This window comes from Achroia grisella, unplaced genomic scaffold, assembly GCF_030625045.1.
Source record: "Achroia grisella isolate CSIRO2021 unplaced genomic scaffold, CSIRO_AGI_Agris_v1 utg2471, whole genome shotgun sequence".
Taxonomy (NCBI): domain Eukaryota; kingdom Metazoa; phylum Arthropoda; class Insecta; order Lepidoptera; family Pyralidae; genus Achroia; species Achroia grisella.
The window spans coordinates 192321-480678 of NW_026712739.1; the positions used below are offsets into that span (position 1 = coordinate 192321).

Genomic DNA, 288358 nt, shown 5'->3' on the forward strand with positions numbered 1-288358 from the left:
CCCTGGAGAACCTGTACACATAGATCTAAATATTCGATGCGTACCTGGGTTGCCATTATGCATTGACACCCCTCCCGGCTAATTCACTTAGAGTGATGTCTTAGCCTTCACCGCGCATGCATATCTTAATGTATGTAACAAAAGTGATTGAATTCCTGAGCTACCTGTAACCTTGTGGGCCCACAGAAGAGCAAATATACTTACGTTTGGGTAAGTAAATATTTGACCAGCCAGTTCCTACATTAAGATATAGTCCATCGAAGAAGTGTATACCATAGCCATCGCCGCACCACAGTGCACAGTTTGGCGTCAAAATCCAAAAACTTGAAGGGCAAAATTGTTAATGTCAATGAGGTGGTTGGATCTATTTGTAATATAGTAATTATACTTCAGCATGTAGGATAATAGATTGTACAAATCTATATTAGATAAGTCACTTTATCTAACGTCACTAAGTCGTATACCATTTGAGATAAATAGTCATAGTAAACTAGTATAGTAGTCAAGATGTAAGAAACAAATACACAAGTTCCAAGTTCTTTACCCTCGTCACCGATTCTGTATCACATGGCGATCGAGACAGTATAGCTGCAAAGACGTACACCAAGAAAAGTTACTCGCAAGCAGACTTCGGAAAGCAGCGGGATAAAGAGAAAAACAAAAGTATCCAATTGTTTCTTATTGACCTATAGGATGAGATATAAAAATCAAAAGACAATATAATAGTGGAACAACAGCCCTCGGTCTCCATTCAAAGTCAAAAATCCACCTCTGGACTTATATTAGCTGAAATACTGCTAAAATTAAACGTTGCGATCCTCATTTTCGGATTAGCTGTAAACGTTTAGGCGATTCGTAATATTATTAACACAGCCATAAATGCAAGACTCAGTAGAAGATGCTGGCATACCCGTCATCCTCGACAGTTTGAAGCCATTATTTACATTTTTTTGTGTGATTTGTATTAGTGCTCTTTATGGAGACTTTGAATAATTTATATATAGAATTAAGACCTGATTATTTATTCGCCTTCGACCTTTATTCGCATTAAAAAGTAGCCTATATCCCTTCTCATGCTTTAGACTATTGTGTAGCAAATTTAAATCAGATCACGAGTTTTGGCGTGAAAACGAGACAGACAGACAGACAGAGTTATTTTCGCATTTACACTAGTAAGGATCAAGAAACAGAATAAAATAGAACCATGTGGAAGAACGAACAAGAATGTCCAATAGACTATTGTGTAGCAAATTTAATTTAAATCAGATCACTAGGTTTGGCGTGAAAGCGAGACAGACAGACAGAATTATTTTCGCATTTATAATATTAGTAATGATCAAGAAACAGAGAATAAAATAGAACCAAATTGAAGAACGAACAAAAATGACCAAATTCAATTTATTCGCAACAACAATCCTAAGTGCCAACATTTAACATCACTGTCCGTATGATCCAGTTGAGAAATAATATGAAATCCAAGTGATACCTTTTTTTATTTTGTATTTAATCATTAGCATACAGTCGAGAGACACAAGAAACTTAACAGATACATTTTTGTTTTAATCACAGACAATATTCAACAATTAACAAAAATACAACATTTAATAATTTAATAACTCTGACCTATTGGAAACCAGGATGATTCAAGTGATACCTTTCTTTATTTTGTTTTTAATCAATTACTATACAGTTGAGAGGCACGAGTACAAAGTTAATACTTCTTTAACAATGAATCTCCATGCAGACCAATGATTTTTTTTATCATATTCATCTATCTCCTTTTTAATGATGGAACAGGCAAAGACCCTTAGACCGTACAGACTGCAAACGATGAATGGTTTAAGTGATACTTTTAATTTTGTTTTCAATTAATTACCATATAATTGAGAGGCACAAGTACTAACTTAATACATCTTTAACACAATCCACCTCACACTGACATCCACACTGATCCTCTTCAATCCACTTGATCCAATTTGCAAACTATAAATGATTGAAGTAGTAGCTTTTTTGTTTTTAATCAATTAATCCGAGACCATATTCAATAATTAACCGAAATAAGCAACACAAACTTAATAACTCTAATACAATGCGCCTGGATGCTGTCCCTTTGGAAACCATCAATGATTCAAGTGGTAGCTCTTTTTTGTTTTTATCAATTGCATTATAGTTGAGAGCCGTAAGTGGAAACTTAATACATCTTTAACACAATGGTGTGGAGGTCACACTGGACCTTTGTAAACCATGAATGATTCAAGTGGTACATTTTATTTGGTTTTTAATTTGGAGCCACAAGTGGTACTATTTTTTTTTAAACAGTTACTATAGTCAAGTCAAATTAATTAACCAAAATACTGACCTCCACACTGATCCTATGGAAACCACAATAAATTCAAGATATACCTCTTTGAAGAACGAACCAGAATGTCAAAATTCAATTTATTTACAACAACAATCCTAAGTGCCAACATTTTGAAATCCAGTTGAAAACTGACATGTAATCCAAGTGATACTCTTTTTGTTTTATTTTAATCCATTACCATGCATTTGAGAAGCATAAGAAACTTAACTAGTACATTTTTGTTTCAACCATATACCATAGTCAACAATTTAACCAAAATGCAACACAAACTTAATAGCTCTGACCTCCACACCAACCATTTGGAAACCACAATGATACAAGTGCTACCTTTCTTTATTTTGTTTTTCTTTAGTCGAGAGGCACAAGTACAAACTTCACACATCTTTAACACAATGGAGCCCATGCCGACCCTTTGCTAACCACAATTCAAGTGATACCTTTCTTTATTTTGTTTTTAATCAATAATCTTATAGTTGAGATGCATAAGAAACTTAACGGGTAATTTTTATTTTAACTAGCTACTTGCCACGGCTTTGCACGGGTGTACATGTATTATATATATAAACCTTCCTCTCAAATCACTCTATCTATTAAAGAAAACCACTTCAAAATCTGTTGTGTAGATTTAAATATTTAAGAATACACAGGGACGGACAGACAGTGACAGCGACTTTGTTATATACTATGTAGTGATAATCCGAGACCATATTCAACAATTAATCAAAATGCAACAAATTTTATAACTCTATTGACCCCCACACTTGGACACCACAATGATTAAACTGAAACTATTAAACACAATGAATCTGTGGTATTATTCGCTGACTGTTTATAAGGCAGAACAATTTAACAACCGACTGAGAAGACAAATATGAGGGCCATTGGGACAATATTAGAAAATATATCTTACTAGCCGACCGTGCACTAGCTGATTCCACACCAGAAATAAATATGTCAAAGGTTTTTTGATGTTTAGTTATGCAAAAAATTTCTGAAAACTATTTGACAGGTAATATTTTATTTTCTCACCATATACAGCCTCCTTCGAGTTCTACAGATATTTCAAAACCAAAATTAGCCAATCGGCTAGCCATCTTCGAAGTTTAGCAAGAATAAAAACGTCATATCATTTTTATATATATACAATTCTCGTTTCAACCCATACCTACGACAACCTTACAATAGCAGACCGTTCAGGACTATTTGGAAACCATAATGGTTTAATATTCGATAATCAAATTAAGATGGTAGTTTTATAACCAAACTTTTGATTTTACAGATTCATTTCACCGATTTCCCTTCATCGTATAACATTAGAGCCGAAAGAATGAACTCTACATCACAAAACAACATTGGGTCATTGAATATTGGAGGGAAAACCGAAAAGCAGTCAAAGAAATGGCGTTGGAAAGCCATGTTTATTACTGAAACTTTTTTATGGTATTTGGAGACACTGCAATAAAGACAACAATTTTAACGACTTCACTTATAACGAATTAACCAAAACAAGGACGAATGTCTCAAAATATTTACTCGTTTCCAACAGCAATTTAACCCGACAGTCAAGCAATTCGGAAAACTTAAAATTCAAATAAATTTGAAAATAGATTGAAAAATGCAATTGAAATATGCAACTCATGCATTGACGATCAATAATACGACAGCAAAAAGTTTAGTGTTGCCAAGTCATTGTATGTTTTTGGTCTAAATTAGAACGGCTCATAATTTTAAAAATTAACAAATATAGCTAAACAGACAAGTAATAAGAAAATAGTGATTGATTTAATTATAATGTTTAGATACATATAATACATTGTTAATTTAATTTATACTATTTTTTATGTTGTCACATAATGATTTTTCGGGCCAAATTTGTAGCCCGAATAGTTAGTAGGAGCTAAATAGTAAAGTGTAGCGGAACGGTGTTACACTATTAATAAATTAAATTTCTCTATAAAGAATATTTTAACAGGAGTAAGTGGAGTGTTTTTTTTAATACATAGCGTGCGTTTTCTCTACGTTTGAACTAATTTTATGAACATGTTTTTAACTATGAAAATGAATAATCATACAATTTTAAGATGTAAAAATATAATTACATAAAATTAGTCATGTACATTTTAATATTCATTATGCAGTCCCTCTGTGCCTATATTATTTCTGTCAATACTATATTATCTGTGGTCAACACTAACCCTTCCATTGGCTACGTCTCTCAGATTATAACTTAGATTTAGCTTCATTGTAAAACGAATTAGCATATATTATTAATGCGAAATATAGATGAATGGATGTTTGTTACTCTTTCACTCAATTACTTATTAACGGATTTTGTTGAAACTGTACAGTACAGCTTATACAGTAGAATAGCACATATGCGGGTGAAACCACGGGAAGAGCTAGTTATCAAATAAACTTATTACAGTATAATTATTTTAAAATACTAGAGGGAATAAAATATGCCATGCCCATAGCATTAGACAACTGGTAGAAATAATACACCTTTTTTTATTTTTTTATTATACGATATATATTTCGCGCGCTTTTGTTATATAGGTGTACAGATATTTTTTTTGTTTCATATTCTGGCGCAAATAATTTTGCCGCGCATTTTTTTCTTAATTATTGCAATATTACAACAGAATATCTAAATGGGTGTTGCGACTTAGTACATTATATATATATATTAATTTATTTAAATTTCATTACAGAATATAAATATTATAAGAATTCAAAATACTTTTGAATGGCTTCTGTGATTTTCGGCAGATTACAATAAAAAAAAATATTTGTTAAATATGTACGCAGATATTTTTCCCGCGCTTTTGCCCTACTCTGTAGACTTGGGTGTTCGTTTTCTAATTCGCGGAGGCAAAGGAATCTTCATATGTACAGTCTTGATGTGCATTTTCACGCACGTGGACGTTGTAAAGGATTTTTGACATAAGTGACATTGGTGCGGCTTCACTCCAAAATGTACCTGAGAATGAAATTGTTTTAAAATTTTAAATCATTCATTCGTATAACCTTTGGGCAGTTTGAAACTCAGTGTTTTGCTCGTTGAGTAAATATATTAGAGAAAAAATGTTAATACAAAAACTTAAGCTCATAAACGGCTAAAATGTCGTACATGAATAATTTTTGATTTTATTTGAAATTATTCACTTTTTTTCATACTACTCTAATGCTGTTGGCCGCAGCTGGCCTACAGCTTCACCGGACGATAGGTGGCGAGTGCAGATGGCACTCCAAACCAAAGGAAGGACTTATGGAGCGGCTGAAGGCCAACTCCCGCCTGACGGATACTAGTCTGAGGGCACCGGACATCTCTATTGTTTATTAATCTGTACCCTGTCGTTTAAAACGATTATAAGTCGATACTATACCAAATTCCGTATCCTAAATTTATTTAATTCGTATTCGTAAACAAGTTTCCTTAATTTTGTCTTTGGCAAAAGCACCAACATGCCAAGCCACAAAAAGAAAAAAAAAAGTTTTAGTCTGAGGGCACCGGACATCTCTATTGTTTAAAACGATTATAAGTCGATACTATACCAAATTCCGTATCCTAAATTTATTTAATTCGCATTCGTAAACAAGTTTCCTTAATTTTGTCTTTGGCAAAAGCACCAACATGCCAAGCCACAAAAAGAAAAAAAAAGTTTTAGTCTGAGGGCACCGGACAGCGTGCGTGCGTGAGTATAATGAACTTACGGCCATGATATGTCTGACGATTGCAGCTCTCAGTTTGAACTTCTTTTGGCAGTAATCACATTCATACGGTCTCTCATTTGTGTGTACGCGCATATGAAACTGAAAAAAAAAGACATTATTAATAATAATAATACATGAAACAAAATCTATTTACACCTATTTACGGAAGTAACTGGAGTATGAAATTTCGTACACTTATCTTAACATATTACAAATTTTTTGTGTCCATCCTGCAATTAAATTCAAATTAAACAATCATTTATTCATGTAGGACATTTTAGCTGTTCATTAACATCAAATGTTTTATATTATATTGCATGCCAAAACAACATCAATTTTATTAAATGTTTTATATTATATTTCATGCAAATAAAAACATTTCATTTATAATTTTACCCTACTGTCCAGTTCAGTATATAATCCAATTGAGAAGAACTGGCAAGAAACTCAATTGAATTACTTCTTTTAAACTAGCTGTACTCGCAACTTCGTCCGCGTGGAAATTAACTTTATTTTTCTAACTTCATCAGCTACCTGCCAAAAAAAGTCCCATCAAAATCGGTCCAGCCAGTTCAGAGATTAGCCGGAACAAACAGACAGACAGACAAAAATTGTAAATAATGTTATTTTGGTGTATGTACCGTATTTATATTCATATGCATGTAGTAAAAAACGGTTATTTCAATATTACAAACAGACACTCCAATTTTATTTATATGTATAAATAATAATATTTATTAAATATATTACCTGCAGCGATAGAGGTACTCTAAATCGCTTTGGACACAATGTACACTTGTATTCTCTCTCGCCCGAGTGGATTTTAAGATGCATCGGGTACCCACACTCCTGAATTAATAATGTAAGAAGCATTAATTATGATGGACGAATGAGGCTGACTGACTTAAAACTGACTTGAAGCCGGGTATCGCAAGGGAAACCCCAAGTAGCGCCCGTGACTTGTGACACGGGTGTAGGTTTAAAAGGCCCTTTTAGAATGCATTAACACTCACCTTCACTACTTGCAGCTTCCCCCCAGGCCCAACTAAGACCGGGATGAACCCATTCCTAATACAATTCACTTTAGTATCCAAAACACAACCGGCACGCTCTGCACTCGTCGACTGAATGCCGCGGCTCACCCAACGAAAGAGAATTATTCAACTACCGACCTCCGTATTTATAGACCGAAGTCAGTGTAGTAGTTCGGTCTATAAATACTAGATGGCGCTATTTACAATATTCGTAATAATCTTTACATTGGGTACTTCATTAGTACTAAAAACAAACCACCTTCTTTTAATATATTTTTAAAATATCGGATTTTTTTCTACAATAATGATGTGAATTCTAACAATAATAATATTATTCTAAAAGAAAATATTGTTCTAAAATAAAAGTAGCTTAGTTACTCCTTATTACATCGGCTACCTGCTAATAAAGGTCTCGTCAAAATCGGTCCAGCCATTTCAGACATAAGCCGGAACAAACAGACAGATAGACAGACAAAAATTGTAAAAAATGTTATTTTGGTGTATGTACCGTATTTATATTCATATGCATGTAGTAAAAAACGGTTATTTCAATATTACAAACAGACACTTCTATTTTATTTATATGTATGTCTGTGTGTCTGTCTGTCGATCTGTTTGTTCCTGCTAATCTCTGAAATGGCTGGACCGATTTTGACGGGACTTTTTTTGGCAAGTAGCTGATGTAATAAGGAGTAACTTAGGCTACTGGTATTTTAGAAAAATAAAGTTAAATTCCATGCGGACGAAGTCGCGGAAACAGCTAGTGTTGGTGCGCTAGCGAGGGCATCCGAGCCGGCAGCGAGCCTGATCTGCCGCGACCACACTCGGCCATTCCGTGCATTGGGCATCGCACATAAATTCTCTTACATACGACAATACATAATTCTACAGTCCACAACAAAGAATAGAATAGAATAGAAAATCATTTATTCAAATAAACTTACATTGAAGCACTTTTGAATAGTCATTACATTTTTTAATCTACCGCTCGTTCGGAAAGTCTCATCACAAGAAGAACGAGCAAGAAACTTGCGTGTTGCTCTTTTAAATAATTTTATTATTACATTACATTTTTAAGTTTAAGTGTGTGAATACAAACCACCAATTAGCACTAATTCTATTAAATACTCATCATCATCATCTGCTTCTTCCTTATCCCATTTATTTGGGGTCGGCGTAATATGTTTTTCTCTTCCATTCATCTCTGTTCGCAGTCATTCCGTTATTTACTCCCTTTCTCACCATATCATCTTTCACACAGTCCATCCATCTCTTTTTCGGTCTTCCTCTACCCTTATAACCATCCACATTCATATGTAACACCGTCCTTAGGATATGATCTTCATTCCTACGCATTACATCTATTAAATATTCAAATAGAAAAAATATTGAATATATAACCAACTGGTTAAACAATTAATGAGACAACGTGATATTATTTCACCACCCTAACCGAGCTTAGTCAGCTTGTACTAAATATATAGTTACTTACCAAGATAAGCTGTCCACAGACTTCACACATGACTCGTTTGGTGTTCTTCGGCCTCCGCTTCTTCCGGAGACCTCTCTGAGCTGCATTCTTAGGGGCGTGGCGGGCATAATGCTCAGCGAAATTGTGTGCAAATTTGAAGGTTTTCTGGCACTGAAAATGTTGGAATACATATATAGATAAATTCTTTATTCACAATTACAGACACATGTATTCAACTGAACGGCGGTCCTCCACAGAGCGGTTTTCTAGAAACTTCTCACCATGCACAACCACATTGTGGAATCACCTTCCAGCGATGGTATTTCCGAACCGATACGATATTGAAACCTTCAAGAAAAGAGCTTATTCCTTTTTAAAAGGCCGACAACGTACTTGCAATTCCCCTGGTGTTGCGGGTGCTCATGGGCGGCGGTAATCACTTACCATCAGGTGAGCCGCATGCTCGTTTGTCCCGTGTGTTATAAATAAAAAAAAAAGAAAGATGAGATACAGAAAAAACACGAATTCATAAAAGAAATGTAGGTGACTTTATGTGCCGCAAAAGTGAAAAGTTAGCCAACTCAGCATAAAGATATAATACAGATAATTATCACTTATTTTGTACTCCTAACACAAGTTCGGGTACTAGACAAGTGATAGATATGCTTAGATACATCGGTCCAGCCATTTCAGAGATTAGCCGGAACAAACAGACAGACAGAAAATGTAAAAAATGTTATTTTGGTGTATGTACCGTATTTATATTCATATGCATGTAGTAAAAAAACGATTATTTCAGTATTACAAACAGGCACTCTAATCTAAATATATATAACTCAATGGTGACTGACATAGTGATCTATCAATGCACAGTCCAAACCACTGGACGGATCGGGCTGAAATTTGGCATGCAGGTAGATGTTATGACGTAGGCATCCGCTAAGAAAGGATTTTGATAAATTCTACCCCCAAGGGGATAAAATAGGGGATGAAACTTTGTCAATTTTAAACAGATCGGGCTGAGACTTTGCATGCATAAAGCTACTATGACGTAGGCATCCCCTAAGAAAGGATTTTGATAAAATCCACCCCTAAGGGGATAAACTAACGCGAGCGAAGCCGCGGGCAAAAGCTAGTTTTATTTAAATGTATAGATAACTTACCACTTCGCATTTATATTCTTCAGTCGAATGCACATTGAGATGTTCGTTCATGTCCAATTCTGTGGCAAAACCTATACCACACTGCACGCAGGGTACCACATCGCCGCATCTATCAACCGAATGCCTAAACAAAGCTGCAGGATTGTGAAATTTAACCTTACACGTGTTACACTCACTGAGCTTCTCCGAACTCGTTCTATGATTATGATTCTGTAGTAGGTGGTATTTTAAAAGATTTTCCGTGGCAAACCCATCGCCACAGTTCACACAATTGTACGAGCCGCAACTCAAACTATGGTGTTTTGTCAACGCATCCTCAGTTCTAAAGTTACTGTTACATTTACCACACTTCACCATAGACTCTTCTAGAACATCGCTATGTATCTTCCGTTTATGGGTGCGCAAACCTCTTTCGCCAATAAACGATTCACCACAATAATCGCAACTGATAAGCTTAGCCGTATGCGTCAATCGTCTATGCGATAAATAAGTTGTCTCATGAACAAACGACTTCCCGCATTCACACGTGAATGTTTTCCCCGCGTGGAATTCTGAATGCGCTTTAGCTGTAAGTCGAGCACGTGTGTTGAAACCGCAAATTTTGCACACAAATTTGAACCTATGAACTGCTACATTATGACTGTACAGATAGTCTTTCTCACGAAACCGTGTATGACAGATGCTACATACATAATCCCCAAGCAACGCGTCATGTTTACTTCTGTAATGATTCAACAGTTTATTTTTATTCTTGAACCCTATACCGCAGTAATCGCAACGGAATTTACTCGTTGGCATTTCTTTTAACATTTTTATTTGCTCAATTTGCTGCTCACGTGTGTACACTGTTAAGTTAAAGTTATGTTGATCTGCAAACTCTTTGGTTATATCAGCTACGTCTCGCTTTTTAGCTTTCTTTCTTTTAACATTCCCTTCTGTTATTGGAACAACTTTTTTAGTTAATCTCTTCCTTTTAGCGGGTATTTCTGGATTTTCTTTCAAATCTTCGCTTGTTAGATCTACTGTAGTATTGTTACTATCAATTTCATTATTGGTTTCAAATATATCGTTAGTTTCGGTGAAATTTTCTAGAAACTCTTTAATGCAATCTGTTTCAGTTACAAGTTTATTACCAACCGGCACGAACTCTGTACCGTTACCGCTCAGACTTTTATCATAGATATATTCCTGTTTTGTAACTGTACAATTAGCTTTGTAATCTTCATTTGTGTCTATCGCTTCGTCAGAATTTTCATGAGAGTGTACAGCCTCTACGATGTCTCCATCTGGATTTAATAGATCAATGTTGAATAACTCCTTTTTAATATAGTTGAGGAATATATGCTTTTTGCGATCCATCTTTCGTATGTATGAAGTTGTTATCTGTGGAAATAAGAAATATTAATTACATTTTTACATAAATAATCCCGCACGGTAAGCAGAGCTTGTGTTATGGATACTAATGGGCAACTGATATAAATACTTAGATTTTTTTAAAATACATATCTAATATACATTGGAAACACCCAGACCGATACTATGTAATATTATATTATCTGTGCTGATACAAACAATCATACTCATGAATACAAATATTTGTGGTTAAATTAATAACAGACTAGTAATAAATTCAAAATATACCAATACAGTGACAAAAAAAAAGTGACTGATGACTTACTCTTATCCCTCGTAGCTCAGCTTCTTCTAGCATGTTCTGTGCTTTCCTATAGATGCTCCTGTATGCTATGAACTTCTGTAGGTATACAGCGCATATGCTGCAAAGGTGGTGAGGATATCCATCACCAGCTAGTACCTGGATGAAGAAATAAAACATTATAAATATTCTTTACTGCACTTACATACATTTGTTATTAATTACAACTAATGTTAACAAAGGAGGACTTATCTCTAAAAGAGATCTCTTCCAGTCAACCCAATAGAGTGTGGCATAGGAAGTGTTGAGTGGGTCAAAATGTGCAAATAATAATTATACCTACAATGGCGCCCCCGGGCGCCCCTCCGATCGATCCCCCGTCCAATTCAAACGGGGATCGAAATTACGACGGCCTGAGCCGAAGTTCGAACCGCTAGTGGTGCCCTCAAACTAAAGTCGTATCCGTCAGGCAGGAGTTGGCCTTCAGCCGCTCCATAAGTCCTTCCGCGGGTTTGGAGTGCCATCTGCACTCGCCCCCTAACGTCCGGTGAAGCTGTAAAGGCCAGCTGCGGCCAACAGCATTACAGTAGTCCGAAAAAAAAGGACCTTGATAATCACAATGTCTATTATTATTTTAGAGGAAACCTGGAGAAAGTACATTCAAGTAAAAAGAGATCAAATAAACATAAAATACAAAGGAATGTATTGGTTGCTGGGCCGAAACTCAAAATTATCCTTTGACAACAAGCTTCTCCTGTACAACTCTGTATTGAAACCCATTTGGATCTATGGCATCCAATTGTGGGGTTCTGCTGCAAATTTATACAAAAACATAATTCAAAGGGCACAAAATAACATCCTGGAACAGCTTATTACACCATGGTTTGTAAAAATATCTGAGGTTCACGAGTCATCACAAACACAGTAGCCGAAGATATAAAACACCACTATTCCAAGTCCAAGACACGGTACAGTACACCATCCTAATTTGCTGGCCAACCGACTGATATATATCCCTGACAACATATGTCTGCTTAAAAGGCGTAGGCTACTGGAATCCGATGATTAATCAGGACCTCCAAAAGAGACGATGATGAGTATTTAATTGAATTAGTGCTAATTCGTGGTTTGTATTCACACACTTAGACTTAAAAATGTAAAGTAATAATAAAATTATTTAAAAGAGCAACACGCAAGTTTCTTGCTCGTTCTTCTTGTGATCTACGAGCGGTAGATTAAAAAATGTAATGACTGTTCAAAAGTGCTTTAATGTAAGTTTATTTGAATAAATGATTTTCTATTCTATTCTATTCTATTCTAGACGATGATTCTGCTAGGAATCACTCTCTACCCGCGACGTAGCACCTACACCACATTTGTTCATAGTCTCTGACTGACTGCAGAAAAGGCTAGGCTAGGCTAGAAAATTTTTTTTTGTGGAAACGCCACTACACATCCTATGTGGTTGTTCTCTCATGCATAATCGAAATATCTCCTTTGGAAAGTATACACTCTATCTTGTGGAGATAAAAACAATTGCTCCTAAGAATATCCTTCAATTCTTGTCCCTGATGGATCTAGGTAGCGAACTTTGAAAAAGGGCGAGCACAATAGATCTATGTAGGTTGCAGTGCTACAGGTGCTACAGACACCTGACAATGGCCCAAAACCCGATCTGTTTTTTTTAATTCTACAAGATAAAACTTGTTTTCATTTTTAATATAATAATGGACATATGTCCCAGCATATACTCCTAGTACATGCTGGGGCACTAGTGGAGGATGATAAGATGAGCTATGGCCTCAAAATAAAACCATGATATCAAGCTAACTGACCTGACTGGGGCAAAAGGATTAGAATAGAATAGAAAATCATTTATTCAAATAAACTTAATTTAAGCACTTTTGAATAGTCATAGTTATCATTCTTTTAATCTAGCACTCATTCGGAAAGCTGTCTCATCACAAGAAGAACGAACGAGAAACTTGCATGTTGCTCTTTTAAATAATTGTTGTAATTTTACATTTCTAATTTTCAATGTGAATACAAACCAGTACCATGATTGTTAGTAATTTAGAATAAAAAAGAAATAATAACTTATTTTCTGTCTGTCCAATATCATTTATTATTTATAATACTGATTTTAAATCCTTAAAAAATAAATTGCAAATAATAATGATCTCAATACAATTCACACAGCGCCATCTATACCCAAGGTAAGCTAGCTAAAGTCTGTGTTATGGGTACTAGATAACTGATTTACTATTATACATAGAAAACATCCAGACTGAAGAAACAATCATACTCATGAATAAAAATGTTTGTGTTGCTAGGAATCGAACCCGCGACCATCGGAATTAAGGCGGTGTGCTACACCGCTAAACCACCGTGACCGTCAATAGATATAAACAGTATTCAAAGTCTAAATAATAGAAAATTACATACCGGAACACCGACGAATCTTGCGAACTGTTCCCACAGTTTGTTCTCAAATAAATCATAAAGTTTAACATCAGTAGCTAAGCAGCCACGACAAGCTAGCAATTGGCTCAAATTATTTTGTTTTAATACATACATATTAATTTTTAATATCTACGAAAATTATATATAACAAGAGAAATAAGAATTCACTTTGAATAACGATTATGACAGAACACAGCACAGAGTAGTTTTGTGTCATACTTTGACTGCACTGTTTTGTAACTTTTTTTAATAAGTAAATTTACGGCTCTGGAATTACCTTTTAGTCAAACAATTATACTATACACCTACAAATTAGATATTAATTGATAGGTACTACTAGAGCGTACTTATAGTAATTGATATTGAATCATATATAAATGTTTGAAGTGACTGTTAAATACCATCACTGTTGTCAGTACATTGTCATTATTTCAGTACAAAATCTTTAGGGGGCTGTTTATTTAAATTAGTAATATATATTAGCATGAAGATAGATTGTAACGCAAGGAAGGACTTTCTTTTATGTGAATAGAGTAAGAATAAGAAATAAAAAAGTTCTAACATTTTGTTTTTATTTCATCACATACATAAAAAGGTCAAGGAATAAGTTTATTTATTAATTTAAAATTTTTAAACAATGTGTACATTAACATTAAAATGTTAAGAAATATAAATATGTAAAGAATAAGTTAGGTAAAGGTTTTCGTTCATCATTTCTAATAATACTGATTTTTATTTGGAATTCTTGAAAATGATATTTTCGTTATTAATAATAATAATCGTCATCTTCATTTGTCTCAAACAAAAGCTAATAAAATTGTTGGCGATATAATAATATAATTTAAAACTAATGAAGGAGACAAAACGGTCTATAACTCTTCAATATTCAAAATATAACTGTATGTTTAAATTTAACAATTGATACAGTATGGATTTAATTACTGCAAACTAAGTATAAGTAAATAAATATAAGATATTTGACATTAAAAAAAACAAATAACATCAATAAATAATATTTCGAGTCAACAAAATTTACCGCTCTTTGCATTAATCACTTTGACATTTATAACAATTAAAAAAAAACTAATTTTCGTTTCCCGCGCTTTTCTCAGTTAACTGTCGAGGTTTTCTTATCCGTGGAGGCATAGGAAACTTCATGTGTACGGTCTTAATGTGCATTTTCACGCATGTGGATGTTTTATAGAATTTCTGGCACAAATGACATTGATGTGGCCGTAATGCGAGATGGACCTGAAACAATTAATGAAATTATTTATTTGGAAAACATTGGTACAGTAAATATGATGTTATATGATATGTCGATGCAAATTATGTGAAAGTGTTCGTTTTACTCACTAAACGATTACTTGAATGACGAGTGTGCATGGCAATAGTTGTTCATGTACTGAATTTTCATTTAATGTTAGACATAGACACCTATATAAAAATACATTGTAAATTGCCCACCTTCATGAAAGAGGATTACTGGCCGAAAAATAGAAGTGCCGTGATCACACAGACAATATCAGTGTATTAGTTTTTAAATATTATATTATATATATGTTAGTCTATAAGGTATTTATAATATGGGCCTAGTTGCCTGAAATAAATGAATAAATAAAATAAATAAACTGGATTTAAAAAAAAAGTAATTCAATTGAGTTTCTTGCCAGTTCTTCTCAATTGGATCTATATACCGAACTGGACGGTAGGGAAAAAAATAAAATTATAATGTAAAAATTTGACGTTCATAAGCGGCTAAAATGTCCTACATGAATAAATGATTTTTTAATTTTGAATTTTACATAAATATTCTTGCATTTTTTCTTGATTCTTGGATTAAAAATTATTAAGTTACAGCCAACTCTGTAGCGTTTGAACAATGTATGAGATCTGAGTCCTTTAATCTCCATTGGAAAATTGTTGTACATATTAATTGACATACAGTATACATTCCTCTTATGTAAGTCTAATAATCTAAATATATATAACTCAAAGGTGACTGACATAGGATCTATCGCACAGATGCATTCAACAAGATGGCGCTGTGTGAATTGTCCTGACATTACTATTATTATTATGTATATATAAATCTTAGTTTATTTATAATTGCGCGCGAGGTCTCTCTCGTTATCTTCACCTACATTTACATGTACAGTCTTTCCTGTGTGAAAGAAGATTCGTGCTTTTTTTTTCGGACTACTGTAATGCTGTTGGCCGCAGCTGGCCTTTACAGCTTCACCTGACGTTAGGGGGCGAGTGCAGATGGCACTCCAAACCAAGGAAGGACTTATGGAGCGGCTGAAGGCCACCTCCTGCCTGACGGATATGACTTTAGTCTGAGGGCTCCACTAGGGGTTCGAACCTCCCGTCGGAGTTGTGGTCGAGTATAATTCGATCCCGCGACTCCGGCACATGGCGTTGGATGAGGGATATCTTGGAGTTTTTAGTGAGTAGGAGTCTCACAGTACCCGCGGGCTTCCCCCGGGGCCGGAGGGTCTCCATGACGGATTTTCTCCAAGTAAAAAAAAAAGGTGTTCGAACCTCGGCTCAGGCCGTCGTAATTTCGATCCCCATTTGAATTGGAAGGGGGTCGATCGGAGGGGAGCAGGCCGTCGTAATTTCGATCCCCGTTTGAATTGGAAGGGGGTCGATCGGAGGGGAGCAGGCCGTCGTAATTTTGATCCCCGTTTGAATTGGAAGGGGGTCGATCGGAGGGGAGCAGGCCGTCGTAATTTCGATCCCCGTTTGAATTGGAAGGGGTCGATCGGAGGGGAGGATTCGTGCGTGAAACTAACGTACAAGTAAAGGCATCTAATATAACGATAACATACAGTTTTAATATGTCTGCAGAGAGCACCTCGCGATTTAAATTTCTTCTGACAGTGGTCACATTCGTACGGCCGCTCGTTTGTATGCACTCTCATGTGTATCTGGGGAACATAGAAATTAAAAAAATATAGTAATCTATACTTCTTATACATATAAATAAAATTGGAGTGTCTGTTTGTAATATTGAAATAGCCTATCTGGGGAACATAGTAATTAAAAAAAATAGTAATCTATACATCTATACATATAAATAAAATTGGAGTGTCTGTTTGTAATATTGAAATAGCCTATCTGGGGAACATAGTAATTAAAAAAAATAGTAATCTATACATCTATACATATAAATAAAATTGGAGTGTCTGTTTGTAATATTGAAATAGCCTATCTGGAGAACATAGTTATTAAAAAAAATAGTAATCTATACATCTATACATATAAATAAAATTGGAGTGTCTGTTTGTAATATTGAAATAGCCTATAACATAGTTATTAAAAAAAATAGTAATCTATACATCTATACATATAAATAAAATTGGAGTGTCTGTTTGTAATATTGAAATAGCCTATCTGGGGAACATAGTTATTAAAAAAAATAGTAATCTATACATCTATACATATAAATAAAATTGGAGTGTCTGTTTGTAATATTGAAATAGCCTATCTGGGGAACATAGTTATTAAAAAAAATAGTAATCTATACATCTATACATATAAATAAAATTGGAGTGTCTGTTTGTAATATTGAAATAGCCTATCTGGGGAACATAGTTATTAAAAAAAATAGTAATCTATACATCTATACATATAAATAAAATTGGAGTGTCTGTTTGTAATATTGAAATAGCCTATCTGGGGAACATAGTTATTAAAAAAAATAGTAATCTATACATATAAATAAAATTGGAGTGTCTGTTTGTAATATTCAAATAGCCGTTTTTTAGTACATGCATATGGTACACCAAAATAACATTTTTAAAAATTGTTGTCTGTCTGTCTATTTGTTCCGGCTAATCTCTGAAATGGCTGGACCGATTTTGACGAGACCTTTATTAGCAGGTAGCCGATGTAATAAGGAGTAACTAAGCTACTTTTATTTTAGAAAAAATATTTTTTTTAGAAAAATTTATTTCAAGTACAGCTAGTCTGTACTAATATTTAAACCTGAAGAGCTTGTTTGTTTGTTTGAACGCGCTAATCTCAGTAACTACTGATCCGATTTAAAAAAATCTTTTTATGTTGGATAGTCTATTTATCGAGGAAGGTATTAAGCTATATAACATTACGCTACGACCAATAGGAGCGGAGCTGCAATGAAAAATGTAGCAAAAACGGTGATAATTATTCATATTTGAGGGCTTCCGTTGCGTGCGCTGCGTAAACGGTTCAAGTCACCCAAAACATATGTATGAAAGAATTATTCCTCTTTAAATGATCTAAATAAATATCTACACCAGTATATCGCATATTTAGTACAATACTGGTGTTATTCATAAATTTTTGAAATTAGTCCTTAATACCACTGTTATAAAGTGTACATTCCAAAATTTGTAATTTTTAAGTTAAGCCATTATTATAATAAGTGTGATATATGTGTATCTTTTAAGATTCGTAATGTAATGACATAATTTTATATTAAATTGAATATGATTTAATTTGAATATTTGCATACCTTCTAAGGGGTGCTGCATGTCATGTACATTTATTAGTTAATAAGATCCTACCTACCTAACTACCATGTAGCAAGCAAATAAATAAATTATTATTATTATTATTATCACTATAACCGTAATAGAAAAATAAAGTTAAATTCCGCGCGGACGAAGTCGCGGGCACAGCTAAATATAAATAAATAAATACAATACCTCTAGTGGTAATAACGCTCTGAATCGTTTGGAGCACATCGAGCACGCATAATCTTTCTCATCTGAATGGATTTTAAGATGCACTGAATATCCCGTCTCCTGAAATGACATAATAATAATAATAATTCTGTACAATTAACACAGCGCCATCTAGTCCCACGGTAAGCAGAGCTTGTGTTATGGGTACTCAACAACTGATATAAATATAAATAAATAACCCTGGACAATTAACACAGTGCCATCTAGTCCTACGGTAAGCAGAGCTTGTGTTATGGGTACTAGACAACTGATATAATAAATAAATAACCCTGGACAATTAACACAGCGCCATCTAGTCCTACGGTAAGCAGAGCTTGTGTTATGGGTACTAGACAACTGATATAAATAACCCTGGACAATTAACACAAATAGACAACTGATATAAATAAATAAATAACCCTGGACAATAACCCATGGACAATTAACACAGCGCCATCTAGTCCCACGGTAAGCAGAGCTTGTGTTATGGGTACTAGACAACTGATATAAATAAATAAATAACCCTGGACAATTAACACAGCGCCATCTAGTCCCACGGTAAGCAGAGCTTGTGTTATGGGTACTAGACAACTTATATAAATATAAATAAATTATAGTCACTGCTGAATATCTCCACCAGAACCCTCGCGGTTCAACCTGATATGGTACATTGCTACTGATGTCCTTTAAAACTTACCAAACACAGTTGTCCACAGACTTCACACATGACTCTCTTCTTATCAATACTCTGCCCTTTTCTTACACTTGGCAGGATTTGGAATCCCCTCCTTCTGCCACGTCCAGAGTTCTTACCCTGCTCTCTTCCATGTCTGGCGTAATGATCAGCAAAGTAGAAGGCTGACTTGAAGATCTTTTTACACTGAAATTGAGATTTAAAATAATACAGAACCTAAAAGAAATAATCTTTATTCAAATAAACTTAATATAAGCACTTTAGAATAGTCACATTTTAGAAATAGAAATAATCTTTATTCAATTACAAGCACTTTTGATTAGTCATATTTTGATTCTACCACTCATTCGGAATGCAGATTCATCACAAGAAGAATGAGCGAGAAACTTGTGTGTTGCTCTTTTTAATAGATGTTTTTTTTTATATAAATAATTACAGTGTAACAAGTAAGAGAGATAATCAACATAGAAATCGCTACGCACTCATTATTAATGTAATCAGATAATATTGTCAGTGCTATGTATTTAAAATTTTTCTACAAAAACATTATTATCGTTAACGAATTCTTCAATTTTATAGTAAGCTTTTTTGCAAAGGAACTGTTTCATTTGACATTTAAATCTTTTTTCTGGCAGATTTATAACAGATTTCATTTTTTTATTCTACCGCTCATTCGGAACTCAGACTCATCACTAGAGACCGGATTATATGCATTTGCATATTCGCATATGTATTTGCATACTTTAGCCATTCTCAGAGGTAATAGCATAATTTACCTAAGATCTAGTTGTGATTCATATTATCGGTACAATATTTTTCACTCACTTACGTTCCGAAATGCGACCAAGTTTAATATAATAACAGTCACAAATTATAAGGGCTATTGAGTAATAATTGTGACTTTTTACTGCATTTCGGAACGCAGTCAGTAGCCGCGCGCGTTTTTTTTTTTTTTGACAGTTACGTTTTTTTTTTCTCTTGTGGTATGACATTCACCCCTATTTAATAAAATACAGACCTATTACGCATATAAATTGTTACATTTTTTTTAAATTATATTTCTTAGAAACCAATTACGTTACAATTTAATTTACATTAATGTATGTTGTAATATTAAAGCTACTATAGACTTCACTTAATTAACACAAAGTATGTAGTTGGCTTGCGCTAAAACAAAATAACCAAATAGGAAATCAATGAATTAACTGAACACATATAAAATAAATTAATTAAACAAATGATTGAATGTATGAATGAGTGTGGAAGCTATACATATCCATATAATATATACTATATACTGATGCCGGTAACTTGTCCATACAATGTATGCAGTGAGTATATTATAGATACTACACTATATATTTCCACCGCTTTACGTCCGATGATCGCGGGTTCGATTCCTCGCACGGCACAAACATTTTGTATTCATCAGTACGATTGTTTGTATCGGTCTGGGTATTTTCTATGTATAATATGTATGTATTTACGAAAAAAAAAAACACATCTATGTATTTGTATCAGTCGTCAAGTACCCATAACACAAGCTTTAGGTAGCTTAATTTGGGTCTAGATGGCGCTGTGTGAATTTTTTTTTTTTTTTATTTTAATTGGGATACAAACAGTTTCACAATGTAGTATGTATATAAGTACATAGATATGAATTAATAATAGTAAAACCAATACAGATATCCACGGGTTAATACTTATGTTATGTTACTCTTATTATTATATACATTATTTATTTACTGGTTTCTACTTAATATGTCTAATAGGGTTTTCTTAAATTTAAAGTATGACAAATCAAATATATCTAAATCAGGAAATTTGGTGTTAAATACATCAACAATATGGTGAAGAGGCGCTCGAGCACCGGCGTACGTCCGATAGGTTGGGGTGAAGATTGTACAGAGATTATTTATTATTATTTATTTATTTATTTATTTAATCGAATTAAGTGCTATTATTCGGAAGTCCATTTCACTACTCAATGGATTTATATTATTTTGTTTAATTCTTGAGTATGATTGTTTGTATCGGTCTGGGTATTTTTATAAATAACTAGTTGTCCCGGCAAACGTTGTTTTGCCTTAAAATAATAAAATTTAGAGGTAGTCCACCTAACTGCCGACCCTCGCCCCGGACACGCGGGACGTCGTGGAGAAACACAAGATGCTGTATATGTGATGTAATTAAACTGCTTCAAATCACAAATACTTGTTTTAATGGAAACTGGACGGTGGTTCTTTGTTAGAGAGATGGATCTAAACTTGTGTGTTGCTCTTTTGAATAGATGTTTTTTTATATAAATAACTAGCTGTCCCGGCAAACGTTGTTTTGCCTTAAAATAAAAAATTTTTGGGTGGACTACCCCTAACATTTAGGGGGATGAAAAATAGATGTTGGCCGATTCTCAGACCTACTCAATACGCTCACAAAATTTCATGAGAATCGGTCAAGCCGTTTCGGAGGAGTATGGGAACGAAAACTGTGACACGAGAACTTTATATATAAGATTGACGACCTCGGTGGTCCAGCGGTCTAGCACACCGCTTTACGACCGATGGTCGCGGGTTCGATTCCTCGCACGGCACAAACATTTGTATTCATGAGTATGATTGTTTGTATCGGTCTGGGTGTTTTCTATGTATAATATGTATGTATTTACAAAAAAAAAAAATATCTATGTATTTGTATCAGTTATCTAGTACCCATAACACAAGCTTTAGCTAGCTTAACTTGGGTCTAGATGGCGCTGTGTGAATTGTCCTAAGATTATTATTATTATTAAGATTACGAAAATAAAATCAAAAAAGATTTTTTTATAAACCATAAGAAAACTTTAAGACGAAATTTCAATTAAAAAATATAGTACTAAATATGAAAATGTTTCAAGATAAAAACTTACGACTTCACACTTAAATTCCTCAGTTGAATGCACGTTCAGATGCTCATTCATCTGTTGTTCTGTTGGAAATCCTTCGCCACACTGTACACACGGTACCACGTCCAGACAACGGCCAATTGAGTGTCTCTCCCGAGCCGTCTTATTATGAAACTTAATTCTACATACCTCACATTCAAACTCTTCAGAGTTACTTCTATTATTATGATACTGAACTAAATGGTATCTTAACACCTTTTCTGTCGTAAAAACATCACCACAGTGCACACAATTGTATCCACCACAGTTTAAACCCTCATGTTTTACTAGAGCATCATCGGTTTTGAATTTCGCATCACATTTGCCACAGACAAACATACAAGCTTCTATAACATCGCTATGTATCTTTTGCTTATGTACCACCAAACCCCAATCACCAATAAAAGATTCGCCACAGAACTCACAAATCGTTAACTTCGATGTATGAGTTAAACGTTTATGAGACAAATAACTAGAGTTATGCTTGAATATTCTGCCACATTCGCATGCAAAAGTCTTCCCTGCATGGAAAGCTGCATGCGCTTCTGCTGTGCCCCGAGCTTTTGTACTGAATTTACATACTCTGCACTCATATTTGAATAAATGCACGTGTAGTTTATGCTTGTACAGATATCTCAACTGCCTAAAACGAACATTGCATATTGTACACACATAGTCACCTAACGACGGGTCGTGTTTGCTTCGGAAATGATTTAAAAACGTATGTTTATATTTGAAATTCAAACCACAGTGTTCACACTGTATTTTATCTGTAGGAGTTTCCTTTAATACTTTAACTTCTTCTAATTGCTCCTCACGAGTGTATATTGTAAGATCGAAATTGTTTTGTTCTGCGAATTCTTTTGTTATATCAATTACATTTCTCTTTTTACACTTTCCTCTCCTTTTTTCTTCTTTTGTTTTATCAGGCGTTGTCCTTTTAAGTACTTTCTTCTTTTTGCCTATTTGTGTTGGTTTAGCTTCGTTTAAGTAATTATCTATGAATTGCTTTTTTCTTTTAACTGTTCTTTTCTTTTTAGATTCAATTTGTTGTTTTTCGTCTTTTAAATCGTTATCATCTTCAGTTTTTAAATATATTGTAGTCATTCCGTTAGCTACATCATTATTTACTAATATATCATTAGATATAGGTGAATTTACAGAATGATCTTTATTATTTGTATCATTTACGTTACTAAAATTAGAGTCTATGATCTTATTATCAGCCGTAACGAATTCTGTTGCATCGTTATTGTAATCATAATTGATATTTTCCTCTTTTATAACTGTACAGTTCATATTGTCTGCATTAAAATCTATAGCCTCATGGTTATCAAATGTATCTATGAATTCCTCATCAATTACATTAGAATTTGTTAGACTGATGTTAAATAATTGTTTTTTAACAAATGAAAAGTGCATGTGCTTGTCGCGATCCATTTTGCGTATATATGATGTTGTTATCTGTGGAATATGAAAGTATATTACAGTCAGTTTAATTTCTTTGAGCAATATTTTTATTAAAGACTAGCTGTGTCCGCAACTTCGTCCGCGTGGAGTTTAACTTTAAAAGATATTTTCTCAAATAAAAGTAGCCTAAGTTACTCCTTATTACATCAGCTACCTGTCAAAAAAAGTCCCGTTGAAATCGGTCCAGCTATTACAGAGATTAGCCGGAACAAACAGACAGACAGACAAAAATTATAAAAAATGTTATTTTGGTGTATGTACCGTATTTATATTCATATGCATGTAGTAAAAAACGGTTATTTCGATTTTACAAACAGATACTCTAATTTTATTTATATGTATAGATGTATAGATAGATAGATAAAAAAATATATACTCTAAAGTCACATTACACACAAGGCACTGTTACACAATATTAACAATAAAAATAAAAATTATATTTTATTGACTGACCAATGTAATAGTGATAGATTGGTCAGTCAATAAAATATGATACAATACAGATATACCGATAAAATGCAATACAGGCAAACAAAAAAGAAATCGATGTGAGTAACGTAGTGTGGGTGCATAGCCCATACGCAAAAAGGCAGCACCTCAGTGTTTGCAGCATGCAGGCAGTAAACCACTGCTTTTTAGGCACTTTTTTTTTAAGGATGATAATAATAATAATAAGATAGATTCTGTCCGCATTGTACGCCGGTTTCTCTCCCTGGGGCCCTGAACCCCGGCCGACTGTGCTCCTGTCGGGGGTAAGTTGCCGAACGAAATTGACGAAAAAAATCTCATCTCCCCTCTTAAGGAGAGGAGATGAGATTTTTTTTGAAGTTTAGAAATAATAATCTTAGGACAATTCACACAGCGCCATCTAGACCCAAGTTAAGCTAGCTAAAGCTTGTGTTATGGGTACTAGATTACTGATACAAATACATAGATAATTTTTTTTTCGTAAATACATACATATTATACATAGAAAATACCCAGACCGATACAAACAATTATACTCATGAATACAAATGTTTGTGCCGTACGAGGAATCGAACCCGCGATCATCGGACGTAAAGCGGTGTGCTAGACCGCTAGACCACCGAGGTCGTCGCTAATGGGATGGTGCACCCGCCTGCGCTAACGGTTTACGCTGGCGGGGCACCAGTGGAGGATGATAAGAACATGAGGTCAGGTCAGTTAGCACATCGTGACAAATTCACCAGGAATTTATCATTCTCTTCATTAATATCATTTGCGGTGCAGTATGGAATAAAACGACTTTTGAATATGCTCCATTCCTGAGAGCGGTGGTCAAAGGTGAGGCTACCGTGGAACATTATGTTTCCGTAACCAGCCATCACATACATTAACAATACAATTTTATTAATGCAGACTTAATTACACACGTGAATTATTACTCGTCGCCAATTTGTACTGTATTTAAATATTTAAATAAATAAAATACTAAATTGCGCTTCACATTTAATTAGGCAGTTCCCGCCATTTTTACAGTAGTAGTAGTGGTATATTTTATCCACAAGTGGATAGGCAAAGGTACGAGACCATACAGCCTAATCTTCAGTAGTATTTCCATGAAATTCAAAAATTCTTCATGGCGATATCGCCAAATCTTTTCATTAATTATAAGTTTGTGTTAAGTCCTTGTATGTGTCCATAATTGAAATGTTTATAATTCTCCGATAGTTGCTATGATAAAGTCGTACAATCAGGCTCTGTCAACTGCACAGAGTACGTTATGAAAAATATAAATTATGCCAAAGACTATATATACTACAGATATATATATATATATATATTTAAAGATTTAAACATGCGTAGGGACATACAGCGACAGTGACTTTATTTTATACTATGTAATGATACATATAGACATACATTCACATTTCTACTAGTATATTAATAATCATTTATTCAGCAAAGGATTGTACAGTGTGCTAAATATGTAGTAAGTAAGTAGTAAGTACTCATAACACAAGCTTTTGCTAGCTTAACTTGGGTCTAGATGGCGCTGTGTGAATTGTCCTGAGATTATTATTATTATCATTATTACAATTATTATTCTTATTATTACATTAAATTACATTTTTATTCATAGTATTTATAATTTAAATAATCATCTATAGAGTAGAAACAGCGCCCTAGATATTGCACTATAAACTGAAAGGGCCTCCATTTAGCTGGTGGCTCAGCAAGTGCTGAGATGAGTGGACATGATGATGATATATACATTTTTTTTATAACACAGGAGACATACGATCATGCGGCTCACCCGATGGTAAATGATTACCGCCACCCATGAGCACCTAACACCAGGGGAATTGCCTGTACGTTGTCAGCCTTTTAAAAAGGAATAAGCTCTTTTCTTGAAGGTTTCAATATTGTATCGGTTCGGAAATACCATTGCTGGAAGGTGATACCACAATGTGGTTGTGTGTGGCAAAAAAGTTTCTAGAAAACCGCACTGTGGAAGACCGCCATGAGGATATGATATTGATGATGATATATGATATGATATTGATGATGATATATGATATGATATAATGGTGTAATGTAGGTTGGACTCCATTTGCCATTGTGTGGCTACTAAAGTGCCAGCCAACCTCATCCCAGAAGCGCAGAAGTCTCCTGGTGTCTTCGCAGGCTTCACGGAGCGACCTAACCGTTCCGAGGATTTGATTGCGTTGTGTGGTCACTGCTACACACTCCAGGATTACGTGAGCAGCCGTTTCCTCGGCTACAAAGCAGCCCCGGCACAGTGGACTGTCTGTAGCACCTATTGTGTACAGATGTTTGTTTAAGGGACAGTGGCCCGTCATTGACCCTATCATTATTTTTATGTTGTGCCTGTCCAGATTTAGTAGGCGTTTTGTCATTCGTTGGTTTGTATCCATCTGATATGATGATCATACATGATATGATATCTACTCACCTGTATTCCACGCACTTCAGCCTCTTCCAGCATGTTCTGAGCTTTTACGCAGATGTTCCTAAACGCTATGAACTTCTGCAGGTAAACAGCACAGGTGCTGCAGAGATGATGTGGGTAGCCATCACCTGCTAGTATCTAGAATTATAAAGTGGTATATTAATTTAACCATTTTATATTTCTTTCCATAACCTGATTTTTTCCATATTAGATTTAAAGACAAACTTGCTGTCCCCAAGTATCATTTAGAAAAAGTCAATAGGTCTTTTATGGAATAGGTATAAAAATTTACAATAAGATACCAAAGAATATATTGGAATTCCAATTATCCACCCTTAAATAAATTCAAAACATCTGTTAAATCATATTTACTGAGCAAGGCCTATTACTAAACTGTAGTGTATGTGGAAACACTAGCAGTTTATTATCTATCATCTCGAACCGAGCGTACACGGACCGCCGTGCGCAAGAGGGAAGGGATTCCCTGCGTAAGCGCCGCGGAGTAAAGATGTGGAGCTATGGCTAACGAGCCGATATTACGTCGATAACAACTTACATACAAGAAGACATAAATAACGAATAAGTGAACACTATATAAACGATTACTTGAATGACGAGTGTGCATGGCAATAGTTGTTCATACACGGGATTTTCATTTAATGTTAGACATAGACACCCCTATAAATATACATTGTAAATAAACGGGTTTAAAAAAAAAAGTAATTCAATTGAGTTTCTTGCCAGTTCTTCTCAATTGAATCTGTATACTGAACTGGACGGTAGGCAAAAAAATTATAATATAAAAAAAATTACATTCATAAGCGGCTAAAATGTCCTACATGAATAAATGATTTTATAATTTGAATTTAATCATCAATGTCTATTTTTCTGTGAATCCTTCTAATATGTAGTACATATGTAAGTTTATATATCTATATATGATAGATAAGATAAATAAAAATCTTTATTCTATTTTTATATATGTATGTCTATTTATTAATATAATAATTATAATGTCTTGTATGTGCCATCTACCATTTTTGTATGTTAGTCCTCTCTTCTAGGTTAATTGTTAGAAATTGCTTATAGCGATAAGACCGCCTCTTGTTATTGCACAGAGTTTTTACTGTTATCAATTGGCAATGAGCTAAATTAATTTTTACTTTTTGTGGCTTAACAATAGCAGATAACGAAACTATGAAGAGAACCTTTTTTGTGCAGATTTTTTTTCTCTACAACTTTTATTTAAAACAAGTTCTCATATTTCTTGCCGTTAACGAGTTATTTGGGAAAAAAGGCGATATCAACCATTCTTTTAGTTTTTTCCTCCCATTTCCGTTATCTTAAATCAAAATTTCTTTCTGAATATCATTATTCACGTATTGCGCCAAATCTGGTCACATCATTTAATTAATTTTTTTATAGGCCTATACTAACCGGAACTCCGAGAAATCTCCCAAAGTGCTCGAAAAGCTTATTTTCACAATCAAACATATTGAATAATTTAACATCCGTAGCCAAACATCCGCGGCAAGCAAACACGCTGTGAGAATTTCTATGCTTCACTAAATACATAATAAATATATTAATTTATTAATATAATTTAAAAATATAACTATTCAGATAACTGATTTACAATTAGTAAATATGTTATGTTTTGATTAATAGATGTCCATTATTACAATGTACACATGTAATACAAAAATTAAAACATAAATAAATTCTAGATTAAGATAGAAAACCTATTATAATTATTATTATAAATAATAAAAACATAATTTTATTATTGAATACATATTGAGACTTTGATTTGATTGTTGTTGTTTTAAAATTCCTCCAATTCCATTAGGCGAAGAGCATGGCCCATACTGCCTATTGATGTAGACTTCTTGGAACTTCATTTATGCTTTTCATTAGGCTTTGCAAGACTCTGGCAGTCTTAAAGTGAATATTTTATAAACACCAAAAACGAGGTATATGAAAATGTAAATAAATACATATTCATATACTACTTTCATCCGTTTTTTCATTTGCATTTACTGTCAAGACTGATAAATTTTGTTAATTAATCTAATTTGGTAAATTTTGCTCATAAATTTTTGCACGATTATCAAAACATCTAAAAATCTATTGTTTCTTTTATAATATTAACAAGACAAATGTTTTCTATTAATTCCTATATTTTTATGGTTCAGTATTTCTATTTGGCAACATTTTATAGATGGAGTAAGTAAGCATGGCGCCGACTTTTGCGTTCTCTATCTAATCTTTGTGTTCTGTGTTGTGTGTTTTCTCTATCTACGCAAAATTGTTTTAGATTTTAATTTTTTTTTATAAATATATTTGTTTACATTTGGTTCAGAAGAAAACTTCATAATTATGGATGATAAAGAAACATCCAGTGATTTGCTTGCATGCCGGGCGTGTTTAGCTACCGATGTCCGACTTTACGATATCTTTAAACATGATTTGAGTGAACATTTTCGAAAATTAACTAGATATCAGGTTAGATTTTTGTTTTCTTAATAATGTATACATATAAATAAAATTGGAGTGTCTGTTTGTAATATTGAAATAATCGTTTGTTCCTACATGCTTATGAATATAAATACATACACCAAAACAATATTTTTTTTAAAAAAAATCTGTTTTTTGTTCCGGCTAATCTCTGAAATGGCTGGAACGATTTTGACGGGGCCTTTATTGGCAGATATCTGATATAATAAGGAGTAGCTTAGGCTACTTTTATTTTAGAAAAACTAGGTTCAATTACACGCGGACGAAGTCGCGGGTACAGCTAGTATCCTATGTTTTCCTTCAATTCAATTAAAATTAGATAAATATAGATATCGTATCTAGCTACTATATCTGTTCAATCTTTATATTGTTGTAAATGATGTACACTTATACACTAATATTATACAGAGAAATTATTTGTGTTTTTGTATGTAAGGAATAAACTCTTAAACTATTGAACTGATATCAAAATTCTATGTGGACTTACATATCTCTAAAAGAGATCTCTACCAGTCAACCCAACAGTGAGGCATAGCTAGTAGTGTGAGTAGTAGTGAGTTCTTAGTTCTTTAGGCTACTTTTATTTTAGAAAAATAAAATAAAATTCCATGCGGATGAAGTTGCGGGAACAACTTAATATGTTTCATAGTCAATATTACAACATAATTAATTAATAATAAATTAAGAGCAACACACAAGTTTCTTGCTTATTCTTCTTGTGATGAATCTGCATTCCGAATGAGCGGTAGAATAAAATAACTTGACTATTCAAAAGTGCTTATATTAAGTTTATTTGAATAAAGATTATTTCTATTTCTATTATATTCAGATCTAAATACTCGGTAATATTATAAAAATTATTTGAGTCAATCACTCCTTGTTCTAGTTTACTCAATTCTAACTTGTCTTTAAAAACTGATAATTGTAATGTTGCACCAGTACGAAGGACAATTATTTATTCAGATGAATATGGTAAGGGTCTGGGCCGTTCATTATCAGAAAGTCTATATCAACATGTCATAAATAATTGTCTTCCTGGTGCTTCATTGCCTAATATTTTAAATAAGGTGGTTAATGGTAGGTATGATAAGTTAACCACATTAGTCATTGCTTTAGGCAACTGTTTATATGTAAAAAAAAGTCATGTAATTAAACTTGTAAACTCTTTGCTTAATATTGCTGAGCTGGGCATAGGTAAAATAATATTATGTGCATTTCCTTACTGTCGTTCTCTGACCATTGAAGTTCATATATTATATTAATAATTTAATTTATAATATGACATGTCGTCATAATGACTTTTTATTTTTTGATAGTAACAAATTTGTTACAAACTTTTGTATGACTGGAGATAGATTTTATCTGCCTAAAAAACAAATAACTAATATAGCTAGTTTACTAGCTTATAATATAAATGACCCCATTATAAGTAATATAATGGGTTGCATTAATCCAATTAGTAGTACTTGTACTAATGTTAATACTAAACATACTGAAAATATTGACATAAATATTGATTCTAGTAAGAATCCTTTTATTTACAAAAATTTAAATATGACTGCAGATTTAAACTGCTGAAAAAGACAACGGGAAAGCTATCAGAATTGAAAATTGTTCACCAGAACATACAAAGTTTTCTCGGCTGTGAATTAATTATTCAATTGTTTTTAGAAAAAAATAATATAGATGTTTTATGTTTAACTGAACATTGGCTCAAAGTGAGCAATATGATGTTCAGCTTAAACAACTATAATATTGTCAGCTGCTTTAATAGAAAAATAGTAAATAGAGGAGGTTCTATGATATTGGTGAAAAATAATATAAAAGTAAAAGAACGTAGTGATATTGGCAATCTTTCTGTTGAATGTTGTATTGAAATTTCCTGTGTGGAACTAGACAATTATATAGTTATATGTGTTTATAGACCTCCAAATAGTGATTATAATTTATTTGAAGAGGTAATGGAGGATATTTTAAAAAGAGTATTTAATATTAACAAAAAAGAGGGCCATTCGCTCCATTTATAGCATGGGTTCCAGGGAGTCTTTGCGAGAGTGCTTTAAGGAATCAAATATCCTCACCGTTGCTTCTCAATATATTTATGAAAATATCATGTATGCCAGGAAGAATATAGACAGTTTCAAAAGAGTTAGTGATTGCACTAATAAAAGCTTACGTAACAATAACAAACTGATTTTACCTAAATGTCGTTTGGCTAAAGTTAGTAATTCGTTTTATGGCAATTGCGTAAGGTTTTACAATAAAATACCAGAGTCTGTTATAAATCTGCCAGAAAAAAGATTTAAATGTCAAATAAAACACTTCCTTTGCAAAAAAGCTTACTATAAAATTGAAGAATTCGTTAACGATAATAATGTTTTTGTAGAAAAATTTTAAATACATAGCACTGACAATATTATCTGATTACACTAATAATGAGTGCGTAGCGATTTCTATGTTGATTGTCGCATGCCTCTTACTTGTTACACTGTAATTATTTATATAAAAAAAACATCTATCAAAAAGAGCAACACATGTCTAAGTTTCTTGCTCATTCTTCTTGTGATGAATCTGCATTCCGAATGAGTGGTAGAATCAAAATATGACTATTCAAAAGTGCTTGTAATGAGTTTATTTGAATAAAGATTATTTCTATTTCTATTTCTATTTCTATTTCTATTTCTATTTCAAAAGGATGTTTTTCAAAGAAAGATTTTATTTCAGTTTTCAAGAATCATTTATTCAAATAAACTTACATTGAAGCACTTTTGAATAGTCAGTAATTTTTTTTAATCTACTGCTCATTCGGAAATCTGTCTCATCACATGAAGCACGAGTGAGAAACTTGTGTTGGTGATCTATTAAAAATTTTATTGTTACTTCGTTAGGGTACCTGATCCCTGCAGTTGTGTGGCCAGTGCATTTCTGTGTACATTTAGTCGATACTGGTATATTCTACTGTAGGATTGTATTTTGCTGTTTAACAGTGTTTATAAAATCTGGAACTCCATAAAGAAACTCGAATTAAGCACACCACTTTACTTCCGATAGTCTCGGTTTCGATTCCACGGTACTAACATTTGTGTTCATAAGTATGACTGTTTGTATCGGGGTGTTCTCTAAGTATATTATGTATGTATTTAAAAAAAAAGTATATATGTATTTATATCAGTAGTATAAAACCAATAACACAAGTTTGAGATTAGATGGCGCTGTGTGGATTGTCCAGGGATTCTTTTGTATTATGAAAGTTTCCAAAATCAATACAAGGCTCGTTTCCATCACTCTTCATTTTATTCGTGTCTTATAGAGCAAAAGCCTACGACGGCCAGACATACGTCATTTTAGTAAACGTGAAAGTTCTTGTATGTGTGTCCCCAACACAGGTGAGAACGATCCCCAAACATGAAACCTGGATCGTGGTTCCTTTGGCAGGTACCAGGTAACAAAGGTGTAAAAAAAATCATATCAAATTCGTTATTTTAAGAAACTCCATATTTTCATATATTGTTCGTAGCAGTATTATAACTTGCTCTGCTCGTTGCCAGACCCTTAGTGTGGTTCCAACCCCCCGCCGGACCCCCCTAAACTATACTATTTTAGAAATAAACTTACGTCATTTTAATAAAGCTGAACTTTATATATATCATTGAGAGTTCTCTCAAACTGAGTTTCCTAAATTGCCAGACAGTTTTCTTGTTTCCTTATCCTACCAGACTCATTGAAACCGTATATTGGGTAACAACGATGTATACAATTTCATATCAAATTCGTTATTTTAAGATGCTCCATTTTTTCACATATTGCTCGTAACCGTATTATAACTTGCTCTGCTCATTGTCGAGCTCAATGACGTATGTCTGGCAGTCGTGGGCTCTTGGGCTATTAGTGCTGGTCATAAACTTTTTTAGTGTATCCAGGATGCCAACATTAGATACTGTCCATATATTATACATAAACTTGTTCCTTATGTATTATGGAATAGGGTCGTTCATGTATTACGTAAGCTAAGTAAAAAGTAGCCTAAGTTACTCCTTATTACAATCCTGCTGCCAGTAAAAGTTCCGTCGAAATCGGTACAGCCATGTCAGAGATTAGCCCGAACAGACAGACAGACAGGCAAAAATTTTAAACGTTATTTTGGTGTATGTACCGTATTTATATTCATATGCATGTAGTAAAAAACGGTTATTTCAATATAACAAACAGACACTACAATTTTATTTACATGTATACATGACTTTACTCTGGACCTCTCTAGTATTTCAATACTGCTATTGCTGGCGGAACTCCATAGTTGGATGCCATATGTTCAAAGGTTTATTGATGTTTTAGATAAAGCAACGCGATGGATATCCTCAGTATCTATGCACCAAATGTGCAGTCCAGCTTCGGAAGGTCGCAGCATTTGTGGACATGTGCAAGAGAGGCCGGGACATCCTGCAAGGCGTCGTAATATCCAACATACCAGTAAGGTTTAAGTCATTGTTTTATACCGTCTTTTTTTTCGGACTACTCTAATGCTGTTGGCCGCAGCTGCAAAAAAAAACGGAAATAATCTTTATTCAAATAAACTCATTACAAGCACTTTTGAATAGTCATATTTTTATTCTACCACTCATTCGGAACGCAGACTCGGCACAAGAATAAGCAGGGGCGGATCTACGTAAGGGCTTTTTGGGCTGCAGACCAGGGCCCCGAGGATACAAAGGACCCCCTCCACTGAAAAAATAGAATATAAACAAATATCTAGAATGTTAAAAAATCTATCATAAGGTTGGCAACCCTGAGATCAATCAACCGATACAAGTGCGCGTCTACCGAAAGGAACGGGGAATTTCTGGTCGCTTGTTTTTGGTCGGTGTATTTTTTTAGTTGAGTAATACAATTAGGTAGGGCCCTAAGTAGATTCAGCCCAGGGTCCCACATATTCACGATCCGCCCCTGAGAATAAGCATGAAACTTATTTATTTATTTATTTATTCTTTTGCACACAAAAATGTATACATGGCGGACTTAATGCCTTATGGCATTCTTGATGAAACTTGTGTGTTGTTCTTTTGAATAGATGTTTTTTATATAAATAATTACACAATAAAAAGTAAGAGGCATGCGATAATCAACATAGAAACCGCTACGCACTCATTATTAGTGCAATCAGATAATATTGTCAGCGCTATGAATTTTAAGTTTTTCTACATTATTATCGTTAATGAACTCGATTCCTGCATCCATTTATATTTCTATTGCAACTGTATTTCGATTAAATAAATTTTGAATTTTAGACTTGCTAGCTTGACCGCTAGACCTCGGTGGTCTAGCGGTCAAGCACACCGCTTTACGACCGATGGTCGCGGGTTCGATTCCTCGCACGGCACAAACATTTGTATTCATGAGTATGATTGTTTGTATCGGTCTGCGTGTTTTCTATGTATAATATGTATGTATTTACAAAAAAAAATATCTATGTATATGTATCAGTTATCTAGAACCCACAACACAAGCTCTAGCTAGCTTAACTTGGGTCTAGATGGCGCTGTGTGAATTGTCCTGAGATTATTATTATTATTATTATTATTATTAATATTTCCACAGATAACAACAGACTTCATTCGCAATATGGATCTCGAAGGTCATTTCTTTATGAATTTAGTAGAAAAAACATTATACAACTTCAGTAAGGGATTACATCCGAATATAAATGATGATAACTTAGCAAATATAATAATAAAAGATAATGTGGCAATGGTAGAAGATACGGCAGATTTGAATGTTATTAACGCCGATGAAACTGCAAATGCATCTGATTCGAACGACGAAATTTGCGAGGAACCTGTAATTGTAAATTTAAATGAAAATTTCGACGAAGTAAGCAATTCGGATGATGAAAACGATGATGAAATTATGTATTTAAACAATGATGATGATGATTCTAATAATGAATATGATGAAGCATCAATTACCGAAGATTCAAAAGATATGGTTGCCACAGAGAACGGTTTCAGCAATGATGACGCGGAATATTTAACTGTTATAGTAACTGATGAACAGTTAGGTCCAGAATTGGATGATATGAATCTAAACGATAAGAATATAAAACAGATACTTGAAGATTTCGTTCCGTATAATAATATTAATAACAGTGATGCAGCAGCCGTATCTGATTTTATAAGTGATAACGACGACATTTCAAATGAAACATCAGAATTACCATATCTAGTCGCGAGAAAGAAACGTAAAAGAAAATATGAAAAGAAAAACATATTTATTAACAACAAAGAATTCGCTGAACGTAATAACTTTAAACTAACAATATTTAATCGTAAACAACAAATGGATGAAATTAGAGCTCTAATAGAATCACCTAGCACGAAATTCCGTTGCGACCAATGCGGAGTCGGGTTCAATTACAAAACGAAATTCTTGAACCATTTCAAATGGAAGCACGACCCCTCGCTCGGGAATTTCGTCTGCAACATCTGCAACACGCGCTTCAGCCAGAAAAGATATCTGTACAATCACAAACTATTCGTTCATTTGTTCAAATACGATTGCAAATTGTGCAAATTTACCACAAGAGCGCGTCACACTGCGGAGAATCACGTGGCGTACCACGCCGGCAAGATTTTCACTTGCGAATGTGGTAAAACGTTCCAGCACAACACTAGTTATTTATCACACAAACGTTTGAACCACTCGTCGGAGATGACGGTATGTGAGTATTGCGGTGAATCCTTTATTGGAGAATGGGGTGTTAGAATGCATAAGAAGAAGATGCACGCAACAGAAGCGTGTAAATTTAAATGTAATAAATGTTGTACAAGGTTTAGAACAGATGCGGCTTTAGCGAACCACCACAGTCTGGGTTGTGGTGGATACAATTGTGTAAATTGTGGTGATGTTTTCACCACAGAAAACTTGCTCCAATACCATTTAGTTCAGAATCATAATCGTAGGAACAGTTCTGGTGGGATCAGTGAGTGTGCAAGCTGTCACACGAAGTTTCACAACGATGCAGCGCTCTGCAGGCATTTAGATGATCGGTGTGGTGAGGTGGTACCTTGTGTGCAGTGTGGTCGGAGTTTCACCACGGAAGATGAAATGAATGAACACCTAAATGTACACTCGACTGAGCAATTCAAATGCGAAGTGGTAAGTTGATTGTATGTTATACTAGCTGTATACGTGACTTCGTCCGCGTGGAATTCAACAAAAAAGTTGCCATGGCATGTAGCCCAAGTTACTCCTTATTACATCAGCTACCTGCCAATACAAGTCCCGTTAAAATCTGTCCAGCCATTTCAGAGATTAGCCGGAACAAACAGACAGACATACAAAAATTGTAAAAAATGATATTTTGGTGTATGTACCGTATTTATATTCATATGCATGTAGTAAAAAACGGTTAGGTATTTCAATATTACAAACAGACACTCCAATTTTATTTATATGTATAGTTTATATAGACAGAATACCAGCGCCATGACAGTTAGCTGTCACGACATATGCTGAGTGTCAGCCATGTTGCCAACCATATATATAAATAATATAAGATGATTTTTTGTAATTGGGGCTGTTCAAGTATTACGTAAGCAGATTTATCACAATTATTTACCCCCCATCCCCCTTGTCAGCAAAAGTAAGCAAAGCTCTTACCCCCTCCCCCCATGCTTACGTAAACATCTCTCAATTAATGTATTGTTTTTTTAGCAAAGACAATGTGAGGGTTGCCATTCGTGTAAAAAATTAAATTACGACCGATGACGTAATCATCATACAGACTCCCCCACCCCCATGTCATCCAAAATAAGCAAAGAAAAGACCCCCGGCCCCCCTATAGTGCTTACGTAATACTTGAACGGCCCCATTGTTCTAAGTGTGTATGTATGTATATACATATATATGTAAAATGTACCTTTGTCAAATGTGTAAATGTAATAATTGTTGTCAATAAAGGTTTTTCTTTCTTTCTTTCTTTCTTTCTATAGATATAAAGTTAAATTTCACGCGGACGAAGTCTCGGGTACAGCTCTATATTAATATTATTACATTTCAGTGTAAGAAAAGTTTTAAGTCTCCATTCCACTTTGCGGAGCACTACGTCAGACATTCAGGCAATAGAGACCATGTCAGAGTCCCGAGGTATGAGAAGAGATCCAAACTTCGTCCACGCAAGGACGGGACTGATATACCAAAGAAAGTCATGTGCGATATCTGTGGGCAGTTGTGCTTGGTAAGAATTCTTTTATAACTGTTGCGGGTTAATGATATGATGTTGGTCGAGATGATGTATAGATGTATATTACAGATGTTAATAGTCTTACTATATGTATATAGAAATAATGTGTCCCCTCTGATCGATCCCCCGTCCAATTCAAACGGGGATCGATATTACGACGGCCTGAGCCAAGGTTCGGCCCCTAGTGGTGCCCTCAGACTAAAGTCATGTCCGTCAGGCAGGAGTTGGCCTTCAGCCGCTTCATAAGTCCTTCCTTTGGTTTGGAGTGCCATCTGCACTCGCCTCGTATCGTCCGGTGAAGCTGTAAAGGCCAGCTGCGGCCAACAGCATTAGAGTAGTCCAGAAAAAAATAATTAAATAAAAATAGGAAAGTGTAAGGTGGGGTGACACAGTTTAGACACAGCAGTGCTTAGTAGACAATATTGAATTTGTCTTACTAGACATTATTAGACTGTGTCCCATAATAACAATAAAAAAAACCACATAAGTGGCAAACAAGCATACGGCCCATCTGATGGTAAACGGTTACGGAATAGTTATGACATATATATCTATGTATATGTATCAGTTATCTAGTACCCATAACACAAGCTTTAGCTAGCTTAACTTAGGTCTAGATGGCGCTGTGTGAATTGTCCTGAGATTATTTTATTATTATTCTTTCAGGAAACCGGTTATAAAACTCATCTCAGAACGCATACAATAGAGAATGATTACAAGTGTATCGTGTGCTCCCAGAGATTTTCTCTACTGCTTGCATTGAAGGTAATTTTTTTTATATACTAGCTGTCCCAACAAACGTTGTTTTGCCTTAAAATAAAAAAAGAATTAGGGTGTACTACCCCTAACATTTAGGGGGATGAAAAATGTTGCCGATGTTGATGATGTTGCCGATTCTCAGACCTACTCAATACGCTCACAAAATCTCATGACAATCGGTCAAGCCGTTTCGGAGAAGTATGGGAACGAAAACTGTGACACGAGAATTTTATATATAAGATTTTATTGGCACACTAGTGTAAGATATATCAACTCTATGTAGTAGTAAAAGTATGTATTATAATAAAATAACAACTATATAACATTAATGTAAATTTGTCTCTAAGACTTTAGCAATTAAATTACAACCAGCACATCCTGTGCTCAATCACCGAATGCCGCGGCTTACAAAAACCCAGTATCTGTTATAAATCTGCCACAAAAAAATTTAAATGTCAAATAAAACAGTTCCTTGGCAAAAAAGCTTACTATAAAATTGAAGAATTCGTTAACGATAATAATGTTTTTATAGAAAAATTTTAAATCCATAGCACTGACAATATTATCTGATTACATTAATAATGAGTGCGTAGCGACTTCTATGTGGATTATCGCATGCCTCTTAGTTGTTATACTGTAATTATTATATAAAAAAACATCTATTCAAAAGAGCAACACACAAGATTCTTGCTCGTTCTTCTTGTGATGAATCTGCATTCCGAATGAGTGGTAGAATCAAAATATGACTATTCAAAAGTGCTTGTAATGAGTTTATTTGAATAAAGATTCTTTCTTTCTTTCTTTCGTTCGTTCGTTCTTTCTTTCTTTCTTTCTTTCCTCCCTTTTATACAGAAGATATGAGTGGGGGTTATACGCAACTAGTTTAACGATACCGATGGATGATGATTTACATGATATTAATAAGATAACTTTATAAATAAAACAATACTCACAGTTGATAATCACTTTTCTTATATTTTCAACAGTATTTTACAAAATCTTTTCCACACGTCCGTTCGTAACGCTTGCTGCAATCTTAATGATCTCATCGCATTGAAGAATTGAAAACTGGGAGGTAGCTCCCAGTTTTTAAAATAGTCAAACAGTCAAAATTCAAAATTCAAAAATCATTTATTCATGTAGGACATTTTAGCCGCTTATGAACGTCAAGTTTTACATTATAATTTATTTTCCCTACCGTCCAGTTCGGTATATAGATCCAATGGAGAAGAACTGGCAAGAAACTCAATTGAATTACTTTTTTTTTTAAATCCAGTTTATTTACAATGTATATTTATATAGGTGTCTATGTCTAACATTAAATGAAAATCCCGAACATGAAAACTATTGCCATGCACGCTCGTCATTCAAGTAATCGTTTAGTGAGTAATAGGCCTTGCTCAGTAAATATGATTTAACAGATATTTTGAATTTATTTAAGGGTAATTCCAATATATCCTTTGGTATCTTATTGTAAATTTTTATATATTCCCTAAAAGACCTATTGATTCAGCAAGTTTGTCTTTAAATCTAATATTAATATTATGAATATTGATGTTTTTTAAATAGTCAATACACTTACTTTTACTTTAACAATGCGATTAACTATGATAAAGAAGGACTTCTTTATCAAGTATTGACTATTTAAATCATAATATTAATATTAGATTTAAATTATGAATATTAGAAAAAGCTCAATTTTTTAAATATTTACAATATCAGGCAGTTAAAATGGAACAAATATAGTAATCATGAATAACCGTTGATGACATAATGAAACTACCTTCTTTAAATATTTTTAAAATATCAGATTTTTTGGCAATATCGATGTGAACCCCAACACTAGCTGTACACGCAACTTCGTCCGCGTGGAATTTCAAAATTCAAAAAATTCAAAATCCAAGAATCATTTATTCATGTAGGGCATTTTAGCCGCTTATGAACGTCAAGTTTTTTAACTTTATTTATACGTATAATTAGTAAAAATCACGGGATCTTACCACGTTTTATATTTATTTGCTGAGTTCCCGAAATTTCGGTAATGTTTCAACCACCATGATCACGGGTAAACTAAATATAAGCAAATAAATACAAAACGTGGTCAAGTGTTCGTTTGTTGCTACTAATTATACGCTCGATATTCATCTCGGCAAATGACCACAGTATCAAATTTAAAACCGTATATGTTTCTGATTGTCTGTCAGTCTCGCTTTTACTGAACCGATTTAAATGAAATTCGGTACACAAATAGTCTGCGATCATGGTGGTTGAAGCACTTGATCTTGACCGTGGTTTTTACTAATTATACATATAAATAATGAACTCGTCAAATTTAAAACAGTATATAACTCTGATTGTCTGTCAGTCTCGCTTTTACTGAACCGATTTAAATGAAATTCGGTACACAAATAGTCTGCGATCATGGTGGTTGAAGCACTTGATCTTGACCGTGGTTAAATAATGACCGCGTCAAGTTTAACTTTATTTTTCTAAAATAAAAGTAGCTAAGTTACTTATTACATCAGCTACCTGCCAATGAAAGTCCCAGGAGTGTCTGATTGTAATATTGAAATAACTGTTTTTTACTACATGCATATGAATACAATATACGGTACATACACCAAAATAACATTTTTTACAATTTTTGTCTGAAATGGCTGAACCGATTTTGACGGAACTTTTAAACTTTTAAAACTTTTTAAGCTGTGAAATTAAAAGTTTTGTAATGTATCTGTGTACATTACAAAACTTTGAATTTCCCAGCTTGTTCTATTATATATTCTTGTTGTATTATATATATAAACCTTCCTCTTGAATCACTCTATCTATTGCTGAAAACTGCATTAAAATCCATTGCGTAGTTTAGGAGATATAAGTGAACAGACAGCGGCGGTGACTATGTTTTATGCTATGCAAATATTTTTATTTTATTCTTTCTAGTCTCATATGAGGGTACATAATGAGCAGAGGCCCCACCAGTGCAGTTATTGTGGCAAGAGATTCAAAATACGAGGCGCGCTAGTCAAACATGTTTTATTGGTAAGTAATAGAATTTTTTAATATTGTGTTTGTAATTTACATTGTCATCTATATGTATAAATACAATTGTAGTGTCTGTTTGTAATATTGAAAAAACCGTTTTTTACTACATGCATATGAATATAAATACGGTACATACACCAAAATAACATTTTTTACAATTTTTGTCTGTCTGTAGGTCTGTTTGTTCCGACTAATCTCTGAAATGGGTGGACCGATTTTGACGGCACTTTTTTGGTAGGTAACTGATGTAGTAAGGAGTAACTTAGGCTACTTTTATTTTACAATAATTCTTTTATTGTATATATATATATATATATAAATTAAAACTCCACGCAGACGAAGTCGCGGGAACAGCTAGTAATAAATAAATAACCCTGGACAATTAACACAGCGCCATCTAGTTTTAAAATTAAATAGAGCTTGTATTATGAGTACGAGATAACTGATATTAATAAATAAATAACCATGGATAATTAACACAGCGCTATCTAGTCCCAAAGCAGCTTGTGTTATTGGGTAATAGACAACTGATATAAATAAATAAATAACATTGGACAATTAACACAGCGCCATCTAGTCCCACGGTAATAGCAGAACTTGTGTTTACTACATGACATATGATATAAATAAATAAATATACCCTGGACAATTAACACAGCGCCATTTTCCCAATTTAAGCAGAGCTTGTGTTTGGGTTAGACAACTGATATAAATAAATAAATAAACATGGACAATTAACACAACGTCATCAGAGCTTGTGTTATGGGTACTAGACAACTGATATAAATAAATAAATAACCCTGGACAATTAACACAGCGCCATCTAGTCCCACGGTAAGCAGAGCTTGTGTTATGGGTACTAGACAACTGATATAAATAAATAAATAACCCTGGACAATTAACACAGCGCCATCTAGTCCCACGGTAAGCAGAGCTTGTGTTATGTGTACTAGACAACTGATATTTTTTTTCATAGATACTTTTTTTCCTAAACATATATATTGTAACAAATACATATTATACATAGAATACACCCAGACAGATACAAACAATCATACTCATGATTTGTGCCGTGCGAGGAATCGAACCCGCGACCATCGGTCGTAAAGCGGTATGTTAAACCGCTAAACCACCGAGGCCAAGTTGAAAGTGTAATATACTATTTAGTTTTTATTACTGTTTCAGATACACCGTGGAATTGAGCCACATCAGTGCCATTTTTGTAAGAAATACTTCAAAACGTCAGCTTCTGTGAAGTTACATATAAAGACGGTGCATACGAAGTCGTTCATAGCTTCTCCATTACGAGAATGCTCCCCGAATTCAGTAGAATAGTAGAAAAACAGGAAATGTTATGGCAACACAAGCCCCCCGAGAAGGAAGAATAAAAGCGTGGGAAAATGTTTATAATTTTGAAATTGGAACAGGTCATATTGACAATACAAATCGCTGGAGACAGAAGAAAAAAAGCGTGGGAAAATGTTTATAATTTTGAAATTGGAACTGGTCATATTATGTACAATACAAATCGCTGGAGACAAGTAAAAAGCGCGGGAAAATGTTTATAATTTTGAAATTGTATGTACAATACAAATCGCTGGAGACAAGTAAAAAGCGCGGGAAATGTTTATTATTTTAAAAATGGAACAGGTTATGTAGTTTGTAAACAAAAGATTTTTTTTTACATATTTTATGGAATAGGAGGAAGGCGCGGGAGACGTGACTAATATTTTAAAATTAGATTCGCCGTGTTTATGTTTAACCAGTTGGTTATATATTCAATATTTTTTCTATTTGAGTATTTAATTGAATTACTGCTAATTGGTGGTTTGTATTCACAAATTTAAAAATGTAAAGTAATAATAAAATTATTTAAAAAAGCAACGCAAGTTTCTCGCTCGTTCTTCTTGTGATGAGACAGCTTTCCGAATGAGCGGTAGATTAAAAAAATGTTATGACTATTCAAAAGTGCTTCAATGTAAGTTTTCTTACATTGAAACACTAGTTACAATAGTTGTATTCTATTCTATTCTATGAAAATAAAAGAACGTGATATTTTTCTTATTAATTTGAAAATGGAATTAGTCATATTATTTGTATGGATATGGTATAGAATAAAGAGCGAGAATAATTTTTATGTCTTTGAAACTTTTATTACGTTTTCAAAGGCGAGATTATTGAAAAGTCAAGGATTAACTTTTATATTTGATTTTAAAGTTTTTTTTTTTGGACACACAATCTTCAGTGATATTTACAAATAAAAAAAAATAAAAATTTTCAAATTATATGTGGGTAGTTAGAACCAGAGAACAAGGTGGTAAAATTAAATGTTGCAGTAAATATGTGCTTAGGTACAAACAAAAAACAGACATGTTTTCTATTTTGAATTTTTATGGAAAAATGAGACATGTCTGTTATTTTGAATTTCGAATAAATATATATTTGATGGAAAAGAACAAAAGCGCGGGAAATGTGCATGTTATTTTGAATTATTTATAAATAATTCTGATTAATAATATATTATTAACTTATTATGAAAGAACATCAACGCGGGAAACATTACAATTATTTCATAATTGGAACGACGGCCATTGTTTGTAAAATATACGGATTGCGCGGGAACCGTTTTAATTTTATATGTTCTAAATATAAAATTAAAACGGTTCCCGCGCATTTTTTTTTATTCCGTCAGTCATTTTTTATTCATTAGTAGTAATATAATTACATATTAGTATAATTCAACGCGAATTATATGCCAGAATTTCCTGAGAAATTTCTTTCTAAATCTAGTATGAAGATTTCACGTTATGTTCTAAATGAGATATGGCTGTATGGGCACTGTTCCTTTTCCTCTATAGGATAAACAAAACCAAATATTTTTTTTTCTGATAATTTTAAAAATCGTTTTCAGTTTTTATAATTACAGAGAATAAAAATTAATATAATTTTAATGTATAAATAGATTAGTTTCAGCCTGAATATTTTCAGTAACTATTTGTTTTATGTTAAGAATTGTTCAAATAAATGAAATATTGTAAACAAGAGTGTTTTATTAAATATATTTTGTTTATTTATTTATTTATTCTTTTGCACACAAAACTGTTTCATGGCGGACTTAATACCTGATGCCATTCTCTACCAGTCAACAGTCGCGTTGATCAGAGATAACAAGGCGGTGCACTTTAATAACTAAAAGAAAAAAAAAGAAAAATTATAACAAATAGATACAAAAAAATAATACATATATATACTTGTTTATTTAACATATCTAAATATATATAACTCAAAGGTGACTGACATAGTGATCTATCTAACGCACAGCCCAAACCACTGGACGGATCAGACTGAAATTTGGCATGCAGGTAGATGTTATGACGTAGGCATCCGCTAAGAAAGGATTTTGATTAATTCTACCCCCAAAAGGATAAAATAGGGGATGAAAGTTTATATGAAACTTTGTTAATTTTAAACCGATCGGGCTGAGACTGCATGCATAAAGCTACTATGAGGGGGGAAAGGGGATTGTTAGTAATGTGGACTGATAATCTCATTGCTAGCAATGTACCATGTCAGGTCGACCTCCACGCGGTTCCCCCTGGAAACCATCGTGATAAATTCATGATGAATTTGTCACGATGGGCTAACTGACCTGACCTCATGCTCATCTTATCATCCTCCACTGGTGCCCCGCCAGCGTAAACCGTTAGCGCAGGCGGATGCACCATTCCATTATCATCCATAAAAAAAAAAAAAGCTACTATGACGTAGGCATCCCCTAAGAAAGGATTTTGATAAATTCCACCCCTAAGGGGATAAATTAACGCGAGCGAAGCCGCAGGCTAAAGCTAGTCTATTAATAATGTTTGATGGAATATTAGAATTGAGTTTGAATTATTGATAATAATTTTAATAGTTGTTCTGTACAATACTTGTTATTAAAACAATATCTTGAAATGAATGTTATTTTTCTAACATTCTATTATTTAACAGTAAGATTATCATTACACAGACATATATATCATTACATAGTATAAAACAAAGTCGCTGTCGCTGTCTGTCCGTCCCTATGTACGCTTAAATCTTTAAAACTACGCAACAGATTTTGAAACGGTTTTTTAAATAGATAGAGTGCTTCAAGAGGAAGGTTTATGTGTATAATACATGTACACCTGTGCGAAGCCCGGGTGGGTAGCTAGTATAATATATACTATCAGACCCGGCCACGCGTTGCTGCGGCTAAGGTTCTTGAATAAAATAATATTGCGACTATAAATTGAGATGTAAGCTATCCTATCTTTCAAGTTGGATCAAATTGCACACAATGTGCAAATCAAATTTGTAATTGGTTCAGTAGATTAGGAGTACATCGCAGACAAACAACAAATGGTCGCGGGTTCGATTCCTCGCACTGCACAAACATTTGTATTCATGAGTATGATTGTTTGTGTCGGTCTGGGTGTTTTCGATGTATAATATGTATGTATTTACGAAAAAAAATTTATATATATATATATATTTGTATCACCCATAACACAAGCTTTAGCTAGCTTAACTTGGGTCTAGATGGCGCTGTGTGAATTGTCCTGAGATTATTATTATTATGTATTTTAATTTCAGGGTGAGGTTACGGGTATGTATGTATAATGCATTATACCGCATTATAATTTCAGGTGGGGGGGTATGGATTCAATTCTCATAAAGACGAAGGCATAGATCATTAAATTTCTGTATATAGTTATGAAGATACCACATTTTTAAGAGTACAATCGACTCAAATTTAACGAGCGACTGTTAAATGTTGAAACTGTCAGTTCTTCTCATCTCGAAATCATTCCGAACTGACAGTAGATTTGACATATCATAAGAGTCTGTAATAGACCTACATGAATAAAGATATTTTGAATGTGAATTAAATAAAACAGGTCATTGTAATAAACTTACACCTTTATTAGCTACTTACAGGATTCAGTTTTCTTTAATTTCCATCAAAAAAGGCGATTTCTACAGCCCATCGAATTTTTACAACGTTTCATCTTAACTAAAGTGGATGTTACATTATATATTTATACTTTTTCTAAAAAAATTACGTCTAGTCATTATTAAAAAGGTTGTTTATGGCCGATTAGTTTTTTTTAAATACATTTCGTTACATGCAGTCTAAGACAGTATAAAAAAGAACGAACTAGAAAAAACATCGCTACAAAATGTTGCTGGCAGTTTTTCATATTAAAAAAAATAACATTTTGACACAAAAAAATATTTTGATACAAATATATTTCCTATAAAGAATAAACTAGTGATGTGTTTTTAATATTGCTTTTGAATTTCGCTTAAATTAATATTGCACCTAAATATATTTTTCACTAAAAAAACTAGTTCGCATACTTATTAGAGAAAATATTTTTACAAACCACAGATTTTTACAAAAAAACAAAATGTATAGAGAAGAACAGAAATGTGTATATTTTAGGTACATTTATAAATGAGATAGAAATTTCGAGATAAAAATACACATTATTATATAATATTCATTTAAAATCTAAGATAGCTTTATCACTAACACTTTTATTGCTTAATATTAAATATTACTACGTATTATTAATAAATTCATTTATATGGATGTAATGGGAAATTAAAAAATATAGTAAATTTTACTAATTAAAAAGAAGATATTTTTAGTTTTTTAATCTGTTCCTAGATTCCAGTTAGTAATAACTGTGTTTCTAAAGTCGAGACAAAAAGAGTAAATTTACGTACCTACTTATTTAAAAACAAAGTTATATTTGTTTTTTTATCTGTTCTTAGATTCCAATTAGTAACAACTGTGTTTCTAAAGCCAATACAAAATAATAAACTCAATTTATTTCCTCATTTAAAAAAGTCATATTTGTTTTTTTTTCTGTTCCTAGATTCCAGTTAGTAATAACTGTGTTTCTAAAGTTTAGACAAAAAGAGTCAATTTACTTATTCATTAAAAAAAAGGTATATCTTTTTTTTTATGTTCTTAGATTCCAGTTAATAACAACTATATTATTGTTTCTAAAATCGAGACAAAAAAAGAGTAAATTTACTTACTTATTTAAAAAATGGTATTTTCGTTTTTTTATCTGATTCTAAATTACGGATAGTGTTAACTGTATGTTTACATATTATATATAATTAAAGTGCTTAGCATCAGTCGGGGCGTATAAAAAGCCACATAGTGCTATTGATAGAGTATTTCTTTATTGCGCGTTTATTTTGTGCAGTTGTATTTATTAAAAATACTTATAAAAAATGAATATATATTTTTAAAGTTTTTAGGTTATGTTTTCTATTTAGAGTAAGAAAAAAGGTAAATTATGTTTTAAATAGATTTATTTTGTTCATAGGGTACAAACGAGCTTGCGGCTCACCTGATGGTAAGTGATTACCGCCGCCCATGAGCACCCGCAACACCAGGGGATTTGCAAATGCGTTGCCGGCGTTTTAAGAAGGAATAACCTCTTTTCTTGAAGGTTTCAATATCGTATCAGTTCGGAAATATCATTGCTGGAAGGTGATTCCACAATGTAACATGTAAAATAAATAAAAAAAATAGCACAGCACTATTGTAACCTAAAAACTGTATTTAGAAAAAATAGGATAGTGAAAGGTTTTTTCTAATATAATTAAGAGAAATCTTTTTTTTGTGACCGATATTTTTAATCTGTGTTAACACAGAGTTTTATTGTTACAAACAATGGATATTGAGAATGTCATAAATGATCATAAAGAATTAAATGTAGTATTAAATTATTTATAAGAAAACAGTAATGAAGACAATGGCTGTATGGGCTGAGTCCTTTTGCCTTTCCCTGAAGAGGGAAATACAGAACCATAAAAAAATTGAGAAAAAAAATTTAATTATTTAATTTTTTTTCAGAATGATTTCTGAACTATATTAATATATATTGGTATTATTTTATATACTGTTTTAAATTTAAGATCCCGTGATTTTTACTAATTATATGTAGATTATAACTTTGTTTTCATTTCCCGATAATTAATTTATTAAAGACAATCCAGATTATGAAATAAAAAACGCATTTATTGTTACCTCGAGATCATTGGATAACCAAATAATAATAAATCTTATGAAATATTACATAAGATTTAAATTAAAATACAAAAATATCAGGATGACAATGTCTGAACAATGAATATTATTATTTACAATTCGTAAATTTAAATATTACGTACAAATCTAACTGACAATGTTGCCATATATCGGACGCAACAAATTTACGAAAACGTCAAATTATTACAGTTCTGTAACTTTTGCTAGCGACTGATAATTTTTAGCTGCGATATTTATTTTGTATGAGCCATATTCTGCGATATTACTCGTGTTATTCGAGTAAATAAGTATCCTTTATATGAATATAGGATATGATCTAATTGTGCATCAGAATTCATTCAAATTCCTTTAGTAGTTTTTGCACTCTCACAAATTTTTGCACGATTAGCCTATACTATACATAATGACAACTGTAGATTTCTGAATATCAATTCCAATCCAATTTTGAATCAAGAAACAAATCTATTAAAATATCGACTAGTTCTTTCAATACAAATATGGACCTTATACTTTGTTATTGCGCAATTTAAAAGTATAAAAGACCGATCGGCATTGGGTTTAAGAGTATTTAAAAATACAAAATAAACTAATATCGACCAATTGGTATTGGAATTAAGAGTAGAACTCTACTACTCTACCTACTCGAATCGATAGTGCGCCATTTCTAACAGTATGTTCGAATTTTAAAATACATGAATTATTGTTTATGGTCAATCACTGTCAGTTAAATTTCTCATCGTAAGCGTACTAGTAAATAATAGGTCGTCTTTCTGTCACAACACTTAAATTCACCTAATTTTGGTGTCAAGTCCATTCGTTTTACGATAAAAAGCGGTTAAAAAATTCGAAAGTCGCGAAACGATGTTTAAATTTCGAACCGACGGTCGGCCAATCAGGCGAGCGCGATCGTTATATATAAGGCGGTTAGCATGACGTAAAACGCCAGTGGGTGGATGTTGGCGCACGCGAACATTGGTGTCAGTTCGTCCGCGTGCGCGCTGTGCGCGTTCCCTAGCGTGTGGAATTGGAAGATGTCGCTGACCTGCAATTAAATAATGAAAATAAATAACATCATAGATTTAGACTAAGCATAGCTGAGGCCGTTGAGGATTCTGTGCGTGAGCGAGACGGAGCTAGACGCGGGGGCGGGGAGAGAGAGAGAGGGAGCGAGGCGGGCACGCACCTCGTTCCAGCCGTAGCGGTTCTTGGCCTGCACGATGGCCTCGTAGACGGCGCCGGGCTGCAGGCCGCGCAGCTCGTGCGTGACGCGGTGCGTGAGCGAGACGGAGCTAGACGCGGGGGCGGGCCGCGGCGCCGGCAGCACCACGTCGTGCCAGCGGCCCGGCTGCTGGAACGACTCGTTGATCTGCGCACACACACTCTAGTTAGTCTCTGTTTTAAGTAATCACGCTGACCATAGACTCGATGTCCGTTTACTACCTAGGGGGGATACCTAGGTCTCACCTCTAGGTAAGATATGTTTCGGTTGAAATATAGTAGTGAACAGGGCACGAAGGTATGCCGTAACAAAGGAACACACCGCCAGCTACCGCTTGTAGAGGCGGGGGCGGGGAGAGAGAGAGAGAGAGAGCGAGGCGGCACGCACCTCGTTCCAGCCGTAGAGTAGAGCACGCCGTAGAGCAGAAGGCGAGCAGGTAGGCGGCGGCGCGGGCGAGCGAGACGGAGCTAGATGGAGACAGAGGGGGGGTACGCACCGCCAGCTGCCGGTACAGCAGGCGCAGCTCGTCGAGCGGCGGGTAGGAGTCGACGCTGAAGGCGAGCAGGTAGGCGGCGGCGCGGCGCGCGAGCGGCGGCGACGTGAACCGCGCAGGCCCGGGCCGCCCCGACACCTCCACGTGCTGCCGCGCGCGGCCCAGGCTGTTGTCAGCTACGCAGCTGTACACACAAACGCACCGAATGACTCTACGATTTAGTAGTTTATTTTATCCTCAAGAGAATACAACCGATGCGGAGATCTCGAGGTAATCGATCACTGAAATATACAATACGTTGTAGATTCACCCAAATAACAGTTGCTCTTAGGAACCTTCGGCTAAACTAGGCCTATGCACGACAAGAATCTGCAGATTCTGCCAAACTAAAGAGGAAACGCCGCTACACATCCTACGTGGTTGTAGCCCACTCATGCATAAACGAAATATCTCCTTTGGAAAGTTTACACTCTTCCCCGAGGAGATAAAAACCATCGCTCCTAAGAATATCCTTCAATTCTTGTTCCTGACGGATCTAGGTAGCAAACTTTGAAAAAGGGCGAGCACAATAGATCTATGTAGATCGCAGTGCTACAGGTGCTACAAACATCTGACAATAGCCGAAACAAACCAATAGAAAAAAAATAGGAAACTTCAATTTAAACCAAAACAAGGGAAAAGGAAGAAGTTTAGTGCCATATATGTACTTGGTCTTAGTTCTACTAATGTGCAATCCACTAGGCTCGAGAGATTTCCTTTACTTTCCGTATCTATATATATCAAAGCCACGTCATCAGCATATAAGAGGTTCCACAAAACAGGTTTCAGGATGTTCTCTGTGAGGTAATTGATGACTATGTATAATATAGGGCTAAGAGCAGTGCCTTGACGAACCACCACTTCAACATTAACGCATCATCTTATTAACACCTGCTGGACTGACACTATATTGTACGTTATAATACATATTTGTAATAAGCTTTATGTACGCTCAAGAATGTTCTGAGACCCTAAGATCTACCATATTAAAGCTCTTGCTATACGGTCAAAAGCCTTTTTGAAATCTATGAAAGTCGCCCATAACATTTTTTTTGACGGGTTTTCTCTATTAGTAGCCTTCTCATGTACTGCTTCGGTGTTTCCTTTCCCAGCAGTAAATTTATATTTATTTTCAGATAAACTTATTAAAATTTGAAGGCATTACTATTTATATATTTACTAGAGCGTTAATTTATTTTAGGGGTGGAATTTATCAAAATCCTTTCTTAGGGGAAACGTCATAGTAGCTTTTTGCATGCAAAGTCTCAGCCCGATCGGTTTAAAATTGACAAAGTTTCATACAAACTTTCATCCCCTATTTTATCCACATGGGGGTAGAATTAACAAAATCCTTTCTTAGCGGATGCCTACGTCATAACATCTACCTGCATGCCAAATTTCAGCCCGATCCGTCCAGTGGTTTGGTCTGTCGTTGATAGATCACTATGTCAGTATATCTATATATATTTAGATTATTCATTTATAACTCGCTCCTAGATCTTAAGGGTGTGTAGTGCGTGTTAAATACCACGAAATTTCCCGCAGTCTCTTACATCTCCCTTGTTATATAGTACGGGACCAACATTCTCTTTCTCCAGCTGTCAGGCATCAGCAGTCTCAGTGTCCAAAATACAATTAAAAAGCTTCGAGAGCCAAACATCACCATCGACCTTAGTCATTTCCTGAGGTCAATGGGTATATCATGAAGGAGGACTACTGGCCGAAGGGTGTGGTGTATCGCCGGAACCATGGCAGATTGCCGTCATCAGTGCCATGACCATCATCATCTGCTTCTTCCTTATCCCATTTATTTGTGGTCGTCGTAATATGTTTTTCGCTTCCATTCGTCCCTGTTCGCAGTCATCGCATTATTTACTTCCTTTCTTACCATATCATCTTTCACACAGTCCATCCATCTCTTTTTCGGCCTTCCTCTGCCCTTATAACCATCCACATTCATTTGTAACATCTTTCTTAAAATATTATCCTCGTTCCTATGCATTTCCATGACCATACAGACAATATCAATATATTAGTTTTAAAATATTGTTTCATATGTATGTTAATCTATAAGTATTTATAATATAGGCCTAGTTGCCTGAAATCTATACATGTAAATAAAATTGGAGAATCTGTTTGTAATATTGAAATAACCGTTTTTTACTACATGCATATGAAAATAAATATGGTACATACACCAAAATAACATTGGTGAAATGGCTGGACCGATTTTAAGGGGACATTTTTGATAGGTATCTGATATAATAGGGAGTAACTCAGGCTACTTTAACTTTAGCAAAAAAAAAAATTTAACAAAAATAAAGTTACATTCACGCGGACCAATTCGCGACTACAGCTAGTCTAAAATAAGCAAATAAAAATAGAAATAGAAATAATCTTTATTCAAATAAACTTAATGTAAGCACTTTTGAATAGTCAAGTTTTTTATTCTACCGCTTATTCGGAATGTAAATTCATCACAAGAAGAATAAGCAAGAAACTTGTGTGTTGCTCTTTTAAATAAATATTTATTTACTTATATTTAATTAACAACAAGGATTAGGCATGCGACAATCAACATAGAAACCGCTACGCACTTAATCTCTGTTCAATCAGATAACATTGTCAGCGCTATGAATTTTAAGTTAGATATTTTCTACAAAAACATTATTATCATTTCAAAATTCAAAATTCAAAATTCAAACTATCTTTATTCATGTAGGTCTATTACAGACTCTTATGATATGTCAAATCTACCGTCAGTTCGGAATGATTTCGAGATGAGAAGAACTGACAAGAAACTCAGCTCGTATTTTTTTTTATGTTGTACATATTTACAATAATACTATTTCATTTAAATTCAAATTTGAGAGAATAGAGTGACCACCAGCATATGCTATATAAAAAAATCAAAAAAATAAAAAAATCTAATCAGTGTTCGCAACCTGAACAGACCATTCCCCACAAGCAACACCCGTACACGAGTATGACGGATGAGCCAGCCGTCATTGCACTCAACCATATTAGAGGGAGCACATCGACCTTCCCACCACGCAGCCACAAGTTTGAACTTTATAGCGAGCATGACTGTTTCAAGTTACTCCACTACGTCATTTATATTATTTACAGCATAAACTGTACCAATCACAGTTTTCACCCATTACAATATTTAATTTACATTATTTAAATTACAATATGTCATTACTAAATTTACAATAAGTTTCTTTAGCGTTTATTACATTATCTATGTCAATGAGGAAGTTATATACCTCATATACTGATACTGACGGTAGATTTGACATATCATAAGAGTCTGTAATAGACCTACATGAATAAAGATACTTTGAATTTGAATTTGAATTTGAACATATATTTATAAAGCAAAGCCCCCTCGCTCCCCTACGCACTATAGGGGGGCGGGGGGTTAGGTAATACTTGAACGGTCCCTAAGATATGTTCAGCTTACCTGTAATTACCAAAGTCCTCAGGTTGAACGTTCCCTATTAGGAGAGTGTGGTTATTGCCGCGCGCCGACATTGTAATTCTGTCGGATGCACTCAACGGGAACGAATTCTGGTACCACCCCACCTGAAACAGGAATAGAATAGAATAGAAAATAATTCATTCAAATAAACTTAATTTAAGCACTTTTGAATAGTCATAACAATTTTTTTTATCTACCGCTCGTTCGGAAAGCTGTCTCATCACAAGAAGAACGAACAAGAAACTTGTGTGTTGCTTTTTTAAATAATCCTTGTAAGTTTACATTTACAAGTCGAAACGTGTACAAACAAACTACCAACCAGCACTAATTTATTAGGGTCAAATACAAATCTAAATATATATAACTCAAAGGTGACTGACATAAACATGATCTATTAACGCACAGCCCAAATCACTGAACGGATCGGGCTGAAATTTGGCATGCAGGTAGATGTTATGACGTAGGCATCCGCTAAGAAAGGATTTTGATTTTGATAAATTCCACCTCTAAGGGGATAAAATAGGGATGAAAGTTTGTATGAAACCTTGTCAATTTTGAACCGATAGGGCTGAGACTTTGCATGCATAAAGCTACTATGACGTAAGCATCCCATAGATAGAACGATTCTAGAAGAAGGTTTATATATACCTTCTTCTAGAATCGTTCTATCTATTATCTATCAAAAGAGTTAGTGATTGCACCAATAAAAGCTTACGTAACAATAACAAACTGATTTTACCTAAATGTCGTTTGGCTAAAGTTAGTAATTCGTTTTATGGCAATTGCGTAAGGTTTTACAATAAAATACCAGAGTCTGTTATAAATCTGCCAGAAAAAATATTTAAATGTCAAATAAAACAGTTCCTTTGCAAAAAAGCTTGCTATAAAATTGAAGAATTCGTTAACGATAATAATGTTTTTATAGAAAAACTTTAAATCCATAGCACTGACAATATTATCTGATTACACTAATAATGAGTGCGTAGCGATTTCTATGTTGATCGCATGCCTCTTACTTGTTATACTGTAAATATTTATATAAAAAAAACATCTATTAAAAAGAGCAACACACAAGTTTCTTGCTCATTCTTCTTGTGGTGAATCTGCATTCCGAATGAGTGGTAGAATCAAAATATGACTATTCAAAAGTGCTTGTAATGAGTTTATTTTAATAAAGATTATTTCTATTTCTTCTATTTCTATTAAAGAAAACCGCTTCAAAATCCGTTGCGTAGTTTTAAAGATTTAAGCGTACATAGGGACGGACAGACAGCGACAGCGACTTTATTTTATACTATGTAATGATATAGTGTAATTGAAAACTGTTTTGATACTAACCTCTGCCGGCGGGTCTGCGTGCACTGTACATAGTAGTTCCGCCCTGAAACCTTCGCCTGTATGTACCCACGACCTCTCCACTGTTATCTCTGGCGGATCTGAAAGTGATGATAAAAACCAATGAATATTGACAATTAAAAAAATAAGGCTTTATTAAATTCCCGTGATTTTGTCCGCGTGGAATTTAACTTTATGTTTCTAAAATAAAAGCAGCCTAAGTTTTTCACTCGAATATCGCGGTTATATAGTCGCGGATTGGTCGCCGACGAGTCAACACTAGGCTTCCGAGCTGTACCTGAACTCTAATTAACGCCTGATGATGCCCCGTTCAGAGGCGAAACACGTGTCGCGATATGGGTGTAGACTCAATAACGGCCGGAATTTGATCGCCACTGGAGAAGGTCGTAGCGCTGGTCAGGTTTCCACACAGAATATTCGTAGTCTCACACATGTTAATTGTAGCGGAATCAAACAAAATAATATAAATACATCGAGTAGAAGAAATATTTATTTATTTTTATTTATTTATTTATTCATTTCAATATTACAACACCATTACAGTATATCCAAATCGGTGTTGCAACTTATTTTTATACATTCATATATACATCAATTTATAACATACATAATATAAACATTATAAAAATTCTAGATACTTTTGAATGGTCTTCGGCAGACTGCAATTATATATATCAATATCATGTCTGATATTGTTCAGTATTTCTAAAGCACGGGTTACAAGAATATTTTAGTAAATTGGTCCTAGCTACTGGAATACTGAATAGAATGATGACGGCGCGCGCCCACGTAACCATTGGGTACCCATAGCTGAATTTGCTCTAATATTACTTACATAGCACTTGTAGCTGGAATTCAGTAACAATAGGTGTACCCACGCCATTGTCGACGGTGCAAGCGTACCGTCCGCTGTGGTGACGCTCCAACCTCGACAGTTGCAGTTGAGGTCCTTCGCCTAGCCGAGTATTTGTGTCATTCTGAAAAAAAAACACATTTTTTAATAGAAACTTGTTATACTGTAATTATTTATATAAAAAAAAAACATCTATTAAAAAAGAGCAACAACCACTGTGATGGGTCAAAAACAAATTATATTCTGTAATTATTTATATAAAAAAAAAAACATCTAAAAAAAAAAACACATTTTTTAATAGAAATAGCTAATGTGATGGTTCAAAAACAAATTATATTTTTTTTAAACTACATCTTGTTTGTTTGTAGCCTAGCCGAGTATTTGTGTCATTCTGAAAAAAAAACACATTTTTTAATAGAAATAGCTAATGTGATGGTTCAAAAACAAATTATATTTTTTTTAAACTACGCCTAGCCGAGTATTTGTGTCATTCTGAAAAAAAAAACACATTTTTTAATAGAAATAACCACTGTGATGGGTGTTTTTTTAAACTACATCTTGTTTGTTTATAGCCTAGCCGAGTATTTGTGTCATTCTGAAAAAAAAACACATTTTTTAATAGAAATAACCACTGTGATGGGTCAAAAACAAATTATTATTTTTTTAAACTACGCCTAGCCGAGTATTTGTGTCATTCTGAAAAAAAAAACACATTTTTTAATAGAAATAACCACTGTGATGGGTCAAAAACAAATTATTATTTTTTAAACTACATCTTGTTTGTTTGTAGCCTAGCCGAATATTTGTGTCATTCTGAAAAAAAAAACACATTTTTTAATAGAAATAACCACTGTGATGGGTGTTTTTTTAAACTACATCTTGTTTGTTTATAGCCTAGCCGAGTATTTGTGTTTTTAATAGAAATAGCTAATGTGATGGTTCAAAAACAAATTCTTTTTTTTTTAAACTACATCTTGTTTGTTTGTAACGCTAATGTGATGGTTCAAAAACAAATTCTTTTTTTTTTAAACTACATCTTGTTTGTTTGTAACACTTTATTGTACAGTAAATACATTTAAACTAACTAAGGATACAACGATTTAAAAAAAAAAATTATCAATGGCGGCTTATCCCAAATGAGAGATTTCTTTCATTCAACCTTTGAATTCATACAGATTACAATAATTTTTTTTTCGGACTACCGGCTTTTTTATACGATGCGACCATAGAGAGGATTTTTTTCAGGTGCTACGGCATCGTTTATATTATTAAAACTGTTGAATATTTTTTAATTAATCTTGTTTTGGAAAAAATATTAGAGGTGTACTCAAAAACTCAAAAAAAAAAACGCTGATCCAAACATTCGTTTATATACTCGGTCAAAGAAATAAAAAAAAATCACTAATTTCCGTGTCAGTGGCTATTACCCTTAAGCAACTGGAAGGTCAAACAATCTGCCCACCCGATGGTAAGTGGTAACAGTCACCTATATACATGAACAGCACTACGGACATCACGTTATCATGTGATCTTAATACGGTGGAGATCTGAAGGACTACGAGGTAAAAAAAAGTCTCCATACAATGTAATTTCACAGGTCATATGTCTCAACAAACTGCCTATAAACTCATGTTCTCCTGGTACTTTTAATGTAGTTTCGCTACATTTTTTTGTCACTGTAATGCCAAACAAGCTGACGTGCCATCCGATGGTAAGTGGTGATTGTCGCCTATATACATGAACAGCACTACGGACATCACGTTATCTTATATTATATTTTGTACTAGCTTTTGCCCGCGGCTTCGCTCGCGTTAATTTATCCCCTTAGGGGTGGAATTTATCAAAATCCTTTCTTAGGGGATGCCTACGTCATAGTAGCTTTATGCATGCAAAGTCTCAGCCCGATCGGTTTAAAATTGACAAAGTTTCATACAAACTTTCATCCCTTATTTTATTCCTTTGGGGGTAGAATTAATCAAAATCCTTTCTTAGCGGATGCCTACGTCATAACATCTACCTGCATACCAAATTTCAGCCCGATCCGTCCAGTGGTTTGGGCTGTGCGTTGTTAGATCACTACGTCATTCACCTTTGAGTTATATATATTTAGATTCTATAATCAAAACTAATAATAACAAAATTATATGTTATCACTTCACTGTCTTACCATCTTCCAATTAAAACATTTTTCCAGTCATATATAATAGTTTTATTCCACATTTTAACATACAACTATAAAGATGTGATCATTGGAAATATTTTCAATTTCAAATATATGATTGTTTAAACATTTTTCTTTAGTGTTGTGTACTTACAAAAAAAAATAGTATTTCTTTCAGCCCGGAAATTTCTGGATATTGATGAAAATGACATAATACCAGTCACAAAATAAGTCTACACTCTCTGGCAACACTGCCGCTAATAGTCTTTTGTCATTTGGCTGTTATTAATTTATTGTTTTTAATTTATTATTTGTGATATTACGTTACGACACTAGTGTGTTTTTCTTTGTAAAAAAGTTTATTATAAAATGGAAGAATTTATAAATGATAATAATGTTTTTGTAGAAAATATCTAACTTAAAATTCATAGCGCTGACAATGTTTATCTGACTGAACAGATATTAAGTGCGTAGCGGTTTCTATGTTGATTGCCGCATGCCTAATCCTTATTGTTAATTAAATATAATTAAATCAATAGTTATTTAAAAGAGCAATACACAAGTTTCTTGCTTATTCTTCTTGTGATGAATCTGCATTCCGAATAAACGGTAGAATCAAAAAACTTGACTATTCAAAAGTGCTTATATTAAGTTTGTTTGAATAAAGATTATTTCTATTTCTAATCAGTGAGTTTTGGTCATAACTATTGATCATTGTTAGTGTGCGAATCTGTGATTTCTTTGTGGCAAAAATCTACGTTACAAAACTTGCGGGACCGCCAACTGTCAATGTATTGGTAACTTACAATATCATAGTTTCAATAATAATTATTATTTATTGTAAACGCTGAAAATACATTTAAACATTGCTCTGTGACTAGATGGCGCTGTGTAAATTGTCTGGGTTGTTATCTATACATACATATAAATAAAATTGGAGTGTTTGTTTGTAACATTGAAATAACAGTTTTTTACTACATGCATATGAATATAAATACGGTACATACACTAAAATATTTTTTTTACAAATTTTGTCTGTCTGTCAGTTTGTTGCGGCTAATCTCTGAAATGGCTGGACCGATTTTGATGGGACTTTTTTTTTGGCAGGTATCTGATGTAATAAGGAGTAACTTGGCTACTTTTATTTTAGAAAAATAAAGGTAAATTCCACGCGGACGAAGTCGCGGGTACAGCTAGTTATTAAAATGAAGACCGTTTTGATTCTATTCCCGTTGGAATGAGAAGATCGAGACAAATCAACTACATAACGTTGTGCAATTATTCCTAAGTATCATTATCTTATATATAAAATTCTCGTGTCACAGTTTTCGTTCCCATACTCCTCCGAAACTGCTTGACCGATTCTCATGAAATTTTGCGAGCGTATTGAGTAGGTCTGAGAATCGGCCAACATCTATTTTTCATCCCCCTAAATGTTAGGGGTAGTCCACTCTTAATTTTTTTTTTATTTTAAGTCAAAACAACTTTTGCCGGGACAGCTAGTATACTATAAAAGTAGCTGTCTGTCCGTCCCTATGTATGATTAAATCTTTACAGCTACGCAACAGATTTTGAAGCGGGTTTTTTAATAGATAGAGTGATTCAAGAGGAAGGTTTATATGTATAACTAGCTGAGACCGCAACTTTGTCCGCGTATTATAGTGATGAAATAAAGAAAAAATAACGAATTTCCATACAAACTTTCATCCCCTATTTTTTTATTTTTAATCCCTTAAGAGTAACATTTTTACAAACTTTTAATGTCATATTTATTTATATTTCATCAGCAGCCTAAGAAATAAGTTTAAAGCTTCTAGATTTAAAATGACAATATTTCATACAAACTTTCATTCGCTCTTTCAACCCTTTACAACCCTTTTTCGCATTAAAAATTAGCCTATGTCCTTTCTCAGGGTCTATACTATCTGTGTACCAAATTTCATTTGAATCGGTACAGTGGTTTAGGCCTGAAAGCGAGGCAGACAGACAGACAGAGTTACTTTCGCATTTATAACATTAATGACGATATATGTACGCCCGTGCGAAGCCGGGTGAGTAGTTAGTTATAAATAAAAAAAAAAGCAAATGTCTATGGCGGATAAATAAAAAGCTATGTGCGTTGTTTCCTGGAAATTATAAGTATATACTATTTGAATTTTGACGCTGTCATTATTTATACGTATAATTATGATTTACATAGGATCTTACCACGTTTTATATTTGTTGAGATCCCGATATTTCGGCAGTGTTTCAACCGTCATGATCACGGGTGATCTGAAGAGCAGCGGGTAGATGGTAAATGAAAGATGGTAAATGAAGTCAGACGCATATATATACACAGATATATTTATGTTTATTTTATGTCTTCAGTGTGTAGTTTATGTTTGATGTTTATTTATATATGGTAGTAGGTCGTAAATAATATTTTAAGAAAGATGTTACAAATGAATGTGGATGGTTATAAGGGCAGAGGAAGGCCAAAAAAGAGATGGATGGACTGTGTGAAAGATGATATGGTAAGAAAGGAAGTAAATAACGCGATGACTGCGAACAGGGATGAATGGAAGCGAAAAACATATTACGCCGACCCCAAATAAATGGGATAAGGAAGAAGCAGATGATGGTAGTAGGTCGTAAATGTTTGCTTTGTGTTGTCCGCCTGGATTTATGTATGTATGTGTATTATTATTATTATTTTATTATATTTATTATATATGAAGGTATCCGCTGAAAACCAGCGTCGTGGCACCCCGTCACGACATATGCTGAGCGGAGACCTAGTTGGTACTCTAATTATTGATATAAAATGTAAATGAAATTTTAAAAATTATTTTCAGTGTACCAAATAAACAATTTTCTTTCTTTCTTTCATATATATGCCCATAAAAGATTTATTTACCACCTACCCGGTGCTCTTCAGTTCACCCGTGATCAGGGCTATTGAAACACTGCCAAATTTCTATACTATATAAATACCTATACATTGTAAATAAACTGGCTTTTAAAAAACAGTAATTCAATTGAGTTTCTTGCCAGTTCTTCTCAATTGTATTGGTAGGGGAAAAAAATATACCGAACTGGACGGTAGGAAAATAAATAATTATAATGTAAAAACTTGACGTTCATAAGCGGCTAAAATGTCCTACATGAATAAATGATTTTTGAATTTGAAATTATCGGGAACTTAATAAAAATAAAACGTGATTTATACTGAATTATAATTAATAAAAAGTCTATGGCGGATAAAAAAAATAGGTGCTTTAATGTTTTTAGTAGCTTACCAGTTCAGGCCAATTTGTTGGCTCAGGTAGCTTCTGTTATCACGTGATGAAGACATGAAAAAAATAAGCAAACAGTCAGACAAACAAATCTAAACATTTATCTTTATTTATTTATTCATTCAAATTGTGTAGGATAATATAGTTGCAACTTATACAGTAAACATTTATTACTAGTTGACTCCCCAAACTCCGTTTCGCCTCAAAATTAAAAATTTCAAAGGTTTTTTGAAGTTTAGTTACACAATAAATCTCTGAACGCACCCTGTTTGACGCGCGCGCATTGTGTTGTGAATTAAAATAAATTAAATTACTGGAAAGCTAGCGAAGATCTTCGAGACAGGTATCAGCAGTTTGTATGGGAAACTATATATAACACCTAACCAACCTAACCCAAATTCAGAATCGTTTTCTAAATTGATCTCACTTACTCGAAACAAAGCGATTAATATTTATTGATAAATTGATCAATATATATGATAGAATGGAGATTCCGCGCTCCATCCAGAATATATTGAACCCAGAAATTTAAAAATCCATTTTTGAGTACGTTATATCAACTTTTCAAGATTTGTAACTAACAGAATTTATCAAAAAAAATTTCAAAAATTCCAATTCATTGGAAAAAAAATAATATAAGAAAATATTACTGAAGACAATGGCTGTATGGGCTGAGTCCTTTTGCCTTTCCCTATAAAGGGAAAGACCGAAACAAAAAAAAGTTGTTAAAATTGTTGTAAAATCCGTCATACTCGAGAACGAGTGCTGCTTGTAGGGACTGGTCTGCTCTGACGACTGATTTAATCTTATTGTATATTTATATTTGACCCAAAAAAATTCTGCTGGTTGGTAGTTTGTATTCACACATTTCGACTTACAAATGTAAACTTACAAGGATTATTTAAAAGAGCAACATACAAGTTTCTTGCTCGTTCTTCTTGTGATGAGACAGCTTTCCGAACGAGTGGTAGATAAAAAACAAATTGATATGACTGTTCAAAAGTGTTTAAATTAAGTTTATTTGTATAAATAATTTTCTATTGTCTATTGTTGTTTTTACTACTCTACATGCAATTTCTTCATATTTTATCACCGTTTAAACCTTCCCTGCACTTCCACAAATATTCCAAGACTAAAATTAGACAAATCAGTTCAGCCGTTGTCGAGTTTTAGCGAGACTAACAAACAGCAATTCATTTTTATATATATAGATTCATATATTTGTATATGTACCAACTATATTCAAATTAAATGAAAATATATCGTATTAAAACAGTAGAACATATCACAGAATTTTTTATAGCAAATAAATAAATAACTCTGGACAATTAACACAGCGCCATCTAGTCCCACGGTAAGCAGAGCTTGTGTTATGGGTACTAGACAACTGATATAAATAAATAAATAACCCTGGACAATTAACACAGCGCCTGTATCTAGTAGCCAGTAATGATGTTATGCGAGCAAAGCCGAGGGTAAAATATTATAAACACGAAAGTATGTGAGATAATATAAACATTATATAATTAAAGACTACGATGTTCTCACATAAATTTCTGTCGACACTCGGCACCCTTCCATTAGTACCTCTCCAGATAACATAGATTTAAGTTGAGTGTAAAGTCAGTCCACGTTACGACTCTGCGTGGAATGTACGCGTCACTAATAAGCCATGTAGCACACTACCAAACAAACTTACTAATGAACTAGTGACATAGTGATCTATCAACGCACAGCCCAAACTACAGGACGGATCGGTCTGAAATTTGTCATGCAGGTAGACGTTTTGACGTAGGCATCCGCTAAGAAAGGGTTTTGATTAATTCTACCACCAAGGGGATGAAAGTTTGTATGAAACTTTGTCAATTTTAAACCGATCGGTCTGAGACTTTGCATGCATAAAGCTACTACGACGTAGGCATCCCCTAAGAAATGATTTTGATAAATCCCACCCCTAAGGGGATAAATTAACGCGAGCGAAGCCGAGAGCAAAGGCTAGTTTCAAATATATATATGTTTTTTAAATTAAATTAAATAAAAAATCAAAATATCTTTAACGCTACAGTGGTGAGGTGAGCTACCGCGCGTCACAATTAAGAACAGTAATTATATACTCAGATGGGACGGAAAGGAAATCCGAAACGATTACACTGTACTCAAATATGATATTTTAATGCATTCAGAAACCTGTTTTAATAATAGTAATTATTACAAACAACATACATGTGTGTGTATCTAAATATATATAACTCAAAGGCGACTGACATAGTGATCTATCAACGCACAGCCTAAACCACTGGACGGATCGGGCTGAAATTTGGCATGCAGGTAGATGTTATGACGTAGCTATCCGCTAAGAAAGGATTTTGATTAATTCTACCCCCAAGGGAATAAAACAGAGGATGAAAGTTTGTATAAAACTTTGTCAATTTTAGACCGAACGGGCTGAGACTTTGCATGCATAAAGCTACTACAACGTAGGCATCACCTAAGAAATAATTTTGATTAATTCTACCCCCAAGGGAATAAAATAGGGGATGAAAGTTTGTATGAAACTTTGTCAATTTTAAAACGATCGGGCTGAGACTTTGCACGCATAAAGCTACTATGACGTAGGCATCCCTTAAGAAAGGTAGGTTTAATAAATTCCACCCCTAAGGGGATAAAATAACGCGAGCGAATCCGCGGGCAAAGGCTATTTATATACATATGTATATACTATAAATATCTTATTAATATCATAAACGTGAAAGTTTGTGAGTATGGATGCATAGATTTTTGTTACTGATTCACGCAAAAACACAGAACGGATTTTGATGAAACTGTAGGCTACCAACCTCCTTGCATAAACTAGCCATATAACACAAACACATTTAATAAAAAGTATATTGTCAAAATGTCAAATTGATTCGCTTGCAAATTACTGATCTAAATGAGTTGTTAAATTAATTATTATTTGTTATTTTTAATTCTGATATTATATACACCGTCATATATTCAATCTTTTATTAATATCACTCCTTCTGTATATCAACACGCCAACCTAACCACAAAACTTTACAGAAATACAGCTTATACTCATATCAGAATAACATATAGGTTATAAATTTTACGCGGACACAGCTAGTATTAACATAAGATACATATTATATTGCTTTATGTTAATAAACCAGATTGGATTTTTTTTTAATATATTAATAAACTTTTTTTCATATTCTACCTACTCATTCATGTGAATCAACTAAGAATCAAACTTAAATCAAGTGAGCTAGCCGAACTGAACGAATAAAGATAAAAAAATATTGTGACTGTACAATTTTTTTTAACATTGTGCTATTTTTTTTATAATTTATTTGATCCCAATTCTCTAGGGATAGGGGCCCCGAAGTCCCAACCTTCACCGCGCTTAGGGATGTGCGGATCTTCTAAGGATTGTGCGGATGACATGCGTATTGTTACTTGATCCCAATCCTTTAGTGATAGAGGCCCCGAGGTCCCAACCTTCACCCCCTTGGGGATGTGCGGATCTTTTAAGGTTTTAAATGTTATGATATGTTTCATACTATTTATTTTATTTGATCCCAATCCTCTAGATATAGGGCCCCGAGTTCCCAACCTTCACCCCCCGGATCTTTTAAGGTTTTAAATGTTATGATATGTTTCATACTATTTATTTTATTTGATCCCAATCCTTAGAGATCTCGAGGTCCCAACCTTCACCCCCTGGGGATATCTTTTAAGGTTTTAAATGTTATGATATGTTTCATACTATTTATTTTATTTGATCCCAACCGTTTAGGGATAGGGGCCCCGAGGTCCCAACCTTCATCCCCTCTAGGGATGTGTGCATCTAAGAACAGTGCGGATAACATTCGTTTTATTACTTGATCCCAACCCTTTAGGGATAGAGCCCTCGAGGTCCCAACCTTCACCCCCCTAGGGATGATCGGATCTTCTAATGATTATGAGGTCTGTCTTACCAGTTTATGCCAAGTGACAGTTGGTACTGGGTTGCCAGCAGCTCTGCATTCTAATACTGCAGCGCCTCCACGACGTGCGGCCGCGTGCCGAGACTCCGGCGACGCTCTCACGCTGGGAGGGACCAGTACTTCCACTGTGTGAACTTGGTCACGGGAAATTCTATCGGAGATCTGGCATACGTAGTCTCCTGCATCCTGAAAGATAGAAATAAAGTTTCTTTTATAGAAATAGATATAATCTTTATTTAAATAAAGAAAGAAATAGGATATTAAAAATATTTCTTTGCTCGCCAAGTATCGTTTAGAAAAAGTTAATAGGTCTTTTATGGGAATAGGTATAAAAATTTACAATAAGATACCAAAGGATATACTGGAATTACCATTAAATAAATTCAAAACATCTGTTAAATCATATTTACTGAGCAAATCCTATTACTCACTAAACGATTACTTGAATGACGAGCGTGCATGGCAATAGCTGTTCATGCATTGGATTTTCATTTAATGTTAGACATAGACACCTATATAAATATACATTGTAAATAAACTGGCTTTAAAAAAGAAGTAATCCAATTGAGCTTCTTGCCAGTTCTTCTCAATTGGATCTATATACTGAACTGGACGGTAGGGAAAAAATATAATATAAAAAACTTGACATTCGTAAGCGGCTAAAATGTCCTATTTCATATTACAAATGATTTTTGAATTTGAATTTGATTGACTGCGAGAATCGCACTGCGAGTTATAGCTGATTTATTTGAAACTGGCTTTTATTTCTCTCTGAAAGAAAGTCTAGACAATCTTTCATCCCCTATTTCACTCATTGTTTTTGAGATCATGATACAGTTTAGTAGTTTAGTCATGAAAAGGCATCAAACATAACAGAACTGACTATATTCTGAAGCGTTGGTCCAGTGAATTCTAACACAATGATCCTACGGTCCGGCCGCTCAGAGAATGTATTTCTTATAAGCTTTGCTCAGTAAGTCGAACGAATCGGACGAAATTCAAAGAATCGTTACATTTAAATCACCGTTGAATCATTAAACAACTTAATTAATCATTAAATAGGATAGCAGGTTCATGATTTCATTAAATGATAACATAGAACAGTTGAAAATGGAATCACAAATATTTATGGCTACAGAGAAATAGGTATTACTCTGTTACGCGTCGCTCTAATCTTGCTCTGTAATGGAATTAAATTTAATGTGTTATTTTTATGTGAATAGAATGAATAAACGGACAGTTCACCTGGTGGTAAGTGGTCTGAGTACCATAGTTTGTATCAGTCTGATTCTGGGTGTTTTCTGTGTATATTAATGTTTGGGAAACTACTCTGCTACCAAAATGTTAGGGAAGTGTCAGTCATTTACCTTTATGGTTCTGCTATATGCTTTATAGTTCGCTAGCTTTCCAGCTTCACAGTAGGCTTCACAGTAGGTTAACACAGTTCTAATTTATTTTAATTCACAACACAATGCGCGCGCGCGTCTAGGCCGCTGTACAGTCCGTTTGTTACTAGTTAAGGGAGGTGAAGGGAACTCGCGGGAACAGAAAACTAACGGACTCTAATATAATAATCTGTGCTTACGATGTTACAGGGTAGATTTTGAACATTAATATTAATAAAAAATGTAATTTCCTCACTTCCTTAAAGAAAGATTCTTCTTTCTCGGTGAGGCACAAAGTCATGGGCTACCCATACATCCTCGTTCTATGCTACATCCTTTTCTGAACTAGCTGTTCGTTTGTGGGACTCACTTTCATTTTCTATTCGTCGCACAATCACTGACCGTTTACAAGAACTATGTTAAATGTACTATCCCTCCAACTAAACTTTTCTTGTTCTGTCATTCTTCATCCAGTTAGCTTATTCGAAATTGCGTGTAACATAATTACTTACTTAACACTCCTGTGTATTTTGTATTTGTATATAATATGTATATGTATATATATATATATGTATATCTTATATATAAAATCTCGTGTCACAGTTTTCGTTCCCATACTCCTCCGAAACAGCTTGACCGATTCTCATGAAAGTTTGTGAGCGTATTGAGTAGGTCTGAGAATCGGCCAACATCTATTTTTCATCCCCCTAAATGTTAGGGGTAGTCCGCCCCTAAATATTTTTTTTTATTTTAAGGCAAAACGTTTGCCGGGACAGCTAGTATTAGTATATAAAGTATATAAATTGTATATATATATATATATATATATATATATATATATATATATATATATATATGTAAGTAGTATATGTAAATTATTATTATTTAGTATTCCTATGCCATTTTTTTTCTCTAGTCCATCCTTGCGCCATCTACCACTTTCTGTCTTCTCTCCTCTACCCAAAGGTTGTCTGGACGAGGTTGCTTACGAGATAAGACCTTCTTTTGTACCTTATTACTTATTACTAGTTTGTTCTTTGTTTAATAATTTGTCTTTCTGGTGCAATAAATTGTTAATAAATTAATAAATAAATAACTAGGTATGATGACCTATGGTCTAGCTCTCTCACACCGCTTTACGACCGATGGTCGCGGGTTCGATTCCTCGCACGGCACAAACATTTGTATTCATGAGTATGATTGTTTGTATCGGTCTGGGTGTTTTCTATGTATATATATATTATGTATGTATTTAAAAAAAAAAATTATCTATGTACTTGTATCAGTTATCTAGTACCCGTAACACAAGCTTTAGATAGCTTAACTTGGGTCTAGATGGCGCTGTGTGAATTGTCCTGAGATTATTATTATTATTATTATTCTTTATTTTTTCTCAGCTTTTGCTGGTTTTCTCCACACTTACGGGCCGAAACCAAGTAAGTACAGAGTGTGTGTATGTGTGTGTGCGCGTGTATGTATGTGTGAGTGTGTGTGTACTTATTGTGTGCCTGGTGTGACTGGTGTTATATCATTTTCATCGATTTCGAGAAATTTTCGGACTGTACGACAGGTATTTAAGATGGCAGCTTTTATTATTATTATTATTATTATTATTATTTATTTATTTTTTCTCAGCTTTTGCTGGTTTTATTATTATTATTATATCTCTTGTCTTCCGCTCGCTGTGCCTAACAGGACCCATAATTAATCTATTTTGAATTATACCTCTCTATATATGTTGTAGTAATAAGAAAAAAGACTAGGTAAACGGAGAAAATATATTAATATAGACATATTGACAATTAGAAATAGAATGAAGGAATCGAAGTATCAAAAAACAAGAATGTAATAAAATTTTTATTTTTAGAATATTTCAAAAGCAGCGACATGCCTGCTGATGTTTTTTTTTAAATTTAAACGCTCACAAAAAATTTCCTGAGAATACAATTTTCCACAGATATATTCGTCCGTGCCTTTTTTAATTTACTTTAATATTATTATATTTATTTAATTTCCACTTTTGTACAACTCCAGCCGAGATGTTACAATTTGCCTAACAGTGACACCGAGGCAGACCTTATCCGTCTGGCCCAGAACCACCGCTGGCCGGCCGGGTGAGTTGACAACATGCAGTGTCACCCATCTTTATTAGGAGGATTAGATTTACCAATATGCATATACAATTATATAAATCTTATATATACTACTAATTTCATATGTTTTCATTACATTGTGTTGTATTGTTGCATTATGAATTCTTACACTGCATATACAATTATATGAAATCTTATTTTAACATTATTTTCAAAGTTCACTATTTGTTATAGTCCAGGTTTTGTTTAATTATTGATTGTTTAATTTCACAGTTCACTTTTTGTCGTAATTCGGCAATTTTTTTTCCCTTTTTTTTCCTTTTCTTTTCCTGCCTGCTGATGTTTTATCAAACACATAGTAGGTATAGGGTTGTCAAAATATTTATTTTTGTAATTCCTTTTTTTTATTGCTTATTGACCATTTCTGATTAAGGGGGAGTGTTGTAACTGGCTAATCAGATATGTATTTTATATTCTAAATTTGTATTTGAATTTATAGTTCTTTTATATTACATTCTTGTAATATGTTAGTTGTCTATATTAATATATTTTCTCCGTTTACCTAGTCTCTTTCCTTATTACTACAACAATATATCTACTGTAGTGTACTGTACTGTACAACAATATATCTAGTGCTGGTTGGTAGTTTGTATTCACACGTTTCGACTTGTAAAATGTGAACTTACAAGGATTGTTTAAAAGAGCAACACACAAGTTTCTTGCTTATTCTTCTTGTGATGAGACAGCTTTCCGAATAAGCGGTAGATTTAAAAAAATGTTGACTATTCAAAAGGGGCCGTTCAAGTATTACGTAAGCACTATTTGGGGGGGGTGGGGGGGTCTTTGCTTTGCTTATTTTGGATGACATGGGGGGTGGGGGGGGAGTCTAGATGATGATTACGTCATCGGTAATTATTTACTTTTTTACGCAAATGTCAACCCTCACATCGTCTTTGCTAAAAAATAATACATTAATTGAAAAATGTTTACGTAAGCATGGGGGGAGGGGGTAAGAGCTTTGCTTACTTTTGCTGACAAGGGGGATGGGGGGTAAATAATTGTAATAAATTTGCTTACGTAATACTTGAATGGCCCCAAAGTGCTTAAATTAAGTTTATTTGAATAAATGATTTTCTATTCTATTCTATTCTATTCTATTCTGTAAAATTATGGAATCCAAAGCTTAAACAAATAAATATATCAGTTATCTAGTACTGAAAGTAGAAAGTGATTTATACGACCTTAGCTACTCGCCCCGCTTCGCTCGGGTGTACATGTATTATACATATAAACCTTCCTCTTGAATCACTCTATCTATTAAAACAATCGCTTCAAAATCCGTTGCGTAGTTTTAAAGATTTATGCAAACATAGGGACGGACAGAGCGAATGCGACTTTGTTTTTCACTATGTAATGATTTTAATCTTTTTTTTGACAATTTAGGGACGCACACTGCTGTAAAACTTTATTCAACTCCGATAAAAATAAGTACCTTTAGTTAATTAAATCATCTTGACTGTATTTTGTATATACAATTTTATAAACGTAAATAAAATATATTATAATAGTAAATGTTTCAAATAAAAAAAATAGTTTATTCACTAGGACATTTTAGCCGCTTTTAAACGTCAAATTTTTATATTATATTTTTTCCCTACCGTCCAGTTTAGTATCAGTAAATATGTTTTCACAGATGTTTTAAATTTAAACTTATTGACGTTTTCTAAACGATACTTAGAAACAATAAGTTAAAGTGAAATCCTATAAAAACTAGTGGATATCACTCGGAATATCTAGCAATTCAACATATATGTATACTAGCTGTCCCGGCAAACGTTGTTTTGCCTTAAAATGAAAAAAAAAATTAGGGGTGGACTACCCCTAACATTTAGGGGGATGAAAAATAGATGTTGGCCGATTCTCAGACCTACTCAATACTGTCACAAAATTTCATGAGAATCGGTCAAGCCGTTTCGGAGGAGTATGGGAACGAAAACTGTGACACGAGAATTTTATATATCTAAAAGAGTTTTATATATAATTTCAAAGCATAATTGTTTCTAAACGTGTTTAGTCCCTAACATTGGGGTGGAAATATCTACAAACCAAATTACACAAGGGTCATATCTCAGGGCGCTATAAAAAATAATGATACGCCTCCGAAAAGCTTTTTATACCTCAATTATCATATTTTTTCCCGCCAATTACCTTTTAGTGCGTTGTTTAGCATTTCTCAAGGTATAATTTGCGTATTTAGTGTTTTGATCCGATACGGTTTGCATTGAAATTGTAATAATAACACTGGACAATTAACACAGCGCCATCTAGTCCCACGGTAAGCAGAGCTTGTGTTATGGGTACTAGACAACTGATATAAATAAATAAATAACCCTGGACAATTAACACAGCGCCATCTAGTCCCACGGTAAGCACAGCTTGTGTTATGGGTACTAGACAACTGATATAAATAAATAAATAACCCTGGACAATTAACACAGCGCCATCTAGTCCCACGGTAAGCAGAGCTTGTGTTATGGGTACTAGAGAACTGATATAAATAAATAAATAACCCTGGACAATTAACACAGAGCCATCTAGTCCCACGGTAAGCAGAGCTTGTGTTATGGGTACTAGACAACTGATATAAATACATAAATAACCCTGGACAATTAACACAGCGTCATCTAGTCCCACGGTAAGCAGAGCTTGTGTTATGGGTACTAGACAACTGATATAAATAAATAAATAACCCTGGACAATTAACACAGCGCCATCTAGTCCTACGGTAAGCAGAGCTTGTGTTATGGGTACTAGACAACTGATATAAATAAATAAATAACCCTGGACAATTAACACAGCGCCATCTAGTCCCACGGTAAGCAGAGCTTGTGTTATGGGTACTAGACAACTGATATAAATAAATAAATAACCCTGGACAATTAACACAGCGCCATCTAGTCCCACGGTAAGCAGAGCTTGTGTTATGGGTACTAGACAACTGATATAAATAAATAAATAACCCTGGACAATTAACACAGCGCCATCTAGTCCCACGGTAAGCAGAGCTTGTGTTATGGGTACTAGACAACTGATATAAATAAATAAATAACCCTGGACAATTAACACAGCGCCATCTAGTCCTACGGTAAGCAGAGCTTGTGTTATGGGTACTAGACAACTGATATAAATAAATAAATAACCCTGGACAATTAACACAGCGCCATCTAGTCCCACGGTAAGCAGAGCTTGTGTTATGGGTACTAGACAACTGATATAAATAAATAAATAACCCTGGACAATTAACACAGCGCCATCTCGTCCCACGGTAAGCAGAGCTTGTGTTATGGGTACTAGACAACTGATATAAATAAATAAATAACCCTGGACAATTAACACAGCGCCATCTAGTCCCACGGTAAGCAGAGCTTGTGTTATGGGTACTAGACAACTGATATAAATACTTAAACATATATACTCAGATCGACACAAACAATCATACTCATGAATACAAATGTTTGTGCCGTGCGAGGAATCGAACCCGCGACCATCGGACGTAAAGCGGTGTGCTAAACCGCTAGACCACCGAGGTCGTTAAAGTGACATAAGTTTATTATTATTATTATTAACTAGCTTATCCGGCAAACGTTTGTTTTCCCATATAAATTAAAATCGCTATTAAAAAATAGGGGTTGCTGGTAGAAAGGTGAAAATTTGTGGTTCAGGGTTTTATTAATGACACATTATAAAAAATAGGGTTTTATTGATGTCACATTATAATTATAATGAAAATAAAAAAAAAATCTAAAAAAAAAACATTTCTTATCACATAGGAGTATGAAAAATAGATAGCCGATTCTCAGACATACTGAATATGCATATAAAATTTCATTAAAATCGGCCAAGCCGTTTCAGTGGAGTATAATAAGTAACATTGTGACACGAATAGAATAGAATAGAATAGAATAGAAAATCGTTTATTTAAATAAACTTACATTGAATCACTTTTGAATTTGAACGAGAATTTTATATCTTTATATATAAAAATTACGTGTCACGTTGTTTTTCCGCGATGCACTCCTAAACTACTGAACCGATTGCAAATTTGATTTGCACATTGTGTGCAATTTGATCCAACTTGAAAGATAGGATAGCTTACATCTCAATTTATAGTCGCAATATTATTTTATTCAAGAACCTTAGCCACAACAACGCGTGGCCGGGTCTGCTAGTTCTATTTATGTAATAAATTATAACCTCGTTTTATAAGAGCAACACACAAGTTTCTTGCTCGTTCTTCTTGTGATGAGACAGCTTTCCGAACGAGTGGTAGATAAAAAACAAATTGTTATGACTATTCAAAAGTGCTTAAATTAAGTTTATTTGAATAAATGATTTTCTATTCTATTCTATTCTATTCTATAAAGCATAATTTGTAAGCAATAGAATGTTAGTGTACATAAAAAATGGAATTCATAATAGATTCTGATGCCAACTGACGCCCCTTCCTTGCTAATGTCATCAAAACTCGACCCCTCTTCCTTTGGGCAATAAAAGAGAAATATTTGAGATAATTTTTTGACAGAATCCAGTTAAATGTGGGAAAAAATACTGAGTTGTCAAATAATCAGTTAATAGGATTCTTTCTTAATTCTTTTGTCTTTTATATTAACTGGATAAAAAAATAACGTTACACTAACATATCGTAACAGGTCAGGATGCACCGGAATTACTTAAATAAATTCAAAACATCTGTTAAATCATATTTACTGAGCAAAGCTTGTTACTCACTAAACGATTACTTGAATGACGAGTGTGCATGGCAATAGTTGTTCATGCACGGGATTTTCATTTAATGTTAGACATAGAGACCTATATAAATATACATTGTAAATAAACTGGCTTTAAAAAATCAATTGAGTTTCTTGCCAGTTCTTCTCAATTGGATCTATATACTGAACTGGACGGTAATGAAAAAAATATACTATAAAAAAGATGACGTTCATAAGCGGCTAAAATGTCCTACATGAATTTCAGTTTGACAATAAACCTATAAATTTTGCTGACGATACTGTATTTCTGTGTATCTCATTAGATTTCAAGTTGCAATGGGGAGCCCATATTTCTAAATTAGCGAGTCGACTTAGTCCTACCACTTATGCGGTAAGAAGAATTAGACAATTAACAGACGTGGCAACGGCTAAACTTGTCTATTTTAGCCATTTCCATAGCATTATGTCGTATGATATTTAGTTATGAGGTAAAGCAGCAGATATAAATACAATATTTATTCTACAAAAGAGAGCTATTCGCTCCATTTATGGTATAGCTTCCACGGAGTCCTTGCGAGAGTGCTATACGGATTCAGATATCCTCACCGTTGCTTCTCAATACGTTTATGAAAATATCATGTATGCCAGGAAAAACATAAACAGTCTTAACGTAAACAGGAACAGCACTACAGACATCACGTTATCATGTGACCTTAATACGGTGGAGATCTGAAGGACTACGAGGTCCGGTCTTCATACACTGTAATTTCACAGGTCATATGTCTCAACAAACTGCCTATAAACTCATGTTCTCCTGGTACTTTTATTGTAGTTTCGCTACATTTTTTTGTCATTGTAATGCCAAACAAGCTGACGTGCCACCCGATGGTAAGTGGTAACCGTCGCTATACATGAACAGCACTACGGACATCACGTTATCATGTGACCTTAATACGGTGGAGATCTGAAGGACTACGAGGTCCGGTCTCCATACACTGTAATTTCACAGGTCATATCTCTCAACAAACTGCCTATAAACTCATGTTCTCCTGGTACTTTTAATGTAGTTTCGCTACATCTTTTTGTTATTGTAATGCCAAACAAGCTGACGTGCCACCCGATGGTAAGTGGTGACCGTCGCTATACATGAACAGCACTACGGACATCACGTTATCATGTGACCTTAATACGGTGGAGATCTGAAGGACTACGAGGTCCGGTCTCCATACACTGTAATTTCATAGGTCATGTCTTAACAAACTGCCTATAAACTCATGTTCTCCTGGTACTTTTAATGTAGTTTCGCTACATCTTTTTGTTATTGTAATGCCAAACAAGCTGACGTGCCACCCGATGGTAAGTGGTAACCGTCGCCATACATGAACAGCATAACGGACATCACGTTAACATGTTGCTTTAATACGGTGGAGATCTGAAGGACTACGAGGTCCGGTCTCCATACACTGTAATTTCACAGGTCATATGTCTCAACAAACTGCCTATAAACTCATGTTCTCCTGGTACTTTTAATGTAGTTTCGCTACACTTTTTTGTTACAAGCTGACGTGCCACCCGATGGTAAGTGGTAACCGTCGCTATACATGAACAGCACTACGGACATCACGTTATCATGTGACCTTAATACGGTGGAGATCTGAAGGACTACGAGGTCCGGTCTCCATACACTGTAATTTCACAGGTCATATCTCTCAACAAACTGCCTGTAAACTTATGTTCTCCTGGTACTTTTATTGTAGTTACAAGCTGACGTACCACCCGATGGTAAGTGGTAACCGTCGCTATACATGAACAGCACTACGGACATCACGTTATCACGTTACCCGTGATACCACTCATGCGTTGTCATTCTAGAGGATCTGTTAGACCATGCTTTCTAGAAATAATGTTAATAATTTATTTGTATTGCATGCATTCTTATGTAAAGTGCAAATACTATACTATACAACTTTGCAAACCATATGGTAACTTTTAGTAGTTATGACGTGGTCGAGTGGATTGAGTAGTCATGCTCACTAAAATGTCCAGACTTGTGGCGGCGTTATGGGCCGGGTCATTGGGCTCCCTAAAATATGGTCGAGCGCAGTGATGGCTGGTTCATACGTCATACTCGTGAACGAGTCTGCTTGTCTTATTGTGTATTTAATATTTGACCCTAATAAATTAGTGCTAGTTGATGATTTGTAAAGTTACAACGGTTATTTAAAAGAGCAACACACAAGTTTCTTGCTCGTTCTTCTTGTGATGAGACAGATTTCCGAACGAGCGGTAGATTAAAAGAATGATAACTATGACTGTTCAAAAGTGCCTAAATTAAGTTTATTAGAATAAATTATTTTCTATTCTATTCTATTCCATAACCACCCAGAGACCATGATATCATGTGAGATTGTGGTCAAACATGCTCAAATTGAGAAATAAAAAGAACATATCTAAAATTAATACACACCTGTGGGCCCACGTCGGTTATCTGCAGGTTATAACCATCTACCAGTCTGAATCTCTCGTCCCTGGTGACCATTAGACTGGCAGCCGTTAGGACAGCGGGTCCACGCCTCCACAGGAGGACCAGAGACCCTGAAACATTCATATTAGCATTGTAGTCATCTTACTTCATCATTATCATTATATAAAACAAAGTCGATGTCGCTGTCTGTCCCTATGTATGCTTCAATCTTTAAAACTACGCAACGGGTTTTGAAGCGGGTTTTTTTAATAGACAGAGTGATTCAAGAGGAATGTTTATATATAATTAATTAAGTTTCTTGCTCGTTCTTCATGTGATGAGACAGCTTTCCGAACGAGCGGTAGATTAAAAAATGTAATGACTATTCGAAAGTGCTTCAATGTAAGTTTATTTGAATAAATGATTTTCTATTCTATTCTTTTCTATTCTATTCTTTTCTATTCTATTCTATATAATACATGTACACCCTTGCGAAGCCGGGGCGAGTAGCTAGTATATTCTAAAATCAAAATATCTTAATTCATGTAGGTCAATAACAGACTTTTATGATAAGTCAAAGCTACCGGTAGCTCTAGATTGGCGTTTGGAAGACTAAGATATCAAGCTTCTTGTCCTGTAATTTCACTACCTAAGCTGGACCCTACAAGCGAAACAGCTTACAAAGCAAGCTGCTTGGCTGAAATGGCAATGTACCATGTCAGGTTGACATCTACGCAGCTTCATGGATACAATGATTTTTAATTCCTGGTTTATTTGCCACGATGTGCTAACTGACCTGACCTCATGTTCTTATCATCCTCCACTGGTGCCCCGCCAGCGTATACCGTTAGCGCAGGCGGGTGCACCATATATAATATATTATTATCATGCTTGTGTATGTTTGTGTGCCACCATCATTACGATGGTGGCACACGTAGTGATGGCACACAAGCATACGGTCTGATGGTAAATGGTTACCATAGGCTATGAACGCCTGAAACACCAGGGGTATCACGTGCGCGTTGCCGACCCTTAAGAAGCCTTAATATACCCTTCTTGAAAAACCCCATGCTGTAGTCGGGAGAAAACCTCGTCAGCTAGTTCATTCCACAATCTAAGTGTACGCGGGAGGAAGCTCCTCTGACACCGCACTGCTCGAGTCCACTTAGGTTCCAGCGTGTTGGGATGAATTCCCTGTCGATGGCGAGCGGTACGATGGTAAAAGGTGGCCGTAGGCATCATGTCGAACAATTCCTCAGAACACAGACCGTTGTAAAATCGGTAGAACACACAAAGCGAATCGAAGTCTCGCCTCAAACTAAGTGGCTCGATACCGCCAGAGAGATTGGGATCATCGATAATTCTCATAGCACGTCTCTGAACCGAGTCAAAAGGACCGAGCTGGTATCCAGATGCTTTCGCCCAAAGATGAGTGCAGTACACCATGTGCGGCCGAACCTGTGACTTATATAAGAGAAGTTCACAGTGAAGTACCGCCTCAGGAATGTCCCCGCAGTCACATTCTACAAAGTCAAATAAAGGGCCTTTCTTTGAGGTTCATCACCTCAGCCCTGAAGAAGTCCACTGCTAAACAAAGGCCTCCCCCAAAGATCTCCACGGCGATCGGTCCTGCGCTGCTCGCATCCAATGTCTTCCAGCGATCTTGACCAGATCCTATTTTATCCCTTTGGGGGTAGAATTAATCAAAATCCTTTCTTAGCGGATGCCTACGTCATAACATCTACCTGCATGCCAAATTTCAGCCCGATTCGTCCAGTGGTTTGGGCTGTGCGTTGATAGATCACTACGTCAGTCACTTTTGAGTTATATATATTTAGATGTATGTATGTACTTACCCAAGTTCTGAACCTGACAAGGCAGTAGTAAAGTGTCTCCAACGACAGTCCTGAAGGAGTGACCGCGTGAGAGAAACCGCGGGCCATCATCTGTAACAGATACTAAATAATATCAATGATAATATTCATTTTTTATTTATTTATTTTAGTACCATCTAGACAAGACACAATAATGGGTTTGAATCCTCGCAGAGTACAAAATTTTGTACTTTACAATTAGTTATTTTTGTAATTTCTACAAGTAGTTTGTAATATTGAAATAACCGTTTTTTACTATATGCATATGAATATAAATACGGTACATACACCAAAATAACATTTTTTACAATTTTTGTCTGTCAATCTGTCGGTCTGTTCCGGCTAATCTCTGAAATGACTGGACCGATTTTGACGGGACTTTTTTTGACAGGTAGCTGATGTAATAATGAGTAACTTAGCCTACTTTTATTTTAGAAAAATAAAGTTAAATTCCACGCGGACGAAGTCGCATTACATACAATATTTAAACTTTTGGAAAGTGCATGAAAGAGTAATAAACATCCATCCATAATCACAAACTTTCTATATATATATAATATATATATATATATATATATATATATATATATATATATATATATATATATAATATATAATATATATATATATAATATTAATAAGATTAGTGTCATTTCAGTTTTATAACAAGAATTTTTAAATCGATTTCCCAAGAGCCCACACGGGAAATGATTTTGCTATGAAGAAGGCCAGCAATGCATTTCGTATTCAATTTATCAATGCATTCAAGAGGCTAACCACTTCCTACAGTGCATCGGATGTTCTCGCGAACGTATGGGAGTATTTACTGCATTTGATAGGAAAAATAGGAGTTGAATACAATAATAAGAATCTCAGGACAATTCACACAGCGCCATCTAGAGCCAAGTTAAGAATTATTGCATTAAACAAGTTGAGTATAATATTAATTAATTAATTAATTACGTAAATTAAAAGGTTCACGATATACACACGCGCATACATGCACACATACATACAAACACACACATTGCACTTACTTTATGGCCTGTCATTTTGGTATACGGCGTAAAGCGTAAAAAACCAGCAAAAAGGTTGAGAAAGCGAAATATATAAATAATAATAATCTCAGGACAATTCACACAGCGCCATCTAGACCCAAGTTAAGCTAGCTAAAGCTTGTGTTATGGGTACTAGATAACTGATACAAATAGATAGACATATCAAATTCAAATTCACGTTAAAAATATCTTTATTCGTGTAGGTCTATTACAGACTTATGATATGTCAAATCTACCGTCAGTTCGGAATGATTTCGAGATGAGAAGAACTGACAAGAAACTCAGCTCGTATTCTTTTCATTTTTATGTAAACATAAATGTTGTACATATTTACAATAATACACAGTCATTTAAATTCAAATTTGGGAGAATAGAGTGACCACCAGCATATGCTATTGCAAAAAACAAAAAATCTAATCAGTGTTCGCAACCTGAACAGACCTGTTCCTACAAGCAGAACCCGTTCACGAGTATGACGGATATGTATTTTTTTTCTTAAATACATACATATTATATGTATTTAAGAAAAAACCAAGAAGAAACTTGTGTGTTGCTCTTTTAAATAAATGTTGTTTACCATCACATATTTAGGATTTTGTTAACAAACTTGTTATACTTATTGACTTTTATGAATTTCATAAAAGTCAATAAGTATAACAAATTATTTTGTGTGAATACAAACTGCCAAATAGCAAAATTGTCAATAGCAAAAAAATATAATAGCTATTCGAGGAACAAATTAAATTAGATATATTTATCAGAAGAACACTGAAAAATGTATTGTTTTTTTTATTATCATAGACAAATTCTTTTATTTTATTTATTTAATCTTTTATGCACAAATACACAAATATAGATATAGATGCCTATGGCGGACTTAACACCCTGAGGTGTTTTCTCCCAGTCAACCATTGGGCAGATAGAGATCTAGTGGGCAGTGCATTAAAAAATAAAAAAAAAAACAAAAAATGTAGGTATACCATTTAAAATAACAATGTATAAAAAATATTATAAACTAATCCATAATTATATATAATATATAATATTAAATAAATATTTACACATATACTCAATATTTATGAATATACTAACTGTCCCGGCAAACGTTGTTCTGCCTCAAAATAAAAAAAAAATGTAGGTGTGGACTATCCCTAACATTTAGGGGGATGAAAAATAGATGTTGGCCGATTCTCAGACCTACTCAATACGCTCACAAAATTTCATGAGAATCGGTCAAGCCGTTTCGGAGGAGTATGGGAACGAAAACTGTGAAAAAATATATAAGATTACAGTATAACAGGTAAGAGGCATGCGATAATCAACATAGAAACCGCTACGCACTCATTATTAGTGCAATCAGATAATATTGTCATTGCTATGGATTTTATGTTTTTAATAGTTATCAATTGTAAGAATGAAGTAAAAACAGGAAGCCACTTTTCCCGCTTCCCGTCTCGACGCCATTTGCTAACGCAGTGTTTACAAGATGGCCGTCAACTCGGCAATTTTGGCGCGTTTATTTATTTGTTTTGACAAGTTTGTTTGGTTGGTTGCTGTTAGCAATTGATAGCTTGATATTGTCCCGAGTAATCGTTAAATAATATTTCTGGAAAGTTCATTTTTGTTTATCTTTGTAGATTTATTGGCTGATGCATTTTGGGTTATTATTAAGTATGCTATATTTCTTTAAGAATTAATGGTGGATCTAAAAGGTACATGCCTCTTGATTATGAAAGGAACATTTGTATCCTATTTTATTGCAAGACCTACACTGTTTTTTGTTAGTCTATTATTCAGTTTTTTTCTAAATTGGCTTGGGAACACAATGTGTACACACTATCAACAAAAATTTAAATATTTTGAAAATCGGTCCACAATTAACGATGGTAACAATAATAATATCTCTGGAAATTTAGATCAGAGCGCCATCTAGTCTTAAGCTAAGCAGACCTTGTATAATGGGTACTAGACAACTTATACAAATACATAGATACATTTTTTCGTAAATACATACATAATATACATAGAAAACACCCAGACCGATACAAACAATTATACCTTCATCTTCTTAGCTCTGTCCCACATTATACGGGGTTGGATCTACTAATTTTGCGGCGCCAGGACAATCTGACCTGGGTTGTCGGGTCGGGCAATTTTCCGCAGCACTCAGCATGCTCATGCTGGTCCACTCTTTTGCATTCATTCACAAACAATCATACACATGAGTGCGAATGTTTCCACGGAGGAATCGAACCCGCGACTATCGCCAGAACCTCGAGGTAGTTAATCCTAATAAAGACGTTTTTTTTTTCGGACTACTCTAATGCTGTTGGCCGTAGATGGCCTTTACAGCTTCACCGGACGTTATGGGGCGAGTGCAGATGGCACTCCAAACCCGCGGAAGGACTTATGGAGCGGCTGAAGGCCAACTCCTGCCCGACGGATACGACTTTAGTCTGAGGGCACCATTAGGGGTTCGAATCTCGGCTCAGGCCGTCGTAATTTCGATCCCCGTTTGAATTGGACGGGGGATCGATCGGAGCGGCGCCCGGGGGCGCCGGTGTGGAGCGCCCGGGCGCGCGCAGGCGCCCGGTTGAATGCGCGATATTGTGTGTTTGAGGTCGTCGTCTTCGCCGGCGAGGACGGTGTCGTGTGTGTGTGTGTGTGTGTGTGTAAAAGTGTGGTCGGGGTGGAACGGGTGGGCCCGTGGGGAGGTTACCTGCCGTTATGGGGACGTCGGGGTCAATGAGAACGTGCCTCGGGCGACGTTGTCGCGTATGTCGGATATTACTCCTCGGTGCGTAGTCGACCGCACTGACTATAAGCGGATTAGGGTGGGATTGGGCAGAGTCGAAGTAGCGTCGAGACGCTTCCTTCATAAACTGCTTGATGGAGGGCAGATTAAGATCGCGGTGGAGATCTACGCTGCGAACGAACCACGGCGCACCGGTGGCTCGACGCAGAAACCTATTCTGTATGATCTGTAGTCTGTTGATTAAACAGTAGGGTATGTGGGCGAATACGGGACTAGCGTAAGTCATGATGGGACGGATGCAAGCCTTGTATAATGTCAACTTGTTTAATAAAGACGTATAAAGTAGACACTCACTCCTGTTGTTCTGCGCGTGCGCCGCTATGAGTACGGCCGCCAGCACCAGCCACCCCCCCTCCATGTCTGCTAGCCGCCGTGGCTCGCCCGCTTTTCACACTGTCTCATCTGTCAACAAAATAGAACATTTGATTAAAATCAAATCAAAAAGAATTCAATTCAAATCAAATCAAGAATAATTCAAATCAAATCAAAAATCAGTCAAATAAGAATAGAATAGAATATATTTTATTGTCACGTTGTGTTGTCTCAAGCACAACACAACAAGAGACAATAGTTACATAAAAAATTACGACATATAAATTGCCCAGCGTACCGTCGCATAAATATTACAATTTAATATAATTTAAAAATAAATCAAATAAAAAATAATTCAAATCAAATCATTAATTTGACGACCTCGGTGGTCTCGCGGTCTAACATACCGCTTTACGTCCGATGGTCGCGGGTTCGATTCCTAGCACGGCACAAATATTTGTATTCATGAGTATGATTGTTTGTCTGGCGGTTTTCTATGTATAATATGTATGTATTTACGAAAACAAAATCTATGTATTTGTATCAGTTATCTAGTACTTATAACACAAGCTTTAGTTAGCTTAACTTGGGTCTAGATGGCGCTGTGTGAATTGTCCTGAGACTTATTATTATTATTCAAATCAACAAAATTAAAAATAATTTTTTGAGTAGGATCTTATCGCGACTTTGAACGTCAAGTTTTCTCTATTAATATTTTTCTCTCTACCTTATATATACCAGCGAGCCTAGTGTAGAAAACGAATAGACAAATAGACTCATTACAAGCACTTTTGAATAGTCATATTTTGATTCTAGCACTCATTCGGAATGCAGATTCATTACAAGAAGAATGAGCAAGAAATTTGTGTGCTGCTCTTTTTACTAGACTTTTTTTATATAAATAATTACAGTATAACACGTAAGAGGCATGCGATGATCAACATAGAAATTGCTACGCACTCATTATTAATGTAATCAGATAATATTGTCAGTGCTATGAATTTAAAGTTTTTCTATAAAAACATTATTATCGTTAACGAATTCTTTAATTTATGAAAAACAAGTTGTCCTAAAAATAAAAAATAAATGTTATGGATGGATTTCCCTTATCACTTAGGGGTATGAAAAATAGATAGTAGCCGATTCTCAGACCTATTGAATATGCGTACAATCTTATTAATATTATAAACGTAAAGTTAGTGAGTGTAGATGGATGTTTGTTATTATTTTACGCAAAAACTACTGAACGGATTTTGACGAAACTTTACACTAATATAGCTTATACATCGAATAATATAAGCTATAAATTTCATCCTGGTGAAAGCGCGGGCACAGCTAGTATTTCATAGAAATGTGTCAAGCCGTTTCGGGGGAGTACGGTAACTACCATTGTGACACGAGAATTTTATACATAAGACTAGCTGTCCCGGCAAACGTTGTTTAGCCTTAAAATAAAAAAATAATAATTTAAAGGTGGACTACCCCTAACATTTAGAGGGAATGAAAAATAGATGTTGGCCGATTCTCAGACCTACTCAATACGCTCACAAAATTTCATGAGAATCGGTCAAGCCGTTTCGGAGGAGTATGGGGACGAAAACTGTGACACGAGAATTTTATATATAAGATTATTAATATCTTGTTCTCTCTGAAGTAGTTAATTGACCGATTCTCAGTTAATTCACAAAATTTCTGAGAATCGGAACCGTTGTGCAATTCGAGAATTTTATATATAAGATTATTGATTAACATCTTGTTCTCTCTGAAGTAGTTAATTACTCTGTGAACAGTTGTGCAATTCGCAAACAAGAGCCGTACATCTGTCAGTAATAGACTGACAGTTGCGTCAATAGCCCAATTATCTAATAGAATAAACGAATTTGAGAATTCGATAGATTCAAATATCTATTGTAAATATAATCCGCTAGCGGTTTTTAGTGTTGCCATCTGTGTTATTGTTACTGAAGTAGCTATTTATTTACTTTCGTCAATATTGCTGTTAGGGAAAATACGCTCTGCTACCAAAATGTTAGGGAAAGTACTATGTATATATATAGGGAAGCGTCTGTCACGTACCTGTATGGTTCTGCGGATTTCTTGGGCTTCAGGGTCTCGAAGATATCTTCGCTAGCTTTCCAGTTTCACAGTAGGTTTCACACAGTTCTAATTTATTTTAATTCACAATGCGCGCGCGCGTCAAGGCCGCTGTACGGTCAGTTCAGTACTGTAGGTAAGGGAGGGGAACAGAAACCGCGGGAACACAAACTAACGGACTCTAATATAATAATCTGTGCTTACGATGGTACAGGGTAGATTTTGAACAATTGCTATTTGGCAGTTTTGGATTCACACGAAATCCTAAATATGTATTCCAAATAATCAAATCAAATAAAATCAAAAATTATTTATTCATGTAGGAAATTTTAGCCGTTTATGAAAGCAAAGTTTTTTGTATTAATATATTTTCCCTACCGTCCGGTTCAGTATAATATAACAATAATCTCAGTACAATTCACACAGCGCCATCTAGACCCAAGTTAAGCTATCTAAAGTTTGTGTTATGGGTACTAGATTACTAATATAAAGACATCGATTTTTTCGTAAATACATCTGTACATATTATACATACTCGTAGATACAGACTTGAAAGAAACACAATTGAATTTCCTTTTTTTTTAAAAGCCAGTTCATTTAAATAGATATCTATGTCTAACATTAAATGAAAATCCCGTGCATGAACAACTATTGCCATGCATGCTCGTCATTCAAGTAATCGTTTAGTGAGTAATAGGCTTTGCTCAATAAATATGATTCAACAGATATTACTAGCAATGTACCATGTCAGGTTGACCTCCACGCGGTTCCCCCTGGAAACCATCGTGATAACTTCCTGGTGAATTTGTCACGATGTGCTAACTGACCTGACCTCATGATTATCTTATCATGCTCCACTGCCCCGCCAGCGTATACCGTTAGCGCAGGCGGGTGCACCATTCCATTATCATCTATAAAAAACCCGTTTTGAAGTCGGTTGATAAAATATCACCATAGTGTTCTTCCCTCCATCCCCTATGTTTGGGAAACTACTCTGCTACCAAAATGTTAGGGAATTTACTCTCTGTATATATATAGGGAAAAATAAGGAAGCGTCAGTCATTTACCTTTATGGTTCTGCGGATTTCTTGGGCTTCAGGGTCTCGAAGGTATCTTCGCTAGCTTTCCAGTTTCACAGTAGGTTTAACTCAGTTCTAATTTATTTTAATTCACAACACAATGCGCGCGCGTCATGGCCGCCGTACAGTCGGTTCAGTGCTAGTTAAGGGAGGGGAAGGAAAGAATCGGGAACAGAAAACTAACGGACTCTAATATAATAATCTGTGCTTACGATGGTACAGGGTAGGTTTTGAACACCCTATGAAATAACTGAAGCGCGTCACTCACGCACTTGTATTACCATGTAAATGTCAAGTTTCACGCTTCACCGACTGTACAAATGAGGGTGAACATTCTACGGTAACAACCCTGGATAATTAATTTAAATTTCATCAGAAATTCTTAACCAGACCAATAATCTTATATATAAAATTCTCGTGTCACAGTTTTCGTTCCCATACTCCTCCAAAACGGCTTGACCGATTCTCACGAAATTTTGTGAGCGTATTGAGTAGGTCTGAGAATCGGCCAACATCTATTTTTCATCCCCCTAAATGTTAGGGGTAGTCCACCCCTAATTTTTTTTTTTATTTTAAGGCAGAACGTTTGCCGGGACAGCTAGTAATAATAATAAAATCATCAAAAGCTGAGAAAATGAGATAATAGTGAAAATAATAATAATAATAATTTATAATAGTACAGAGTTTGGGAATGGCATTGTTAGTAATGTGGACTAATAATCCTATTGTAAAGTAAGTAGCTGTGACGTGGTCTAGTGTTTTGAGTAGTCATGCTCACTAAAATGTCCAGACTTGTGGCTGCGTGGTGGGCCGGGTCATTGGGCTCCCTAAAATATGGTCGAGCGCAGTGATGGCTGGCTCATCTGTCATACTCGTGAACGGGTGCTGCTTGTAGGGACTGGTCTGCTCTAATCACTATGCCTGATTTCCTCTTATTAATTGTTTAACCAGTTGGTTATATATTCAATATTTTTTCTATATGCTTTGGTATCTTACTATAAAAGTTTATTCCCATAAAAGAGTTGTCTAGTACCTATAATACAAACTCTGCTTACCGTGGGACTAGATGGCGCTGTGTAAATTGTCCAGGGTTATTTATTTCTTTACATCAGTTGTCTAGTACCCATAACACAAGCTCTGCATACCGTGGGACTAGATGGCGCTGTGTTATTGTCCAGGGTTATTTATTTCTTTACATCAGTTGTCTAGTACCCATAACACAAGCTCTGCATACCGTGGGACTAGATGGCGCTGTGTTATTGTCCAGGGTTATTTATTTCTTTACATCAGTTGCCTAGTACCCATAACACAAGCTCTGCTTACCGTGGGACTAGATGGCGCTGTGTTAATTGTCTAGGGTTATTTATTTGTTTATATCATAAAAAAAATACGGGCCATGTTTCTTGTCAGTTCTTCTCATCTCGAAATCACTCCGAATTGACGGTAGATTTGTTATATCATAACAGTCTGTAATAGACCTACATGAATAAAGATAAAAAAATGTTATATTATATTTAGTAAACATGTACAACCATATTTGAAAAGGTAACGAGCTGAGTTTCTTGTCAGTTGTACTCATCTCGAAAGCACTCTGAACTGGCGGTAGATTTGACATATCATAAGATTTTGGATATATGCGAGAAATCGAACCCACGACCATAGAAATAAAGCGGTATTAACCGCTAGACCACCGAGGTCGCACTAAGATTAATATTTCAATTGCATTGCATATAAAATAAGTATTTCAACCCCTAACTCTAAATAAATAATCACTACCAATAACACGGTCGCCCCTTAACTATCTTGTTCTGTGTGATTGATTTCTGTTAGAAGGGGATGTTAAGGGGTAGTTTTTGTGACCCTCGATCGCATGTTTTATTTATATTACATGTTATGGATAAACAAGCTGATGCCAATCAGATGGAAAAAAGATAAGGCCACACGGAAGTACCAATGGTATACTAAAATATTGTGATTAGTTGATTATGTACATATATCTAATTTGGAGGACTTTGGTTGGACAAACTTTCATCCCTTTTTCAACCCCTTTTTTTCACGTCAGGAAAATCCATCATGAAGAACCATCCGCTTAGGGACGAATGGATACTGCCGGACTCCTACCTGCTAAAAACCTGACGACTGTTCCTCCTCGACATAATCGCCGTGGCCATGGGATACGCAAGCATTCACAAAGACCACCGGCATGGTTCCCATCGAAGAGACCTCCATCTAGGCGTGCAGGGAACAGTGTCTGCACGCCACATCCAGACCCTAAAACCTCCCCGGCGAGCTTCGGATTGATCCCTTTTTCAACCCCTATTTCAACCATGTGTAACGAAATATATTAGTCGTTATTACTTTTTTTATACCACGTAGGTGGTAAACAAGCATACGACCCATTTGATGGTAAACGGTTACCGTAGCCTGTGGACGGTTAAGACACCAGGGGTGTCACGTGCGCGTTGCTGATTAGTAGAAACAAATTTTCATCCCTTTTTTCAACCCCTACTTCTACCACGGGTAACGTAATATATTAGAAGCCAGTAGACTAGTTAATACCGGGGAACTAGGATGAATCAACTTACATCCCTTTTTCAACCCCTATTTCAACCCTTTCAGATTATTTTTGGAGATAATAACATAGCTTAAGTTTTGCAATCTCATGCTAAATTTAATTAAAATCCGTTCGGCAATTTTGAAAAAAATATGCAAGTGTTTATGTCATTTATCTAGTACACAACACCCAGTGCCATCTAGTTCCAAACTATGTAGAGCTTGTGTTATGGGTACTAGACAACTGATAAAAATATCTATTTAGATAATTTTTTTGTATAGAAAACACCCAGACCGATACAAACAATCATACTCATGAGTACAAATACCGTACAAGGAATCGAACCTGCTACAAAGGAAGTAAAGTGGTGTGTAATTAAAATATTTTTTATTTACAACTCTTTATTATACAGTTGGGTAAAAATATACAGGTTTCTAAACGACTTCCATTTAAACGCAGTGTTGGAGTGATTGATTTCGCTGTGTAACGGATAGGGGTTCGCATTAGGCTTTGTCCGACTAGAGATATTAAATTCCTTCGCCCTTATGGCATGAGCCACTTAAAAAAAATATTTTGGCGGGAAAATATTTTCTGTCATTGCGTTGTATTTCCTTTCTTTTTTTTTAATGGCAACATTGCCAGTACCGAGTTTAACCTTACTAAAATATTAATTTATAAACGCGAAAATTTATGACTTTGGATGAATGTTCGTTATTTTGTCATGCAAAATTTACCTTTCGATTTTTCGATTAAGTTGCACTAGCCGTGATCACGAGCTGACTAAAAGAGCGTCGAATGTAGAGATATTAAATTCCTTGGCCGTTGCGGCAAGAGCCATTTAAAAAATATATTTCGGCGGGAGAATATTATCTGTAATTGCGTAGTATTTTCTTTCTTTTTATTTATATGTTTTACGGCTCTAGATACAATTTCTTAGAATAGAATAGAATAGAAAATCATTTATTCAAATAAAGTTACATTGAAGCACTTAAAGCCTTCCTCGATAAATAGACTATCCAACACAAAAGGAATTTTTCAATTCGAACCAGTAGTTCCTGAGATTAGCGCGTTCAAACAAACAAACTCATCAGCTTTATAATAATAGAATAATTCAGAATGTTCGGGCCACTCGGACCAAATAAAAGAATAGAATAGAATAGAAAATCATTTATTCAAATAAACTTACATTGAAGCACTTTTGAATAGTCATTACATTTTTTTAATCTACCGCTCATTCGGAAAGCTGTCTCATCACAAGAAGAACGAGAAAGAAACTTGCGTGTTGCTCTTTTAAATAATTTTATTATTACTTTACATTTTTAAATTTAAGTGTGTGAATACAAACCACCAATTAGCACTAAAATATCTATAATGTAACGGTGCACCCGCCTGCGCTAACGGTATACGCTGACGGGGCACCAGTGGAGGATGATAAGATGAGCATGAGGTCAGGTCAGTTAGCACATCGTAAAAAATCATAATAATATATATATACTAACTATAACGGCACTATCACTCGAATATCGAAATTCTCCAAAGATGTCAAAACTGCATCCTAAAGTGCATCTTAAAAGCTCCATGGTTCATCACCAACTCTGAGGTTCACCACTTTGCCAGCATCGCCACAGTCAGGGAAGAAATTGGGAAATCAAGTATCAAATTGTTATTAAAATATCATTGCTTTCTTGATTCAATTATTTTAGAAATATGAAAGCGTAGCGGGTTTTGTATTAATTGCAGCATGCATTCTTATGTGAAATGTGAATACTATAAACATCAGATGGCAATTGTGAGTAGCTATGACGTGGTCTGGTGTTTTGAGTAGTCATGCTCACTAAAATGTCCAGACTTGTGGCGGCGTGGTGGGCCGGGTCATTGGGCTCCCTAAAATATGGTCGAGCGCAGTGATGGCTGGCTCATCCGTCATACTCGTGAACGGGTGCTGCTTGTAGGGACTGGTCTGCTCTAATCACTATGACTGATTTCCTCTTATTAATTGTTTAACCAGTTGGTTATGTATTCAATATTTTTTTCTTTTTGAGTATTTAATTGAATTAGTGCTAATCGGTGGTTTGTATTCACACACTTAAACTTAAATTTGGAAGTAAGAATAAATTATTTAAAAGAGCAATACACAAGTTTCTTGCTTGTTCTTCTTATGATGAGACAGCATTCCGAATGAGCGGTAGATTAAAAAAAAAAATGTTATGACTATTCAAAAGTGCTTCAATGTAAGTTTATTTGAATAAATGATTTTCTATTCTATTCTATTCTATTCAAATATAAGACCCGCCTTGCTATTCACCCAAACGAATTAGCTCAGATGTTTCTAGTTAACAACCCAGCAAAAAGATTAGAAAGATCAAATATCCTTGAGCTGGATGAAAGATTTCTAGCTAGCTGAAACATGGGGACCTTGTCAAAGGATAGAGATCCTCCCACGCCTACTACCAACAACTCACCTGCTTATAGTACCAGTACTAATTGCAGATACCTACCTACCAAAAAAAAACTATAACGGCACGTCGCTGATGTAATAAGAAGTAACTTAGGCTACTTTTATTTTAGAAAAATAAAGTTAAATTCCAATGTGGACGGAGTCGCATGTACTGTATATAAAAAAGCAATATATATTTTATTATATGTTGCTTATTACAAAAGTCAGGAATTTAATATCTTTCCACGATCATGAACAAGCCCTCAATAACTCCAATATCAGGTATGAAAGGTAACCAATCACGAGAAACTTATAATCATTGTGAATGTATAGACTTAAAGAATATACTTATTTACTTATTTACTTACTATATACTTGGTACGAGTATATATGCTCCCTATCCCAATTGTACATACAAAATTTGCCAAACGTCACCCTACTTCGCTTCTTCCACAAATATATATTCAAATTCAAATTCAAATTCAAAAATCATTTATTCATGTAGGACATTTTAGCCGCTTATGAATGTCAAATTTTTACATTATAATTTTATTTTTTTCCCTACCGTCCAGTTCGGTATATAGATCCAATTGAGAAGAACTGGCAAGAAACTCAATTGAATTACTTTTTTTTTTTTAAAGCCAGTTTATTTACAATGTATATTTATATAGGTGTCTATGTCTAACATTAAATGAAAATTCAGTGCATGAACAACTATTGCCATGCACACTCGTCATTCAAGTAATCGTTTAGTGAGTAATAGGCTTTGCTCAGTAAATATGATTTAACAGATGTTTTGAATTTATTTAAGGGTAATTCCAACATATCCTTTGGTATCTTATTGTAAATTTTTATACCTATTCCCATAAAAGACCTATTAACTTTTTCTAAACGATACTTGGGGACAGCAAGTTTGTCTTTAAATCTTGTATTAATATTATGAATATTGCTGTTTTTTGGAAATAAGTCAAGATTTTTATGAACATATAGGATAAAAATCTTGACTTATTTCCAAAAAACATAATACACACACATATAATACTACATGTGGTTTTATAGATATAAGAGATCTAACTTTAAGACAAGCTAAGGAAACTGCAGAGACCTGGCGGAGAACTTTATTGAGTCACAAAACTAAGCATCCCCATTCTCACAAAATAAATAACTCCAAAGACATAAACAAACACATCCAAACGCACACACAGACACACACATACACACACACCCACACACACACATTTAATCTTTATTTTAATTAATAAATTACCTTCTAATATTAAATTTTATGTAGACGCTGTATTAGAACTGACTGTCCTAAAATCAACTAAATAGGTAAACATAGTCTGGCCCCTGCGATACAAGCTATGCTTAGTGCAGAGACCGTTGTAAATAAACACAACTGACCACTTTGTTTAACAGTCATAGGTTAAGTTAAGTTAAGTTAAGATCTACTATATAACAAACATTTGTATTCATGAGTATGATTGTTGTATCAGTCTGGGTATTTTCTATGTATAATATGTATGTATTCACGAAAAAAAAAATTGTCTATGTATTTGTATCAGTTGTCTAGGATCCATAACACAAGCTTTAGCTAGCTTAACTTGGGTCTAGATGGCGCTGTGTGAATTGTCCTGAGATTATTATTATTATTATTATACTGTATTGTATATTATACTAGATACTCGCCCCGGCTTCGCACGGGTGTACATGTATTATACATATAAACATTCCTGTTGAATCACTCTATCTATTAAAAAAAAACGCTTCTATATCCGTTGTGTAGTTTTAAAAATTTCAGCATACATACGGACGGACAGACAGCGACAGCGACTTTGTTTTATACTATGTAATGATGTATATGTTTATTATGTATGTATTTACGAAAAAAAAACTATGTATATATATCAGTTATCTAGTACCCATAACACAAGCTTTAGCTAGCTTACCTTGGGTCTAGATGGCGCTGTGTGAATTGTCCTGAGATTATTATTATTAGATTATATTAATTTTGTTTTGAAGAAAATATTAAAAAAACTACTGATCCGTATCATATGTACATTCAATATACGTTCTTATTTTTATAAGGGTTTTATTGAACCAACCCCCACCCTTAGCTCGCGTGACTGCGTCTGTAAGTGAGTGCAATGACAGAGGGTGGTAAACCTATTATGTTGCGGGGGATGAATTCGTTGAACGTAGAAAAAATAATTGTTTTTTGACGGCCCCGGTGGTCTAGCGGTTTAGCACACCTACAAACTGTTCGATGGTCGCAGGTTCGATTCCTCATACAGTACAAACATCTGTATTCATGAGTATGATTGTTTGTATCGGTCTGAGTGTTTTCTATGTACATTATGTATGTATTTACAAAATATATATATATTTTTTTTATACTATTATGTTGGCAAGTAAGCATACGGCCCATCTGATGGTAAATGGTTACCGTAGCCTATGGACGCCTGAAGCACCAGGGGTGTCACGTGCGCGTTGTCGACCCTTAAGAAACCTTAATGTACCCTTCTTGAAAAACCCCATGCTGTAGTCTCGTGAGGAAACCTCGGCACACTTCATTCCACAATCTAAGTGTACGCGGGAGGAAGCTCCTCTGAAACCGCACTGTCCGAGACCACTTAGATTCCAACGTTCCAGTTATATATATATTTCAATTGTCCCAGTACCCATAACACAAACTCTGCTTAGCTTGGGACTAGATGGCGCTGTGTGAATGATTCAGGGTATTTATCTGATACCAAAGGTTTAGAGTAGATTTTCTATAGTATGAATTATTATATATATATATATAAATGATAATAATAATGTTGTAGAAAATATCTTAACTTAAAATTCATATTGCCAGTGACAAGGCATATTGACAATGTTATCTGATTGAACAAAGATTAAATGCGTAGCGGTTTCTATGTTGATTATCGCATGCCTCTCACTTATTATATTGTAGTAATTTATATAAAAAAAACATCTATTCAAAAGAGCGACACACAAGTTTCTTGCTCATTCTTCTTGTGATGAATCTGCGTTCCGAATGAGTGGTAGAATAAAAATATGACTATTCAAAAGTGCTTGTAATGAGTTTATTTGAATAAAGATTATTTCTATTTCTAATATCATATTGAATTGGGTGCCTATAATACAAAATACAATTTCAACCGTAAATAAACAACCATAGAATTGAAAATCTATTGCATTTCATTTACACTCAAAATTTGCTTGCTTGCTCATTCTTCTTGTGATAAGTCTGCGTTCCGAATGAGTTGCAGAATAAAAAAAATCCTACAATAACTACAGTCGTGCGATGCTGGTCCTGAAACTTCACGGATTTTCAGCGAGTGACAAAACCTGAAGGCTTGTTATCTGAATATCACTCTATACTCCTGAACATTTCAGATTCTTACTGTAAATTTAGAATGTGAACATGTGAAATTGAAAATGCATTCTATAGTTCTTTATTTACGGTTGAAATTATATCTATATCTAGGCACCCAATAGAATAGAAATAGAAATAATATTTATTCAAATAAACTCAATAACTCACTTTTGTATAGTCATATTTTTTATTCGACCACTCATCACAAGAAGAACGAGAAAGAAACTTGCGTGTTGCTCTCTTGAATAGATATTTTTTTTAAATAAATAATTACAGTATAACAAGTAAGAGACATGCGATAATCAACGTAGAAATCGCTAGACCACTTAGAACCAAATTAACTTCAAATCTCTGTTACAAATTTATCTCATGATACAGATATATACATCAGATCTTATTTGGTTGTTTACACATTACTTAATTCAAATAAAAAAAAAATCTCTTATCTTCCAGATCGGCCATTATTTGCAATTAATTGCGAAATTTGGGGTTTTTGCCACAAAACTCATTCCTAGTGCAATGAAATATCGGTCCGAGTTTTAGAACCCTCTCAATGTCTGGTAGTATCTACGCGGGAATCAAACCCCGGATTTGTCAAAATAATCCGGAATACAATTAAAACGAGCTGTGGGAATATTTCTAAACACTATTCCCGGGGTAAATGCAAACAAGCGATTTAATACCGGCCATAAAAAAAAGAAGGGTTATTTTACTCTGGTTTCACAACTTGTCCTTATGTAGGGGTGAAATTTGCATACTTTTTAATTTCAAAATGAAATTCAAAATATCTTTATTCATGTAGTTCTATTACAGACTCTTATGATATGTCAAATCTACCGTCAGTTCGGAATGATTTCGAGATGAGAAGAACTGACAAGAAACTCAGCTCGTATTCTTTTCAAATAAATGTTGTACATGTTTACAATAATACAGATTCATTTAAATTCAAATTTGGGACAATAGAGTGACCACCAGCATATGTTATTGCAATTTTGTCAAAAGCAAATAGTCTAATCAGTTAATAAAAATATCTGCCTTACAATGGACACATCCCTTGTACCCTCGGGTCTTGTGACGTCACCATATCACAAAGTCACCCTTGTTTGTATATATAAGTAGTACCCACTGTGCCCGATTGGTGGAGGAATTCAGTTTAATATAAACTTTATGAGCTCATCATATTTAATTTTAATGATGATGGTGATGATGATGACAATAATAATAATATTTCTAGCTATGTATAGAAGAAAGAAAGGAAAAAAATACTAGAAATAACATTTTTTTATCTTTATTCATGTAGGTCTATTACAGACTCTTATGATATGTCAAATCTACCGTCAGTTCGGAATGATTTCGAGATGAGAAGAACTGACAAGAAACTTAGCTCGTATTCTTTTCAAATAAATGTTGTACCTGTAATATGTATATATTTATATATAATTATACTCAAACAACAATTTGTTTATTTACAGAGCTACTAATATAAATAAAAGCTAGATGTGCATTCAAGTACAGAGCAATTAACACTACGTTATTTATAAAGAATTATATTCAAATAACAATTTGTTTATTTACAGAGCAACTAATATAAATAAAGGCTAAGCTAGATTAATGTGTATTTGGGCACAGAGCAATTAACACTATGTTTTAGCACAGTTGGCATTTCCTTTATATGAAGAGAACTAAAACTGAATTTAGGTAACCAACCGGTAATACATCTGAAAAAAAAGAAAAGTATGGACAATTTCTACCTATCTACATTGACATCGCTGTTACTCCAGACAGCTCGTGACCACGGCTAGTGCAACCTAGTCGAAACGTCGAGAGAGGTTAATCGAACTGGTTAATAATATAAATAATGTATATTAAACACGAAAGTTTAAAAATAACAATTTCAAATATATATGGTTTTTAAATCGAATCAAATAAAAAGTTAGAATATCTTTGTTAATGTAGGTCTAAAAATAAATCTGTATTATTGTAAACATGTACAAAATTTATTTGAAAAGAATACGAGCTGAGTTTCTTGTCAGTTCTTCTCATCTCGAAATCATTCCGACCTGACGGTAGATTTGACATATCATAAGAGTCTGTAATAGACCTACATGAATAAAGATATTTTGAATACGAGCTGAGTTTTCTGTCAGTTCTTCTCATCTCGAAATCATTCCGAACTGACGGTAGATTTGACATATCATAAGAGTCTGTAATAGACCTACATGAATAAAGATATTTTGAATACGAGCTGAGTTTTCTGTCAGTTCTTCTCATCTCGAAATCATTCCGAACTGACGGTAGATTTGACATATCATAAGAGTCTGTGATAGACCTACATGAATAAAGATTGAATGATATATCATCGATATCAGTGACGGTAGATTTGATATATCATAACAGTCTGTAATAGTCCTACATGAAAAAAGATAAAAAAATGTTATTTCTAGTATTTTTTTCCTTTCTTTCTTCTATACGTAGCTAGAAATATTATTATTATTGTCATCATCATCATCGTCATCATCATCACCATCACCATCATCATTATAATCAAATATGATGAGCTTATAAAGTTTATATTAAAATGAATTCCTCTACCAGTAGGGCACAGTCGGTACTACTTATATGTACAAACAAGGGTGACGTTGTGATATGGTGACGTCATAATACCCGAGGGTGCAGGGGTTGTGTCCATTGTAAGGTAGATATTCGGTAGATTTCTTGTACAATACGAACGAACACTGACTATACTATTTGCTTTATATTTCTTTTACTCACTAAACGATTACTTGAATGACGAGCGTGCACGGCAATAGTTGTTCATGCACTGGATTTTCATTTATTGGCTGGCTGGACCGATTTTGACGGGACTTTTTTTGGCAGGTAGCTGATATAATAAGGAGTAATTTAGGCTACTTTTATTTTAGAAAAATAAAGTTAAATTCCACGCGGACGAAGTTGCGGGAATTTAATAAAGCCTTATTTTTTTTAATTGTCAATATTCATTGGTTTTTATCATCACTTTCAGATCCGCCAGAGACAACAGTGGAGAGGTCGTGGGTACATACAGGCGATGGCTTCAGGGCGGAACTACATGCCAAATTTCAGCCCGATCCGTCCAGTGGTTTGGGCTGTGCGTTGATAGATCACTGTCAGTCAGTTACCTTTGAGTTATATATATTTAAAAGTTATTTAGTACAATCCAAGGTTACTACTACGCGTACAAAGTCGGGTGCACAGCTATTTTATTATATCGTAACTAATATTAAAATTCAAAATATCTATATTCATGTAGGTCTATTACAGACTCTTATGATATGTCAAATCTACCGTCAGTTCGGAATGATATCGAGATGAGAAGAACTGACAAGAAACTCAGCTCGTATTTTTTTCAAATAATAGTGGAACATGTTTATAATAATATACAGTCATTAAAATTCAAATTTGGGAGAATAGAGTGACCCTCAGTATATGATAAGTTTAATAATATTACAGAACCCTATTATATGGCAGTGGAGATGCGCACTCTTGTGGGAAGCTGAGGCAGTGGAGACACGCACTCTTGTGGGAAACTCGCTAATTTTAGGGATCAAAGAGCAGAGGGTTGTCGCTACTAATTCGACATTTAGTTATTGACAGTCTGTGGGGACCGTCGGAGATAAAAACAGGGTTGTCAGTTTTTATATAAAAAAAAAATGGATAACTATATATAAATAAAATTGGAAGAAGTTGACACTATTTGTAATATTGAAATAACCGTTTTTTATTACATGCATATGAATATGGTCTGGCCGGGTCATTGGGCTCCCTAAAATATGGTCGAGCGCAGTGATGGCTGGCTCATCCGTCATACTCGTGAACGAGTGCTTGTAGGGACTGGTCTGCTCTTATCACTAGACTGATTTAATCTTATTGTGTTTTTATATTTGAGCCTAAATAAATTAGTGCTGGTTGGTAGTTTGTATTCACACGTTTCGACTTGTAAAATGTGAACTTACAAGGATTGTTTAAAAGAGCAACACACAAGTTTCTTGCTTATTCTTCTTGTGATGAGACAGCTTTCCGAATAAGCGGTAGATTTAAAAAAATGTTGACTATTCAAAAGTGCTTTTAAATTAAGTTTATTTGAATAAATGATTTTCTATTCTATTCTATTCTATATAAATACGGTACATACACCAAAATAATATGTTTTACCATTTTTGTCCGTCTGTCTGTCTGTCTGTTTGTTTGTTCCGGCTAATCTCTGAAAGGGCTGGACCTAATATTTGGATAAAAAGATCGTCTGTACAAAAAACCGATTATTTTTTGACATCCCTGGCCCGAACCCGTGTCCCAACAGACCGACAGAGGCATATTGATTTATATTTACATTACTTTAAGGGACATTACATTTGAAAGTTCAATTAAATCTCTGAATATTTTTTTTTTGTATCTGGCAATGGGTGTCCCCATAACGCACGCATAACGGCCCACTTGTTAAACTTTTTTAATTTAACGGCATTGGTGGTGTAGCTGTTTAGCACAGCGCTTTACTTCCGATGGTAGCGGGTTCGATTCCGGTACGAAAATTTGTGTTCGTACCGGAATTGCACACAGCGCCATCTAGTCCCAGGCTAAGCAGAGCTCGTATGTTGGATTACGAATCCTTATGAAGTAATAAATAAAATAGAGAGTGGAGTGTATTTATTGAAAAGAAAATAATTAATGGAAAAGGAAGTAGAAATACGATCTCGACCTGGAAGAACGTCTTCCACACTCCGAACACTTCAGTGTCATCATCATCATCGCAGCCCGGAAGACGTCCACTGCTGGACATAGGCGTCCCCCAAAGATCTCCACGACGATCGGTCCTGCGCTGCTCGCATCCAATGCCTTCCAGCGATCTTGACCAGATCGTCGGTCCACCTTGCTGGAGGCCTTCCCACGCTGCGTCTTCCGGTCCGTGGTCGCCGCTTGAGGACTTTACTGCCCCAACGGACATCTGTCCTACGAGCTATGTGCCCTGCCCATTGCCACTTCAAAGTCGCAATTCTTCGGGCTATGTCGGTCACTCTGGTTCTTATTGAAAGAACAATGTAACACTAACTTACTCACCTTTGCTCAGGAACGTCCCGATGTGTAGTACAGTTTAGTAGCCACGCACTCTACAGTGTATATTTTCATAAAAACAATTATATTATATTAAATAAATCATTAATTTTCTTGTTTTTATAAAAAATATGGAGCGTTCTTTTTATTCCAGTTCTTATTTTCAATTGTTTTTTATTCTTTATTAGCTGTTTCTGTGACTTCGTCCGCGTGGAATTTAACTTTATTTTTCTAAAATAAAAGTAGCCTAAGTTACTCCTTATTACATCAGCTACCTGCCAAAAAAAGTCCCGTCAAAATCCGAATCTATTTCAGAGATTAGCCGGAACAAGCAGACAGACAGACAAAAATTGTAAAAAATATTATTTTGGTGTATGTACCGTATTTATATTCATATGCATGTAGTAAAAAACGGTTATTTCAATATTACATATAGACACTACAATGTTATATGATCTATACATATGTATAGATCATATAAATAAATAAACATTGTAGTGTCTGTTTGTAATATTGAAATAACTGATAATAATATAAACAAGAAAAGAAATTCAAATATTAAAATGCACTCTTGCTATTTCATGGCGTTGTTAGTTATAAAAACTAGCACCAGTTGTAACACAACACTACATTTGTGGTGTAAACTCGGGTAAATGTTAATTAAACATATATTAGGAAGTTCGCAGCAGGTGCGCGCGACTATGACTTATTGCTGAAAATATACGGGATTGTATTGCGGGCAGGCACGATGCGGCTGCAATAGAAATAGAAATAATCTTTATTCAAATAAACTCATTATAAGCACTTTTGAATAGTCATATTTTTATTCTACCACTCATTCGGAAAGCAGATTCATCACAAGAAGAATGAGCAAGAAACTTGTGTGTTGCTCTTTTTAATAGATGTTTTTTTTATATAAATAATTACAGTATAACAAGTAAGAGGCATGCGATAATCAACATAGAAGTCGCTACGCACTCATTATTAATGTAATCAGATAATATTGTCAGTGCTATAGATTTAAAGTTTTTCTATAAAAACATTATTATCGTTAACGAATTCTTTAATTTTATAGTAAGCTTTTTTGTAAAGGCTGTTTTATTTGACATTTAAATCTTTTTACTGAGATTTATAACAGACTCTGGTAATTTATTGTAAAACCTTACGCAATTGCCATAAAACGAATTACTAACTTTAGCCAAACTACATTTAGGTAAAATCAGTTTGTTATTGTTACGTAAGCTTTTATTAGTGCAATCACTAACTCTTTTGAAACTGTCTATATTCCTTCTGGCATACATGATATTTTCATAAATGTATTGAGAAGCTGCAGCTGGCCTTCAAACATCCAAACCCGCGGAAGGACTTATCCAGCATCTGAAGACCAACTCTTGCCTGTCGGATACACTAGTATTCTACGAATACATGACAAATCTAAATATATATAACTCAAAGGTGACTGACAGTGATCTATCAACGCACAGCCCAAACCACTGGACGGATCGGGCTGAAATTTGGCATGCAGGTATATGTTATGACGTAGGCATCCGCTAAGAAAGGATTTTGATTAATTCTACCCCCAAGGGGATAAAATAGGGGTTGAAAATTTGTATGAAACTTTGTCACTTTTAAACCGATCGGGCTGAGACTTTGCGCATAAAGCTATGACGTAGGCATCCCCTGAGAAAGGATGTTGATAAATTCCACCCCTAAGGGGATAAATAAACGCGAGCGAAGCCGCGGGCAAAAGCTAGTATAATGTAAAAGTAATAGTAACAATATATATCTACACATATAAATATAATTGGAGTGTCTGTTTGTGATATGAAAATAACCTGTAGTAGCCGATGTAATAAGAAGTAACTTAGGCTACTTTTATCTTAGAAAAATAAAGTTAAATTCCAGGCGGACGAAGTCGTGGGTACAGTTAGTAATACATACGACGACCTCGATGATCTAGCGGTCTAGCACACCGTTTTACGACCTATGGTCGCGGGTTCGATTCCTCGCACGGCACAAACATTTGTATTCATGAGTATCATTGTTTGTATCGGTCTGGGTGTTTTCTATGTATAATATGTATGTATTTACGAAAAAAAATATCTATGTACTTGTATCAGTTATCTAGTACCCATAACACAAGCTTTAGATAGCTTAACTTGGGTCTAGATGGCGCTGCGTGAATTGTCCTGAGATGTATTTAATATTTATTAATATTAATATAATATAATTTAACCAAGAATCTCCAAATACTAATACATAACTCGATGTATTTATATTATTTTGTTTAATTCCACTACAATTAACATGTGTGAGACTACGAATATTCGGTGTGGAAACCTGACCAGCGCTACGACCTTCTCCAGTGGTGATCAAATTCCGACCGTTATTGAGTCTACACCCATATCGCGACACGTGTTTCGCCTCTGAACGAGGCATCATCAGGCGTTAATTAGAGTTCGTGTACAGCTCGGAAGCCTAGTGTTGACTCATCGGCGACCAACCGCGACTTCAGTGGCAGTTTGGTCGTGTAGTGAAATGGACTTCCGCAAAATAACACCTAATTCCATTAAATATATCAATACATATTCAGAATCCTTATCACAAAAAGTACAAACAAACCGAAACAAGAAATTAGAAAGAAGAGAGTCTGTAGGAATTTACGTAAATAAACTGATTTTAAAAGAAACAAAAATCAATTGAGTTTCTTGCCAGTTCTTCTCAATTGAATCTATATACTGAACAGGACGGTAGGGAAAATATTAATACAAAAAAACTTGACGTTCATAAGCGGCTAAAATGTCCTACATGAATCATCATCATCATCATCATCATCATCATCATCATCGCAGCCCGGAAGACGTCCACTGCTGGATATAGGCCTCCCCCAAAGATCTCCACGACGATCGGTCCTGCGCTGCTCGCATCCAATGCCTTCCTACATGAATAAATGATTTCAATTGTAGGGAAAAAATATTCATATAGTAAACTTGACGTTTATAAGCGACTAAAATGTCCTACATGAATAAATGATTTTAATTGTAGGGAAAAAATATTCATATAGAAATCTTGACGTTCATAAGCGGCTAAAATGTCCTACATGAATAAATGATTTTAATTGTATGGAAAAAATATTCATATAGAAAACTTGACGTTCATAAGCGGCTAAAATGTCCTACATGAATAAATGCTTTCAGATTTGATTTTATGTGATACGGTACGGCGCAAATTATAAATCCGTGTGTTTTCTTAGTATTAAACCTACACGGATAGTACTCGATGATTTACAGATCAAGTGGTTTTTGATATATACTCCAATATACATACAAACATAGTTACTTTATGTAAATTTAGTTAGATATCTACATCATACAATTAAATTCTGTATAATTCCTTTTGTAACTGCACTTAACTGTAAACTATTAAACAAATTGTGATATTCAAATTCAAATTCAAAATATCTTTATTCATGTAGGTCTATTACAGACTCTTATGATATGTCAAATCTACCGTCAGTTCGGAATGATTTCGAGATGAGAAGAACTGACAAGAAACTCAGCTCGTATTCTTTTCAAATAAATGTTGTACATGTTTACAATAATACAGATTCATTTTTAAATTCAAGTTTAGGCAAATGGTGAACAGTTTTATTTTTTAAATTCAAAATATTTTTATTCATGTAGGTCTATTACAGACTCTTATGATATGTCAAATCTACCGTCAGTTCGGAATGATATCGAGATGAAAAGAACTGACAAGAAACTCAGCTCGTATTTTTTTTCAATTAATAGTGGTACATGTTTATGATAAATACAGTTATTAAAATTCAAATTTGGGAGAATAGAGTATATAGTTGGGAGAATATAGTTTTTACTATCATTTCCATAGTTTCTTCCGGAAGGTTTGTATGTAGAACTAATAGATTCCCATGACAGTACTCGCATGTTTAGACAAAATATAGGTTTACATTCTCATAATATATACATATACATAAATAAAATTGTAGTGTCTGTTTGTAATATTGAAATAACCGTTTTTTACTACATGCATATGAATATAAATATATCGTATTTATATTACATACCCCAAAATGACTTTTTTGTCAATCTGTCTGTCTGTTTGTTCCGGCTAACCTCTGAAATGGCTGGACCGATTTTGACGGGAATTTTTGGCAGGTAGCTGATGTAATAAGGAGTAACTTAGGCTACTTTTATTTTAGAAAAATAAATTAAAATTCCACGCGGAGGATGTCACAGGTATAGCTAGTAATTTTTTTTTGTGGATGATAATGTAATGGTGCACCCGCCTGCGCTAACGGTACACGCTGGCGGGGCACCAGTTGAGGATGATAAGAACATGGGGTCAGATCAGTTAGCACACCGTGACAAATTCACCAGGAATTTAACACGATGGTTTCCAGGGGGAACCGCGTGGAGGTCAACCTGACATGGTACTTTGCTGGTAATTGGGTGATGAGTCCACATTGCTAACAATGCCCTTCCCCCGAGTAAGACGTTTATCAAAGTCAAACTACCCCACAGGAAACTGCCCGCATAATGATAGATATACGACGCGTGCCGGGGGTGGGTTTTCCATGGGGTTGGAAACGCACCCCCTGAGAATTGTCCATGCTTGTTATGGTATATCGATAAATAGATTCTTTACCAGTTGTTGTATATTGAATGTTGTTTCTATTTTATTATTTCATTGAATTAGTGCTAATCGGTGGTTTGTATTCACACACTAAAACTTAAATTGTAAGTAAGAATAAATTATTTAAAAGAGCAACACACAAGTTTTTGCTCGTTCTTCTTGTGATGAGACAGCTTTCCGAATGAGCGGTAGATTAAAAAAAATGTTATGACTATTCAAAAGTGCTTCAATGTAAGTTTATTTGAGTAAATGATTTTCTATTCTATTCTATTCTTTTTACGTCGTACTTTCATTTACTATCACGACTGCTATCCCGTATGGGGTAGTTAGAGGGTAGAAAACACTAAGACTAAGATTTACAATTACTAGCTTTTGTGAAGACTGTTAGTAATGCGGACTGATAACCCCATTGCTTGCAATATACCATGTCAGGTTGACCTCCACGCGGTTTCTCCTGGAAATCATCGTGGTAAATTCCCCAGGAATTTTTATTTTTTGCAATTTATTTAATAAAGACACATCGACTCGATAAACTGCAGAATATCGAGTTTGTTGGCAAGATATCGCTTCAGTTTTCTTAACACTCACCTACCTACATACACATAAATATACGTTTTTATATTCAAATTCAAAAATCATTTATTCATGTAGAACATTTTAGCCGCTTATGAACGTCAAATTTTTACATTATAATTTTATTTTTTTTCCCTACCGTCCAGTTCGGTATATAGATTCAATTGAGAAGAACTGGCAAGAAACTCAATTGAATTACTTTTTTTTTAAAGCCAGTTTATTTACAATGTATATTTATATAGGTGTCTATGTCTAACATTAAATGAAAATTCCGTGCATGAACAACTATTGCCATGCACGCCCGTCATTCAAGTAATCGTTTAGTGAGTAATAGGCTTTGCTCAGTAAATATGATTTAAAAGATGTTTTGAATTTATTTAAGGGTAATTCCAACATATCCTTTGGTATCTTATTGTAAATTTTTATACCTATTCCCATAAAAGACCTATTAACTTTTTCTAAACGATACTTATAGAAATTTAGCAATAATCTAACTAACTTTGTGCTAACTGACCTGACCTCATGCTCATCCTATCATCCTCCACTGGTGCCCCGCCAGCGTAAACCGTTTGCGCAGAGAGGGCACCATTCCATTATCATCCATAAAAAAAACGTCTTACTCGATTGTGTGCTAATTTTGGTGCAGTGTGTTTGTCTATTGAGTATATATCTTTATATATAAAAAATGCGTGTCACGTTGTTTGTCCGCGATGGACTCCTAAACTACTGAACCGATTGCAAATTTGATTTGCACATTGTGTGCAATTTGATCCAACTTGAAAGATAGGATAGCTTACATCTCAATTTATAGTAGCAATATTATTTTATTCAAGAACCTTAGACACAGCAACGCGTGGCCGGGTCTGTTAGTGTTTGTATGTTTTAAAATGAATATTTATTTATTTAATTCAGGCTACATGGCCCATATTATAAATACCTTATAGACTAACATACATAAGAAATAATAATAAAATATGAAAAATAAAATTGTCTCTATGGTCTCGGCACTGACGACGGCAATCTGCCACGGTAGCGCCGATACACCACACCCTTCGGCCAGTAGTCCTCCTTCATGAAGGTGGGCAGCATGTTGGTGGGGACCAGGGCCACGAACGCTTTGAAGCTCGCGTTGTGGCTCGATTCCAACTGCGTCACCCTCAATGTCAGGTTGCTTTTAGTCCGGATGTAGTCAACAATGTCCTGTTCCTTGGTAGCGTAGTGTAGGCGGGATAGGTACATTGCCGTGGTCGGTGTTGCGGCACGTATATACATATTTTCAATTATTTCTGTCATTTTGCAGATTTTTTAATTTTTTACGCTCGATTTAAAGGTCGAAAATAAAGTTAAAGGTGGTCGCTAACTATGGGCCCCATAAACAAGCTCAGAGTCACTCAGAGGGCAATGGAGAGGGCTATGCTCGGAGTTACTCTGCGTGATCGAATCAGAAATGAGGAGATCCGCAGAAGAACCAGAGTGACCGACATAGTCCGAAGAATTGCGACTTTGAAGTGGCAATGGGCAGGGCACATAGCTCGTAGGACAGATGTCCGTTGGGGCAGTAAAGTCCTCGAGTGGCGACCACGGACCGGAAGACGCAGCGTGGGAAGGCCTCCAGCAAGGTGGACCGACGATCTGGTCAAGATCGCTGGAAGGCATTGGATGCGAGCAGCGCAGGACCGATCGTCGTGGAGATCTTTGGGGGAGGCCTATGTCCAGCAGTGGACGTCTTCCGGGCTGCGATGATGATGATGATGATGACGATTTAAAGGTATGCAGTGATGTCAATTTACGTATGGGAAGAGGGTCAATCGGCGCTACTGTGGCAAAATACCGTCATCAGGGCCCGACATTTTTATTTACATTTTGTTATTATTCATATAACAATTTTATTTACATTTTGTTATTACTCATATAACAATTTTATTTACATTTTGTTATTATTCATATAACAATTTCAAAATCGGTCCAGCCATTTCGACTTCGAACAATCAGACAGACAGATTGTCAAAAATTGTGTTCAGGCGCGGTTGTACTATATTTGGCCCAATATATATTATTTTACTATAGCAACCCTGGAACGACGGTATTTCAGCGGGCCATAGACAAAATGTCAACCGTTAGAGTTCAAGATTCAAAATCGGTCCACGATCATTTCGCATTATCACACGGAACAATGTAGACCTATTGTCAAAAATTAAAAAATAATAGTTATTTTGATTGTATGCAAGATATTTATATTCATAAACAATTGTAAATAATGTTATTTGTATACAAATTTATATTCATATTTTATTTATACGGTTATTTCTATTACAAACAGACACTCCAATTTTATTTATATGTATAGATACCATATATGTAGTTGAAAAGGATTCGTTGCTTTAGAGTGTAATTTATATAGCAGGTGACTTCGCAAACGTTGTTTTGCTGTATAAATTAAAATCGCTGTTACTAAATAAGGATTAGTGATAAAAGGGCGAAAATTATATATATAAAAGGTTTCTTAAGGGTCTGAAATCCGTTCTAAACTTATTAGAAACTGTATCCTGCTACTAAATGAAGTAGGAAGCAGAAATAATATTATACTGAGATGGGTCCCCGGGCATTCAAATATTGAAGGCAATGAGAATACCGACCATCTGGCAAAGTTAGGGGCAAAAACCGTCCAACTGGGCCCCGAACCCTTCTGTGGTGTGCCTCGTTGCCTAAAATTGGGACATCTCAAATTAATAACCAACCGAGAAGCACTGAATCACTGGCAAGAAATGCCAGGATTAACACATTCAAAAGACCTAATATCGGGCTTCTCGAACAAATACTCCAATAGACTACTGCTATTGAGTAAAAACAACATATACATGATGACTAGGGCCCTCACAGGACACTGCAAATTAAACAAGCATATGGCTAAACTAGGCCTATGCACGACAAGTATCTGCAGATTCTGCCAAACTGAAGAGGAAACGCCGCTTCACATCCTATGTGGTTGTAGCCCACTCATGCATAAACGAAATATCTCCTTTGGAAAGTTTACACTCTATCCTGAGGAGATAAAAACGATCGCTCCTAAGAATATCCTTCAATTCTTGTCCCTGACGGGTCTAGGTAGTGAACTCTGAAAAGGGCGAGCACAATAGATCTATGTAGGTCGCAGTGCTACAGGTGCTACACATCTGACAATAGCCCAAACAATCCAGTTTTTGTAATAAAAAAAAAAGGGTCTGCAACGCGTAGCACCCCTGGTGTTTCAGGCGTCCATAGGCTACTGTAACCGTTTACCATCAGATGGGCCGTATGCTATAATGATGATGATCATATATATTATATATTACTGGTTGTGAAGATAATAAAAATAATGTATGTAGATGCTTTTGAAATATAGATGGATGGTTATGATGGTGATGATAGATGATAGGTATTTTATCATAGGGATGACATCGCCATTTCAGAGGAGCTTCCTCTCGTGTACACTTAGATTGTGGAATGAACTACCTGCCGAGGTTTTCTCGAGAGACTACAGCATGGGGTTTTTCAAGAAGGGTATATTAAGGTTTCTTAAGGGTCGGCAACGCGTATGTGACACCCCTGGTGCTTCAGGCGTCCATAGGCTATGGTAATCGTTTACCATCAGATGGGCCGTATGCTTGTTTGCCACCTAAGTGGTATAAAAAAAAAGACCACCAGTATATGCTATTGTAATTTTGTCAAAAGCAAATAACTCATCAGTGGTAACCAGAGCAGACTAGTCCGTATAAGCAGCACCCGTTCACGAGTATGACTGATGTTTACAAAAATACAGATTCATTTCTAAATTCAAAAGAGACCACTAGCATATGCTATTGCAATTTTGTCAAAAGCAAAAAATTCATCAGTGGCAACTAAAGCAGACTATAATATAAGCAGCACCCGTTCACGAGTATGACGGATGAGATATCATTCCATTGTCACCCATTAAAAAAAATGGTAGCAATAAATCAGTTTACACATTCCATCCCCTAATTCACACGGATCTTAACCTATTGTGTCATTTTAATGCTGCGCACGCGCCGGCCTCGTGTCTGACATTGATCCTTAGCACAACAGACTAGTGCCGCACCCCCGGGTTCGTCCGGGTCGAATGGATGAATGGGATTGTTAGCAGGGCCGTCTTTCAGTTATTAGAGGTCCTGGGCATATTAGGATAATGGCTCTTATGACTATAGTAATAAAGTCTTTTTGACTTTGACAGCTATTTACATAATAATGACTAAATAATAATTTCTACAATTGTATAATTTAATAATGTATATGATATTTGACGACCTCGGTGGTCTAGTGGTTTAGCACGCCGCTTTACTATCCGATGGTCGTGGGTTCGGTTCCTCGCACGGTACATACATTTGTATTCTTGAGTAGGATTGTTTGTATCGGTCTGGGTGTTTTATATGTATGTATGTATTTATTTACAAAAAAAAATGTATCCATGTATTTATATACATAACACCAGCTTATGTTATGGGTACAAGATATAAATCATTGTATCCCATAAAAAAACGTCAAAATCAGTCCAACCATTTCAGAGATTCGCCGTGAACAGACAGATGGCAGCTGTGTTAATTGTACGTACCGTATTTATATTCATATAAAAAAACGGTTATTTCAATGTTACAAACAGACACTCCATCATCATCTGCTTCTTCCTTATCCCATTTATTTGTGGACTAGATGTTTTTCGCTGTGTTATCTCTGTCGCAGTTATTTATTCGTATTTATCATCACACAGTCCATCCACCTCTTTTTCGGTCTTCCTCTGCCCTTATAACCATCCACATTCATATGTAACACCTGATAGAGATAGATGGCATATATGTGTAAATTAAATTGTCCAGTTGCACGTTTACAAACTGTTATTTACTTATTTTATATGTGATGGTTAGTACCCTTAAATCAATGTGCCAAGCTCTCCTTACCGATATGATCTTCATTTACTTACATGTGGGACATGATAGACGATAACTCTGACACCGGCGCCACTTTCATACTTCCTCTAATGTATTCATTCTTTATCTTATCCATTCTTGTCACACCACACATCCACCTCAACATTCGCATTTCAGTTGCATGCAGTCGTCTCTCATCCGTCGCCTTTATGGGCCAGCACTTTGATCCATGCAATTTTATATATATGTATAGACTTAACGCGGTTGAAACTGCGGCACAGCTAGTGTAATATATATCGAAATTTCTTTATTAATTAATTTGTTTTCACGAACTTTTCCTAACCAATACATCAAAGTCGTTTTATCTTCGAAACGCATCAGCAGAATACAAAACATGCGAGAAATTTATTCAAACCAAATCAACCTTATTTATTTCACAATAAAGATGTGTATTGCGTGACAGAGTTGTTTGTTGACATATTCCAGAACATATTATAATTATATTTTACGAAATTCAACCTTATTTCTATAAAATTAAAGATGTATATTGTATGACACAATTGGTTGGTAAAAATATATATAAGCAAAATCAATCTTATTTCGTTAAGAATATAGCTGTATGTTGTATGACATAGTTGGTTGATAGTATAGACACAGATAATATAATATTACATAGTATAGAGTTCCGTACAGAATAATATTGAGTAAATTGATTCTTATTTAGTTATGGTTAAAGTTGTTTCTTGTGTGACAAAATTGTTGATATAATCTATACATATAAATAAAATGAGTGTCTGTTTGTAATATTGAAATAACCGTTTTTTACTACATGCATATGAATATAAATACGGTACATACACCAAAATAACATTTTTTACAATTTTTGTCTATCTGTTTGTTCCAGCTAATCTCTGAAATGGCTGGACCGATTTTGACGGGACTTTTTTTGGCAGGTAGCTGATGTAATAAGGAGTAACTTAGGTTACTTTTATATTAGAAAAATAAAGTTAAATTCCACGCGGACGAAGGGAACAGTTAGTTAAATATATAATTTAGGCAATGAAATATAAAAAAGGACAGCTTTACACGCATTCTGTAATTGGTAAGTAGATAGTAAGTTAGTTGGTTTAAAAAAAAAAAACTAGCTACTCGCCCCGGCTTCGCACGGGTGTACATGTACTATACATACATATAAACCTTCCTCTTGAATCACTCTATCTATTAAAAACCGCTTCAAAATCCGTTGCGTAGTTTTAAAGATTTAAGCATATATAGGGACAGACAGCGACAGCGACTTTGTTTTATACTATGTAATGATGATGATATGGAAAATAATATCAAAAACAATTAGATAGAAATAGATATAATCTTTATTCAAATAAACTCAATACAAGCACTTTTGAATAGTCATATTTTGATTCTACCACTCATTCGGAAAGCTGTCTCATCACAAGAAGAACGAGCAAGAAACTTGTGTGTTGCTCTTTTAAATAATCCTTGTAAGTTTACATTTACAAGTCGAAACGTGTGAATACAAACTACCAACCAGCACTAATTTGTTTATGCTCAAATATAAAAACAGAATAAGATTAAATCAGTCGTAGTGATATGAACAGACCAGTCCCTACAAGCAGCACTCGTTCACGAGTATGACGGATGAGCCAGCCATCACTGACAATAATAATAATAATCTAATAATCACTCAGGACAATTCACACAGCGCTATCTAGACCCAAGTTAAGCTAGCTAAAGCTTGTGTTACGGGTACTAGATAACTGATACAAATACATAGATATTTTTTTCGTAAATACATACATATTATACATAGAAAACACTCAGAGACAAACAGTCATACTCATGAATACAAATGTTTGTACAATGCGAGGAATCGAACCGGCGACTAACTGAAATAAAGCGATGTACTAAACCACTAAGTCACTGAGGTTGTCGTCAAAATTAATCTTATATATAAAATTCTCGTGTCACAGTTTTCGTTCCCATACTCCTCCGAAACGGCTTGACCGATTCTCATGAAATTTTGTGACCGTATTGAGTAGGTCTGAGAATCGGTCAACATCTAGTTTTCATCCCCTAAATGTTAGGGGTAGTCCACCAGTTTTTTTTTTATTTTAAGGCAAAACAACGTTTGCCGGCACAGCTAGTATATAGATAAATACAGTATAACAAGTAAGAGGCATGCGATAATCAACAGAAACCGCTACGCACTTATTTCTATTCTGCAATCAGATAATAGGTATTGCCAACGCTATGAATTTTAAGTTTTTCTACAAAAACATTATTAGAGACTTTATCACATATTAGTTGACCGATTCTCAGACCTACTGAGAATCGGTCAACATCTATTTTTCATCCCCTAAATGTTAGGGGTAGTCCACCCCTAATTTTTTTTTTTAAGGCAAAACAACGTTTGCCGGGACAGCTAGTAAAGTATAGGAATATTCACTAGCAGAACTCATTTTAATTAAAACTAACTCAAAGGCTTTGACTATAACTTATTAATATCAACATTTATATAACAGATAACTACATGTTAGCTGACGGCCTCGGTGGTCCAGCGATTTAGCACACCGCTTCACTTCAGACAGTCGCGGGTTCGATTCCTTGCAAAGTGCAAACAATCATGATTATGTTTGTTTTTTCTCTTTGTATAACACAGGGGACAAATGAGCTTGCGGCTCACCTGATGGTAAGTGATTACCGCCGCCCATGATCACGTACCACCAGGGGAAATGCAAGTGCGTTGTCGGCCTTTTAAAAAGGAATAAGCTCTGATGTAAATACTATATTTATTTTACAAAAGAGAGCCATACGTTCTATTTATGGTATGGGTTCCAGAGAGTCATTACGTCAATGCTTTAAACAATCAAATACTCACAGTACATTTATGAAAATATTATGTATACAAGGAAAAACTTAGATAGTTTCAAGAAACTTAAAGACTGTACAAGTAGAAACTTACGCAATAAAAATAAGTTAATTTTACCTAAATGCCGCCTACACAAAATTAGTAATTCATTTTATGGTAATTGCGTAAGATTCTATAATAAACTGCCAGAATCTACGCTAAATCTGACAGAGAGGCAATTCAAACTTTATATTAAACAAATGTTATGTAAAAAAGCCTATTATAAGATAGATGAATTTATAGATGATAGCAATATATAGCAAGAATAAGTTTATTTGCGGACAACGTTATAATTTAATTTTCATACTGCTTTCTTGATATATGATAGCGTAGCGGCTTTTGTATTGATTGCTGCATGCATCCTTATGTAAAGTGCGAATACTGTAACTACCATATAGTAATTTTTGTAGCTGTGACGTGGTCGAGTGGAATGAGTAGTCATGCTCACTAAAATGTCCAGACATGTGGCGGCGTGGTGGGCTGGGTCATTGGGCTCCCTAAAATATGATCGAGCGCAGTGATGGCTGGCTCATCCGTCATACTCGTGAACGAGTGCTGCTTGTAGGGACTGGTCTGCTCTTATCACTACGATTGATTTAATCTTATTGTGTATTTATATTTGACCCAAATATATTAGTGCTGGTTGGTAGTTTGTATTCACACGTTTCGACTTGTAAAATGTGAACTTACAAGGATTGTTTAAAAGAGCAACACACAAGTTTCTTGCTTATTCTTCTTGTGATGAGACAGCTTTCCGAATAAGCGGTAGATTAAAAAAAATGTTGACTATTCAAAAGTGCTTAAATTAAGTTTATTTGAATAAATGATTTTCTATTCTATTCTATTCTGAAGGTTTCGATATTAATTATTAATTAAAAAAAAAAGTTAAATTCCACGCGGACGAAGCCGCAGCTAGCAGTTAGTGTAAGTATAAAGTTGTAATTAAAATTCGCTCAAAGACCACCGTCCGTGAGCTTTTGATATAACTTGCAAAGTATTCGATTACTCTACTCGCCGCGTTCTTGCAGTTCCCACCTTCGTAGTCCGCCGGAGGAATTTGTTAATTGGAAATTTAGTCATTAGTACCGCTTTTGATTTATATGAAAATGTTACCTCAGATCAAGGTTTCAACTAGATGTCGTACAAAATCGTCTACATTCGGCTTTATGGGTTTAGACTCTTTGCCTTTCGAATAAAGAAAAAAATACCGTCTACATGAAATAGAATAGAAAATCATTTATTCAAATAAACGTACATTGAAGCACTTTTGAATAGTCATTACATTTTTTTAATCTACTGATTCGAACTAGATGTCTCATCACAAGAAGAACGACAAAAAATCTTTTAAATAATTTTATTATTACTTTACATTTTTAAGTTTAAGTGTGTGAATACAAATGGGTCAAATAGAAAAAATATTGAATATATAACCAACTGGTTAAACAATTAATAAGAGGACATCAGTCTTAGCAGAGCAGACCAGTTCACAAGTATGACGGATGAGCCAGCCATCATACTGGATCACCATTTTTACCTTAGATGGACAAGAGTTTTCAAAACACTAGACCACGTCTACCTTAGATGTTTTACCGAACTAGATGTCGTACAAAATCGTCTACATTAGGCTGTATGGGTTTAGACTCTTTGCCATTTGAATAAAGAAAAAAAATCGTCTACATAAAATTACCTTAGATCAAGGTTTTACCGAACTAGATGTCGTACAAAATTGTCTACATTCGGCTGTATGGGCTTAGACTCTTTGCCTTGCGAATAAAGAAAAAAAATGTGGTCTACATGAAATTACCTTAGATCAAGGTTTTACCGAACTATCACCCAACTAGATGTCGTACAAAATTTCTACATTCGGCTGTATGGGCTTAGACTCTTTGCCTTTCGAATAAAGAAAAAAATATGGTCTACATGAAATTATCTTAGATCAAGGTTTTACCGAACTAGATTACAAAATTGTCTACATTCGGCTGTATGGGAATAGACTCTTTGGCTTTTGAATAAAAAAAAAATTGTTTACATGAAATTACCTTAGATCAAGGTTTTACCTAACTAGATGTCGTACAAAATCGTCTACATTAGGCTGTATGGGTTAAGACTCTGCCTTTCCTATAAGGAAAAATAAATTAAAAAATATATCGTCCATAGGAAATTACCTCAGTTCAAGGTTATACGAAGCTAAATGTTATACAAAATCGTGTCAACTTGTCTTACGGACAATTCATACAGTCCTAAATAGATTTTTATATAGGGAAAAGATTTAATTTCTTATTTAGCACTAGCTGTACCCGCAACATCGTCGTCTGGAATTTAACTTTATTTTTCTAAAATAAAAGTAGCCTAAGTTACTCCTTAGTACATCACCTAACTGCCAATAAAAGTCCCATCAAAATCGGTCCAACCATTTCTGAGATTATCCGGAGTAAACAGACAGACAAACAGACTAAAATTGTAAAACCTGTTATTTTGATGTATGTACCGTATTTATATTCATATGTATGTAGCAAAAAACGGTTATTTCAATATTACAAACAGACATTCCAATGTTATTTATATGAATAGATGTATAGATAACACACAGACAAAATAATAAACTCCACTTACCTATTCCATTTATTATTACAAATGATTACATCACATCACTTCAGTACTTAGTGCCATTAAAATAAAAAAAAACAATGTACTTTTACACAGTTTAAAACGGAACGTTTTCCCGCGCAAATTCAAATATCAGTCGAATTTAACGCATTCGATATTTGAAATCAACCAAATGTCACAATACAATTTTACACTGTCACTCAAAAAGTAAAACAATTTTTTAATTCTTTTTTCAAAGACAATATTTATTTTTCTTCTATTTTCAAAAACAAATCGTTTATTTATTTTTTATTGGAACCGAACGCGTGCATTCTTAGCGATGCAGTGGTAAGTACTGAGCCCAATTATAGGAAGATATAGGGAGTGTAAAGGGAGTGTTTGCAGGGGTGTGTATATAGGGTGTTCATTGAATAACTATTAGGGGAGTCACCGTGAAATCAATTGTTTTTTGTATGGTGACTTTATAGCTTGTAATTAGGGGTTTCTATAAAGATTTTAGGGTTGTATAAATAATAATTAGTTGTTTAATACAAATTTTGTATGTATGAATTCATCCCCACACGCTGGAACTAAAGTGGTCTCGGACTGTGCGGTTTCAGAGGAGCTTCCTCCCGCGTACACTTACATTGTGGAAACTAGGAATGAACTACTTGCTGAGGTTTTCTATAGAGACTACAGCATGGGGTTTTTCAAGAAGGGTATATTAAGGTTTCTTAAGGGTCGACACGTGATACCACTGGTGTTGCAGGTGTCCATTTTATTTTATTTTCTTTATTGGGTTGTTTGGGCTATTGTCAGATGTGTAGCACCTGTAGCACTGCGACCTACATAGATCTATTGTGCTCGCCCTTTTCAGAGTTCACTACCTAGACCCGTCAGGGACAAGAATTGAAGGATATTCTTAGGAGCGATGGTTTTTATCTCCTCGGGAAAGAGTGTAAACTTTCCAAAGGAGATATTTCGTTTATGCATGAGTGGGCTACAACCACATAGGATGTGAAGCGGCGTTTCCTCTTCAGTTTGGCAGAATCTGCAGATACTTGTCGTGCATAGGCCTAGTTTAGCCATATGCTTGTTCAATTTGCAGTGTCCTGTGAGGGCCCTAGTCATCATGCATATGTTGTTTTTACTCAATAGCAGTAGTCTATTGGAGTATTTGGTCGAGAAGCCCGATATTAGGTCTTTTGAATGTATTAATCCTGGCATTTCTTGCCAGTGATTCAGCGCTTCTCGTTTGGTTATTAATTTGAGATGTCCCAGGTGTCCATAGGCTACGGTAAACGTTTAGCATCAGATGGGCCGTATGCTTGTTTGCTACCATGACTGATGAATGTTCTAGATTTATCTAATTACAAAATTACTTTCCAATTAACGGCTTTGATGGCCTAGTGGTTTAGCACCCCGTATGCGGATGGTCGCAGGTTCGATTCCTCGCACGATGCAAACATGTATTCACGAGTATGATTGTTTGTATCGGTTTAGGTGTTTTCTATGTATAATATGTATGTATTTACAAAAAAATTATCTATGTATTTATATCAGTTGTTTAGTACCCATAACACAAGCTCTGCTTACCGTGGGACTAGATGGCGCTGTGTTAATTGTCCAGGGTTATTTATTTATTTATATCAGTTGTCTAGTACCCATAACACAAGCTCTGCTTACCGTGGGACTAGATGGCGCTGTGTTAATTGTCCAGGGTTATTTATTTATTTATATCATCAGTGAACAATCGCTGCTTACCGTGGGACTAGATGGCGCTGTGTTAAAGGGTTATTTATTTATTTATATCAGTTGTCTAGTACCCATAACACAAGCTCTGCTTACCGTGGGACTAGATGGCGCTGTGTTAATTGTCCAGGGTTATTTATTTATTTATATCAGTTGTCTAGTATCCATAACACAAGCTCTGCTTACCGTGGGACTAGATGGCGCTGTGTTAATTGTCCATGGTTATTTATTTATTTATATCAGTTGTCTAGTACCCATAACACAAGCTCTGCTTACCGTGGAACTAGATGGCGCTGTGTTAATTGTCCTAAGATATAATATTATTATTGTAATATTATAAAACATCATGTACCAGTCTCCTATTACACCTCAGTCTCCCCTGAGATTTAATATTGGTTTTTTTTTTGACATTGACAAATTATTTTTTATTCGAAATATGGACCCTCCCCATTTTAGTGGGCTCACGCTAAAGAGAGGGCGAGTTGGCCGTCTCACCACACGATATAGATTTACAATGATATTTCTAAGATCAATCGTATAGAATAGAATAGAACAGAACTGCATAGAAAAGAATAGAATAACATCTATTATATCGTACATAACAACACAACAATGATAATAACAGAATAGAATAAAAAATCATTTATTCAAATTAACTTTTGAATAATCAACATTTTTTTAAATCTACCGCTTATTCGGAAAGCTGTCTCATCACAAGAAGAATAAGCAAGAAACTTGTGTGTTGCTCTTTTAAACAATCCTTGTAAGTTCACATTTTACAAGTCGAAACGTGTGAATACAAACTACCAACCAGCACAAATTTTTTGGGTCAAATATAAATATACAATAAGATTAAATCAGTCGTAGTGATAAGAGCAGACCAGTCCCTACAAGCAGCACTCGCTCACGAGTATGACGGATGAGCCAGCCATCACTGCGCTCGACCATATTTTGGGGAACCCAATAACCCGGCCCACCACGCCGCCACATGTCTGGACATTTTAGTGAGCATGACTACTCATTCCACTCGATCATAATAACACAAAGACAGAAATATAAATAATGTTTATTCAAATCACAGATAATATAATATTACATACAGATACCCCATCCCATACAAGAAAATGTTTCCTTCCTAACTCGGGCTATTCTTCGGGCTATTTTATTTCGCCGCCGTAGCCGCTAGATGTCGCTATATCTGAAGCAGTTCGGATTACTAGTGGGTGATTAGTAATAAAGCATGAAAATAGATGGCAGTCAATACAGTCTACATGACATCTGTTTTGGAAAGATACGTACATAATAGATATATAACTGTGTCGAACTCCTGATTGGGTACAATCGAATATTCAATGTAGGTATAATATTGTTCACTGACACTCTACAGACACGGCTAATGTACCTATGTACTATGTTATAACACAGATAATATAATATTACAATTCAAATAAACTTAATATAAGCACTTTTGAATTTTTTATTCTCATCTCATTATTGATTATTATTCTCATATCATATTTATTCTCATAGCCTCATCACAAGAAGAACGAGCGAGAAACTTGTGTGTTGCTCTTTTATCTATACATATAAATAAAATTGGAGTGTCTGTTTGTAATATTGAAATAACCGTTTTTTACTGCATGCATCTATCTATATTAATAATTCCGTCAAATGGTACGGTAGACTCGAACGAAACCTTATGTGAATAACAAAACATAAAAAAATATTGATTTCGAGTCGACAACATATATCCGCAAAATTCGGATTATGGAGTATTTCGTTAAATTCTAATGACACTGACAAACAAACCGCAGTCGCCATCTTTTCATTTCACTAGCAATTTCTTCGGTCGTTGACGTTTCGCGAAAATATTGTTTTTGACACTTTTTTATGATAAAAGAGTAGTGTTTTGTCTTTAAACCTGAAATTGGCCGATTGCGAGACAAATTTGCCAATTTTTTTTATTAATTTATTTTACGATCTGATATGGATCTGGATACAAGCGAATTTTAGCTTAACTTAAAGTTTTACAAAAAAATAAAGATTATTTGTATAAAAACTTTTGCACTTTTTATTTACTATATTTATTAAATACAATGAACGAAGCTTTACAAATCTATGCCTTGCTTACTTTTAATATTCCATGAGAACCGATGACTACAGAAATATCTACCCACATTTCACCCGAGCGAAGCCGGGTTTTCATCTAGTATGAATATAAATATGGTACTAATACCAAAATATTTTTTTTCCAATTTTTGTCTGTCTGTCGAACAGACAGTTAGTTCCGGCTAATCTCTGAAATGGTTGGACCGATTTCGATAGGCCTTTTTTGGCAAGTAGCTTATGTTAGGAGTAACTTAAGCTACTTCTAAGATTTGGAAAGATAAAGTTAAATTACATGCGGACGAAGTCGCGTGTACAGCTAGTTGTAACTTTATATTTTTAAATTGAAATGTGTGAATACAAACTCCAACTACCACTAAATAAATAAGACAACGGAGAGAAAAGAAAAAGTTACAAATTTTGATAAAATTCTAGTAAAAGGAGTCAAAAAGTTACGGAACAAACTACCAGTCAGGAAAGTCCATCAATTGGTTGTTTTAATGAAAAAAATCGACCTTAGTATGATTAGTTTCATCATGTATTTTATTATTTGTATTTGATGTAATATATGTAGATATAATTGTATATGTATGTATTTATTAATGCTTATTTTATTTATTATTGTATATTTTATTATAATTAGAACATAATTTAATTTGTTGAATTTTAAATGTTTTTTTTTCTCAACTTGAAATGTCCAATTTCAACATAATATTGTTAATGCACAGGTGTTACCTACTCACTATTAGCTATGCCACATGACTGGTAGAGATCTCTCTTAGAGATAAACCTTTGCTCACTCTGTATATGTTTTAGAACTATATTTAAAAGTGCAATAAAGAATATATAATAATATATAAAACAAAACTTATCAATAAAATGTAATAATCATTTATGCTTACCTCTTTTTCGAATACAGTTTGGCGTTTTCATCACTTTTTCACACCTGAAATGAAAGAAAATAAGCTTTCAATAATATATACAAACTTACATCACCCCCTTTCGACCCCTTATAACCCTTTTTGCTTATCTTATATCTATTTAATATAATTACATTTAATTTCTTAAAACTAAACCGCTTTCGAGTATCTCTGCCCTCTCTAAGGTTGGCTGGTAGAGAATGCTATTAACATTAAGCCCGTCTATTGTACAAAATCAATAAAGTTTTAAATAAATAAATAAATAAATATGTCCTTTCTTAGAGTCTAGACTATCTATGTTGTCTAGTTCAGTAGTTTTGGCCTGAAAGCGCGACAGACAGACAGCCAAAGTAATTTTGCATTTATAATACTCGTATTAGCAGGGCCGGGTCTAACTAAGGGCTTTTTGGGCTGCAGCCCAGGGCCCCGGGGATATAAAAAGCCCCTAGTCGAATATAAAAAAATATCTAGAATGTTAAAAAATCTATCATAAGGTTGGCAACCCTGAGATCAGTCAATCCAGGTAAGTGCGCGTCTACCGAAAGGAACGGGGAATTTCTGGTCGCTTGTCTTTGGTCGGTGTGTTTTTTTAGTTGAGTAATATAATTAGGTAGGCCACTAAGTAGACCCACAAATTGACGATCCACCCTTAAATATTAGTAATATTTTTCTACCCTATCATAGATAATAATCATGATGACATATTATTTTTATTCAACAACATTTTTCAAATAAAATCGACCGCCTCAAAAAGTGCGATTCCAAAATCGTGATTAAAAAAATGACGTTGATCCATTAATCATGTCATTTAATCATTGGAGGGAATGCGCTATGACACGTGACTAGTGACAGTCGATCAACATATATATAACATACTAGCTACACCCGCGACTTCGTCTGCGTGGCAAATTCCGCTTTTTTTTCTAAAATAAAAGTAGCCAAGATACTCCTTATTACATCTGCTATCAATAGAGGTCCGGTCAAAATCGCTCCAGCCATTTCAGAGATTAGCCGGAACAAACAGACAGACAGACAGACAAAAATGGTAAAAAATGTTATTCTGGTGTATGTACCGTATTTATATTCATATGGATGTAGTAGAAAGGATATAGGCTACTTTTTAATGCGAAAAAGGGTTGTGAGGGGTTGAAATGTTATATGGAAGAGTCATCATTTTTAAAACTGTAAGCTTGAAAGTTATTTTGTAGGCAATTGATTGAATATAAATAAGGAAAAGGGTTGTAAGGGGTTCTAAGGAGGGATGAAAAGTTGTATGGAAGTATCGTCATTTTTAAATAAATATGACGTTTAAAGTTTACAAAAATGTTACCCTTAAGGGGGTAAAAAAAATAGGGGATAAACATTTGCATGGAAATTCGTCATTTTTTGAGCTAGAAAGATGAAACTTTTTTCTTAACCAGTTTTGGGTTGATTATTGAATATTTTTTCATTATTTAGTAAAGGTTCACTATAAAACGCGGACGAAGTCGCGGGCACAGTTAGTACAATAATAAAAAAATAATTTGAAATAAAATTTCACGTAAAGAACATAATTTATATAAACTGACACGGCGCCATTTTGTAATGAAGTATGTTTGCAAAATGGCGGTTGCACAACTCAAGGACGTTTTCTTCCCGGCCCGCCTATTATAGAGTTTTAAAAACTGAGTAAACGTTTATTTTGTTCGTGATTCATTTAACTGCGCGGACTGTGTTCCATTGATCGTCCCATTGACATAAAAAAGTTTTAATTAAAAAGTGAAGACGCTTTTTTTATCTGTTTATTTTAAAAGCACAGGATATTCTTATACTGCCATCGGACAAAACTATTGTTAGCGAATTTTTATGTAACTTGAATGACAAACAAGCTTAACGTTATGGTAAAGAGCGAGAGCTATTGTTTTTATTTGAATCAACACAAATTTGGTATCACAGATATAAAAAATATTTTATTCCTAATACGCTCTCCGTTAACTCAATAACAATAACGCCTAACTCAATTTATGTTCAATTTTAAGCAATGAAAATCAACTTTAATATTAATACATTAAAGTCGATTTTAAAAAGTAAAGGTAAGTAAGTAGCGGCAAATTTCATGTATATTTATGGTTAGAGAATATCGACAGAATTTGGTGTAGTGATAACTTGCTCAGTGTTTCCAAAGACGCAAGACTGATCTGTGGTAGGTATATAAGTTGTTTAATAGGGAATCTTCTATAGTAACAATTAAAACTTGTAATCAATTTATTTCTTTATTTTGAAGTCTTAAATATTTGTACTGTAGGTACTTCCAACCATTACATCACTTAAAAGAACTTTTAAAATGTATTTCAGTAATAAATATGACAATAATATATATATTTTCTCTACAGTTTGCTTATAGTCTCTTATTATTATGTTTTTTTACAATTTGGCGCCAAAGTTATTTCACCTTTTTAAAAGCAACGGAACAAACCCAAACTGCTATAATAATGAGACAATATTAAAAGTGGGATATTTAACATTCCGCCCACCAAGGACTACATGTCCTTTATTTCAAATCCGCCCACCGTGAAGCAACTAAATCAAATATATAATAATGAAATACAAAAATCGAAGCAAACTCAAAACTGATGTACATTATTAAATCTATTTCATTCTTGAACTAAATACACTAACATAAATAAGAATTAATAAGAAGAATTGCCCAAACTCAGTCAAACAATGGACAGTATACAGAATTTCAACATGACATAAATGTTTTAAGATAGTCTATACACCAAAGTTACATGGCACAAGGATATAACTGTGCTATTCTGGCAAAAAACCCATTTTTTTAGAGTTGAATTATTTTACTAAACTAGTTGAGATACACATCTGCCTTAGGTCTGTCAATAATATGATTATTGCAATTATCACATCTAGTCTAATTGTAATTTGTAGTATATTCAATACATATTTCAATATATGTATAGTATTCTGGTTTTAGTTTTAGCTACCAATTAATAAAATGTGCGCTCAAAAAATCATAATAGACACTCAAAGTTCTATAACAACCACTGTCAAAGTGTTGAGAAATATATTACAAAATCCATACAATTCTTTACAGTTAAATCATGAATGTTCTCATGTGCAATACAAAATTCGTACAATATAACATATTATAATGAATAAATATTATTTTAGTAAGTAGATCATATATTATTTTTGTATATGTTATCTGAACCAAATATTAGAATTATATTCATTATCATTAGTTTATGCTCGAAGATAATTTCACTGAGTATTAAAATGTATTGAAACATCTACACCAAATAATACTTCCTACTTCCACTATTTTTACATTATCCATACTAATTTATATTTTCTATATTATCTCTTATTTTAATCTTTCAATTAATTTGTTCTGCTTACTTTTCGATGCTTTGATAATCTTTCATTTATTTTTATATTGTCTCTTTTATACTCATTAGTTCTATTAAACTCTGTTTTTCGTATTGTAAAATATTTTAGTATGAAACATGGACTTGACATTATGTCTACTTTTAATATATTTTTTATTGTTGGTCAACCGCATACATTTTTGTTGATCTTCTGGAGTTCTTAAATTATATATACTATTTGATTCTACTTCCCGATAACCTTGTAGTATATTATCATCTTTTTCTATATTACTACGCAAAACCACTGTATTATTTTTAGAATTTATACATTGAACAGGTCCAGACAAAACCCACCCTAAAGAGGTGCATTGTGCTACAGGAGAACCACGTGGACCTCTTATTATACCCTCTTGTAAAATCTGGCTATAGACTTCTGCTCCTAATAACATGTCAATTTTATTTGGAACATTGTATTGTGGATCAGCCAGAGTAACGTTAGCTGAATTAATCCAATCTATCTTAGGTATCTGTTTAGCTGACATGTAAGATGTAATCTGTTTTAAGATATGTGTTGTAACATTAGTGCTAAAAGTTGAATCAAACATTGACTGAATTTCCAATAATATTTTCCCTTTTGAAGCTACCGAACCATAGTAACCACCAAGCCCAGATATTATAGTCTTTGCACTTGAACTTTTTAAACCTAATCTTTGAAATGCAGTTTCTGAAATGAAAGAGGCTTGTGAACCTTGATCTATAATTGCTCGAAAAACCTGATATTGACCTGATCCCGATTTGACTCTCACTAGAGCTGTTGTTAAAAGAACTTGATTTTCTGCGCTAGTACTCAAACACGATACTACAGAATCTATTGGGGTCTCGACTTGGTTGTTAGATATTGGGACTTCACCGATATTATGTACTGAGTCATTTTGATGGCTAGTTTCAGAGGTCAAATTTGGTGGATGTAGAAGTGAGTGATGTCTTTTTTGACATACTCTACAATTAATAGGTTTTTGACAGAATCTCACAGAATGATTGCTTCCCAAGCAATTGGAACAAATACGATTATTTACAACAAACTCGTGTCTATTTTTATAACTTTCTGAAATAAAGTCCTTACAGAAACATAACTTATGGTTACTGGAACAATATTCACACGCTACTTCAAATACATTTGCATTTAGTAATCTAGGTCTAACAGGGTTTTGTACTAAATTTCCATCTCTCCGTCTGTTACTGAAGCTAGATTCTGTAAACTCGAGAGCTCTGTAGCGACAGGTAAGAAACTCTTTAAACTGTTGAAATGTGGGTAAAATGTTTAAACAAGTGTTAGTACTAATATTTAATTCCCACTGCTTTCGTGATTCAGGGTCTAATTTTAACGTGAGTATATGAATTAATATTATATCCCAGGATGAAATATTTACTCCAATATTTACCAAAGAATTCAAACATTCAGTCGAAGTATCTAATAATTCTTTAAGAAAACCTGCCGTTTCAGTAACAGCATTTGTTTGACCTAAAAGCCTTGTCAGTATACAGTGAGATAAATATTTTCTATTGTTATACCTCTCCTCAAGTTGCCTCCAACATATGTCATAATTAGTTTCAGATACAGAAATGTGTCTTACTAATTGCTCTGCCTCGCCTGTCAAATATCCCTTAAGGTAATGCAATTTCTGCACTTTATCTAAAGATGAGTTATTATGAATCATAGACAGAAATAAATCACGAAAAGTAATCCATTCGCTGTACTTTCCTGTAAAAATAGGTATATTAACCTTTGGGAGCCTGACATAGCTTGGCTTAGCACTTGTATCATCATTACTAATGAAAATAGTTTCATTACCTCTCTGGTATAAAACCTTTTAACAGTTTTGTCAACTCACATTTATGATCTATATACACTTCTTCGGCCTTATCATATATTTCATCAGTAACATAAATATGAATATTCAATTTATCTGGATCTGCTACTTTAAGAAGCTCTTTATGACCCGCTTTAAATTCAGACCATAACTCTTCTATTACTTCTAGTTTACTCTCTGTATATTCCATTGTAATACGGCTTTTAGGCGATTTTTTAAAGTTAGTCCAAGCCTTACAAATTCGTTTGTATAGATCATTTTGAACATTAATTAATGAATCCATTTTACAAACGCTAATTACATAAAAAATATTAATATATAAGAATCTATTCAATTATAATTGCTGTCTTGTCAATTTACAATTTACACTTATTAATTAAATTCAAAATCTGTAATATATATAGGTATATATATTGCTCTGTTATTTCAATGTAATAAGAACCTATTAAGTAAATTAAACTACAAACATAAACTACAGAGTAAATTTAAATTAAACGAAATTATAGTTTAAACATACAGGTCTCAGACTAATAAAATATAAAATCACTTTACAAATATAAATATAAGTGTATCTTATCCTAATATTGTACGATATTAATCATTTTTTTCTATTTATAAATTTTCCAAATCCTTGTTTCACAACTATCAAAGTCAATACTCTATTGAAAGATTGTTGCAGTTCATCATTCTTGCCACCATATAGATAATAAAGTTAGAATTTAATTGTATCTTCATTGACTATTGTTCTCTTCAATTAATAAATTTCGCCTACAGTTAATAATTTATGGAATGTACTCACAGTTTCCACTTCACTCACTTATTGATAATCAGATATCACAGCAATATTATGTCTCTGCTTCTTGATAACGACATGTATCGAAATTACTCCGAACAGCGCCTACGTCTACAACTAGCTTGACCACTGATGTCACGAAAACAACGCACTATAGGTACCATGAAGTGACGCCACTGATGCTACTCGTTGTTGTACTATGGAATTGTCCAGCAAAAACCTTCTGTTTCTTAGTTTAGTCAGGTTATATAGTAATCAATTTACACTAAACTAAACCAAACTGAATTTAAATCCGGCTCGATTTTGGACCAAATGTTTAATAGGGAATCTTCTATAGTAACAATTAAAACTTGTAATCAATTTATTTCTTTATTTTGAAGTCTTAAATATTTGTACTGTAGGTACTTCCAACCATTACATCACTTAAAAGAACTTTTAAAATGTATTTCAGTAATAAATATGACAATAATATATATATTTTCTCTACAGTTTGCTTATAGTCTCTTATTATTATGTTTTTTTTTACATTTTGGCGCCAAAGTTATTTCACCTTTTTAAAAGCAACGGAACAAACCCAAACTGCTATAATAATGAGACAATATTCAAAGTGGGATATTTAACATAAGTAGTGTATTTATTATCTGTATTTCTGCGTATTATATATACAACTTGAGTTACATTAAATAGTTTTAGATCCTAGTCATCAGGCCTGTAAGCGTTTTTTTATTTCACGGCGTGGTTTACTTCATTTATATGGCGGGAGGCTTTTTACTGCATTTTTATAGTCGTACAGAGTCCCACATCAAATGTATTACGAAAAGGTAAACAAAAATGGCCACTTTCCCATTTATATATCTCTATATAAGCTCTATATATAAAAACTCTATATGTATAGCAATAAGGTTGAAGGTTGTATAACCTTTAAAACTATTTAGTGGTCAGATAAAATAGAATGGCGGGAAATGTGAATAGTGTAATTATTGCTTGTGTTACTTTTTTATTTTTACGTTACTGGAAACCTTTACGTTTTTAATTATACGACTATGTACATTATCTCAACAATTCAAGACATTTCAAAGTAAAATTGGCACGGAACCAAAACTGTAGGACTACACTATCTCAATAATTAATAATTTAAAATAAGAAAATCAAAAACGTGCAGACATGGCTGTATGGGTGTAGTTCACTTTGCCTTTCTATTAAAGAATAACAGAACCAAAAAAAGAACTTAGATATAGTTTTGTTTCTTTTTATAATTTTATTCACTTCTCGAACATTCCACGTCGTCACCATTAAATTCAATATAAAATAAATCTATTTAGTTTTTATTTCATAAATATCATAATATAAACATAGCACTATTCCTCCGTCGACCATACAAAGGCATTCTATTAAAATCTCGGAACCGTGGCTTTAGTTCATGACAAATTCTTTCAAAACTTACGTGAAATATGGCAGCCATTTTGAATTCTTTATGAATTGGTTTTATAATCGTGTGCCATTGAAGCGATCTTGATATTTGGTTGCGGTGTTTGATATAGGCTTATAGCGTGTAGATTTTTCTAGAAGGATAAAAATTTAGGGTTGCAAGTATCTTTTAATTATAAAAAATAAAGAAAATGTTCAAATAATAAAAGCATATTTCATAAAAATCGGTCAAGCCGTTTCGGAGGAGTATGGTAACTGATATTTTGACACGAAAATTTTAAGACTAGCTACCCGACCCGGCTTAGCACGGGTGTGCGTGTATTTTAAATATATATAACTCAAAATATATATAACTAAACTGACTGACATAGTGATCTATACGCACAGCCCAAATCACTGGTCGGATCGGGCTGAAATTTGGCATGCAAGTAGATGTTATGACGTAGGCATCCGCTAAGAAAGGATTTTGATTAATTCTACCCCCAAAGGGATAAAATAGGGGTTGAAAGTTTATATGAAACTTTAACAATTTTAAACCGATCGAGCTGAGACTTTGCATGCATAAAGCTACTATGACGTAGGCATCTCCTAAGAAAGGATTTTGATAAATTCCACCCCTAAGGTAATAACCTACATATACCGAAGTGGGCGGTAGGGAAAAAATAAAATTATAATGTAAAAATTTGACGTTCATAAGCGGCTAAAATGTCCTACATGAATAAATGATTTTTTGAATTTGAATTTGAATTTTGAATTTGATGTTATGACGTAGCCATCCGCTAAGAAAGGATTTTGATTATGTCTCATGAATTTGATTATATATCATGGTCATCTCGAACATTTAGATTTTTTTTATAGCGATTTTAATTTATATGGCAAAACAACGTGTGGTATCAGCTAGTATCATATAAATCTGCGATCTCTTGTAACTTACACCACGGCGAGAACTTCAAAAATTCAGGCATAATTTACAAGCAGATAGTCATAAAAGTTTTATATGCTATTGTGCTAACACTTTCAGGAAAAGTCTCCTTCTAATTCCAGGAAGTAGGTTACAGCACTACTGCGTATGATGTTATATAATTTACTACGACCGGAATTTCTTTTTAATTCATTTTCACAATTCAATGATAAAACTCTTTTTTGTGCATAAAAAAAGAAAAAATAATTACAAAAAAGAAAGAAAGAAAATAATGCGAACAAAAGTTGGCGTTATCGCCGAAAGCAATCTTATTCTCAATTCAATATTATTGTTTATGACTTTTTTTATTTAAAACTATAGTCCTGTACTCTAGATTTAGTTTCTCTATATTTTATTCTGTAAAGTATGTACAACCTGTAATAGAATCTTTATTCAAACAAACTCATTACAAGCACTTTTGAATAGTCATATTTTGATTCTACCACTCATTCGGAATGCAGATTCATCACAAGAAGAATGAGCGAGAAACTTGTGTGTTGCTCTTTTCAATAATCCTTGTAAGTTTACATTTACAAGTCGAAACGTGTGAATACAAACTACCAACCAGCACTAATTTATTTAGGCTCAAATATAAAAACACAATAAGATTAAATCAGTCTAGTGATAAGAACAGACCAGTCTCTACAAGCAGCACTCGTTCACGAGTATGACGGAGGAGCCTGCTTGCATCATGAGCTCTGTGTGCATCATGAATTGAGTAGGTCTGGGAATCGGCTAACATCTATTTTTCATCCCCCTAAATGTTAGGGGTAGACCATCCCTATTTTTTTTTATTTTAATTCAAAACAACGTTTGCCGGGACAGCTAGTATATAGATAAATTCTGTATAACAAGTAAGAGGCATGCGATAATCAACAGAAACCGCTACGCACTCATTTTTACTGCAATCAGATAATATTGTCAACGCTATGAATTTTAAGTTTTTCTACAAAAACATTATTATCGTTAACGAATTCTTCAATTTTATAGTAAGCTTTTTTACAAAGGAAGTGCTTTATATGACTTTTAAATCTTTTTTCTGGCAGATTTATAACTCTGGTATTTTGTTGTAAAACCTTATGCAATTACCATAAAACGAATTACTAACTTTAGTTAAACGACATTTAGGTAAAATCAGTTTGTTATTGTTACGTAAGCTTACATGTATAAATAAAAGAATATATTGTTACAAGGAAAACTTACTATGGTTACAGATAACATAATATTCTACGGTTTTTTTTTATGGATGATAATGGAATGGTGCACCCGCCTGCGCTAACGGTATACGCTGGCGGGGCACCAGTGGAGGATGATAAGAACATGAGGTCAGGTCAGTTAGCACATCGTGACAAATTCACCAGGAATTGAACACGATGGTTTCCAGGGGGAACCGCGTGGAGGTCGACCTGACATGGTACATTGCTAGCAATGGGGTTATCAATCCACAGTACTAACAATCTCCTTCCCCCCAATATTCTACGGTTATGTAATACTAGCTGTACACGCGACTTCGTCCGCGTGGAATTTAACTTCATTTTTCACGTCACGTGTTCAATTCCTCGCACGGCACAAACATTTGTATTCATGAGTATGATTGTTTGTATCAGTCTGGGTGTTCTCTACGTGTATCCTGTATATGTTTAAAAAAACTACCACAATATCAGCCAGTTTGTGATTCTAGTTACGTTAAAAACACGGTTGATTTACGATTTTTTTTTATAACACAGGGGACAAACGAGCATGCGGCTCACCTGATGGTAAGTGATTACCGCCGCCCATGAGCACCCGCAACACCAGGGGAATTGCAAGTACGTTGTCGGCCTTTTAAAAAGGAATAAGCTCTTTTCTTGAAGGTTTCAATATCGTATCGGTTCGGAAATACCATTGCTGGAAGGTGATTCCACAATTTGGTTGTGCGAGGCAAAAAGTTTCTAGAAAACCGCACTGTGGAAGACCGCCATTCATCCAGATGATCAGGATGGTATTTCAGTTTCTGGCGGGTGGTACGGTGGTGAAACTCAGCAGCTGGTATTAATCCGAACATCCGAATTCCTCAGAACAATATAATAATAATAATAATAATAATCTCAGGACAATTCACACAGCGCCATCTAGACCCAAGTTAAGCTAGCTAAAGCTTGTGTTATGGGTACTAGATAACTGATACATATACATAGATATTTTCTTTTGTAAATACATACATATTATACATAGAATACACCCAGACCGATACAAACAATCATACTCATGAATACAAATGTTTGTGCCGTGCGAGGAATCGAACCCGCGACCATCGGTCGTAAAGCGGTGTGCTAGACCACTAGACCACCGAGGTCGTCATATCTCGCCGTATATCCTGTACGTATTAAAAAAATATTGTGGTAGTTTTTTTTTCAACCAGTTTGTGATTCTAGTTACATAAAAAAACATGGCGTCGCGATTATAAATGAGAAAAGAGCGTTCGGCATATCCAATACTTTTTTTTATTGTTACACTACCCCTTTGTGGATCAGTTGAAATGAAATGCTCAGTCCACCGACCCTGAAACGGGTTGGTAAAAGTAAACATGGCTTTTCCATTTGAATACCTTGATCTTAGATGTTGAATTAGGTTTTCTATATTTAGTTAGTATATATACAGGCTGTTTGGAAGATGGGTGCAAAGTTTTAACGCCTTGTTAGAAATAGAAATAGAAATAGAGATAGATATAGAGATAGAGATAGAGATAGAGATAGAGATAGAGATAGAGATAGAGATAGAGATAGAGATAGAGATAGAAATAGAAATAGAAATAGAAATAGGAATAGGAATAGAAATAGAAATAGAAATAGAAATAATCTTTATTCAAATAAACTCAGTACAAGCACTTTTGAATAGTCATATTTTGATTCTACCACTCATTCGGAATGCAGATTCATCACAAGAAGAATGAGCAAGACACTTGTGTGTTGCTCTTTTTAATAGATGTTTTTTTATATAAATAATTACAGTATAACAAGTAAGAGGCATGCGATAATCAACATAGAAATCGCTAGACCACTTAGAACCAAATTAACTTCAAATCTCTGTTACAAATTTATCTCATGATACAGATATATACATCAGATCTTATTTGGTTGTTTACAAATTACTTAATTCAAATAAAAAAAAATCACTTATCTTCCAGATTAGCCATTATTTGCAATTAATTGCGAAATTTGGGATTTTTGCAACAAAAGTTTTTGCGTTGTTTGTCCGCAATGGACTGTTAAACTAATGAACCGATTACAAATTTGATTTGCACATTGTGTGCAATTTGATACAACTTCAAAGATAGGATAGCTTACATCTCAATTTATACTCGCAATATTATTTTATTCAAGAACCTTAGACACAACAACGCGTGGCGTCTGCTAGTCTACATATACATACATACATATCTATATATCTATACATATAAATAAAATTGGACTGTCTGTTTGTAATATTGTAATAACCGTTTTTACTACATGCATATGAATATAAATACGGTACATATACCGAAATAACATTTTTTACAATCTTTGTCTGTCTGTCTGTCTGTTCTGTCAAATCTCTGAAATGGCTGGACCGATTTCGACGGAACTTTTACTGGCAGCAGGATAATAAGGATAACTTAGGCTACTTTTATTTTAGAAACATAAAGTTAATTCCACGCAAAGTCGAGGGTACAGCTAGTTATTATATATATTCTTTTTCTAACAGAATATGAGGAAATAGGGTTAGCACAAAAGTTTCTGAACAATGCCTAACGTTATATTTACTACACAATAAAAAATCACTGGACCATGACACACGGACAGATTGAATGTGTATTATCTATTGAATATACCCAGATATCATATATATATAATAATACTAGACATACGACTATTTCTTGTATAATTGTATTGTGTAGTTGTTTATTAAGGAATCTTGTATAATAACAATGAAAACTGTAATCACTGAACATACAATATCTTTATTTTGTTGTTTTATGTAATTGTACATGTATTTCGAACCATTAAGAATACATTTTACATATTATTTTATATACATATATATTTTATACTATATGTCCCTTTTTACGGGGGTAATATATTCAAACACGCGGGCCTTAGCCAAGCATGGATAAGTTATGTGATGAAGAAAGAAAAATTAAAAATATTATTTTATTATGTTTTTTAAGATTAATTTTCACGTTTTAGCGCCAAAATATTTTCACTTTTTATATGGATTTATGCACACTAAGGAACATCCTATACAGCTATGTATATTGGTATTATAAACTCTTAATACAGTATTACTGATAATAAATCAGAGATTAACCGGAACAGGAGCAATTTTATTGTATGTACCGTATTTATATTCATATGCATGTAGTAAAAGGCGGTTATTTCAATATTACAAACAGACAGTCCAATTTTATTTATATGTATATATAACGAGATGGCTGCAAACAGAGATGAATGGAAGAGAAAATATTATGCCAACCACAAATAGAATAATAGAAAATCATTTATTCAAATAAACTTAATTTGAGCACTTTTTAATAGTCATAACATTTTTTTTATCTACCGCTCATTCGGAATCTGTCTCATCACAAGAAGAACGAGCAAGAAACTTGTGTGTTGCTCTTTTAAATAATGTAACTTTACATTTTTAAGTTGAAACGTGTGAACACAAACTACCAACTAGCACTAATTCGTGACTTAAGTTAATTGCCGTAAAAAATATAATAAAGATAACAAATTGTATAAATATGTAATATTTACGTTTCATTATTATAGTCTTTTGTATAGAAATGCACAGTGAAGTGAGACATGAAGACCAGTTTTCTGATTGTGTTTATTTTTGGTACGTGTTATATTTTGTAAGGGAAGTGAATGCGTAAATAAAATATGGTCGAGCGCAGTGATGGCTGGCTCATCCGTCATACTCGTGAACGAGTGCTGCTTGTAGGGACTGGTCTGCTCATATCACTACGACTGATTTAATCTTATTCTGTTTTTATATTTGAGCCTAAATAAATTAGTGCTGGTTGGTAGTTTGTATTCACACGTTTCGACTTGTAAAATGTGAACTTACAAGGATTATTTAAAAGAGCAACACACAAGTTTCTTGCTTATTCTTCTTGTGATGAGACAGCTTTCCGAATAAGCGGTAGATTTAAAAAAATGTTGATTATTCAAAAGTGCTTAAATTAAGTTTATTTGAATAAATGATTTTCTATTCTAAATAAAATACAAGTAATATATATAAATAAAATATAATATAAATATATGTAACTCAAAGGTGACTGATTGACATTCAGTCGGTCACCTTTGAGTTACTATTATTATTTCAGTTATTATAATTATATTAAGTAAATTAAATGTAAAGAAAAAAGTTGTAGGCCTCTTTCTGGATCTAACTTCAGCCTTTGATACTGTCGATCATGATCTCCTGTTAAGAAAATTAGAATTTTATGGCATAAGAGGACATGAGTTAAAATTATTTAAGTCTTATCTGCAAAATCGACGACAATACGTAGAAATTAAGAATGTTGAAAATAATTGCGAAGTTACTTATTCATTTAAAATGACAACAGTAAAACGAGGCGTGCCACAAGGTTCAATTCTGGGACCTATTTTATTTGTTTTATTTATTAATGACTTAGCAGATTTCATCACACATTCTACTAATGATGCTAGTGTAGTTATGTTCGCAGATGACACAAATGCTATCGTTTCTGCTGAAAGTTTACATGAACTGACTGAGAAGACGAATCACTTACTTTCCATTTTCGATACTTGGTTTTCTGCGAATAATTTAATACTTAACATAGACAAAACACATGCATTGTTATTCAAAAGTACAGCGAAAGTTAAGGACACCATAGATATTGTTGTAAATGGTAGAAGAATTGATCTGGCTGAATCGGTCAGATTTTTGGGAGTTGAATTGGATGAATATTTGAACTGGAAACGTGAACTTAACTCAATGGAAAATAGTATCAGTTCTGCATGCTATGCACTTAGAAGTCTCAGAGATGACCTTACTGTTGATCAGTTGAAGACTGTTTATTATGCTCTAGTGGAATCAAAACTTAGATATAGTATAAAGTTCTGGGGCAATAGTTATAAATACAATATAAATAAGGCGTTTATATTACAAAAAAGAGCTATTAGGACTATTGTCCGTATACCACAAGTGCAATCCTGTAAGCAATATTTTAAAGAATACAGAATTTTGACTGTACCATGCTTATACATATTGGTGCTATTAACAGATTTTGTAAAAAGTATTGTTGGTAGTGAGACCAGGGAGAATCGAGACATAAGAGAAAATACTCGCAGAATGGATTACCCTAACATTATAAAACCTACCCTTAATATTGTGAAGCATGGTGAGGGTTTCCAAGCAGTAAGGCTTTACAACTCTTTGCCCAACAGTTTAAAGAAAATACATAATTGGAAGCTTTTTAGGAGGAGGTTGCGTTGTTTTCTGTTGGAGCAATCATTTTACAGTGTTGATGAATTTCTTAGCAGCAAAAATTGTATAATTTCAAACACAATATAAATTGTTACTGAATAAATAAATATCAAATATCAAATAAATATCAAATATTATATATAAAAAAATATATAACTCAAAGGTGACTGACATAGTGATCTATCAACGCACAGCCCAAACCACTGGACGGATCGGGCTGAAATTTGGCATGCAGGTAGATGTTATGACGTAGGCATCCGCTGAGAAAGGAGTTTGATTAATTCTACCCCCGAGGGGATAAAATAGGGGATGAAAGTTTGTATGAAACTTTGTCAATTTTAAACCGATCGGGCTGAGATTTTGCATGCATAAAGCTACTATGACGTAGGCATCCCCTAAGAAAGGATTTTGATGAATTCCACCCCTAAGGGGATAAATTAACGCGAGCGAAGGCGCGGGCAAATTTAAATATTCTCACCGTTGCTTCTCAATTTATATATTAAAATATCCTATATGTTCATAAAAATCTTGACTTATTTCCAAAAAACAGCAATATTCATAATATTAATACTAGATTTAAAGACGAACTTGCAGTCCCCAAGTATCGTTTAGAAAAAGTCAATAGGTCTTTTATGGGAATAGGTATAAAAATTTACAATAAGATACCAAAGGATATATTGGAATTACCCTTAAATAAATTCAAAACATCTGTTAAATCATATTTACTGAGCAAAGCCTATTACTCACTAAACGATTACTTGAATGACGAGCGTGCACGGCAATAGTTGTTCATGCACGGGATTTTCATTTAATGTTAGACATAGACACCTATATAAAATATACATTGTAAATAAACTGGCTTTTAAAAAAATAAAATAAAATATTCAATTGAGTTTCTTGCCAGTTCTTTTCAATTGGATCTATATACCGAACTGAACGGTAGGGAAAAAATTAAAATTATAATGTAAAAAATTTGATGTTCATGATGATGTTGAATGAATGTTGAATTTTGAATTTTGAATGTTGAATGTTGAATGTTGAATGTTGAATGTTGAATGTTGAATTTTGAATGTTGAATGTTGAATGTTGTATTTTGAATTTTGAATGTTGAATTTTGAATGTTGAATGTTGAATTTTGAATGCTGAATGCTGAATGTTGAATTTTGAATGTTGAATGTTGAATGTTGAATTTTGAATGTTGAATGTTGAATGTTGAATTTCGAATTTTGAATTAAAAATTTTGAATTTTGAATGTTTCAGTAATAGCTGCAGGGTGCTTGGCGATGCCGCAGTTCGGCATGGTGCAGACCACCATGCACCACACCCAAGCTGGAGGATCACTGGCATCCCTGGCCAGTCTACCAATCCAGTGGCCAATGAATTTCCTAAATAAAATGATGTACAATTTACTTGACTTTTATTTGACGCGGGTTCGATTCCTCGCATGGCACAAATATTTGTATTCTGGTCGCGGGTTCGATTCCTCGCATGGCAAAAACTTTTGTATTCTGGTCGCGGGTTCGATTTCTCGCACGGCACAAACATTTGTATTCACGAGTATGATTGTTTGTATCGGTCTGGGTATAATATGTATGTATTTACGGAAAAACAATATATATCTATAGTTGTCTAGTTAGTTACAGTTGTCTAGTACCCATAATACAAGCTTTAGCTAGCTTAACTTGGGTCTAGATGGCGCTGTGTGAATTGAAAGGGGATCGTTAGTAATGTGGATTGATAATCTTATTGCTAGCAATGTACCATGTGTTAGGCTGACCTCCACGCGGTTCCTCTTGGAAACCATCGTTATAAATTCCTAGTGAATTTGACACGACGGGCCAACTGACCTGGTTTCATGTTCATCTTATCATCCTCCACTGGTGCCCCGCCAGCGTATACCGTTAGCGCAGGCAGGTGCACCATTCCAATATCACCCAAAAAAAACCCTTCCTTTGGCTAGCAATGTACCATGTCAGGTTGACCTGCACGCGGTTCCCTCTGGAAACCATCGTGATAAATTCCTGGTGAATTTGACCTGACCTCATGTTCATCTTATCATCCTCCACTGGTGCCCCGCCAGCGTATACTGTTAGCGCAGGCGGATTGCACCGTTACATTATCATCCATAAAAAAACCGTCGCCTATATACATGAACAGCACTACGGACATCACGTTATCATGTGATCTTAATACGGTAGAGATCTGAAGGACTACGAGGTCCGGTCTCCATACACTGTAATTTCACAGGTCATATTTCTCAACAAACTGCCTATAAACTCGTGTTCTCCTGGTACTTTTAATGTAGTTTTGCTACATTTTTTGTTACAAGCTGACGTGCCACCTGATGGTAAGTGGTAACCGTCACCTATATACATGAACAGCACTACAGACATCACGTTATCATGTGATCTTAATACGGTAGAGATCTGAAGGACTACGAGGTCCGGTCTCCATACACTTTAATTTCACAGGTCATATCTCTCAACAAACTGCCTATAAACTCATGTTCTCCTGGTACTTTTAATGTAGTTTTGCTACATTTTTTGTTACAAGCTGACGTGCCACCTGATGGTAAGTGGTGACCGTCGCCATACATGAACAGTACTACGGACATCACGTTATCATGTGACCTTAATACGGTGGAGATCTGAAGGACTATGAGGTCCGGTCTCCATACACTGTAATTTCACAGGTCATCTCTCAACAAACTGCCTATAAACTCATGTTGTCCTGGTACTTTTAATGTAGTTTCGTTACATTTTTTGTTATTGTAATGCAAACAAGCTGACGTGGCACCCGATGGTAAGTGGTAACAGTCACCTATATACATGAACAGCACTACAGACATCACGTTATCATGTGACCTTAATACGGTGGAGATCTGAAGGACTACGAGGTCCGGTCTTCATACACTTTAATTTCACAGGATATCTCTCAACAAACTGCCTATAAACTCATGTTCTCCTAGTACTTTTAATGTAGTTTCGTTACATTTTTTTGTCATTATAATGCCAAACAAGCTGAATTTCCTTCCTCTTGAATCAGTCTATTTGTTAAAAAAAACCACTTCAAAATATGTTGCGTAGTTTTAAAGATTTAAGCATACATAGGGACGGACAGCGACAGCGACTTTGTTTTATACTATGTAATGACTAGTATATAATGTGTACTTATAAAAAACATTCCCTCTTATGGACGTACCACCCGATGGTAAGTGGCAACCGTCGCCTATATACATGAACAGCACGTTATCATGTGACACTCGTGATACCACTCACGCGTCGTCATTCCAGAGTACTAACATGTCACGCCTCTTATCCTGTAATTGCACTGCCTAATCTGCACCCTATAACCGAAATTCAATTTCCAATTCAAAATATCTTTATTCATGTAGGTCTATTACAGACTCTTATGATATGTCAAGTCTACCGTCAGTTCGGAATGATTTCGAACTGACAAGAAACTCAGCTCGTATGCTTTTCAAATAAATGTTGTACCTACATGTTTACAATAATACTCAGTCATTAAAACTAAAATTCAAATTCAAATCACCAGAAACATCTTACAAAGCAAACTGCTTGGCTGAAATAGGTGAGACTGAGGTACACACGCAGACGAGTTGTTACAAAGTTTGAATAATAAAAATTAAACAATTATGTAATTACTTCCAAATATAATTTAATTAAATGCCCTCTTTTTATTTTCCAATATTTTATCATTTTTCCATTTAATTTAATACCAAATTACGTCACATTTATTTAAAAAAAAAACAGTATGGTTATAATTTAATTATCGAATAATGTTTGTGATATTTATACAAAAGGCAAAGGAAATAATTTATACGAATTAAAAATCACAGAATAAAAAAGCGAATCGGATTTGGCGGGAATGAATTTTGAATATCGAATTTCTTTAAGCCTAAATTACATTGCGCAATAATTACTTTAAAAAGCTAATTTGAATTTAATTTGTTATTAATTTCAACAACACTTATATGAAAATTTGGTCTTCAGTATGTAAATTAATCTTTATTTCGTGATCAGTCAGAGCTAGACTCAAATGTGAGAAAGTTCGTCTTCCATATTCAACCGACCGAGAATTGAACCCGGAAGTGAGAGAAACCAGCGAAATCTCTCTTACGATCTTAGTCTGTTTAGAACTGCAGTAAGTTGTATACTAAAACATGTATCTGAAGCTACACTAGCAGGTTTCTACCAGATTTGTGTGGTCAGGGAGAGAAACACGAGCTGTGAAGGTGAGTGTTGATGTACCTCGGCAAGATCTTAAACCTACACCCGGGAACTGGGAGAAGTTTCTCTCTGCCACACGATGGACCCAGCACCTGCACCATGAATTCATGCAATGCTAAAAAATTCGTCCCTATAACCAAATAGGTAATAATAGAAATACTGTCAAATTATTAAATTTTAATAGCCAATGTCGTTCTAATAGTGTATAAGTTTTGTTGGTTATCATTCGTTGAAAAAATATGGCGCGCTTCCTTCCAGCCAATCAGAAACGAGCTGTCAAAGAATTTACATTTATTCAAATAAAATCAACTGCAATAATCTTTAATTTAGACATCTTTCTCGTTTTTTACACTAAACTTGATGTAACACAATTAGAGATTATCTGACGAATTAAAAAATTAACTGAATTTCAAAATTGACTTGACGTTTCGCAATGTAAATTAGGCTTCAAACATTTAAAACATACAGGGATCGCATGTTTGCTGACATGGACTTGGACAGGGGGGCGGACACGGCTGCGGGCAGGGGGGCGGGCAGGGGGATGGACAGGGGGTCTCGCAGGGAGGGGGACACGGCTGCGGGCTTGGACACGGGCAGACTTGTGGGGTGTAGACCGTCGCTGGTCCCGAGCAGGGGGGGCAGGGCCTGTTGATGCTGATGGAAGGTGATCTGATGGTCGGTTCGCTTGGATCGCTGAAGCAGATAGTAGACCCGTCGCAGGTTTTTATGCAGCGCCACGGTGCTGCCGCTGCGTAGCTGATTAGCGCTGTAATACATTCTATATTACTGCTTCTTCCTTCTTCCTTATACCATTTTTTTTATAACATAGGGAACAAACAAGCGGCTCACCTGATGCTTACCATGAGCACCCGCAAAACCACGGAAATTGCCAGTAAGTTGTCAGCCATTAAAAAGGAATAAGTTCTTTTCTTGAAGTTTTCAATATCGTATCGGTCCATTTATTTGTGGTCGGCGTAATATTTTTTCTTACATTCATCTCTGATTGTAGCCATCTTGTTATTTACTAATAGATACTAAATTACCTCTGGAACTCTCCATTCGATCAGCTCCAACACAATCATGATTTGAATTTATCATGTGTATGATTATTTGTATCATTGGTTCCTATATAATATGTATATATTTACGAAAAAAATATATTTACGTATATGTATCAGTTGTCTAGTACCCATAACACAAGCTTTAGCTATCTTAACTTGGGTCTAGATGGCGCTGTGTGAATTGTCCTGAGATTATTATTATTATTCTACTCGAATAAACTTCTTAATTTGAACTGATTAATTTTTAAAATCAATTTTTTATTAACGAATTTTTTTATTAACATTTTGATGTTAAAAATCAAAGCAAGAAACTGCTAGTAAAAAAAAACCTTACCAAAAACCAACAGTAGTGTCTTGCCCATGTCGCCGCTTCTCAAGTACCTACTTTTTATGAATTATAACCGTTATATATATACAATTAATTAATTATATATATGCTTAATCAACTGACATACAACTAAGTTTCACGGTTAATCATACAAGGTTATAGAAACATATGATTCATTCTATATTCATAGACAAAATCAATTTCTTTTTCAAAATTCAAATTCAGAATATCTTTATTCATGTAGGTCTATTACAGACTCTTATGATATGTCAAATCTACCGTCAGGTCGGAATGATTTCGTAATGAGAAGAACTGACAAAAAACTCAGCTCGTATTCTTTTCAAATAAATGTTGTACATGTTTACAATAATACAGATTCATTTTTAAATGAAATTTTATGTTTTATTTTATTTTAAAAACCAAGTTAGGATAGTTAACATATGCATCCCAAAGGATGACTCCTAGAGAATTCTATAGCATAAAGTCCATCTTTTGTACCAATTTTAGAAATTAATAAAGCAGTACCAATAACGAAATATAACGTTTATAAAAGGCCGGAGACCTTTTTCAATCTATACATATAAATAAAATTGGAGTGTCTGTTTGTAATACTGAAATAATATTTTTTACTACATACATATGTATCTAAATACGGTACATTGTCGTACACCAAAATGAGATTTTTTACAATTTTTCTCCATCTGTCTATTTGTTTGTTCCGGCTAATCTCTAAAATGGCTGGATCGATTTTGATTGGACTTTTTTAGGCAGGTAGCTGATGTAATAAGGAGTAACTTGGCTACTTTTATTTTAGAAAAATAAAGTTAAATTCCACGCGGACGAAATCGCGAATACAGCTAGTATTATATAGAAATTTAAGAAGAAATGCATGTAAATTTCATTGTTAAGTGAATCTAATTTTTTTTAAATACATTCTTATTAAACTATGGTCAAATGGTTGCAAATCAAACAAATTATGATATTATAAACATTTCTAGTTAAAGTGACTGAAGTTAGTTGTAATATTTCGGGTATATATACTGTACACATACATACTAATTCACAATTGGCCGTCGATATGGGGCGATTAACGGCGTTGGGTATTATTGGTAATATTTATATTTTATCGTAATTATCTTTCACACAATCCATCTATCTTTTTATATGGATTTCTCTTCTTATGTTTTCTGTACATTATCTTTCACACAGTCCATCCATCTTTTTTCGGTCCTCTCTTTTGATTGATGGAAATCAATCCAATATTCGTTATTGCGGCTTTGATAATATTTTGTTTCCTATGAACTTCCTATTTTTTATCCAAATTATCTTTCACACAGTCCATCTATCTTTTTTCCGTCATCCACTCTCTTTCCATCAATCTATTCTAATATTATAAAGCTGAAGAGTTAGTTTGTTTGTTTGTTTGAACGCACTCATCTCAGGAATTACTGGGTCGAATTTAAAAATTCTTTTTGTGTTGGATAGTCAATTTGTCGAGGAAGGTTCTAAGCTAAGCTGCAATGAAAAATATTGCTAAAGGTGGGGAAATGAAACGCAGACGAAGCTGTGCGGGTCAGCTAGTCCAATATAATTATCATTTTCGATATTTCGGCGTTGGGTATAATAGGTAATGTTTTGTTTTCTATGTACTTCTCATTTTCTATCCAACTTATTATGCCATCATCGTCGTCGATCTCACATTGTATTTTACTGATAAAGGCTATAACAGAATAGCAGAGAGGGTGGACTCACCGCCCTCACTGAGTTATAGACCGTTTTGTCTCATTCATTAGTTTTAAATTATATTATTCTATGGGCAACAGTTGTATTGTGTGAAAAGTTTTTGTTTGAGACAAATAAAGATTATTATTATTGTTATCTTTCACACAGTCCATCCATCTTTTTTCGGTCATTCTTTCTCTTTCCATCAAACCAATATAATAATATTATTATTTCCGGTTTTTCGGTATTAGGTATTGTTGTAATATTTATGAGGGTAAATGATTTATCATGTATATGTGTGTGCATTGATAATAAATTCAGTCTTGGTCGAACTTGCATTTGCATTAATTAAATAATAATAATAATACAATTATTGTGCATAAAAAATGTATTAAACGAATTTAATACAGAAATATTCGACTAAGTGGCGCTGTGTGGATTGTCTTCTTCTTTAAAAAGAAAAGGTGAAGAGGAAGACCTTACAGAAGATAGATGATTTCAAAGTGGTGGTAGGTGGTACTTGGGTAGGAACTGCTAACAATAGAGACCACTAGAGAAAGAGGAGGACTATGCTTGTTAGCAAATATATATAGATATACATATTCAAATTCTAAATATCTTTATTCATGTAGGTCTATTACAGTCTCTTATGATATGTCAAATCTACCGTCAGTTCGGAATGACTTCGAGATGAGAAGAACTGACCAGAAACTCAGCTTGTATTAATACAGATTTGGGAAAATAGAGTGACCACCAGCATATGCTATTGCAAAAGCAAAATGTCTAATCAGTGTTCGTAACCTGAACAGACCGGTTCCCACAGCACCCGTTCACGAGTAAGACGGATGACCCAGCCATTATCACTCAACCATATTACAGCAAGCACTATGACCTGGCCCGTATAGCTGAAAATGTAAAATTTGAATAAAGGCTTTATTATTAATATTGTTTACAGCGTTACTATCATCAGCATTAGCAGCACCGGCGCCGCAGTTCTGTCAGCCTCCATGTCCCAGCCTGTGTCCCTGTCCGCCCCCGCCGTGCCCCTGTCCCTGCCCGCCGCCGTGCGACGGTCCTAGTAAGTATAACAATCCTTACTAATATTATAAATGCAAAAGTAACTCTGTCTGTCTATCTGTATGCATGTCGCGCCTTCATTACTGTATTTCCGAATACGATACTGAAGCCTTCAAGAAAAGCGTTCATTCCTTCTTAAAAGGCCGGGGGCGCACTTACAATTCCTCTGGTGTTTTTCACAATTCCACGAGAAACCTCCTCTTACAATAAGAAAAATAATCAATATAGGTTCAAGTAGAGAAAATTATATTACCTCAGACTTTTTTCTACTTGAATATATACGAAAATACGTGTCGAATGGAGAACCATTTTTTTAGAGTAGGTTCAAAACTATTGGCTACTAGGCATGACATCTTAGTCACCTGGCAGCATATGAGTCGTCACGGACGCTGTATGGACCGTAGTGCTGTTCATGTAAATAGGCGACGGTTACCTCTTCAGGTGGGTAGTAAGTTTGTTTACAATTTAATACCAAATTCCATTAAAAATGCATCATTATTTACAGCGACCTGTGGTGATGGACCAGTCCGCACGCTACTCCAAAAGAATTGCATTCCGGAGCGTCTAAAATCCATTGGCTTCCAAGAAATACCGGTACCAGGCGGCACCTTCTACATCCAATCCTCTCCTGACGTGATAATCCAGCCGCCCTCCATTCTGGTGCGACCGAAGCGGCCCCAACCCATCACACCACCGTCCATCATCGTCAGACCACCACCTCTCTCACCTATAACACCAAGACCTATTGTGGTCCGCCCCGCACCGTTGCCTCCAATAAATCCGCCTCCAATGATGGTGAGACCACCACCGTTAGCGCCAATTAGGCCTCCGCCAGTGGTAGTTCGACCACCGCGACCATGTCCAATCCAGCCACCGCCAATATACATCAACCCACCTGCATTACCGGAGATCAATCCTCCCCCAATTTACGTCCGACCACCAGCGCCAGCTTGCATCCAACCGCCGACAATCTGCTTCCCCATGAGTGCTTTACAACAATCCTCTCCCTGCCCACCACCCTGCCCACAACCGTCGCCGTGTCCATGTGAAGATCCTTGCCAATCATGTTACTAAAGCCTCAATCCATCAGTATTACTGAAATAATAAGTTATGATATCTGAACGACGTTCCACAAAGACCGACTTATGGAAGTCAAACCATCCCGCTTCTTCGGACTTTCTTCAAGCAACCGAACATCTACCCCAGGCAACGGCCTGCAATGATCCACTTGGAAATCCTTGGATTTAATAGACTACGAACCTAGGTAGGCTGGTGCAGGTACAACTTGGTAAAATAGGGAGTCTTGAGACTGCGGGGCACCAAACTATGACCCACCTACTTATCTTATCCTTTACGCGCATCAGCGACCGAATGCGCTAAAGTTGTCGCAATCTTCTGGGGTTGCAATTCAACCAAAATAAGAAGACGAAGATATCAGAAGACCATCAATAACTAAGCAGTTAACTAGGTTACAAATAACACGATAATTTTAACTGAATAATCAAGAATATGCCTCAAGATTATAAGTTAACTGGATTTAAAGACTTTGCGAGTTTGTCAACTTACAATTTATAATATTTAAGTTAATTTAAATGTTATTTATAGACATTCCAACTTGGTCATTGAAAGTGAATGTTTAACAAACATCACTGATCGTGAAGTTTCAGATTAAAAGGCCCAAAAGTTGAGCACATCTTCAGAGGCCAGCATTTACAGCATATATTTACTCCAATTCTATTTGCACACTCTTAGAAAATGTTTATCAATAACAATCTGATGAACACCCAAAAGGACTGTTCCCTTCCAATTTGCATCGTCAAATAAACTATGCATTCTGTGACAGATATCAGAACTATCAGATTTCCTGGCTGGAAATATCTGTTAGTGTCCAGATTTAACAGTTTTATGTATATATGCAAGCATAACATCAAATGCTAATACAATTAATGGATTTATAAGAAGCATTAGACCCAGTTGCAATTGCTCTGATTTTGCGATGATGAACTGAATTTTCGGTGATGAATGTTATGAATGATTTGGATATCAAATAATTATTGTTTCATAATACTGTAATATAATTAAATTAATAAGATCTCTGTTAAACGATATAACTATTGACTTATGGCTTAATTTGAAAGGACGTTGAATATTTTAGTTTAAACAGTACCCGTGTATATTCTATGTTGATTTTAAGTTTTACAAATGTAACTTAAGTTTTGTATATCTATATATTGGGTAATATATTATTAATAGTATTTATTATGTGATAAATATATATGTAAATATTAAGAAAGTGTTTCTTTATCAACTTTTAAGATAAGTAGAGCACACTCGGATGCGTTTGTCAGTTTTATAGTAGTTTTATGTACTAGCTACTCGCCCCGGTTTTGCATGGGTGTACATGTATAATATATAGTTATTAGAGATGCGTTTGGGACTAGATGGCACTAGATATTTACCATTTAACAGGAGAAAGGTCAGGTTACTTGCCATTTCAGTTATAAAAAAATATGTATTTTAACTGTGCCTAGTCTGTATTTATTAGTACTATTACTAGACTTTAAAAAAGATTTGATTAGAAATGAAACTGAGGAAGAGAGATTGATGCGGGAGAATACAAGGAGAGATGTTAGGGGTAACTTGTTTTCTAGTTTGTTCTCGCGCTGCTCACTTCCCTGCCCACTCGGGCTGAGTGTAAATTGGGCTTCTTACCTGTCCACTCGGGCTGAGTGTTCAAAGTTCAAACACAATTGTATTATTCACTCAATTTGCCAGAAAAAAGAAAGATTTTTGTGTCTTATAAAATATTTTCTTCGCAAAAAAGCTTAATATAAAATAGAAGAATTTATGTTTTTCTAGAAAATAAACTTAAAATTCATAGCGCTGACAATGTTACCTTATTGAACAGAGATTAAGTGCGTAGCGGTTTCCATGTTGATTGTCGTATGCCTAATCCTTGTTAATGTAAATCCAATTAAAACAATATTTATTTAAAATAGCAACACACATGTTTCTTGCTCATTCTTCTTTTGATGAGTCTGCGTTCCGTATGAATGGTAGAATCAAACAAATTTGACTATTCAATAGAGCTTATATAACAAAAGTGTAGTACAATACGGTTTCAGAGGAGCTTCCTCCCGCGTACACTTAGATTGTGGAATGAACTACCTGCCGGGGTTTTCCGGAGGAATTGTTCAACATAATGCCGACAGCCACCTTTTACCACCGCACCGCTCGCCATCGACAGGGAATTCATCCCCACACACTGGAACCTAAGTGGTCCCGAACAGTGCGGTTTCAGAGGAGTTTCCTCCCGCGTACACTTAGATTATGGAATGAACTTCCTGCCGAGGTTTTCCCACGAGACTACAGCATGGGGTTTTTCAAGAAGGGTATATTAAGGTTTCTTAAGGGTCGGCAACGCGCACGTGACACCCCTGGCGTCCATAGGCTACGGTAACCGTTTACCATCAGATGGGCCGTATGCTTTGTCACCATCGTAATATAAAAAAGGAAGATTATTTCTATTTCTATTGTTTTATGAATAAACTAGCTGGACCCGCGACTTCGTTCGCGTGGAACTTAACTTTATTTTTATAAAAGAAAAGTAACCTAAGTTACTCCTTATTACCTTAGCTACCTACCAAAAAAAGTCCAGTCAAAATCGGTCCAGCCATTTCAGAGATTAGCCGGAACAAACAGACAGACAGACAGACAAAAATTGTAAAAAATAAGTAAAAGGCGATTATTTCAATATTACAAACAGACACTCCAATTTATATGTATAGATTATTTCTATTTCTATTGTTTTATGAATAAATATCTATGACTATGAATTTTTTTATTTTTTTTTTTATTGGGTGGTTTGGGCTATTGTCAGATGTTTGTAGCACCTGTAGCACTGCGACCTACATAGATCTATTGTGCTCGCCCTTTTTCAAAGTTCCCGTCAGGGACAAGAATTGAAGGATATTCTTAGGAGCGATGGTTTTTATCTCCTCAGGATAGAGTGTAAACTTTCCAAAGGAGATATTTCGTTTATGCATGAGTGGGCTACAACCACATAGGATGTGTAGCGGCGTTTCCTCTTCAGTTTGGCAGAATCTGCAGATACTTGTCGTGCACAGGCCTACGTACGCTATGGTAACAAGCAACTGTTACCTAACACTGTGCTAGTTTACTTACTAGTGTGCTAGTGTGTACTTTTTCTTTGATATCAATGTCAGCACGTACGTCACACACAAACTTGGTAACTAACGAACTGTGTGCGTACGTGATCCGGTTTACACGAATAGTTTCACAAACTTGTGAAATTTACCCTCCAACCTGGGAAGGCTAAGGTTTTTTTATGGCCATTTACCACCAGTTCGTCTTATTTGTTTACCGCTACAGTTATATAGAAATAGCTGTTTTGTTAAAATCTGCTCTGGTCAGGTGTTCCATAGGAATTTTAGGTATAATGTTAGTTAAAATTAAATTAAAATTTTTATATTTATACACATATATATAATTAAAAAATATATATATATATACATATATCTAAATATATATAACTCAAAAGACTGACATAGTGATCTATCAACGCACAGCCCAAACCACTGGACGGATCGGGCTGAAATTTGGCATGCAGGTAGATGTTATGACGTAGGCATCCGCTAAGAAAGGATTTTGATTAATTCTACCCCCAAGGGGATAAGATGAAGGATGAAAGTTTGTATGAAACTTTGTGAATTTTAAATCGATCGGGCTGAGACTTTGCATGCATAAAGCTGCTATGACGTAGGCGTCTCCTACGAAAGGATTTTGTTAAATAGCACCCCAAAGGGGATAAGTTAACGCGAGCGAAGCCGCGGGCAAAAGCTAGTCATTTATAATATGATGTATATTATAGATGACTAGCTTTTTATTCTCAACCAACAATATCGCATCATTACCCGCAACAGATGTACATTCTCTTTGAAGTACAAATCATACATCATTATGTATGTCAACTACTAAAAGATTCATCATCATCATCATCATCATACCATACATAGGACATAGGCCTCCCCCAAAGATCTCCACGACGATCGGTCCTGCGCTGTTCGCATCCAATGCCTTCCAGCGATCTTGACGTCCCCTTGCTGGACGCCTTCCCACGCTGCGTCTTCCGGTCCACTGTACTCCCTTCCAATTTGTTATATTGAGGTTGGATATGCATATATACATATATTCAATTTCTTTATATTCATTTTATTAATCAACTGTAGGCATTCAAATTCAAAATATCTTTATTCATGTAGGTCTATTACAGACTCTTATGATATGTCAAATCTACCGTCAGTTCGGAATGATTTCAAGATGAGAAGAACTGACAAGAAACTCAGCTCGTATTCAAAATATCTTTATTCATGTAGGTCTATTACAGACTCTTATCATATGTCAAATCTACCGTCAGTTCGGAATGATTTCGAGATGAGAACAACTGACAAGAAACTCAGCTAGTATTCAAAATATCTTTATTCATGTAGGTCTATTACAGACTCTTATGATATGTCAAATCTACCGTCAGTTCGGAATGATTTCGAGATGAGAAGAACTGACAAGAAACTCAGCTCGTATTTTTTTTTAAATGTACATATTTACATTAATACAGATTCATTTAAATTCAAATTTGGGAGAATAGAGTGACCACCAGCATATACTATATAAAAAAAAATCAAAAAATCTAATCAGTGTTAGCAACCTGAACAGACCAGTCCCCACAAGCATTCAATTTTATTATCAGTCATCCAAAACTCGTTACAGACAAACACACAGAACTATTTGGCAGTGCAACCCTTCGATAAAGTTATTCATTATTAAAACAAGCGTAAAATAAGTTTCTTAACGGCGCAGTTCATAATATAAATGGGTTTATTGCTTTAATAAATAAGAATTCAGATTCTGGTGCCAAAACGGAACTTTCCCCTTTCCACTGCAGCCTCCCACAGACCTTCTATTAAACAACTGAAAGGAAGAAAAAAAATTTTTTTGGCGCATACAAAACAATCATATGACATATTACAAAAATTATAACTATGTAACTAGCTGTTCCCGCGACTTCTAGTATTAAAATGGGTGTTCCTCAGGGCTCTATTCTAGGTCCTTTCTTATTTTTAGTTTACATAAACGATCTTCCTTATATGGTAGGAAAGATAGCTGACATAGTTCTGTTTGCTGATGATACTTCATTAGTATTCAAAGTCAATCGACATATTGATGATATGGACGAAGTAAACGGTTCTCTCTCTTATGTTTTAAAATGGTTTACGGCAAATAATATGCTACTAAATGCAAATAAAACTAAATGTATCAAATTTACTCTCCCCAATGTAAGGCCGGTAGATTCAAAAATCGTATTGGACAATAAATCTATTAATTTTGTTGACGATACTGTATTTCTAGGTATCACATTAGATTCCAAGTTGCAATGGGGTGCTCATATTACTAAATTGGCGAGTCGACTTAGTTCTGCCGCTTATGCGGTAAGAAGAATTAGACAATTAACAGACGTGGCAACGGCTAAACTTGTCTATTTTAGCTATTTCCATAGCATTATGTCGTATGATATTTTGTTATGGGACAAAGCAGCTGATATAAATACAATATTTACTTTACAAAAGAGGGCCATTCGCTCCATTTATGGTATGGGTTCCAGGGAGTCATTGCGAGAGTGTTTTAAGGAATCAAATATCCTCACCGTTGCTTCTCAATACATTTATGAAAATATCATCTATGCCAGAAGGAATATAGACAGTTTCAAAAAGTTAGTGATTGCACTAATAAAAGCTTACGTAACAATAACAAACTGATTTTACCTAAATGTCGTTTGGCTAAAGTTAGTAATTCGTTTTATGGCAATTGCGTAAGGTTTTACAATAAAATACCAGAGTCTGTTATAAATCTGCCAGAAAAAAGATTTAAATGTCAAATAAAACAGTTCCTTTGCAAAAAAGCTTACTATAAAATTGAAGAATTCGTTAACGATAATAATGTTTGGTATATATTTTATATAAAAATACTAATATTTTTATATATTTGCATCTGTATATATATGTACTATTTTTCTGTATCTATTTGTTATAATTTTTGTTTTTCTTTTTTTTTTCAATTAATTATTAAAGTGCACCGCCTTATTATCTCTGATCAACGCGACGGTTGACTGGTACAGAATGCCATAAGGCATTAAGTCCGACATGTATACATTTTTGTGTGCAAAAGAATAAATAAATAAATAAATAAATGTTTTTATAGAAAAACTTTAAATCTATAGCACTGACAATATTATCTGATTACATTAATAATGAGTGCGTAGCGACTACTATGTTGATTATCGCATGCCTCTTACTTGTTATACTGTAATTATTTATATAAAAAAAAACATCTATTAAAAAGAGCAACACACAAGTTTCTTGCTCATTCTTCTTGTGATGAATCTGCATTCCGAATGAGTGGTAGAATCAAAATATGACTATTCAAAAGTGCTTGTAATGAGTTTATTTGAATAAAGATTATTTCTATTTCTATTTCTATTTCTTCGTCCACATGGAATTTAACATTATTTTTCTAAAATAACAGTAGCTTAAAGAACTGAAAATTATTTTGTTGGTCTTAATTTATTCGTTCCATTAGGTACTGATAGGTTCAAACTAATACATTTACATCCTGCATCATCCCTTATTTTATCCCCATGGGGGTTGAATTTATCAAAATCCTATTTAAGCGAACGTCTTCATCATAGTAGCTCCAATCTTTAATTTCAGTTCAATCAGCCGAAAATTGAAGAAGGTTTATACAAACTGTCATCCCCTATAGGTGGAATTTGTCAAAATCCTTTCTTAGGGGATGCCTACGTCATAATAGCTTTATGCATGCAAAGTCTCAGCTCGATCGGTTAAAATTGACAAAGTTTCATACAAACTTTCATCACCTATTTTATCCCCTTGGGGGTAGAATTAATCAAAATCCTTTCTTAGCGGATGCCTACATCAAAACATTTATCTGCATGCCAAATTTCAGCCCGATCCGTCCAGAGGTTTGAACTGTGCGTTGATAGATCACTATGTCAGTCACCTTTGAGTTATATATATTTATATTTCAAAATTGACAATTAAAATGGAACAAAGCATAAAATATTTAAAATGTATATATAAAAAAATATAATAAAAATCTAAAAAGTTGCGTCGTGCACAATCACTATTCCACGCAGACAGAGTCGCGGGCGTAACTAGTTATTTCATATGTATGTTAGTCTATTAGTCTATAAAATATTTATAATATGGGTCATTAGTATCCTGAATTAAATAATAAATAAACTGCAACCGTCGCCTATTTTCATGAACAGCACCATGATTATCACGTTATCATGTGAGGTATCACACCGTGATATCACTCATTCATTGCAATTTCAGAGGACAAAGATGTCACGCCTCTTATCCTGTAATTTCACTTCCAAATCTGCACCCTACAACCAAAACAGCTTACAAAGCAAGCTGCTTGGCCGAAATAGGTGACACTGACGTACACACGCAGACGAGTTTGTACTAAGTCTATTTCGAACATTATATTTTCGAATTTTAGACTTTAATTGTACAGTAATAAAATACACTAAATATTTTACATTACAATAAATTTTCAATTAAACTAAACATCATCATCAGCTTCATCCTTATCCCATTTATTTGGGGTCGGCGTAATATGTTTTTCGCTTCCATTCATCCCTGTTCGCAGTCATCGCGTTATTTACTCCCTTTCTTACCATATCATATTTCACACAGTTCATCCATCTCTTTTTCGGCCTTCCTCTGCCCTTATAACCATCCACATTGATTTGTAACACCTTTCTTAAAATATTATCCTCGTTCAATTAAACTAAACAATGTATATTTATATCTGTCGGGCGGCCCTTTTCGTTCATTCTTATATTTATTGTACAAAAAGTTATGCCAAGAAAATTGCCCATCGTTTAGAATGTCCCAATATTACAATTGAATTTTTAACAACATAATGACAATCACAAAGAATACCACATAATTCATACAGCTATAAAGTTTCCCCAGCGACAGGAAACGAACACCGTAAAAAAGGAATAAAAAAGTTTTTATACTGATGCCACGAGTCGAGGGACGCGTGTTTGGGTATATTTAACGGTTTTTAAAAGGAAAACCATTGATGGAGACGCCCATCAAAAATTGGACATTACATAGTAGGCAGTCACACATAAGTCATTCACTACACTAATACATATCATGTGGGAAAAAATAGGGCACATACATAAATATTTTCTAATCTAATATCATGTAGAGAAAATATTTGATATTTTATTTGAATGGAATAATAATAATTATAACAACCTTTGACAATTCACTCAGCGCTAGTCTTAAGCTAAGCAAAGCTTGTGTTATGGGTACTAGACAACTGATATAAATAAATAAATAACCCTGGACATTTAACACAGCGCCAACTAGTCCCACGGTAAGCAGAGCTTGTGTTATGGGTACTAGACAACTGATATAAATAAATAAATAACCCTGGACAATTAACACAGCGCCATCTAGTCCCACGGTAAGCAGAGCTTGTGTTATGGGTACTAGACAACTGCTATAAATAAATAAATAACCCTGGACAATTAACACAGCGCCATCTAGTCCCACGGTAAGCAAAGCTTGTGTTATGGGTACTAGACAACTGATATAAATAAATAAATAACCCTGGACAATTAACACAGCGCCATCTAGTCCCACGGTAAGCAGAGTTTGTGTTATGGGTACTAGACAACTGATATAAATAAATAAATAACCCTGGACAATTAACACAGCGCCATCTAGTCCCACGGTAAGCAGAGTTTGCGTTATGGGTACTAGACAACTGATATAAATAAATAAATAACCCTGGACAATTAACACTGCGTCATCTAGTCCCACGGTAAGCAGAGTTTGTGTTATGGGTACTAGACAACTGATATAAATAAATAAATAACCCTGGACAATTAACACAGCGCCATCTAGTCCCACGGTAAGCAGAGCTTGTGATATGGGTACTAGACAACTGGTTTGGTGTTAAGTTCGCCATATGTACATATATATATATATATTGTATTTGTGCATTAAAATTTTAATTACATAAATAAATAAAATTATATTGTCTGTGAAAATGAGTTACTCGAGTTAGTGAAATAAAAATTGGCGAGGAGAATAAAATGTGTTTTGAAATTTGTAGGTTATGTTTTTTGAGACAGAATCGTCGAGTATTAGATATATTTTCATATAAAAACATTATTTAACTTGTAACATCAAAACTGTAACATATATTATTACATTATTATTATCACGAAATCATATAACGGAACGTCTTTGTTTTAAATATTTAAAACGGTTCTAGAAACAAACATAATCCGTGTGCATCGTAGCATTATAAATTGAAACATTATTTTTTTAATTGTTATAATATTTTTTTTTATAATTTCTTTTTTTTTCGCGATAATTTGATTCAGCAATGCCAACGGAACATACATCTATAAATAGGTGATTTCGTTGTTGGAATAACCAGACGACCACAAGATGGCGCGGGGCAAAGTGATATGGTTATCCGGTAAGATTTTTTTTTAATTAATACTTGAGCTTAGATGATGTGTGTATACTGCCAAATTGCTTCTTCCGTCGACTCAATTCTTCGGAGACCAGCAAGATGGAGGACAGCAGTCCTTATGTTGTTCCCATCCCTCCGCAAGGGTCAGAGGCTTTTTTTAATACCACCTACGGCAAACAAGCATACATCTTATGGTAAACAATTACCGTAGCCTATAGACGACTATCCGGTAAGATATATTTTTTTTAAATAATATTAGAGCTTAGAGGAGGTTTGTATACTGCCAAATTGCTTCTTCCGCTAACTCAATCTTTTGGACACGAGCAAGGAGAAGGAGGGATGATATTTCCGTCTCTCCGTAAGGGCGGTTTTTTTTTATACCGTGTAGGTGGCAAACAAGCATACGGCCCATCTGATGGTAAGCGGTTATCGTAGCCTATATACGCCTGAAACACAAGGGGTGTCACGTGCGCGTTGCCGACCCTTAAGAAACCTTAATACAATAATTCCAGTACTTCTCAACTGAGGTAGCTATCTGAACTGGATGGTAGGGTTACGGATAGAACGAATGGACATGTTTTATATGAATAAATGATTTAAAGTTAGAATTATTGCACTTTGGTCTGTTAACAGTGTTATATTCATCAGAGAGTCAATACATATAAATTAAAACACAAATGGTGTCTTTAGGATTCGAATCTACCACTTTAATGATATAAGATAGAGTAGTAAACCACTACTAAATATATTATCACACAAATTTGGTGTCTTTCGAATTCAAACCTACGACTATTACGATACAAAATAGAGTTGCAAACCACTACGCTATAATACTATATATATATATATATATATTTTTGCAGTTCTGCTACTCGGATCAACCTTGGCACAGCCGGTACCTACTCCACAATGCCCGTGCCAGTGCGAGTCCCCCTGTGAATCCCCCTGTCCCCCTCCGTGTCCCTGCCCCCCTCCGTCCCCTTGTGACCCTTGCGATGCATCCAACGGGGGCTCGGGGATCATACAGATTAGGCCGTGCAACCCTTGCGAGCCGAGAGTTCGTTTCATAAATGGACAGGCACCCCAAAGTAAGTCTTACAATATTATTTTTCTTATTTATACAAATACTAGGGTTGGTGATAGAAGGGTGAAAATTTAGGGTTGTATGTATTTTAATGACACATACTAAAAAAATATAAATAAAAAATTTTGCCCAAAAAATAATGTTAGGGGTGGATATTCCTTAGCACTCATGGGCATGAAAAATAAATAGTAGATAGTAGATTCTCAGACCTACTGATTATGCCGTCAGGCTGGAGTTAGCCTTCAGCCGCTCCAAGTCCTTCAAAGGGTTTGGAGTGCCATCTGCACTCGCCCCCTATCGTCCGGTGAGGCTGTAAAGGCCAGCTGCATTAGAGTACTCCGAAAAAAGCGTGTTAATGTTCCCGTGCGAAGCCGGGACGGCTCGATGAAAATCGGTCAAGCCGTTTCGAAGGAGTATGGTAACTAACATTGTGACACGAGAATTTTATATATATATATAATATAATAAGATTATAAAGCTGAAGAGTTTATTCGTTTGTTTGAACGCGCTAATCTCAGGAACTACTTGTTCGAATTGAAAAAGTCTTCATTTTTGGATAGTCCATTTTTTGAGAAAGTCTTTAAGCTATATAACATTACGCTACGACCAATAGGAGCGGAGCTGCAATGAAAAATGTTGCAAAAACGGTGATAATTATTCATATTTGAGGGCTTCCGTTGCGTGCGCTGCGTAAACGGTTCAAGTCACCCAAAACATATGTATGAAAGAATTATTCCTCTTTAAATGATATAAATAAATGTCCTCGACAGTGTATGTCTATCTTTTAAGATTGACTCACTATAACCTTTTTTATTGTAATCAAATTTGGTCGAAATTAAAAAGATAATCGCGATAGTGTTTTTGAACGAAGTCACGGTCACAGCTAGTGTCTAATATACCTATATATTTGAAAGGCTCGGTTTTGCATACCGCTTTACTGTCCTATGGTCGCGGGTTCGATTCCTCGCACGGCACAAACATTTATATTCATGAGTATAATTGTTTGTATCGGTCTGGCTGTTTTATACATATGTATAGTATGTATGTATTTATGAAAAAAATCTATGTATTTGTATCAGTTGTCTAGTACCCATAACACAGGCTTTAGCTAGCTTAACTTGGGTTTAGATGGCGCTGTGTGAATTGTCCTGAGATTATTATTATTATATATAATAATCTTAGGGCAAATCACACAGTGAATTATAAATTACTAGCTACCACCCCGGCTTCGCATGGGTGTACATGTATTATACATATAAACCTTCCTCTTGAATTACTCTACCTATTAAAAGAAGCCGCTTCAAAATCCGTTGCGTAGTTTCGAAGATTTACGCATATATAGGGACACACAGCGACAGCGACTTTGTTTTATACTATGATACTAATGATGATACTTTTTGAATGAATTTATTCATTCTTTTGAACTCATCATCAATTTTAATTTCAGATACGGTTCTTATAAAGCCAGGGCAGATCAGATTCCCGACTCCACCGCCAATAGTCGTCCGACCTGGCGCGATCCGCCCTTCAACTCTTGGGCGTATCTTAGTGAGGCCAGCTCCTGTGCAGCCGCCACAGCAACCACCTATCACAGTCAGACCCCCATGTTTGCAGCCCCCTCAGCCCCCAACGATGTGCGTCAGACCCCCACCCGTGGTCCCACCACGCCCGCCTCCCATTGTGGTCAGACCACCCCCTGTGTATGTGCCTAGACCCCCACCTATCAGGGTAAGTTCACTGTGTTATTAAACATAAGGGGATCTAAACGTATGTTTCAACTTTTTACAACTTACAACCAATACTGTAGCTCAATTAATTAATTATTACTATTTCTTAAACTTAAAAAAAAAATCTCATCTCCCCTCTTAAGGAGAGGAGATGGCAACTAACCCCCGGCAGAAGCACAGTCGGCCGGGGTTCAGGGCCCCAGGGAGAGAAACCGGCGTACAATGCGGGCAGAATCTAAGAGCACCAATATCTGCATCTAGTCAAAAGTGAGTATAAAAATATAGAATCCCAACCGTCTGAGATGTTGTTCCAGACTTGTTAGGATAAGACCGTTCACCGACATAACGATTATTATTATTATCACTAGGATTTATATATTATTATTCTTAATATACGAATATTTTTGGACATTGTTATGATAATATGTTTAGAATAAATAAATAATTAAATAAATAGGCTGTTTATTCAATGAAAAGAAAGAAAGAAAAATCATGTCTGATTAAATAAATATTTATTTCAGGTGACGACCTCGGTGGTCCAGCGGTCTAGTACACCGCTTTACGACCGATGGTCGCGGGTTCGATTCCTCGCACGGCACAAACATTTGTATTCATGAGTATGATTGTTTGTATCGGTCTGGGTGTTTTCTATATATAATATGTATGTATTTACAAAAAAAAATATCTATGTATTTATCAGTTATCTAGTACCCATAACACAAGCTTTAGCTAGCTTAACTTGGGTCTAGATGGCGCTGTGTGAATTGTCCTAAGATTATTATTTTTTTCTTTTTTCCAAAAATTCTCATCTCCCCTCTTAAGGAGAGGAGATGGCAACATACCCCCGGCAGAAGCACAGTCGGCCGGAGTTCAGCGCCCCAGGGAGAGAAACCGGCGTACAATGCGGGCAGAATCTAACAGCACCGCTTTCTGCATCTTTCCCGGGAGTGAACCGCCCCGGAATCCCAACCGTCTGAGATGTTGTTCCAGACTGGTTGGGATAAGACCGTTCACCGACATACATAACGATTGGAATGATTTCGATGGACATCACCCCCCACATTTCGGTCACCTCGTGAGCCAGGTCGAGATACTTTCTCTTTTTCTCAGTTTCGGCTTTCACGAGGTTCTCGTCGTGCGGTATGGTGATGTCCACCAAAAACCCTCGAAAGTGCCCGATATATACGATATCAGGTTTGTTCGCAAGAACGGTCCTATCCGTGATGATGGAAAAATAGAGCTTGACGCTGTCGCTTTCGAGGACCGGCTGGGGCTCGTACTTATAGTACGGCAACCTCTCATTCGTGAGGCCGTATTTCAGAGCTAGTTCTTGATGGAGTATTTTGGCTACCTGGTTGTGTCTGTGCAAGTACTCAGTGTTGGCAAGAGCTGAACAACCCGAAAGCACATGTCTGAGTGACTCTCCGGGATTATTATTATTATTATTATTATTTATTTCAGGTACAACCCCAACAAGTGCAACCACCAACCCCTGACAGTCTCATCGTGAAGCCGCCCAAAATCATCGTCCCAGCCCCTCCAATAATCTGCTTCAGACCAAACCCTCCAACCTGCTTTAGAACCATCGGTTGCGCTAGCGTAACACCATACAGATCCCCATGTCAACCACCTAGCCAGAACCCTTGCCCCAACCCATGCGACACGTGCCCACCCCCCTGCGAAACAAGTCAACAGCCATGCGACCAACCCCTTTGTGACTCTTGTCAACCCCCCTGCGATCCCTGTCAATCCCCATGCGACCCTTGCCAGCCCCCTAGTGACCCTTGCCCGCCTCCCTGTTTCGGATAATGTATCATTCTAAAAATGTATATATATAATTGTATTTATTAATATGTATTTGTGATATATTTAAGTTACTTTTGTAAATATGTGTGATCGAATTAAATATACTACGGGTACACTCAGCAATGATATTCTAGTTTTATTTTTATTATAAATAAATATACCTTCATGCCTCTAACCCCAGATGGGGTAGTCAGAAATATTACACTGCTACTACTATCATATATACCAAAATGTTAGGGAATTTACTCTCTGTAAAATGAGTGGAAGCGTCAGTATGTACCTGTATGGTTCTGCGGATTTCTTGGGCTTCAGGGTCTCGAAGATATCTTCGCTAGCTTTCCAGTTTCACAGTAAGTTTCACAGTTCTAATTTATTTTAATTCACAACACAATGCGCGCGCGTCATGGCCGCCGTACAGTCGGTTCAGTACATATTAAAAAAAAAGTTTGTTTGCTACGATTCTTTTTCCGTTTCTACCTCGAATTAACGCGTATTATTTGAATATAGCAACAATTTTTCAATCACAGCTTTTGTTTATGAGTTACAGCTAACTTCCCTCATCAGGGGGAAGGGGATTGATAGTAATGGGAACTAGCAATGTACCATGTTTGGTCGACCTCCACGCGGTTCCCCCTGGAAACCATCATGACAAATTCCTGGTGAATTTGTCACGATGGGCTAACTGACCTGATGGTACGATTTGGGACGATCGAAACAATATTCTCCGTTTTCGGGCAAGATTTCGGAATGCACGTTTTTCATGGTACGAATCACACGAAATATCGATCCGAAATTTCTGAATTGCACTTCGTGGTAGACCTACTGATCTCATGTTCATCATATCATCCTCCACTGGTGCCCCGCCAGCGTAAACCGTTAGCGCAGGCGGGTGCAACATTTCTATTTCATCCCAAAAAAACTTCAACTTTTTTTATTGGACACTGAAATATATATTGTCGTTGTTTTCGATATGGCTTTTAATCCCATATTTGTGGTGATATTGATGTTGTTTAATATAAATTTCAAACGTGACGTATTTATTTTCATTATTTTTTAGTCAAATAATAAAACTGTGTATATGAAAAATTTATTCTATTATTTTAAAGTATTTTCTTCATACAGCCATAAAAATACCCAAAAACTGTTTAAGATAGTTCCAAATGATTAATATTAGTTCACTCCGTGCAAACTAGATGGCGCCACAGGTAAATGTAGATGCGCTATTAAGATTTTTTTGTTTTAATGACCTCCCTTCATTCATTCATTCATAATTTAAGAGCTACGCTCTTGTCGGTGGAGCTCTTGCCACTTTCCGCGATCTTCCATCATGCTTTTTAAATTAATTTGTTTGATGTGACCTCCCTATAGTATTTTTATTTAATAAATTCTCTATTCTTCCCTATTGAATAAATATAAATAGTTTCAATTGGAACCCTTAATAGCAGCTTTTTAACCTCACGATACCTATTTGTTCAAAAAACAGATAATAAAATGAAGAAACAAGACCTGTGTTGACCTGTGTTAAGTATCATCTGTTGACGTCATAGTGAATATACGACAATACGAAAGTAAAACATCCAGAAATATAATATATACATTTTATTACGCCAAAAGTCATATATAAACATATAAAAATAATACAATAATTTCGATATCCAATATACATAACATTTTTTTTTATTCAATTCAGAATCTTTGATAAATACTCTGTGCTGTTCCTCCATTAAATTAAATAATAGAGTAATAAAAATGACAATTAATAAGCAAGCAATTTTTTTTAGACTGGTTTTAAGGGCAAAGGAATTTACAGTTTGGAGTTTTATCTATTTATCTCTCATCACGCCAGTTACCTTAGATATGATGATAGATGGAGATAATAGATATAGGGATGTAGTTTCTGAATATGATTAATCTGTATTTGTCTGAATTGTTTTTTTATTTGCTTCATTAGTGAGAGACCGTTATGTGTAGACCGTTGAAATATAGTGTCTATTATCAGAGGAATTAGAGCTATAATTGTTTTGAAATGATCTGCCAGCGCTTCCTATACTCACATTAGAATTTGAAGTATTAACAGAAGCCGAGGAAGATCGATTACTTATAAAAAAGCTCTACCAAGGGGGAGACCCCAGTTGGGGGCGGTGTCACAGACCGTCGTAGACCCTAGGGCATTCAGGGGGGACAGACCCCCAACCGCCCCCATACCCCCAAACGGATAACCGACGGGGTAACCCCCATAACCGACTACGTTCGGCGCGCTCTCGCAGACAGTTGTGGATCCGAGACCGGCGCCAAGTCCAAGAGGCCCCACGCCGAGACCACCCAAACCGTGGGGGTAACCTAGACCTAAGGCATTAGGCACTGTATCACAGACTGTTGTTGCACCCAATCCGTTATAAGGATAACCCATGCCTATACCTGGTAGATAACCCCCCATTCCCCCCAACCCAAGACCTAACCCCCCATGACCGAGCACGTTAGGTGCTGTCTCGCAAACCGTTGTAGATGCTCCGAGGCCAGATAACGGCAGACCCAAGCCTAGACCTGGGTACCCCAGGCCTAGAACATTAGGGGCGGTCTCACAGACGGTAGTTGCTCCATATCCTGGCATGACTGGTAGGAGATTCGGCGCTGTTTCGCATACTGTAGTCTGACCCAGTGGGTTGCAGCGTGCGGCAGAAACGATAGCTAACAAAAAAAAGTTTAATATTTAATACATAGCATAGCTGGTGGTCACTCTATTCTCCCAAATTTGATATCTAATGACTGCGTATTATTGTAAACATGTACAACATTCATTTGAAAAGAATACGGGCTGAGTTTCTTTTCAGTTCTCATCTCGAAATCATTCCGAACTGACGGTAGATTTGACATATCATAAGAGTCTGTAATAGACCTACACGAATAAAGATATTTTGATTACGAGCTGAGTTTCTTGTCAGTTCTTCTCATCTCGAAATCATTCCGAACTGACGGTAGATTTGACATATCATAAGAGTCTGTAATAGACCTACATGAATAAAGATATTTTGATTTGAATACAGTAACAATACCCTGAACAATTAACACAAGGGGGAAGTAACAAGTTTTTAGTAATGGACTCCTAACCCCATTACTAGCCATGTACCATGTCAGATTGTACACGCGGTTCCCATTGGAAACAGAAATAATAGAAATAGAAATAATCTTTATCTTATAGTTTTGTAACGTAGTTGTAATGTAGATTTGCACACTAACAATGATCAATAGTTATGACCAAAACTCACTGATTAGAAATAGAAATAATCTTTATTCAAACAAACTTAATATAAGCACTTTTGAATAGTCAAGTTTTTTTATTCTACCGCTTATTATGAATGCAGATTCATCACAAGAAGAATAAGCAGAAAACTTGTGTGTTGCTCTTTTAAATAAATATTGATTTACTTATATTTAATTAACAACAAGGATTAGGCATGCGACGATCAACATAGAAACCGCTACGCACTTAATCTCTGTTCAATCAGACAACATTATCAGCGCTATGAATTTTAAGTTAGATATTTTCTACAAGAACATTATTATCGTTTATAAATTCTTCAATTTTATAATAAGCTTTTTTACAAAGAAAATATTTTATGACACATTTGAATTTTTTTGCTGGCAAATTGACTCAACCATCGTGATATTGTGGTGAATTTGTCATGATGGGTCAACGGATTTGGCCATCGACTTTTTATTCCCGTTTTAATCAATAGTTTGATTGATGACTATTTCACAAGTGACAGCTGGTTTAAACACGTTTAAAGAGTTAACCGTAAGGAATCGGTCGTTCAGAATTTATGAACGAATTTATTTACAAAATTACATGCTCTCAGTGAATATTACAATACAATACCAATGCACTCACCAAGGAATAAACGTATGCAATACATACATTAATAATAATAATCATGATAACAATAAGATCATAGATTAAAACAAAATAATAAAAAAATAGCGAAAACTAGTTCAGATTGTAGCGGTGAAATGCAAAATGAAGCTTTGAATTCGTTTAAACATTTTAACTGTGTTTAGTTCCAACTAAACTTCGTCAGTTTCCTCGGTGAAATGTGGCCTATTTATTTTTTATTTTTTATATTTATAGGTCCGGTCTTAGTTTATTATAAGAGAATATTCTAAATAATTATTTACTTTTGTTACTATATTTATTTATTTATATTTATTTACGTCACACTAAGTGAGCATAAAATATAAAATCAGATTTAGAATTCAAATATAGTATAGAAATTTAAATCATTATATATTACTAGCTGTCTCGGTAAATGTTGTTTTGCCTTAAAATAAAAGAAAAACATTTAGAGGTGGACTACCCCTAACATTTAGGGGGATGAAAAATAGATGTTGGCCGATTCTCAGACCTACTCAATACGCTCACAAGATTTCATGAAAATCGGTCAAGCCGTTTCGGAGGAGTATGGGAACGAAAACTGTGACACGAGAATTTTATATAAAAGATTTCAATTTGTATATTTAATAATAATAATCTCTCTAAATAGTAAAATATAAAAACAAGAATACTTACCAAGTAACAAGAAACAGTATTTAGAAGCCATCTTGGATCCCGACGATCTGTGCTGTCGTATCCAAAACTCCAACATTATATACGAAAAAAATCAATCACAATTGTTTACGATATCCCATCCATCACGGTCCACCGCCATCATAATGTCTTAACAAAACAAAATCATTCAATACTAATTACAAAATGTTTATAAAACAGTCGTTTTAATTAAAAATGCTAAAACGTATCTTGAAAGATTATAATTTATAAATAAGACTCGTTTGATAAAACTTCAGTAACTAAATTATTAAGAAAAGAGTATATATTGACGGCTTTGGTAGTGTAGCGGTTTAAGTAAGCACATCGCTTGAACTCCGATGGATGGACTATTGCCAGACGGTAATAGAATAGAATAGAAGAAGGCGAGGAGAAAGTGAGCGGAAAACTGCCCAATTCGACGAAGATGGAAGAAACAGAGAAGGAGTGATGAGACGGTGGTGTGGCGTGATGGGCTGGATCAATGTGCTCCCTTTGATATGGTTAGAATAGAATAGATTTATCTTATCACTACGACTGATTTAATCTTATTGCATATTTATATTTGACCCAAAAAATGAGTTCTGGTTGGTAGTTTGTATTCACACGTTTCGACTTGTAAATGTAAACTTACAAGGATTATTTAAAAGAGCAACACACGAGTTTCGTTCTTCTTGTGATGAGACAGATTTCCGAACGAATGGTAGATAAAAAACAAATTGTTATGACTATTCAAAAGTGCTTAAATTAAGTTTATTTGCATAAATGATTTTCTATTCTATTCTATTCTATTCTAGAAAAGGAAATCATTTATCTAAATAACTTACATAGAAGCAGTTTTGAATAGTCAGCACTTCTTTAATCTACCGCTCATTCGGAAAGCTGTCTCATTACAAGAAGAACGAGCGAGAAACTTGCGTGTTGCTCTTTCAAATAATTTAGTTGTAACTTTACATTTTTAAGGCGAAATGTGTTAATACAAACCAGCAGTCAGCACCAATTCATTAGATGCAAAATATTGGACACACAGCCAAATGGTTGAGTGCAATGATGACTGGCTCATCCGTCATACTCGTTAACGGGTGCTGCTTGTGGGGACTGGTCTGTTCGTGTTACGAGCACTGATTAGACTATTTCCTTTTGACAAAATTGGAATAGCATATGCTGGTGGTCACTCTATTCTTCTAAATTTGAATTCAAAATAGAATCTATGTTTTTGTAAATATGTACAAGCTCATTTGAAAAGAACAAGAGCTGAGTTTCTTGTCTCAGCTCGAAAGCATTCCGAACTGATGGTAGATCTGACGTATCTTAGAGTCTATAACAGACCTACAGTAGCAGTGCTACAGATCCAAGCAACTGATAATAGCCCAAACCCTGGTGGGAGAGGGGATTGTTACTAATGTGGACTAAAACCCCATTACTAGCAATGTACCATATCAGAAAACTCCACGCGGTTCCCCCTGGAAACCATCGTGATAAATTCCTGGTTTATGTATTTATCATGATGTGCTAACTGACCTGACCTCGTGTTCATCTTATCATCCTCCACTGGTGCCCCGCCAGCGTAAACTACTAACGCAGGCGGGTGCACCATTCCATTATCATCCATTAAAAAAACAGCCCAAATCCTCTCCACACGACGTTAACGCTTTTTCGTGACCAAAAAATCCTAATAAATCTATATTAATAAGGGTGTATTGAATTATTAATATAGAACTTTCACTTAAAAAAAAACAGTCCACATCTAACTAAATATTACCTCTTATATTAACAACAATCATCTGCTTCTTCTTTATCCCATTTATTTCTGGTCGTCGTAATGTTTTTCTCTTCCATTCATCCCTGTTCGCAGTCATCTCGTTATTCACTCCCTTTCTTATCATATCTTTCACATAGTCCATCCATCTCTTTTTCGGCCTTCCCGTGCCCTTATAACCATCCACATTCATGTGTAACTTTTATATTAACTAACATTCTAAACTAATACTTTTCACCTGGATCACACTCCCTTGTATGTAATGACTTTATAAATATCATTGTTTTGAACTTTCTCCAAAGGATAATAAAGGTCAATAATATTTCGTTGTCTGACATTTCAGTAATCGAGCGCTTTAAACACCCTTCAACAAGAACAGTTCCCCCAAACGACATTTTGGCGCGAATATTAATTTAAAACGATAAAATTATGACAGTCGGCCATCTTGAAAAAAATATAAATTAGCGGGTAAACGCCATTTTTTAATGTAGATAAAATATATAATGGCCGACGTAGTTAATTTATTAAAGAATTTTAGGTTATTTTTCTTTTTGACCTTATAATAATTTATATATATTTACTATAAGGCCCGACCACGCGTTGCTGTGGCTAAGGTTAAATAATATTGCGACTATTAATTGAGATGTAAGCTATCCTATCTTCAAGTTGGATTAAATTCGGTTCAGTAGTCTAGTTCTATGTCATAGTACGTCAGGTATTTTAGTAGATTGTGTGCCACTTATGTATAGTGAATATAATTCGCATCAGGTGGTGAGTCCAGCGGTGGCCAGTCCACGTCCGCCATCACGTCCTGGTAAGTTGCAGCATGTTTCCTAAATAAGTATGGCTAATGACAAATCGTCGGAGCCGGAAAAACAAATCAAGGGCACTTAGGGTTAATAAAAAAATCAAGTATGAATAACACGTTGGGGGTTAATGTGTAACATTATATCAAAAGTGGTTGGAGGAGACACAGCATCAAATAGTTTCTGAGATGATCACACGCAAAGGCAAACGCAAGAAATAGAAGTAATCTTTATTCAAATAAACTTAATACAAGCACTTTCGAATTCACCACTCAGCCGGAATGCAGACTCTTAACAAGAAGAATGAGCAGGAAATTTGCGTGTTGCTCTTTTAAATAAATGTTCTGAATTAAATATTTAAGAATTTTGTATGAATATAAACTACCAAATAGCGAAGTTGACATAAATAAATAAATTGTTACTTGAGTAACACAATACTTACTTAAGTAACTAATAGTTCTACTATATTTGAGTAACTAGTTCAGTATGTCAAACAACGTGACACGGAATTTTTATATATAAAGATTTATTAAAATAATGATGTTGCATATGATAATGGTATTTCTTATATAAACATAATATTAACTTTTGACTACCTCCCGTGCTGGTAAAAACTGGGTTACTGCATGCTCTTGTTCGGTTTATAGTAACGCTACATTTAAATATAAACTCTATTGTATCTACTTACAGTTAATTTTTGCAATTATTTAATGTTCACATACAACGACGGGCAGTTGCTTACCTGAAAACATAAAACAATTATTAATTAAATACTAGCTACCCACCCCGCCTTCGCACGGGTGTACATTTATTATATTTATATACACCTTCCTCAAGAATAGAATAGAATAGAAAATCATTTATTCAAATAAACTTACATTGAAGCACTTTTGAATAGTCATAACATTTTTTTTTAATCTACCACTCATTCGGAATGCTGTCTCATCACAAGAAGAACAAGCAAGAAACTTGTGTGTTGCTCTTTTAAATAATTTATTCTTACTTACAATTTAAGTTTAAGTGTGTGAATACAACCTACCGATTAGCACTAATTCAATTAAATAATAAAATAGAAAAAACATTCAATACACAACAACTGGTTAAACAATTAATAAGAGAAAATAAGTCATAGTGATTAGAGCAGACCAGTCCACACAAGCAGCACCCGTTCACGAGTATGACGGATGAGATCAAGAGTCACTCTATCTATTAAAAAAAAACGCTTCAAAATCCGTTGCGTAGTTTTCAAGATTTAAGCATACATAGGGACGGACAGACAGCGACAGCGACTTTATTTTATACTATGTAATGATATATTTGATTTTATTCTAATTAATTCTCTGGAGAGCCACCTTAGGTTGCCACCTAAAAAACTCCGATTAAAAAAAACAGCCCAGACGTATACAAACAATCATACTCATGAATACGTTTGTATCATGCTAGGAATCGAACCCACGACCATCAAAAGTAAAGCTATATGAACCACTAGACTACCGTGTATCACGAATATATTAATTTCTATTTACAAAACATGAAAAACTCGTATTTTATAAATCGAGCGCGAAGTTTTTACGTAGCTCTTGAAAATATTTAATAATCACAATTATATCAAACAATTCATTAATCATTAATCAAATGATTGCAGTTCAATCAAGGTTTTATACATACATTATATTATACAGTGATTCGATATGTTACTGGCAGGGATAATCGTATTTCTAGGTAATATATTCATTTATTTATTCACTATCTACTCGCCCCGGCTTTGCACGGTGTACATGTATTATATATATAAACCTTCCTCTTGAATCACTCTATCTATTGAAAAAAACCGCTTAAAAATCCGTTGCGTAGTTATAAAGATTTAAGCATACATAGGGACGGACAGACAGGTACAGCGACTTTATTTTATACTTTACTAGCTACTCACCCCGGCTTCGCACGAGTGTACATGTATTATATATATAAACCTTCCTCTTGAATCGGTCTGTCTACTAAAAAAACCCGCTACAAAATCCGTTGCGTAGTTTTAAAGATTTATGCATATATAGAGACAGAAAGCGACAGCGACTGTTTTACACTATGTAATGATACTTTTTTGAATGCATTTATTCATTCTTTTGAATTAATGATTAATGATGTAATATTCACCACCACAAGTTTTTCATAAAATGTAAAAAAATATTATTTGTTTTTAAATTATATGTAAAAAAATATTATTTGTTTTTAAATTATATTTAATAAACGGCAATTGCTTTAAATTTCTCGTACCCTAAGCCTACATGCTAGTAGGAATCAAAATCCAGCCACTTCAGAGTGAACAAACAGACAGACGAAAATTGTAAAAAATATTATTTCGGTGTATGTACTGTATTTATATTCATATGCGTGTAGTAAAGAACTGGTATTATGTTTCGCAGCTTCATTCTTTGCGATTTCCGTTTAACATAATGTAGTAGCGCCATCTACTCTAGACCTTAGCACGATAATTTAAATACCTTCTTTTTTTTTTTTTTTTTTATTGCAAGCCAATCACTCCCCTCCTTGTAAGTGGGGCGAGGCTACGTTTTAACAGAGTTTTCGTGCTCAGTCGCACGCATAAATATTCGATATTTTTTAAAATACAATGAATTAATAGAAAAAATAGTTGAAAAAGATCGTGGAACAGAAATTTCGATAACTTTCATCAGATGATAATGGTAAGTAAATTTTAGTCAATTTCCTAAACATTGTCGATATTGCCGTTAAAATTGAAGATTTATAATTATAATGTTATTATGTTTTGACAACGCCGACGATACAGTGAATACTGATATAAGATTTAATTGTACAGATATGATAATCATGTCGCCATCTCAACAATACATTCATCTGATGTCTCCTTTACCACAGGAACTGTCAAATCCTTCGCCTGTCCCAGACAAAGAAGAAATAAATGTTTCATACACCAGAAAGATGCAACTAGAAATGATAAGAAAATTGTTTATTTGGTAAAAATATTCACTCAAATACGTTGGGAAGATATATTAATAAATTTACTAAAGATATTATTCTTAAAAGATATTAAGCTAACTGTAGTAATTTAATGGCTCCAATATTAAATCCAGAAGCTAAGGTTGCAATGCCGGATATATTAGTCAAGAGAGATGCTACGCATTGTCAGATTGGGATTGTACAGTCAGATGATTCTGCAGAATGAAAACTCCAAGCAAAAATTGCTACAACCTCTTAGTGATGCGTGTCGTTTATTGTGCGATAGTCATAACGTGGAAACAAAAACTAGACGAAACATTATTATGAGTTCTATTAATTGTAGTCTACGCGATACGTTCGATACTACTAAACGAGATAAATTCTTGTTTTGAAGATTTAGCAGAGAAGCTCAAAGCAGCAAAATCTGTACAGAAAACAGGAGAATCATTATCCCAAATTAATCCTGTAGCATCAACTAGCAGGGTGTCAATTTACAAAAATATGTCAAAAACCCGGAATTTAAACTACAGGGGCCAAATGAAACCACCATTCAGAAACAACGAAACATCAAGATGCATCGACACGTCAGCCTCGCAGCAATTATCGTTACGCCCGCCAGCACCACCGCCGCCGCGACGAGCATTCTCACCGACCAGGAAGAATCATCGGAGATAGATTCACAGGTAAGTCAATACGCTGGTCGATTACAATATTTTTACAATCAATGGATTCGGATAACTAATGATCGTGTTTTATTATCATGGATAAAAGGTTATAAAATACCATTAGTCGCACAACCAGTTCAAACTGTAATACCATGTACCACCCCTAAATCTTCACAAGAGCACAACGAATTTATTAAAGCAATTCAGGAACTAATCGATATCAATGCGATATCAAAATGCTTCCATGAAGATGGAGAATTCATATCCAATATATTTCTTGTGACTAAACCAAATGGCAAAAAACGCTTTATTCTAAACCTAAAACAATTTAATAAATTTATAAGCACCGATCATTTTAAAATGGAAGATTACAGAACGACAATAAAATTTAACTAAAAATTGTCATATGGGTTCTATTGATCTAAAGGACGCCTATTTTTTTGTTAACATCGATAAAATACATAGAAAACTATTACGATTTAATTATAATGGTACACTTTACGAGTTTAATTGTTTACCATTTGGTTTATGCACAGCTCCGTATGTTTTCACAAAGTTATTAAAACCGGTTATGGAATTTATGCGATCAAAATTGTATATCTGTAATATACTTAGATGACATTCTCTGTATTGGAATAGATTATATCGATTGCAAGTATAATATAGAAAACACATGCTTATTACTCAAAAAGTTAGGGTTCATTATAAATATGATAAGAGCTGTTTGAATCCTAGTACGAACTGTAGATTTCTCGGTTTCTGTTTTGATTCTGATAAGATGATTATGCAATTACCTACAGATAAAAAGAAAAAGTAAAAAATTATATCCATAATTTTTTACATAAAAACAAATGTAAATTAAGAGATTTTGCTAGAATGGTTGGTCTTTTAGTATCTGCTTGTCCGGCATTACAGTATTCATGGTTACATACAAAATTATTTGAACAATTCAAATATCAAGCTTTATTAAAAAATTACAATTATAATCGAATTGTAACTTTACCACATTTTATTAAAGGAGATTTCCTATGGTGGCTGAAAAATGTGGATAATGGATATTCCCCTATAAAAAGAAATCTTACCGTAAAGCGACGCCTCATTTTACTGTGATGGTGAAGAGTCGTATGGTTATTGGAAAGAAGATGAAATAGATTTGCATATCAATGAACTAGAACTTAGCTGCGTTCTTTGGATTAAAAGTCTTTGCCAGTAATTATCATGAATGTGAATTGTTACTAAGAATAGATAACGTAACAGCAATTTCTTGTATAAATCGAATGGGGAGTGTCCAATATCCACACCTAAATGAGGTTTCTCGAGATATTTGGAAATGGTGTGAAAGACGTCGTATTATAGTGTTTGCATCATAATATGATAGACTGTCTAGGAAGAAATTTTGCGATACTGTGGGAATTAAGTGATTACGTATAATGAAATTACAGTTAGGTGTGGCAAATATTGATTTATTTGCCAGTCGCTCAATTCTAAATGTGATACATATGTTACATGGAAAAATGAACCGGGAGCATGGGCCATTGATGCTTTCACAATTTCATGGGAAGCGCCTTTCCACCATTTTCAATGATATTGAAAATGATTCAAAAAATAATACTAGACAGGGCGGAGGGTATAGTTGTCGTACCATACTGGCCAACCCAACCATGGTTCCCCTTGTTCAAAAGAATATGTCAGTCAGACCTTATATATTTTTCACCACGTATTAACTTGCTTAAATCTCCTTACAGATCCGTGCACAGCTTACACCGCTCTCTAACGTTGGTTGCCGCGAAATTATCCGGCAGACTCTATTAAAGAAGTCACTAACACCGAGATCAGTAGATATAATGCTTGCATCATTATCAAATAATACATATAGGCAATATGACGGCGGTATAAGAGCTTGGCTCAATTATTGCAGTTGTCATAATTATGATTATACTTCTATATCTATACCTCCAATAATAGAGTTTTTAACGGATGCATTCGATAAAGGTGCCAAATATGGAACGATTAATACATACAAATCCGCCTTGTCTCTGTTATTAAGCAATAATCTGGATGATGATAGACTTAAGCGCTTCATGAAGGGAGTTTTTAAACTAAGGCCATCGAACCCAAAATATAACATAACTTGGGACCCTGGAATTGTCTTACAATTTCTAGCACAGAAATGGCCTAACGATGACCTTGATTTGAAAACTCTTTCCAAGAAGACAGTAACGTTACTCGCCCTTGTGACTGCACATCGTGTACAAACTCTGTCATTAATCCACATAAATAATATTTATACAATGTCTAATGAAATTCTGATAAAGATTACAGACGCAATTAAGACAACAAAATTAAATACATCTCTACCCGTATTACGACTTCCGTTTTATAATACCCGTCCAGAAATTTGTCCCGCTCGTTGTTTACAATCATACCTAAATAAAACTAAACTGCTACGCAGTAATAATGACAACAGGCTTTTTGTGAGTTTCAAAAAACCTCATTCTAATATCGGCCCCCAGACTATTAGCCATTGGATAAAAGATATATTAGAAGAAAGCGGCATTAACACATCAATATTTAGTTCACATAGTACACGACATGCAGCCACATCGAAGGCTAACAAACTGGGTGTTAGTATAGAAGTAATTAAAAGGACGCAGGATGGTCTGATTCATCTTCAGCGTTTGCTCGCCTACAATAAAGAAATTACAAATAATAATATATTTGCAGAATCATTACTAGATGATACAACATTATAACTATTGTATACAAAATTACCTACAATGGAGAACTGATTTTGATTTGTATATTAATAAAAATATTCTAAAAATTGTCTGCCGACGTATTATTACCTATTCCGAGATATATTACAAAAACAAATACTGATAAGTATTATTTGTCATTGTTAATTTTTATTTTAAAATCACGACTTTAAACATCCTACATTATGTTAAACGGAAATCGCAAAGAATGAAGTGCGAAACATAATTGAAGATTTACCAAGTGAAGTTCGATCGTAATTATGTGAGCAGCTTCATTCGAAGCGATTTATTATCAACCCAATTAATATTGGCATCAATCCCATCCCAATAATACTTGTGATTATAAAATAAAATAACAGATTCATAACTTTAAACAAAATGACTAACTCGAACGATTACATTTAAAACGTAGCCTCGCCCCACTTACAAGGAGGGGAGTGATTGGCTTGCAATAAAAAAAAAAAAAAAAGAAGGTATTTAAATTATCGTGCTAAGGTCTAGAGTAGATGGCGCTACTACATTATGTTAAACGGAAATCGCTTCGAATGAAGCTGCTCACATAATTACGATCGAACTTCACTTGGTAAGTTCGTTTGATCTTCAATTTCAATATACAAACAGACACTCCAATTATATTTATATGTATAGATTGTAGAGTATAACATAGTAATATATAAATTAGATAGCCTCGGCAATTGCCTCGGCCTCATGAGTAAATATGCCGTGCGAGGAATCGAACCCGCGACTACCCGAAGTAAGCCAGCTTAACCGCTACACCACAGAGACAGTAAGTAAATATTCGATAAAAATAATGAATTAATAGAAAATAGTTCTCGTATTCGATAACAGTGGTAAACATTAATAAAATTAAGTGATGTTTTTCTAAGTGTCGATAAATATTTAATTGTCGATATGATAACATCGCGCGCAACACACATCACTATCACGGAACTGTCAAAATGGACATGTCATGAAAGAAAGAAAGAAAGAAAATTGTTTATTTGGTACACTGAAAATAATTTTTAAAATTTAATTTACATTTTATATTAATTACATGTCATGACAGGGTTGTCCTGTCGTGACATGTCCATTTTGACAGTCAGTCATACATGACAAGTTTACATTGGCTATTGAAATTTTAATCAACTAGCCATTGTCGCGACTTCGTCCGCGTGGAATATAACTTTACTGTTCTAAAATAAAAGATCATCAGTCCACATTACTAACCATCGGCTTCCCCCGATTAGGATATTTATACGAGGATAAGCTTAATCTTATTAAGGTCCAAATCAGATGACCACCTTGGTCATCAAACCGATTTGGACCTATGGCATTGAAATAGAAATAGAAATAGAAATAATCTTTATTCAAATAAACTCATTACAAGCACTTTTGAATAGTCATATTTTGATTCTACCACTCATTCGGAATGCAGATTCATCACAAGAAGAATGAGCAAGAAACTTGTGTGTTGCTCTTTTTAATAGATGTTTTTTTTTATTTATATAAATAATTACAGTGTAACAAGTAAGAGGCAAGCGACAATCAACATAGAAATCGCTACGCACTCATTATTAGTCTAGTCAGATAATATTGTCAGTGCTATGTATTTAAAATTTTTCTACAAAAATTCAACTGTGGGGAAGTGCTAGTACCTCTTACATTGAGATTCTCCAACGGCCCCAGAACACTATCTTGAAGACCATTCTTAGGGCACCATGGTTTGTAACCAACTCGGAAGTACATCACATTTCGAATTTGCCCACACTACGAGAGGAGCTTGCTGGCACATGAATAGAATAGAAAATAATTTATTCAAATAAACTTACATTGAAGCACTTTTGAATAGTCATTACATTTTTTAATCCACCGCTCGTTCGGAAAGCTGTCTCATCACAAGAAGAACGAGCAAGAAACTTGCGTGTTGCTCTTTTAAATAATTTTATTATTACTTTACAATTTTAAGTTCAAGTGTGTGAATACAAACCACCAATTAGCACTAATTCTATTAAATACTCAAATAGAAAAAAAAATTGAATATATAACCCACTGGTTAAACAATTAATAAGAGGAAATCAGTCATAGTGATTAGAGCAGACCAGTCCCTACAAGCAGCACCCGTTCACGAGTATGACGGATGAGCCAGCCATCACTGCGCTCGACCATATTTTAGTGAGCCCAATGACCCGGCCCACCACGCCGCCACAAGTCTGGACATTTTAGTGAGCATGACTACTCAAAACACCAGACTACGTCAAAGCTACTTACAATTCCAATACATGCTCAAAATACAAGGCTCGGCTGAATGTCCATCCCAATGAACTAGCTCAGAGGTTACTAACTGACAACCTCCCAAAACGCATGAAAATAACATAACTACTGCATTTAGACAAGCAAAACTCCAGTTCTTAATTCCTGAATGTATGCCGGAGAGGGTCATTAAATAAGAAGTCTTGCACTCGATGGACTGCAGACTCTGATTGCCATTTGCCAACCAATCCGATTACAGCAGACATACTGATCGCGGATAAACCAGGAACAAAAACAAAAATGTTTTTTTATTAAATTTTTATTCTCGTGTCACAGTTTTCGTTCCCATACTCCTCCGAAACGGCTTGACCGATTCTTATGAAATTTTGTGAGCGTACTGAGTAGGTCTGAGAATCGGCCAACATCTATTTTTCATCGCCCTAAATGTTAGGGTTATTAATTTTTATATTAATGACTATTTATTAAAGTCATCTTCATTCTACATTTTAATGTTAAATATTTATTTATGAATGTTTTTTTTTCTTAAATTTCAGGTCTCATGCACACAGCCTTAAGCAGTCTTGGATTTGGTTTCGATACTGAACGACGTCAAATTATATTAAGGTACATATATGTATTTATTTGTTTATCATTACATAGTATAAAACAAAGTCGCTATCGCTGTCTGTCCGTCTCTGTGTATGCTTAAATCTATAAAACTAAGAATCAGATTACGAAGCGGTTTTTTTTTAATAGATAGAGTAATTCAAGAGGAAGGTTTATATGTATAATACATGTACACCCGTACGAAGCCGGGGCGAGTAGCTAGTTATATATATATATATATATATATAATTATTTGTATTCATGAGTATATTTGTTTGTATTGGTCTGGGTGTTCTATGTATATAATGTATGTATTCACAAAAAAAAAAGGAATCTAGGTAGTTCTTTCAGTTGTTGAGTACCCATAACACAAGCTCTGCTTACCGTGGGACTAGATGGCGCTGTGTTAATTGTCCAGGGTTATTTATTTATTTATATCAGTTGTCTAGTACTCATAACACAAGCTCTGCTTACCGTGGGACTAGATGGCGCTGTGTTAATTGTCCAGGGTTATTTATTTATTTATATCAGTTGTCTAGTACCCATAACACAAGCTCTGCTTACCGTGGCACTAGATGGCGCTGTGTTAATTGTCCAGGGTTATTTATTTATTTATATCAGTTGTCTAGTACCCATAACACAAGCTCTGCTTACCGTGGGACTAGATGGCGCTGTGTTAATTGTTCTGAAATATTATTATAATAAGAAAAGAAAATGCTGATTCTATTGCCTACTAACTGACCCTAGTAACTTCGTTTACAAACATTTACATGACAAATTTAATATCAGCGCTGCAGATTTATCTGTAGCATTATGCTGAGTTGGCTACCTTTTCACTTTTGCGGCACATAAAGTCACCTACATTTCTTTTATTAATTCGTGTTTTTTCTGTATCTCATGTATGTTATGTGTCTGTAATTGTGAATAAAGAATTTATCTATCTATCTATTTCAACATCTAAGACCAAGGTATAAAAATGCAAAAGCTATGTTTACTAATCTAAATATATATAACTGAAAGGTGACTGACGTAGTGATCTATCAACGCACAGCCCAAACCACTGGACGGATCGGGCTGAAATTTGGCATGCAGGCAGATGTTATGACGTAGGCATCCGCTAAGAAAGGATTTTGATTAATTCTACCCCCAAGGGGATAAAATAGGGGATGAAACTTTGTATGAAACTTTGTCAATTTTAAACCGATCGGCCTGAAACTTTGCATGCATAAAGCTACTATGACGTAGGCGAGGATTTTGATTAATTCTACCCCCAAGGGGATAAAATAGGGGATGAAAGTTTGTATGAAACTTTGTCAATTTTAAAACGATCGGCCTGAAACTTTGCATGCATAAAGCTACTATGACGTAGGCATCCCCTACGAAAGGATTTTGATTAATTCTACCCCCAAGGGGATAAAATAGGGGATGAAATTTTGTATGAAACTTTGTCAATTTTAAAACGATCGGCCTGAAACTTTGCACGCATAAAGCTACTATGACGTAGGCATTCGCTAAGAAAGGATTTTGATAAATTCCACCCCTAAGGGGATAAAAGAGGGGATGAAATTATGTATAAATCTTCTTAGATTTTGTAGGCCCTCATTTTTTACACACGCTAAACAAAAGCAAAGCCGCAAAAACTACACCTAATTAATAATAATAACTATATACTTACGCGAGCGAAGTCACGGGCAAAAGCTAGTAATATTATAAGATTAAAACACAAGATGGTCGATTGTAGATTAATTATTTTTTTCTTGTCACAGATACAATTTAATACCACGTGTTCCCAGGCTGTACGTCAACCAGAAGTTTGCAGCCAGTTACGAGACCATAGACAATTGGGAGTGTACATAAATAATAATATCATTTTATTGTTTTATTTCAATTTATACCAGAGAAAAACTTTCATCCCCTATTTAATGTTACCTCGTTAAGAGTAATTTTTATACAAACTTAAGTCGCTGTAGCTGTCTGCCCGTCCCTATGTATGCTTAAATCTTTAAAACTATGCAACGGATTTTGAAGCGGTTTTTTTAAATAGATAGAGTGATTCAAGAGGAAGGTTTATATATATAATACATGTACACCCGGACGAAGCCGGGGAGAGTAGCTAGTTTATATTTAATTAACCGTCTAAAAAATAGGTTTCTAGCTATAAAAACGACGATTCTTCCATACAACCTTTCATCTCCTCTTTCAACAACCTTACAATCCTTTTTCGCATTAAAAAAATACCCTTTCTCAGGGTCTAGATTATCTATGTACCAAATTTCATTTAAATCGGTTCAATAGTTTTGGCGTGAAAGCGAGACAGACAGACAGAGTTAGGTACTTTCGCATTTATAATATTAGTAAGGAAGTACGGATTTACAAAAAAAAATATCTAAGTATTTATATCAGTACCCATGTAGATGGCGCTGTGTTAATTGTCCAGGGTTATTTATTTATTAATATCAGTTGTCTAGTACCTATAACACAAGCTCTGCTTACCGTGGGACTAGATGGCGCTGTGTTAATTGTCCAGGATTATTTATTTATATCAGTTGTCTGTACCCATGTTAATTGTGGGACTAGATGGCGCTGTGTTAATTGTCCTGAGATTATTATTATTATTATATATTTTTTTTCATACCGTCTAGTTCGTCACATTACTATGCTGCTTTGCCCGGTTTCATCCGTCTGAAATTCATAGGCAGTATGTTATTCTGATATATGTATAAGGTACTAGCTATTCCTCCCGGCTTCACACGGGTGTACATATATTATATATATAAACCTTCCTCTAAAAATCTATTCAAAAGACCGCATCATTCGTTGCGTAGTTTTAAAGATTTAAGCATACCTAGGGACAGACAGCGACAGCGACTTGTTACTCTTTCATGCAAAAACTACTGAACCGATCAACATGAAATTTTGTATATATATTCTTGGAAGTATTAGATTGAATCATATTTATTAAAAAAAAAAAATTTTTTTTTATAAAAAACAATAAAATAAAATATCAACATTTTGCTACTTCAGCCACTAATGAAGTTATGCGAGCGAAGCCGCGAGTAAAATCTAGTTAGCTAGTTAGGCTAGCTAAAGCTTGTGTTATGGGTACTAGATAACTGATACAGATACATAGATATTTTTTTTTTCGTAAATACATACATAATATACATAGAAAACACCCAGACCGATACAAACAATTATACTCATGAATACAAATGTTTGTGCCGTGCGAGGAATCGAACCCGCGACCATCGGACGTAAAGCGGTGTAGACCGCTAGACCATCGAGGTCGTCAATATTTATTTAATATATATATAATGTAAAAACTTGACGTTCATAAGAGGTTAAAATGTCCTACATGAATAATGATTTTTGATTTTTTGAATAATTTAAATGGCAAAACAGCGTTTGCCAGATCCGCTAATCTTATTAAAAAATGTTCTCGTGTCACAGTTTTCGTTCGCATACTCCTCCGAAACCGATTTGACCGATTCTCATGAAATTTTGTGAGCGTATTGAGTAGGTCTGAGAATCGGCCAACGTCTATTTTTCATCCCCCTAAATGTTAGGGGTAGTCCACCCCTAAATTTTTTTATTTTATTTTTTAGACAAATTTTTCGTTTCTATTTTTTTATGATACAACATACAAAAATACATACAATCCTTAACTTTCACCCTTCTATCATCAACCTCTATTTTTTATGGCGTTATTAATTTATATGGCCAAACAACGTTTGCCGGGACAGCTACTAATTTATAAAACAATTCACCGCATCGAATTCCAGATTATTATTTAATAACGCTAGGTAACTTTGATTTTTTATTATAACATAAAACAAAAGCGTTATCACAGTAATTGTTTTTTTTTAATCGCAACTCGTGCTTGACCGTTTCTTTTATATTTTGACGATTAAACATTCAATTTGAATATATACTTTATATACATGGGAATAGACTTAAAATTCGTTTGTGCATATTTACAATATTTCGAGGTATATTATAAGGAATTGTGTAGATTTTTCCTCATTGCTGAAGTCATGTGGGTGACCATATTTCAAGTAAAATATTTACTTGGAAATGTATAATATTAATGTTTTTACATTAATATTGTTATTAATACGTAAGTTGATCAGTTTATAATAAATTTTAGACTTATTATAGTAGAATTTATATTGCTTATAATAGAATTTCCCAATTGTTCAAAATCTACCCTGTACCATCGTAAGCACAGATTATTATATTAGAGTCCGTTAGTTTTCTGTTCCCGCGTCTTTCCTTCCCCTCCCTTAACTAGTACTGAACCGACTGTACGGCGGCCATGACGCGCGCGCATTGTGTTGTGAATTAAAATAAATTAGAACTGTGTTAAACCTACTGTGAAACTGGAAAGCTAGTGAAGATACCTTCGAGACCCTGAAGCCCAAGAAATCCGCAGAACCATAAAGGTATACCATAAATGACTGACGCTTCCTTATTTTTCCCTATATACATATATACAGAGAGTAAATTCCCTAACATTTTGGTAGCAGAGTTTCCCAAACACCAATCTTTTTTGTGTCGTAGACCCCTCGCCATATTTTTCGGTTTTGGGTAGACCCCCCATTCTTATCTGGTATTGATTTTTTGTAAATTTCTATTTGTAGTAAAGTTTAGTGTTAAAAACAACAAGATGAACACTGTCGTAGGCTCTTGCAGTTTGTTATAGACCCCTGGGGGTCGATATAGACCACTTTGGGAATCACTGGGCATTGGGCTTATAATTTAGTATATTCATATTTGTAGTTAATATTTGAATTATTTCTATAATAAAAATAAATAGAATAGAATAGAAAATCATTTATTCAAATAAACTTACATTGAAGTACTTTTGAATAGTCACATTTTGTTTTCAATCTACCGCTCTTCGGAAAGCTGTCTCATCACAAGAAGAACGAGCAAGAATCTTGTGTGTTGCTCTTTTAAATAATTTTATTATTACTTACAATTTAAGTTTAAGTGTGAATACAAACTACCGATTAGCACTAATTCAATTAAATACTAAAATAGAAATAATATTGAATATATAACCAACTGGTTAAACAATTAATAAGAGGAAATCAGTCATAGTGATTAGAGCAGACCAGTCCCTACAAGCAGCACCCGTTCACGAGTATGACGGATGAGCCAGCCATCACTGCGCTCGACCATATTTTTTAACATATTTATAAAATTCTCGTGTCACAGTGTTTGTAAAATTCCTCCAAAACGGCTTGACCGATTCTTATGAAAGTTTGCGTATATTCAGTAGATTAGGATGTAAACTTTTTTCGTATCTCCTATTTTTTTATTTATTTTTTTATTGGGTTGTGTCGACTATTGTCAGATATTTGTAGCGCCTGTCGCACTGCGATCTACACAGATCTATTGTGCTCGCCCTTTTTCAGAGTTCGCTACCTAGACCCGTCAGGGACAAGAATTGAAGGATATTCTTAGGAGCGATGGTTTTTATCTCCTCAGGATAGAGTGTAAACTTCCCAAAGGAGATATTACGTTTATGCATGAGTGGGCTACAATCACATAGGATGTGAAGCGGCGTTTCCTCTTCAGTTTGGCAGAATCTGCAGATTCTTGTCGTAGTCTAGGCCTAGTTTAGCCATATGCTTGTTTAATTTGCAGTGTCCTGTGAGGGCCCTAGTCATCATGCATATGTTGTTTTTACTCAATAGCAGTAGTCTATTGGAGTATTTGTTCGAGTAGCCATATATCGTCGTATCTTCTAAGTGAGAAGAGTCTGTAATAACTTTTTCTTTATTTTCTAAATATATTTTTCTAACTTATTAAGTTTTTTTCCAATACCAATAGCGTATAAGGGTGTTGATTAAAGTATCACGAAATTAGGGCTTTGAATGTACTTGACATATCCTAAGTGTCTGTACTAGACCTACATGAATAAAGATATTTTGATTTAAAATTCAGATTAGTTTTTTGTCATCGAGAATCGAATTCCAGACCAGTAATTAATATATCTATATTTCCAGTTCACCTTATAACAGCCAGACCTTACAATGCATTCTGTTCTCTCCCCTGCCCCATAACTGAGACCTGTCAGAATCCATGGGGAGGATACGGTCAGGGGAGGGCGGACGGCCAGGCCGGCTGTTCACCGATCAACCTGAACATCTTCACATGTGCTGGTGGTGAGTTTAAATCTACATATTTTAATTTATAATAATAATCCCAGGTCAATTCACACAGCGCCATCTAGACCCAAGTTAAGATAGCTAAAGCTTGTGTTATTGGTACTAGATAACTGATACAAATACATAGATTTTTTTTCGTAAGTACATACGTATTATACATAAAAACACGCAGACAGATACAAACAATTCATGAATACAAATGTTTGTGCCGTGCGAGGAATCGAACCCGCGACCGTCGGAAGAGAGGCGGTACGCTAAACAGCTAGACCACAGAAAAATATCAATCAATTGAATAAAACATATATTACCAATATTATAATTTAATGTCAATTAATATAAAAAGAAAATCTAAATATATATAACTCAAAGGTGACTGACATAGTGATCTATCAACGCACAGCCCAAATTACTGGTCAGATCGGGCTGAAATTTGGCATGCAGGTAGATGTTATGACGTAGGCATCCCCTAAGAAAGGATTTTGATTAATTCTACCCCCAAGGGGATAAAATAGGGGATGAAAGTTTGTATGAAACTTTGTCAATTTTAAACCGATCGGGCTGAGACTTTGCATACATAAAGCTACAATGACGTAAGCATCCCTTAAGAAAGGATTTTGATAAATTCCACCCCTAAGGGGATAAAATAGGTGATGAAAGTTTGTATGAAAGTACTGGAAAGCCGCAAAAACTATACCTAATAATAATACTTCTTAACGCGAGCGAAGCCGCGAGAAAAAGCTAGTAATATTATAAACGCGAAAGTTTGTTAGTATGGATGGATGTTAGTTAATCTTTCACGCAAAAACTACTGAACGGACCTTGATGAAACTTTACAGTAATATAGCTTATACATCAGAATAACGCATAGATTATAATTAAAAAAAAATGTAAATTGGGCGAAATATAATGACAAATGTCAAGTAAGTGTGATACAGACGAAGTGCCGCAGATCAGATCTTCGTTTAACATATCGTTTGGTCAAACCAATGCAGGAATATAATTTTATTTAAAGAAACGAGTAGTAGTCAAAGAATTAACAAAACCTTCAACGACTGGAAGAAATGAATGAATCAAGTGAAAGAGCGAGAGCATGATTCTGTCATCGAACCGACAATGACATGAAATTTCCCGATCATTTCATATCATACAATTTTCACTCGTCACAAATATTTCAATATTGATTTGAGGTTGTCATCATTTTATTTTCGCATATTCGTCCGATTATGTTATCATTAAAATGATTATGCGTTCTATAAGTCCTTCTGCGGCTTTAAGTGCTATTTCTACTCGCCCCCTATAGTTCGGTGAAGCTTTCAAGGCTAGCTGCGCCCAAAAACATTAGAATTGTTCGAAATAATAAAAAAAACTTTTTATAATCGTTATCGTTATCGTTGAAATTCATGTAACTCGAGTTAACTCGAGTTACATGAATTTCAACTCGAGTTAACTCGAGTCATGTTTATTACGAGTTAGCACATCTCTACTACAGACAGTCTTCTTTATAGAGGCTTTGAAACCGAAGCAACCGCTCATGTATAATCCTAGAATACTTTTTGTGTTGTTTGAGTTATTGTCAGATGTTTGTAGCACATGTAGCACTGCGACCTACATAGATCTATTGTGCTCGCCCTTTTTCAAAGTTCGCTACCTAGGCCCGTCAGGGACAAGAATTGAAGGATATTCTTAGGAGCGATGGTTTTTATCTCCTCGGGAAAGAGTGTAGACCTTCCAAAGGAGATATTTCGTTTATACATGAGTGGTCTACAACCACATAGGATGTGTAGTGGCGTTTCCTCTTCAGTTTGGCAGAATCTGCTGATTTTTGTCGTGAATAGCCATATGCTATAGTTTTGCCATATGCTTGTTTAATTTGCAGTGTCCTGTGAGGGCTCTAGTTATCATGCATATGTTGTTTTTACTCAATAGCAGTAGTCTAATATTTGTTGGATAGCCCGATATTAGGGCTTTTGAATGTACCAATCCTGGCATTTCCTTCCTTGCCATAGAATGCTTGCAGTGGTGTATGTCCAAATCAAAGATTAACAAAACGTCTACTAAATTTAAATAGACAAAACCGTATAATAATGATAGGGATCAAAACGGTAATGATTATATTTTTATTACAGAAGACTCGAAGCCTCCGGACGCACCGCCCCCTCCTGCACCACCTCCACCTCCATCGGCACCACCACCACCTCCACCCCCGCCCCCGCCACCTCCACCTCCGCCTAAACCCCCCGAACCACCACCACCACCTCCACCCCCGCCCCCGCCACCTCCACCCCCTCCTCCGCCATCAAGAAGATTCGGAGAAGATGGCAGAAGGAACAATCTGTTCACATCTCTATTCAGCGTTCCTGGGGCAATAGCGGATTCATTATTAAGCGGAGAAATCACCATCTAAATCACTTTCAAATTCTTCTGTTTCAATTACAAAAATCATTGCGGCCATTTTGAAAGTATGTTTAAAAGTGTTTAGTAATTGGAATATATAGAAAATATCATTAAAGTTTATATCTTTTATTTTATTTTACTGTTTCTTTTATATCTTTCTTTCTTTCTTTCATGTTTCTTTGTTTGAGTTCCCTTCAATATGGTCGAGCGCAGTGATGGCTGGCTCATCCGTCATACTCGTGAACGAGTGCAGCTTGTAGGGACTGGCTGTAATCACTCCGACTGATCACTCTTACATAGTTCTCATCCAGTTGGTTGTATATTTAATATTTTTTCTATTTGAGTATTTAATTGAATTAGTGCTAGTTGGTAGTTTGTATTCACACACTTCAACTTAGAAATGTAACAACAAAATTACTTAAAAGAGCAACACGCAAGTTTCTTGCTCATTCATCTTGTGATGAGACAGCTTTCCGAATGAGCGGTAAATTAAAAAAATGTGAGTAAAAAAGTGCTTTACACTTTTGAATAGTCAATATATAAGTTTATATAAGTTTATTTGAATAAATGATTTTCTATTCTATTCTATCCTATATTCTGAATATTTATATTTTGAATATTTCCTTAGTATGAGCTCGTTGTATCACCGGCTTGTTTACTAAAGAAGTATTCAGAACAAATGGTCCTTCGAGCCGGATTTGAACCAGCGACCTATGGATTGTTTTCAATAATATTATTGTTTTCAAGACATTTCTAATGACACTTTTAGGAATTAAAAAGATTATATTAAATTTCTAGAGGTTTAGGGTAATATTGTTGTTTTTAAGACTTTTCCTAACTAGACACTTAGATTAAAGAATTTAGCATCTTTAATTCCTAGAGGTACACTATCTACAAAGCAGTTAGTAATTTAGCTAACTTAAACCAACGGAAATACTGCCAATAGAATTTAAAAAAAGAACACTTTCAAACACCATAAACAAACCATTACACGTCATTTTTTATCTAACTTAAATGTTTACAATCTTTAAAACTAGGGCAGTACACTATCTACAATAGCAGTTTAATTTAGCTAAAAAAAATACACAATAGAATAAAAAAAAAGAACACTTTCAAACACCATAAACAAACCATTACACTTTTTTTTTCTAACTAGACACTTAGAAGGTGTTTACAATCTTTAATTCCTAGAGGTCTAGAGCAGTACACCATCTACAAAGCAGTTAGTAATTTATCTAACTTAAATCAACGGAAAAACTGCCAATAGAATTTAAAAAAAGAACACTTTCAAACACTTTCAAACACCATAAACAAACCATTACACTTTTCCTACGCTACCATTTAAAAAGGACACTTTCAGACACTTGTAAAGGCGCGGGAAAGTTTTCGAAAATCGATTGGTGCAGAAAACCGGTTCTGACAATAAAATCGTTCGCACTTCTCTATCATTTGAATTGCTAAACTTCAGAACGGTACGGACGGGCTCGCGTCACTTCGCACTAAATATTTATTTTCTTAAACGGCGAGAGTCTAGCATTGCATATATTGAAGGTTTATTTCTCATATGAACTAGAACAAAAGAAGTAACAGTACAGATATTACGTCGCTGTACATTTTATACCGCATATATTTAATTACTAGCTGTTCCCGCGACTTCGTCCGCGTGGTATTTAACTTTATTTTTCCGTCATTTTCTGGCTACCGCCTAGACGTGCCAAATAGCTCTTTAAACGGAATCGATCCGAGCAAAACTGTAAAAGTTAGTCGCCATCTTTGTCCGCCATCTTGGATTTTCCCAACTTTCGGAATTTTCTCGTGGTCACCCTAACCCAAGGAACTTTTCCCCTATACATCGTCCTGACCTCGGACACTCCTTCTGAGATAACAACTATGTCAATCAGTGAGTCAGTCACAGTAATGCAGCTTCACATATTACTAGCTTTTGCCCGCGGCTTCGCTCGCGTTAATTTATCCACTTAGGGGTGGAATTTATCAAAATCCTTTCTTAGGGAATGCCTACATCATAGTAGCTTTATGCATTCAAATTCTCAGCCCGACCGGTTTAAAATTGCCAAGTTTCATAAAAACTTTCATCCCCTATTTTAACCCCTTGGGGGTAGAATTAATCAAAATCCTTTCTTAGCGGATGCCTACGTCATAACATCTACCTGCATGCCAAATTTCAGCCTGATCCGTCCAGTGGTTTGGGCTGTGCGTTGATAGATCACTATGTCAGTCACCTTTGAGATATATATTTAGACTAGTTGTGTCCGCGTGTTCCAGTGACCTCGACCAAGCAAAGACAAAATATTAAATAAACAATCCCAAAAAGGGAAAATAAAATGAATGATTTTCCATACAAACTTCCCCTTTAGGTTAAATTTTTACCCCCTTAAGGGTAACATTTTTACAAACTTTGAATGTGATATTTATTAGTATTTAATCAACAGCCTCAACAACAAGTTTCAAGCTTCTAACTTAAAAAATGACGATTCTTCCATTAAACCCTTAAGGGTTTAAAAGGGGGATGAAAGGAAATTTCGACCCTTTTTTCGCATTAAAAAGTAGCCTACGTCCTTTCTCAGGGTCTAGACTATCTGTGTACCAAATTATAATCAGTACAATAGTTTTGACGTAAAGCGAGACAGACAGACAGACAGAGTTACTTTCGCATTTATAATATTAGTAAGAAAGTAATGCTCAATTTACACTCAGCCCGAGTGGGCAGGGAAGTGTGCACGGTAGTGAGCAGCGCGAGAGTGTAAACACGAGTGGAAACACTTCCCATGCCATTGGCGCTGCCACTCGCGCTGCCCGGCGCTCCCTCGATTGTCGGTTTTTCGTGCGCGAGTCAAAGGACTGGCAGCGCGAGTGGCAGCGTGTTTTTACATTCAGCCCTCTCTCAGTTGTCGCCCGGCAATATTTCCGGCAGCGCGAGTTGCAGGGGAAGCGACTGAATGTAAACTTAGCATAAAGATTGTTAGAATATATTAATCTCTATCTTTAAAGTAACTTACTCTGTACAACTTTTGTGTTCTCTGTTATTTTTTTTTATTATCTATTTTTCTTTCACCTTCCGGTTTTTGTTAAAGGCAATAAAAGATGTCGTCTATTTGTTCAAATAAATTATTAAATAAGTGCATAAGTATCTAATTATTTCACAATTATCAACAAAGATAGATTAGAGGACATAAAAAATAAAAAGTTTCTCAAAACTTCTTCAGCGGCCGATACGCTCTACACCGTAATATTGATACTGTATCTAATATTTTTCATAAACCTACACGTTTCTATTCAATTTTAAACGGATACCAGTATCCACTGGTATTTTCCGGTTAATACTGGATATATCCGGTTCAACGGGCATTTGTTATTCATAAAGCAAGATTGATTTGCCCAAACCTTTTTCGGCGGCCTTTTTTTTACCACATTGTCCTACTTTTAGGGGTTCTATACTAAGGGTTGTATATATACAACCCTATTATATGCTAGGACTATATATGATATTGCTTGTAGAAAAAAATATATATATATACTTTATTGCACTTTTAAATACAAGTTTTGAATATATGTTAGAACTTTTGTTTATAAAGGAGGACTTATTTCTAAAAGAGATATACCATACATACATACAAACTAGATGTGCCCGTATTTTGTATGTATAATATGTATGTATTTATGAAAAAATATGTCTTTGTATCAGTTATCCATAACATAAGCTTTAGCTAGCTTAACTTGGGTCTAGATGGCGCCGTGTGAATTGTCCTGAGATTATTATAATTACTTATAAACAAGTGAAAATTTAATGTTATTAGGACATTAAATTTTCACTTGTTTATAAGTACTATATTAAAGGTTACAATATAACTTGAGGTAGGTACATGTAATCACACCCTGAATTTAACACCTAGTCATTATAACATGACGTGGATGAATTACGAGTGCCTAATTTCGACGGCTCATAACATAATTGGTTGCTCTACCACACGAAATTCAAACATACATATAAATTGAAATATAAATCTTTATTCAAATAAAACAAGTTAAGTGCGTAGCGGTTTCTATGTTGATTGTCGCATGCCTAATCCTTGTTGTTAATTAAATATAATTAAATCAATATTTATTTAAAAGAGCAACACTCAAGTATCTTGTTTATTCTTCTTGTGATGAATCTGCATTCCGAATAAGCGGTAGAATAAAAAAATTGACTATTCAAAAGTGCTTATATTAAGTTTATTTGAATAAAGATTATTTCTATTTCTAGAATAGATATATATATATATATACATACATATAATATTATATTATATTGTCATATTCCGATTAATAATCGTCGCCAATAAATTCATTTTTTAATGTAGATTAAATAGAAAATGGCCGGGGTAGTTAATTTATTAAAGAATTTTAGGTTATTTTTCTTTTTGACCATATAATAAATTATATATATATATCTACTATAGACAAAGACACCATTGTAAATAATTGCACGGCCACGCGTTGCTGATCATATATGGCGGTAGGGAAAAAATAAAATTATAAGGTTCATAAGCGGCTAAAATGTCCTACATGAATAAATGAATAAAATAATATTGCGACTATAAATTGAGATGTAAGCTATCCTATCTTTCAAGTTGGATCAAATTGCACACAATGTGCAAATCAAATTTGTTATCGGTTCAGTAGTTTAGGAATCCTTCGCGGACAAACAACGTGACACGTAATTTTTATATATAAAGATAAAAGAAATGGAGATTTGAGTGAAGTTTTATGTCATCCTGAACTATTGGGGCTGTTCAAATAATGTATGCGTATATACTGACCTTTGGGGTTATCTATACATATAAATAAAATTGCAGTGTCTGTTTGTAAAATTGAAATAACCGTTTTTTACTACACACATATGAATATAAATACGGTACATACACCGATATAACATTTTTTACAATTTTTGTCTGTCTGTCTGTCTGTTTCGGCTAATCTCTGAAATGGCTGGACCGATTTTGATGAGATTTATTTTGGCAGATAGCTGTTGTAATAAGGAGTTACTTACGCTACTTTTATTTTAGAAAAATAAAGTTAAATTCCAGACGAAGTTGCGGGTACAGCTAGTATGTAATATAAGACAAATTTTCCCGCCAACTCCGTTACCATAAAGTAAAAAGTATTAGAGAGTTATAAAGATAATCCACTTTGGTAACTCGTGAAATATCTACCCGATAGGCAAGAAAGTAGGTTTGTTTCTTGAAAATAAAATTGTTTTCAACTTGCTTAATCTTTGGTCGAAACTTTCTTATATATTTTTTTCTTTTATTCACACCGTTTAGTGAGTTTTGTATGAATTTAAGTTAGGTGGACTTTGTAAAACTCATTTGATTCTCTACCATCTCTCATTTAACTTAGAACTAGATGGCGTTGTGTGATTTGTCCCACGGTAAGCAGAGCTTGTGTTATGGGTACTAGACAACTGATATAAATAAATAAATAACCCTGGACAATTAACACAGCGCCATCTAGTCCCACGGTAAGCAGAGCTTGTGTTATGGGTACTAGATAACTGATATAAATAAATAAATAACCCTGGACAATTAACACAGCGCCATCTAGTCCCACGGTAAGCAGAGCTTGTGTTATGGGTACTAGACAACTGATATAAATAAATAAATAACCCAGGACAATTAACACAGCGCCATCTAGTCCCACGGTAAGCAGAGCTTGTGTTATTATTATTATTACTACACAATTGATGTAAATACTTATATATATATTTTTGGAAATACATAAATAACATACATAGAAAACACCCAAACCGATACAAACAATCATACTCATGAATACAAATATTTAAGTTAAATCGAACCCGCGACCATCGGAAGTAAAGCGGTGTACTAAACCGCTAAACCACCAGATAGTATTTTTATTCACTGAAAAAATTACATAATTTTGTAATTTAATACATTTAAATATACAACATTTATTTGAAAAGAATACGAGCTGAATTTCTTGTCAGTTCTTCTCATCTCGAAATCATTCCGAACTGATGGTAGATTTGACATATCATAAGAGTGTCTAAGATTCAAATTCAAATTAAAAAATCATTTATTCATGTAGGACATTTTAGCCGCTTATGAACGTCAAATTTTTACATTATAATTTTATTTTGTCCCTACCGTCCAGTTCGGTATATAGATCCAATTGAGGAGAATTGGCAAGGAACTCAATTGAATTACTTTTTTTTAAACCATATATTTTTATAGGTGTCTATGTGTAACATTAAATGAAAATCCCGTGCATGAACAACTATTGCCATGCACACTCGTCATTCAAGTAATCGTTTAGTGAGTAATAGACTTTGCTCAGTAAATATGATTTAACAGATGTTTTGAATATATTTAAGGGTAATTCCAATATATCCTTTGGTATCTTATTGTAAATTTTTATACCTATTCCCATAAAAGACCTATTGACTTTTTCTAAACGACATTTGGGGACAGCAAGTCTATATTTTGAACTAGCTTTTGCCCACGGCTTCGTTCGCGTTAAGAAGTATTATTATTAATTAGGTATAGTTTTTGTGGTTTACTTTTGTTTAGCGTGTGTAAAATATTAGGATCTACAAATCTTCTAACCAAACAAATGCCAAATACAGAGTAGAGTTTATAACCAAAAGTACTAGACCGAAACAAAGCAAATACAATCCAAAATATGCAAAGAACAGAACATCCAAAATCGTCAAAATGAATTTATAGCAGTACAATGATACGCATAGATGGTAATAAAAAAGATTTTCTGATACAATTAGTTCCACTGCGTTATCAACTCGCTAACACATTATAAGTTAGAGATTTATAATGTTTAATTCAGTTTACATTCGTTTCTAATATAAAATTAACAGTTGTCAGTGATAAATATTGTATTTATAATATAGATATTAATTTTAAAAAATACTGTCAGTTTAAGGAACATAAATTAGAAAAAAAAAGAAAAACAATAAAAAAAAAACAGTAACTTTCTAGTAGCTCGATTAAATATTAATTAAAAATTACATTTTCTAATAGACTACATAAAAATATAAATAAAAAATATATAACATTATAATTCAGTGCAAACAATAACATTATAACTTTGTAGTAGCTCGATGAAATATTAATTAACATCAGATTTTATAATAGAATATATAAAAATAGATAAATTAAAAAATATAATATTGGAACTCTGTGCTGTAATTAAATTAAAAAGTCGATTGTAATAAAACATAATGGAGACCAAACGTTTACCTTTTAATTACATTCGAAAAAACAATATTTCATTCGATTTAAATTTGAAAAAAGAACATTTTAATATTAGTGTTGTGGCTCATTTCAAAAATCGATTGAAATGTATGCAACATTCTAAAATGATGTACTTTTAAAAATATTGTTCGTTCAAATATACAAATAGAAAGAGAGACTATGAGTAATGTATCTCACGCATTTCTCCTTTTAAGTATTTAAAACATACTAGCTACTCGCCCCGGCTTCGCATGGGTGTACATTTATTATATATATAGACCTTCCTCAAGAGTCACTCTATCCATTAAAAAAACCGCTTCAAAATCCGTTGCGTAGTTTTAAAGACTTAAGCATACATAGGGACGGACAGACAGCGACAGCGACCTTATTTTATACTATGTAATGATTAGCGACACATTACAGCTTCGCACTGTATTACAAATATTTGAAATTCCCAGCTTATTCTATACTATAACACGCATGTATAAACGTTCCTCTTGAATCGCTCTATCTATTACTGAAAACTGCATTAAAATCCGTTGCGTATATCTAAATATATATAACTCATAAGTGACTGACATAGTGATCTATCAACGCACAACCCAAACCACTGGACGGATCGGGCTGAAATTTGGCATGCAGGTAGATGTTATGACGTAGGCATCCGCTAAGAAAGGATTTTGATTAATTCTATCCCCAAACAGATAAAATAGCGGATGAAAGTTTGTCAATTTTAAACCGATCGGGTTGAGACTTTGCATGCATAAAGCTACTATGACGTAGGCATCCCCTAAGAAAGGATTTTGATAAATTCCACCCCTAAGGGGATAAATTAACGCGAGCGAAGCCACGAGCAAAAGCTAGTTTAAAAGATATAAGCGAACAGATAGCGGCGGCCATTTTATACTATGTAAATATAGTATACCGGTTTGAAATGATATATGACAGTGAAATTACTCGATGTTATGTCACGAGACTGACGGAGCATGTGTCGGTGATGCGCGAGTAGTTTCGAATTGGATTCAACAAATACGCTTTGCCACCATCGCGGTTTAAAAAAAAATACTGTCAAACAACAAATTATATGAAATTACTTACAACAAATTCTCTTTGCCGTCGTTGTGGTTTAAAAAAACGGACTCTCAAACAACAAATTATATTTGCCATCGTTGTGGTTTTAAAAAAAGTACTTTCGAACAACAAATTATACCAAATTACTTACAAGAAATTCTCTTTGCTGTCATTGTGGTTTAAAAAAGTACTTTCGAATAACAAATTATATGAAATTACTTACAACAAATTCTCTTTGCTACCATTGTGGTTTAAAAAAGTACTTTCGAATAACAAATTATATGAAATTACTTACAACAAATTCTCAAATTATTGCTACGATTGTTTGGATTTTCGAACAACAAAAAGAAATTACTTACAACAAATTCTCATTGCTACCATTGAATAACAAATTATATGAAATTACTTACAACAAGTCTCTTTGCCACCATCGCGGTTTAAAAAAGTACTTTCGAATAACAAATTATATGAAATTACTTACAACAAGTCTCTTTGCTATCATTGTAGTTTAAAAAGAGGATTTTCGAACAACAAATTATATGAAATTACTTACATCAAATTCTCATTGCTATCATTGTGGTTTAAAAATAAGTACTTTCAACAACAATTATAACAACAAATTATATGAAATTGCTTAATATTGAAGCCGATTACATTCGTAAGTTATTATTATATTATAATATGAACTTAAAATAAGATTTTTAAACGTAATTGCAGTGACAAACAAACTGACGGCCAATTCTATATTCTTCATTACATAGTATAAAAGAAAGTCGCTGTTGCTGTCTGTCCCCTATGTATGCTTAAATCTTTAAAACTACGCAACGGATTTTGAAGCGGTTTTTTTTAATAGATAGAGTGATTCAAGAGGAAGGTTTATATGTATAATACATGTACATGGGCGAAGCCGGGACGAGTAGCCAGTCTTATATATAAAATTCTCGTGTCACAATGTTAGTTACCATACTCCTTTGAAACGGTAAGACCGATTTTTATGAAATTGTACATGCATATTCAGTAGGTCTGAGAATCGGCTATTTATTTTTCGTTACTCTAAGTGATAATGGTTGTCCACATTCTATAAAAATACTTCCAAATGTCTGACTAAATCTTATTGTTGCTATAAAGTCACTACCGTGAAATATTATTTACACTACTAGCTGTACCCGCGAGTTAGTCCGCGTGGAATTTAATTTCATTTTTCTAAAATAAAAGTAGCCTAAGTTACTCCTTATTACATCAGCTATCTGCCAATAAAAGTCCCGTCAAAATCGGTCCAGCCATTTCAGAGATTAGCCGGAACAAACAGACCGACAGACATATAGACAAAAATTGTAAAAAATGTTATTTTGGTGTATGTACCGTATTTATATTCATATGCATGTAGTAAAAACGGTTTTTACAATATTACAAACAGACACTCCAATTTTATTTATATGTATAGATGTGTAGATGTATAGATATGTATAAATGTATAGATTATCAGTTTTAAATAATCCTTATCTATGTTTTATTAAATCACGGACATAAAAAATCGCATTTCGTATGCACAAACCATAACCAAATCTCAAAAAGCATAGAGTATGTTTTGAAAACATAAAAAAAATGGTACATTTTCAAATAAATACAGAATTTTGTTTGGCTAACATTCCTATTAGACATTATAAAGTGTAAGTTTTAGTGTTTGTTAAAAAATATGTGTTATTACATATAAATATGTAAGTATTATATAAATATACAAGAGATATATACCTCACGGCTGTTATACAAGATGGGGTGGACAGTATTGTCAAGCAATCAATAATTTAATCAGTCAAAATAACTTTATTCATGTAGGTCTATTACAGACTCTTACGATTTGTCAAATCTACCGTCAGTTCGGAATGATTTCGAGATGAGAACTGACAAGAAACTCAGCTCGTATTCAAAATATCTTTATTCATGTAGGTCTATTACAGACTCTTATGATATGTCAAATCTACCGTCAGTTCGGAATGATTTCGAGATGAGAACTGACAAGAAACTCAGCTCGTATTCATAATATCTTTATTCATGTAGGTCTACTACAGACTCTTATGATATGTCAAATCTACCGTCAGTTCGGAATGATTTCGAGATGAGAAGAACTGACAAGAAACTCAGCTCGTATTCTTTTTAAATAAATGTTGTACACCCGTGCGAAGCCTGGGCGAGTAGCTAATCATCTATAAAAGAAACTTTAATTTTTTTTACTCTATTAAACTATACCTATTATGCTCTATTAATCACTCTATCTATTTAAAAAACCGCTTAAAAATCCGTTGCGTAGTTCTAAAGATTTAAGCATACATAGGGACGGACAGACAGCGACAGCGACTTTGTTTTATATTATGTAACTAGTTACTTGCCCCGACTTCGCACGGGTGTACATGTATTATATATATAAACCTTCCTCTTGAATCACTCTATCTATTAAAACAATCGCTTCAAAATCCGTTGCGTAGTTTTAAAGATTTAAGTATATATAGGGACAGACAGACAGAGACAGCGACTTTGTTTTATATATGTAATGATAATGGAACCCGTTTCTTAACCACCTTCTTAATAAACCCTTTGCTGTAGTCTCTCGAGGAAACCGGATGTGATAACATAACTACATCTATATCTATATTTATATATATCTATATATATAATACATAAGTATCTTTCAGATTCACTTCTAATGTCTCTCAACTGCTGTTTCCGATATGGTATACCGCGGCTTCAAAATTGGACTATTATTGAGTGAGTAAATTTTTTTTAACTAAACTACAAAGTACAGTCTGTGCAAGATCGCTGGAAGGCATTGGATGCGAGCAGCTCGGGCCCGATCGTCGTGGAGATCTTTGGGAGAGGCCTATGTTTAGCAGTGGACGTCTTCCGGGCTGCGATGATGATGATGATGATGATAAAGTAAAAAAAATAATAACCCTGGACAATTAACACAGCGCCATCTAGTCCCACGGTAAGCAGAGCTCGTGTTATGGGTACTAGACAACTGATATAAATAAATAAATAACCCTGGACAATTAACACAGCGCCATCTAGTCCCACGGTAAGCAGAGCTTGTGTTATGGGTACTAGACAACTGATATAAATAAATATATAACCCTGGACAATTAACACAGCGCCATCTAGTTAACAGCTTGTGTTATGGGTACTAGACAACTGATATAAATAAATATATAACCCTGGACAGTTAACACAACGACATCTAGTCCCACGGTAAGCAGAGCTTGTGTTATGGGTACTAGACAACTGATATAAATAAATATATAACCCTGGACAGTTAACACAACGACATCTAGTCCCACGGTAAGCAGAGCTTGTGTTATGGGTTATACACAACTGATATACTGAATGCTCAGTCACATTTTTTTTTATAAATTTTTAATAAAAAAAATGTTTTTATCAGTTTTGTAAATGCATAACACATTGTGGAATCACCTTCCAGCCAATGGTAATTCCGAACCGATACGATATTGAAACCTTCAAGAAAAGAGCTTATTCCTTCTTAAAAGGCCGGCAACGCACTTGCAATTCCCCTGGTGTTAGGTGCTTATGGGGGTAATCACTTACCATCAGGTTAGCCGCATGCTCGTCCTCTGTGTTATAAAGAATTATAATAAAGATATTTTGACATCTAAATATATTATATAACTCAAAGGTGACTGACTGACATAGTGATCTATCAACGCACAGCCCAAACCACTGGACGGATCGGGCTGAAATTTGGCATGCAGGTAGATGTTATGACGTAGACATCCGCTAAGAAAGGATTTTGATTAATTCTACCCTCAAGGGAATAAAATAGGGGATGATGCAGGATGTAAATGTATTAGTTTGAACCTGTCAGTACTTAATGGAATGAATAAATTAAGACGAACAAAATAATTCTTAGTTCTAAAGAACTAAAGGCTACTTTTATTTTAGAAAAATAAAGTTAAATTCCACGCGGACGAAGTCGCGGGTACAGCTAGTTGGAAAATATACTTTTTTATTTTCTAACAGTAAAGTTTATTCAAGTCAGAGAGTTACCAAGAAAATGTTTTTTTTTTCACATTCTACCGTCAGTACCGTAACATTCTTTCTAATTACTATGCTCCCTAACGAGTAAAATATTTATGACTACCCCCCTTCTACCTCCATTCTACCCCCACTCACCCCTACACCCTAAAAAGCAATTGGTATTTTGTCATAGCGCTAATGAAATTACAACAACCATTCCTAATCTCGAATGACCTCGGTGGTGTAGCGGTTTGGTATATTGCTTTGCGTCGCTGATGAGCGCGGGTTCGATTTTCGCGTAACGCAAGAATTTTAAATAATATTTTTTACTTTGAATACTATTTATAATATTGTCAATATTTAATTTATTTGCTCAATAACACAGTACGAAAGATGATAGTGAAAGCTTAGTGTCATGTGTTTTGCCTTAGTAATGGCATGCAAAAATAGTATTGTTTAAAAATTATACATAACTAGCTTTTGCTCGCAGCTTCGCTCACGTTAATTTATCCCCTTAGTGGTGGAATTTATCAAAATCCTTTCTTAGGGGATGCCTAAGTCAGAGTAGCTTTATGCATGCAAAGTCTCAGCTCGATCGATTTAAAATTGACAAAGTTACATACGAAGAGGAAACGCCGCTTCACATCCTATGTGGTTGTAGCCCACTCATGCATAAACGAAATATCTCCTTTGGAAAGTTTACACTCTTTCCCGAGGAGATAAAAACGATCGCTCCTAAGAATATCCTTCAATTCTTGTCCCTGGCGGGTCTAGGTAGCGGACTCTGAAAAGGGCGAGCACAATAGATGTATATAGGTCGCAGTGCTACAGGTGCTACACATCTGACAATAGCCCAAACAAGCCAATAAAAAAAAAAAGTTACATACAAACTATCATCCCCTACTTTATCCCCTTGGGGGTAGAATTAATCAAAATCTTTTCTTAGCGGATGCCTACGTCATAACATCTACCTGCATGCCAAATTTCAGCCCGATCCGGCTAGTGGTTTGGGCTGTGCGTTGATAGATCACTATGTCAGTCACCTTTGAATCATATATATTTAAATAGATTAACTATACAAAGATTAATAATAATAATAATAATAATAAATCATTCCAATCGTTATATCGGTGAACGGTCTTATCCCAACCAGTCTAGAACAACATCTCAGACGGTTGGGATTCCGAGGCGGCTCACTTACGGGAAAGATGCAGAAAGCGGTGCTCTTAGATTCTGTCCGCATTGTACGCCGGTTTCTCTCCCTGGGGCCCTGAACCCCGACTGTGCTTCTGCCGGGGGTATGTTGCCATCTTCTCTCCTTAAGAGGGGAGATGAGAATTTTTGGAAAAAAAAAAAATAATAATAGTAAAATAGGATCTCTCCAGTCGATTATCGAATTACACTTTTAAACTGTAAAATCCCATTTTCTTTAATCACTCTCGTAATGTCTTCTTGACTAATATATTGTTATTCATCTCCAATGTCTCAGGAATAGAATTTTCTACAGATATATATATATATACTAGCTGTTCCGGCAAACGTTGTTTTGCCATATAAATTAAAATCGCTATTAAAAAACTATGTTGTTGCTAGTAGGACGAAAATTTACGGTTATATGTATTTTCCAAACACAATAAAATAAAAATAAATTCTTTAGTAAAAAAAAAAATTTAGAGATAGACACACCCTTATCAGTTAGGGGTATTAAAAATAGATAGCAGCCGATTCTCAGACCTACTGAATATGCATATAAAATTAAATTTCACAAAAATCTGTCAAGCCGGAGCCGGAGATTCGGAGGAGTATGGTAACTAACATTGTGATACGAGAATTTTATATATAAGATTATTTAAAATAAAAACCTCGTACATTATTGGTTTTTTGACTGTTTTCCGATCAAAACGTTGTACAAATTTGTACGAGGTATCTCCAAAACGTCCTTGTACTAAAGTACGAAAATCTCGTATTTCCACGACAATTTATTTGGCATCCCTGATTCACAGTTCGACTGTGGGCGTGTCCGGTTTCGTTACGAACAATGAAAGATGTTTTTCATTAATTATTCCTAATGAATATTCATTATTATCATTATTTAATGATAATTTCCTATGATTTTACCATAATTGTTTCATAAACCAAACATTAGCGCTTATAAATTGGACTCCAGTCTCTGGAATTAGCTGCTCATCTTTTTTTTTTATAACACAGGGGACAAACGAGCATGCGGCTCACCTGATGGTAAGTGATTACCGCCGCCCATGAGCACCCGCAACACCAGGGGAATTGCAAGTACGTTGTCGGCCTTTAAAAAAGGAATAAGCTCTTTTCTTGAAGGTTTCAATATCGTATCGGTTCGGAAATACCATTGCTGGAAGGTGATTCCATAATGTGGTTGTGCGAGGCAAAAAGTTTCTAGAAAACCGCACTGTGGAAGACCGCCATTCATCCAGATGATCAGGATGATATTTCAGTTTCTGGCGGGTGGTACGGTGGTGAAACTCAGCAGCTGGTATTAATCCGAACAATTCTTCAGAACACTCCCCATGATATCATCATCATGATATCATCTGGCCGTTGTGCGTGTTTTTTTTATGGGTGCTTATGGAATGGTGCACCCGCCTGCGCTAACGGTTTACGCTGGCGGGGCACCAGTGGAAGATAATAAGATGAGCATGGGATAAGGCCAGTTAGCCCATCGTGACAAATTCACGAAGAATTGATCACGATGGTTTCTGGGGGGAACCGCGTGGAGGTCAACCTGACATGGTATATTGCTAGCAGTGAGATCGTCAGTCTATATTACTAATAATTCCCTTCCCTTTGATAAATTCCACCCCTAAGGGTATCCCCTTAGGGGTGGAATTAACGCGAGCGAAGACGCGGGCAAAAGTTAATCTCATATATAACTCACCTGTACCCAGAGAAACTCATCACAAACTCAGTCTCAACTCACCTGTAAACAAAGAAAAAACATTTAAAATATTGAAGTAAAAAACCAAAGGATATATTGGAATTACCCTTAAATAAATTCAAAACATCTGTTAAATCATATTTACTGAGCAAAGCCTATTACTCACTAAACGATTACTTGAATGACGAGCGTGCATGGCAATAGTTGTTCATGCACTGAATTTTCATGTAATGTTAGACATAGACACCTATATAAATATACATTGTAAATAAACTGGCTTTAAAAAAAAAGTAATTCAATTGAGTTTCTTGCCAGTTTTTCTCAATTGGATCTATATACCGAACTGGACGGTAGGGAAAAAAATTAAATTATAATGTAAAAACTTGACGTTCATAAGAGTCTAAAATGTCCTACATGAATAAATGATTTTTGAATTTCAATTTGAAACGGTTTATTCTATAGACCAGAGGTTCATAAATTTTTTTGTGAGGTAGACCCCTTGCCATATTTTTCGGTTTTGGGTAGACCCCCCCCTTCTTATTGTATTGAAAACCAAAAAATATTTTCAGTGTACCAAATAAACAATTTTCTTTCTTTCTTTCTTTCTTTCTTTCTTTCTTTCTTTCTTTCTTTCTTTCTTTCTTTCTTTCTTTCTTTCTACTTTCTTTCTTTCTTTCTTTCTTTCTTTCTTTAGTTGGTACTCTAATTATTGATAGAAAATTTAAATCTCTCTCTCTCTCTCTCTCTCTATCTTTCTTTCTTTCAAATAAACAATTTTCTTTCTTTCTTTATTTAAATTTCTAACTGTAGTAAAGTTTAGTGTTAAAAATATAAAGTAAAAACAAGATGACCGCTGTTGTAGACCCGTTGCAGTTTGTCATAGACCCCTGGGGGTCGATATAGACCACTTTTAGAATCACTGCTATAGACAGTCTCGAACCATTTAGCTTGAGGCGAGACTTCGCTTAGGTTTGTGTATTCTACCGAATATACAATGGACTGTGTATGTACAGTATATGTATTATACATATAAACCTTCCTCTTGAATCACTCTATCTATTAAAAAAAACCGATTCAAAATACGTTGCGTAGTTTTAAAGATTTAAGCATACATATGGACGGACAGACAGCGACAGCAACTTTGTTTTATACTATATATATATATATATACTAGCTACTCGCCCCGGCTTCGCATAGGTGTACATGTATTATATATAAAAACCTTCCTCTAGAATCACTCTATCTATTTAAAAAATCCGATTCAAAATACGTTGCGTAGTTTTAAAGATTTAAGCATACATATGGACGGACAGACAGCGACAGCGACTTTATTGTACATGTATTATATATAAAAACCTTCCTCTAGAATCACTCTATTTATTAAAAAAAACTGCTTCAAAATCCGTTGCGTAGTTTTAAAGATTTGAGCATACATAGGGACGGACAGCGACAGCGACTTTGTTTTACACTATGTAATGATTATGATAAATATAACGTTCAAAAAATGATGAAGTTAATCCTTATAAGATTAGCTATCTGCGAGTGAAAATCCCGTCGGAATCGTTTACAGAGATTAGCACAAACAAATATACAGACGAAATTTTAAAATTTACTTTTATATTAGTACAATATATATATCAAAATACATGTAATGCGTAGGAACGAGGATAATATTTTAAGAAAGGTGTTACATATGAATGTGGATGGTTATAAGGGCAGAGGAAGGCCGAAAAAGAGATGGATGGACTGTGTGAAAGATGATATGGTAAGAAAGGGAGTGAATAACGAGATGACTGCGAACAGGGATGAATGGAAGAGAAAAACATTACGACGCCCACAAACAAATGGGATAAGGAAGAAGCAGATGATGATATATATCAAAATAAATTTTAAAATTTCATTTAAAAGTATATATAATGATTGAAGTTAAAATATATCATTATTAGAACATAGATTATAAATATATTACTTTTTTTTGTTCGGACATTTTTTATAAAAATAGCATAAAAAAACGAATATAAAATCTAAATAAACAATCTCTTGTTCTGTGACGAGATTTCGATGAATATTTTCACCGTAATCAAATCATTTTATACTTCACTGAGGTTGTATTAATATTTTTTGTTGAACATTTTTTCCGTTCCTGAAATTGTTATTTTAAAACTCAATATACAATTAATTTCAGCGGGTATGATACATCGATGATTTAATTTATATATATATATAAATTACTTATTAACTCAAAAGTGACTGACGTTGTGATCTATCAACGCACAGCCCAAACCACTGGACGGATCGGGCTGAAATATGGCATGCAAGTAGATTGCAGGTAGATGCCACATTATAAAATAATAAAAATTAAATAAATCGTCCAAAAATATATATAGAATTGTTGTTTAAAAAGGTAAAAAAAATAATTTCGTCTTGCAATCAACACAAAATGACATCGAAGTATCGAGACCATAAAAAAACACGAATGTGGAAGTAGATAATAAAAGGGACAGTCTCAAGTAAAACAATTAAGTATAGACACTGTACAGGCGTAAACAAGATGGCGAAACAAGATGGCCGCGTACGGTCAGAAAGGAAATATTTAGCAATTGTAATTTTACGATTGTTTCAAGTGTACACGTAAATGATAGTATTACCACAGTTATGGTCAGACTGTCTCCGTGATCTACCTATTTAGCATACTTTCGTATAGATAGTGCGGCCGCCTGCGCTAACGGTTTACGCTGGCGGGGCACCAGTGGAGGATGATAAGACGAGCATGAGGTCAGGTCAGCTAACCCATCAAAATGGCAACTTACCACGACTAAAATAAAAAAAAAACGACCAAATGGCAAATGGGAACTTACCACGATGGTTTCCAAGGAGAACCGCGTGGAAATCTAATCTAATAATTCAATTTATATATTAATTACCTGTGCCCATAGTTTGAACTGCGTGAAATTTATAGCCTATATGTTATTCTGATGTATAAGCTATACTACAGTAAAGTTTCATCAAAATCCGTTTAGTAGTTTTGCGTGAAAGAGTAACAAACATCCATCCATATTCACATACTATCGCGTTTATCTATACATCTATACATATAAATAAAATTGGAGTGTCTGTTTGTAATATTGAAATAACCGTTTTTTACTACATGCATATGAATATAAATACGGTACATACACCAAAATAACATTTTATATAATTTTTGACAGTCTGTCTGTTCGTTCCGGCTAAGGGAAATGCCCCTACGATCGATCCCTCGTACAATTCAAACGGGTATGAAATTACGACCCCCTGAGCCGAGGTTCGAACCCCTGGCGGTGCCCTCAGACTGAAGTCGTATCCGTCGCCGTGAGTACCATCAGCCGCTACATAACGTCCTTCCGCGGGTTTAGTGTCCCATCTGCACTCGGCTTCTGTCGTCCGGTGAACACACCCAGACCGATACAAACAATCATACTCATGAATACAAATGCAGTGCGAGGAATCGAACCGCAAGACTACCGAGGTCGTCAAATTATTTAAAGCTCCATCTCCTATATATAATCATCTAAAAAATAAAAACATCGCAAATCCAATCACTCGTCTTAAAATAAAACATTTCACATACTCTGCTAATTCGAGCGTAACCCGAAAGCGCAAATGCAGAAGCTAAGAGTTAAAAAAATATGCTGAATCAAAAAAAAAGTTTATATATATATATATATAGACATTTTATTTATCTATTATTATCAGTTTCAAAAAATACCCTAATTAGATATATAATTGATTTATTGCCAACATGACAAAAATAATACAATCTTATATATAAAATTCTCGTGTCACAGTTTTCGTTCCCATACTCCGAAACGGCATGACCGATTCTCATGAAATTTTGTGAGCGTATTGAGTAGGTCTGAGAATCGGTCAACATCTATTTTTAATCCCCCTAAATGTTAGGGGTAGTCCACCCCTAAATTTTTTTTTATTTTAAGGCAAAACAACGTTTGCCGTGACAGCTAGTTTACAATAAGACACAAAATAAGAAATAAATAATAACTTAGAAGTTGGCAATAGGAGCTGCCTCAGCTGTTGCTGATAGAAGTACAACCTTAGTGAGGTGTACCTATACATTATTTATTTATTTATTTATTTTAGGTAATCAACAGCTTATACAATTTATAGACAATATATAGTATTACTTAGTTAGTAAAGCCAATTAAAGATAAATTCATGAGGTATCTGTTACCTCATGAATTTATCTTTAATATTAAAGTTATATTTAAATTGGTTATATAAAACAATACAGTTACACACTTAAACATTTAAACAGGTCAGAACCAAAGATAAAGAACAGGTAAGGATAATTACTTAGACAAAGTCACGGTTCCAACTAGTGGTTTTGTAAACAAACCATCCCTAATAGGGTAACTTTACTGTCGCGTGTGACTGCACGATTAACATCAATTATCTGTGAATTTATTATACTTGTCGGAATGTCCGTTTCTTTACATAAACAATGGTCACTGCACTAAATAAGAGTAGCTAAAATTTAATTAAGTCAATGACCTCATAGGAGATTTCCTATGAGGTCATTGACTTAATTAAATTTTAAAACTCGTCAAAACAACGAACGGGATTCCGTTCGTTGTTTTGACGAGCGTGCATGGCAATAGTTGTTCATGTACCCGATTTTCATTTAATGTTATACATAGACACCTATATACATATAAATAAAATTGGAGTGTGTGTTTGTAATATTGAAATAACCGTTTGTACTACATGCATATGAATATAAATATATATATACATAAACCAAAAAGACATTTTTTTACAATTTTTGTCTGTCTGTCTGTCGGTCTGTTTGTTTCGGCTAATCTCTGAAATGGCTGGACCGATTTTGACGGGACTTTTATTGGCAAGTAGCTGATGTAATAAGGAGTGACTTAGGCTACTTTTATTTTAGAAAAATTCTTTTATTTTAGAGAAATAAAGTTATATAAAGTCAGCATGGCAATAACAACTGATGACTTGGCTTTTATTGAGGCAAGAAAACACCAATACCCACAAACAGCACTCGTTCACGAATATGAACTACTTGGCTTTTATTGAGGCAAGAAAACATGAATACCCACAAACAGCACACGTTCACGAATATGAACTACTTGGCTTTTATTGAGGCAAGAAAACAGAATACCCACAAACAACACTCGTTCACGAGTATGAACGACTTGGCTTTTATTGAGGCTAGAAAACATGAATACCCACAAACAGCACTCGTTCACGAGTATGAACGACTTGGCTTTTATTGATGCAAGAAAACACCAGTCCCCACAAACAACACTCGTTCACGAGTATGAACGACTTGGCTTTTATTGAGGCTAGAAAAAATGAGTACCCACAAACAGCACTCGTTCACGAGTATGAACGACTTGGCTTTTATTGAGGCTAGAAAACATGAATACCCACAAACAGCACCCGTTCACGAGTATGAACGACTTGGCTTTTATTGAGGCAAGAAAACATGAATGCCCACAAACAGCACCCGTTCACGAGTATGAACTACTTGGCTTTTATTGAGGCAAGAAAACATGAATACCCACAAACAGCACTCGTTCACGAGTATGAACTACTTGGCTTTGATTGAGGCAAGAAAACATGAATACCCACAAACAGCACTCGTTCACGAGTGTGAACTACTTGGCAAGAAAACACCAGTACCCACAAGTAGCAATGGTTCACGAGTATGAACAACTTGGCAAATTTGATTGAGGCAAGAAAACGTAACAATGGAAAGCACCTGCTCTTCTATTTATGTGTAGGATTTACATAATACCCTTTTACAATTTTTATCATTAATTCTGAAGGATAATTAGCGTTGGAAAAAAGTTAATGAAGTGTAAGATTGGGGTCCACGGAAACTGCCACTAATGAATCGGCTTGAAAACGATGGCGACTTCATAAAATGGTTGTATTTTTTTAACACGTTTAACATATTGTCGTCATTTAGAATTGACTTGGATTTTGTTGACTAGGTATTTTTTAATTTTCGCGTTTTAGTACATATCTATAATATAAAAATGAATCGCTAAATGTGTTGGTAAGCGCTAATCTCGAGAACTACTGAACCGATTTCGATAATTCTTGTTTTAGAATATTCCTTGAGGTACGAGGATGGTTCTTACGGAGAGAAAAATAAAAATGTAACTTTTAACATATTACCTGTCCCATCCAGTGTCTTAGGACAGTCTACTTTACAAACAATTGCCTTCAGGACACAGTTGGAACTCGCCTGCATACTGCCTAATAGGGACAACAGTAAAAAACAGTTATTTCAATATTACAAACAGACACTCTAATTTTATTTATATGTATAGATTATGCTATTTTATGAGATTTATTTGCAGACAAAGCAATAAGATGCGTCTAATTTATACCGTTACTTATTTATTTTTTCCTATACTTACACTGGCATTTCTCACCCTCATTGTTTATTTTTTTTTATACCACTTAGGTGGCAAACTAGCACACGGCCCATCTGAAGGTAAACGGTTACCGTAGCCTATGGACGCCTGAAACACCAGGGGTGTAATACGTTGCCGACTCTTAAGAAACCTTAATATACCCTTCTTGAAAAACCCCATGCTGTAGTCTCTGTAGAAAACCTCGGCAGGTAGTTCATTCCACAATCTAAGTGTACGCGGGAGGAAGCTCCTCTGAAACCGCACTGTCCGAGACCACTTAGGTTCCAGCGTGTGGGGATGAATTCCCTGTCGATGGCGAGCGGTGCGATGGTAAAAGGTAGCCGTAGGCATCATGTCAAACAATTCATCAGAATACAGTCCGTTGTATATTTATTATATTATATTGTTTGCAGTTTGTTTGCATCATTTATTATATTATTTGCAGATATGATGGTAATTGTCAGTTACAATCAAAACATAGCACAGTCCAGTCGTATATCACTGACGCCAGCCATACCTTCATTTTCGGAAACTATCAAATACTACCCACAACATTATCAGGTAATTATTATACTGCATTCCTAACGACAGCCAAGAGAAAGTAGAATAAAAAAAGGGCTATCAAAAGTGTTTATATTAAGTTTTAATACAGATTATTTCATTTCTAAAAATATAAATAAAACTAGCTTTTGCCCGCGACTTCGCTCGCGTCGAGGTGGAATTTATCAAAATTCTTTCATAGAGATTACCTACGTCAAAACAGCTTTATGCATGCAAAGTCTCAGCCCGATCGGTTTAAAACTTAAAGAAGTTGTCGTTCTAGAGGACTAATATGTCATGCCTCTTATTCTATTTCACTGCCAAATCTGACCCTTCAACCGAAACTCAGCTTACGAAGCTAGCTGCTTAGAAGGCAATAGATCCGATTGAGGTCATCCTTACAGATGACGCTGTGGAAAATCTATTACCTGAATATGATGCAAGATGAGTAAATTCTTTGCATTAGTTTAAACTTAATAATTATTTTTAGATAGCCACGGATTTCTGTCACAACACTGATCAGGATAATGAAATAAATTCTGTAACACTTAATATTAAAAATAACCCTAAAATATTAAGTCTAGCCGGTCACGACACTGAAATCAATGACATAATGAAGGCAATAAAACAAGAAGGATACAAGGAGGACATAAAAATATTATTTTACATTTTTAGAAACTCCAATTTCTACTATCTCGGCTATCTGTTGACAGATATGGCAACACTGAAGAAACATTTAAAAAAGTACCACTACTTTTTCTGTTTGAACAAACATTATCTAGAGAAGCACAGTCAGCCTAATCAAAGTTGGTATGCAGATAAATTGATTTTCATACCCAGTGTCGAAGAAACAAAGTATTTTGAAGTACATCACAGGCTTATTGATTGTGATGACGTGTTGGATTTACAGAATGCTACACCTATCACAGTTGAAGAATATTTTGATAACATAGAAGAAAATAGTAAAACTTCATTTGAGGATAAAACAGTTACTGTAGATACAGGTATTATTAAATTTCCTGTTAGTATAGAAGAGGATAAGCTAAGTGAAATTGATGATACTCATGTTTTAGATGATCAAGATTTAAATAGGGTAGTATTAGAAGGAAAGTATAACGCTGAAGGTATATACTACGAATTTCATCTACCAAAGGAAAATGATATAGTTGGCATTCCAATAAATATACAATACAATCCTTTGAAAATTTACAACAATAATTTAAAGGATACTGCATTCAATGGTCAATCAACTTCATACAAATACGGGTTATATAATTTTTATCAGCAAAATTCTGCAACTGTCAACAAGAAACACAACAATTATGAAATCAACGATGGTACATGTATTTCTAATATATATAGAAACAGACCTAGTCCTGATTTAAATACAGACAATAAAGATTTAAGAAATGTAGATGTAGACAGTTTAGAAAATATTTCTAATGATCTCAAGTCTTGTAAGGAAGGCTCTATATATGAAGATGGTTTATATTTTACTCAACTGTTAAATAAATATGCTCAACGAGTTGCAAACGAATTGAAAACTGACAATAAAGATTTTAAAAACGTAGATAATTTAGTAAATATTACTAGTGATATCAAGTCTGGCAAGGAAGGCTCTACATATGAAGATCGTTTATATCTTATTCAAAAGTTAAATAATTATGTTCAAGAAGTTCCAAATGAATTGCAAACTGTTACAGAAATAAACGATCAAGGTTCAATTGGACACAGCTTAGCTAATTTTGGTACTAACTTTGGTAATAGTAATAGTAGAATACCACAAAGATCAGCAATATATGATGGACTGCTCTACAATAAGGCATCAAGCTATGAAACACCTAGTGATAATATATTATCAACATTGTGTAAAGATGAAGTGAATAATGACATAAAACTATTTAACTTCAATAATCTATATCAAGAAAATGATCAAAATACAGATAGATGGATACAAAATAAATATAAATTCGAAAATATTGAACAACCAACTGGAGAAGTGAAATTTAAGCAAGCCTCAGTTATAACCAACCATTTCAAACCAATTATTGCACGAGAAAATTCGCCCACGTTTATCCGTAATGATTTATTGGAAAGTTTAAAGAACCCAAATAAAATTGATACAACAGTAGGTGAATACATATACATTTCGCCAAATAATGACCTTATGAAAGAACCAGATGAACAAGAACTTAGCACCAATGCCTTACTTACTGAATCGCTAACATATATAACAAATCAAAAAAAAGATATAATTTCTCCAAATACACTAAAATCGAACGAATTGTACAATTTTGAATTAGATCATAGCGGCCAGACTAATAATTTTCTAGAATATAGAGACATCAATAATGAATATATAATTAATGAATCCATTGTACATGAAAATAAACCATCTAATATGCATGCATCATATACTGGCAAAATTAGTGAATTTTCTCCTGAAGAAAGTGTTCAACCGATGATCAAATCTCCAAATTCCTATGAATATAGTGTAGGAGATTTTAATTTAAATCAGAATTGGCTAGCAAATTACGTGTCCCAATCTTCAATCCCTGTTTGTTCTCTTACTAAATCTCCTTTATATTACAAAAATGATAAACATTATAACGACAATGATGAACTATTTAATAAGTTTCCAAGAAGTCAGAATTATGTCGCCCAACCTTCAATCGAAGTTAATTCTCCTTTAAGTTATGAAAATTCTAATTCATATAAGAACTATGATGAATTATTAAATAAATTTCCATATAATAATAATTGGCTAGTAAATTACATCTCCCAACCTTCAATCCAAGTTTCTTCTTTTAGTAACTCTCCATTAATTTCTAAAAATTATAGTTCTTATAACGAAAATGATGAACTATTCAATAAGTTTTCATCCAATCAGAATTGGCGAGCAAATTATGTTGCTCAACCTTTAACCCAAGTTACTTCCCTCATTAACTCTCCTTTAATTTATGAAAATAGTAATCTAAGTAAGGAACATGATGAACTTAAGTTTCTATCTAAACAGAATTGGCGGGCAGATTATGTCGCTCATCCTTCAGCCCAAGTTACATCTCTCATTAACTCTCCGTTAAGTTACAAAGATCATAATAATTATGAGGTAAATGACAAACTACTTAATAAATTAGCATCAAATGATAATCGACAAGCAAATTTCGCCTACCAACCTTCAATCCAAGCTTCTGCTTTTACTGACTCTCCATTATTTCATAATTATAATTCTTATAATGAAATTGATGAACTATTTGATAAGTTTCCATCAAATAAGAATTGGCAATCAGCCGTTATACAACCGTCAATAGAAGTCTCTTCCTTCACTAACTCCCCTTTATATCATAACAATTATAATCCTAAATATCACCAAAATGAATACAAAAATACCAACGGACAATTAGATTTGTGGGATTTTAATACACCACCAATACCGTCTAATGAAAATTTGCTCAATCTAAATATACCTATATCTAATAACGGTATAATAAGTCAAAATTACAAATGTCAATATAAAGAATTTCCCGACAATTATTACTTAAGTAATAAAGAATCATCAGTAAATAAAAATATAAATGAATATTACTTGCACAATAGAGAAGATAATGATTTACTTAACGTAGATCATTTAAATATTTATAAAGATAATCTTTCAAATAATAATAATTATAATACTGTTGTCATGAAAAATATTTCTAATGTCTATGATCTATCATCAGATTTAAATGAATATTACGACCAATTTAACAGTAATATTTTATCTGAGATGGATAAATCGAAATATATTGACACATACGAACCAACCGATAAAAGATATTATGCAAGTGAATATATTTTTGATAATACTAAAATGCAACACGACAATTATTTGTTTACAGAAGCAAAACAACCCAATAATGTTCCATATATAAATAATGTACTAAAAGTAAAACAAGAAACACCAAATATAAATCCTTATATATTAACAGCATTAAACGTTAATACTTATAGTAAACCGTATTTTAATAATATTGCAAATTTTAATGTAGATAGTAAGACATATAAGTCTGACATATCATCTGATTTGCACAACTCTATACAAAATCTTTACAGAGCACCAATTAACCAATTAGCAATACAAATTCCGCTTGATAATGAAGAATATATAACACAAAAGCTATATAAATTAAAATATCAAAGAAATTACGATAGCAACATAAAATTAAATAATTATGAAAATAATCGACCTACCGTCGACAAAAAATACAATTTTGATAAATTGAGGCAAACTCCAACTTTTATAAAAGATAATGTAATCAAAAATGAGGCAAATTCTGTACCAATATATTTAAAAACATACATAACAGAAAAGGATAAAGATCTTAATAATATATACATCAAAATAAGAAAACCAGATAATAATGATTATGATATTACAGATAATTTTACAGTACCCAAATCTAAAATTAATTTTCTATTAGTGGATAAAATTAGTCCATTAATACAGAAATACCACAGTCCAAATTTTAACACAAAACTTGATAATAATTTTTGGTCTAACCAAAGAACAAATATTTATAGCACACAACCAAAAGTCGCAAGTCCTATCCTCTCACATATAAGCGATAAATCAGTTTACAATAAACTACAAATGTATGATACAATACAAGAATTTGAACCAACACAAGATAATTTAGCTAATATTAAAACTAGAAATAATCAAATATATCCATTACACACTTATACAGATAATACTGGAAATCCAGAATATTTAGATTTAAGTCCGATTAAGAATACCATTATACAATCACGTAATCTATTAAACACTATACCATATGAAACTGGTATAGTGAATAATCAAAACGAATATATAATACAGAAAATTTTAAATTATGATAATGCAAACCTACAAAATCAGGATATTTATTACAATAATAATATTCCCATTAATAATATAAATTCAAAGAATAATGACTTTAATTATAGTGTAAGTAGTGCAATAATTTCAGAAAATCCATTAACATACAACACTGAACTGTATAATACTAAAAAACATATACATCAAGCTCCAAATTGGTATGATATCGAAAAACCATACCAAACCGTAAATTGGTATAAACCAAATATCAGCTTTAATCGATTAAAGAATTCAAAAACTGCAAATACCCAATGGCTTCACAATTATCCAACTGAAGAAAATATATTAGAGAAAAACACTCAAACAGACTCCGATCCAATATTTAATAATAAGCTAGCAGACATACGGCCGCAAGCCAAACTGAATATATTTAACAAATATGATATACAAAGTAACAATTTCGAAGAAAATCCCAGTTTAATTAATTCCGAATTATTATTCAGTGAATATACAGGAAATACACAAATAAACAAACCTTGCTTAAACCAACAGAATATTTCAATATATGAATACAACTTTAAGCCGACTTATTTGTCCCCGTATAATTCATTACTCAATTTGAATCCACCGTTAATTAATTACAAGGCACCGATAACAGAAAATCAACAAATATGTAATAATAAATTGGATCATCTAGACAGTAATGGACATAAAGCAACAAATATATTTGATCAATATAACACATTAGATGAATATTTTAAAGCAGGAGATAGCTACCCTCGTACAGAGACTAATAGGGAACCTTTAAAAATTACTAACACATACTATAGTAATGTATTTCTTAATCAAAAACCAATATTAGAAAAAGTAGATGAACATGAAAATCTCTATAACAAAAACAATGATATACAAAAGGTAAATTCACCAGTTTTTGCAATTAATAATTGGCTAAAAAATACTATTCAATCAAACGTAAACCCTTACACTATACAAAATCAGGTATATTTATATAATCCTATTGTAAAATATAGTGAAAGCGAATTGACATATAAAGATAAAGGTATAAAAAGACCAGTTATTAGAAAATTAAACAAATACCTTCCACAGAATACACACTATAGCAATCCTGTCTCATCAGATTGTATTGATTTTAATAAACCTAATTTTAATTCAAATCCACCAATGTTAACAATTAATTTACTTAAAAACAACAATTATAACAAACCTGTTCCATATAACAATGTAGAGCAAGATTCGATGATGTCTAAACCATCAATGAAATCATATCCCTCCAATATCCGTCCAATTAGCAGGCCAGAAATAAATCAACCTTACAATACATTTAATAATAGACCGTATACAATATACGCAAACACTTTAATAGATTCCTATAATAATCGTAATGTAATGAATAGAAATATATATCCTATTGAATATATACATACAAATGATGGAAATCTTAAAACAAATCAGTTAAACTCAGATATAGAAAATAGTTTAGAATATACTCCTTTTAAACCTTATACACCCTGTGAAATTGTTAAACAGTGGGTACCGCAAGCTGAAGATTTCTTTAAAGGCTATAGAAACACCGTCAAAATGCCTCAAACAGTTCTAAACTCAGATAAAACATTGGATAATATTGAGAACCAAGATTCTTATGTAGAAGAAGCTGAGAATCAATCAAATGTTAACAATAAATTTACATCAAGTATTAAATACAATGAACCAGATATAAACTTGCTAACCACAAAAGATGCTGCACCATTTTTGGTTACTGAAAATAAATATAACATTTATAACCCTTATAAAACATTTAATGACATAACGTCCAAAAATATAGATTATTCTGATAAAATTAATCATGAAAATACTAAGATTTATAATTTGTTAAACAGTTATAATATTGTAACTGATAGAAATACAGAACCACTTCAAAATATTCCTAATTCTTTAATTTCACCTATTAATTATTTACAGCAATACACATATCCAACATCAAAAATGGACTACAATCAATTCAAACCTGTTATATATCCCACAAATTTACAACAAACGAATTTTAATTCAATTACAACAACAAAAGATACAATACCGGATAATGGTAGTAAACCAGTATCTTCTAATATGTATCTTTGTAAATTAAAACAGTTAAGTTCAGATGGAGATATTCCTTTTAACTATTTATCAACAAATTCATATGGATCACGGTCTAAGTTAGGATTATCAGGAAACTTTATGTATAATAAACCAACCAGCAATATCCCTCAAACGTATAAATATAACATAACATCTAATGATAATTCCAATAAAGTATCTAATGACCTTAAAAATGCTATAGAATTAACATTCCAAAGTTATTTACCCGATAGATCTACGTTGAATGGTCGAAACTCTATTGTTTCAGTTCCTAATCAAACGGAATATGATTCCAAATCAATTGTATCATCAATACCATTAATTTCTTCACTTGGTAGTACTTCTAATTCAAATGATGCCTTAATTGGCAACAGTTCTTCGCTATCTTCATGTTCATTTCAATCTAAATTGAACCCTGTATCATTAAGTCATGGTTCAATACCAAATATACCAATCCTAAAACCAAAAGAGGACTCTAGACATCTTGATCTAAATAATTTGCCACAATTACGTCAAAATTTAAATGTATTAACAAATAATTCTTGCAATTATAATAATAGTGAATTGTCAGTTTCAGATGAAGTTATAAATAATATTTACGATAGTAAATTAAACAAAATATCAGTACCTTTAGAGGAATTTGGTGTAACTAAACATGTTTTAGACGATGTTAAAAATAATACATTTAGAGTGCGAACCGGCGATCCAAATATTGAGTTGCAAGCTTGGTATTCGAAAATGAAACTTGTTAGACCCGTATTAACGTTTGAAAGTAAAGAAGTCACTATTTTAAACTTTATACCAATAGCTAATGATAATTGTAGATATAACTTCAAAGAAATACAACAACTCGCTAAAGATGCGGTAACAAAATATTACGGGGAACCATATGTAGTTGATGGTGAATATTCTATGTTCAAACCATACGTTTTTTACAATGTAAATAATGTTCGTTACAATAATGATACAAGTTATATATTGTGGCCTGTTTGCAATAAATGGAAACATACAGAAAACTGTTGTAGTTGATAAAATAAGGTTAAGAAGAAGGGAGATATATAATATATACAATAAAAATAAGTGTGGTATACGTCACAACGCGTAAAAACCCAGCAAAAGGCTGAGAAAGCGAAACATACAAATAATAATAATAATATCTTTTATAATTGTCATTGTTTGGTGATATTCACCCGCAATGACAAGTTTAACATCCTATCAAAGAGAGATATATAAAAAAACTATAATAATAATTATAATATCTGTTATATGTTGTTATCTGTTTATTATCTGCTGTTATCTTAGATACATGTGCAATTGTCCGTCACTTCCTAAATGCCACAGAATGAACCATCAAGCAAAATAAAGTAACGAGAGACTTGGCATGTGCCGTCCTCGGTACTAATCACCAGCCGTACTATAAGTACGAGCCCCGGCCGGTCCTCGAAAGCGACAGCATCAGGCTCTATTGGGACAGTGCTTCAGGCGTCCATAGGCTACGGTAACCATTTACCATCAGATGGGCCGCATGCTTGCTTACCACCATATAAAAAAAAAGGGATAAATATATAATATGTACATATATATATTGGAAGAAATGAGAAAACTAAAACATATAAAAACATGTACTATGAGGAGAGATAATGAGATGTTAGTCTATTTTGAAATGATTCTTGTGTTTGAGCTGATCGAATGAAGAGTGGTAGAGTTCCAGAGGCGAATGGCTTGGATAGTGAAGGAGTTGGAATCATCATCATCATCATCATTGCCTTGCCTTTATCCCATTATTTAGGGTCGGCGCAGTATGTCATTCTCTTCCACTGCTCTCTATCAGTCGTCATATCGAAACATACTCTTCTTTTATTCATATCATCTTTCACACAATCCATCCATCTTTTCTTAGGGCGTCCCCTCCCTTTACATCCATCCACATTCATATTATACACTTTCCATAAGACATGGTCCTCATTCCTCCGCATAACATGCCCATAAGGTGTTGGAATAAAATAATGAAATTAAATATGCTAAAATTACAAAAGGTAAAGAGGGTAAAATGGCCTGCTCATCAATGTTGAACACATTTGAATAATTAGTTAAAAGAGCAACACGCAAGTTTCTAGCATGTTCGACTTTTATGAGCAGTAGATTAAAATTGTATGACTATTCAAAAGTGCTTATATTAAGTTTATTTGAATAAAGATTTGTTATATTTGTATTATATTTGTTTTTTTTGTGGATGATAATGGAATAGTGCACCCGCCAAACGGTATACGGTATGCTGGCGGGGCACCAGTGGAGGATGATAAGATGAGCATGAGGTCAGGTCAATATATAATAGTATAATATTTCTATTCTATGTCTTTCTTTCTTTATGGTGATAATAGATTGGTGCACTTGCGCTAACGGTATACGCTGGCGGGGCACCAGTGGAGGATGATAAGATGAGCATGAGGTCAGGCCAGTTAGCACATCGTGACAAATTCACTATTTATTCACCATAATGATTCCCGTGAAGATCAACCTGCCATGGTATATTACCAGCAATCTAAGATAAAATTGGAGTGTCTGTTTGTAATATTGAAATAACCGCTTTTTATTACATGCATATGAATATAAATAGGGTACATACACCGAAATAATATGTTTCGTCTGTTTGTTCCGGCTCATATCTGAAATGGCTGGGCCGATTTTAACGGAACGTTTTTGGCACGTAGCTGATGTAATAAGTAACTTATTTTTATTTTAGAAAAATAAAGTTAAATTCCATGCAAAGTGGCAGTCGCGGGAACAGCTAGTATATCCGGTATATACTATCAGACCCGGCCACGCGTTGCTGTGGCTAAAGTTCTTGAATAAAATAATATTGCGACTATAAATTGAGATGTAAGCTATCCTATCTTTCAAGTTGGATCAAATTGCACACAATGTGCAAATCAAATTTGCAATCGGTTCAGTAGTTTAGGAGTTCATCGCGGACAAACAGCGTGACATGTAATTCTTATATATAAAGATTAGGACTTGGAATTACTTGAAATATTTTTTTTTATGCTGGATTCGGTTAAGTTTGTTTAATTTGTTCAAACACATTGTATAAGTGTTTATTTACATTGTTACTTCTGTTCGTTCATTAACTTTCGTTTACATAAAGTTTACTATATTCACTAAACATACAAACGAAAGGTCCCAAAAGACTATAGAAACTTACATGACGAAATATTTGCATTTAATATATCGATAGTGGTACGAAATTTACCTGACTTCCGAAAGTCGCAGGTTCGATTCCTCGTGACAAACGTTTGTATTTATGAATATGATTGTTTGTATCGCTCTGGGTGTTTCTATATATAAATGTATTTATAAATACACAGATACATTTTTCTAACACAAGCTCTGCTTACCGTGGGACTAGATGGCGCTATGTGAATTGTCCAGGGTTATTTATTTATTTATATCACTTGTCTAGTACCCATAACACAAACTCTGCTTACCGTGGGACTAGATGGCGCTATGTGAATTGTCCAGGGTTATTTATTTATTTATATCACTTGTCTAGTACCCATAACACAAACTCTGCTTACCGTGGGACTAGATGGCGCTATGTGAATTGTCCAGGGTTATTTATTTATTTATATCACTTGTCTAGTACCCATAACACAAACTCTGCTTACCGTAGGACTAGATGGCGCTGTGTTAATTGTCCAGGGTTATTTATTTATTTATATCAGTTGTCTAGTACCCATAACACAAGCTCTGCTTACCGTGGGACTAGATGGCGCTGTGTTAATTGTCCAGGGTTATTTATTTATTTATATCAGTTGTCTAGTACCCATAACACAAGCTCAGCTTACCGTGGGACTAGATGGCGCTGTGTTAATTGTCCAGGGTTATTTATTTATTTATATCAGTTGTCTAGTACCCATAACTCAAGCTCTGCTTACCGTGGGACTAGATGGCGCTGTGTTAATTGTCCAGGGTTATTTATTTATTTATATCAGTTGTCTAGTACCCATAACACAAGCTCTGCTTACCGTGGGACTAGATGGCGCTGTATTAATTGTACAGGGTTATTATTACTTATGTACATTAGAACATATACTCCTTTAAAAAAACACTATTTTAAAGTAGGTCAAAGACCAGTTATGTTTAATCCCAGCGTACAACAAAGTAAATACGCCAAGGGTTGCTAAAAACTTGCCACTTACTGTTTCAAACAACCCCGCAACAGTGGTGCAGATATTGCAACCCCTAGATGTGACATAACCTTAACTAATTTTTGTTTTTATCTATTATATTTTACGGCTCTGGATGCAAGTCCTTTTTAGCCCAACTTTGTCACATTATACGGCTCTGGATATGAGTCCTTTCTAGCCCAACTTTAACATATTTTACAGCTCTGGTTACGAATCCCTTTTAGACCAACTTTAACATATTTTACGGCTTTAGATACAAGTCCTTTTTAGCTTAACCTTAACTATATTTTACGGCTCTGAATACAAGTAATTTTTGATGCAGATATTCAGTGAATATACAGCTATAAATATAATTTAACCTGGCTTCATCACAGTTGCAGGTTGGACATAAGTGTTACCTATTAATATGTACTTTTTCTTCTAAAATCAATGTGTCTACCTATACTTTACTAATTTTACCAAATTTTTACAATAGAAATTACAATCGTTTACACAAAATTAGCGTCGTTTAAATAAAAAAAATATCTATCTATCTATCATTAGCCATTTTCCAACAACCTGAGTTGAGACTTACCTGTAAGAATAGAATAGAAAATCATTTATTCAAATAAACTTACATTGAAGCACTTTTGAATAGCCATAACATTTTTTTTTTTAATCTACCGCTCATTCGGAATGCTGTCTCATCACAAGAAGAACAAGCAAGAAACTTGTGTGTTGCTCTTTTAAATAATTTATTCTTACTTACAATTTAAGTTTAAGTGTGTGAATACAAACCACCGATTAGCACTAATTCAATGAAATAATAAAATAAAATGTCACTTACCTGAAAGCTTTCAACTCAATCAAATTGTTATTCCAGTTACTTAAAAAATGCGAGGCAAAGACATTCACGCAAAAGGTTATCCATACTAATACTATAAAACTGAAGAGTTTGTTTGTTTGAACGCAATAATCTCAGTAACTACTGATTCGAATTGAAAAATTATTTTTGTGTTGGATAGTCCATTTATCGAGGAAGGCTTTAAGCTATATAACATTACGCTACGACCAATACGAGCGGAGCTGTGATGAAAAATATTGCAAAAGGGGAAATGAAACGCAGACGAATTTCGCGGATCAAATTGTGATGCATCTCCCATTAGTCGTGTCGTATCTAGTGAAATCTATTTGCATGTAGTTCGTTGTAAAATTACTAGTGTTAGAACGTTGTTGATACCTCTTTTTGTGTTAGAAATACCGTCTAACGAGCACTTAAGTTTTTGCTTATTAAAACCAGTCGAGAGCGTCATGACGCCATCTTTATATAGTATAAAATAAAGTTGTCTGTTCGCTTATATCTTTTAAACTAGTGCTGATTGGTAGTTTGTATTCACACGTTTCGACTTGTAAAATGTGAACTTATAAGGATTGTTTAAAAGAGCAACACACAAGTTTCTTGCTTATTCTTCTTGTGATGAGACAGCTTTCCGAATAAGCGGTAGATTTAAAAAAATGTTGACTGTTCAAAAGTGCTTAAATTAAGTTTATTTGAATAAATGATTTTCTATTCTATTCTATTCTAAACAACGCAACGGGGTTAAAAGTTCAAAATACAAAAAAATATTCATGTACAACATTTTAGTCGCTTATGAACGTCAAATCATTACATAGTATAAAATAAAATTGCTGTCGCTATGTGTCCGTCCCTATGTATGCTTAAATCTTTAAAACTACGCAACGGATTTTGAAGCGACTTTTTTAATAGATAGAGTAATTCTAGAGGAAGGTTTATGTATATAATACGTGTACATGTGCGATGCTGGGGCGTGTATACAGATCCAATTGAGAACTGGCCAGAAACTCAATTGAATTACCCATTTTTAAAACCAAGCCAGTTTATATGTACTGTGTTAATTGGCCTGAGATTATTATTATTAAATTCAACTTTATAGATTAGAAAATCATTTATTGAAATAAACTTAATTGAAGCACTTTTGAATAGTAATAACAATTTGTTTTTTATCTACCACTCGTTCGGAAAGCTGTCTCATCACAAGAAGAACGAGCAAGAAACATGTATGTTGCTCTTTTAAACAATCCTTGTAAGTTTACATTTACAAGTCGAAACGTGTGAATAAAAACTACCAACCAGCACTAATTTTTTACCCACCACAACCAGCATTAATTCCTTTTATATATATTGCTATCATCTATAAATTCATCTATCCTATAATAGGCTTTTTTACATAATTATGTTTATGAAACAGAGTTATATTTCTATCAAACACCCCTTCGTTACACTTCGAGTCGCGACAAAGAGTTGTGTAATAACAAATTTATAAAGCAGGTGCCTATACAATTCTGTATAGAATTAAAACTTGTAAAGACAGAATAAAGCTGGTAGGATTTCTTGGGAACTTTTGTTTTATTTCACTTTGAATAATTTAGAACTGTCAGTTCACAATGAACGCGGGAAAAGGTACGGCTGTGACAGCTAGACTTTACCGACGAACTATATCAGAAGAGCCCTCTCAAAGTTCATATTTTTGGAAACAAAAATGTTAATGGATATTTGAAGTATAATATAAAAAAAAATATATTTACTAGAAAATTCAAGATATAGAATGAGGTGTTGCAAAAATGCATTAAACTAAAGATATAACAATAACCCTGAACAGTTTTCACAGCGCCATCTAGTCCCAAGGTAAGCAGAGCTTGTTCAAATCCAAATTCAAATTCAAAAATTATTTATTCGTGTAGGACATTTTAGCCGCTTATGAACGTCAAGTTTTTACATTATATTTTTTTCCCTACCGTCCAGTTCGGTATATAGATCCAATTGAGAAGAACTGGCAAGAAACTCAATTGAATTACTTTTTTTTTTTAATCCAGTTTATTTACAATGCATAGGTATTTATATAGGTGTCTATGTCTAACATTAAATGAAAATCCCGAACATGAAAACTATTGCCATGTACGCTCGTCATTCAAGTAATCGTTTAGTGAGTATGGATTGATTATGGGTCTACTACCCATAATACAAGCTCTGCTTACAACTGATATAAGCATATTGTTTTTGTAATGGATTAACCTATATTATTTAAAATGGCCAGCGTTATACTTTCAATTACGCTATCTAGTTCACAGATTTTTCACTCTTTAGTCAGTCAGTCAATCAATTCATATGATAAAAAGTTGCAAGGACACATGCTCAGAAAAAATATTTGCCAAGACGTTCTTCAGTCTAGAGTTTTCTCTGTTTGAGAAGAAGTGTGAAGAAACTAAAAGAACTAAATTTTTTTTTTGTTTTATTTATCCGTAATGGAAAGGCAAAGAGTCTAAGCCCATACAGCCGTTGTCTTTGGTATAATTTCTGTATTTTAATTTATTTTATCCTTCTTCAGATATCTTCAACTGTGGAGACAATATATTAATAAATTGGTTTGTATGTTTCTTGATTTTTAAGTAAAGTCTGAATAGTGCGCGGGATATTCAGATCCTTGTAAATGGACATTAATTTGTCAATTAGAGCTAAACGTTGTATATTGAATTGTTGACAATCGAAGAGTAGATTATCCAGAGTCTGTACTTCTCCGCTTGAACAATAATTACACACTGGACTAGATATCATTTTCATTCTACACAAGTGTTCATTAAATCGTCCGTGTCCAATTCTTAAGTAAAAGAACTAAATAGTAAGAAACGTGTCAATTACTTTGACAGATCCCAGCCCCAAAATATTATGTGCAAGACTACAGACAGCTAAGAACATTCTAAATTTAAACATTACAAATATCCCGCCAAATCTGAGAATGAAGTGTGACGAATTCTACCATAGAGTAAGTAATCACTACGTTTAAGTGTAGTTTTTGGCTATTGTCTTTGACTGAGTTTATCTATAACGTTCGTAAAATGTACTCTGTGCGTTTTACAGAATGAGTCTGAGCGTTATACAGAATCTATATTCTCAAATGGCGCGAACAAGAGAAGCACTTTCGTACCATCCCAGAACCAAATTGTGCGAGAACTATAAAAAAAAATATTTAAGAAATCTGCATTTATGGTAACATATCATGATTATTAAGTTATTTTGCCTCACCTGTTTTTCTAACCATAGACTTAATTCAAAATATCTTTATTCATGTAGGTCTATTACAGACTCTTATAATATGTCAAATCTACCGTCAATTCGGAATGTTTTCTAGATGAGAAAAACTGACAAGAAACTCAGTTCGTATTTTTTTTAATGTTGTACATATTTACAATAATACTATTTCATTTAAATTCAAATTTGGGAGAATAGAGTGACCATCAGCATATGCTATATAAAAAAAACAAAAAATCTAATCAGTGTTCGCAACCTGAACAGACCAGTCCCCACAAGCAGCACCCGTTCAATAGAAAGCAAGCTGCTTATTTTCAACCAATTTTTACATTTTACATTGTATCATTGTGATCATCACCTCACCACTGTATCGTTATTTATTTTTATTTATTTATTCATTTATTTCAGGCAACTAGGCCCATATTATAAATACCTTATAGACTAACATACATATAATATAATATTTAAAAACCAATACAACTATATTGTCTGTGTGATCACTGCACTGAAGACGGCAATCTGCCACGGTAGCGCCGATACACCACACCTTTCGGCCAGTAGTCCTCTTTCATGAAGGTGGGCAGCAAGTCGGTGGGGACCAGGGCCACGAACGCTTTGAAACTCGCGTTGTGACTCGACTTCAGCTGCGTCACCCTCAATGTCAGGGTACTCTTGGTACGAATATAATCGACAATGTCCTGCTCCTTAGTGGCGTAATGTAGACGGGACAGGTACATTGTCGTGGTCGGTGTAGCAGCACGCAGCAGAAAGTTGGGTTATATATGATGTGATGAGGTGTCGCTACATAATATATTGTTTACTGTAGTATGTAGGTAGTGAGTATACAGGTGTAATAATTGTACTATTTATTGTACATTAGTAAGTTTGTTTGGTAGTGTGCTACATGGCTTATTAGTGACGCGTACATTCCACGCGGAGTCGTAACGTGGACTGACTTTACACTCAACTTAAATCTATGTTATATGGAGAGGTACTAATGGAAGGGTACCATGTGTTGATAGAAATATTACATTGTTCCTTAGTAACTAAACTAAGTAGAAACATATATTTTAAGTACCAATTCCTTTTCTTACAATTTATAATTACAATTGAATCAAAACATTAATAATACCATCGTAAATTATTTTTCTACGTTCATTGTAGAACGGCCATTTCAAAATGGCCGGCCGAAATGCTCGTTAATATTTCAGTGGTAATACGTACCAGTTCTGACAACATTAAAAGATTTGTTCACGAAAAAAAACTTTACAATCAACTTTGTGAATTACAAATAGTTTGTGTTCACACGATACATACTATCTTATGACGGTCGCGGGTTCGATTCCTCGCACGGTGCAAAGATTTGTATTAATTATTATTGTTTTTATCGGTCTGTGTGTTTTAATATACATAATATTATAATGAATTTAAGAGCTGGTCTACAGCTACCTACCAATAAAAGTTCCGTCAAAAACGGTCCAGCCATTTACCCGGTACAAACAGACAGACAGACAAACATTGTAAAAAAATGTTATTTTGTATGTACCGTATTTATATTCATATGCATAGAGTAAAAAACGGTTATTTCAATATTACAAACAAACTCCAATGCTATTTATATGTAGAGATATAGATTATAAAAATAAAGGTGCATATGACGGAGTTAACACCGTAAGACAATATATGTATAACACCCCTTGGGGAAATAGGGGGTAGCGGATAAGGTAAGAATAGAATAGAATAGAAAATCATTTATTCAAATAAACTTACATTGAAGCACTTTTGAATAGTCATTACATTTTTTAATCTACCGCTCGTTCGGAAAGCTGTCTCATCACAAGAAGAACGAGCAAGAAACTTGTAAGTGTGTACTTGTAACTTGTGTTGTAAGTGGACTGTATGGAATGAAACAAGGGGATGCACAGTACGTACCTGCGACTGTAGAGCGGGTGTATTCTTACACAGATGCTGCACTCGATGATTACTAGAAGAGTATAGACAGTTTCAAAAGAGTTAGTGATTGCACTAATAAAAGCTTACGTAACAATAACAAACTGATTTTACCTAAATGTCGTTTGGCTAAAGTTAGTAATTCGTTTTATGGCAATTGCGTAAGGTTTTACAATAAAATACCAGAGTCTGTTATAAATCTGCCAGAAAAAAGATTTAAATGTCAAATAAAACAGTTCCTTTGCAAAAAAGCTTACTATAAAATTGAAGAATTCGTTAACGATAATAATGTTTTTGTAGAAAAATTTTAAATACATAGCACTGACAATATTATCTGATTACATTAATAATGAGTGCGTAGCGATTTCTATGTTGATTGTCGCATGCCTCTTACTTGTTACACTGTAATTATTTATATAAAAAAAAACATCTATTAAAAAGAGCAACACACAAGTTTCTTGCTCATTCTTCTTGTGATGAATCTGCATTCCGAATGAGTGGTAGAATCAAAATATGACTATTCAAAAGTGCTTGTAATGAGTTTATTTGAATAAAGATTATTTCTATTTCTATTTCTATTTCTACTATATTTAACACAGGCACGCACACAATCAAAGTTACTTATTTTCATCATCTGCTTCTTCCTTATCCCATTTATTTGGGGTCGGCGTAATATGTTTTTCGCTTCCATTCATCCCTGTTCGCAGTCATCGCGTTAAAGTTATCAAACTCACTTATTTTAATGTCAATATATTATATTAATTAATTTAAAACGAGCGGTCGGGGCGAGATATCACCATTCGGTCTTTTTTTTAAGGATGATAATGGAATGGTGCACCCACCTGCGCTAACGGTTTACGCTGGCGGGGCACCAGTGGAGGATGATAAGATGAACATGAGGTCAGGTCAAATTCAAATTCAAATTCAAAAATCATTTATTCATGTAGGACATTTTAGCCGCTTATGAACGTCAAGTTTTACATTATAATTTTTTTTCCTACCGTCCAGTTCGGTATATAGATTCAATTGAGAAGAACTGGCAAGAAACTCAATTGAATTACTTTTTTTTAAAGCCAGTTTATTTACAATGCATTTATATAGGTGTCTATGTCTAACATTAAATGAAAATCCCGAACATGAAAACTATTGCCATGCACGCTCGTCATTCAAGTAATCGTTTAGTGAGTAATAGGCCTTGCTCAGTAAATATGATTTAACAGATGTTTTGAATTTATTTAAGGGTAATTCCAATATATCCTTTGGTATCTTATTGTAAATTTTTATACCTATTCCCATAAAAGACCTATTAACTTTTTCTAAACGATACTTGGGGACAGCAAGTTTGTCTTTAAATCTAGTATTAATATTATGAATGTTGCTATTTTTTGGAAATAAGTCAAGATGTTTATGAACATATAGGATATTTGAATATATAAATTGAGAAGCAACGGTGAGAATATTTGCCTCTTTGAATTTCTCTCTTAATGAGTCACGACTCTTCATACAGTAGATCGCTCGAATGGCACGTTTTTGTAATATGAATATATTTTTAATATCAGGTCAGTAGGCCCAACGTGACAAATTCACCAAGTATTTATCACGATGGTTTACAGGGGGAACCGCGTGGAGGTCAACCTGACATGGTACATTGCTGGTAATGGGTTATTAAGTCCACATTACTAGGAATAAAGGGTATTCCTAGTAATGTGGACTTCCTCCGAAAGTTTGTTTATTCAAAATTTAAAATTCAATGTACAGGCACAATATTACAATAACAGCTGTACAATAATATGTCAGTGTCACTTTCATGAGTTGACATTGAAGTTAGCTGTATGCACAGTTCCCTTTGCCTTTCCGTCACAGGATAAACAGAACAAAAAAAGATGACATTGAAGTTACAATTTTCATCGATAAAAATTGCTTTTTAAAAAACGTTTTATTATACACGGGCTACTCGCCCCGGCTTCACCCGGGTGTACATGTATCATATATATAAACTATATAATGATAATTTTCTCTAAAAGTCTACATTTCAAGCCGATGAATATTTTTCATTTGAATTGTCAATTTTTAATAACTCCTTATCTGGATTTCTTTATCCATTTCAATAACTATAACTATTCATATGTGTACTAATTACTACACTCTGGCATTATTATGGCATATTGGTATTGTTAGAGTGTAACAGGGGGAGTGCAACTTCAAATGTTCCCCCACCATTCAGTCTTAACCGTTAGTAGACGAGGTCGTCAGGAGACCTCAGTTGATTATACTGTGCGCGAGAAAGGGATGAGGCTATCGGGAATGATTCCATACCACTCGATATGTTTATAAATGGCCTGAACACCCCTTAATAAATAATAACGCAATAACAACACAAAATACGGGCAAAATCAATTTATAAATAAAAAAAAAAATTTTTAATTTAACTTGCTTGTAATAAAACTCATATATTAGAAAACTTTTTGATATATTGAATTTTTATGCAGTCATTTCGTTTGTTCATTTAAAATTCAATGTACATTTTGTAGCATCGCGACGCACGCGGTGGTTTAGCGGTTTAGCAGAACGCTTCACTTCCGATGGTCGCAGGTTCGATTCCTCAGTCGGTACAGACATATGTATTCGTGAGTACGATTTGATCATTTATTTATTTATATACTCTATGTAATTTCTTCCAGGCAACCTTTGGATAGAGGAGAAAAAACAAAAAGTGGGAGGTGGCACTAGAATAGAAGAAAAAAAACTATAATAATAATAATGAATAACATAACATATTACATATATAAACTGTAAACACTAATATAAATATTATATATATAGAAATATATAAATATATATATATACATACATACATTTATAACAACATGCAACAAATATATACACAACACAAAATAATGCAAGCAGCAAGTAACTGTGATACACGCATAATATATATATATATACTAGCTGTCCCGGCAAACGTTGTTTTGCCTTAAAATAAAAAAAAATTAGGGGTGGACTACCCCTAACATTTAGGGGGATGAAAAATAGATGTTGGCCGATTCTCAGACCTACTCAATACGCTCACAAAATTTCATGAGAATCGGTCAAGCCGTTTCGGAGGAGTATGGGAACGAAAACTGTGACACGAGAATTTTATATATAAGATATATATAAAAAGATGTGGGATTATCGCGAGTGAGACTTGAAGAAAAGTCTTATAATATTTTTTTCGGACTACTCTAATGCTGTTGGCCGCAGCTGGCCTTTACAGCTTCACCGGACGTTAGTGGGCGAGTGCAGATGGCACTCCAAACCCGCGGAAGGACTTATGGAGCGGCTGAAGGCCAACTCCTGCCTGACTGATACGACTTTATTCTGAGGGCACCACTAGGAATAGAATAGAATAGAATAGAAAATCATTTATTCAAATAAACTTACATTGAAGCACTTTTGAATAGTCATTACATTTTTTAATCTACCGCTCGTTCGGAAAGCTGTCTCATCACAAGAAGAACGAGCGAGAAACTTGCGTGTTGCTCTTTTAAATAATTTTATTATTACTTTACATTTTTAATTTTAAGTGTGTGAATACAAACCACCAATTAGCACTAATTCAATTAAATACTCAAATAGAAAAAAAAATATTGAATACATAACCAACTGGTTAAACAATTAATAAGAGGAAATCAGTCATAGTGATTAGAGCAGACCAGTCCCTACAAGCAGCACCCGTTCACGAGTATGACGGATGAGCCATGAGGGGTTCGCACCTCGGCTCAGGCCGTCGTAATTTCGATCCCTGTTTGAATTAGACACGGGATCGATCGGAGGGGAGACCGCACGCCGGGTTTCGCAGCCTTTTATAGACGCGCCGCACGACAGTGGCGCCACCAGCGGAAGTTAACAATATATATACATATATATATACAGGAATAATACCTACTACACATAGCTCGCAGGACAGATGGCCGTTGGGGCAGTAAAGTCCTCGAGTGGCGACCACGGACTGGAAGACGCAGCGTGGGAAGGCCTCCAGCAAGGTGGACCGACGATCTGGTCAAGATCGCTGGAAGGCATTGGATGCGAGCAGCGCAGAACCGATCGTCGTGGAGATCTTTGGGGGAGGCCTATGTCCAGCAGTGGACGTCTTCCGTGCTGCTATGATGATGATGAATACCTACTAATAATATAACAATGATGACGACAGAAAAGAAACATAAGGAAAGACAGTGTGATCATTATGATATTGTTTTGAAAATATCTATGTACTTGTATCAGTTGTCTAGTACCCACAACACAAGCTTTAGCTAGCTTAACTTGGGTCTAGATGGCGCTGTGTGAATTGTCCTGAGATTATTATTATTATTATAAAATATATCTAAGTATATACATCAGTTCTCTAGTACACATAACACAAGCTTTAGCTAGCTTAACTTGGGACTAGATGGCGCTGTGTGAATTGTCCTGAGATTATTATTATTATAAAATGTATCTAAGTATTTACATCAGTTCTCTAGTATGCATAACACAAGCAACTTTATGAATTAGTAAAAACAATATATTTTTCTACTTACTCAAACTGCACTAAGTTAATAAGCCATTGTTTAACAATGTTTAACCTGTAATCATATATCAATAGACCCGCATGATAACAGTTAAACTGCTAGTTAGTTTTATGTCAACCGCCACTTTGCAGGTTACTTGGAAAAAAATGAAAACAACAAACACATGCAACCAACCACTGCAACTGTGAACTTACATCTGTTATGCCCGAGACCGGTACAAATAAAATGCTGAGCCTGAATAATTCCCAATTTATATCGTTATATAAAAACAGTTTAGATGGTTAGTCAAATTAGTCCGCGTCGATAACTCATTTCACTTGCACCTACATAGTTTGGGATATGTTTGTTAATATAATAACTTGTGAAACCACATTTTCGAAATAAACTATCTGAAATCGAGTGACTTTTGTGTTGTGTTTTAAAAAGGTTTTTTTTTTTAAACGCAAACGGTCAGCCGCCTAACAGATCATAAAATATTCGGTAAATAGTTGCATCATCTTATGCACCTTTTTTTTAGATTTAAATGGAAATTCCTTTTTTTTCGAAATTCCCCAAAATATAATTATCATCATCATCTCAGCCCGGAAGACGTCCAATGCTGGACTTAGGCCTCCCTCAAAGATCTCCACGACGATCGGTCCTGCGCTGCTCGCATCCAATGCCTTCCAGCGATCTTGACCAGATCGTCGGTCCACCTTGCTGGAGGCCTTCCCACGCTGCGTCTTCCGATCCGCAGTCGCCGAGGACTTTACTGCCCCACGGGCATTTGTCCTACGAGCTATGTGCCCTGCCCATTGCCACTTCAGTTTTACAATTCTTCAGGCTTTGTCGGTAACTCTGATTCTTCTGCGGATCTCCTCATTTCTGATTCGATCACGCAGAGTAACTCCGAGCATAGCCCTCTCCATTGCCCTCTGTGTGACTCTGAGCTTGTTCATGAGGCCCATAGTTAGCGGCCACGTCTCTATTCCGTAAGTCATCGCTGGCAACACACATTGGTCGTAAACCTTCGTCTTGATATAACACCATATCGTAAAATCGAACCTGCAATACCATGTGCAGCAGTATACCTCATACATATTACACATTGTAATATATTTTTTTATTTATTCTTTATTGCACTTATAAAAATTGTACAATTTGACGAGTTGAATGCCATATGGCATTGTCTAGCAGCTAACCATTAGGGAAGAACGGATAGCGGTTGATGCCGATTTTGTTTGTAAAATATAGATTGTAATGATTTTACGGCGCGATTAATACTAGTGATAACAAATAAATATATTAATATGTGTGTCTTTTGTGATGGGAACAGTCTGACGTGTGCTGCGAATTATGAACTCCCATATTACGCGGCCTAGGTCATTTCTGAAGCATCGGAATGTATTCCTGTTATCTTTTGTGTGAAGTACGTCACTTTGTTAAATTTTTTACTGATATTGTGAAACCTATTATTAGCTATACTATTGGTTTGTACTTTCTGTTTTTATGTATTGTGTATGCTGTTGGTTTCAAATAAATAAATAAATAAATAAATAAATAAATAAATAAATAAATAAATAAATAAATAAATAAATACAATAATGATTACCGAAACGTATTTGTTACAATTATATATATAAATATAAATGTTAGTGTAAACGCAATGAACTTAGAAATTTAGAATTAGTTCTTTCTTACTACAAATAAATACCATCACAACATTTATTATGTTATACCTCAGATATAACAAAGATAACATATTTTTTGTGTTTGTTAAAATTAGCTAGAGCATACATATATGTACATATATTAACAGTGAAAAATATAATGTGTGTCTTTTAAAAATGAAACTGTATTTATTGTTAAACATGTACAACATTTATTTGCAAAGATTACGAGCTGAGTTTCTTGTCAGTTCTCATTTCGAAATCATTCCGAACTGACGGTAGATTTGACATATCATAAGAGTCTGTAATAGACCTACATGAATAAAGATATTTTGAAAGTTTGTGACCAAGTTCATAGTATAAGCAACCATTTCCTGTAGCACCATATCTACTGTAGACCATCAGATGGGTCATATGCTCGATTGCTACCATCGTAGTATTTTTTATTAACATCTCAAATTGTGACCAAGTTCACAGTTTAAGCGATTTCCTGTGGTAGTTTGCACCGTATCTGCTGATCTAGGCACGCGAGCAGCCATGTTACTCTGTCACTGCCCAGTCAAGCAGAATGACTGTATAATGAACTGAAACTATTATTACCAGTCGTCGTGTCTGACTGTTTGTAACCGCGTCGGTACACAAGCCACGCTATCAATTCTCCCACTATGAGAGCATTGCAATTATTAAATTTATTTTTAGGTAAAGTCCAAGATGCTGACGTTTATACAGAAGCCTTGCCTTCCGTAATTTTTTTTTTTATACTGCCCGGATTAGCCGGAACCAGCAGACAGACAGACAGACAAAAATTGTTAAAAATGTTATTTTGGCGTATGTAACGCATTTATTTGTTTATTTGCATGTAGTAAAAAACAGTTATTTCAATATTACAAACAGAGACTCCAATTTTATATATATATATAGATGTGGAAGTTTGTGAGTGTCTGTGTATGTTTGTTTTACTGATAGCCGCGTGTACCTCTTGATACAACTTCACGTACCCCTGGGGGCACCCGTACCACTAATTGGGAAACACCACCTAGACAACTGATATAATAGTTACATTTTTTTATAAATACATAATATAATATCGATAGAAAATAGAGATGTGTCAACTCGAGTTGCGCATATTTCGAGTTAACTCGAGTTGAATTCTGCCAACTCGAGTTGGAAGAATTCAACTGGTAAACGAATGAATCAAGTGAAAGATCGAGAGCATGATTCTGTCATCGAACCGACAATGACATGAAATTTTCCGATCATTTCATATCATACAATTTTCACTCGTCACAAACATTTCAATATTGATTTGAGGTTGTCATCATTTTTGTCGCATGTTCGTCCGATTATCTCATATATAAAATTCTCGTGTCACAGTTTTCGTTCCCATACTCCTCCGAAACGCTTTGACCGATTCTCATGAAATTTTGTGAGCGTATTGAGTAGGTCTGAGAATCGGCCAACATCTATTTTTCATCCCCCTAAATGTTAGGGGTAGTCCACCCTAATTTTATTTTTCATTTTAAGGCAAAACAACGTTTGCCGGGACAGATAGTGTTATCAATAAAATGATTATGCGTTCTATAAGTCCTTCCGTGGTTTTAAGGTGCCATTTCTACTCGCCCCCTATAGTTCGGTGAAGCTTTCAAGGCTAGCTGCGCCCAAAAACATTAGAATTGTTCGAAAGAATAGAAAATAAACTTTTTATTCCAGGTAACTCGAGTCACCTGAATTTTAACTCGAGTTAACTCGAGTCATGTTTATTACGAGTTAGCACATCTCTAATAGAAAACACCCAGACCGATAGAAACAATCATACTCATGAATGTCTGTACCGTCTGAGGACATAAAACCCGTGACTATTGGAAGTAAAGCGGTCTGATAAACCGCTAGACCACGGAGCCGTCAAAATACTATAGGTTAGGTTAAATAGCGGTTAGATGCCAAGAGACGGGGTTGAACGGGGTTGAACGGGGTTGTACGGGGTTGAATACAAAGTTCAAATAACATTAGAGACCGTGACATAGCAACTTACATCTCATTTGTCAAGATCTGAGAAATGGCATCGATTTGGGTTGTAATTTATACGAGGAACTAGTTACTAGCCCTGTCTTCGCACGGGTGTACATGTATTATTCATATAAACCTTCCTCTTGAATCACTCTATCTATTAAAATAACCGCTTCAAAATCCGTTGCGTAGTTTTAAAGATTTAAGCATACATATGGACAAACAGCGACAGCGACTTTGTTTTATACTATGTAATGATAATAACAGACCCAAATGATATATATTTAGTACTAGCTTTAATCCGCGGCTTCGCTCGCATTGAATCCATTAAAAAGTATAGGAGATTTATAACTTCATTACCGCCTGCTAGATGGCGCTGAAGTATCAAAATGTTGATATTTTATTTTATTGTTTTATATAAAAAACATTTGTTTTTTTTTTGTATTGAGAAGCAACGGTGAGGATATTTGATTCCTTAAAACACTCTCGCAAGGTATTTATTAAATGACTGACCCAAAAAAGCGTAAGAAAAAACCCATGCTATAAATAAGCGAATGAACATTTATTTTTTTTTTTGTATTGAGAAGTTTAAACATTTCAACGGTGAGTTGGCCAATAACATAATAAAATTTTGGATCAAAATAATTTGATTCCTAAATTGCAAAACACTGCTCGCTATATCTCTGACTCTACCCTGGAACCCATGCTATAAATGAAGCGAATGAACATTTGTTTTTTTTTTTGTATTGAGAAGCAACGGTGAAATAAAATTGCAGAGCAAACGATATTTGATTCCTTACAAAACACTCTCGCAATGACAATACTGGTGTAATTCAGAAATTAAAAATTTTTGAACTTAATAACACAATTATAAATGCAAAATATAAATTTTTTAGGCCATTATTATAATAAGTGTGCGCATAAAGATAACCTTGCATTACCCTTTCTTTTTTGCATTAAAAATAAATAAATAAGTGTTGTATATAGTTATTACATAAGGAACAAGAGCATAAATCACCTGAGGATTAGTCTTACTACCCTATTATTATTAAATTACGTAGAAAACTCCACTCTTGTTATTTCATTTTGCACTTAAAGGTAACAGGGGTGAATACTAAATTGATTGTAATATATTTTGACAGCTCACCTTGGGAGTATAAACTAGATATATCGCATGGTTTCTTCTGTAAAAATACATCCGAAAAAACTAGCTGATAACGTATCATTCTTTAAAACAGCAAAATTTTTAGAACAACTAATAATAACTAAGCAGAGCTTGTGTTATGGGTACTAGACAACCGATATAAATAAATAAATAACCCTGGACAATTAACACAGCGCCATCTAGTCCCACGGTAAGCAGAGCTTGTGTTATGGGTACTAGACAACTGATATAAATACTTAGATATTTTTTTGTAAATACATGCATATAGAATACACCCGACCCGATACGAACTCTTGAATACAAATGTTCGCACCGTGCGAGGAATCGAACCCGCGACCATTGGAAGTAAAGCTGTGTAAACCGCTAAACCACAGGCTGTCAGTCTACCCTATCACTAAAAAAATCACAGAGTAATGATTTTACAATTCGACTGCACCCCAGATAACGTAATTACAGATCACAGAAGTAAAACAGTGCACTCTCTTAAAACAAATTGAGGGTTACGCGATTTTAAATTGAATTTGTCTTGCAAATGGTTTCAACCCCTAAGTTGAGAATCTCGTAGGGGTAGGTCGAGGACATTGGATTATCCCTATTTGTAAAAAGCATGAGTGGTAAGACCACCCGAATTTTTTTAAAGGCTTTTTTTCAATACAAATATGTTAGATTTCGTAATAAAATCAATTGGTACTTGATTTTACAAAAAAATCCAACAAAATCTAATGCTGCGTCTCTGCTGTGTCTAAGGTTCTTGAATAAAATAATATTGCGACTATAAATTGAGATGTAAGCTATCCTATCTTTCAAGTTGAATCAAATTGCACACAATGTGCAAATCAAATTTGCAATCGGTTCAGTAGTTTTGGAATCCATCGCGGACAAACAACGTGACACGTAATTTATATATATCTACGTATTTATATAGGTTGTCTAGTACACAAGCTTTGATTAGCTTGGGACTAGATGGCGCTGTGTGAATTGTCCACGTTTATTATTATTTGCCTCAAAATCGGCCTCAGTTTCAGTGATAACTCTATTGGTAGCAATGTACCATATATAAAGCTACCATATGGTAACCATGGTGATACATAACTGGTGAATTTACCACGATGTGCTAACTGACCTAACCTCATGCTCATCCAAAGTTAGTGATGGATATTTGATACTCTTTCGCGCAAAAACTACTGAACGAATTTTAATGAAACTTTACAGTAACATATAGGCTATAAATTTCACGCAGTTCAAACTTCAGGCACAGCTAATCATCATTACATAGTATAAAGTCGCTGTCGCTGTCGCAGTCGCTGTCTGTCCGTCCCTATATATGCTTAAATCATTAAAACTACGCAACGGATTTTCAAGCGGTTTTTAATAGATAGTGATTCAAGAGGAAGGTTTATATATATAATACATGTACACCCGTGCGAAGCCGGGGCGAGTAGCCAGTTAATATATAAATTGAATTATTAAACTGGATTTCTACGCGGTTGTCCCTGGAAACTATCGCGGTATATTGCCATCTGCTACGATGTGCTAACTGACCTGACCTCATGCTCTTATCATCCTCCACTGGTGCCCTGCCAGCGTATACCGTTAGCGCAGGCGGGTGCACCATTACACTATCAACCATTAAAGAAAAAACTTGTAATAATTTATCTCTCGCATCGTATTCAGCCTCACTTTCAGCGATACACACACATCAGTACTTCGTAAGCACAATTTCCCCACCTTTAGCAATATTTTTCATCACAGCTCCGCTCCTATTGGTCGTAGCGTAATGTTATATAGCTTAAAGCCTTCCTCGATAAATGGACTATCCATAACAAAAAGAATTTTTCAATTCGAACCATGTTATTCAATATAGACCACTTTGGGAAACACTGGCTTATAATTTGAATGTTTATTTGTCGTATTTTGTTTTGTTACTTTATCACATGAGGGATATGATAAAGTGTTATTTTGCGTCTCTGGATAACGAGATGCAGATATATCAAACGCAATGTTTATTTTCGGACTACTCTAATGCTGTTGTCCGCATTTGTTTGTTTGTTTGAACGCGCTAATCTCAGGAAAATAAATAATGAGAAAAATAAATTATTATTAAAAAAAAGAATAATCATACCATTGTTATGGACAGGTCAATATTCTCATTACTTTCCAGCAGTTTTGTGACGCGAATCGATTACTGATTCGCAGTTTTGAATCAACAAAACGAACTGTAATTCGTTGGCGCTAATGTATTTTTAATGAGATCAGCTGACATTGGTCAAACAGGTGGTTATACGATTGTCATCCCACGGGGAAAAGGATATAGATTCGTGCAGTAGCCAGCCTTAAGAGGTCGTGAGTGTAAGATGCACTTGTATAAGATGATGACTTAGCTTTGAAGCCGGCTACCGCAAGGGAAACCCCAAGTAGCGCCCGTGACTTGTGACACGGGTGTAGGTTTAAAGAGCTCTTTTAGAATGCATTAACACTCACCTTCACTACTTGCAGCTTCCCCCCAGGCCCAACTAAGACCGGGATGAACCTATTCCTAATACAATTCACTTTAGTATCCAAAACACAACCGGCACGCTCTGCACTCGTCGACTGAATGCCGCGGCTCACCCAACCAAAGAGGATTATTCGACTACCGACCTCCGTATTTATAGACGGATGTTAGTGTAGTAGGGAGAAGCGGAGGTAACGGTTATCTTCTGACAAACAACGTGGTTCGGTCTATAAATACTAGATGGCGCTATTTACCAAATAGATCATATTAGATACTCAATTATATTCATAATCTTACATGAGTTTAAAACTGGGAGACAGAAAATGTATTCTTGTGGAGGCTAGTCTATTCGAGCCAAGACGAACGGGTGTACATATATTATATATTAACTTTTGCCCGCGGCTTTACCTTATTATATCCCCTTAGGGGTATAGTAGCTTTATGCATGCAAAGTCTCAGCCCGATCGGTTTAAAATTGACAAAGTTACATTCAAAATTTCAGCCCCTATTTTATCCCCTTGGGGGTAGAATTAATCAAAATCCTTTCTTAGTGGATGCCTACGTCATAACATCTACCTGCATGCCAAATTTCAGCCCGATCCGTCCAGTGGTTTGGGCTGTGCGTTGATAGATCACTATGTCAGTCACCTTTGAGTTATATATATTTAGATAAAAACCTTCCTCTAAAATCAGTCTAACTATTTAAAAAAACCGCGTCAAAATCCGTTGTGTCGTTTAAAGATTTAAGCATACATAGGGACAGACAGCGACAGCGACTTGGTTTTATACTATGTAATGACACATATAAATAAAATTGGAGTGTCTGTTTGTAATATTGAAATAACCGTCTTTTATTACATGCATATGAATATATACGGTACATACATCAAAATAACATTTTTTACTATTTTCGTCTGTCTGTCTGTTTGTACCGGCTAATCTCTGAAATGGCTGGACTGATTTTGACGGGACTTTTATTGGCAGGTAGCTGATGTAATAAGGACTACTTTTATTTTAGAAATATCAAGTTTAAATCCACGCGGACGAAGTCGCGGCTAGTTTTTATACATCTATACATATAATTAAAATTGGAGTGTCTGTTTGTAATATTGAAATAACCGTTTTTTACTACATGCATATGAATATAAATACAGTACATACACCAAAAAACCACTTTTTAAACTTTTTATATGTGTGTTTTTATATGTCTGTCTGTCTCTCTGTTTGTTACGGCTAATCTCTGAAATGGCTGGACCGATTTTGACGGGACTTTTATTGGCAGGTAGCTGATGTAATAAGGACTACTTTTATTTTAGAAATATCAAGTTTAAATCCACGCGGACGAAGTCGCGGCTAGTTTTTATATATATAAACTATCAGTGTGCAAAATTTCATACTCCACCGTATGTGCAATTTATATTTGTATCAATTTATATATATATATATATTGTTCAAAGTATATGATTCACGTATAAATTCTCGTGTCACAATGTTAGTTACCATACTTATACTTCTCCGAAACGGCTTGACCTATTTCGATGAATATTTATATGTATACACGGTAGTTCTGAGAACAGGTTGTTATCTATTTTCATATCCCTTAGTGATAAGGGTGATCCACCCAAAGAAAACATATTTTATTTTTGGTTTTTTTTTTGTGATTCGGCATTAAATACTTACAACCCTAAGTATTCACCCTTCTATCACCAACACTTATTTTTATAGCTAGCTATATTAATTTATAAGACAAAACGTTTGTAAAATAGATTCATTATTTTTCACTAAATAAATACTAACTGGGGGTGAATGGTATTGTTAGTAATGGGAACTGGTAACCCCCATTGCTAGCAATGTACCATGTTAGGTCGACCTCCACACGGTTACCCCTGGAAACCATAGTGATACATTCCCGGTGATTTTGTCACGTTGGGCTAACTGATTTGACTTCATGTTCATCCTATCATCCTCCACTGGTGCCCCGCCAGTGTAAACCGTTAGCACAGGCGGGTGCAACATTTCATTATCATCCACAAAAAAATAAAAAACTAACTGGCTTTTATAAAAAACAAAGGACTTTCTTATAATGTTATATATCATAAAACATACACCTATTTTAAATAATTAGTTGTTTAAAAGAAAATAAATGTTAGTATGTAGCTTAATACTGTAAAAAATTGCTACTTGTACGGAAAACAAAAGATGTGTTTTTGCGTTGTATAACACAACGACAGTAATATAAACACTAGTATATACACGTAAATTTCGAAAATCTTATTATGGAAAAGTCATTTAAAGCGTTAAAATTAATATTGTAAAATAAATTTCCGGTTAAACAAATCGGTAACGCAGGTACACCACTACTCCGCTATAGGTGGTAACATTATTTGAAAATTTAAAACTTACATCTGTCAATTCAGTCTCTGCAAAGATCTTATGACGAAACAGCTTTCCGAATGAGCGGTAGATTAAAAAAAATGCGATGACTATTCAAAAGTGCTTCAATGTAAGTTTATTTGAATAAATGATTTTCTATTGTTATTCTGAGATACCAAACAGACTGTAGTATGTATATAGCCATATGAAACCTTCACGGTAACTATATACCTACTTTGTACAAAAACCCACGCCGTATTTCTCCTTTCATTGCTTAAAACCTTAGTTTGCTGTAATAAAACTAATATACATACACTTATATTAATAAATACAGGAAATTAATAATTAAACTTACCTTGAACACCATTTACGACACAAATAAATCACAGATTATATAAAGGAAACGGAAATTTTACCACAGTTCATTGTAAAACTGCCATCTTGAAGGCCTGGAATATATAGTATATTGTACGAGTTTTCCCACCTAAACCGTTAGTAATATATTATAGATAACTGTATATAACACTTTATATATATATTAGAGGATATATTGAATATTTTCGCGGTTATTGCACAGGTTTTTCCCTGAAAATTTCACAGGGAAAACGCGTAAAACCGACGTGAAGTCGATACGCGTAAGTTGAATCTACTGACGGAGGCGAGCGCCAGTTCAATACCCAAGGAATGCTCGATAAGGACAGATATATGAGTGAAAGAGACAGTCTTTCAGCTACACTACATCCCAATTTCAGTTATGTATACAATATAAAATTATTACACTTTGAAATTTGTTAAATAGATTCATTTCGCGTTCAATTTATAATCAAATGAAGTATCGAATTTGGTTGTTGCCTGTTAAAAAATTTATAGCAAAGATTATTTGTCGCTGGTTTTTGTTCGGGATATCGCAGGCGTTGAGATAATAGGTTAATAAACCCTTTTAGTCTCCCGGAAATAGGTTATTAATTGAGCAAATTTAGAATTAAATCGATTTAGTCATTATTTTTTGTGCTGATCGAATCTTAAAATTTATATTTTTGTTATGATTGAAGTTGAAAAAAGTTGATGACCCACCTAATGGAAATTAACAAGGGTATTGTTGGTAATGGGAACTAGTAACTCCCATTGCTAGCAATGTACCATGCTAGGTCGACCTCCACGCAGTTCCTCCTGGAAACCATTGTGAATTAATCACGATGGTTTCCAGGAAGAACCTAGTGAATTTATCACGATGGGCCATCTGACCTGACATCATACATCATCCTCCACTGGTGCCCCGCCAGCGTAAACCGTTAGCGCAGGCGGGTGCAGCATTTCATGATCATCCCCAAAAAAAAAAATACTAACTGGCTTTTATATAAAACAAAGGACTTTCTTATAATGTTATATATCATAAAACATACATCTATTTTAAATAATTAGCTGTTTAAAAGAAAAAATATATTTATTCTTATAATATATTCTCATAGTGACGACCTCGGTGGTCTAGCGGTATAGCGGTTCGCGGGTTCGATTCCTCGCACGGCACAAACATGTGTATTCATGAGTATGATTGTTTGTATCGCTCTGGGTGTTTTCTATATGTATGTATTTACGAAAAAAATATCTATGTACTTGTATCAGTTATCTAGTACCCGTAACACAAGCTTTCGCTAGCTTAACTTAGGATAGCACTGTGTGAATTGTCCTGAGATGATTATTATTATTATTATTGGATTTGCCATCATGTGCTAACTGACCTGACCTCATGTTCATCTTATCATCCTCCACTGGTGCTCCGCCAGCGTATACCGTTAGCACAGGCGGGTGCAACATTACATTATCATTGTTTAAAAACAAAACTGAACGATCAACACAGCGTCATCTACTCCTAGACTGAACAGATCTAAATTTATTTTAATTAATTAATAGAACCAATAATTTAAGTATACCTCTATATCTCTATATATCATTTGAATAGTAATTTTCTATAAAGAATGCAAATTCATTTTTATACTACTATATGAAATATCAATATAACGGCGACGAAAGGACGAAAATGTAACGGATCGGTGGACTGTATGGGTGTCTAAATGATGGAAACACGTAGTTTGCAATAATATAATATATTAATATGTGCAATTGCGAACTATACGAAAGACAATGATAGAATGATACAATAAATTGAAGTATATCAAATAACATGACATATAAAAAAGAACTCTTCAAATATAAATTTAAAAATAATAAAAATATCTAAAGAGTTCGGCGGTCGGTCGCCAACAACTACGATGATGGCAAACTACCATAAGGCCTTAGATGTTAGAGAGCTCCGTAACCGAAAGTATCCGATATCCGATGTAAAAAAAATTTCGTAACCGTAACGGAAACTATCCGATATCCGATGTAAAAAAAATTTCGTAAATGTAAAGGAAACTATCCGATATCCGATGTAAAAAAAATTTCGTAACCATAACGGAAACTATCCGATATCCGATGTAAAAAAAATTCCGTAACCGTAACAGAAAGTATCCGATATCCTATGTAAAAAAAATTCCGTAACCGTAACCGAAAGTATCCGATATCTGATGTAAAAAAAATTCCGTAACCGTAACCGAATCCGAAATAAAAGTTTCGGATAATATCGGATAGGGGCGGAGCGTAATTAAGACACGTTATGTTACCATTTTATTAGCTGTTTGTATTTTACTTTTGAAATCCTTAAAAAATTAATATCCGTAATCGAAATTATCCGAAACTAACGGATAATCCGAAATAAGTTCATATTTATTCCTATATCCGAAACCTATCCATATCCAAAATTTTATATCCATAACTTAATCACTATGACTGATTTCCTCTTATTAATTGTTTAACCAGTTGGTTATATATTCAATATTTTTTCTATTTGAGTATTTAATTAAATTAGTGCTAATTGGTGGTTTGTATTCACACACTTAAACTTAAAAATGTAAAGTAATAATAAAATTATTTAAAAGAGCAACACGCAAGTTTCTTGCTCGTTCTTCTTGTGATGAGACAGCTTTCCGAACGAGCGGTAGATTAAAAAATGTAATGACTATTCAAAAGTGCTTCAAGTTTATTTGAATGGTATTAGGTAATATTTGGTGGTAGATAAAAAACAAATTGTTATGACTGTTCAAAAGTGCTTCAATGTAAGTTTATTTGAATGGTATTAGGTAATATTTGGTGGTAGATAAAAAACAAATTGTTATGACTGTTCAAAAGTGCTTCAATGTAAGTTTATTTGAATAATGATTTTCTATTCTATTCTACTCTATCCCTGGTCAGTAGCTAGTTTTAAATAAAACAACAAATATGGAACTGTGCAGTGCCTGCGTTAAATCTACGCGTAGCTATATATATATATATATTTTAATTGTTCTAAGTGTGTATGTATGTATAATTTGTATTAAGTGTGTGTGTATGCAAATTCAAATTCAAATTCAGAATATCTTTATTCATGTAGGTCTATTACAGACTCTTATGATATGTCAAATCTACCGTCAGTTCGGAATGATTTCGAGGTGAGAAGAACTGACAAGAAACTCAGCTCGTATTTTTTTCAAATAATAGTGGAAGAAATGCATATGTATATATATATATATATATATATGTAAAATGTACCTTTGTCAAATATGTAAATGTAATAATGGTTGTCAATAAATGTGAAAAACAATTTCTTTCTTTCTTTCTTTTCTATAAGAACGCAAGTGCTACATAAACTGCTACGAGAATGCTACGTCGTAGCATAGTATGATTGTTACTGGAGCAGGAACACAACTACTATTTTAATAAAAACCAAATACTAGTAAAAATGTGTATTCTTCCCAAAAGGGCTCACAGCAAGAAGTAACAAAACAATATTATTTCATCAAAATGACATATAAAAAATAGATATAAAAAATAAAAAGTTTATATGAAATAGGAAATGAAATGAACTGAAATTTTATTGCATAAAATGTGGTACATTGGTTGTGCTATTTTAAATCTTAATTTTGTTCCGCACATTTAGTCATTTCTGACATGCAAGCTTGTGTTATGCCTTAAGAGAACTGATGTAAATACTTAGATATATTTTATAATAATAATAATAATCTCAGGACAATTCACACAGCGCCATCTAGTCCCAAGTTAAGCTAGCTAAAGCTTGTGTTATGGGTACTATAGAACTGATGTAAATACTTAGATATATTTTATAATAATAATAATAATCTCAGGACAATTCACACAGCGCCATCTAGTCCCAAGTTAAGCTAGCTAAAGCTTGTGTTACGGGTACTAGAGAACTGATACAAGTACATAGATCATTTTTTTTCGTAAATACATATTATACATAGAAAACACCCAGAACGATACAAACAATCATATACATGAATTCAAATGTTTGTGCCGTGCGAGGAATCGAACCCGCGAACCGCTATACCGCTAGACCACCGAGATCGTCACTATGAGAAAATATAAAGCGGTGTGCCAGACCGACTTTAATGAAAGTGTATTTTTTTTTCTAGATAAGATAATAATAATGTACAGTATTGTAGTATATTATATATCTTAATAATCATCATTACATAGAATAAAACAAAGTCGCTGTCGCTGTCTGTCCGTCCCTATGTATGCTTAAATCTTTAAAACTACGCAACGGATTTTGAAGCGGTTATTTTAATAGATAGAGTTATTCTAGAGGAAGGTTTATATATACAATACAAATTGGCACAAACATTTGTATTCATGAGTATGATTGTTTGTATCGGTCTGGGTATTTTCTATGTATAATATGTATGTATTTACGAAAAAAAAATATCTATGTATTTGTATCAGTTATATATGGGTACTAGCATAACACAAGCTTTAGCTAGCTTAACTTGGGTCTAGATGGCGCTGTGTGAATTGTCCTGAGATTATTACTATAGGTTGTTTTAAGTGACCAGGTTTCATTGCTCTTAAATGTATACATAGAATACACCCAAACCGATAATAATAATAATAAGTTATTAATTTACCAAAAATATGTTTAAAAAAAAATCCGATATCGTGCAAATATTTGTGTGTTGTGCGAGGAATAGAACCTGCGACCGTCGGAAGTAAGGCGATGTGCTCAACCGCTAAACCAGCGAGTAATATAATTATAATGTACTCACACTAGAAGAAGTAGACAACTCGTATTACATCGGCAACATTCGGAAATATTCGGTTCTATCGATCGTGAGATGTATACTATATGTTCTTGATACTTATATATATTATATATATTTTTTTAAACAGCGTCAATAGTCCATATGACTAACGGGATTTTTAATATCTTGTATGTATATGTAGATAGAAGGAAAGAGGGGGAGGGGAAGACCAAGGAATAGCTACATCAAACAAATTGAGGACAAAATGGGAGTCGTGTCGTATCAAGAATTAAAGAGCATGATGGAAGATCGCGGAAAGTGGCAAGAGCTCCACCGACAAGAGCGTAGCTCTTAAATTATGAATGAATGAATGAATGAATATGTAGATTGATAGTATCGCCGCCCCCCAGCTCCGGCTGCTCCGGAAATATTAACTCGTAATCTTAATACCTACCATTAATAACTAAACTAACCATCAACTGTACCTTAAGGTTTTTTTTGCTCATCCGTCATACTCGTGGACGAGTAGCTGCTTGTAGGGACCGGTCTGCTCTAATCACTATGACTTATTTTCTCTTATTAATTGTTTAACCAGTTGTTGTATACTGAATGTTGTTTCTATTTTATTATTTCATTGAATTAGTGCTAATCGGTGGTTTGTATTCACACACTTAAACTTAAATTGTAAGTAAGAATAAATTAATTAAAAGAGCAACACACAAGTTTCTTGCTTGTTCTTCTTGTGATGAGACAGCATTCCGATAGATTAAAAAAAAAATGTTACTACGACTGATTTATTTTTTGTTATTGTGTATGAAAATTGTGCGAAGTATAAAATTTCGCACAGTTATAGTTTATATAGGTGGTTAGTAACATGGACTAAAAAACCTATTGCTAGCAATGTACCATGTCAGGTCGACCTCCACGCGATTCCCCTGGACACCATCGTGATAAATTCTTGGTGAATTTGTCACGATTTGCTAACTGGCCTGACCACATGTTCTTATCATCCTCCACTGGTGCCCCGCCAGCGTATACCGTTAACGCAGGCGGGGGCACCATTACATTATCTATACATATAAATAAAATTGTAGTGTCTGTTTGTAATATTGAAATAATCGTTTTTTACTACATGCATATGAATATAAATACGATACATACACCAAAATAACATTTATTACATTTTTTGTCTGTCTGACTGTTTGCCCGAGTAATCTATGAAATGGCTGGACCGATTTTGACGGGACTTTTATTGGCAGGTAGTTGATGTAATAAGGAGTAACTTAGGCTATCTTTACTTTAGAAGAATAAAGTTAAATTCTCCGTGTACAATCAGTCATATATAAAAATAAAAGTATCAAAATGTATAAATACACGTACACTTAAACCAAGATGTACTCCACATTATCTACCTCTCTCAGTTTATACGCCCGTCTCCCTCTCACGTACATGTTGGGAGAGGTCAGGTTTGACAGGTGAAAGGACTATTTTGTATGATTGGATTAATAATATTATTTCCCCTGGCATATAGGAATAGAAATAATATGATCACAGTGGTGTAGCGGTTCAGCTCTCCGACGCTTTCCGATAGTCGCGGGTTCAATTCCTCGCACGGTCCAAACATTTGTATTTATGACTATGATTGTTTGTATCGGTCTGGGTGTTTTCTATGTATAATATGTATGTATCTACGAAAAAATAATTATGTTTTTGTATCAGTTATCTGACTATAACGTTGTTTTGCCATGTAAATTAATATCGCTATTAAAAAATAGGGGTTGTTGATAGAAGGGTAAAAATTTAGGTAATTTGTATGTATTTTTTAATGCCACATATTAACAAAATATGTAGCGATTCAGCTCTCTGCCGCTTTCCGATAGTCGCGGGTTCAATTCCTCGCACGTGGGGGGAAGGGGTTAGGGGTTGTTAGTAATGTGGATTGATAACCCCATTGCTAGCAATGTACCATGTCAGGTCGACCTCCACGCGGTTCCCCCTGGAAACCATCGCGTTAAATTCCTGGTGAATTTGTCACGATGTGCTAACTGACCTGACCTCATGTTCTTACCATCCTCCACTGGTGCCCCGCCAGCGTATACCGTTAGCGCAGGCTGGTGCACCATTACATTATCATCCACAAAAAAAATTCCTCGCACGGTTCAAATATTTATATTCATGAGTTGTTTTGCCATGTAAATTAATATCGCTATTAAAAAATAGGGGTTGTTGATAGAATGGTAGAAATTTAGGGTTGTATGTATTTTTTAATGCCACATATTAAAAAAATATGTCGAAAAAATGAAAAAAATATTCGGGGTCAGCTACCCTTAACACTTTGAGGTATAAAAATTAGTTATAAACCTATTCTTTGTTTATTGATAAGTTTTTGGATCGGATTCTAATCGTAATTTGTAATATATAATGTAATATCTAATTGTTATATATATACATATCTATATATAAGTATACAGGGCGGTAAACCATAAAATGTTAATAAATGAAAATTGTAATTAATTTTAATGGAGATAGATTAAATCAACAGAGACACGGACCGCTGTCTGTGGAAAAAAAAACCTATTCTCAGACCTACTGAATATATATATAAAATTTCATCAAATCCGGCAAGCCGTTTCGTTGGAGTATAAACACGAAAACCGTGACACGAGAATTTTAAATATATATATTTTTTTATGATCGATTCAGAAATGAGGAGATCCGCAGAAGAACCAGCGTGACCGACATAGCCCGAAGAATTGCGACTTTGAAGTGGCAATGGGCAGGGCACATAGCTCGTAGGACAGATGTCCGTTGGGGTAGTAAAGTCCTCGAGTGGCGACCACGGACCGGAAGACGCAGCGTGGGAAGGCCTCCAGCAAGGTGGGCCGACGATCTGGTCAAGATCGCTGGAAGGCATTGGATGCGAGCAGCGCAGGACCGATCGTCGTGGAGATCTTTGGGGGAGGCCTATGTCCAGCAGTGGACGTCTTCCGGGCTGCGATGATGATGATGATGATGATTTTTTTTAGTGCATTTTAATGTAATGTTGCACCCGCCTGCGCTAACGGTTTACGCTGGCGGGGCACCAGTGGAGGATGATAAGATGAGCATGAGGTCAGGTCAGTTAGCACATCGTGACAAATTCACCAGGAATTTATCACGATGGTTTCCAGGAGGAACCGCGTGGAGGTCAACCTGACATGGTACATTGCTAGTCCACATTACTAACAATCCTCTTGCCCCCAATATAATAACAATTTTATATATATAAATATATATATGTTGATGTAAAGTCAATTATACATATAACTCCAGCTCAGTACAGAGTAATCATCTTAAATCTACCGCGGAATTGTGCAGTAACTAATTTAAGTTTGTATTAAGTCTCACTGGGACATACGAGCACACACTCCAATATTTCAAATCGAATCAAATCATAAAAGTATATGTTAAATATATAACATCAAAGTATAATGTTAAGTCCGCCAAATGTACTGTACCATATATTGTATTGTGTGCATTAAATTTCAATAAATAAATAAAAAAAATCATTTATATATATATACTAGCTATACATCGTCCGTATGGAAGTTAACATTATTGTTCTAAAATAAAAGTAGCCTAAGTTACTGTTATGATGTTCTTACTTATTCACTTAAACCATTGAGCCACACGCAAGTTTCTTGCTCGTTCTTCTTGTGATGAGACAGCTTTCCGAACGAGCGGTAGATTAAAAACAATGTAATGACTATTCAAAAGTGCTTCAATGTAAGTTTATTTGAATAAATGATTTTATATTCTATTCTATTGTTATTTATTTAGAAATTATACTTTATTGAGTAGCCATTACAATCAGTTTCCATTCTTACTACTAATGACATCTATCACTAGTGTTGTCAACAATCGATAATCACGCTAGTGATGTACTCTTACAATAGTTACTCCTTAAGTAAGTAATCCTGAACACTATCGTAAGACTTGCTGATTATCTATGCAGTATTTTCTTAAATTTATTTCGACATAAATTTACAATTTAATTTATTTAGTTCCATCCCAAAACAGGGATAACACTTTTTATTTACACATAGAGTAAGGTGAGGCTACCGGACTACCGGAGAAGATCATTTAAAGAAGCCCAAGGAGGGTTGAGGTCAGGCAGGCGGCCGGTCATAAAAGAAAAACTGAAGCCAAAACCATTCTCTCGTAATATGAATTTGAGTGAACGAATTGATGATCGGGACTGCGAACAGAGATGAATGGAAGAGAAAAAACATATTACGCCGATCCCAAATAAATGGGATAAGGAAGAAGCAGATGATGTAGACAAACTTATCTAATATTTTATACAATTTAGCCAGTGTGTGTGTATGATAGTGAGTAGTATATTACATATATACACATATTCATACATCTATACATATAAATCAAATTGAAGTGTCAGTTTGTTAAATACATAATGATCCGATAATCAAATTATAAGTACAGTCTCAAATTGAAAGTAAGAAAAACAGAAAATATAGACAGAACTATAGGGATATAACAGAAAGATGTGAAAAAAGGAGAAGGACAGTAAAAAAGTTAGAAATTTAAATAATGTTCCCGCAATTTCTGTTTTAATGAATTTATTACATTATTATATATATTAGGCATACGACTAGCCTTATGACTTTTACTTTTTTTTTAATCAAATAATGTAAATAAAATTGGAGTGTCTGTTTGTAATATTGAAATAACCGTTTTTTACTACATGCATATGAATATAAATGCGGTACATACACCAAAATAACAATTTCTGTCTGTCTGTTTGTTCCGGCTAATCTCTGAAATCGCTGGACCGATTTTGACGGTACTTTTATTTGCAGATAGCTGACGTAACAAGGAGTAACTTAGGCTACTTTTACTTTAGAAAAATAAACTTAAATTCCACGCGGACGATGTTGCGTTTACAGCTAATAAAAAATAAAAACTGCAAAATAAGTTAAAAAAAAAAATCATTTATCATGTAGGCTACATTACCGCTCCAATATTAAATACCCGTCGTAAAAACCCAGCAAAATAAATTAAAAAAGAAAACAAAATATATAGAAAACAAAATATATAAATAATAATAATAATAATAATCTCAGGACAATTCACACAGCGCCATCTAGACCCAAGTTAAGCTAAATTCTTAACCTCCTCAACAATATCTTCACCCAGCACAACCTCTCCCACACTTGGCTAAGGCGCGTGTAGGTGAGTATTACCTTCGTTTAAATGTATAAAAGAAAAAAAAATAATAATAATCTCAGGACAATTCACACAGCGCCATCTAGACCCAAGTTAAGCTAAATTCCTAACCTCCTCAACAATATCTTCACCCAGAACAACCTCTCCCACACTTGGCTAAGGCCCGTGTAGGTGAGTATTACCTTCTTTTAAATGTATAAAAGAAGAGAAAAAATGAAAAAAAAAATCATAATCTCAGGATAATTCACACAACGCCATCTAGTCCCAAGTTAAGCTAGCTAAAGCTTGTGTTATGGGTACTAGATGACTGATACAAGTACATAGATAATTGTTTTTTTCGTAAATACATACATATTATACATAGAAAACACCCAGACCGATACAAACAATCATACTCATGAATACAAATGTTTGTACCGTGCGAGGAATCGAACCCGCGACCGGACGTAAAGCGGTGTGCTAGACCGCTAGACCACCGAGGTCGTCATATAGGATAGAATAGAAACATTTTTTTTCAAACGGATTTTCTATTCAAAAATTCAAAATTCAAAATATCTTTATTCATGTAGGTCTATTACAGACTCTTATGATATGTCAAATCTACCGTCAGTTCGGAATGATATCGAGATGAGAAGAACTGACAAGAAACTCAGCTCGTATTTTTTTCAAATAATAGTGAAACATGTTTATGATAAATACAGTTATTAAGATTCTAATTTGGGAGAATAGAGATATTCTGTTCTATTGCATCTGTATGTCACAACAGTTTCCGATGTATCTCGAACGGTAAGCTAGGATCAGGCTAGATCCTCTCTCAGGTTTATGTTACCTATCTTATTAGGATATTGTGTATTACTTCCTTAGTAGTCTACCGGTTTAGCACACGACTTTACTCCTGATGGTCGCGGGTTCGATTCCTCGCACAGTACAAACATTTGTATTCATGAGTATGATTGTTTGTATATGTCTGCGTGTTGTCTATGTATATTATGTATGTATTTACGAAAAAATATAAAAATATATCTATGTATTTGTATCAGTTGTTGTTGTAACTTGGGCCTAGATGGCACTGTGTGAATTGTCAAGTTTACTTAGAATAACATTTATTAAAAAAGTCAACACACAAGTTTCTTGCTCATTCTTCTTGTGATGAGTCTGCGTTCCGAATGTGTAGAATCAAAATATATATAACTCAAAGGTGACTGGCGTAGTGATGTATCAACGTACAGCACAAACAACTGGACGAATCGGCCTGAAATTTGGCATGCAGGTAGATGTTATGACGTAGGCATCCCCTAAGAAAGGATTTTAATAAATTCCACCCCTAAGGAAATAAGTTAACGCGAGCGAAGCCGCGGGCAAAAGCTAGTAAAAATATGACTATTCTAAAGTGCTTGTATTCGAGTTTATTTCAATAAAGATTATTTCTATTTCTTTTAAAGAGTTTAATATATCGTGACATCAAAATGCACATATGGCCTCCCATAAGTACCAAAGAGATAACTATAATGAAAGACCCGTGCGCGCACCTGACTCCGCTTGTAATTGGCTTAACCCGTCCGGGGATGCATGTCAAAAAGTTTAACACAGGGGCGTACTGACCATAAGTTTAGTCCAACATAAATGAGACACAATTTGGTCAAAACAAATCAAAGACAGAAAGAAATAATCTTTGTTCAAATAAACTCATTACAAGCACTTTTGAATAGTCATATTTTGATTCTACCACTCATTCGGAATGCAGATTCATCACAAGAAGAACGAGCGAGAAACTTGTGTGTTGGTCTTTTGAATAGATATTTTTTTTATATAATAATTACAGTATAACAAGTAAGAGGCATGCGATAATCAACATAGAAATCGCTACGCACTCATTATTAGTGTAATCAGATAATATTATCAGTGCTATAGATTTAAAGTTTTTCTATAAAAACATTATTATCGTTAACGAATTCTTTAATTTTATAGTAAGCTTTTTTGCAAAGGAACTGTTTGCTGGAATTGGCCTTAAGTTTTCTCTAATATAAATGAGACGCAATACGACCCATTTGGTCAAAACAAATCAAATAAAGAAATGATCATGTAGTAAAAAACTGTTATTTCAATATTACAAACAGACACTCCAATTTTATTTATATGTATAGATGTATGAATAGCGCGGTTATGGAATATAACTTCACTACTTACGTTTTTAACGCACACGTGTTTTATAAACCCACTTTATATATCGAAAACACGTGAAATTCAATCCACATTACGAACGAGTGTGCTATAAAGAATTTTTAAAAATTAAAAATATAATATCACACTGAATACGTCCCTGTTTGGTGTCAGTCATTTAAAAACAAAATGGGGCGACCCTTTTCTTTTCACGCCCCTGTACTTTTTAGGGGTGGCGGTACAGTATACCGCAGAAACACTTGCACTTAGAAATCTAATAATTTTCATGATAAACTGTACACATGGTCATCATCATCATCATCATCATCATCATCTGCTTCTTCCTTATCCCATTTACTTGGGGTCGGCGGAATATGTTTTTCGCTTCCATTCATCCCTGTTCGCAGTCATCGCGTCATTTACTTCTACTTTATTTACGTTATACACATGGTCATATGGTCACTCTATTCTCCCAAATTTGAATTTAAAAATGAATCTGTATTATTATAAACATGTACAACATTCATTTGAAAAGAATACGAGCTGAGTTTCTTGTCAGTTCTTCTCATCTCGAAATCATTCCGAACTGACGGTAAATTTGACATATCATAAGAGTCTGTAATAGACCTACATGAATAAAGATATTTTGAATTTGAATAAGAGAATATTAATCAGCCACTATGTTCTCCCTAATTACAATAATAATCAATTCACACAGCGCCATCTAGACCCAAGTTAAGTTAGCAAAAGCTTGTGTTATGGGCACTAGATAACTGATACAAATACATAGATTTTTTTCGTAAATACATACATATTATACATAGAAAACACCCAGACTGATACAAACAATCATACTCATGAATATAAATGTTTGTACTGTGCGAGGAATCGAAACCGCGACCATCGGAAGTAAGGCCGTGTTCTCAACTGCTAAAGCACTGAGGTCGTCGAATATATATGTGTAATTTATAATAAACTATTTATCCGCCCCGTCCTCGCACAAGTGTACATGTATTATACAATATAAACCTACCTCTTAAATCACTCTATCTACTGCAAACAACTGCATTAAAATCCGCGTAGTTTAAAAGATATAAGCGAACAGACAACGGAAGCGACTTAATTTTATACTATACTAGCTACTCGCCCCGACTTCGCGCGGGTGTACATGTATTATATATATAAACCTTCCTCTTGAATCACTAGAAAAACTGCGTAGTTTTAAAGATTTAAGCATACATAAGGACGGACAAACAGCGACAGCGACTATATATTATACTATATAATAATTATATATATGACGACTGTTTAAATTTCACGTTTCTAAAGCAAAGAAAATTTTTAAGAAAAAAGTTTACTTCAACATTTAACGGAGTAGTTTCTAAGTTCGACTGTACTGTACGCAAATGACTCTATACCGAGATTAAGTTTTAATCTACGCATAATATTATTACTTACGACTGGGGAGCATTTTATTACGTTGCAAATTGAAAAAACATTTTGATTGTACCTTATATTTATTGGCAGCCATCATGTTTGTTGCTTCAATCAGGTTTCTCAATCTGGTAGGAAGAAATAAAAGATCTGATACAATCTCCCACATTACGGTTGAAGAGGATTGTTTTATTTATTTATTTATTTGCTTTGAATAGGTTACATTGTTCTTACAAATTAATTTACAGTTCTATATTTAGCTGCATTTTGAGCATGCAAATTTAAATTCATTTAACATGAATTTAAATTAACTTATTACGACCTCGGTGGTCTAGCGGTCTAGTCTACCGCTTTACGACCGATGGTCGCGGGTTCGATTCCTCGCACGGTACAAACATTTGTATTCATGAGTATGATTGTTTAACAGAAAATACCAAATACAAATGAATCAGGAGGAACAAGACCAATCTGCTGTAAATGAACTGCGAATATACACAGATGGCTCCAAAACACATAACGGTTCAGGAGCAGGAGCCCACTCCCTTGACCTCAACATGAACTTATACATACCACTCGGACCACACAGTTCGATTTTCCAATGTGAATGCGTTGCCCTGACTGAGGCAGCACGAACAGTGCTAAAGTTAGGTGTCAACAACTTCAACTTAAAATTTATATCGGACAGTGCAGCCGTGCTAAAAGCACTACAGAACAGGAAATCAAACAACAGATTAATAATCGAATGTCACAATATCATGGATAAAGTGGCAGAGCACAACGGTGTAACCATCCAGTGGATAAAAGGGCACAGTGGATCATATGGAAATGATGCCGCGGACGAATTGGCGAGAAGAGGATCAGGCATGACGGTAGCAGGCCCCCTCCCGCTTCTGCCAATACCATTCTCACAATTTTGATCCTGGATTCGCCAAAGATCCACTGAGATACAAAACCAAAGATGGAAACAAACCACCGATTGTAAACAATCAAAAGTGGCAATTCCCAGAACAAATCAACGAATAACAAAACGCCTAATAAATCTGGACAGGCATAACATAAAAACAATGATCGGGACAATGACGGGCCACTGTCCCAAAATCAATAGACATTTGTACACAATAGGTCCCAAACACACACAGACAGTCCCCTATGCCGGGGCTGCTTTGTAGCCGAGGAAAGGGCCGCTCACGTAATCCTGGAGTGCGAAGCAGTGACCACACAACGAAATCAAATCCTCGGAACGGTGAGGTCGCTCCGAGAAGCCTGCGAAGACACCAGGAGACTTCTGCGCTTCTGGGAGGAGCTTGGCTGGCTACGTTAGTAGTCTGGCTCTACACGCACAACGGCCCGAATGAGAGGCTAATTGCGGAAAATGGAGTCCAACCGACATTGACATTGACATTGAGTATGATTGTTTGTATCGGTCTGGGTATTTTCTATGTATAATATGTATGTATTTACGAAAAAAAAATATATCTATGTATTTGTATCAGTTGTCTAGGACCCATAACACAAGCTTTAGCTAGCTTAACTTGGGTCTAGATGGCCCTGTGTGAATTGTCCTGAGATTATTATTATTATTATTATTATATATATATTTTTTATCATTTTGTACATAATTGTATATGTAATTGTATTTTCTGTGAGAGGAACAATAAAGAGTTTCATTCATTCATTCATTCATTCATTCATTCACACTTCCAACTACTGTGTTCCCGGAGAAATACAACCCCGGATTCTTCAAGTCTATGGTGAATAGATATCTTCTGGGTGAGCACGCTACATCCTAGGTCTTACCATCATTTACCATCAGATAAGGTAAAACCAAGGGTAATCCCATTATTAATAAAAAAAATATCCGATTTCTGAAGCTAATAAGTTTGCCAGTTGGTGGTTTGTATTCGCACGTTTAGAATTGGAAATGTAAAATTACAATGAATATTTAAAAGAGCAACACGCAAGTTTCTTGCTCGTTCTTGTGATGAGACAGTTTTCCGAATGAGCGGTAGATTAAAAGGATGATAGCTATGACTATTCAAAAGTGCTTAAATTGAGTTTATTTGAATAAATGATTTTCTATTCTATTCTATTCTAAAGTCGATTTTTTTTGCGTGAAAGAGTAACAAACAACCCGGCCGCTCCACACCGGCGCCCTTCCGATCGATTCCCCGTCCAATTCAAACGGGGATCAATATTACGACGGCCTGAGCCGAGGTTCGAACCCCTAGTGGTACCCTCAGACTAAAGTCGTATCCATCAGGCAGGAGTTGGCCTTAAGCCGCTCCATAAGTCCTTCCGCGGGTTTGGAGTGCCATCTGCACTCGCCCCATAACGTCCGGTGAAGCTTCACCGGAGAAAAGGCCAGCTGCGGCCAACAGCATTAGAGTAGTCCGAAGAAAAAAAAACCTGACGGATACGACGCCAGTCTGAGGACACCGCTAGGGTTTCGAACCTCGGCTCAGACCGTCGTTTCATTCCCCGCTTGAATTGGACGGGGGATCGATCGAAATACGTTCGCAAAACTTGTGATTTCTTAAAAAAAAAAAAGATAAAATGCATAATTCAATTACTCTGTACGATTACACAACAGATAATTGCTTCCAGACTTACTTTGCACTATGTAATATAATATCTGTGCTTTGCACTCATTTAGTCCTCTCACAATATCAATATAATTATAAAATAAATTACCAGAACATTTGAATAAAATAGAAAAAACACTCAAATAACTGAAAAAAAAACTACTAACAAAACGTTATTAAAATGTCAATGGATATTTGACAGAACTTGTAAAAAAGATAATAAAAAAAAGTATTAACGGCTGTATGGGCTTAGACTCTTTGCCTTTCCATAAAGGATAAATAAAACAAAACAAAAAAAAGTTATTATACGAAATATATAGTAAAAAACTTCAATTTTGAAATCTTTTAATCTACCACTCATTCGGATTTTTATGAAACAGCAAGAACGAGAACAATATCTAGCAGGAACTGGCTAGAAACTTGTGTGTTGCTCTTTTAAATAATTTAGTTGTAACTTTACATTTTTAAGTTGAAATTTGTGAATACAAACTACCAACCAGCACTGATTCATTACAGTCAAAATATTGAATACACAACCAAGGTTGAGTAACTAAATAAGAATAAATGTAATGTAATATATGTAATGCTAACTGTACCCGCGACTTCGTCCGCGTGGAATTTAACTTTGTTTTTCTAAAATAAACGATTTTTTTGTAAAATTAAAGTAACCTAAGTTACTCTTTATTATAACAGCTACTTGCCAAAAAAGTTCCGTATAAATCCGTCCAGCCATTTCAGAGATTTCAAACAAATTGAATTTAAAAAAAAGTGATTTTTATATATGTACCATATTTATATTCATATGCATGTAGTGAAAACCGGTTATTTCAATATTACAAACAGACGCTCCAATTTTATTTATATGTATAGATTGTTTATCTACGGTAAAGTTTTTGTAAGTTTTAAACATATAAAGTTTTATATTCTGCATTCAATAAAAAAACCAAGTATCTCCTATTTGTTTATAAAATTTTTAATATTTAATTATAATATTTACAAAACTTTTACACGTCAATTTCGACAAAATTATTTTGTATACAACGCCATCTAGCAGTTGAAAATGACACTTTGAAGTACATAAATATTTAACGAGATGGCGCTGTAAATTAAAAACAAAAAGTATGAGAAAATACTTATTTTAAAATACTTTATTTAACCACCGTGTAAAGTCGATATAAACATAATATTGTCGTTATCTTGCAGTTCATAATTTAACTCGCCATACAGTTCCCAATCTGCGTCATTTATTAATACTAGGATGCCGGGCCGCACAGATTCACCCTGTCAACAAAATTTCTATATTTAATAATAATAATACACCCTGGACAATTAACACAGCGCCATCTAGTCCCACGGTAAACAGAGCTTGTGTTATGGGTACTAGACAACTGATATAAATAAATAAATAACCCTGGACAATTAACACAGCGCCATCTAGTCCCACGGTTAGCAGAGCTTGTATTATGGGTACTAGACAACTGATATAAATAAATAAATAACCCTGGACAATTAACACAGCGCCATCTAGTCCCACGGTAAGCAGAGCTTGTGTTATGGGTACTAGACAACTGATATAAATAAATAAATAACCCTGGACAATTAACACAGCGCCATCTAGTCCCACGGTAAGCAGAGCTTGTGTTATGGGTACTAGACAACTGATATAAATAAATAAAAAACCCTGGACAATTAACACAGCGCCATCTAGTCCCACTGTAAGCAGAGCTTGTGTTATGGGTACTAGACAACTGATATAAATAAATAAATAACCCTGGACAATTAACACAGCGCCATCTAGTCCCACAGTAAGCAGAGCTTGTGTTATGGGTACTAGACAACTGATATAAATAAATATATAACCATGGACAATTAACACAGCGCCATCAGAGCTTGTGTTATGGGTACTAGACAACTGATATAAATAAATAAATAACCCTGGACAATTAACACAGCGCCATCTACTCCATCTAGTCATCATGCATATAGTTTCATGATACATACCTGCACAAAAAGCTCCGGTCTCTCTCTCAATAAATTATCTTTCAACCAGACTAATAACTCTTTAATAGTCCATTTTTCACTCTGGCAATCTGGATAGCACTTTTTCAATGCTGGTAACTCAATTTCCCGCTTTTTTATTTTGTCAAACAACAACTCAGCACCACCTCCGAATAGTAAATTTAATTTCAATGTGTCTGCCATTCTTACTGTAATAAAATAATGTGTTATAAATAATAAGTAATAAAAAAATGGCACTTATATATTACAATATATCTATTCATGTAGGTCTATTAAAGACTTATGATATGTCAAATCTACCGTCAGTTAGAGTGCCTTCGAGTTAAGTACTGACAAGAAACTCAGCTTGTATTCTTTTTAAATTACCTTGTACATGATCATAAAAATACAGATTCATTTATAATTTCAGTTATACACTACCAGTATCTTTGGAATCTTGCCTAAAGGGACTGTTTAATAATATATTTTAGTTTTTTTTTATTTTATTATTAAGTTAAGTCTTTAAGTTGAATTATAATAATAAATATATACTACACATCTAACTATAAATATTTAATATACCTACAATTTATGCTCTATAACAATTTTATTAAAAATTCAATTAGAGATAATGTAGCTAGAGTCTAATGGCATGTAACTTAATAAAAGATTATTGATTTTTATGATAACCATTTTTTTAAATCTTAAATTGTATACAAGCATGTAGGACATCTGATGTTAAGTTAATACCATCACACATGAGCATCCACAACACCTTAAAAAATCCTATAGGAATAAAGTTAATAAGGTAAAGTTAATTTTAAAATGTTGGAATTGAATATAACATCGAGAACTCAATAAAAATAAAACATGGTGAAACATCCCGTGATTTTTACAAATTATACTTATATTAAGAATCAGTAAAACACACTGTTCTGTGATTTGGTTTCACTTACATAATAATTAGTTATTATTAAGTAAAAGATTATAAATGATCATTATTTTCACCATGAACTTTACAGGTTATGTTTTCTTTTTGTTTTGATTAAACTTATTTACAAATATATTTCAGTCAGTAGCTTCAATTGGTGTGTTATTCTATTTATTCTTGAATATTATTAATTATTTTTAATGTTTATATTTTACAAAAATATTCGGCAATATTTTGAAAACAATTCAGGAATTTTTTTTTATTCAACTTTTCCAGTTACAAGGGAAGGCAAAAGAACTGAGCCCATACAGCCATCACTTTGACGTCAATCTGTTGTCAATTGACTCAATCATAGAGTACTGCAAAGCCTGCGATATTGAACAAACACTCACACAAATGAATGTATTCACTTTCTGAAGGTTAGTTAGTCTGTGGGATATATCGGATTAAAAAAACAATAACAAAGAGGAAATAAATGAAATCCTATCATTTTCTCTTAATTTATTTTCCCCTGTTCTTAACATTGTAAACATGTTTATTTTATATTTAAATCTGACTGAATTGTAAATCTTAATTAAAAGTGTCATTAATTAAGTCTGTTTAAAGATATTAAGGCATGAACTGAACGTATAGATTCGCCAGAAAGTGGAACATATTTGCTTGTTTGTATACAAAAACAATATATAAAATGGATTTGCTTAATATTTGTGTGATATGTTTGAGAACGGAAGGAAAGCTCCACAATATTAATAATCGCAGTTGTTTAAGTATTTTCTACAAAGGACTGTTGTGTGAAGAATCTGTAAGTATCTCGTAAATATCATATACTATCTACCCAACCCGGCTTCGTACGGGTGTACATGTATTATACATATAATTTAGGTAGCACATCTGAATGACTGGGACTAACATTGTATTGTTTACCACAAGAACTTGCAGATTTTTCTTATTTGTTAGCCAGTTCATTTCCCTTTATACCAATATATGAGCAGGAATCCATTGCAGCTTCACAGGAAAAAAGATTCAAATAAACTCATTACAAGCATTTTTGAATAGTCATATTTTGATTCTACCACTCATTGGGAATGCAGATTCATCATAAGAAGAATGAGCAAGAAACTTGTGTGTTACTTTTTAATAGATGTTTGTTTTATATAATAATTACAGTATAACAAGTAAGAGGCATGCGATAATCAACATAGAAATCGCTACACACTCATTATTAGTGTAATAACAGGGACTAATGTGTGTTGCCATCTCCTCTCCTTAAGAGAGGAGATGAGAATTTTTCGATAGTAATTAATAATAATAATCTCAGTACAATTCACACAGCGCCGTCTAGACCCAAGTTAAGCTAGCTAAAGATTGTGTTATGGGTATTAGATAACTTATACATATATATAGATATTTTTTTTGTAAATACATACATATTATACATAGAAAGCACCCAGACCGATACAAACAATCATACTCATGAATACAAATGTTTGTGCCGTGCGAGCAATCGAACCCGCGACCATCTGTCGTAATGTGGTGTGCTTGACCGCTACACCACTGAGGTCGTCAAATTTATTAAATTATTAAACTCAAATCTGGGAGAATAGAGTGACCACCAGCATATGCTATTACAAAAGCAAATAGTCTAATCAGTGTTTCTAACCCAAACATTTGTTCTATTTTGTTACAGCTGAAACATAACTATCCGATACAGCTGTGCCCCTGTTGTATGTATTTATTGAAGAAATTCTATAACTTTAAGAGGAAATGCAATAATTCCCAAGAAATGATTCAACAGTGCTGGAACACTGGACTGAAGGTCAGTATTTTATTTATTTGTTTATTAGGATTACTTATATTGTCACTTTTATATTATTACGACATCCTTCTTTTTTCTTATTAATCAATAACTATCATCATCATTAATAATTATTCAATAATTATATTTAATACTAGCTGGACATGCGACTCCGTTCACATGAATTGAATTGTCCACATGAAAAAATTCTCTAATTAACTTCTTTGTTAAATACTAACAAAGAAGTTAATTAGAGAATTTTTCTAAAATAAAAGTACCGTAAGTTACTCCTTATTACATCAGCTACCTGCCAAAAAAAGTTCCGTCAAAATCGGTCCAGCCATTTCAGAGAATCATAGAGAGAGAGAGAAACAGACAGATAGACAGACAAAAATTAAAAAAAATAATATAGTGGTTTTTTACTACACGCATATATATTCATATGCCTGTAGTAAAAACGGTTATTCCAATATTACGAACAGACACTACAATTTTATTTATATGTATAGATGTATAGACCTTTTTTGAATTTGGTTGTAATTTTTTTTACAGCTGAAGGAATCCAATTTAATATCCTACCCACATTTAAGTTTCTGGAAAGAACACCGTAATAAAATAACAAATTACAAACATATAGACAACAATGATGTTTTTCAATATATAAATACAAATATTTACGTATCACATGTTAATACCAAGGAGGAATCATTTAACGATATGGAGAAGAATCTCAAAATGGAGAACGACGAGGAAACAGTGAAGAATGTTGATGTGTCCGAGTTGGAAGTGAAAACCGATTTTGATGAAGACTTAATGGAGGGTTGTATGGATTCATTGAGCCCTATAGTTGTGTTTACTAAGGAGGAAATTACTGAGGTGAGTAATTGTTTTTGTAGATAACTAACCTTAACAATTAACAATTTTTTTTTTTATTTTTTTTTTGTAGATAACTAACAATTAACAATTTATTTTTTTATTTTTTTTTTTTGTAGATAACTAACAATTAACAATTTATTTTTTTATTTTTTTTTTTTGTAGATAACTAACAATTAACAATTTATTTTTTTATTTTTTTTTTTTTTTTTGTAGATAACTAACAATTTTTTTTTTTTTTTTTTTTTTTTTTTTTTTATTTTTTTTTTTTTTTTGTAGATAACTAACCTTAACAATTAATAATTAATTTTTTTGTAGTTAACTAGCTTCACAAAATAATAATGCAGGGGGCATTATTATTTCGTGAAGCTTACAGACACCACACCCAAACATGCTGTATATATATACTAGCTCTTCCCGTGACTTCGTACGCGTGGAATTTAGCAAAATTTTTCTAAAGTAGCCCAAGTAGTAGCTCCTTATTACATCACCTACCTGTCAAAAAAAGTCCCGTCAAAATTCGTCCACCCATTTCAGAGATTAGCCGGAACAAATAGACAGACAAAAATTTTAAAATTGTTATTTTGGTGTATGTACCGTATTTATATTCATATGCATGTAGTAAAAAACGGTTATTTCAATATTACAAACATACACTCCAATTTTTAGTTATATGTATAGGTTATTATTGATTTTAGGACATCATACCTGAATCGAAATGTGCGGAGCAGAGAAATATAGAGGTAAAGAAAAGGAAAGGAAAGCAGAAAGTCAAACAGAAGAATAGACAGAAGGACAGAATAGAAGAATTGAATATAGACAAAATGAGTATACATAAGAGAAGGAAACTGTTGAGACAAATAAAAGGTAAGTAATATTTTATTGCTAGAAAGAAAAAAAATGAATCTCCACCTCTACCTGGAGGGGGGAGGAACCCTACCCATAAAACACTCTCTCTGATTAGCTTGTCACTAGATGGCGTTGTATGAATTGTCTAGAGTTATCATTATTACTTTGTTATAGAAAAACCAACTCTAACAGCTAAAGATAAACAGTTGCTTTTCAAACTAGACAAATGTAATATTATAAGTCACCAGTTTTGCCTTAAAATAAAAAAAAAATTAGGGTTGAAACTAACATTTAGGGGGTTGAAAAATAGATGTTGGCCGATTCTCAGACCTACTCAATACGCTCACAAAATTTCATGAGAATCAGTCAAGCCGTTTCGGAAGAGTATGGGTACGAAAACTGTGACACGAGAATTTTATATATAAGATTTAGGAATCCTGAAATAAAATTATTAAAATACTTTGTTACAGAAAAACCAACCTTAACAGCTAAAGACAAACAGTTGCTTTTCAAACTAGACAAATGTTATATTATAAGTCATTTGGGAATCCAGAAATAAAATGATTAAAATACTTTGTTACAGAAAAACCAACCTTAATGGCCAATTTCTTTAGTTGCTTTTCAAAACTAGGCAAATGTTATATTATAAGTCATTTAGGAATCCAGAAATTAAATTATTAAAATACTTTGTTACAGAAAAACCAACTCTAACAGCTAAAGATAAACAGTTGCTTTTCAAACTAGACAAATGTAATATTATAAGTCATTTGGGAATCCAGAAATAAAATTATTAAAATACTTTGTTACAGAAAAACCAACCTTAACGGCTAAAGACAAACAGTTGCTTTTCAAACTGGACAAACGTTATAAGCCCCTTAAGGATCTGGAGAATGACTTCAATGTGCAGATGTATCTGACAGAAGAGGAACAGCTCGAGGAGTTCAACAGGAGGAGAACTGACGATGGTTACTTGAAGGCGGAATATAAATGTGATGTTTGTTACAGGGGCTTCAAAGAACAGAAGTTGTTAGACACTCATAAACTAAAGCATGAGGTAAGTTTCAAATGAAATCAATATAGTATTTACATCGGCAGCTTTACCCCACAGCAGTCTGCCATATGACATAATGCTATGGAAATAACTAAAATATACAAGTTTCTCCCTCGCCACGTCTGTTAATTGCTTTCCCCTTCTAATTGCATAAGCAGCTGTAAATGTAAACTTACAAGGATTATTTAAAAGAAAACAGACAAGTTTCTTGCTCATTCTTCTTGTGATGAGACAGCTTTCCGAACGAGTGGTAGATAAAAAACAAATTGTTATGACTATTCAAAAGTGCTTCGATGTAAGTTTATTTGAATAAATGATTTTCTATTCTATTCTATTCTATTCTATTCTATTCAGCAGAACTGAGTCTATAATCATATTTATATTCATATGCATGTAGTAAAAAACGGTTATTTCAATATTACAAACAGACACTCCAATTTTATTTATAGGTATAGAAAAAAATTACATGTCACGCTGTTTATCCGCGATGGACTCCTAAACTACTGAACCGATTGCAAATTTGATTTGCACATTGTGTGCAATTTGATTCAACTTGAAACATAGGATAGCTTACATCTCAATTTATAGTCGCAATATTATTTTCTTCAAGAACCTTAGCTACAGCAAACCGTGGTCGGGTCTGCTAGTAACATGTATAATGTTATGCTTCTTACCCATTTTTTTTTATTTTCAGCCGTCAGCCGGTGAATATATATGCAGAATATGCAACATACGATGTCTCACGTCAAAACTGCATCGTACACACCGTGATTCAAACCACACCGCCAAATATACATGTAAAAGTTGCTCCTTTGTTACCTACAGCAAGTGAGTACAGTAAATAACAAAGTTGTAGAAAGTCTATTGCAGTCGCCAGGAAGCTTGCAAGCTGTGTGTTTGGATTGTAAACCGTTTCTTTTGCCAGCTGTGGGTGGACTGCAAGCTGTGTTTCTAGCTTGACTGCTAGCTGTGTTTTGAGTTCCAACTGTGTTTCGATTGCAAGCTGGGTTTGGATTGTAAACTGTGTTTCGTTTGCCAGCTGTGGGTGGACTGCAAGCTGTGTTTCTAGCTTCAACTGCTAGCTGTGTTTTGAGTTCCAGCTGTGTTTCATAGCAAGCTGGGTTTGGATTGTAAACTGTGTTTCGTTTGCCAGCTGTGGGTGGACTGCAAGCTGTGTTTCTAGCTTCGACTGCTAGCTGTGTTTTGAGTTCCGGCTGTGTTTCGATTGCAAGCTGTGTTTCTAGCTTCGACTGCTAGCTGTGTTTTGAGTTCCGGCTGTGTTTCGATTGCAAGCTGTGTTTCTGTATGAGTGGTAGAACAAAATAAATGTGACTATTCAAAAGTGCTTATTTTAAGTTTATTTGAATAAAGATTATTTCTATTTAAATGGAAGGCAAAATTTTGCAGACAAAACTATAACTTTATTATTATTTAAAGTAATATTTATTTGTTTTCTTCAGAGCACAAGCGCGGAAACATCAGAGCTGGCACGAAGGCGTGGTACACACGTGCCAACATTGTCAGATGAGTTTCAGGTATGTATGTATTACATATACAAAAAAATGTATTGGGTTAGTTAGGTTTAGCACGCCGCCTTACTTCTAATGGTCGCGGGTTAGATTCCTTCACGATACAAACATGTATTCCTGAGTACGATTGTTTGTATCGGTCTGGGTGTTTCCTATGTATATTATGACTCGATATAACTATATACTGATATAACTGAGATTGAGTGCGTAGCGGTTTCTATATTGATTGTCGCATGCCTAATCCTTGTTGTTAATTAAATATAAGTAAATCAATATTTATTTAAAAGAGCAACACACAAGTTTCTTTTGATGAGTCTGCATTCCGAACGAGCGGTAAAATAAAAAAAACTTGACTATTCAAAAGTGCTTATATTAAGTTTATTTGAATAAAGATTATTTCTATTTCCATTTCTAACTGGGTTGTTGGCTCAGTCTTATATCTGACTACTTATTATACTCTCCGATCGATCCCCGTCCAATTCAATGGGGATCGAAATTACGACGGCCTAAGCTGAGGTTCAAACCCCTATCGGTGCCCTCAGACTGGCGTCGTATCCGTCAGGCGGGAGTTGTTCTTGAGCCGCTCCATAACTCCTTCCTTTGTTTGGAGTGCCATCTGCACTCGCCCCCTATCGTCCGGTGAAGCTGTAAAGGCCAGCTGCAGCCAACAGCATTAGAGTAGTCCAAAAAAAATATACCATCTGCTTCTTCCTTATCCCATTTATTTGTGGTCGTCGTAATATTTTTCTCTTCCATTCATCCCTGTTCGCAGTCATCGCGTTATTCACTCCCTTTCTTACCATATCTTTCACACAGTCTATCCATCTCTTTTTCGGTCTTCCTCTGCTCTTATAACCATCCACGTTCATATGTAACACCTTCCTTAAAAATATATATAAAATATAATTGGATCCCTTTCGATTTCAAAACATCTGTTAAATCATATTTACTTAACAAAGCCTATTTATTTATTCATTGAAAACAATACAAATTGTGTAGGATAACATAATTGCAACATTACAGATAATTTTTGTCAACAACATAATAGCAACTTAAATATTAAATCTAGGTATGTCAGCCAGCATAGTGCAGTAGGTCCTCATAAGTCTTTATGGTCATCATTATATATATATTATAATATTATATATATATTATATATTATAATATATACGGAATAGTAACACTTATTCAATAAATATGACCTCAATCTGGACTTAAACAATGTGAAACTATAAACAGTTTTTAGATGTATTGGTAAATTATTAAACAATTTTACAAATTCATATTACTAAACGATTACTTGAATGACGAGCGTGCATGGCAATAGTTCTTCATGCACGGGATTTTCATTTAATGTTAGACATAGACACCTATATAAATATACATTGTAAATAAACTGGCTTTTAAAAAAATATTCAAGGCTAAAAGATAGATAAAAAAAACCTTTAAAAAAAAGTAATTCAATTGAGTTTCTTGCCAGTTCTTCTCAATTGGATCTATATACCGAACTGGACGGTAGGGAAAAAATTAAAATTATAATGTAAAAATTTGACGTTCATAAGCGGCTAAAATGTCCTACATGAATTTGAATTTGAATTTATATTTGACTATATGCTGATATGATTGTATTTGACAGGAAACACACAACCCTACTTAGCCACCTGCGCCTGTTGCACCCATCGCCACATATCTGCGGAGTCTGCGCGCGGAGCTTCGTCAGCGCGAATGGACTGCGACAACACAAAACTGTTGCTCATAAGGTGATTTTTTTACCTTTTTTGTATGTAATTCGAATGGTAAATACGTTACTCACCTGATGGTAAGTGGTAACCGTCGTATACATGAACAGCACTACGGACATCACGTTATCATGTGACCTTTATACGGTGGAGATCTGAAGAACTACGAGGTCCGGTCTCCATACACTGTAATTTCACAGGTTATATCTCTCAACAAACTGCCTATAAACTCATGTTCTCCTGGTACTTTTAATGTAATTTCGTTACATTTTTTTAGCATTGTGCCAAACAAACTGACGTACCACCCGATGGTAAGTGGTGACCGTCGCCTATATACATGAACAGCACTACGAATATAACGTTATCATTTAACTACGGTGGAGATCTGAAAGACTACGAGGTCCGGTCTCCATACACTGTAATTTCTCAGGTCATATGTCTCAACAAACTGCCTATAAACTCATGTTCTCCTGGTACTTTTAATGTAATTTCGCTACATTTTTTTAGCATTGTGCCAAACAAGCTGACGTACCACCTGATGGTAAGTGGTGACCGTCACCTATATTCATGAACAGCACTACGGACATCACGTTATCATGTGACCTTAATACGGTGGAGATCTGAAGGACTACGAGGTCCGGTCTCCATACACTGTAATTTCACAGGTCATCTCTCAACAAACTGCCTATAAACTCATGTTCTCCTGGTACTTTTAATGTAGTTTCGCTACATTTTTTGTCATTGGCCCAAAGCTGACGTACCACCCGATGGTAAGTGGTGACTGACTGTCACCTATATACATGAACAGCACTACGGACATCACGTTATCATGTGACATGTCTTTGCTAATTTTTAAGGGATGATAATGTAATGTTGCACCCGCTTGCGCTAACGGTACACGCTGGCGGGGCACCAGTGGAGGATGATAAGAGCATGAGGTCAGGTCAGATTGCTCATCGTGGTAAATTCACCATGAATTTATCACGATGGTTTCCAGGAACCACGTGGAGGTCAACCTGACAATAGTACATTGCTAGCAATGGGGTTATAAGTCCACATTACTAACAATTCCCTTCCACCCCTCAGTTGACTATATTTGAATAGGGGTTGTTTCTATTTTCTAATAATATTTTAACAACCTCCTTCGAGCCCCCAGTTAATTATATTTGAATAGGGGTTGTTTCTATTTTATAATAATATTTTAACAACCCCTTCGACTCCCCAGTTAATTATATTTGAATAGGGGTTGTTTCTATTTTCTAATAATATTTTAACAACCCCTTCGACTCCCCAGTTAATTATATTTGAATAGGGGTTGTTTCTATTTTCTAATAATATTTTAACAACCTCCTTCGAGCCCCCAGTTAATTATATTTGAATAGAGATTTCTATTTTCTAATGATATTTTAACAATCCCTTTCTACCTTGGGTACTTCACTGAGGGATTAAAGATTTTTTTATATTTTCTAATTATATCTGAATTAACAGGAGGAGCAGGTGAATGACAAGGACGGCACTAGGTGTGAAGAGTGCGGTGTGACCTTCACGTCTCGCAACGTGTACGTACGACATGTGCTTTTAACGCCCAAGCACGCAGAACTAGCTGGCTGCATGTAAGTTACAACTTATGTAAGGAGCACTTGTATAAGATGATGACTGAGGCTTTGAAGCCGGCTACCGCAAGGGAAACCCCAAGTAGCGCCCGTGGCTTGTGACACGGGTGTAGGTTTAAAAGGCCCTTTTAGAATGCATTAACACTCACCTTCACTACTTGCAGCTTCCCCCCAGGCCCAACTAAGACCGGGATGAACCCATTCGTAATACAATTCACTTTAGTATCCAAAACACAACCGGCACGCTCTGCGCTCGTCGACTGAATGCCGCGGCTCACCCAACCAAAGAGGATTATTCAACTACCGACCTCCCTATTTATAGACGGAAGTTAGTGTAGTAGGGAGAAGCGGAGGTAACGGTTATCTTCTGACAAACAACGTGGTTCGGTCTATAAATACTAGATGGCGCTATTTACCAAATAGATCATATTAGATACTCAATTATATTCATAAGCTTACACTTGTAAACTTAATAGTGGAGCGCAATGTTGGCTGGCTCATCCGTCATACTCGTGAACGGGTGCTGCTTGTGGGGACTGGTCTGTTCAGGTTGCGAACACTGATTAGATTTTTTGATTTTATTTTATATTGCATATGCTGGTGGTCACTCTATTCTCCCAAATTTAAATTTAAATGAAATAGTATTACTGTAAATATGTACAACATTAAAAAAAATACGAGCTGAGTTTCTTGTCAGTTCTTCTCATCTCGAAATCATTCAGAACTGACGGTAGATTTGACATATCATAAGGGTCTGTAATAGACCTACATGAATAAAGATATTTTGAATTTGAATAATAGATAGATTTGTTTGGGAAACTACGCTCTGCTACCAAAATGTTTGGGAATCTACTCTGCTACCAAAATGTTAGGGAATTTACTCTCTGTATATATATAGTGAAAAATGAGTGGAAGCGTCAGTTTCGTACCTGTATGGTTCTGCGGATTTCTTGGGCTTCAGAGTCTCGAAGGTATCCTCGCCAGCCTTCCAGTTTCACAGTAGGTTTCACAGTTCTAATTTATTTTAATTCACAACACAATGCGCGCGCGTCATGGCCGCCGTACAGTCGGTTCAGTACTGTAGGTAAGGGAGAACAGAAACCGCGGGAACACAAACTAACGGACTCTAATATAATAATCTGTGCTTACAATGGTACAGGGTAGATTTTGAACAAATTTATATTTTATATATACTAGCTGTGCTCGAGGTTTCACTCGCGTGAAGTTTATAGCCTATATTTTATTATGATGTATAAGCTATTACTGTAGAGTTTTATCAAAATGTGCTCAGTAGTTTTTGCGTGAAAGAGTAACAAAAGTCCATACACTCACACTTTCAGATTATATATTAACAAGATGTACCCGCTCTAGAAAGCTATAGAAAGAATTATTCCACTTTAAATGATCTAAAAAAATCGCGAGAGTATATACGTGTACACCCGTGCGAAGCCGGGGCGATTTGCTAGTAATATTAATAAGATTATTACTTAGTAAGAGTTAATTAATAGAAAATCATTTATTCAAATTAATTTAATTTAAGCACTTTTGAATAGTCAACAAGTTTTTTAAAATCTACCGCTTATTCGAAAAGCTGTCTCATCACAAGAAGAATAAGCAAGAAACTTGTGTGTTGCTCTTTTAAACAATCCTTGTAAGTTCACATTTACAAGTCGAAACGTGTGAATACAAACTACCAACCTACACTAATTTACTTAGGCTCAAATATAAAAACACAATCAGATTAAATCAGTCGTAGTGATAAGAGCAGATCAGTTCCTACAAGCAGCTCGTTCACGAGTATGACGGATGAGCCAGCCATCACTGCGCTCGACCATATTGTAGATTGGTTATCTTCTAAAGTAGTGTTGATTTTAGCATAGGCTGTACCATCTGCGGGGAGCAGTTTGATACTAGAGAAATGCTGGAGAGACACACCCACAAGGACAACAAGCGAGGGGAGAGGGTCAAAGACCTTACCTGCAGCGAGGTGAGATCCAATTTCTGATAATCCGTCAGACGGGAGTTGGCCATCAGCCGCTGTATAAGTTCTTCCTTAACTAAACTTTATAAAGATTACTAGCTGTCCCGGCAAACGTTGTTTTGCCTTAAAATAAAAAAGTGGGAACCTAAGATTTAAAATAAATCTAAATATATATATATTTAATTTTTATTTGTTTCACAGTTTTTTTCTTTTATATATATATACTAACTGTCCCGGCAAACGTTGTTTTGCCACATAAATTAATAACGCTATAAAAAAATAGGGGTTGATGGTAGAAGGGTGAAAATTTAGGATTGTATGTATTTTTGTATGTTGTATCATAAAAATATTAAACTTAAAATTTTGAAAATAAGTTTTACCTGTAATTAGTATAATAAGTCATCCTTAATAAAATATATAATATAGTGTTTTTATTGCCCTAAATATAAGTAATTAGTATAAGTAGAATTCGTATATAAGTGTGAATAAAATCAATTTTGTTAATAATAATTATATGTAGAACTGATAGAAAATAAAGATACGCAATGTACAGTCGCAGTAGGGAGGGCCACCCGGTCGTCTATATAAAGAGCGCGGTCCGCATTCACTGGCGATCAACCGGGCGCTCCACACCGCCGCCCCCGGGCGCCGCTCTGATCGATCCCCCGTCCAATTCAACGGGGATCGAAACTACGACGGCCTGAACCGAGGTTCGAACCCCTAGTGGTGCCCTCAGACTAAAGTCGTATCCGTCAGGCAGGAGTTGGCCTTCAGCCGCTCCATAAGTCCTTCCGCTGGTTTGGAGTGCCATCTGCACTCGCCCCTATCGTCCGGTGAAGCTGTAAAGGCCAGCTACGGCCAACAGCATTAGAGTAGTCCGAAAAAAAAAAAAATTCACTGGCGAGACAGCGACCCGATAGGTGCCTTCCTACTAAGTGCTAACAACCGAGCATTTTTACTTCGCCGTCCGACCGTCCGACCAGATCCTATAGTAAACAGTCCTGTCACCATCAAAGATATTATGATTTTTTAATATAATTATTACCAACATTGTGCATACCATATTCTGATAAATATATATATATATATAAATAAATATGTTATTATTATTTACACAATAAAGTAATAAAGATTTATTCTATTCTATACTTCACAGTGTGGAGACCACTTCACACATTCGTCGAGTCTGTACCACCATTTTGTAAAAGCACACCCAGGTGTGCCATACCAGCTGGCCGGCAGCCGACATCTGCTCTGTGAGACGTGCGGAAGAACTTTCAATGTGAGTATTGTATTTATACATTTTAATTAAATCGAGTTTCTTGTCAGTTCTTCTCAATTGAATTTTTAATAGATTCAGTAATTCAAGGGGAGTTATATATATGTATATGTATAACTAGCTTTTGCCCGCGGCTTCGCTCGCGTTAATTTATCCTCTTAAGGGTGGAATTCATCAAAATGCTTCCTTAGGGGATGCCTACGTCATAGTAGCTTTATGCATGCAAAGTCTCAGCCCGATCGGTTTAAAATTGACAAAGTTTCATACAAACTTTCATCCCCATTTTATCCCCTTGGGGGTAGAATTAATTAAAATCCTGTCTTAGCGGATGCCTACGTCATAACATCTACCTGCATGCCAAATTTCAGCCCGATCCGTCCAGTGGTTTGGGCTGTGCGTTGATAGATCACTATGTCAGTCACCTTTGAGTTATATATATTTAGATACATGTACATCCGTGCGAAGCCGGGGCGAGTCCTAATACATTATAAACTCACTTAACCGAACTTGCTAAAAGTGGTGCCATACTTGGGGACAGTTTATTTTTTAAATAATGTAAATTTAAGTATGTATAATATAATATAAATTTAAGTATGTATAATATATATAATACATGTACACCCGTGCGAAGCTGGGGCGAATAACTAGTATAATATAAAACAAAGTCGCGGTCGCTGTCTGTCCCTATGTATGCTTAAATCTTTAAAACTACGCGACGGATTTTGAAACGATTTTTTTTAATAGACAGAGTGATTCGAGAGGAAGGTTTATATATAGTATATAATATATGTGTTAATTTGACGAGGTCATTATTTATCCCTATAATTAGTAAAAATCACGGGATCTTACCACGTTTTATATTCATTGAGTTCCCGATATTTCGGCAGTGTTTGAACCACCATGATCACGGGTAAACTCATATATAATACTAAGTATATATAATTGTCTGTCAGTGCGTGGGCTCGCTGGTGTCGCACGCGCGTTCTCACAGCGGCGAGCGTCCGTTCGCGTGTCCGTCGTGCGACAAAACGTTCCGCACGAAACAGACGCGCGACAAACACGCCACGCGACACGACCGCACCCGCAGACACGCCTGCAGGGACTGCGGCAACCTCTACAGCAATAAGACCAACCTGTTCAGACACAAACAGGTCAGTCGGGGAAAATATACTCGAGTTAAAAATCTTTTCAAACCTCTTCTTTCTTCTTTTTGTCTATGTGTGGTAGTTACCTCAGTTTTTTTTTCTGGGTGAACCCACTTTCATGATTCGTTATTTATCCCGCTGAGAATTCAAACTCTACAGCAATAAGACCAACCTGTTCAGACACAAACAGGTCAGTCGGCGAAAAAATACTCGAGTTAAAAATCTTTTCAAACCTCTTCTTTCTTCTTTTTGTCTATGTGTGGTAGTTACCTCAGTTTTTTTTCTGGGTGAACGAATTATGAACGTTATTTAACCCGCTGAGAATTCAAACTCTACAGCAACAAGACCAACCTGTTCAGACACAAACAGGTCAGTCAATAAAACACTCGAAAGGAAAACATCCTTTGAATTCGACTGTTTTCTGTCTATATGTCATAGTTGTTTATCCCGCTCAGAATTTAACCTGTAGCGCTGTGATCATCACCTCACCACTGTATCGTTACATATGATATGATGAGATGTCGCTACATAATATATTGTTTATTGTAGTATGTAGGTAGTGAGTATACAGCTGTAATAATTGTACTATTTATTGTACATTAGTAAGTTTGTTTGGTAGTGTGCTACATGGCTTATTAGTGACGCGTACATTCCACGCGGAGTCGTAACGTGGACTGTTTTAAATCTATGTTAGTGGAGACGAAAACTAGTGGAAGGGTCTCAAGTGTTGACATAAATATTTCTAGTGTAGGCACAAACCTCTGCAGCAATAAGACCAACCTGTTCAGACACAAGCAGGTCAGTCGGGACAACCTCCTTTCAAACCTCTATTCTATTCTCAACGAGTTAACCGCTGAGAATTTAACTTCTACATCAATATGACCAACCTATAGTTTTTTGTCTACATGTTTAATTCACATTATTTTCGCTTTCGCATTATTTCAAACCTCTTTCTCCTTTCGAGCCTATATTCTTTCTACTTTTTGGTTATTCTCAAGTTCCCCGTTGAGAATCAACCTCTACAGCAATAAGACCAACCTGTTCAGACAAAACAGGTCAGTCGGGAAAAATAAAGCACTCGAATTGAAAGTCCTTTCAAAACTCTTTCTCCTTTCAAACCTATATTCTTTCTACTTCTTGATTATTCTCAACAAGTTAACCGCTGAGAATTCAACCTCTACAGCAATAAGACCAGCCTGTTCAAACACAAACAGGTCAGTCGGTAGCTGCCTTAAAGGAACATTTTTTCACATATTTTCACACAAGCTCTCCTTATCTTGGTACTAGATGGCGCTGTGTGAATTGTCCAACATTATTATTACACTGGCTGACCCGGACAACTTCGTCTGCGTTTCATTTCCCCACCTTTTTTCATCACAGCTCCGCTCCTATTGGGCGTAGCGTAATGTTATATAGCTTAAAGCCTTCCTCGACAAATGGACTATCCAACAAAAAAATATTTTTTCAATTCGAACCAGTAGTTACTGAGATTATCGCGTTCAAACAAACAAACTCTTCAGCTTTATAATATTAGTATAGAAGTATAGATTAATGAAATGTTAATTAACAGGTACACAGTGGCGTCCGCAAGCACCGGTGTGATATGTGCGACAAATCGTTCGTGGATGGGTCCAACCTTCGGCAGCATGTTCAGGGGGTCCACTACAATATACGCAGGGTCCGGAAGAGATAGATACCCTACTGCACCCCCGAAGAAAGCGACCACTCATGTACACCCGAAGAGATCGATCCCTCCTGTGCCCCCTAAAGAAAGCGACTACCCATGTACTCCCCTATGAGAGCTACCCCTGCTATACTCCCTCAAGAGAGCGACCAGTCATGACGAAGAGATCGACCCCTCCTGTACCCCCTAAAGAAAGCGACTACCCATGCACTCCCCTACGAGAGCTACCCCTGCTATACTCCCTCAAGAGAGCGACCAGTCATGACGAAGAGATCGACCCCTCCTGTACACCCTAAAGAAAGCGACTACCCATGCACTCCCCTACGAGAGCTACCCCTGCTATACTCCCTCAAGAGAACGACCAGTCATGACGAAGAGATTGGCCCCTCCTGAAGAGAGCGACTACCCATGTACTCCCCTACTCCTATACTCCCTCAAGAGAGCAACCACACATGTACTCCCCTAAGAGAACGACCCCTTCTGTAACTCCAGAAGACATAGACCCCTCATGTACACTCGGAAGAAATAGACTCATCACATAACTCGGTCGATTGATCAATCTTGTCTAAATAGATACATAAAAATATATAATTTTTTAAACTAAACGTATCGTTTAAAAGTTACATTACATAATTTCAACTTGTCAAAAGAAACAGTTCAATGTATATGCGTGAATTAATTTAAAGTATAGAATTGTTTCATGGCTTCAAAATTATCACGCTTACTTGTCTTACGAGGTAGACAGAGAGACAATTAAATACTCAATTGTAAATATTATTTTATTCGTATATATGTAGGAATATTTTATATCTAATTAATTTAATAAATATATTAAGACATATGGAAATCTTTTATGTTTATGGCATATACTTTTTATTTTTATGGCAGTATCAGGTGTCCCTTGGCACATCACCAGCAACGAAATTTACAAGGAACTTGCCGTACTGACAGTAAAGGAGGAGATCCTCGATTGTAAAGAAAGATATAAAAAGCGACTATGTAACCACCTAAATCAACTGGCTGCTCAATTAGTACAAATACTTTACCCCAAGCGACTAAAAAGAAGCGACATCGTGTAATGGGGTACTACTTCCTTTGTAAAAAGCATATAAACGATAATAATGTTTTTGTAGAAAAACTTAAAATCCATAGGGCTGACAATATTATCTGATTACACTAATGAGCGCGTAGCGATTTCTATGTTGACTATCGCATGCCTCTTACTTGTTATACTGTAATCTTATATATAAAATTCTCGTGTCACAGTTTTCGTTCCCATACTCCTCCGAAACGGCTTGACCGATTCTCATGAAATTTTGTGAGTGTATTGAATAGGTCTGAGAATCGGCCAAGATCTATTTTTCATCCCCCTAAATGTTAGGGATAGTCCACCCCTAATTTTTTTTTATTTTAAGGCAAAACAACGTTTGCCGGGACAGCTAGTTATTTATATAAAAAAACATCTATTCAAAAGAGCAACACACAAGTTTAGATCCATCGCTCTAACAAAGAACCACCGTCCAGTTTCCATTAAAACAAGTATTTGTGATTTGAAGCAGTTTAATTACATCACATATACAGCATCTTGTGTTTCTCCACGACGTCCCGCGTGTCCGGGGGGAGGGTCGGCAGTTTACTGCTGATGAAGAACTTGAGGGTGTCCCGCAGCGCCGCGGGGAAGAATGGCTCATTGATGACGTCAGCGAGCGCGATGAAGCAGCCGGGGAGGAGCCAGCGGATCTTGTAATCTTTACTTTCAGACTGAAACAAAATAATCAAACAGTCATTCCTTATACAGGAATAAGTGCGTAGCGGTTTCTATGTTGATTATCGCATGCCTCTTCTTATTGTAATAGAGCAAGAGCCCACGACTGCCAGACATACGTCATATTAGTAAACGTGAAAGTTCTTGTATGTGTGTCCCCAACACAGGTAAGAACGATCCCCAAACATGAAACCTGGATCGTGGTTCCTTTGGCAGGTTACCCAATATAGGGTTCCAATGAGTCTGGTAGGATGAAGAACCAAGAAAACTGTGGCAATTTAGGAAACTCAGTTTAATAGTTCTCTCAATAATATATATAAAGTTCAGCTTTATTAAAATGAGGTAAGTTTATTTATAAAATAGTATAGTTTAGGGGGGTCCGGCGGGGGGTTGGAACCACACTACGTGTCTGGCAATGAGCAGCGCAAGTTATAATAATGCTACGAACAATATATGAAAATATGGAGTTTTTTAAAATAACGAATTTGATAATGAAATTTTTTACACCTTTGTTATCTGTTACCTGCCAAAGGAACCACGATCCAGGTTTCATGTTTGGGGATCTTTCTTACCAGTGTTGGGGACACACATACAAGAACTTTCACGTTTACTAAAATGACGTATGTCTGGCCGTCGTGGGCTCTTGGGCTATAAGAAGCACTAATAAATGACGACGATTTAGACTTTGAAGCCGGCTACCGCAAGGGAAACCCCAAGTAGCGCCCGTGACTTGTGACACGGGTGTAGGTTTAAAAGGCCCTTTTAGAATGCATTAACACTCACCTTCACTACTTGCAGCTTCCCCCCAGGCCCAACTAAGTCCAGGATAAACCCATTGCTAATACAATTCACTTTAGTATCCAAAACACAACCGGCACGCTCTGCGCTCGTCGACTGAATGCTGCGGCTCACGCAACGAAAGAGGATTATTCAACTACCGCCCTCAGTATTTATAGACCAAAGTCAGTGTAGTAGGTCGGTCTATAAACACTAGATGGCGCTATTTACAATATTTGTAAACACAAACTACCTTCTTTTAATATCTTTTTAAAATATCGGATTGTTTGTACAATATTGATGTGAACTCTACTGAGACTATTTTACAACTAACTATCTAACTAAATCTATTCAAGAGAGCAACACACAAGTTTCTTGCTCATTGTTCTTGTGATGAGTCTGCATTCCGAATGAGTGGTAGAATCAAAATATGACTATTCAAAAGTACTTGTAATTGAGTTTTAGATTGTTTTTGCAATCAATACAAAAGTCGCTACGCTATCATATATCAAGAAAGCAGTATGAACAACAAATTATAACGTTGTCCGCAAATAAAATTATTCTTGCTAGATATTGCTATCATCTATAAATTCATCTATCCTTAATTGAAATAAATAGTTCTAACATTATTATTGTACCTTAATAAGTCCAAGTGCTCGAAGCATACAGTTAGCAAGCAGCCAGGCAGCCGCGTGCTGTTCTCCAGCTCTCGCCATGAGCCGCGGGAACATCTGTTGCGCCAGTATGCCACGCAGTCCGGCCACGCTGAACGTCGCCTCCACGTACGCCTGGATCAGCTCTGACGGCTCCCTGATGGACTGTACAACACATTTTTAAGAGTTGATTTATAAACGATAATAATGTTTTTGTAGAAAAAACTTAAAATTCATTGCGCTTTAAACTTTATGCCCAATTTACACTCGGCCCGAGTGGGCAGGGAAGTGAACAGCGCGAGAGTGGAAACACTTCCCATGCCATTGGCGCTGCCACTCGCGCTGCCCGGCGCTCCCTCGATTGTCGGTTTTTCGTGCGCGAGTCAAAGGACTGGCAGCGCGAGTGGCAGCGTGTTTTTACATTCAGTTCTCTCGCTCAGTTGTCGCCCGCCAATATTTCCGGCAGCGCGAGTAGCAGGGGAAGCGACTGAATGTAAGCGTAGTTTAAAGGAAAAAATAATTTAAACATATAAAAAATAAAACTGAATGCTTGTCTTGTAAATAGTGGGTGTAAATTTCGACTCATCTCACCATCTCCCGTATGGTCTAGTGGCTAGGATACCTGGCTTTCACCCAGGAGGCTCGGGTTCGATTCCCGGTACGGGAATAACTTTTTGTAATTTTTTTTATAATAATCATTTATTTTTTACACTTAATAGTAATTTATTGCGATATATATATGTAATAAAAGCCGAGTCTTTTTAATAATTTTTTTATTAGTGATTTTGGGCTATTGTCAAAAGCTTACGATACGATATTCGACGACCTCGGTGGTCTAGCGGTCTAGCACACCGCTTTACGATGGTCGCGGGTTCGATTCCTCGCACGGCACAAACATTTGTATTCATGAGTATGATTGTTTGTATCGGTCTGGGTGTTTTCTATGTATAACATGTATGTATTTACAAAAAAAAATGTATATGTATCAGTTATCTAGTACCCATAACGCAAGCTCTGCTTAGCTTGGCACTAGATGGCGCTGTGCTCATTGTCCTGAGATATTATTATCTATACATACATATAAATAAAATTGGAGTGTCTGTTTGTAATATTGAAATAACCGTTTTTTACTACATGCATATGAATATAAATACGGTACATACACCAAAATAATATTTTTTACAATTTTTGTATGTCTACCTGTCTGTCTGTTTATTCCGGCTCATCTCTGAAACGGCTGGACCGATTTTGACGGGACTTTTATTGGCAGGTAGCTGATGTAATAAGGAATAACTTAGGCTACTTTTATTTTAGATATTCCACGAAATTCCACGCGTACAATAAAAATAAAAGGTGGTAAGATCCCATGATTTTTACTAATTATGGTATACTTTAAAATATAATTCTACCTGTAAATGAGCATCAATAACTTCAGCCGCGTTGGACCCGAGCCTGTCCAGGTTTGCTACTGTCGGCTCCTGGAGAAACCTTCCCACATCCGTCTCCACTTCTTCTACACCTGAAGCGAGACATTTATCATGTTTTTTTCCTTTTATTTGTGTCACAGTTTTTTCTTTATACATATTTAGATTTATTTTAATTCTTAGGCTCCCACTGCGATTTGTTATATTATATTAAAGTACATAATTTGATTTACTATTTAAATATAAAATTTAATCATAAAAAGTTTTCGCATGTATGTATGTGCTCTGATGTATACCCACGGTGTGCTCTGACCTGACCTCATGCTCATCTTATCTTCCTCCACTGGCGCCCCGCCAGCGTATACAATTAACAGGGAGGTGCACCATTTGGACCATCATAATAAAAAAAAACCTTGGGGGGAAGGGGATTGTTAGCAATGGGAACTAGTAACTCCTATTGCTAGCAATGTACCATGTTAGGTCGACCTCCACGTGGTTCTCCCTGGAAACTGGGCTAACTGACCTGACTTCATGTTTATCTTATCATCCTCCACTGGTGCCCCGCCAGCGTAACCCGTTAGCGCAGGCGGGTGCACCATTCCATTATCATATACAAAAAAAAAAAAACCAACCGGAAGTGTCCAGAGTTATATCTTTAACAATATCCGCTATCGAGCTGTCCAGAGTGGAATGCTGCGCGTCTTCAGTGGCACTGTCCTCGGAGTTCTCATCTGATTCATCTTCTTCATCATCTTCTCCAGAATCCGCCGCGTCTGGAGAAGTGAGTAAATAAATAAATAAATAACCCTGGACAATTAACACAGCGCCATCTAATCCCACGGTAAGCAGAGCTTGTGTTATGGGTACTAGACAACTGATATATACATAAATACATTTTCTGTTTGTAGATACATACATATTATACATAGAAAACACCCAGACTGATACAAACAATCATACTCATACAAATGTTTGCACAGTGCGAGGAATCGAACCCGCGACCATCGAAAGTAAAGCGATATGCTAAACCGCTAGACCACTGAGGCCGTCAAGACAAGTAGTATATATTTTAAATTGAGAAATTATGATAACGATGGTGATGGTGATGATGATGAAGTTTACCATCACTGTCGTCCCCGTCGCTGAGTTCCGCGCAGGACCCCAGTCTGTCTCGCATCGTCTTCTTATTCGCCGCACCACCCAAGCTGTTACCTGTCAGGGGAGAAAAGGCAGTCAAATTACAGGGTTTAATATTTTTTCGTTTCGTTTCGTCGTTAGTAATTCGTTTTATGGCAATTGCGTAAGATTTTACAACAAAATACCAGAAACCAGGTATATATAACAATAAATCTGCCTGAAAAAAGATTTAAATGTCATATAAAACAGTTCCTTTGCAAAAAAAGCTTACTATAAAATTGAAGAATTCGTTAACGACAATAATGTTTTTATAGAAAAACTTTAAATCTATAGCACTGACAATATTATCTGATTACATTAATAATGAGTGCGTAGCGACTTCTATGTTGATTATCGCATGCCTCTTACTTGTTATACTGTAATTATTTATATAAAAAAAACATCTATTAAAAAGAGCAACACACAAGTTTCTCGCTCGTTCTTCTTGTGATGAATCTGCATTCCGAATGAGTGGTAGAATCAAAATATGACTATTCAAAAGTGCTTGTAATGAGTTTATTTGAATAAAGATTATTTCTATTTCGTATTTAGTGCTGTACTAAAGACCTGAACTGCACTAGATCATTATAGGTAAACTAGCTATTGCCCGCGGCTTCGCTCGCGTTAATTTGACCCAAAGAAACTGATCACGTTTAGTTCGTACTGAACACCATTAAAACGTTTAAATATGTTCAAACCTTCATTTTGCATTTCACCACTACAAATTTCGCTAAACACGTTTATAAATTCTGAACGTCTGATTTCCTACAGTTAACTCTTTAAACGTATTTAAAGCAGCTGTCAGTTGTCAAACAGTCATCAATCAAATTTTTGACAATACAATATCGGGAATAAAAAGAAAATTGCCAGTAATATAAAAAAAATCCTCAATAAAATATTTTTTTACTAGTTTATAGATAAAGGTTGTTGTATTATACTTTGTAGTCGACGGTACTTATTAAATTAAAAATTAAAAAACTTATCCTAATTATCACATGATTGAATTATAAATATTTCTTAGAATCATTTTATTTAAATTACCCATTACATTAAATATTATTTTATGAGCGTGTAACACTGTGAACGAATGAAAATCTAAACTTCATTTTGGTAAACGCGATCTGTATAATGTTGGTGAATTCCATTTAAAGTAAAACGAGATCAACGTCGTTCTTTTTTTCGAGTTCACGCTGAACTCCGTTTCCTTGAACGTGTTTATGCTACGATTGGTGAAATCCGACCTTAGTGTGACATAAATAAATAAATATCCTTTGGTATCTTATGTAAGTTTTATACCTATTCCCATAAAAGAGCTATTGACTTTTTCTAAACGATACTTGGGTTAAGTTTGTCTTTAAGTTTAGTATTGATATTATCTATTCAGAGTACATTACCAGCAAGTACAACCCTGGCCAGCCTATCCGTGCTGTCCTTAGATGGTGTGATTGCCTCTATCAGCTCCATCACAGCTTCACGGCCTATCTCGTTGTGGCTCAGATCTAGAGACTGCAAAAGAGAAATTATACCTCTTACACATTTAGATAGATAGATAGATATATCGTTTATTTGTTTGTTACTAGTCACACACATAACAAGTTCATAAGAATATAAAAATACATAATACAACATAAGATTTATAAAACTGTGTTATTATGTGTGATCTGTAGCAATACAAACAGATCGAAGCTCAGCGTGGAACATTGTTCAGGGAACAAAACACTGATTTTCAGCTTCAACCCATTTGAGGGTACGTGAAAATAATAATTAAAATAAATATAAAATAAAAAGGAGCAATATTATTAGTGATTGTGTGTATATAATAAAAATAATGTAAATAGTTCAGAGTATAATTTGATATAATTTTAAATGAGTGGTAAGGATCAACAAAATAAAAAAAATAAAATATTAATAAGAGTAACATAGAGAAAAATAAAACTAATTTTTAGAAAACATTTCGTGAGATTACAACCGCTAGCCAAAAAATTTCTGTGGAATGCCTAAAATTTGTTTATCTAATAAGTATTCTTTGTGATGTTTTTTAAAACTGTGTACGGTAGTCAGATGCCTAAATGTTGGCGGGATGTTGTTCCAACATTTTGTTGCTTGGTAGCGGAAGCTGCCAGTAAATGCCACAGTTCTGTGTACTTGAAATGATAATTATATTATAGATGCATGCCCTGCATTGAAGCCGAAGAAACGGCTGCTCACGTAATCCTGGAGTCTGTGACACGAGATATATATTAGATGTAAAGATTGCTTTAAACATGTACTATATTTATTTGAAAAGAATACGAGCTGAGTTTCTTGTCAGTTCTTTGCTTGCATTCCACAATACATAAGTAACAAGCTTATGTATATGGACACAAACTTAAACAAGAAATACATCCCTACAGTAGAAGCTAGCAGTCTAGACTAAATTGAAAGAAAGAAAGAAAGAAAGAAAGAAAGAAAGAATATAAATAGACACGGAAATGAACTGGCCGCACAACTGCAAGGATCGGGGAGTTTAAGATTCAAATTCAAAAATCATTTATTCATGTAGGACATTTTAGCCGCTTATGAACGTTAAGTTTTTACATTATAATTTTTTTTCCCTACCGTCCAGTTCGGTATATAGATCCAATTGAGAAGAACTGGCAAGAAACTCAATTGAATCACTTTTTTTTAAAGCCAGTTTATTTACAATGTACATTTATATAGGTGTCTATGTCTAATATTAAATAAAAATCCCGAACATGAAAACTATTGCCATGCACGCTCGTCATTCAAGTAATCGTTTAGTGAGTAATAGGCCTTGCTCAGTAAATATGATTTAACAGATATTAGACAGATTCTCCCGGGGGCTGTTCAAGTATTACGTAAGCAGATTTATCACAATTATTTACCCCCCATCCCCCGTTGTCAGCAAAAGTAAGCAAAGCTCTTACCCCCTCCACCCATGCTTACGTAAACATCTCTCAATTAATGTATTGTTTTTTTAGCAAAGACAATGTGAGGGTTGTCATTTGTGTAAAAAAGTAAATTACGACCGATGACGTAATCATCATACAGACTCCCCCACCCCCATGTCATCCAAAATAAGCAAAGAAAAGACCCCCCGCCCCCCTATAGTGCTTACGTAATACTTGAACGGCCCCCCGACTTAAAAGACATGACATCCAGGGACTAGCGGAAATATTCAGTCAGCTCCTTAAGACTGACTCATTGGAGCAGCATCGCATGCACGAAAGTTTTGCTTACGCACATTGGGGGCTCCCGTGGCCGGGGGCCCCGTATAATTGATAAGGCAGATACGGCGGTAGCTACGCCCCTGTTCTTACCTCTAACAATGTAGAGTTCATTTTGAAACCCTTCGCTAGCGCTCTGGCACCTTTACTCTTCAACAAACAATCGCCAAAGTTGATTGACTTTAAATTTTTTAATCTGAAAATAAAAAAAAATAGCAATATAATAACAAAAAAGAACTTATTGTATTTATTTCGGCATATTTTTTTAAATAGAAATATACTTTATTCTAATAAACTCAGTACAAGCACTTTTGAATAGTTAGGTTTTTTTATTCTACCACTCATTCGGAATACAGACTATTCACAAGAAGAACGAGCGAGAAAGTTGTGTGTTGCTCCTTTGAATAGATGTTATTTCTACCAAAATTCTCTACTAATAATTAGTAGATTTTGTCCAATGTCTTTTGTCTCCGGGCTAAACAGACTATCTATACACATAAATAAAATTGGAGTGTCTGTTTGTAATATTGAAATAACCTTTTTTTACTACATGCATATGAATAAATACGGTACATACACCAAAATAACATTTTTTACAATTATTGTCTGTCTCTCTGTTTGTTCCGGCTAATCTCTGAAATGGCTGGACCGATTTTGACGGGACTTTTATTGGCAGGTAGCTGATGTAATAAGGAGTAACTTAGGCTACTTTTATTTTAGAAAAATAAAGTTAAATTCCACGCGGACGAAGTCGCAGGTACAGCTAGTTACCAATATAATAACGAAAAAGAACACTTGTATTTATTTCACCATATTCTTTTTAAACAATAATCTGAGATACAGTATAATTTTATACTAGTTCAGATGGCACAATTACACTTGTATGTTAAAATGATTGACTCTTATGTACAACTTAATTATGTAACACAACCTATAACTGCAATAAATATTATTATTATTATAAAAAAAAAACAGAAATAATCTTCATTCAAATAAACTCATTACAAGCACTTTTGAATAGATCACACGGACGAAGTCACGGCTGCAGCTAGTAATATAAATAAATGGTACATACCTGGGTAACGCGTCAGCTATGGCCTGAGCTCCTTTAGCGCCTATTGTGTTATCGTTCAAATTAAGGCACGACAAATTTGGATTGAGTTTGAACGCTTCAGATAGAGCGGATATACCAATATGGTATATACCATTCTGGGGCATGGCCACTTCCTCCAAAGTGCCCATTTGCTGAAACAAATATATCCGTTCGAAATTCAAAATACCAATTAAGTATACATAATTGGGCTCTGGTGTTGTACGCACTGACAGACAATTATATACACCTAAATTTATATTATATATTCAAATTCAAAAATCATTTATTCATGTAGGACATTTTAGCCGCTTATGAACGTCAAGTTTTTACATTATAATTTTATTTTTTCCCTACCGTCCAGTTCGGTATATAGATCCAATTGAGAAGAACTGGCAAGAAACTCAATTGAATTACTTTTTTTTTTAAAAGCCATATTAATTACAATTTATATTTATATAGGTGTCTATGTCTAACATTAAATGAAAATCCCGTGCATGAACAACTATTGCCATGCACGCTCGTCATTCAAGTAATCGTTTAGTGAGTAATAGGCTTTGCTCAGTAAATATGATTTAACAGATGTTTTGAATTTATTTAAGGGTAATTCCAACATATCCTTTGGTATCTTATTGTAAATTTTTATACAAAATAAATTAAACAGTCGTAACGTGGACTGACTTTACACTGAACTTAAATCTATGTTATCTGGAGGGGTACTAATGGAAGGGTGCCGAGTGTTGACAGGCAACCAACTCAGCATGAAGCTACAGATAAGTCTGCAGCGCTGATATTCTGTTGTCTCCTATAATTAAATACATCCTCCTCTACTCTAATGCTGTTGGCCGCAGCTGGCCTTTACAGCTTCACCGGACGATAGGGGGCGAGTGCAGATGGTACTCCAAACAAAGGAAGGACTTATGGAGCGGCTGAAGGCCAACTCCCGCCTGACGAGTTGGTCCGAATGGGTTCGAACTATTACTTCGTAATATTATAAACGAGGGGGAAAGGGGATTGTAAGTAATGTGGACTCATGACCTCATTACTAGCAATGTACCATGTCAGGTTGACCTCCACGCGGTTCCCCCTGGAAACCATCGTGATAAATTCCTGGTGAATTTATCGCGATGGGCTAACTGACCCGACCTCATGCTCATCTTGTCATCCCCTACTGGTGCCCCGCCATCTCTCATTCGCTTCGTTCTTGTCAGAACGGTCGTGGTCATTACGTAGTGGGATGTGAAGCTGATGTCATCCGGCGCACGACAGCTCGCCATTTGTCTCTACTGTCTACCATTCTGGTACACTCGTGGAGTGGACCGCATATTGCTGCTTTGATTTGGTCGGTCCATCGCATGGGTCCAATTAAATACATACTTACACACATTGTTCAAAATCTACCCTGTATCAGCGTAAGCACAGATATTATATTATATTAGAGTCCGTTAGTTTTCTGTTCCCGCGCGTTCCCTTCCCCTCCCTAACTAGTAACAAACGGACCGTACAGCGGCCTTGACGCGCGCGCGCATTGTGTTGTGAATTAAAATAAATTAGAACTGTGTTAACCTACTGTGAAGTTGGAAAGCTAGCGAAGATACCTTCGAGACCCTGAAGAAATCCGCAGAACCATAAAGGTAAATGACTGACGCTTCCCTAACATTTTGGTAGCAGAGTAGTTTCCCAAACATATATATATACGTGAATGTTTATATATTACACTTCTATACCTGAAACACTTTGGCTAAAGCCGTAGAGCCCTCATTTTCCAATCTGTTTCGACCTGCGATGAAGACTTTCAGTTTCCTGGGATTCGTTGACAGTGCTTTGGCTAGGAGCCGTGCTCCAGTGATGCCGAGACCGTTGTTGTTTAGTCGTAACTCCTGAAAATTATAATAAAAACAATCTCAGGACAATTCACACAGCGCCATCTAGACCCAAGTTAAGCTAAATTCTTAACCTCCTCAACAATATCTTCACCCAGCACAACCTCTCCCACACTTGGCTAAGGCCCGTGTAGGTGAGTATTACCTTCTTTTAAATGTATAAAAGAAGAGAAAAAAAAAAGAAAAATAATAATAATAATCTCAGGACAATTCACACAGCGCCATCTACACCCAAGTTAGGCTAGCTAAAGCTTGTGCTACAGGTACTAGATAACTGATACAAGTAGATAGATACTTTGTAAATATGGACAAGCTCATTAGAAAAGAATACGAGCTGAGTTTCTTGTCAGATCTTCTCATCTCGAAATCATTCCGAACTGACGGTAGATTTGATATTATTTGATATTTGATATCATGAACAAAGATATTTTGAATTGATTTGATATGGATAAATGTATGACTATTTTATTTATGTATGGACAAATGTATCACTATTAATGTACATTTATGTATCAAGAAATGTATATTTATGAATGAATAAATGTATGACATACATATATATATATATATATATGTATGGATAAATATATGATCAGTTACACATACTTGTAGTTGATCGCAGACATCACTCTGTAGTAACTTGACGAGACCTTCAACACCGATGGGTCCAAAGGCATTGTCGCTCAAGTCAAGGACTGACAGTCGAGCCCCAGCTGAGATCATGCCGTCACCCAGCGCACTCTGAAATTGTATCATAAATACAATAGAATAGAGTACAAAATTCTTTATCTAGTGCGTGGTGGTTATCACCTCACCACTGTATACATGACTATCTGTACCCGCGATTTCGTCCGCATGGAGTTTAAGTTTATTTTCTAAAATAAAAGTAGCCTAAGTTACTCCTTATTACATTAGCTACCTGCTAATAAGTTTTTGTTTTTTATATCATGCAATCAGTCATCCAGACTATAAGCAGATTTGTTGACTATCTGATATTGTGAGAGGTGATTCTCCATTGAGAATCCAGCCTCAGATATTCCAGCTTATGCTAGACAGTTGAAGTCTGGTATTTTACGTCTCTTAAGAGGTGCCATATAATCAGGCAATGTCAGTTGAACAGCAAGTTTATTTGGATGTCTGTCCAGCTTGATTTTATATTTTTTTATTATTTGAGAGATTTCCTCCTTGACAGAGTTGATACCCAGGTGGCGATGAGCCTCTGAGTTACGAATAAACCAGGGTGCATTACAGGTTTGCTTCAATATGTAGTTTTGTGCTCTTTGAATTTTGTTGATGTTGGTAATAAAAGAGCCGTCAAAATCAGTCCAGCCATTTCAGAGATTATCAAACAAGAATTGTAAAAAATGTTATTTTGGTTTATGTACCATATTTATATTCATAGGCATGTAGTAAAAATCAGTTATTTCAATATTACAAACAGAAACCCCAATTTTAATTATATGTTTGTATAGATAGAATAGAATAGAACAGTGTTTTTCAATCTTTTTGATTTCGCAACCCCCTTTACAGACCAAGATATTCTGGCGACCCCCTTTTTTTTTTTTTTTAATGATAATGGAATGGTGCATCCGCCTGCGCTAACGGTTTACGCTGGCGGGGCACCAGTGGAGGATGATAAGATGAACATGAGGTCAAATCAGTTAGCCCAACGTGACAAATTCACCGGAATGTATCACGATGGTTTCCAGGGGGAACCGCGTGGAGGTCGATCTGACATGGTACATTGCTAGCAATAGGAACATTAGTCCACATTACAGGCGACCCCCTTTGTGTAATAGAAAATCAAAGAATTAGTAAAAAAAAAGGTAGAAATTTGTTTTTAGACGAAAACACGAATATCCAGAACTGGCTCGAGAAGCTCTTAAATTATTTGCCATTCACCACTTCATACTTGTGAACTGAACTTGTGAAATTACAGACACTTAAATTTTATTTATTAGTATTGATAATGCTTACCAACGCAGGTGGTATTTCTGTCTTCATTCTCCCTGTGAACATGTCTGAGAATCTGGCGACCTTGAACTCTGGATGGTGCTCCAAAGCCTTGGCTATGGCCTGGGCTGCGGCAACACCTAACGTGTTGCCAGTTAAGGTCAGGTAATGAAGGTCGGGACAGGCGTTGATGGCATCCACAATAGGCTGAGCTGGAAGAAACATTTTAGCTACACTGCAATGTAAGTGTAAATTTTATTTTCGGAAGTTGGGTATCTGCAGTCCGTACTGTTACTATAAGCAGGTGAGTTGTTGGTAGTAGGTATGGCAGAACCTCTATCCTTTGATAAGATCCTTGTTTCAGCTAGCAAGAAATCTTTCTAGCAGAAACATGGAGATCTAAAAAATTTAAGATTCCGTTAATGATAACAATGTTTTTATAGAAATGCTTAAAATCCATAGCACTGACAATATTATCTGATTACACTAATAATGAGTGCTTAGCCATTTCTATGTTGATTATTGCATGCCTCTTACTTGTTATACTGTAATTATTTATATAAAAAAAACATCAACACACAAGTTTCTTGCTCATTCTTCTTGTGATGAATCTGCGTTCCGAATGAGTGGTAGAATCAAAATATGACTGTACAAAAGTACTTGTAATGAGTTTATTTGAATAAAGATTTTTACTATGTTAACCGATTTTGATAAATATAAATTTACTTATTTATTAGTTTAATCGTTTATTTATTAAAGCTGTCAGCTGCTGTATTTATCATGTGGTAAAATATAAATTTAAACATCTGCAACAGTTTTCGAGTTATCCCCAATAATATTGTATATTGGTTTTATGGTGGCCAGAATATGGTATTATTTTTAAAAATATTCCAAAATCTTTGTGTTCAGACATACTAGTTACAATGCCTTGGTAATTCTAGAAAAAAATATATCTGTACCTATAGTGTGAGGTTATGTTTTTAAAGTTAAATATTATTAATATCGCACAATTATTATAATAATTTAATAAAAAAGAAGCGCACATGAATGCTGTAATGTAGAAATATGGAATTATTTAAATTACACGTGAATAATAGACATAAACAAACCATCTTTTTCCGTGTCGAGTTTCAATGATTTTCCAGAAAAATCTACACCACTTATAGTTCTACTTGGATCACTTAAAGCTGTATTTATGGAATTTAAGTCAAATGATGCCATTTTACACGATAACGCTATGAAAAATTTAAATTAACATTCAAAAAACAAACAAGCTCAAGTTCAACGGTTACATGTATATTTTTTTTATAGTATGTTTATTATATTGAGTCAAGCAAAGGAACTTGCATATACAGCTATACTTTCTTTTTTTTATTGGCCTTACGATAATATAAATTATAGCATAAAGTACACTCAGCTTTAAACCCAGAAACACGAATCCAATAATCAAAATAAAATTTGTATTGCGCAGTACACTACAATTAAATTGTTGCATTATGTAACAAAAAGTATGTATGTAAAAAGACTGCAGCAGACTATCCGGAATGCAAAGAATGCGAAGTAGTGAGATAAACATTAATATGTATCATTTGACTCTTTATTTTGCTGTATAAAAAAGTAGGGTAATATATTAATTTGTATTTCATAGCAACAAAACAATTTTTTTAACTCAAATTCTTGGCCACAAATATATACTTCCAAAGCCGTAATATAGTAAACTATCTGTAATGTAACAATAAATCACGCCTCTTCTAACTCAAATTACTCTGTGAACTACTCATTCATTAAGCTTTCATTCTTATATTATTCAGTCATTCAGTATTTTCATTTCATTCACGTCACTGACTGACAGCGTTTTGGTAGTGCCGACTGAGTTACAGTTATTTATCTCGAATTATTTTTCATGTGTTTCGATCTGAAAATCGAGAAAACCGTAGTGTTCTTGTATCAATCCACACTACTACACTAGTACTACGTGACTTTCCATCAACTTACTATGGCGGGTTAGTAATTTTTTAAGTTCTAAATTTGAATTAAATATTCTATTTTAGTCTATTGCTTGCTAATTGTGTCAATTTTTAATGTATTTTTTTTTATAACGTTTTGATTTATATTACAAAACTAAGTTAGGTGCATAATACTGCATGCTTGTTACATTTTTTGTTACTTAAGTAATTAAGTTTTTTTTACACTTAACCTTTGATCGTGTTGATGAATATGCGATCGTGTATTGACGTTAACTTGTTGACACGATTAGCATTATCAAATAGCACGCAAGGTCAATTCTTACATTTTAAAACTTGAATGAAATATGTTAAATGTAAAATTACATTTAGTATTTTAATTTCAACGTCAATGGAACGCTATTTATCTGATTATATTATTTTATCTTTATGATAACCTACAACGCAAATACTATAATGTTACTATCACATTTTTATCGTCTTAATCTTAGGCAAATTAGGAATTAGGCTAGATATAGTGTAGTCATAACATCTTAAATCCTGTATCTAAGATAGGTATATAAAAAATATAGGTATGTTTTTTTATATATGATGTTAGAATGATGCACCCGCCTGCGCTAACGGTTTACGCTGGCGGAGCACCAGTAGAGGATGATAAGATGAGCATGAGGTCAGGTCAGTTAGCACATCGTGACATGCACTATGAATTTATCAAATTGGTTTCCAGGGGAGCCTCATGGAGGTCAATCTGACATGGTACATTGCTAGCCATAAGGTCCTCATTATTAACAATTTGAATCTAATCACTACGTAACTATTCAACGTGCAATCATTATCAAAGGAACTTAGATTTTTTTTGCTTGATATGTGATTCACCATTTTAATAATGGTAATAGATAATGATATATTTAAGGTGATAATAAAAATTATTACGCTTTATCTATACCACAGATAACATAATATTACATATCTATACTAATATTATAAAAGGAAAAGATTTGTTTGTATATATATTGTAGTGTAGTGTGTATATATTGTATATTGCATTGAACAAAATCCGAAACTACTGGATTATTTGAAAAAAAATCTTAAACCATTGCAATCTTACTTTATCCATAAGTTTCATCTATACACCTATACATATAAATAAAATTGGAGTGTCTGTTTGTAATATTGAAATAACTGTTTTATACTACATGCATATAAATATAAATACGGTACATACACCAAATTAACATTTTTTACAATTTTTATCTGTCTCTCTGTTTGTTCCGGCTAATCTGGCTCATTCCGG

At 34.7% G+C, this 288358-nt stretch overlaps 13 protein-coding genes and 1 non-coding gene across 15 annotated transcripts in view; 8 read left to right on the top strand and 6 right to left on the bottom strand.

Moving 5' to 3' along the window:
* Window positions 1-4912: 4912 nt before the first annotated feature.
* LOC131842772 (zinc finger protein 184-like) lies at window positions 4913-14056 on the bottom strand. The gene is made up of 7 exons (XM_059191340.1): window positions 13844-14056; window positions 11423-11557; window positions 9745-11127; window positions 8603-8752; window positions 6827-6925; window positions 6077-6175; window positions 4913-5342 (listed from the first exon to the last, which is right to left on the bottom strand). Exons 1-7 carry the CDS (start codon window positions 13973-13975, stop codon window positions 5193-5195), a joined length of 2148 nt encoding a protein of 715 aa, XP_059047323.1. The 5' UTR covers window positions 13976-14056; the 3' UTR covers window positions 4913-5192.
* A 412-nt stretch (window positions 14057-14468) lies between these two features.
* On the bottom strand, window positions 14469-28252 carry LOC131842749 (zinc finger protein 611-like). Its single transcript, XM_059191313.1, has 7 exons — window positions 28030-28252; window positions 26596-26730; window positions 22173-23651; window positions 19271-19453; window positions 18556-18654; window positions 16696-16794; window positions 14469-15112 (listed from the first exon to the last, which is right to left on the bottom strand). Exons 1-7 carry the CDS (start codon window positions 28165-28167, stop codon window positions 14945-14947), a joined length of 2301 nt encoding a protein of 766 aa, XP_059047296.1. The 5' UTR covers window positions 28168-28252; the 3' UTR covers window positions 14469-14944.
* A 589-nt stretch (window positions 28253-28841) lies between these two features.
* On the top strand, window positions 28842-42520 carry LOC131842758 (zinc finger protein 431-like). 2 transcript variants are annotated; one of them, XM_059191323.1, is made up of 7 exons: window positions 28842-29097; window positions 33445-33579; window positions 34705-36261; window positions 37166-37342; window positions 38015-38113; window positions 41048-41146; window positions 42335-42520. In XM_059191323.1, the coding sequence occupies exons 1-7, from the start codon at window positions 28972-28974 to the stop codon at window positions 42482-42484; spliced, it is 2343 nt and encodes a 780-aa protein (XP_059047306.1). In that variant the 5' UTR covers window positions 28842-28971; the 3' UTR covers window positions 42485-42520. The 2 variants fall into 2 exon arrangements, with proteins under 2 accessions (XP_059047306.1, XP_059047307.1); XM_059191324.1 differs by lacking the exon at window positions 38015-38113.
* A 6440-nt stretch (window positions 42521-48960) lies between these two features.
* On the bottom strand, window positions 48961-236799 carry LOC131842748 (lachesin-like). The gene is made up of 13 exons (XM_059191312.1): window positions 236522-236799; window positions 118942-118985; window positions 81873-81980; window positions 77688-77777; window positions 75835-75962; window positions 65112-65306; window positions 61135-61167; window positions 55675-55816; window positions 54822-54919; window positions 53466-53587; window positions 49964-50144; window positions 49432-49614; window positions 48961-49290 (listed from the first exon to the last, which is right to left on the bottom strand). Exons 3-13 carry the CDS (start codon window positions 81934-81936, stop codon window positions 49141-49143), a joined length of 1386 nt encoding a protein of 461 aa, XP_059047295.1. The 5' UTR covers window positions 81937-81980; window positions 118942-118985; window positions 236522-236799; the 3' UTR covers window positions 48961-49140.
* Window positions 140563-143357, top strand: LOC131842780 (uncharacterized). Its single transcript, XM_059191348.1, has 3 exons — window positions 140563-140593; window positions 142162-142284; window positions 142789-143357. The coding sequence occupies exons 1-3, from the start codon at window positions 140563-140565 to the stop codon at window positions 143355-143357; spliced, it is 723 nt and encodes a 240-aa protein (XP_059047331.1).
* Window positions 152864-157511, top strand: LOC131842781 (uncharacterized). Its single transcript, XM_059191349.1, has 4 exons — window positions 152864-152894; window positions 153755-153979; window positions 155423-155703; window positions 157164-157511. Exons 1-4 carry the CDS (start codon window positions 152864-152866, stop codon window positions 157509-157511), a joined length of 885 nt encoding a protein of 294 aa, XP_059047332.1.
* Window positions 159607-162124, bottom strand: LOC131842747 (elastin-like). The gene is made up of 2 exons (XM_059191311.1): window positions 162073-162124; window positions 159607-160196 (listed from the first exon to the last, which is right to left on the bottom strand). The coding sequence occupies exons 1-2, from the start codon at window positions 162101-162103 to the stop codon at window positions 159607-159609; spliced, it is 621 nt and encodes a 206-aa protein (XP_059047294.1). The 5' UTR covers window positions 162104-162124.
* LOC131842782 (uncharacterized) lies at window positions 178004-182482 on the top strand (the record flags this gene model as incomplete). Its single annotated transcript, XM_059191350.1, has 3 exons — window positions 178004-178027; window positions 179922-180075; window positions 182205-182482. Coding segments are annotated over 3 exons (456 nt in total), but the record flags the coding sequence as incomplete, so codon positions are not given.
* A 13747-nt stretch (window positions 236800-250546) lies between the features above and the next one.
* On the top strand, window positions 250547-251020 carry LOC131842783 (uncharacterized). Its single transcript, XM_059191351.1, has one exon. The coding sequence runs from the start codon at window positions 250547-250549 to the stop codon at window positions 251018-251020; it is 474 nt and encodes a 157-aa protein (XP_059047334.1).
* A 2650-nt stretch (window positions 251021-253670) lies between these two features.
* LOC131842790 (ubiquitin-related modifier 1 homolog) lies at window positions 253671-255730 on the bottom strand. Its single transcript, XM_059191359.1, has 3 exons — window positions 255640-255730; window positions 254687-254892; window positions 253671-253966 (listed from the first exon to the last, which is right to left on the bottom strand). The coding sequence occupies exons 2-3, from the start codon at window positions 254885-254887 to the stop codon at window positions 253838-253840; spliced, it is 330 nt and encodes a 109-aa protein (XP_059047342.1). The 5' UTR covers window positions 254888-254892; window positions 255640-255730; the 3' UTR covers window positions 253671-253837.
* A 313-nt stretch (window positions 255731-256043) lies between these two features.
* On the top strand, window positions 256044-271225 carry LOC131842751 (zinc finger protein 184-like). Its single transcript, XM_059191315.1, has 13 exons — window positions 256044-256416; window positions 257302-257430; window positions 257962-258285; window positions 258981-259149; window positions 259941-260185; window positions 260877-261010; window positions 261643-261717; window positions 263348-263471; window positions 264939-265063; window positions 266939-267050; window positions 268201-268326; window positions 269277-269474; window positions 271039-271225. The coding sequence occupies exons 1-13, from the start codon at window positions 256303-256305 to the stop codon at window positions 271159-271161; spliced, it is 1998 nt and encodes a 665-aa protein (XP_059047298.1). The 5' UTR covers window positions 256044-256302; the 3' UTR covers window positions 271162-271225.
* A 1166-nt stretch (window positions 271226-272391) lies between these two features.
* On the bottom strand, window positions 272392-285356 carry LOC131842750 (ran GTPase-activating protein 1). Its single transcript, XM_059191314.1, has 11 exons — window positions 285125-285356; window positions 283754-283888; window positions 282992-283144; window positions 281250-281419; window positions 280268-280370; window positions 278342-278453; window positions 276894-276983; window positions 276404-276544; window positions 275757-275866; window positions 274333-274512; window positions 272392-272913 (listed from the first exon to the last, which is right to left on the bottom strand). The coding sequence occupies exons 1-11, from the start codon at window positions 285323-285325 to the stop codon at window positions 272722-272724; spliced, it is 1587 nt and encodes a 528-aa protein (XP_059047297.1). The 5' UTR covers window positions 285326-285356; the 3' UTR covers window positions 272392-272721.
* Window positions 274943-275014, top strand: Trnae-uuc (transfer RNA glutamic acid (anticodon UUC)). Its single transcript has one exon. It is a non-coding gene; the product is annotated as a tRNA-Glu (tRNA).
* Window positions 285357-286928: 1572 nt separating the features above from the next.
* Window positions 286929-288358, top strand: part of LOC131842797 (cytoplasmic aconitate hydratase-like) — a 69255-nt gene continuing 67825 nt past the window's right edge. The window contains exon 1 of the mRNA XM_059191368.1: window positions 286929-287103. Coding sequence (XP_059047351.1) covers window positions 287097-287103 — 7 coding nt within the window. The 5' untranslated portion in view covers window positions 286929-287096. The remainder of the gene's footprint in view (window positions 287104-288358) is intronic.

Bases quoted from the DNA above. Each gene is read 5' to 3' on its own strand.
- LOC131842772 (XM_059191340.1), bottom strand. From the start codon at position 13,975: ATGTATGTATTAAAACAAAATAATTTGAGCCAATTGCTAGCTTGTCGT. The intron at 11,128-11,422 runs GTAAGTCATCAG...TTATTTCCACAG, and splicing joins CTGAGCTACGAGGGATAAGA to ATAACAACTTCATACATACG. The intron at 6,176-6,826 runs GTAATATATTTA...TTTTTTTTTCAG, and splicing joins GAGTACCTCTATCGCTGCAG to TTTCATATGCGCGTACACAC.
- LOC131842749 (XM_059191313.1), bottom strand. From the start codon at position 28,167: ATGTATTTAGTGAAGCATAGAAATTCTCACAGCGTGTTTGCTTGCCGC. The intron at 18,655-19,270 runs GTAAGTTTTAAA...ATGTCATTTCAG, and splicing joins TCTGTGGACAACTGTGTTTG to GAGACGGGATATTCAGTGCA. The intron at 15,113-16,695 runs GTATGTTATCGT...TAATTGTTTCAG, and splicing joins TCTGCAGACATATTAAAACT to GTCCATCTCGCATTACGGCC.
- LOC131842758 (XM_059191323.1), top strand. From the start codon at position 28,972: ATGGATGATAAAGAAACATCCAGTGATTTGCTTGCATGCCGGGCGTGT. The intron at 29,098-33,444 runs GTTAGATTTTTG...TTGATGTTTTAG, and splicing joins GAAAATTAACTAGATATCAG to ATAAAGCAACGCGATGGATA. The intron at 37,343-38,014 runs GTAAGAATTCTT...TTATTCTTTCAG, and splicing joins TCTGTGGGCAGTTGTGCTTG to GAAACCGGTTATAAAACTCA.
- LOC131842748 (XM_059191312.1), bottom strand. From the start codon at position 81,936: ATGGAGGGGGGGTGGCTGGTGCTGGCGGCCGTACTCATAGCGGCGCAC. The intron at 61,168-65,111 runs GTAAGACAGACC...ACGTGATAACAG, and splicing joins CTGTCACTTGGCATAAACTG to AAGCTACCTGAGCCAACAAA. The intron at 49,291-49,431 runs GTGCGTGCCCGC...ATTTAATTGCAG, and splicing joins ACCGCTACGGCTGGAACGAG to GTCAGCGACATCTTCCAATT.
- LOC131842780 (XM_059191348.1), top strand. From the start codon at position 140,563: ATGGGGCGATTAACGGCGTTGGGTATTATTG. The intron at 140,594-142,161 runs GTAATATTTATA...TATTGTTTACAG, and splicing joins AACGGCGTTGGGTATTATTG to CGTTACTATCATCAGCATTA. The intron at 142,285-142,788 runs GTAAGTATAACA...CATTATTTACAG, and splicing joins GCCGCCGTGCGACGGTCCTA to CGACCTGTGGTGATGGACCA.
- LOC131842781 (XM_059191349.1), top strand. From the start codon at position 152,864: ATGGCGCGGGGCAAAGTGATATGGTTATCCG. The intron at 152,895-153,754 runs GTAAGATTTTTT...ATATTTTTGCAG, and splicing joins CAAAGTGATATGGTTATCCG to TTCTGCTACTCGGATCAACC. The intron at 155,704-157,163 runs GTAAGTTCACTG...TATTTATTTCAG, and splicing joins CTAGACCCCCACCTATCAGG to GTACAACCCCAACAAGTGCA.
- LOC131842747 (XM_059191311.1), bottom strand. From the start codon at position 162,103: ATGGCTTCTAAATACTGTTTCTTGTTACTTG. The intron at 160,197-162,072 runs GTAAGTATTCTT...TTTTTTTGTTAG, and splicing joins ATACTGTTTCTTGTTACTTG to CTATCGTTTCTGCCGCACGC.
- LOC131842783 (XM_059191351.1), top strand. From the start codon at position 250,547: ATGAATCAGGAGGAACAAGACCAATCTGCTGTAAATGAACTGCGAATA.
- LOC131842790 (XM_059191359.1), bottom strand. From the start codon at position 254,887: ATGGCAGACACATTGAAATTAAATTTACTATTCGGAGGTGGTGCTGAG. The intron at 253,967-254,686 runs GTATGTATCATG...TTTTGTTGACAG, and splicing joins GACCGGAGCTTTTTGTGCAG to GGTGAATCTGTGCGGCCCGG.
- LOC131842751 (XM_059191315.1), top strand. From the start codon at position 256,303: ATGGATTTGCTTAATATTTGTGTGATATGTTTGAGAACGGAAGGAAAG. The intron at 258,286-258,980 runs GTGAGTAATTGT...TATTGATTTTAG, and splicing joins CTAAGGAGGAAATTACTGAG to GACATCATACCTGAATCGAA. The intron at 263,472-264,938 runs GTGATTTTTTTA...CTGAATTAACAG, and splicing joins ACAAAACTGTTGCTCATAAG to GAGGAGCAGGTGAATGACAA.
- LOC131842750 (XM_059191314.1), bottom strand. From the start codon at position 285,325: ATGTTTCTTCCAGCTCAGCCTATTGTGGATGCCATCAACGCCTGTCCC. The intron at 276,984-278,341 runs GTAATGTACTCT...CTCCCCTGACAG, and splicing joins GGCCAGGGTTGTACTTGCTG to GTAACAGCTTGGGTGGTGCG. The intron at 272,914-274,332 runs GTACAATAATAA...ATTTTGTTTCAG, and splicing joins GAGCACTTGGACTTATTAAG to TCTGAAAGTAAAGATTACAA.